At 41.8% G+C, this 288358-nt stretch overlaps 1 protein-coding gene across 1 annotated transcript; it reads right to left on the reverse strand.

The window, feature by feature from the left end:
- Nucleotides 1-44296: 44296 nt before the first annotated feature.
- Nucleotides 44297-193846, reverse strand: LOC126184339 (glutamate receptor-like). Its single transcript, XM_049926716.1, has 6 exons — nucleotides 193729-193846; nucleotides 187812-187882; nucleotides 163990-164163; nucleotides 137214-137440; nucleotides 100119-100336; nucleotides 44297-44557 (listed from the first exon to the last, which is right to left on the reverse strand). Exons 1-6 carry the CDS (start codon nucleotides 193804-193806, stop codon nucleotides 44297-44299), a joined length of 1029 nt encoding a protein of 342 aa, XP_049782673.1. The 5' UTR covers nucleotides 193807-193846.
- Nucleotides 193847-288358: the final 94512 nt, after the last annotated feature.

Below are 288358 nucleotides of genomic sequence, written 5' to 3' on the forward strand. Positions count from 1 at the left end.
ACCGGAGAGTATCATGATAGTGACTGATATGCTTCCAGTTCTCATGAAAAAATAATACTGCCAACATCAGCTGCAACAATATACCTTTATTTAGAATGATATTAGTGTGTCCACAGTTTGCAGTGTGCAGTGCAGCTGTAGTGGCTATAAAGCTAAGTACTGACAAACTTATTTGTGCACTGTTATACAGTTATTAAATTCAATAGTTTTCAGCGATGTTTCGTGCTGTTTGTGGCGAAATAATGATTTAATAAACTTTTGAAAACGTTTGAACACTGTGTTTTTTTAGAGATTACTGTGTGTTGAAGTCGTTTAGTAAATTTTGTGCTTTAGTTTTCAGCTGATGTTTCTTATCATTTCCAGTAAAATATTTCAGTAAAATTTTCATTCAGTGTTTTAACTTTGTTGAGAGTTCCAGTGGCAGTTTGAATTTTTGGTTTTACCTAATAATTTTATGAATAGCTGTGGTGTAGTAGTTTTAATACAAGTAGTTGCTTTCTTAGTAGACAGAGAATTTCGAGACTGCTATTGTTAGTTCTATAAATAGTTCTGCTGGTGTAACTGAACTTTGGTAGCATAGACATATAGTTTTTTTTCAGTAACAACAAAATCTTACCATGAGTGAGAAGTGAGCTCTGTTGTAGATTTGTGAGTAGTGGGTGACAGCGTGGGATTTTTTCATTGTATTTTAATTGGGGGGGGGGGGGGGGGGATGCAGTGGGGAAGCCAGTGGGCAGTCTAGTGAGATTCTCTCCTGGGAATGCAGAATCTGTAGTAGAAAAAAGTTGATAAAGGAGCAGGAGCATAAGATCTGTGCCATTCTGGTGCAGTTACAAAGTGCAAAGAAGGAACTAGATAGGTTGAAGAGGGTGAAGGGTGGTGGGGAATAGGAAGTGGCAGTTGACAAGAAGGCAGCTGGGAATAGGAGGTATTCAGACAGCTACACTTTGTGTATATGCAAAAGATTTGACCAGCTGTCAGAGTTGAGTGGAGAGGAGCCTCATGTAGCTGTAGATGTAGGGAACATGCACCAGTCGTCAGCAGTCAGGAGGCCCAGGTCAGCTGCAAAGTATAACAGAAAGAAGATGGTTGTGCCGTTAGGCAGTTCACACTGTAGAGATGTAGGCCAGCATTTGCAAGAAGAGTTGGGGAGTGAGTACCAAGTCACCAGCATTGTGAAGAATAGTGCAGGGTTGGCTCAAGTGACTGACAGCATAGGGGAGTTATGTAGGAATTTTATGAAGGAGGATCAGGTAGTGATAGCGGGTGGAGCAGGGAACAGTCTTGATAGGGATGGGGAATATGATGTAGGTGGTGACCTGTTAAAGATAGCTACTCAAAGTGGTGGCACTAATGTGCATTTTGTGCAACCGTTTCAGCATCATGATCGGCCTCATCTTAATGTGGCTGTTAGATCGGGATTCACTAGGCATGGCCTGCATCTCAATAGACATGGGAAGGGGAGGCTGGCAAAGTTTATAGGTGACAGTGAAGTGGGTGGCGTTGGTAAGATCACTCACTGAAAAATTTCTGTAGTAGCTGGTGTTAGAGCTGCACCTATTTTAGATTGAAGTCAGCTGATAGATATACCTGCTTACAGGTCTTCCCTCTAACTAAGGGCTCACCTTCAGAGGATGTAATGTTTCCAAGCAGAGAAGGAATTAGCATATTTCATTAAAATATAAGAGGTATTAGAGATAAAGTTAGTGAACTGCTTATAGATGTTGGTTCTGAAATTATTGGTATACCAGAGCACCACTTAAATAATTTGACAATTCAGAGGCTTCCTTTACCAGGATATAGATTAGCTGGCCATTTTTCAAGGAGTTCCTTGAGGTGTGGAGGAGTAGCTATGTACGTAGAAAACAGCATTCCATTTGAGTCCATAGATGTATCACAGCACTCTACTGAACAGATATTTGTATGTTGTGCAGGGGCAGTTGAATTTAGTGAAACTAAATTTCTAATTGTTGCTGTTTATAGGTCCCACAACTCTGACTTAGAGCACTTCTGCTCAAGCTAGAGGGGTTTCTTGATTCACTTTGTAGGAAGTACCAGGAATTAGTTATATGTGGTGACTTCAATATAAATTTTGCCACTGATGGTGCAAGAAAAAGGATGTTGGTAGATCTCATAAATTCATATGATCTGAGACAGACTGTTTTTTCCAACCAGGGTGCAGGGAAACAGTAGCAGAGCCATAGACAATATATTTATTCATTCTTCATTACCAGATGAGCATTCTGTTAGTAAAAGGGTGAATGGCCTTTCAGACAATGATGCACAATTTTTAACACTTTTAGGCTTCAGTACTCAAACAAATGTCACATTTAATTACAAATTATGTAGGAAAGTTAATCCAACAGCAATAGAGAGCTTTTTTAAACCTTGTCAAGGAACAAGAGTGGCAGGATGTTTATAGTGCCAATAATGTAGATGATATATATAATGCTTTCATTAACACATTTCTCACGGTCTTTGAGAGTTGTTTTCCATTAGAACATTCTAAACGGGGTACTAGCAGTAATAGACAGCCTGGGTGGCTAAGTATAAAGGATATCATGTAGAACAAAGTGGGAATTATATCAAAATGTTAGAAGTAGTCACAATCAAGCCACAGTAGCCCATTACAAACAGTATTGTAAGGTGCTTAGAAATGTCATTAGGAAGGCAAAGAGTATGTGGTATGCAAATAGAATAACTAATTCACAGGATAAAATTACAACCATATGGTCAGTTGTGAAAGAAGTGTCTGGTCAGCAGCACAAGGTCGACGATATAGTCAGTTTGCAGTAAAAATATTACTGTTACTGATAAATCAGATATATGTACAGTATTTAACAATCATTTTCTGAGCATTGCTTGTGAATTAAATTAAAATTTAGTTTCTACAAGGAATCATGGACCTTGCCGCTGGCGGGGAGGCTTGCGTGCCTCAGCGATACAGATGGCCGTACCGTAGGTGCAACCACAACGGAGGGGTATCTGTTGAGAGGCCAGACAAACATGTGGTTCCTGAAGAGGGGCAGCAGCCTTTTCAGTAGTTGCAGGGGCAACAGTCTGGATGATTGACTGATCTGGCCTTGTAACATTAACCAAAACGGCCTTGCTGTGCTGGTATTGCGAACGGCTGAAAGCAAGGGGAAACTACAGCCGTAATTTTTCCCGAGGACATGCAGCTCTACTGTATGATTAAATGATGATGGCGTCCTCTTGGGTAAAATATTCCGGAGGTAAAATAGTCCCCCATTCGGATCTCCGGGCGGGGACTACTCAGGAGGACGTCATTATCAGGAGAAAGAAAACTGGCGTTCTATGGATCGGAGCGTGGAATGTCAGATCCCTTAATCGGGCAGGTAGGTTAGAAAATTTAAAAAGGGAAATGGATAGGTTAAAGTTAGATATAGTGGGAATTAGTGAAGTTCAGTAGCAGGAGGAACAAGACTTATGGTCGGGTGATTACAGGGTTATAAATACAAAATCAAATAGGGGTAATGCAGGAGTAGGTTTAATAATGAATAAAAAAATAGGAGTGCGGGTTAGCTACTACAAACAGCATAGTGAACGCATTATTGTGGCCAAGATAGACATAAAGCCCATGCCTACTACAGTAGTACAAGTTTATATGCCAACTACCTCTGCAGATGATGAAGAAATAGATGAAATGTATGACGAGATAAAAGAAATTATTCAGGTAGTGAAAGGAGACGAAAATTTAATAGTCATGGGTGACTGGAATTCATCAGTAGGAAAAGGGAGAGAAGGAAACATAGTAGGTGAATATGGATTGGGGGGAAGGAATGAAAGAGGGAGCCGCCTTGTAGAATTTTGCACAGAGCATAACTTAATCATAGCCAACACTTGGTTCAAGAATCATAAAAGAAGGTTGTATACCTGGAAGAATCCTGGAGATACTAGTAGGTATCAGATAGATTATATAATGGTAAGACAGAGATTTAGGAACCAGGTTTTAAATTGTAAGACATTTCGTGGGGCAGATGTGGATTCTGACCACAATCTATTGGTTATGAACTGTAGATTGAAACTGAAGAAACTGCAAAAAGGTGGGAATTTAAGGAGATGGGACCTGGATAAACTGAAAGAACCAGAGGTTGTAGAGAGTTTCAGGGAGAGCATAAGGGAACAATTGACAGGAATGGGGGAAAGAAATACAGTAGAAGAAGAATGGGTAGCTCTGAGGGATGAAGTAGTGAAGGCAGCAGAGGATCAAGTAGGTAAAAAGACGAGGGCTAATAGAAATCCTTGGGTAACAGAAGAAATATTGAATTTAATTGATGAAAGGAGAAAATACAAAAATGCAGTAAATGAAGCAGGCAAAAAGGAATACAGACGTCTCAAAAATGAGATCGACAGGAAGTGCAAAATGGCTAAGCAGGGATGGCTAGAGGACAAATGTAAGGATGTAGAGGCTTGTCTCACTAGGGGTAAGATAGATACTGCCTACAGGAAAATTAAAGAGACCTTTGGAGAGAAGAGAACCACTTGTATGAATATCAAGAGCTCAGATGGCAACCCAGTTCTAAGCAAAGAAGGGAAGGCAGAAAGGTGGAAGGAATATATAGAGGGTTTATACAAGGGCGATGTACTTGAGGACAATATTATGGAAATGGAAGAGGATGTAGATGAAGACGAAATGGGAGATAAGATACTGCGTGAAGAGTTTGACAGAGCACTGAAAGACCTGAGTCGAAACAAGGCCCCGGGAGTAGACAACATTCCATTTGAACTACTGATGGCCTCGGGAGAGCCAGTCATGACAAAACTCTACCATCTGGTGAGCACGATGTATGAGACAGGCGAAATACCCTCAGACTTCAAGAAGAATAGAATAATTCCAATCCCAAAGAAAGCAGGTGTTGACAGATGTGAAAATTACCGAACTATCAGTTTAATAAGTCACAGCTGCAAAATACTAACGCAAATTCTTTACAGACGAATGGAAAAACTGGTAGAAGCCGACCTCGGGGAAGATCAGTTTGGATTCCGTAGAAATGTTGGAACACGTGAGGCAATACTGACCTTACGACTTATCTTAGAAGAAAGATTAAGAAAAGGCAAACCTACGTTTCTAGCATTTGTAGACTTAGAGAAAGCTTTTGACAATGTTAACTGGAATACTCTCTTTCAAATTCTGAAGGTGGCAGGGGTAAAATACAGGGAACGAAAGGCTATTTACAGTTTGTACAGAAACCAGATGGCAGTTATAAGAGTCGAGGGGCATGAAAGGGAAGCAGTGGTCGGGAAAGGAGTAAGACAGGGTTGTAGCCTCTCCCCGATGTTATTCAATCTGTATATTGAGCAAGCAGTAAAGGAAACAAAAGAAAAATTCGGAGTAGGTATTAAATTTATGGAGAAGAAGTAAAAACTTTGAGGTTCGCCGATGACATTGTAATTTTGTCAGAGACAGCAAAGGACTTGGAAGAGCAGTTGAACGGAATGGACAGTGTCTTGAAAGGAGGATATAAGATGAACATCAACAAAAGCAAAATGAGGATAATGGAATGTAGTCAAATTAAGGCGGGTGATGCTGAGGGAATTAGATTAGGAAATGAGACACTTAAAGTAGTAAAGGAGTTTTGCTATTTAGGGAGTAAAATAACCGATTATGGTCGAAGTAGAGAGGATATAAAATGTAGACTGGCAATGGCAAGGAAAGCGTTTCTCAAGAAGAGGAATTTGTTAACATCGAGTATAGATTTAAGTGTCAGGAAGTCGTTTCTGAAAGTATTTGTATGGAGTGTAGCCATGTATGGAAGTGAAACATGGACGATAACTAGTTTGGACAAGAAGAGAATAGAAGCTTTCGAAATGTGGTGCTACAGAAGAATGCTGAAGATAAGGTGGGTAGATCACGTAACTAATGAGGAGGTATTGAATAGGATTGGGGAGAAGAGAAGTTTGTGGCGCAACTTGACTAGAAGAAGGGATCGGTTGGTAGGACATGTTTTGAGGCATCAAGGGATCACAAATTTAGCATTGGAGGGCAGTGTGGAGGGTAAAAATCGTAGAGGGAGACCAAGAGATGAATACACTAAGCAGATTCAGAAGGATGTAGGTTGCAGTAGATACTGGGAGATGAAGAAGCTTGCACAGGATAGAGTAGCATGGAGAGCTGCATCAAACCAGTCTCAGGACTGAAGACCACAACAACAACAACAAGGAATCATATAACTTTCTTGGTAGATGCCTTTCTGAGATTGATGTCTGAAATACTCCTCTGTAATACGGACAAGGGGGAGATTGAGTCAATAATTAAATCACTGAAGACTAAGGACTCTCGTGGTTATGATGGAGTGCCTAGCAGAATATTAAAGTACTGTGCTGCACATGTTAGCCCTGTGTTTAGCCATATTTGTAATTTTTCCTTTAGGAATGGTCAGTTTCCTCAACAATTAACGTACTCAGTAGTAAAGCTGCTTTATAAAAAGGGAGAAATAGATAATGTAGATAATTTTAGACCTATTTCCGTGCCATCAGTGTTTGCTAATGTTATTGAAAAGGCTGTGTATGTAAGGATAATTGATCATTTTATTTCAACGATTTGCTATCAAATGTACAGTTTCGCTTAAGAAGTTGTTTAACAACTGAAAATGCTATATTCTCTTTTCTCTGTGAGGTACTGGATGGGTTAAACCAAAGGTGTCGAATGCTAGGCATATTGTTTTAATTAACTAAGGAATTTGATTGTGTTGATCACAAAATATTGCTCCAGAATTTGGACTATTAAGGAATAGGGGGAATAGCTTATAATTGGTTCACCTCTTACTTTAGCAACAGACAGCAAAATGTCATTATTGACAATGTTGAGAATGGCTGTGATGTGGGGTCTAAATGGGATACAGTCAAGTGGGGAGTGCCCCAGGTATCAGTGTAGGGGCCACTCCTGTTCATTATTTATATAAACTATATGCTCAGAATATCTGTAGTATTGCAGATAATTGTAAAATATTTCTGTTTGCAGATGACACTAGTTTGGTAGTAGAGGATGTTGTGCACAACATTGGCTTGGTTTGAAGTAGTGCAGTTCATGACCTAAGTTCATGGTCTGTAGAAAATAAACTAACGCTGAATCACAGTAAGACTCAATTTTTACAGTTTCTAATACACAACTCAACAAAACCTGATGTTTCAATTTCACTGAATGGGAATATGACTAGTGAAGCTGAACAGTTCAAATATTTAGGTGTTCAGATAGATAGTAAACTGTCATGGAAAGCCCACATTCAGGATCTTGTTCAAAGACTTAATGCTGCCATTTTTACTATTCAAACGGTATCTGAAGTGAGTGATCGTTTGACATGAAAATTAGCCTACTTTGCTTATTTTCGTTCACTTATGTTGTATGGTATTATATTTTGGGGTAACTCTTCCTATTCTAAAGGGATATTTTTGTCTCAGAAACAGGTAGTTTGGGTGGTAAGTGGTGTTCACAAGTCTGGTTATTTAGACATTGGCCTCGCAATATACACTCCTGGAAATGGAAAAAAGAACACATTGCCACCGGTGTGTCAGACCCACCATACTTGCTCCGGACACTGCGAGAGGGCTGTACAAGCAATGATCACACGCACGGCACAGCAGACACACCAGGAACCGCGGTGTTGGCCGTCGAATGGCGCTAGCTGCGCAGCATTTGTGCACCACCGCCCTCAGTGTCAGCCAGTTTGCCATGGCATACGGAGCTCCATCGCAGTCTTTAACACTGGTAGCATGCCGCGACAGCGTGGACGTGAACCGTATGTGCAGTTGACGGACTTTGAGCGAGGGCGTATAGTGGGCATGCGGGAGGCCGGGTGGACGTACCGCCGAATTGCTCAACACGTGGGACGTGAGGTCTCCACAGTACATCGATGTTGTAACCAGTGGTCGGTGGAAGGTGCACGTGCCCGTCGACTTGGGACCGGACCGCAGCGATGCACGGATGCACGCCAAGACCGTAGGATCCTACGCAGTGCCGTAGGGGACCGCACCGCCACTTCCCAGCAAATTAGGGACACTGTTGCTCCTGGGGTATCGGCGAGGACCATTTGCAACCATCTCCATGAAGCTGGGCTACGGTCCCGCACACCGTTAGGCCGTCTTCCGCTCACGCCCCAACATCGTGCAGCCCGCCTCCAGTGGTGTCGCGACAGGCGTGAATGGAGGGACGAATGGAGACGTGTCGTCTTCAGCGATGAGAGTCGCTTCTGCCTTGGTGCCAATGATGGTCATATGCGTGTTTGGCGCCGTGCAGGTGAGCGCCACAATCAGGACTGCATACGACCGAGGCACACAGGGCCAACACCCGGCATCATGGCGTGGGGAGCGATCTCCTACACTGGCCGTACACCACTGGTGATCGTCGAGGGGACACTGAATAGTGCACGGTACATCCAAACCGTCATCGAACCCATCGTTCTACCATTCCTAGACCGGCAAGGGAACTTGCTGTTCCAACAAGACAATGCACGTCCGCATGTATCCCATGCCACCCAACGTGCTCTAGAAGGTGTAAGTCAACTACTCTGGCCAGCAAGATCTCCGGATCTGTCCCCCATTGAGCATGTTTGGGACTGGATGAAGCGTCGTCTCACGCGGTCTGCACGTCCAGCACGAACGCTGGTCCAACTGAGGCGCCAGGTGGAAATGGCATGGCAAGCCATTCCACAGGACTACATCCAGCATCTCTACAATCGTCTCCATGGGAGAATAGCAGCCTGCATTGCTGCGAAAGGTGGATATACACTGTACTAGTGCCAACATTGTGCATGCTCTGTTGCCTGTGTCTATGTGCCTGTGGTTCTGTCAGTGTGATCATGTGATGTATCTGACCCCAGGAATGTGTCAATAAAGTTTCCCCTTCCTGGGACAATGAATTCACGGTGTTCTTATTTCAATTTCCAGGAGTGTATATATTCCTGACTGTTAACAATATTAGTTTATTCCCAATAATAAGCAGCTTAAACTCAGTTAATACTTGGCAGAAATTAAACCTACATTTGTGTCAGACTTTCTTAAGTCTTGTGCAGAAAGGTGTACAGTATACTGCTGCATTAATTTTCAATAAGCTACCACTAGAATTAAAAAATCTTAGCAGTAATCCACGCGCTTTCAAATCGAAACTGAAGAGTTTCCTCATGGGTCGCTCCTCCTATTCTGTCGAGGAGTTCCTTGAAAAATTAAGCTGATTCTTGTTGTATTGTTGATTGCGTTTACTTAAACTTATGGACTGATTTTTTTGGGTTCATAAACATTTATTTTTATCTGTTATTACTTTTATGTTGCAGTTTCATGTGCTGACACATTCCATTACCTTGGAGATTTGCTCCTCAATTTTGTACTACAGAACTTGACATGTAAATAAAATAAAATAAATGTGTGAGGCAGAACAGTCAGCTCTGCTTCATGAGGATGTTCACAGCCCAAACATGAATGTATTTACCTTGTTAATAAACATTCTTAACAGACAAATGTGAGAAATTCACGAAAAGGGATTTTTATTTGGTAGACTGTGCTAACAGTACAGAAATGGTTGAAGGCTAATCTTTTTGACCATTTCAGGTGTTACATAATATATATTTGTAAAGAGACATCCCTGATAATGATAAAATTTTACAGCTGAATCTTAAGTTCTTTCAATTACCTGTTGCCTCTTTATGACACAGTGTTCATGAATGTCACATCAAGGACCTTCATTCAGTAAATTTCCTTTTCAGATGATATACAGGGTGAGTCACACTAAATTTACCAATTTCAGAAAGGTGTGTAATAAAAAAAGCAAGATAGAACGAAAATTATTCTATTATTTGAAAGGATATAAAATGCTGTTTTAATTTACACGATTCTGAAAATTATATCTTGTAAATACCCACCTCCATTGTTCACACACTGATGGAGCCTATTCCAGAAGTTGTCCATGATTCTGGGAATAATATTCTGGGAAATAGCATTAATTTCTTTGGTGATGATAATGTTCAGTCCATTGATAATTTGGGGCGGATGTGTGTACACTTTTTCCTTGATGTAACCCCAGAGAAAAAAAAATCACATGGGTAAAATCAAATGACCTACGGGGGCCACCCACCATCACCTTCCAAAGGGATAAAAAGATCAAGAAATATTTGTATTACAATTTCCATTGAAAAATGTGTTGGATGGTCTTCAGCACTGTCTCACTGGAATCAGATGTTGTCCTTGTCATGGACGTGGAATAATTCATCCAATTTCAGTTACATAGAATTTTAAAGCATGTTACAATGCTGAGCAGAAGATTCTGTTATGACTTGACCATCTTCTTTGAAGAAGTAGGGACCCCAGACACCAAAATCTGAAACAGTACACTACACTGTTACTCGAGGGCCATGGAGTGATCGTTTATGAAGACTCCAGGAGTTACTGTCAGCTCACTATCAAAATTTTTGTTTATTAACAGTTCTGGCCAGGTGAAAATGGACTGAATCACTATGGATCAATAGCGGTATGAGGTATACTCTGCAGAATGTCATGTCACAAATCTGTTCATGTTTCAAGGTCTCTTTGACTTATCTCTTTCACTATTTGCATCTTGTATGAGTGCAGTTTAATGTCTCTATGCAGGAGTCTTCTGACGCTATTGGCAGCTAGTTCAAGAGGAGTGGCACAGTTATGAACAGAATGTTTGGGGGATTATTGAACTGAAACCTGCACTCTATTGACGTCACCAACTTTGATTCCATATGGAACCACTGGAAACATAGTTCACAGTGATAGTAAATTATTAAAAGCAAGAATAGGAATTCCATTTGTTTTTTTATTAGTCTTGCGTATCCAAATTTCAGCTATAAATAGCCAACTGCAGTGCATTTGAGTGAGTTATAATCCACAAACTGCCAGCAGTACATCTCACCATATGACCTTACTAGTGTACAGGGAAAATGAATTTCCCTCTCCTACAGTCCAGTAAGGCCATATGGTGACATGTACTGCAGGGGGTTTGTTGGATCATTACTCACTCAAATGCTCTGAAATGGCTATTTATTGTTGAAATCTGGATATTCAAGTATAATAAGAAACCAATGGGATTGTGACTGATTGTTGTGTTCCTATCCTTCCTCTTTCCATGCTTCTCATTGATGCTGACATGCTAATACAGCCTGATTCTTTGCTTCCCACTACAGAGGAGATCACTCTAAAATTAGATTCTCAGTTCCTAATTGGTGGTCAAATAAGAATGGGGTCATAACAAACAAGAGCAAAATCTATTCAAAGCATACACCATGTTTTGATCACAGATCTGCCACTTTGAATCAGCTCTTCCACCACAGATCCTTGATGTAATTCTGACAAAGCCATCACATGCACTGAAAATTACATTTTATGGTGTGTTTAACGAAGCCATTCCTACTTTCTACCCCTTCCTCCATTTGGGCAATGACCTTATTAAATTAGAAAGTTCAATATGACTCACCCTGTATAATGATATGTTGCAGCAATATGTTTCTAACACTGTTTTCTCATATGGTGAAAATACTTCATTACCAAAGCAATATGTTAATTTGGGCTTTCAGTTCCACAATGAAATTAGAAAAAGTGATAAAAATGAAACACCATGTATATTCTGATTATTGAAATCCTTATATTGTTATTTTTGTTCATGACATCTTATTTATTGGTTTTGTACTTAAACGTTTTGTCAGAGATACATTTATGATCTTTTGTTTTACTTTTATTATCACAATTTCATTCAGTTGAAACCACAAACATTCAAGTAAAAGAAGCATAACAGATGCTGCCATTCCTGTTACAAGAACAGTAAAGATTGGTGTAGCTGCTACCATATTCACACTGGAGAATGTGTTTTTCTCAGTTTCTTTCTGATGTGACTGCATCCTTTCTATTCTGTTGTAAACACCACCTGTCTGCATCATGCTGATACTGTAAAAGAGTCATTTTACATAATCAATGAAAGTGTAATAAAAAAACAGGTTATGACAGTCATGTATCAAATTTACATTTCAGTTATGGGGTAACTGCAGCATATTCAGTGTTTAGTTACCTGTGGTAATAATTTCACATGATTTTCAGCTTATTAAAAATACTCAACTCTAATAATATTCATTTATGTGCCTATCTCAATTGATTTAGCTCAACACAGTATTTGGTTCACATACTTTAAGGAACAACATGACTCACATGCACAGTTAATTAGTCAATCTCATCAACAGACAAATACACACATCAAAAAAAGTTTAGCATCACATCGATTCCAAGAGTTCAAGAACCTGTACAGAAAATTGGAATAGAGATCAACATAAACATCAATTCTGCCCTTTTTATTGCTCATGAAAATCACACATTGCATGTTGTACCACCATACAGCGAGACCTTCAGAGGTGGTGGTTCACATTGCTGTACACACCGGTACCTCTAATACCCAGTAGCATGTCCTCTTGCATTGATCCATGCATGTATTCGTCGTGGCATACTATCCACAAGTTCATCAAGGCGCTGTCGGTTCAGATTGTCCCACTTCTCAGTGGAAATTTGGCGTCAATCCCTCAGAGTGGTTGGTGGGTCACATCATCCATATGCAGCCTTTTTCAATGTATCCCAGGCATGTTCGATAGGGTTCATGGCTGGAGAACATGCTGGCCACTTTAGTCGAGTGATGTCATTATTCTGAAGGAAGTCATTCACAAGATGTGCATGACGGGGGTGCGAATTGTCGTCTATGAAGATGAAAGCCTCGCCAATATGCTGCTGATATGGTGGCACTATCGGTCCGAGGATGACATTCACGTATCATACAGCCATTATGGCGCCTTCCATGACCACCACATAATGCCACTCCAAAAGAACTGGGAATCTCCACCTTGCTGCACTCGCTGGACAGTGTGTCTAAAGCGTTCAGCCTGACCGGGTTGCCTCCAAACACATCTCCGATGATTGTCTGGTTGAAGACTTATGTGACACTCACTGGTGAAGAGAACGTGATGCCAGTCCTGAGCAGTCCATTCAGCATGTTGTTGGGTCCATCTGTACCGCGTTGCATGGTGTTGTAGTTGCAAAGATGGAGCTCGGGAGTAAAACTGCGCATCATGCAGCCTACTGGGCACAGTTCGAGTCGTAACATGACGTCCTGTGGCTGCACGAAAAGCATTATTGAACATGGTGGCGTTGCTGTCAGGATTCCTCCAAGACATAATCCGTAGGTAGTAGTCATCCAATGCAGTAGCAGCCCAGAGGCGGCCTGAGCCAGGCATGTCATCGACAGTTCCTGTCTCTCTGTATCTCCTCCATGTCTGAACAGCATTGCTTTGGTTCACTTTGAGACGCCTGGACACTTCCCTTGCTGTCACAAAGCAACAATGTGGACGCGATCGAACCGCAGTATTGACCGTCTAGGCATGTATGAACTACAGACAACATGGGCCGTGTACCTCTTTCCTGGTGGAATGACTGGAATTGATCGGCTGTTGGACCCCCTCCGTCTAATAGCCGCTGATCATGCATGGTTGTCTCCATCTTTGGGTGGGGTAGTGACAATTCTGAATAGTCAAAGGAACTGTGTCTGTGATACAATATCCACAGTCAACGTCTGTCTATCTTCAGGAGTTCTGGGAACCAGGGTGATACAAAAATTTTCTTGATGTGTGTAGATTAAACTAGAGAATGAACACTGAAAGAACTGATGCAGTGGCAAAATACTGTACTGTCAAACTAGATGTCTGTCCCGTTTATATCAGTGCAGCTACCATGACTTCAGCAACAATAGGTTTATCTAACCACTCAGCAAGTGATAAATTGTGTTCATAAAAAACAAAATACAGATCTCTGTCCTCATCTCTTTCAATAAATGCTTTATCCCTAAGAACTCTATTTTGTACAGGACTTTAAATTCTTTTTCTGTTAATGAGAGGTTTGCCACTTTTTTTACTGTAAGTGTTATTTCTCATATGGGTTACTATTTTAATGACGATATCTGATAAATCATTGTGGAGCTGAAAAACTGGAAGTTCGCTGTCAAAGAATGGATAACAGAAGTACAACTTCAGAATCACAGTTCTCGTAACATCCAGGTGTAAAAAGGAATGATTAAATACTTCAGATTCTCACAAGAACTGATGTAAATGTCGACAGTGAAAGGCAATATCCCTACTTACCACTGTGAATGACATTATCCAGCCTGTGAATTACATAATAAGGGGATATCTAAACCATCTACACGTTATATCTGTCATACTGATACACAAGATGGAAAGAAGAACAGGATTATGGGTTGTCACTGACACGGTCATTACAAATTGAGCACAAGCTCAGCATGGACACTGATGCAAAAGAAATATAGCAGTGCTATTTAGAAAGAAATTATCTCTGTACTTGCCTTAATTCACAGATGTTAAGTCTGGTAACCAAGCAGGAAATTTTGTGTTTCCCAAATGATAGATCCAATCATCCCCAAATGTACCATTAAGAAGGTTTGTAATTATGTGAACAATATGGATGGGACATCTATCGTGTTGGTACCACATGGAAAATCCATCGCATTGGTATCACATGGATTGCTTTAGGTCGTGTCTGTATTTTTTATATGTTGTGGCAACAAGTGAGGCATAACATTACTTGGACAAGTATATGTAAACCACTCAAAAAACATTTTTCACTGCATACATATCTGAGAAAGGGTGCATTCCTAGATTTAAAAGGAGTAGGGAAACAGAGAATAAATGTTATAAAACAAAAACAAAAAATAACATTACTGTGAAGTAAAAACAAAACAAACAGCCAAAAATAAAGGAGTCTGTTTGAAAGTACATAGCTTTGCACGTCTGTGAATTTAAAATCTGCTGCTGGGTAACACGTAATACCATGTTGCTCTATTTTGTGCATTGTGACATGCTTTGACCTTATTTGTATATTGTTCACATGATGGTTGAGAATTGGTGCTCAAGTCTGTCCTAGTTTTTGCCATTGGGTCTCCTGAGGTGTGGCGTACACATGGGGTTTTTTTAGGCTAGGCAGTAGTGCGAGGTGTCCTGATGAACACTCACCAGTCGACATGCGGGCAGGGAAATCACTACGTTCTCAGTGTAAAGACACTTCAGCTATCAAGATATTAGCAGTAAATTTTCAGAGTGTTTGGAATAAAGTTCCTGAATTTACTGCCCTCCAGGAAGCATGTGGGCCGCAAATTATTCTCGGGACTGAGACCTGGCTGAACCCTGAGATAGGAAGTTCTGAAATATTTGGTGAGGGTTGGAACGTGTATCGGAAAGACAGATTAGACACCGTAGGAGGTGGTGTCTTCATTGCAGTTGACAAAAATATTGTGTCTACTGAGGTCGAAGTAGAGTGTGATTATGAAGTTATCTGGACACGTTTAACAGGGCTAGGAGAAATAATGTTAATTGTTGGGTGTTATTACCGGCCACCAGGTTCCACCATGACAGCTCTAGAATCTTTCAAAGGGAGTCTACACTCTGTATCGCAGAAGTACCCGGATCATGCTATGTTAGTCGGAGGCGACTTCAACCTACCTAGTATAGACTGGGATGTCTATGGATTCATTACAGGTGGTACAGACAAGCTGTCGTGTGAATTACTTTTGAACACATTATCCGGAAACTGTCTTGAGCAGCTAAACCGACAGCCAACGCGTAATAGAAATATTTTAGATCTGGTAGCCACGAACAGACCAGACCTCATTGACGGTGTCAGTGTTGAGACAGGGATTAGTGATCATGATGTTGTCATTACGACTATGGTTACGAAAGTGAAAAAGTCAGTCAAGAAGGCTAGGAGAGTATTCTTACTAGAAAGAGCAGATAAGCAGTTGGTAGCATCCCACTTAGTAAAGAAGAATTATGGGCAAATTTCAAACACATTTTAAATCACGCATTGGAGAAGTATGTGCGGAAAAAGTGGGTTACGGACGGAAAACACCCACCGTGGTTTAACAGCGCAATTCGGAGAATGCTCAGGAAGCAAAGCCAGTTGCACTCGCGGTACAAGAAAGATCGGAAGAATGAGGACAGGCAAAAGTTAGTAGAGATTCGCGCTGCTGTAAAAAAGAGCGATGCACGAAGCATACAACCACTACCACCGTCATACCTTAGCAAAAGATCTTGCTGAAAACCCAAGGAAATTCTGGTCTTACGTAAAATCGGTAAGCGAGTCGAAGGCTTCCATCCAGTCACTCACTGATCAGTCTGGCCTGGAAACGGAAGACAGCAAAACGAAAGCTGAAATTTTAAATTTAGCATTTGAGAAGTCTTCCACGTAGGAGGATCGTACAAACCGCCGTTTGAGTCTCGTACAGATTCCCGTATGGAGGACATAGTGATAGACATCCCTGGGGTTGTGAAGTAGCTGAATGGGTTGAAAATAAATAAATCGCCAGGTCCTGATGGGATTTCAATTCAGTTTTACAGAGAGTACTCTACTGCATTGGCTCCTTACTTAGCTTGCATTTATCGCGAATCTCTTGCCCAACGTAAAGTCCCGAGCGACTGGAAAAAAGCGCAGGTAGGGCCTGTATATAAGAAGGGTAGAAGGACGGATCCTCAAAATTACAGACCAATATCCTTAACATCGGTTTGTTGCAGGATTCTCGAACATATTCTCAGTTCGAATATAATGAATTTCCTTGAGACAGAGAAGTTGCTGTCCATGCATCAGCACGGCTTTAGAAAGCATCGCTCCTGCGAAACGCAACTCGTCCTTTTTTCACATTATATCTTGCGAACCATGGATGAAGGGTATCAGATGGATGCCATATTCCTTGACTACCGGAAAGCGTTTGGTTCGGTGCCCCACTGCAGACTCCTAACTAAGGTACAAGCATATGGAATTGGTTCCCAAATATGTGAGTGGCTCGAAGACTTCCTAAGTAATAGAACACAGTACGTTGTCCTCGATGGTGAGTGTTCATCGGAGGTGAGGGTATCATCTGGAGTGCCCCAGAGAAGTGTGGTAGGCCCGCTGTTGTTTTCTATCTACATAAATGATCTTTTGGATAAGGTGGATAGCAATGTGCGGCTGTTTGCTGATGATGCTGTGGTGTACGGGAAAGTGTCGTCGTTGAGTGACTGTAGGAGGATACAAGATGACTCGGACAGGATTTGTGATTGGTGTAAAGAATGGCAGCTAACTCTAAATATAGATAAATGTAAATTAATGCAGATGAATAGGAAAAAGAATCCCGTAATGTTTGAATACTCCATTAGTAGTGTAGCGCTTGACACAGTCACGTCGATTAAATATTTGGGTGTAACATTGCAGAACGATATGAAGTGGGACAAGCATGTAATGGCAGTTGTGCGGAAGGCGGATAGCCGTCTTCGGTTCATTGGTAGAATTTTGGAAAGATGTGGTTCATCTGTAAAAGAGACCGCTTATAAAACACTAATACGACCTATTCTTGAGTACTGCTGGAGCGTTTGGGATTCCTATCAGGTCGGATTGAGGGAGGACAGAAGCAATTCAGAGGCGGGCAGCTAGATTTGTTACTGGTAGGTTTGATCATCACGCGAGTGTTACGGAAATGCTTCAGGAACTCGGGTGGGAGTCTCTGGAGGAAAGGAGGCGTTCTTTTCCTGAATCTCTACTGAGGAAATTTAGAGAACCAGCATTTGAGGCTGACTGCAGAACAATTTTACTGCCGCCAACTTATATTTCGCGGAAAGACCTCAAAGATAAGATAAGAGAGATTAGGGCTCGTACAGAGGCATATAGGCAGTCATTTTACCCTCGTTCTGTTTGGGAGTGGAACAGGGAGAGAAGATGCTAGTTGTGGTACGAGGTACCCTCGCCACGCACCGTATGGTGGATTGCGGAGTATGTATGTAGATGTAGATGTAGGTGATTCAGTGTTTCAGGGAGACTCCTGCTAACATGCACAAAACGTTTCAATTGGTCACAATAATGCTCAGTTGGTTTCATGTCAGCAGGTACCATAGTCCATTCCATTCAGCTGAGTGAGCAGCATATGTTCCACAGGAATAAAATATTTCATGATGTGGACAACATTTTCATTATCTTTAAAGTTGGAAATATGCAGAAATGTGGACAGTAGAGCTCATCAATTAGTCAGGATGATTTTCTGATTTTCTACAGCTCTCAAATTAGCCTTCATGGTGATGAAGTCACATGACATCTGTGTATGATAACAGTGCAAAGTATAAATTACCCAGAGTCCTGCTGATCCCAAGGATCTGCATGCTTGAGATGCATGTAGATACCTGACTGTCTCCACATTCTTCTATGATGATCATTTGGCATCAGCAAAATTTTTCGCTCATTGGTGAAGAGGACCTGGCATCACTGATTCAGGCTCCATTCCAGGGTCTCCTGAATCCATTTTCTTTGTGGCACGTGGCGTTGGGGGATTCAACTGTCATTCATAATGAATGCTTACACTCCAGACTGATCATATGGATATGCCTGTGTACTGCTTGGGTCAACACAGCCATCCCAGTTGCAATTTACAACACTGACAGCTTCTTGCCTAAAGATAGCGTATACACAGTGTTTGAAGTAAGTCTTTGAGGCAAGTTAACAAACTGAACAATGTCCACAAGCCACACTGCCCTGTCTACAATTTATTAAATGTCTACAGGGCAGTACACAATTGCACTGAGAATATAGGTTTACATTTATGCACATTACACAGGTGGTAGCACGTAGCTGGTTTCTTCAGGGCTTAAGCGCAAAGTGGTTGCCTGAGTAATTTATATAGGATTTTGGCCAGTAGCATGATGAACCTTTCCTCATATGCAGTAGTCTCAAGTCTTTGACATGTTGCTTGCCTTTTCCAATCTAATGAGATGTTGCTGTACTTTTGGAATTTGTAATGCATTAGGTCTAGTATGAATGCTCTAATCCTCTGGTGGATAAAGCCAGACTCTACATATCCTAGAAGAACTAGTGAGCTATAAATATGAGTGTAAAAGGGGCTATTTTCTCAAAATTTTTTCTTGAGTCTGTCAGAAGCTTTCATACCACACACAGCTATTCATTACCCTCGAGTTCAGTTCTGCACATTCCACGTGAAGTGGCAAGTTCTTCAAGGCAAGCTACTTGCAGGCACTTTGCAGAGAATAAATATTAACTACAACACATCCGCATGATTTATTAAAAACACATCTGACAATACAACAGTTACGAAATCTTTGTTAATGATACTAATTAACACCAGCATGAATTTCAGTTTAATATCTAAACACAAAATCACTCGAAACATAGAATTTATAACTTTCTACAATAAATAACTCACTTGAATCCAGAATTCCCTTAGATATTTATATATTTCATGTAAAAGTCAATGAAGAACTTAAGCTAAATACTTTATTAAACTGCTAAGTAAACAGCAATTTGATGTAAAAGCTGATATTTACATACCAGTAATACTTTCAGTTTCAATTATTTTATCTGTTGGATGACATTATTTTTATTTGTTGTATTCTCTGAGTGGATAAGGGGTGAATGCAGCATGCAGCCTATGTAAAGTACAAATAGCTGAAACTGTTAATAACTAAGTGTGAGTGAGTGTGGGAATTAGAATGTGCAACTTTTATGTAAGTCACATACATGGGGGAGTATGAAGATTGTAAAATAGCAAGTTTTTGGTACAGTAATGTGCAGTTATTTGCAGTCATAACTATGAAAAGTTCTGGATGTGAGTAATGGTGCGCCTCTTTTTATTCTAATTGCTTTATGGAAATTGTTAGTTTAAATAGATTTTGGAACTGTAACTGGTCCACAGAGGGAGATTACCAAATTGTGTGGGTTGACATAGGAAGCTCATTGGCTGCTGTGTAATTCAGTCAGTCAGTGAGAAACTAGACGTTTCTCATGTTCTGGCACCAGGACACAATTTAGCAGTGTCATCTCTGGGGATCTTCGGTCAGCTCTTATGAATGAGGTTATGTGGCCCGAAGCTCTAGTCACTTTTGTTGAGAGTGAACACTTTTTGTTTTATGTAGAAATAAAGTAATTGTGATCAGTTGGTGATGACGTCTATGGAAATTTCGACCTTTTTTTTTTTAGTGAAAATTGAGACTTTCTTTCGAGGATACAAATTGCGCTTGGCATGGTGTGCAGTCATAACTATGAACTTCCATAGGCCAAAACGTGATCAACTGCATATTACTTCAGCAAACATTCAAAACAATTAAACGTCGTGTGTTTTTATAAACTGCTTGTTAACTGATAAACAGTGCGGTTCTTTGAATAACAGGGCTTGCTTTCAAATCTTAAGCTGGCTGCTAGAGAGAGAGAGAGAGAGAGATAAATAAGTGTGAAAGAATTAGTACAAACTGTGATTATTTCAATACTTTCTTTTGTGGAACTGCCTGCTGGAACGGATTTGATGGCAAACTTTGTGTACTCGAAGTGATAATACAAAGCCGGCCGCGGTGGTCTAGCGGTTCTGGCGCTGCAGTCCGGAACCGCGGGACTGCTACGGTCGCAGGTTCGAATCCTGCCTCGGGCATGGGTGTGTGTGATGTCCTTAGGTTAGTTAGGTTTCAGTAGTTCTAAGTTCTAGGGGACTTATGACCTAAGATGGTGAGTCCCATAGTGCTCGGAGGCATTTGAACCATTTTGATAATACAAAATACACAATTTATTTAAGAATATTTCTTCGTTTAGCGGATACAGCCAGACCTAATGAAATGGACACACTTCACAGGGATAAAGCAGTTGAGTCCATGCACCCTGTTGTGCAGCGCCGGACTTTTGCACGACTTTACTCGGCCAATGGTCAGTACATCGCTTCAGGACAGGCCACGCTTCTGAAGGTGTACAATTTCGGTATTAGTAGAAAGATGGATCAGGCTGCGGCCTGCACTGAAATACTTTCGCCCCATTTGTCAACCTCTGACGATCAGTTTCACCTGAACAGCCATTTATTCAAAGGGAAAATAATATACTTCGAATCCGAGGGGTCTTCAACATAGGTTCCTACCATCATTTCATTAGGAGAGTAATGTCCTCCTTGGACACAAATTGACCTTTGACCTTTAAGCTGCTCACATGCAGGGGCAGCGGCAAACACATGAAAGTCTTCATGGGATACCTACCTGTGTAGTAAAGTACTGTTCTCAGTGATTAGTGAGACCTCTGACTGATTTAATAAACTCTACCTTGGAAACGGGATATTTCCTAATTGTCTAGAAAGAGTAAGGTTGTGCCCATTTACAAGGGTGGTGATAACAAAAATCCTGCAAACTATGGACCAATTACCATCACATCCATCTTATCTAAAATTGTGGAAACAATCTTGAAAGAGAGAACATAAAATTTCATAGAGAAGAAGGAAATACTAAATGAGGCACAGCATGGTTTTAGAAAATGTAGATCTACCACCACAGCCAGAGCTAACTTTGTAGCTGATCGTATTGGAGCATTAAATCAACAAAGAAAAGTCTGTGGTATTTTCCTTGATCTCTCAAAGGTATATGACTGTGTGTGGAACGTGGTTCTGCAAACTAAACTATTATGATATCAGGGATAAGGCAGCTGACATCATAAAATCATTTGTGGAAAACAGACAATAGTGTGTAAGAATGAGGTATAAAATGAGAGGCGGTATTGTAAACAAACACTCTAATTTCCAGGCAGCTAAGTATGGTGTACACCAGGGATCAATTTTGAACCCCCTTCTTTTAATTCTGTATGTAAATGATATGACATCAGCAATCGGTGACAATGTAGTGTTTGCAGATGACACTTCACTCATGGTAAAAGTGACTTTGTAACAGAACTGGGACCAAGTGCTTTTGCAAATCTGAGTGAGGTTTACAAATATTTCAGTGAAAACAACATGTTTGTCAATGCAAATAAGTCAACATACATTTATCTACACACAAATAAAACTGCACAGACTGACAATATTTCCCTTGAAATGGGTAATGCAGTTCTCAAATAGGTAAGAAACTACAATTTCTTGGGTATCATCGTCGATAAGCATTTGACATGGGAGGATCATATCAGCAAAGTAAGCTCAAAAATAAGCATGAACACTTCCTAAATGGGGAAGATGTCTAGGACAGTAAATACAGATATGCTATTAAAAATGTTCTATGGTCTAGTTTGCCCCCACTTATTACACTGCATTTTAGTCTGGGGAAATGCTGCATATACACTATGTGATCAAAAGAGTCTGGCCACCTGGCTGAAAATGACTTACAAGTTCGTGGCGCCCTCCATTGGTAATGCTGTAATTCAATATGGTGTTGGACCACCCTTAGCCTCGATAACAGCTTCCACTCTCGCAGGCATACGTTCAATCAGCTGCTGCAAGGTTTCTCGAGGAATGGCAGCCCATTCTTCACGGAGTGTTGCACTGAGGAGAGGTATAGATGTCGGTCGGTGAGGCCTGGCACGAAGTCGCGGTTCCAAAACATCCCAAAGGTGTTCTATAGGATTCAGGTCAGGACTCTGCGCAGGCCAGTCCATTTCAGGGATGTTATTGTCGTGTAACCACTCCACAACAGGCCGTGTGTTATGAATAGGTGCTCGATCGTGTTAAGAGATGCAATCGCCATCCCCGAATTGCTGTTCAGCAGTGGGAAGCAAGCAGGTGCTTAAAACATCAATGTAGGTCTGTGCTGTAATATTGCCACGCAAACAACGAAGCGTGCAAGCCTCCTCCATGAAAAACACACCATAACACCACCGCCCCTGAATTTTACTGTTGGCAATACACACTCTGGAAGATAACGTTCACCGGGCATGCGCCATACCCACACCCTGCAATCGGATCTTCACATTGTGTACTAGACTTGGCCACTGTTTCTATGTTTCGATACAGCGTATCGATACCTGGAACTGTTTCAGTGTTTCGGAACGGCTATGGTTCACTGTTTCGAAACAGTGGTGTTTCATTCCGCCCTTGTCTCGGATCTCGAGCCAGACACAGAAACTGTATCGTTGTTTCAAAACAAGACTGTTTCAGTCCACCTGCGCCTGGAACGGACTAATTGTATCGAACCAGTGATGTTTCATTCCGCTCTGTGTCGGACGAGATTCGGGCTCGGCACAGGTACTGAAACACAACATACCACTTCATGAAACACTTTCAAGAGTGTCGAAATCTTTTGACAAGCAATAGCATGAAGCTCAAGATATCCGAAAATAAAGCTTCGTTTCTACCTGAATATCCTATTCCGAAATGGCGTAACATCTGCTTTATAAACACTAAACAAACAATAAAACAACGCATACTATTCGCATTCAAAATAATAAATATGTGAAAATCATTCAGTTAAATTACACTTTTTTATAACATACGCTTCTCTGTTCATGTACAGTAATCATATTAAGAAACGCAAGTAAGACTACAACATTTTAAATAAAAAAAGGCGTAGAGTGACAGTTATTAGACATGTATATAAATTTTATGTAGGTATAATTGCAAGCAATCTGTTTGACATATCACTGATAGTGTAATGGTGAACGGGAAGCATCGTAAATTCATAGTAACGGTTCGAAACACCTTGAAACACAATTTTTTTTCTGTTATATTTTGTTATTTATTCGAATTATTTGGCGTTATTTGTGAGTCTATAGTCACTGTGTCTATTATCCACAATGATTCCCTTTGTGTGCATGGAAATTAGCAGGATGGGTATATTAGCCATACTAATGGAATGTGGGAATCCCAGTAGCATATCTGTTGTTTCTGCAGTTTGCTCCCACCTCCAGTTCCGTTCGTGGTGGTTCTTCTGTCTTCAGCTAAGGCTTTCCTCAGCCAATTGAAAAGTATGAAAGTCACATGACACAAAAGCAGCGCATTTGCTGCAGGAAATACGAAACTGCCAAGACGCCTAAGTGTTAGTTTCATACTTCCTGCGATATGATTAGCGCTCTCGCACCTCATTTGTGTTTATATGGACATACATATACAGTAGACATTCAAGATGGTGAAATGTGTAGGTTTATTAGATTACAAAACAAACTGTTTCACTGTTTCGAAACACCGTATCGAAACATTACATTGTACTGTTTCATTTGTTTCGAAACATTTACATGTTTCAGTTTGCCCATCTCTATTGTGTACCGTGATTCATCACTCCACACAACGTTTTTCGACTGTTCCATCGTCCAATGTTTACGCTCCTTACACCAAGCGAGGCGTCGTTTGGCATTTACCGGCGTGATGTGTGGCTTATGAGCAGCCGATCGGCGATGAAATCCAAGTTTTCTCACCTCCCACCTAACTGTCATAGTACTCGCAGTGGATCCTGATGCAGTTCGGAAATCCTGTGTGATGGTCTGGATAGTTGTCTGCCTATTATACATTAAGACCCTCTTCAACTGTCGGCGGCTTCTGTCAGTCAACAGGTGAAGTCGGCCTGTACGCTTTTGTGCTGTACGTGATCGTTCACGTTTCCATTTCACTATCACATCGGAAATAGTGGACCTAGGGATTTTTAGGAGTATGTAAATCTCGCGTACAGACTTATGACGCTAGTCACACCCAATCACCTGACCATGTTCATGTTTGAAGTCCGTGAGTTCCGCGGAGAGCCCCACTCTGCTCTCTCACGATCTCTAATGAGTACTGAGGTCGCTGATATGGAGTACCTGGCAGTAGGTGGCAGCAAATGCACCTAATATGAAAAACGTATGTTTTTGGGAGTGTATGGATACTTTTGATCACATAGTGTATGCATATCTATAGGTTAGTGAACCTTCAAAAGAAGTCTGTTACATGCATTGCAAATCTGACCCCAAGGCTATCTTGCAGAAATAAACTCAGGGAACTTAATATCATGACAGTCCTTTAACTACATAGATTTGAAACAGTTATGCATGTGAAAACAATTAATACTATCAAGCTGAATAGAGATATATACAATTACAGTACAAGAAAATGGGATGATTTTCATCTACACAGGAAGCAGCTCAAGTTATCCGGAAAAGATCCTATAACTGCTGGGCGCATTTTACACTATAAATTGCCATCTAGAACAAAAAGCATTGGAAAGACATCTGTTTGCAGAAACAAATCAAAAGGTTGTTTAGACTCCTAAGCGCTATATAGTTTAAATGAATACCTAGAAGCTAAGCTTAGAGAGAATCTTGTTGAAGAAGGGAAGCCATTATGAATTGTGTAACTACAAACCAGTACGAATAAATATAAAATACATTTACAGTCTTATTATATAATAATGATCCTGCTGCCACTTGCTCGTTTTTATTTGTTTCACGCGCCTTGAAAAACGCGCTATTACAAAATGAGGTCGCCAGCGCCTAAAATGGCAGAGATTACTCAGTGCTTGGTATGCACTAACGAAGTGTGATGGAGAAAGCATAATATTGTGAAAACGTGAAGATGAGCCTGGGATTATCGTGTTGTCATGAAAGAGTTAATATCCATGTTTCGGTCTGTTTCAGATTATGTTAAAATAGCTTTTTTTCTTTTTAGTGATTAGGTATTTATCATACAGTAATAATTTACATTTTGCTTAATTATGTATGTCTGTTTCATTTGATATGCAGGGTGATTTTTTTCATCGTGTACAAACTCTAGGGATTGATCAGTGAGAGGATGGGGAACAAAAAAGGTCTAAGGAACTTAGGTCCAGAAATGCATGGTTTCCATGCCACAGACCATTTGTACAATCATACACTGTAACGAAGGCTGTGGTCTAATACGTCCTGTAGCGTGCAGCCCGTGACAAAACTGCTCCCGGTGTGGAAAGTCTGTCGCTAGTAAGCCCTGCACACGCTGTAAGTGAGAAGGGTAGTAACAATTGGCATGGAGAATGTTCCACACGGTCGTCTTGGCTTACTGATGGGCCAACTGCCTGGTACTGACATGTCGATCGCCTTTCACAGTGTTAATCACATTTTCCTCCAAGTCTGGTGTCCGAACATTTCGGGTAAATCCTTCATGATTTCTTGCTTCCTGAAACGACCCTGTCTGAGAAAAATGGCGAAACATTGTTGTAGACATTGAATGCTGTGGTTGATGTCGATGGGGATAGGTCTCCTGATACAACGTTGCTGCTCACCACTATTTGCCTTTCCGAAAGTAAACATCATGTCAGCAAGCTCTTGATTCGAAAACGGAACCATTGTGTGCAACGGTGTATCACATCGACTACAAGGTGAGTCAGCAAGAGAAGTGAGTAGGACACAGCATTACCAATTACTATGGCAGGAGAGGGCGCTAGGGCATGACGTATGAGTAACAGTACCATCGTCTATGAGGAAACCATGCATACTGTAACAGTGGTTGCATGGTAAAGCGCGTATCAGACCACAGTCTCTGTAACAATATATGACTGAATAAGGGCTCTCTAGCATGGAAACCATGCATTTCCAGACATACGTTTATTAGGCCTTTTTTATTCCATATCCTTTTTATTCCTCATTGATCAATCCCTAAAATTTGTACACGGTGGAAAAAATTATCCATTCACATCTATTCAATGAAAATTGTCTACAGGTGGATTAAGAAATCAAGCTCCACCCCTCTCACCTCCCTCTCTTCTCCAGTGCCCATTTATAAACACCAGTTTCTCGAAAACAGTCCAGTCAGTGGTGCTTCTAAACCCATACACACATACTTCGATCTTAAAACCACAACCCAGTATTTTACCATCTTAAAAACGAAAAAGGCAATCAGTTCCTATCCTAGAGGCTGACCATCTTGTTCTCTGTATCCCACCTGGCACCCAAACATGATTGTTCTTTGATCTTTGCCCCTACTTGGTGCAAAGCACAATACATGCTCAAATTAAGCTCGACAGAGTTATTTCCACTTCTAAATTGTCTGTATTGTTTAGAAAAGTACGTAAAAATTTTGGCACTACTTGTGTAATGCATAAGTTAACATACACTTGGTGCCAAGACATGACTGTTGCTCTGTTTATGTACCCATTTGGTGGCTGTCTCTGTGCACTATGCGACTTAACTTCTGAGGTCATCAGTCCCCTATAACTTAGAACTAATTAAACATAACTAACCTAAGGACATCACACACATCCATGCCCGAGGCAGGATTCGAACCTGCGACTGTAGCGGTCGCTTGGCTCCAGACTGTAGCGCCCAGAACCGCACGGCCACTCCGGCCGCCACCCACTTGGTGCAAGGCACAGCTGACTCTCAAGTTCTGTGACACAATGCAGTTTCCACACATAAATTATCTATACAACTTATCAAAATATGTAAAGACATGGACACTGCTTATGTAACTTACACAGTGCGCTAACACAGCTGTTGTTCGATCTTTGTGCCCACTTGATGCAAGGCACAATGAGCCGCTAAATTAATTGCCACAATGTTATAGTCATGTCTAAATTGTCTGTATTATTTACGAATGTACGTAGAGATATTGGTATTACTGGTATGGCTGACAGGTTAAAGTGGCGAACATGATCCCAAAACGCGACTGTTTTGATCTTCATACCAAAGTAAACTAGCTCCTCAGAGAAACCAAAAATGTTCTGTATTACTTATGAAAATACGTAAATGTTTGTTCCATAACAGTGTGAAACACATGTGGCTCTTCTGTTAGCAGTACTGATTGTTGGTACAACAACTCCTCAATGGATGTGTAGGTGAGCTGCTTATGAAATTTTTCTTCTGGGTGCTAGGAAACTACTGCCACAGCATGCTGCAATTCTACACTATGCTGTAGTGGTGGGCTGGATTTCCACATGACGTGGCACAATGCTGCACTTCTGTAGTCACCTACATGAACTTACGACTACAGCCGACATTGAGGCAGTCTCCGCACCAGCTGTTGTTCCATCGTGGTTTCGTGCAGTTTCAACCTTTATCTAACAGCATCATCAGCTAGTCACTGGTCTATATGCTGCCACTACACTTCCTGGTTCTGGGTCTCAGGCTGATGACACTGAGTGAAGTCCAACACTAGGATATACAGGGTGTTACAAAAAGGTACGGCCAAACTTTCGGGAAACATTCCTCACACACAAATAAAGAAAAGATGTTATGTGGACATGTCTCCGGAAACGCTTGATTTCCATGTTAGAGCTCATTTTAGTTTCGTCAGTATGGCTTCATTCCAATGTGATCAAATCGTAAATTTTCACAATCAACATGTATGGGCTGACGAGAATCCACGCAATTGTGCAAGCACGTCATCAACACAGACTTTCTGTGAACGTTTGGGCAGGCATTGTTGGTGATGTCTTGATTGGGCCCCATGTTCTTCCACCTACGCTCAATGGAGCACGTTATCATGATTTCATACGGGATACTCTACCTGTGCTGCTAGAACATGTGTCTTTACAAGTACGACACAACATGTGGTTCATGCACGATGGAGCTCCTGCACATTTCAGTCGAAGTGTTCGTACGCTTCTCAACAACAGATTCGGTGACCGATGGATTGGTAGAGGCGGACCAATTCCATGGCCTCCACGCTCTCCTGACCTCAACCCTCTTGACTTTCATTTATGGGGGCATTTGAAAGCTCTTGTCTACGCAACCCCGGTACCAAATGTAGAGACTCTTCGTGCTCGTATTGTGGACGGCTGTGATACAATACGCCATTCTCCAGGGCTGCATCAGCGCATCAGGGATTCCATGCGACGGAGAGTGGATGCATGTATCCTCGCTAACGAAGGACATTTCGAACATTTCCTGTAACAAAGTGTTTGAAGTCACGCTGGTATGTTCTGTTGCTGTGTGTTTCCATTCCATGATTAATGTGATTTGAAGAGAAGTAATAAAATGAGCTCTAACATGGAAACTAAGCGTTTCCGGACACATGTCCACATAACATATTTTCTTTCTTTGTGTGTGAGGAAGGTTTCCTGAAAGTTTGGCTATACCTTTTTGTAACACCCTGTATATTTATCCAGTACTCCAGATGACTCCAAGAGGTCCTGGGTGCAGCACAGGGTACTTGCACGCCTAACCTGCTATTCGGGGGTGCCATTGCGGGAAGCTCGATGGCTCCTGGGGCTGCTCTGCTTGCATCACTGACGACGCCTTGCCAGCTGCAGCTCTTCCATTGCGGCAGGAGCCTGCTGCATAATGTACAGTTGTGCTCAAAAGTATCCGAACGACCTGAATTGCATTTCGCCTGATTCGCATGCAACCCACATAACGCAGCTGTCTAGCAGGTCCTCTAATCGCTCCTTGGTACAGATGTTTGACTATTGAAAATGGCTCCAACAAGTCACCACTAGAAAACTCGGCTCTGTATCGCAATAACTCAAGATGTAAAGTAATACCACGATACTACAAATATCAGGGAACTCCTTATCACAGATAAGACGGTCCTTAAGGCTTGTAAACTCACATTTATTGCAATAAATGACATACCTGTAATGTTACCACTCTCATCATTACGTCAGATAGGTAATGCACGTAGTAAGTTCGTCGTATTCATGATTTCCTCTTCAAAGGAACATACCGTACTTGTTATTTTTAAAAAATGACATTAAAAATTTAAGTTATTCACGAGCAGCTAGTTGAGAATATGTATGAACTTCAAATGACACGAAGAACCGTCTAGTTCTGCATTTGGATTCAAATCCAGGTCATGCAGACTAAGATTTCGTGACTGACGAAAACTAACAGTCATTCCTGACTAGGCATACACAGAGTGATATACCTCGATTTTAGACAGTACCAGTTAGCAAATATCAACTTTAAATTACATAAAATAACATTTTTAACGGACGCGAATTCCTACCCAGCATCAATTGTCCCTGTTAACGAACTAAGAGAGATGTCAAATATTGCTTCTTCACAAGTAACTTCTTTGAAATGCCGTGATGTAAAGCTTTGTGTTGGACGGGAATTCGAACCCAGAACACAATCGGATTGTTATCGAAGCACAATCTACTGTGACATATCGGATTTTCTCGGCAGTAGCTAGATGTTTTAACTGAAATGACGAGAAGAAACATTATTTTTTTCCTTCCCAGGACTCCAACCCAGAACCTATCGCTGTTATTTATTAGAGAAAACGAACGTTAAATATGGGTTTGCTACATTAGCAGCGACATGTGAGCATGTTTGAACTAGAAATAATACGACGAAGAGTTAAGTGCTGACTGGGAATCGAACCCCACACATACCGTTGTTGTCTACACACAAAGAGACGTCAGCTACAGAATTATTCTCCTCCAGCAGCTCGGAATAACATCCTTGAACTTAGATCTCTCAAATACTTCTGTGTCTCACTGGGAGTCAAAATCGTCAGATATGGTTAGTGTTGACAACGAATGAAAATGCATCAAAAATCAAAATTATTATCCATCAGCAGATAGGTGTTCTCATGCTAGAGCTTGATAATACATAATGAAAACTTCAGTGCCGGGCCAGCATTCGAACCCATTCACGCGCTATATGTGGAGATGTTGAGGAATCTGCAGTTTTGAACAAACAACAAATTGTAGTCGAGCTGTATTGTCACGAAGGGATCAAATTCCGCGTTAAGGGCGGTCTGAGTTGCATTCCAAGTTCAGAACCAATTTTATCGACATACAGAAGCTCAAATAAAAGATGGAATAAGGGTCCTGTGACCCTACATAGCGTTTGTTTCGTCACTATAAATAAAAAGCTACTATAAGAAAGGTTACTGGTGACAGAGTTCCCACATTTCGCCACTCCTGACTTTATTGTGGTGCAACCTAATGACTACTTGGTAGAGAAGGAATATCATGTTTAATTTGAATTTCAGACCACAATGCCATTATACCTTCTTCACTTGGCGTAGCCAGAAGAGAATAGAATCTGTCTCCCCCTATTAAAAATCGTGGGCAGAAGTTGGAATCGAACCGAGACCATAATCATAAGAACCTATCACCAATCCAACAGACCACCAAGTCATCTCCTGTGTGACTCATTTTTCTTTTATAACACCGTTGCGGCACACTCGATGAGAATTCTGACACACAGGCTCCCTGTAGTGGTTTGCAGCATGTTCAGTACATTCATTCAGTTGGTTGACTGAATCGCCATGAACTAGCTGCCTCGGCTACCCAGTGCATGCATTCGACTCTATTTTGTAATCACCGAAATAAAATCATGTAACTGCCACCTACACAGAACTGCCAACAGTGTAGGATGCAGAAATTTAAAGAGGAAGTGTCCTTCCCATTTGAGCTACTCTACTGCACTATCTGTTTGTTGAAAACGTCGTGCAGTGCAAAAGAAAAGCTGTAACTGTCTGTCTCTCAGAAGTCTAGATCTGGCCATATGCATTATCTCACAGCACTGCGGAATGCGGAAGTTCTGGAGGAACTATTGTTGACTTCTGGAGGTGCTGTAGGTAGATGACAGCTAGTAGCATCATGGTAAGTGTCACGCACCATAAATAAGATGTCGTGAGTTCCATTTATTTCGCTGCTACATTTTTTACAACGCGATTCTGCTGTCTGCTGAAGTTACCAATTTAATGGAACTTTGAACATAATTACCTTCACTTCTCAACACAAAAGAGCCGCATGTGGAAAAGGGGCTAACTTCTGAGACATTTTGTTCCTTTTAGGTTTAATAGACGGCCAGGCAGTAGATGCACCTCGAAGCTTTTGTAATATATATGGGGAGAGCGCATCATGCCAAAATAGTCAGAAAAGTATTTTCTACATTAGCTGTCGTCTGGTAGTGGCATTTTATTCTTCTTCAAGCCTTGTTTGACAGCTTTAACTCAGAACAAGTTTTCTACATGCATGTAATCAATAAACTGCATGTGCAATGTCAGACTGTTATAGATCACATCAGAGAATTCGCATATATCGTTGATGATTAATTTCTCTCCCATCTTTAGTATTGTTTTAACAACACTAAAAGACACCTTACGAAAATTGTGCACTGTATTAAAAGAAATGAAATAAAACTACCCACGATAACCTTACGACGAAAGTCTGTTTTGATAAAACCGAGTATCTGTACACAAACGTTCCTTTATCGGCACGAATTAGTAAAATACTACTCACTTCGATTTCGATTGGGTCTGCGTTTAATTGGTATGCTGTGTCATACTCAACAGGTATGCCAATGTGGCATTTCATAAATAAAGTTATGTATTCCTAAAGACGCAAAATTTGCTTGTAAGCAGCCGAACGAAGCGTTACCTGTTGTGCAGCATTGTAAGTTTTTCACCATTGCACTATGAGCTGAAAGTATTTTCTTGCGATTTCCTTATCGATGTTTGATCTGACTGCTTGTAGCTGGATGAAGCGTCGTCTCACGCGGTCTGCGCGTCCAGCACGAACGCTGGTCCAGCTGAGGCGCCAGGTGGAAATGGCATGGCAAGCCGTTCCACAGGACTACATCCAGCATCTCTACGATCGTCTCCATGGGAGAATAGCAGCCTGCATTGCTGCGAAAGGTGGATATACACTGTACTAGTGCCGACATTGTGCATGCTCTGTTGCCTGTGTCTATGTGCCTGTGGTTCTGTCAGTGTGATCATGTGATGTATCTGACCCCAGGAATGTGTCAATAAAGTTTCCCCTTCCTGGGACAATGAATTCACGGTGTTCTTATTTCAATTTCCAGGAGTGTAGTAGCTTTTTATTTATAGTGACAAAACAAACGCTATGTAGGGTCACAGGACCCTTATTCCATCTTTTATTTGAGCTTCTGTATGTCGATAAAATTGGTTCTGAACTTGGAATGCAACTCAGACCGCCCTTAACGCGGAATTTGATCCCTTCGTGACAATACAGCTCGACTACAATTTGTTGTTTGTTCAAAACTGCAGATTCCTCAACATCTCCACATATAGCGCGTGAATGGGTTCGAATGCTGGCCCGGCACTGAAGTTTTCATTATGTATTATCAAGCTCTAGCATGAGAACACCTATCTGCTGATGGATAATAATTTTGATTTTTGATGCATTTTCATTCGTTGTCAACACTAACCATATCTGACGATTTTGACTCCCAGTGAGACACAGAAGTATTTGAGAGATCTAAGTTCAAGGATGTTATTGCGAACTGCTGGTGGAGAATAATTCTGTAGCTGACGTCTCTTTGTGTGTAGTCAACAACGGTATGTGTGGGGTTCGATTCCCAGTCAGCACTTAACTCTTCGTCGTATTATTTCTAGTTCAAACATGCTCACATGTCGCTGCTAATGTAGCAAACCCATATTTAACGTTCGTTTTCTCTAATAAATAACAGCGATAGGTTTCAGTTAAAACATCTAGCTACTGCCGAGAAAATCCGATATGTCACAGTTGATTGTGCTTCGATAACAATCCGATTGTGTTCTGGGTTCGAATTCCCGTCCAACACAAAGCTTTACATCACGGCATTTCAAGTAAGTTACTTGTGAAGAAGCAATATTTGACATCTCTCTTAGTTCGTTAACAGGGACAATTGATGCTGGGTAGGAATTCGCGTCCATTAGAAATGTTTATGTTATGTAATTTAATGTTTATATTTGCTAACTGATACTGTCTAAAATCGAGGTATATCACTCTGTGTATGCTTAGTCAGGAATGACTGTTAGTCTCCGTCAGTCACGAAATCTTAGTCTGCATGACCTGGATTTGAATCCAAATGCAGAACTAGACGGTTCGTCGTGTCATTTGAAGTTCATACATATTCTCAACTAGCTGCTCGTGAATAACTTAAATTTTTAATGTCATTTTTTAAAAATAACAAGTACGGTATGTTCCTTTGAAGAGGAAATCATGAATACGACGAACTTACTACGTGCATTACCTATCTGACGTAATGATGAGAGTGGTAACATTACAGGTATGTCATTTATTGCAATAAATGTGAGTTTACAAGCCTTAAGGACCGTCTTATCTGTGATAAGGTGTTCCCTGATATTTGTAGTATCGTGGTATTACTTTACATCTTGAGTTATTGCGATACAGAGCCGAGTTTTCTAGTGGTGACTTGTTGGAGCCATTTTCAATAGTCAAACATCTGTACCAAGGAGCGATTAGAGGACCTGCTAGACAGCTGCGTTATGTGGGTTGCATGCGAATCAGGCGAAATGCAATTCAGGTCGTTCGGATACTTTTGAGCACGACTGTACATATGCGCTGCTGCAGTGAGCGCTTCTGATTCCATACTTGCGGTGGCACCTGTTAAATCCTTGTGGCGAAGGTTTTGGCTTGGCACCTTGTTGTTGCATAGGTTGCTTTGGGCGTAGTCTCTGTTTGGTCCACTTTCATGTATTTAGTTCAACTACTGTTCTCTTCGGCAGGTAGTCCTTCCGCCTTGTGACTTCACCCGTTTCTCTCCTGCGCGCTGACGCAAACGGTGATATCAGGCTACTCGCAGAGATAACACAAACTAACTACTCGTTTTACTTTTTCGCATGGATTTGCTTTGGCATTGTGTAATATGCTTGGATTGATCGGTTGGATGGTATGTTCAATTGCTGAAGGGTGCTCAGTTAGTGATTTAAAGACTCTAGAGAGCACCAAAAAGAAGCAGACGCAGCTGCAGGCACTGTGACTTGTTGGGGTATAGTACTCCATGCACCCAGTCATCAACAGTAACGTGTTTTACGTGTATGAGAACTGGACATTTTGCCCGGGAATATAGAGAATGCTTATGGTTGGCACACACTTGTAAGGCTTATCAAGCAGTACTCTGTGGCAAGGAATGTAACTATGGTTTTGGTGTTTGCTCCTTTCCTGTCCTGTTTGTCCATTTCTCGTTTGTACAGAGTTCAATGAGTGAACCGATGTTAGAAGGATTATCATTACGCAGACAGTTCAGACCTTGCTGAATCGGAAGCTATAAATGCAAGTGGACATACAGACGGACAGTCAGGTGTATGCATTAAGAGAGGATAGACTCTCGTCCAGTATGTCCTTACCCATACTAGATGTTAGTACTGCTGCCCCAGTTTCTCCCTTTGTGGGTACAGCAGATGAGCATTTCTAGACAACTCACTGACAGCCGCTACGCTGGATTGTTGGTCGGAGGAACAGTATGGTCAAGTTATGTCTGGTGGGAGATGTCAAAGTTTATGCAATGTATCAAGATGAGTTGAAAAATTCTCAAACATTCGAAATTCTAAGGGCAGGCTTGGTACAGCAATATATGAGAAAGAGCAGCTGTAGGTATTACAGGGAACAACTGAACAATGTACTGCAAAAATAGCGGGAATCCATCGAGAATCTCATGGTCAGAACTTGAAACCTTAATGTCAGTACATGTGAACTGACGGAAAATGATCATACTAACAGGGCCCCGCTGAAACAGACAGAAAAATATGGACAGAGCTTCCCTAAAAAGTTTGCTGGACTCGTATGAACAGTGATATCGTTGAAGGAAATTGATGCAGTGACCCAAGTCCAGGATAAAAGGATAATTGTTTCTGCAGAAGGTAAGTATTAACACTGTGGGCGGTCAGACCACATACAGCAAGAGCGCCGACAGCTGCAGTGAAGGAAATGTGAGTGAGTAGGACATTGGCAAAATTGCAAACAGAAGTCTAATGATAAAGGGTCACGGAATGGGAATGGTAACCCGCCATTAAACGGCGATTGGTGCTCCAGAAACGTCGAACGGTGCTCCCAGTTCATTTTAACAGAAATAAAACGTGTGAAGAGGTTGAATTTGCTTAATTGGGTTAGTGGATGGAAGGGAACATCAATTATTATTGGACACAGGTTAACAGGTGTCTATGGCAAGTTTTGACCTCATGGAGAAAAGGAGATTAGGCCCTCCACGATACAGGTTGTGTTTAATTGGTGGAACTGAGATGCGTTTGCTAGTATCAGTTATACTGAGTCTTTAGGTGAAGGCAAAGTATTCCTAGGAGAACGCAAGTTTTGTCTCATATAGGTGATAGTTATTGCACAATCTGAGGGTTAGATTTCTTACATGAGCATAACGCTAAGACTGATCTAGGACAGTATATAATGGAAGTGAATGGGACATTGTGTCATCTGGGGAAAGTGCTGTCAATGCCAAACTGCCACAAGGCTTTTTTCTAGAAACTAAGGATTAATTTGGATGATAAGGTACCGCAAGGCATAGGAAAACTGGTAAGGGTGAACATTGGAGCTGATATGGCAGTAAAAGTGTTGTGAGGGGTTAAACCACTGAAGCAAAATGTATTAATTAAGGCATCGTGAAGGAATGTGGTATCCATTCAAAAATAGGATGGTGAGCAGGTAGTGCCATTAAGACTAAATGAGTTTGGGACTGAGGACGTGGAATCATCTAAATGGTTGCCGGTCACCAATTTGGAGACTGTAAATGACAATGATTTGGATAGAGCAAATTCAGACCCAAATCATAAGCAATCTGCCAGTTCAATTGCAATAGGGGAAAAGGTAAAAACACTTAGATGGAACAGAAACATTAGGGCTGTAGATGTTGTTAGTAGAGTTTGAGGATCTGTTTAATCTTTGTGGGTCTACACAGGCGACACCCTTGACATAGCATAGGACCTCAATTGGGGCTGAACTGACTGTGTATTGTAAACTGAACAGAATACCGCATCATCTGCAACCATTAATCGAATAGTTCATTAATTAAAAGTTATGGGGCAGTATTACTGAATAAAGTACCATTACTTGGCGAGCACCAGTGGTCATTATTTAAAAGAAGAGTGTGGATAGAAGAAAACATAATGGTTTTGTTGTGAGTACAGATATCTTAATAGTCTTATGATTGCAGACATCTATCCAATCCCTAATATAATGTGAACTTTGGATAATTTGGGGCAGTGAAGCTATTTTTCCACTACAGTTCCGCGAAATGGCTATGATGAGTTACAATTTGCACTTCGGTATCCGCTAAGAACAGCATTTATGGTTCCTTCAGGACATGCCAATATTGATGGACGCTGCTTGGATTAAGGAATGCCGGCCGGGGTGGCCGAGCGGTTCTAGGCGCTACAGTCTGGAACCGCGCGACCGCTACGGTCGCAGGTTAGAATCCTGCCTCGGGCATGGATGTGTGTGATGTCCTTAGGTTAGTTAGGTTTAAGTAGTTCTAAGTTCTAGGGGACTGATGACCTCAGAAGTTAAGTCCCATAGTGCTCAGAGCCATTATTAATTAAGGAATGTCCATGCCTCATTTCAGCATTTGTCAGATGGAGTTTTGTGAATGTTAAAGCAAAGGCAAAGCATTTGGACGACATAATCATCTTTGAAAAAGACATGGAAGAACATATGCTATGACTAAGGTATATACTGAAGCTGTTGCATGCAGTGCACCTAACACTCAGTACAGAAAATGACACTTTGAAGTGTTGTTGTTGTGGTCTTCAGTCCAAAGTCTGGTTTGATGCAGCTCTCCGTGCTACTCTGTCCTGTGCAAGCCTCTGCATCTTCGAGTAACTACTACAACCTAGATCCTTCTGAATCTTCTTAGTGTATTTATCTCTTGATCTCCCTCTACGATTTTTACCCTCCACGCTTCCCTCCAGTACTAAACTGATGATCCCTTGATGCCTCAGAACATGTCATAACAACCGATCCCTTCTTCTAGTCAAGTTGTGCCACAAATTTTTGTCTACATTGTTTATCGTCCATACACTGTCACGTCCATACATGGTTATACTCTACACAAATACTTTCAGGAAAGACTTCCTGACACTTAAATCATTACTCGATGTTAAGAAACTTCTCTTCTTCAGAAACGCTTTCCTTGCCATCGCCAGTCTAAATTTTATATCCTCTCTACTTCGGCCACCCTTAGTTATCTATGACTTTCAGTGTCTCATTTCCTAATCTAAGTCCATCAGCATCGTCTGATTTAATTAGATTATATTCCATTATCCTCGTTTTGCTTTTATTGATGTTCATCTTCTAGCCTCCTTTCAAGACACTATCCATTCTGTTCAACTGTTCTTCCAAGTCCTTTGCTGTCTCTGACAGAATTAAATGTTATCGTCAAACCTCAAGGTTTTCATTTCTACTCCCTGGATTTTAATTCCTACTCCAAATTTTTCTTTGGTTTTCTTTACTGCTTGTTCAGTGTACAGATTGAATAACTCTGGGGATACGGTAGGATCCTGTCGCACTCTTTTCTCAATCATTGCTTCCCTTTCATGCCGCTCGACTCTTATAACTGCCTTCTGTTTTCTATACAAATTATAAATAGCCTTTCGTTCCCTGTATTTTACGCCTCCCATCTTCAGAATTTGAAAGAGAGTATTCCAATCAAGATTGTCAAAAGCTTTCTCTACGTCTACAAATGCTAGAAACGTAGGTTTGCCTTTCCTTAATCTTCCTTCTAAGATAAGTCGTAGGGCCAGTATTGCCTCGCGTTTTCCTACATTTCTACAGAATCCAAACTGATCTTCCCCGATGTCGGCTTCTACCAGTTTTTCCATTCGTCTGTAAAGAATTCGTGTTAGTGTTTTGAAACCGTGACTTATTAAACTGATAGTTGGGTAATTTTCACACCTGTCGCCGCCCGCTTTCTTTGTAATTATACTCTTTTTGAAATCTGAGGGTATTTCGCCTGTCTCATACATTTTGCCCACCAGATGGAAGAGTTTGGTCTGGCTGGCTCTTCAAAAACTATCAGTAGTTCTAACGAAATGTCGTTTACTCCTGGGGCCTTGTTTGATTCGGAAATTCGAAAAGAAGGGTTCTTTTGGTGTGCAATCTGGTAGAGGGAGGAAGCGAACTGATTCGACGTCAGTGAAAGCAGTGGTCACAGCAATGCAGGAGGCGACGAATGGTGGTGTGCAAACGTGCAGTGCACGGAGAATTGCCCGAACATTGGACATACCCGTGAGCACGGTGTGTAAAATCCTGTGAAAGATCCTTCTTTGCTACCCAATCAAAATTACCCATGGGCACGAGTAGCTTCCTGTTAACCTGCCAGCAAAACAAAACTTTGCTTTAGAATTCCTTGCACACATGGAAGTGGACAATGATTGGCCGTGGAAGATTTTGTGGACAGGCGAAGCCCACTTCTATCTGACAGGATATGTCAATATACAGAGTTGTCGAATATGGGCAACGGAAAATCTACACGCAAATCAACCAGTACCACTTCATCCTGAAAAGGTCACTGTGTGGTGCAGGTTTATGGCATCATTTACCATACCGGTAGGCCCATATTGTTTCGAAGAGACAGGTGTTTCCAGTCCTGTTGCCTGTACCATCACTCTTAAGCTCTATGAGTGTCTTTTGCGCAACCACGTCATTCTAGCTCTCCAACAGCGTGGCTGTGTGGATGTGATCATTTTATGCAAGATGGCGCACCTCTGCACATTGCAAAACCAGTTAAGCAACTGCTGAAACGCCATTTCGGAAGTGCTAGAATTACCAGCCGCCATTTCCCTACAGCCTGGCCGTTCCGATTAGCTGATCTTAATCCATGTGACTTCTGGCTGTGGGGCTATCTGAAAGATGTTGTGTTCAGTGTTCCGATTGCTAACTTAGCTGCATTGAAGGCAAATATTGCGCAAAACATTCGGAACGTGACCTCGGAAACACTTCGATCAGTTGTGGAACATGCTGTTTCTCGATTTCAACTTACTGCAGAAAATGGTGGACAGCATATTGAACATGTTTTGGGCCAATCATGTGGAAATTAATAATCCGATTTCATTTTGATTGATGCTTCTTATGCGGTTTTTGGCCTCAGAACAATTAAAAATCGATGTGACTGATGCTTTTTATTCGGTTTTTGGCCTCAGGACAATTAAAAACCTATTTTTCCCATCGGATGTTATATGACCTTGCCGTGGTGAGTGGGCTTACGCAACTAACAGTATCATGCTGTACACCCATGCACACCGAGTAGTACAGTTTGTTTAACGTCAAACGTACATCCAAGGCATGGTTGTGTGATTAATTTGTCATTTGTTGTTGACCACTATTAAATTATGATGCTTACAGCGCCATCTATTGCTACATATTGTATCTATTTATTTTTCTTCTGCCATGCGTTTTCCCCCTTCTCTGATAATATTCTGTTGCAATTTGGCGTCATTCTGACCAGTGGTGTTATTTCTACAGCGGTTTGAAAGTTTAATTATAATCACCCTGTATATACTATGGGAGAGGCCCTGGAGACATATAATAAATTTTGCTCAGGTCCCTGCCCACTCATGCTGCCTCCCAATTTCTAAACTACTACACTTTTATGGAGTAGGAATAATTTCACAGCTGGCTTATTTGGATATGATAACAGATGTGTATGTCTTTTATGATAATTGAATTCATTGTCAGATTTTTTCATGCTATTTCTGTTGGGTAATATAAGGTATACTGGCTATATGCCATGTTCAGATTACTAGTTAATTAGTTTAATGAAACTGGTTAGGGATGGAGAATAGGGTCACATATGTTGTAATAATACGAATAATACAATCTCTGTATGACACCATTAAAAGTGATTTTAGCTTTGGTGTCTCAACTGGTTACTTTACACTACTGGCCATTAAAATTGCTACACCACGAAGATGACGTGATACAGACGGGAAATTTAACCTACAGGAAGAAGATGCTGTGATATGCAAATGATTAGCTTTTCAGAGCATTCACACAAGGTTGGCGCCGGTGGCGAAACCTACAACGTGCTGACATGAGAAAGTTTCCAACCGATTTCTCATACACAAACAGCAGTTGACCGGCGTTGCCTGGTGAAACGTTGTTGTGACACCTCGTGTAAGGAGGAGAAATGCGTACCATCACGTTTCCGACTTAGATAAAGGTCGGATTGTAGCGTATCGCGATTGCGGTTTATCGTATCGCGACATTGCTGCTCGCGTTGGTCGAGATCCAATGACTGTTAGCAGAATATGGAATCGGTGGGTTCAGGAGGGTAATACGGAACGCCGTGCTGGATCCCAACGGCCTCGTATGACTAGCAGTCGAGATGACATGCATTTTATCCGCATGGCTGTAACGGATGGTGCAGCCACGTCTCGATCGCTGAGTCAGCAGATGGGGACGTTTGCAAGACAACAACCATCTGCACGAACAGTTCGATGACGTTTACAGGAGCATAGACTATCAGCTCGGAGACCATGGCTGCAGTTACTCTTGACGCTGCATTACAGACAGGAGCTCCTGCGATGGAGTACTCAACGACGAACCTGGGTGCACGAATGGCAAAACGTCATTTATTCGGATAAATCCAGGTTCTGTCTACAGCATCATGACGGTCGCATCCGTGTTTGGCGACATCGCGGTGAACGCACATTGGAAGCGTGTTTTCGTCATCGCCATACTGCCGTATCACCCGACGTGATGTATGGGGTGCCATTGGTTACACGTCTCGGTCACCTCTTGTTCGCATTGACGGCACTTTTGACAGTGGACGTTACATTTCAGATGTGTTACTACCCGAGGCTCTACCCTTCATTCGATCCCTGCGAAACCCTACATTTCAGCAGGATAATGCACGACCGCATGTTGCAGGTCCTGTACGGGCCTTTCTGGATACAGAAAATGTTCGAGTGCTGCCCTGGCCAGCACATTCTCCAGATCTCTCACCAATTGAAAACGTCTGGTCAATGTTGGCTGAGCAACTGGCTCGTCACAATACGCCAGTCACTACTCTTGATGAACTGTGGTATCGTGTTGAAGCTGCATGGGCAGCTGTACCTGTACACGCCGTCCAAGCTCTGTTTGACTCAATGCCCAGGCGTATCAAGGCCGTTATTACGGCCAGAGGTGGTTGTTCTGGGTACTGATTTCTCGGGATATATGCACCCAAACTGCGTGAAAATGTAATCACATGTCAGTTCTAGTATAATATATTTGTCCAATGAATACCCGTTTATCATCTGCATTTCTTCTTGGTGTAGCAATTTTAATGGCCAGTAGTGTACATTCAATCCTGGCTGTTGTTTGGTTTTTATGCTTTCTGGTTTTAATGGTTACTGCTTCTCATAATGTTTTAACATTATGTGTCTATGTACATTTTTATCATGGTGTTCACACGAAATCTACGATTTGTTATATGACATTGTAATAACACTGGATTTTGTTAATAGTATCATGAGATTATTGTATGACACATTACTGTATGTAGTGTGCAGCTCCTCATTTTATTACACTATTCAATCTTAAAACCACTGGCTGCTGCCAGTTTGAATGATTAATGGTAGTTGGAACGCCTAATATAATTTTTTCAACACTGCAAAGCTATGTCAGTTTCATATGATTTAGATCTTACAAAAGGATGAGTTAGTTTTTATCGTGTAACATTATACTTTCATGTGACACTGCAATAGCGTCATGTGACTGTTTTAATGCATGTTATTGTACATGACCATGTATATTTCAATGTCTCCTGCTTTCTTAAGCTGGTATTATGGCGTGAAGTATCTTTTTTTGATGTTTGCAAGTCAGCTATGGCATCTTTCCTGGTTAAATAGCATGTATGACATATGCTGTTGTCACAATATTTTTCGTAAGTACACTTTATTTTTCCGACTAATAATTCTCATGAAAATGTAATTTGTGTTGCTAGTCACAGTTTTCACTATGCTTCCATTTTTTTGGTAGCATGGTGAAAACGATCAATAACCGAAACCAGTTGTGAATAAATATATTGTTAGACAGCACAGTGTTTAACGTGCGTTTCTCCAAGTATGTCGATGCTGTTGACTGTCACCTGAAAAAAAATTTGACAATGACAAAGGTCTGCTCTGATATCTTTATTTGGGTAAAACCTCCGCTGATAGTGAGAAGTGGGAGAGGGCGATCACTGTTATCCAACCCAATGGTAGAGGAGCGATACAGAGGCAAAATTGTAGCAGATCAAGCCCTAGTTCAGTGCTGAACAATGGAATATGCGAGCTGCCATATCATGCTTAAACATCTTGTTTATTAGATATAACAAATTATCATCACCACACAAGTACATCTCGGTTTCACAAGACGTAATAGTTCAGCAGTTCCAAAGACACGTCATCAATGAAAACTTCAATCATCAAAAAATATCACTGGACTGTAGAGTCAATGTGTCTGAGCGCACAAGCCTATGGTAAGTACGAGCACGTTGGAAAACACACGTGATAATGAATTTCTCTTACCAGCAGAGTACAGTCAAAGCAGTGGACATATCCTTGTATGGAGGACGTTAATTTAGGTTGGTATGGATGTAACCTCTTCATCTACTATCCATACACTATGTGTTCAAAATTATTTGAGAATTCCAATATAATGCGCAGTTGCCCCTTAGTCGTTATGAGAGATGGACCCACCAGTACAAATGGAGGCAGAAGTATCGTATTATTTGTAGATAAGACATAAGAGGGAAATGGATCAGTCAGGAGATCTCATTGACTTTGAACATGGACTAGTCATTGGCTGTCATCCAAGTAACAAATTCATCAGAGAGATTTCAACCATTCTAAGGCTGCACAACTCGGCTGCTTGGTGATATGACTGGAGCAGAAACACGAAGGAATGACCACCATCATGTGGAAGTGGCAACCGTCAAGTACAGAGGGTGCGGTATTACGACATGGGGGTGATTTCGTGATAAGAGCGTGGTCCCCTAAGAAAACGCTAAATGTGGATGGGCATGAACATATTTTACAACACTGTGTACTGCATACAGTAGAGGAAGGGTTTCTGAGACGATGACTGTTAGTATCAGCACGAGATTGCACCTTGTCATAAAACAGCATCTACAAGGCAATGGTTTGTGGACAATAATATTCCTGCCCAGAGTCCCAACCTGAACCCAGAGGAACACCTTTGGGATGGATTACAACGTTGACTTCGCTCCAGACCCAAGTATCCAACATGAATATCTCATACGGTTCTGGATGTGGAATGAGCTGTCATTCCTCCACATTCAGACTCTCCTTTGACAGTGTCCGCAGCAGAGTCCAAACTGTCATCAAGGCGAAAGATGGACACACCTCATTTTAATATCCACTAACAGGTGTTCACATACTTTCGATCTAACAGTGTACATAAGATAGTAGAAGCTATTCGGAGGTCATAGACCAGCATGGCATCCCAACATACTGAACTTAAGGATTTAAAGTTTCACCGACAGTTATATCATTGCAAATGGCGAACTGACTCCATTGGACGAGAGTAGCAAGACTTGGCAGTGGTCTTCTTTCATGCGTCGACCAGGCATTTGCCTTCAGTGATTTTGGGAAACTATGCAAAACCTAAAACATAATAGCTGGAGGAGGATTTCAGTTCTGCTCCCGTGCAATGCATGTCTAGTATCTTAACCACTGCCGTACTTCGCTCATTAGCTCGTCTCACGACGAGTCTCTCAAAAGCATCATCCCACCTTAGGCAATTTAGGGAAATCACAGAAACCTAAACCTGGACAGCTGCATGCTCAGTCGATATGTAAATTAGATATGGTACAAATTAAAATTTAATTCGTGAAGCATAAGTTCTACTGTTCTTACTTCAAAAACAATAATGCATTAGTTTACTCACTACTGGTTAATTATCCTGCGGTGTGTGCTGTTCTTCGGGAAGACCATAGCGCCCACTACTCTGAAATAGCGAGATGGGAGAGCCAGTGTGCTGCAGTGAATCTTGGACAGCAGAGCTTTGGCTGACTGGCATGGCATCATGAACGCTGTATGCTTCATACACGTCTCTTGCAGGCCATCTTCCTGGGTCTTCGGAAGTGAAGCCTCATTTGGTTTTATCAGCTTCTTGTAAATTGTCCTTAAGACTGGTTCAGCCGAAGTCTGTGCATTAAATGCAATTTACCATTAGATATGTTATAAATAAATGTAATACTACTACTGCCTTTTCATGTAGTCCAATCAAGCGCACGGTGAGTCTGCTATGGTTCTCCTGTGCTTCAGTGTGCAGGAAATTGAACAATTTGTGTACTCAAGGCAAATGGAAAGTTGAAAATTAAATGTATTATTTTAACGTATGCATCAGCCTCCTCCATGGAGAGACGATGTACAAGAATTACGGACAAGTTATACTGCTCCACCAGAAGTTTGAAAATATACATTTTCTCTTTCAGGCGTACACTACACTTGGTTGGGCTACATTTCTTAAACAATAAAAGTATGATAGTTCCATTTATCGGCAGAGATATTTAAACACACCATTTACATGATTTTTACTTAGAAGAGTCAGTAAGTGATAATGCAAGGAGCTGGGAACAGTATATGTAGTGGCTGGACTTACGTAACAGACGGTGACTTGAACAGCTATCGCATCTGTCCTGGCACGACGATCAACTCCGTCTTGATAATGCACTAGTGTGACTTAATACAAGAATAGACAGGGCTCTGATTATTGCTGACAAATCATGGATTTCTGTGGTGTATGAAGAGAGTAAGTCAGGCTATACTCAAAACGGCATCTATCTGAGTAAGAGATCCTGCGAACACTCTTGGAAAGATAATATTTACTAAAATTATTGGCTATCTTAATTATGACCTCAGAGTCAGTTTTATTACGATTTGGAAATGAAATCGAAACCTTAACACGGCACTGCGCTACTGAACAGCGGCAGTGATCACAGCATGTCAGAAAAAGTAAATGATTTATGTCAAGCAGCTACGAAAATCTCTTAACCAAATGGCACTGACTGAATACAGCTCAATTAGAACTTGGTGGCTTCTCATACTAAATCAGTCACAGATGTTCCGTTGCTATTTCATCAGCACTTATGTCCAAAGTCTTATGCTAAGTCTCAAATAGAGGTGACTAGTGGGTGCCACTACTTCCGGAACAGTTTTGCGATCATCTGCATCAGGTGAGTCTGACCCATCCTCTCCTCAAGGTCACCCCTCAAAATCATTCCTTCCCTCTTAAAAGTCACCCCGTTCCACAATTCCTCTATAATTCCTCTACCTCCAGCACAGTTCCCCCATTATCCCACAATTCCCCAACACTTTCATTCCCTCTTCCCTCCCTGTGTATACGCTAAACAATTTTGGAGGGCTGTGCCTCTGTGTCCTATTATTATTATAGTTATTTATAAACAATTTCAGTGAAAGACACTAGAGCTGTGTGTGAACCATGTAGCAGCGTCCACCTGCCAAGGGTGTGATGTGGGAGATGGCTGTCAAATTCACCCGAGCTAGAGATGTGCAGGGCTGCCAGCTAGAATCGTGAGCTGTGGGCACCAGATGGACAGCCAGCTGTAGGAAGGGTAGAAAAAGACCTGTGGCTGGGGTCCTGTCGATTGTGGGACAATTCTGGATGTTCTACAACTGTGTCATGAGCAAAGCATAACTGTGTGATCTGAAAAGAAAATTCACACCCAGAACACATATGCTTTTCTTCCCATACAGCCACTGGAATTGAAAAGGAGAACCACACTTGTCTTTTTTTTTCCATGCAGCCACCTGAGATGAAAAGGAGAGCAGTGCTGGATCTCCAATCAACATCAAGACAACTTCACCATCTTTTCCTTAATGGGGAAGGGATGCAAGATCTCCAGCCAACATCATGATGGCTTCACCATCTTTTTCTTAAGGGGGAAGGGATTCCATATTCTGCCCATTCACCTGCCTCTTAGTTCCTAGTACGACACGCACAACCAGCTGGTGCCTGTACTCCAGTACAGCAAGTATCTTCTGTCGGAGACAGCGTATGTGTCAGCAATGCAAATACTGATGCATGTAAATTGGAAATTTGTGGTAAGGACTATGGGACCAAACTGCTGAGGTCATCGGTCCCTAAGCTTACACACTAATTAAACTAACTGACTCCAAGGACAACAGACACACTCATGCCCGAGGAAGGACTCGAACCTCGGACGGGGGGGGGGGGGGAGCCCCAAGAACCGTGACAAGACGCCTCAGACCGAATGGCTACCCCACGTGGCCTGATGCATGTGCACCATGTGTATGACACAGCCAGAAACATAAGAGTGCCTGTTAATAGGTCAACCTCTAGCCTGTGTCATCAGCCTCGCTACCATCAGTGCGTTCATTGATGAAAGCAGTGGTGCTCACCGTGTGCCTTACAAATATCTGTATAATATCTGTATAATTCTGCTGGCTGTATATCTAAGACACTGCTCGACTGCTACCAGTCAGCTCACGCCGGACTCTCGCTGAAGTTATGCAAGGCTTGGCCAGTGATCTGTTTCTCTGAGTTGACTGGCTCTTTCAAGCCAAGCTCAGCCTCTGGCTCTACACCACTTCATCATGCCGCTTCACTGGCCACTCCACAGCAGCCACACTGAGCCACCAGCCATCACTCTCTCAGCCTTTGCCTCCTCCAGTGCTGGGCTTCCGCGGATTCAGTGGCCCAGGACTGTTATTCTTCTGTGGAACTTAGACTGTGAATCTGTGCCTAGCAGTGACAAGCACGACCTACATCATGACAGAATTTAACCACTTCATATTGCTAGGTGTATGCATACCACTGAAGACCCATTGGCTGTCAATGAGGGTAAAGTGTCCATTTCACTGTCACCAAAATCGTCTGCCACCAGTGTCCCTACCAGCTGCTGCCCTTCACTCAGCTGAGCCTGCCACTTTGCACCTTTGCTAAGAAAATGCAGCAATGGCCAACCTTTCTCATGAGGGTAGGGCACCTTTTTGTGGCCTGCTCACATTTCGGTTCTGAGTGACACTATTCTGGCCTCATTGTTTCCTCCAATGCTTCGACTTCTCCCCTCTTCCATATATCCTCCAACTACTTCAGTACACAATGGATGGCTCGTTGCTACCGTTGTCCCACCTGAATAGTGCATTCCCACACCCATGCAAATCACTGCCCTGCCACATTGTGCCTTCACCAAGAAATTGTTGCCATTGCCAGCCACCCTCACGAGGGCAGTGCAGCACTTTGTGCCACCTCTCTTCTGTGTGCCTTGCTACAGCATGTTGCTTTCCTTCCCTCCTTTCGTGTTTTGCTCTCTCACCTTATTATTCTCATTTATGTTGTGTAGATCTGGTACCCTCTAGCACATACTATTCATGGCTCAACTCTGTGCATTCTCTGACTCTTGTGCACTTCTCTCTTACCATGACTTCATCCTTTCAGGACTTTTACCTGTGCCTGCTATTCCCATGGTCCTGTGCACACCTCCCTTTCCGTGGCGTGTTTAATGTCTCTCGAGGACTCCCTATTGGTCCTTTCTATTCATGACCTCCTACACACACCACTCATTCTTGGCCATTGTTCTTGTCTTCCTGAGAAAATCTACCAGTCTTTCCTTGTGTTCCTCATGCATGATCTCGAAGCCCACAGTCCTTTCGCCGCTGATGGCCACCTATCAACTTGTAGTCCACACCATTCAATGCACCAGGCTGGTCCCTTCTGGCTCTTCCATCTGATGGTGCCACCATTGCCCATGGAACACCTCAAACCTCAACAAATGGCTTATGCTCGTCACCAAGTATGGCCTCCATTGGTCATCAGCTGCTCTTCTCCAGCCCTGAATTTTCTTCCTGACGGACTGCTTTATGCCATGTACTGGCCCACGCCAGATGGTACGCGTACAGGGCTCAGTCCTGCTACAACCACGATCTTTTATTTTTAGGTTCTGTTTTTCAATGAATGCTGTGCCATATTCCTTTTACAGCCATGTCCAGGCTGTCTAAAACCTCTCTGGAAACTACTACTCAGCCTTGGGTCCTGGATTCTGAGAGACAGAACTGCAGCCAGCAGAAGCTCCCCACACCCTTGGACATTTCCCATGTCGCCCCAAGGGAGGCACCTCTTCCATGTGAACACCCAACAACATTGGGAGCTCATTGTGGGGCTGTCCCTGCTTTCTCCATTCATGGGGAAGAGCTGCAGGATCTTTGGCCAACATAAAGATAGCTTCGCTATCTTTTCCTTAAGGGAGAAGGGATGCAGGACCTCTGTTAAACATCATGGTACTTTCCTCCTTAAAGAGGAACAGATGGCATATCCTGCCACTACAGCTACTGGGAGAAATGATTATCATAATAAAATAAGAGAAATCAGAGCTCGAACGGAAAAATTTTGGCGTTCCTTTTTCCTACGCGCTATTCGAGAGTGGAATGGTAGAGAAGTAGTATGAAAATGGTTCGATGAACCCTCTGCCAGGCACTTAAGAGTGAACTGCAGAGTAACCATGTAAATGTAGATGTAGATGTACAAAATCCATGACCAGCAGGTGGCCGTGTGCAAGAAAACAGCAAGTGTTTTCTTTCAGTGACAGTACATACACCAAAAATCAAAATACTGTTGCACAATCAATGTGTATACAGCAACACTACAGCTGACAACATAAGCATGCCTGTTGACAAGTAAATCCGTAGCAGGTGCCAAAAGAGGCGCCAGCCTTGCCAACAGCAGAATTCACATCGATGACACTGACGGTGCAGTTGCAGGCACTATGTTGCATTCTCGAATCACATGCTCACAGAACGCTGTGGAGATTTCCTTCCACCAGCTGTATATTTAACATGCTGGCTGACCGCTAGAGTCAGCTCACTCTGACCTCCCACTGAGGTCACACTGGCTGTGCCCAGCTTCTCAATCCCTCTGAGGTCAACAGCTGTGACCAGTCGAACCCCACCTCTGGATCTTAAGTGCTTTGCAACACTGTACCAGCAGTCATCATGGAAGGTATTCCACAACAAGCACACCAAGCCTCCAGCCATCACCACTGGAGCTTTTGCCTCATCCAACACAGACCTTCCCCAGATCTAGTGTCACAGGACTAGAACTCTTCTCGGCGACAGAGTGTGAGTTTACGTTTTGCTGTGACTGACAGAACCTATGACATGACAGACTTTGACTTCGTCATATAACTATGAGATCAAGAGCTTTTAGTTGTGTCTACCAGAATCTACATTATGTAGAACTTTACTCTTCAAAAGATATGTAAATAAAGTATTACTTACACAATATCCAGAATTCCCACAGTCATTGCATTGTGCCTATCACTAAGGACAACAAAAAAAAGACAGAACACTGGAGGGAGGCATGTATGTTGCATGTTTCAGTGTAGGGTGCATAATAATAAGTCAGATGTGTGTTGAGAGGCCCTGAGGTGTTAAGTTGACTGAGACTGTGCTGTGAGTGGGGTGCCTGGTGTTTGCTGTTGTGGTAGGTAATAATTAATAATGAGACATCCCGGGCTCCTGGGCTCCTGCCACAGGCAGTGGTATCCATGTTAGAAGTGCAAATACAAAAAGAAGGCTGTGGACTGAGGGGCTTGAACCACATTGCACCATTTGTGGTAACCACTTGCTGGGCAGGCAAAAGCAGAGCCCCTGGTTGCAGGTGATACTTTCTTCCTACCCATGTCCATGAGAGCCACTGGCTGGACCTGCATCCTGCTGTGGGCCACGCCAAATGAAGCTAATGAATCTCTGATTACAAAATTGAATAAGAGAAGCTAAACACACAGTTACACAAAAAATACTAAAATAATAACTCCATACCAAAATTTTCAAATTACAGTGACATATATAAAAAATCTGTGATGTTTTGTTTCAAAGGTACTTGAGCTAATAAAAACATCTAGTAATCACCTATTAGATACCATAAAAACATTATCAGGCTGACAGGTCACTCAAGAACACCTACCTCAGTATCCTTATAAAAAGACTTAGCTTTGCAATAATTTCAACAACTACTGTGGGTAAACTCAATATAGGTATCCTATCGATAAAGTGATAGTTTTTCGCTTTATATTATAGAGACTTGGGAAATGAGTGTAGGGGGAACAGATTCACGAATCGTGCAACGCCACGTATGGCAAGGTCCTAGTGGATGTGGTTTGCCATTGCCTTCCTCCGCGCTGTAATGAAGTGTTAAGTGTGTATCAGTGACATATGGATGATAGTGATGAGTGTTTGTACAACGTAATGCTGGGTTTGGATTGTTATGGATGGTAGGAAGGGAGAGGGTGGAACCCACTGTCGGCACATACCCTACACTTCTCGAAATGCACCAATGGGACAGCCGACTTTAAAGTCCCAGTTCAGTGTATGGATCAACATCAATAGTGTCAATGACACGTCGTCAGGAGACACTGCAGAGAAGTTTGGAATTTAATCCAGAAAGTTCATGCCATCACACTTCTCTCCCTTGCCGGCCCAATACTGGCAGTGAAAATTTTATCCGCACAGAAAATTTGGCACAGAAACAGCAGACCTCACGAGTGTCAGCAATGTGGCTTTATAACCTCTTGGATCCAAAACGAGCAGAGATACGAGCCAAAACGTAGATTTCCCAACCCCTGGTGTATAGTCTGTCTTGTATGATAGGCATGTTATATGGGAACGGTATCGGCCAACCAAATCAATCTACTTTATAGGGCAGCCTACGGATCAGTGGCAGGAAACAGTTTTCCAGCAGGTGTGTTATGTAGGAGTGTATTGGTCTGCTTTACCAACCTGCATTGCATGGCAGCGTGTATGTCAGTGGAAAATAAATGGTTTTCAAGCCCCTGATGTGTAACCTGCCCTGTGTGACAAGTGTATGGTCGCAGTAGTATTGTCTTGATTTACTGAACTGTATTGCAGGGGCTACGGATACCAATAAGCATTGCTGGGGACGCGTTGAGACTGACAGAGGAGGAGATGAACAGAGCAAGGGGGACGAGAAAATCAACAGAAAGAGGGGAGGAGGATTATGCTGGTGTAAAGCGTAGAGGGTTTATGGGCGAGTGGAAAAGTGTAGGCGGATATGAAAGAGAGAGGGGAAGGGGGATGTTGTCAACGGGAGGGAGGAGGAAGATATGGTCACAGAAAGGGTGGAGTAAGTGTTCAAAGAAAGGGGGAGGAGGAGATGAAGACAAAGAGAGTGGGTGAAGGAGACAGACATATAGAGGTTGGAGGATGAGGTGGACAGACAGAGGGAGAAATAGGTGGAGAGAGAGAGAGAGAGAGAGAGAGAGAGGAGGAGGAGGAGGAGGAGCAGGAGGAAGTGTTCTCAATATATGTGTGGAATACATGTGCAGGTAACTCCACAGGGAAGAAAAAATTAGTCTTTATATAAAGGTGAGAATATATATGTGCATGCAAGGAATCTTGTCCGGCCCCTGGAATGAAGTGGATAAAATTAGGCACAGAAACTTTTTACACTGAGAGGACCAACATAGGGGGGTTTATAAAGTTCTAGCTCTAATATTTATGGAGGTGCAGACACGTGACGTTTTTAAGGCTCTGAAGTATAGACTATCCTACTCGACAGATACGTTGTGTGGTATTAGTATTGATGGTTCATATCGACCTGCTTTCCAAGGCAGCCTACACAGCAGGGTCAAGAAATGGTTTTCCACCAACATGCAGGCTGTCCAGCAAAACAGGTGTGTTGTGTCGGAATAGTCCGCCTCCTTTATTGACTGCTTTACCTCACATCTTGAGGTAAAGTAGGTTTCCAAACCCTTGGGATATAGGCTGTGCTGCATGGAAGGCATGTTCTGAGTGTAGTACCAGGCTGCTTCATCGACCTCTTTTGCAGGGGCTACACATGTGGATGAGGATGCCTGGGGGAAGGTTGAGATTTGTAGATGAGGAAATGAGGGGAGATTAGAAGCAGGAGGGGGGATAGGGAGGCAGAGGGGAAGGAGGGGATGGGTAGGGAGAGGGGGAGAGGGAGGGGATGTTAAGACACAGAGGAAAGGAGAGAGAGAGGAGGTGGAGGAGATGGACAGAAAGAGGGGAGGAAAGAATAGATGAGCTGAGAAGCGCAAGGAGATGTACAAATAGAGAGATGAGGAGGTGATGGGCAGAGAAGGGGAAGGAGGATATGGGCCATGAGATGTGCGCATTGTATGTGACATACAAGAACAAGTATGCAGGTGAATCTCTGGGGAAAAGACAAATATACACTGATGGAAAGAAAATCACAACAACAAGAAGGAGTTGTGCGATATAAACGAAACTTGACAGGTGTGTTTCTACATCTGAAAGATGATGTCTGTTCAAATTTCGTGCCATTTTTGCTACACTAGGTCTATGGTCGTCTCAACAAACGCCCTCATCTAGGTGAGCGGCAGCTCGAAACGTGCAGCGCACCACAGACACAGGCTGGTGGGACCATTATTATGCTGTGGGAGACATTCTCATGCACTTGCATGACATCTGTGGTAGTAATCAAAGGCCGCCCGGAGTGGGCACACGGTCTAAGGAGCCATGTCACGGATTGCGCGGCCCCTCTCACCGCATCTTCCCCGACGGCGATGTCATCTTTCAGCAATAAAACTGTGTCTCGGAGCCAGAACCGTGTTGCAGTGGTCTGAGAAGCGTTATCGTGAACTCACGTTGATGTCTCAGCGACGAAATTCGCCTGATGTAAATCGTATGGAACCCATCTGGGTCGCTATCGGACGCCATTACCGTGTACACAGATCAGCGGCCCGTTATTTACGCGAATTACATGACCTTGCATAGATGCCCAATGCCATATACCTCCACAAACCTACCAAGAAGCTATCGGTTCCCTGATACGCAAATCATTGATGTATTTCGTTCCAAAGATGAACAAACAAGCTATTAAGCAGGTGGTCATAATGTTTTGGCTCATCAGTGTATATACTAGCCGTTTTCCTGCAACTTTGCCTGTATATGTGTTTAATACATGTACTGAATGAACCTTTTCCTCACCCACTCCATGTACATCTCTTCCTCCTTCTCTTTGTCCACCTCATCCTCTCACAGCAATCTGTCTATATCTTCCTCGTCATTTTATGTCTTTCCATCTCCTCCTGCCCCTCTGTCTTTCCATCTCCACTTTCCCCTCTTCCTTTTCCACCTGTCCACTAGCGATTTAAGTGTTCCACCTGCTTCACAGATCCCTCCCGCCTACCTTCTCTGTGTCCATTTCCTCCTCCCAGGTGCTCTGTCTGTTCCCTCCTTTGTATATCTCAACCTTTTTCCCGCCATACACATTGGTACATGTATTCATTGCACTACAGTTTAAAATAAGCAGATTGATAATACCCACTCAACATGCCTGCTTGCATAGAATGCTACACATCAGTGGCTTGAAAATTATTTATTTGCCCCTGATGTACACACCGCGATGCAAAGCTGGTCGATAAACCAGGCTGACACTACTCCAGCACAACCAGATTGTCATCCAGGACAGCCTATATAAGTGGGGTTGAAGACTGTTTCTTATCCTTGCCATGCAAAACAGCTTGATAAGGCAAGCCTACACTGCTTCTTCACAACACACATATTTTGCACGACAGCTTCTACAATAGAGGCTGAAGAAAACACGGCCCTCCCTATATTTCCACTCCTATTGGAGCTAGGAGTTTATAAACACCACACCGCTAATATTTGTGAAGTTTTACGTTTGTATGCCATATTTGGCTGAAATCGATCCAGGGGTCGGAAGCAGACCGTAGACATACATACCTAAAGTCTGCTTTATATATACACTGACAGAAAAAAATCGCAGTTCCAAAAAATAGTTCATGTAGACTAATGAAATATCGAGAATACATCTGTCTAGGTAATATATTTAAGTGATTAATATTACAAGATCACAGGTTGATGTAAGCAGAGATAATCCATTGTAAATATGAAATGCTGGTTCATAAATAACGGGTGTAACAGCCAGAATGTTGAATGCATGCATAGTGCTAGTTTGTGCAATGAAATTCCATGCCTGATACGCTTGGTTGGTCAATACAGAGACGATTAGTGCTGGTTGTGGATGACACTGGAGTTGTCCTGCGATGACGCCCAATACGTGCTCTATTTGGAGACAGATCTGGTGATCGAGCTGGCCAAGGCAACATTTCGACACTCTGTAGAGCATGTTGCGTTTTAACAACGGTATGTGGGCGAGCGTTACGCTATTGAGAAACATGTCCTGGAATGCTGTTCATGAATGACAGCACAACTGGTCGAATCATCAAGCTGACAATTAATTTGCGTGGTTGGGATAGCCACGAGAGAGCTCCTGCTGTCATACGAAATCGCATCCCAGACCATAACTCCAGGTATTGATCCAGTGCGCCTAGCACCAGGCAGGTTGGTTGCAGGCCTTCAACTGGCTTCCTTCTAATCAACACACGGTCATCACTGCCACCGAGGCAGAACCAGCTTTCATCAGAAAACACAGAAGACCTTTACGCTGCCCTCCAATTAGCTCTCACTAGGCAACACTGAAGTCGCAAATGGCGGTGGTTTAAGGTCAGTGAAATGTGCATTACAGGACGTATGGCTCGGAGCTGTTCGTGAAGTAACCGATTTGAAACAGTTTGTTGTGTCACCGTGGTGCCAACTGCTGCTCGAATTGCTGCTGATGAATCAGTATGATGCGCCAGATCCATATGATAAACATGATGGCCTTCCCTCTCGGTAGTGCCACGAGGCCACAGAGTCCGCTGTTCTTGCGATCATACATTCTCGTGACCACCGCTGACAGCAATCATGTACAGTGGCTATAATATCGCAGAATATCCTGTTTCTCATAGCCCTATTACACGACCTCATTTAAACTCACTAAGTTTTGATGAAAGGTGTCTTTGTCGTCTTAAAGAAATTCTTCACTAACATACACAGACCATGTTCAGTCTCAAAGGTAACTAACACTCATGATCGTCACAACATGTATTTAAAGCAAACCTGATTTACATTCTTATAGTAGCGCTACTATCGTAACTCTTAGCGAAGAGCAGACACGTTCACATTGATGATGGTCCAATCCCGATGGTCTTGTACCCACTGCAACCGTAACTGATGATGTCGTTGGGTCCACATGCGAACACGTAGAGGTGGTCTGCAGCGGAGCTCCATGTTCATCAATGCACGATGAACGGTGTGCTCCGAAGCACTAGTGCAGGCACCACCATTGGTTGTCACATTGTCCTGCTGGAATTTCCCAAGTTCGTCGGAATGCACAATGGATGCGAGTGATCATACAGGATGCTTAAGTACGTGCCATCTGTCAGTCGTATCTAGACGAATATCACTCCAATTGCACACTCCCTAATCATTACAGAGCCTCCACCAGATTGAAGAGTCCCCTTCTGCCATGCAGAGCCCATGGATTCATGTGGTTGTCTCCATACCCGTATACGTCCATCCGCTCTATACAATTTTAAACAAGACTCGACTGACCAGGCAATATGTTTCCAGTCATCAACAGTCCAATGTCGGTGTTGTCGGTGTTGATGGGCCCAGGCGAGACGTAAAGCTTTGTGTCGTGCTTTCATCAAGGGTACACTGAAAGCCCATATCGGTCATGTTTCGTTGAATGGTTCGCACATTGACACTTGTTGATGGCTCAGCATTGAAGTCTGCGGCAGTTTGCAGAAGAGTTGCAATTCCGTCACGTTGAACGATTGTCTTCAGTCGTCGTTGGTCCCGTTCTTGTAGGATCTGTTTCCGCCCGCAGCTATGTCGGAAATTTGATGTTTTACCGGATTCCTGATATTCACGGTACACTTTTGAAATTGTCATACGGAAAAATCTCCACTTCGTCGCTATATGGGAGAGACTGTGTCCCATCGCTTGTGCGCCGACTATAACACTATGTGCAAACTCACTTAAATTTTATAACCTGCCATTGTAGCAGCAGTAACGATCTAATAACTACACCAGGTACTTGTTGTCTTATATAGGCGTTGCCGACCGCAGCGCCGTATTCTGCTTGTTTACGTTTCTCTCTATTTGAATATGCACGCCTGTACCAATTTATTTGGCGCTTGAGTGTATTACTTCGGTGGCCTGAACGTCCTACTCTGAAAAGAGGTGTGTATCACTATTTATTATTATTGGATCGATCGATTTTGGTAGGCGGCTTCAGTTTGCTCACAAGGGAAGGCGATGCACCAATAGTAGTTATAGAGGCATCACTACAACCAGATATCCTCAAGTTACTTCATCAAAGCCATTAAGGAACGTTGTGCAACATAGTATTAGCCTGTCGTCATGTCCACTGACCAGGCATCGAGAACCACGTAGAGTAACTAGAGTGTGCTTGCAGAAGATGTGCCAAACAACAAGCCACACTGGTGTAGTGAGTAATGCACACATTCAAGCAACAAATGAGGAAATATGTCGAGGATATACCCACAGATAAGTTCTTATAGATTCACATATTCTACAGACAAACTTCCAGCAGAACTTCTTCGGTCGCAGGTTTGAATCCTGCCTCGGGCATGGATGTGTGTGACGTCCATAGATTAGTTAGGTTTAATTAGTTCTAAGTTCTAGGTGACTGATGACCTCAGAAGTTAAGTCGCATAGTGCTCAGAGCCATTTGAAGAAGTTCTTCATGGTTGCCAGCCTCGTATCCTGCTGTATTTGCTGGTACCCTCACCTCACCTGCTAAAAGGCTGCCTATTGTAGGCGCCCCGGTGGTCCCGGTCGCCAACGGTGGACTGGATGGCCGAGCGGTGACCTCTCCAGTTGTCAGGATGCTAGGAAATGGCTGTGGACGCGTCAGAAACGCCAAAGAAACATTATTAATTCATAACACCTTTATTCCTGCCGAGTACAATGCGGCTGGATGATATCAACGACCTTCCCGAGTCCTCGCTGACTCATAGCGATGACACCAGCTCCGGGCCGCACAGTCTTGCTAGCGCAGCACCGCGTGCTGTGACATAGCGAAGGAATATCCTTACTTCGTACTTCTGCCGCGCGTGGCTGGTGGCGCCTGGCTGGCCGGCTGGCTCGGCTGCGGACAGCAAGCCGCTGCACGTATGAGGCTTCGGGTTGGAGTCCCGGCGCTGTCGGCACGAGAGGCGTTCTCGTAGTGCGGAGTGTACTCTATCCCACCCCCTCTTCTTCCCTGCTCCTCCTGGTAGCTCGTCCGCGGTGGACGGGTGGAATGGGCTGCAGTCCCCCAGCGTCGTCGGCTCAGCCGGTTGTGACGGCTGATGCATAGGACCTAGGCCCCGCACGATCTCGACGACGGCTCACTGATGTGGTCAGCATTGGCGGCGAGCGAGTCTGCCGCGATGTCTGCTAATCTTGGGTTGATGATTGACAGCGGCAGCAGAGAGGACCAGAGCTAGTACTGTCCCCTCACGTCTGCTGCTGGATGGGCCGCCTTTACTGCAACATCTCCTTAATAAAGATTAACATGTCGATGACCGAGCTGAGTGATACGCAGTGACCCAGTACACATCTAACTGCAAGTCTAACTGCGAGTGCCTTGTTGCTATCAAAGCTGGCGTATTTAAAGGAAGCACGAGCGACGTCCTGACGTCATGCTCGTTTGTAATGAACGCATTCGTTCCACTTGTACTGCTCATTCATCTGTCGTACTCGCCCCTTAGGTGTTCTTGCGACAGAGTTACGTGTTGTTACGGCAGACTTACGCGAAGTTGTGAAATGCAGTACAGCTGACGCTATACCGCTGTCTTGCACTCTACGAAAGTCTCCGTCTAACACAAACCCGCGTACTAAGCAATTCTCTCGCACCTGTTGTGAGTAACCAGGCCATTGCCCCTGCGTGACGACACATTCCGATATATGTGCAATCCTCCTACCTCTTGGCTAACCTACTGCCTCTGGCTCTCGGCATAGGCAACGAAACTTTGACAATATTCCACGTTTCCAACTCTTTACTATTCCACGACACTACACTATCATTAATGTTCAAGAAAGGGTTCTGGATTTGGACCCATATCGTTGGCTGCAGAGAGCATTGGGTTCTGGTAGTCATACAGTAGCAGCAGCGCAGTCAGTGCCTGTTCGCGCTGCAGTCGTCTGTCCTGCAGATTGCTTGCCATCAGAACCAGATATACCCTCACTTGGACGAGCACCTACAGCAAGGCTGATAAGCCCAGCATCATCACACTGGCGACCATAACTTGTTACTGAACCCCACGCCCTGCCATCCTATGCCTATGCTACCCATCTTTTCTCATCCCCAGTGCAAGAAACAGCACACTTCAGCTCACATGTTCCAGGGTTCTTCGTGACGTAACACTGGCGGTTGCATGTCCAGCACTGGCAGCAGTCATGTCATGAGCAGACACCAGCATGCCCCTGCGGACTAGCAGGATGTAGAGCTGCTCCATGCACCCACAGCCGAGCAACCGTCCATCATGGATGGCTTATCAGCTCACCAACCCCACTCCAGAATTGCTACAGAGTGGTTCCAGGAACACTCTTATGCGTTTAAACACTTCCGCTGGCCACCAAACTCCCCAGACATGAGCATTATTGAGCATATCTGGGATGCCTTGCAACATGCTCGTTAGAAGAGATCTTAACCTTCTCGTACTCTTATGGAGTTATGGAAAGCTCTGCAGGATTCACTGTGCCCCTCCAGCACTACTTCAGGCATTAGTCGAGTCCATGTCACGTAGTGTTGCGGCACTTCTGAGTGCTTTTGGGGGCCCTACATGATATTAGGCAGGTGTAGCAGTTTCTTTGGCTCTTCAGTGCATGTGACAGTGGGTGCACTGCAGGACAGCATGTTTGCCTGTGGCATTGATGACGCAGTTGCTGGTGATAGGGAAGTTGTCTATTGCAAGATGAAGTCGGGTGTTTGGAATCATCAAGATCGCAATGTGACAGTACTGCTCGTATCCCATACTGGGAGGCATCAGTGGCCAACAGAAGTTGTGTGCCTGGTTGGAAAGCAGCCAAGCAAGGAGTGCAGCGCACTTTGTTTTTAAGGGTGCTGAACACCTTGTCGCACCTACCTGACTAAATGAAAGGAACCCTTTATGACATAGTGCCTTTAGAGGGTACAAAATTTGGGCCGCTTGAAGAATGAATTTACTGCTGTACGTTACTTTTCCCATAAAGGACGTGCAAGACACCGACTACAGCCAACGACTCATTAGATCACTTTTATAACCTATTCCAGCTGGACTGAGCGGAAGACAGATTGCTCCCCTAAACTTAGATACATAGTCAGATTTGCTGTGCAACAGATTGCGTAATAAGAAAGGAAACGACATTTTAAATAAGTTCTGGGTGATATTTCTCACAGATTTGTAATTGATTAATAACGAGGGAAGGTTATCTATCTACTATACTGATAATACTGGTCCAGAATAACCCAATTTTATTCGCTCTTTGTGAGCACACGTACCAACTGGAAGCTCACATTAATGTGATTTACAGATACAAAAGCTACGGTCGCAGGTTCGAATCCTGCCTCGGGCATGGATGTGTGTGATGTCCTTAGGTTAGTTAGGTTTAAGTAGTTCTAGGGGACTTATGACCACAGCAGTTGAGTCCCATAGTGCTCAGAGCCATTTGAACAGATACAAAAACAAGAAAAGGAAATACAAGCAGTGAACACCGAGATAACTTAACGGCATCTTAAATGTGTTTAAAAGGCCCACAAGGAGCGGTTCGGATACGAGTTGATAATCATCTCAATAGGTCTTCACCTCAAACACATAATCGCTAATAATTGCTCCCATTATATCTGGAAACAAAGTATTTATTTTACATGCAAATATCCAAACCCTCTTAGTCATGAATGGTCCCTCTATGACAAGCAATGATACCACGTCTGGTTATCTATTTAAGTTTAAAAGAAGCTAAAGGAAACATTTAACCATTCTCCTTCCGTGATACCTCTGTTTGGAAGCTATTCTCAACATAATGCCGACTCAGAATTAAAACTGCTGTGGCCTGCTGGCAGCAACAGCTCATGAAAGATGTGACGAGCTGACTCTTGAACGCAAGTATGTACTTCTCGTCCAGTTGTCTCTGTCCGCGTCTGCGGACCAAGTCCAAATGTTCCGAAAAATTTGCATGCCTCTCTGCTCGAGAATGCCCCACAAAAGATCCACAGGTTTATGCACCACCGCGATGTTCTTTTAACGGAAATAATGGCTCGTAAAACAATTGTTTTGTGTTGGCCTGATGCGCTACATTATTACCAAACCGAGTTTTTTTTAGGAAGTGGCCCCTGCCCCAAAGGACGGAGATCGCAATTGTAAAGACTTTGAGTCACACTTGACAGCCTGGCGCTGTAGTGCACAAAATGGCATGGCCACAGATTCTCCTTTTTGGCCCTCTGTCCGAGCGGCTTTCCTTTTGAATTCATTCCGCCCCTAGGGTCGCGTCCTGCACCTGCAAATGGCATCCCACGCCACCTATTAAGTGGCTCATCCACTTCCTCTATGGAGATGTACAACTCATTAAATGAAGAACAGGTAAGTAAATAGTTAGGTGGAAAAATGAGGTATATATTAGCAGCTCGATTTTTGCAGCTATTATTTGCTATGACAGCAGCATACATATTTCCATACGTCTGTGAAATAAAAGAGAAACATAAACCGCATCAGCCCAACATTTCGCTAACACTTTTCATACTATAATTCTTCTATGTTAATCTCTCATGGAAGTGCCTCAATAACAGAAAAATGTTGGCTTAAGAACCTATTTTGAGATTGTATGGCCGAGGTGTTAAATAGACAGTTGAAAGAAAATTTATTTCTCTAAGTTACATTTGAGACCAGCTTCTTTTAGGACTTAAAAAGAATTTATACATTTTGTAAGTGTTCCCATCTCGCAGCCCCAGTGACGACGATATTGTGTAATACAAACAACTTTCTAGAGAGCGTAGTCAGAGCTCAAGGGCATTATGAATAATAGTAACAACACTTAATAACCATTCAAATTATCATAAAAATTTATTGGTTTTATGCAGGCGGTATTGAGTATTGGTGTTGTCTAAATAATTTACGCAGCAATACACCTGCTGTGTTGGTTGCTCCAAGCATCTTTGCAAAATAGCGGGGGCACTGGCTTCACCAAAAGCTAACCACTTCTATCTACATAATCCAAAAGGTGCGTTAAGTATAACATGACCATTTATTATTTTGTCAGAGCGGGACGCTTACAGAATTTAGAAAGAAAAATTTATTTTACTGTTTACAGTATATTCAAAAAACAGGTACATGATAACAATGTATTAATTATATATAATTTGAATTAATCAACATTAGGCTGCAGTTGCAGTCACATATGTTTTATATTTGTCGGCAGTTCCAAAATGTCGGGTCTAGTTTTCAAGTACGAATGGATGATTTATTAATGTTAATCTTGGTAGTCAAAATTACTTTCAAAACTGTGACACGTAACTGTGTTTTGTCACTTGTCCATATCTCATTCATTAGACAAAAAAGGTCTTTCGACAGGTGCGCTACTTCCAGACAAACGTAAAACGTATTTAAGAATTAGCCGGCCGGTGTGGCTGAGCGGTTCTAGGCGCTTCGAATCCTGCCTGTGTGTGATGTCCTTAGGTTAGTTAGGTCCAAGTAGTTCTAAGTTCTAGGGAACTGATGACCTCAGATGTTAAGTCCCATAGCGCTGCCGGCCGGAGTGGCCGTAAGGTTCTAGGCGCTACAGTCTGGAGCCGAGCGACCGCTACGGTCGCAGGTTCGAATCCTGCCTCGGGCATGGATGTGTGTGATGTCCTTCGGTTAGTTAGGTTTAATTAGTTCTAAGTTCTAGCGGACTGATGACCTCAGAAGTTAAGGCGCATAGTGCTCAGAGCCATTTGAACCATTTGAACCCATAGCGCTTATTTACAACTACGTCACAGATGAAAAAATATGAAGCTAGAACGCTAAAAATGCAGCTACTGAATACCGTTGGGTAGAGTTGTTCACACATTTCCGTGACAACAATCTGAACTCTACGAAATTTCGTGTAATTATTAAATAAAAAATGGTTCAAATGGCTCCCGCAGCATATCTTTATTAACGATGCTTCAAATCATTTCAACTCTGACGAAAGTACCTACGTGCTGAGGGATTCACAAAGATGCTCTTTCAATTCATCCGTCACCATAGGTGGCAGCACTTTTATAACAATAGGCTGGGATTTTGTACGAGCATATCTAAATTTTTTCTCAAAACATGTTTGAATTATATTAGAGGCACATACATTTGAGTTAAAGCTGTGGTTTTCTTGAACCTTGTGATACGATCATGCGCATTCCGTTGCAGCTACATCCAAATCCTTCGAAGTCGGGGAAAATCGTTTCTTGAGAAAGAAGCAAGCATTGACAACCTGGAAGCAGCAGCTTGATCGGAAAGCCTGTGTTTTTCGATTATAAATGTTTCTCAATATCGCTGGTACCACCACGACCAACACTAAAATAAGCACGACACTTTTCACACGTAACGTCTGGTGCACCACTCCTTTCTTTTATAAATGGTTGCTTATTTTGCAATATAATAATAAAAGTACACTTATGTTAAAAACACACAAACACGACAAGGTTGAATGATTTGTTTGATTGTGCACGTGAACCCGAACACTCCAATACAAACTAAAACTAAACAATGTTGCGACACGTCAAGTTCACACTCGCGGGCTGAGTGGCAGAATCTGTCTCGCTCTCGCATGTTATCCGCTCTGTCTTCTTCGCGGCGCCCGCGCTGCCGCCGTTACCCTCGCGTTTCGAATGTAATGAATATAGGCAGGTAGGGGGTACATCTAATCAGTTATCGTTTGGCCTGTTTGCAAAAGCGGGACGTTTTCGCTCTGGCTGGGAACAACGGTAGAGACAGTCTGAAAGTGGGACGTATGGTCACGTTAGTTAAGTACCATGGTTTGTTAGGATGGTTTGGCCAGTGGCGGTTGGAGTTGTGCGTCTGACAGATATACACTCCTGGAAATGGAAAAAAGAACACATTGACACCGGTGTGTCAGACCAACCATACTTGCTCCGGACACTGAGAGAGGGCTGTACAAGCAATGATCACACGCACGGCACAGCGGACACACCAGGAACCGCGGTGTTGGCCGTCGAATGGCGCTAGCTGCGCAGCATTTGTGCACCGCCGCCGTCAGTGTCAGCCAGTTTGCCGTGGCATACGGAGCTCCATCGCAGTCTTTAACACTGGTAGCATGCCGCGACAGCGTGGACGTGAACCGTATGTGCAGTTGACGGACTTTGAGCGAGGGCGTATAGTGGGCATGCGGGAGGCCGGGTGGACGTACCGCCGAATTGCTCAACACGTGGGGCGTGAGGGCTCCACAGTACATCGATGTTGTCGCCAGTGGTTGGCGGAAGGTGCACGTGCCCGTCGACCTGGGACCGGACCGCAGCGACGCACGGATGCACGCCAAGACCGTAGGATCCTACGCAGTGCCGTAGGGGACCGCACCGCCACTTCCCAGCAAATTAGGGACACTGTTGCTCCTAGGGTATCGGCGAGCACCATTCGCAACCGTCCCCATGAAGCTGGGCTACGGTCCCGCACACCGTTACGCCGTCTTCCGCTCACGCCCCAACATCGTGCAGCCCGCCTCCAGTGGTGTCGCGACAGGTGTGAATGGAGGGACGAATGGAGACGTGTCGTCTTCAGCGATGAGAGTCGCTTCTGCCTTGGTGCCAATGATGGTCGTATGCGTGTTTGGCGCCGTGCAGGTGAGCGCCACAATCAGGACTGCATACGACCGAGGCACACAGGGCCAACACCCGGCATCATGGTGTGGGGAGCGATCTCCTACACTGGCCTTACACCACTGGTGATCGTCGAGGGGACACTGAATAGTGCACGGTACATCCAAACCGTCATCGAACCCATCGTTCTACCATTCCTAGACCGGCAAGGGAACTTGCTGTTCCAACAGGACAATGCACGTCCGCATGTATCCCGTGCCACCCAACGTGCTCTAGAAGGTGTAAGTCAACTACCCTGGCCAGCAAGATCTCCGGATCTGTCCCCCATTGAGCATGTTTGGGACTGGATGAAGCGTCGTCTCACGCGGTCTGCACGTCCAGCACGAACGCTGGTCCAACTGAGGCGCCAGGTGGAAATGGCATGGCAAGCCGTTCCACAGGACTACATCCAGCATCTCTACGATCGTCTCCATGGAAGAATAGCAGCCTGCATTGCTGCGAAAGGTGGATATACACTGTACTAGTGCCGACATTGTGCATGCTCTGTTGCCTGTGTCTATGTGCCTGTGGTTCTGTCAGTGTGATCATGTGATGTATCTGACCCCAGGAATGTGTCAATAAAGTTTCCCCTTCCTGGGACAATGAATTCACGGTGTTCTTATTTCAATTTCCAGGAGTGTATTTTACAGAAATACTGGCCACTGTGAGTTTAACCAGTACTTCCTCAGGCGAGATTTAGAGGAAATAGTTCGGGGTTCGCTGCGAATAAATACTATTTCGTGGTTGTCACACTAGTCTCACTGAATGAGGAAGTTTGTAGATTTCCTTACACTGCTTGCACTGCTGCTACGTCGGCCCAACTTTCTAGCTGCTGACCAACTTCCCGGTAAATTTCAAAGGAATGTGCAGTCTGTAAGACCTGCTCCAAAGTAGGATGATTAAATTGGAGGGCTGGCTTACGGATTGCTTTGTCAGGGGCGGACCGGATAATGGCACCCATGACCACTGATTCTTCGTGCGAAGCTGACACGAATTGACACCTGCGACTCACAAGGGATAGTCATGTTGAAGCCCGCCCTGAAATTTTTGAGAACGAGGAATACAAATAAAGAAATGCACTGTCAAAATTTTAGCTCCTAAGACGCACTGCAAATAATTTTTAAAAATTGTTGAAGTTACTCGTTCTTGTCGCACAAAGAACGACTTATGACCGGTTTGAACAGCCATTTCTGCCTAGAGCGCGATCGGCCGTGAGAAGAGAGCGTAGCACCATATAGTGCTAATATCGGGAGTGACACAAGCGAATTTGAAGCACCTAAATCACACAGAAAACGTCACGTATCATTGACGTTTTAAATAAGAGGCAGTTGTTATCGACAGTTAAACTCTTGCGTATGTAATTCTTACGAATGTGATTAACAGAGGAAAATAAATCAAGGCAGTGTTTGTTGTTGCATTACTGATGACTTCCATCAGTCGTGACTATAATTTATTGAAATGAAATATATCTTACAAATACATCATTTTGTAACAATTCCTCTAGCACAGTTCATATGATAAGTTTTGAATAATGTGTATTTTAGTAACAATGAGACAGTTCCTTATTTATTCCCCATAGTCGTTACAATAAAGCGAAGTATCATTTGAAGGACGAAAATGAACATTTTCTTTACACCGGGAATACCTAATGAAAGAAAAATTAATGCTTTGAGACACGTCATCGTAATTACTTGTTTTATTTAGCCAGAATTGCGGTGGTGTAAGAAATGGTCCTGGCCATTGCTCTGCTTATTGTGCCGCATACCGAGAGTTCTTAAAGCAATTCGTAAAATGTGCTGACGGAAACTGGTAATGCACAAATGACTGAAATGTAAGAATACTGATAAACCTCAAATGTAACAGAGCTAAAGGAAATTGTATTGTCCGACAATTTCCTTAAAAATTCTTTCGGCAATGAAAAAAAATTCTTTGTCGAGAGTCACACCGGTTGTTCTGGGTGTAATCTGAATTATGTCAACAGTCTTTTCGTCGTCGTCGTCGTCGTCGTCGAAAGACATGTATCCTTATGTCTAGGCCAAGAGGCCAACAAAAACAGTGAACTAGTTTCTGCAATTGGTTAGAAATCGTTTCGAATGAAATGTTAAAAATTATTCTTACCTATTTTTCCAGATTTTAGTAGGTCGATAATAAAATTTTTACCACTAAATAGTTCTTCTTCATTTTTGGTCCTAATATGCCTTGAGGCCCCGGAAGATATAGACCAGCTGAAACAGTAATACACTCATACCTATTATTGTCATTGTTGTATATGAATGTGATATAGCATTACTCGATCGCATAACAGGCTCTGTCTTTTTCAACTCGAAGTGATAAAGTGCGGTTTGTTCGCATTTCTTTCCTGAAACCTGATTTATTGGCGTTAGTCGCAGCAGATGTGGGTACAACAGCAAGCTTCGTCTTCGCGTCACCTACGAATTAATGGCATTTCCTCTACACTTTTACGTGAAGTAAATTTCGATGTTTTTCTACTTCTTCTACTGTATGATTGAATCTGCAGGTCGCAGGAGACTTGAAATTAGCAGTGTTCATCTCAATTGCGATTCGGAGGGCATAGTCTCATAGATATCCATCGGTAATGGTGCATTGCCTCACACGAGCGGCTCTACATGGTTCACATCTCGAGAAAACTCACCTAAAGAAATGTTGTTCACTTATTTATTCAAGTTTAAGGGGTTATGGTGGTTATTAATGGGGAACGGGACTTTGTGGCCATCCTGTACAGTAAATCTTTTGGATAGCTTTTCTTTAACAGTTTTGTGATATTCATTTTCGCGCGTGTTTATGACTTTGTTTTTCTTTCATGTATATACAATTCAGTGTCAGATTTTACGAAGCAAAACCGGGTCTGCACATTGCTTGACACTGAGCTTCGAACACAGTGAATATTGACACAATGCCCGATTTCTGTTCTTTTGGATACATGTGGAAGAACAGACAGTATGCGGAATATGCATTCATATAATTGATTAGCAGCTGAATGCATGGTATATATTCTTTCGGACACGTCTGGAAGAACAGACACCACGCAGTCATATAACTAATTCGCCTCGATGGGCAATGAATCCACCAGCCTCAGTGCAGATGCACAATTACGGTCGACATGTTGCGTGAATCTCAAAGTAGCGAACATGGAGGGCATGGACTGTGGCTGCGAATGGTGGCGCTGGGTGCGAATGTGGGCTGACCGGGTAGCGTACCGATAGTCCGAGCAATTACGACAAATAATCGGTCCTTGTGGTGCAGTGATTAATTTAACTGCCTACTAAGCAGGATTTCACGGGTTCGAATCTTGGTCCAACTCACATTTTTCACTCGCCATCACTGATTCTGCATCAACTCCCGATGCATTTGACATCAATATTTCCTTCCCTTTCCATTCCTTTCTACCCTCCTTCATCTTTCATTTACATAACAATGAATATTAATTCAGTTTTATCTGTATTGTTAATATTCACGCTACCACAAAAGCAAGTGGTAATTATTATGGATATTAAATGATTTCCAAATTTGAGTGGAGATTAACTACAGACAATTGTTTCAGGGAAACTATCAACGAAAACTGCGCTTTTCGATTGTGCTGAGTCGTATCATCTGTTTACCGCTGAGCTGTCAACCAAGGAATGCACCTGCCATGTTGTACATCTGCTGTCCGCTACAATTTCGTAACTCTGTACGTTTATCCATCCGCCCGACGAGCTACGAATTTGGCAATTTTCCACATTTTTTTAAAAAATGCTTGCAGAGCGCCTTAGCAGCTAAAATTTTGGCAGGTCCTTTTTTTCAGTGTATTTTTCCTGTATACAAAATTTCAGGGCATGTTTCGACATATCGTATTGGGCCATTCTCTTGCCAGTCCTTCCAGTTCCACTACCCAGATGCCGTGTAACTGATTAGGCTGTTTCTGGAAACGGTAAAACTATACCCTCGTAGCAATGATGTGAACGTTTCGTTGGTAATATCTGATTAACAAGTCACACATTGACAGGAGGGCTATTTTTCCATATTACAGAAATCTGTTAACTACTTTCCATCAGAACAACAGGCCATCTTCTGGCAACAAGTCATCTTACCCCATCATGATCTATATTTCATTATGACACCACACCTCTGGTTGCATTAAACCTCCTTATTCCTCATTAGTCTCCAGTTAATAATATGTTCCCTCACATGTCGCCTTGAGTAAACTTTACATAATTAAATCAAAATCCACTTCCCATTTGTCATTAGAACAACACTTCTCACTACACCAAGTCACCTTAAATCATCATTAATTACTTCATTTTCACAACCACATCCTGTAATCACTTCAAATTACATTACCCCTTCCTTCCACAGTCAAACATTTCTGTCTGTTTATAGCTTTCAACATGACACTACCCTCTGCTGCTTCTACTTTACTCCAGAAGTGAAAAAAGTTACACTTGATACACCAAAGTTCAGAATGACAGAAGAGGGAAATTGACAACACGAAAAGAAATTGACGTAGTATCGTCATTAACTGAGTACCTAGTAATCGTCAATTACTTAGCATTGCAAAGAGTGCAATGCCCTCTGAGGCATTTACCCCAACTCCATTTCTTCTTTTTTTTCTGCCTGATACCTTCAGCATTAATAAACTCACAACTTTCAAGGGCACCCTTTCTGAATCTATTTTTCCATTGCTATCAAATTACTAGAACCCAATTCTTTCTCCCTCTTAGTTTCACATGCTTCAACAAAATAAATGTACCTGCTCGGCATTTATATTCGTTCCACATGCAACAGAACTTATTAAGCTACATGTCATCGCTTACAGCTTCAGCTACCACAACATCAACCTTCACTGGAGCTGACTCCACTTTTCTTCCTTCAATATTTTTACTGTTGGCCGTCATTAACCTTCTGTCACCACAGCACATATTCATTTGACCAAACTACACAGTTGATTCCAATTTATCATCCCGAATGGATACCAAAACCTTATTACTTCTAAATTTAACTTAAATACGGAATAATGAACCCTCAGTACATAAAATTATGCTACAACAAAAATTAATTCTTGACCTACATTGCAAGGATTTTTATGCAAGAGATGGCAGAAGTTATAAGTGTATAACTGTACCAAAGATTCCTTTTCCAAATCACCTCGTTCACAGAAATTGTGGTCACATCAAATAGGATAGGCACTAGATTGAAAAGAGTAAAACAGAAATTAAAGAACACAGTGGGGATAGAACCTGGACAGGAAAGAGTTAGGGTGGAGTGCACCAGAAAATAAAAATGGACACACCAAGCTAGGAAGGGCACCACTCGTCAAGAGCCGTGCCTACCAAAGTCAGTAGAAGCCCAACTCAGTTTACCCCTACTGTTACTGCAAATATCTCTTCAGGTCAACAATGTTTCTTAATCCCAAAGGCTTCCCAGACATCCAGTATTCCAGTCTGTAAGCATTTGGATGCAGCTTTTCAACTACCCAAAAAGGAACCATGTACTCATCTGTAAACTTCTTTGCCCGCATCTCGTGGTCGTGCGGTAGCGTTCTCGCTTCCCACGCCCGGGTTCCCGGGTTCGATTCCCGGCGGGGTCAGGGATTTTCTCTGCCTCGTGATGGCTGGGTGTTGTGTGCTGTCCTTAGGTTAGTTAGGTTTAAGTAGTTCTAAGTTCTAGGGGACTGATGACCATAGATGTTAAGTCCCATAGTGCTCAGAGCCATTTGAACCATTTTGTAAACTTCTTTTTTCTGAAGTGTTCTTATTCAGCTTTTCCCTAGTTTTAACTAAAACCAAATCGCCTGTGCTGAAATAAGGAGGAGGTGCTCTAGCATCACGTCGCCTCTTTCTCTCAAGTGACTTTTTCCTAATTTTTTCTCTAGCCATTTTCCCCTTTCCTCCAATGCCACAATCACACAACTTCAGACAGTAAATTATCGGGTCTTGTTCCACACATCAACTCACATAGGCAAAACCTCTAGTTTCGTGCTTCAAATGATTGATTATCTCCTCAAAATACTATAAATATTGCTCCCATGTTCTACACAACCTGTTAAGCTCTTTCATAATACTCTCACACATATTACCTTGCGGAAAGTACGCCGAAATTTTAGTATGTTCAATATTTTTACTTTATTAACACTCCTTGAAGCTTTTTGAAATAAACTGTGGGCCTAGTTAATCATGGATGCTTAGGTTTACAAGTCTATAAAAATGTCAGTACCCTATGATCACTATACAAAATCACTTTGTGCCCAGCAAATACTGCTGAAATTTTTGCAAACCAATATAATAGCCAAAGCCTCCTATTCTGAAATACAATAATTCCTTTCTGATTGCTGCAAAAATCTACTAGCGAAAGCTATACTTTTGTTAACCTTTTCTCTCCTTCCTAATCAACTTGAAACAATTCTACAGCAATTCCATATCAATATGCGTCTGTTATTAAACAAAACGGCCTAGTGAAGTCTGGACGGTGAAGTACTTCACTGTTACATAAAGCTACTGTCAGTTCTTTGAATACCGTTTGACACTCTACAGTCCACTTATAACGTACTATACTTTAACAGATTTCTCAAACATGGAGCATTAAACAACTGTCTTGATACAAAACGATGATAAAATCCGTATAGGCCATACATACCCTTCAATTCTTTTCTGTTAGTGGGAGCTTTAATTCCCTCATAGCCTCATTTTTCTCAGGATCTGGAAGAATTCCTTTCCCACTAATGATATGTCCCAAAAATCTCAATTCCTTTTTTACAAGTTCAGTCTTATGCAGCTTTAATTTCATCCCGGCTTCCTCAATTACATCCAAAACCTTGTCTAATAACACACAATGTTCCTTCCATGTTACAGTCGAAAGCAAAATATCGTCAACGTAAACAATTATTTTTCTCAGTAGTTCATCACTTAGAACTTTTGACATAGCTCTCCCAAAGGCACAAGTACTTATATTTAGTCCAGATGGTACACCCTTACATTGATAACACCTTCAAATAAGAATGTTGTACTGTTCCTGGAATCGTTTGCTAGTGGCAAATTCCAGTAGCCAAAAGTCATGTCCAATGAAGCCAAGAATTTAGTCCCTTTAAATTTTTGTTATAGTTCATCGATATTTTCAGGCCTCTTACATTCTGGTATAAATATTTTATTCAAACCCCTATTATCCAACACAAGTCTCACAGATCCATCTTGCTTAATAACCACAATTAATGGAGTGTTGTATACATTTACAGCTTTCTCAATAATCCCTCATTTAAGCATTTTTTGGATTAAATCCTTTGCTGCTTCCCTATGCTTTTCTGAAATTGGTACAGATTTTCTTAAAAACTGTGCATTTCTTTAACAGTTAAATAACATTCGTAGTCCCTTACTAACCCTAGCTGATCTGAGAAAACATTTTTATGCTCCAGCAAAACTTCTTTTAACTCTTTCTTCTGACTTTCATTTAATTCAGGTATTTCTTCTACTTTCCCTTCTATCTTGTCCTGTACAACCAGCAACTATTGTCCTTAATGTTCTGTAGAAACTGAAATTTGCTCAATCTGAGTATGCCTGGTTAGGTGTAAGAGAGGGCCTGAAGGCCCTAATCTTGCCAGGTAAAATAAATGCATAAATAAATAAATAAAATAAATAAAACTATTCTGCATCAACCTCCATTTCCTCAGTGCCATATTCTTTATACCCTTCCATATATTCTCTTTTTATGCGATACCTAACGGGAAAGAGCCGGCCGCAGTGGCCGTGCGGTTAAAGGCGCTGCAGTCTGGAACCGCAAGACCGCTACGGTCGCAGGTTCGAATCCTGCCTCGGGCATGGATGTTTGTGATGTCCTTAGGTTAGTTAGGTTTAACTAGTTCTAAGTTCTAGGGGACTAATGGCTTCAGCAGTGGAGTCCCATAGTGCTCAGAGCCATTTTTGAACCTAACGGGAAAGTGTCATTCTCCTCAGTAGTTAGATTCTTTTTCCTAAAAAAGGTATAATTACATTTCTTCCCTGTATTTCCAAAATCATAGAATCCTTATTGAAATCTAGCTTCCCTCTGTATTTATTGAAGAAGACCACCCCTATCAACATGTCCACACTTAATCCTTGGATTATCTGAAAGCTATGATACAACTGTATACCATTGATTTTAAGAGGCAGCAACACTTCATACTTAACAACTTTCTTAACCTTTCCTGTAGATACAATTATTTGAATCCCCATAACAGGTATTATTACTAATTCCTTGCTTGACAAAGCATCTAACGAGTTTTGACTAACAGCACAAAGGTCACTGCCACTGTCGGCTAAACACCGCACTTCTTCCCCTTGTACCCTTAACTCAACTACAGGTGGTCATATCCTCTCCCCACTATTACTGATTTCAGATTCATCTAGCAAATCGTGTACAACTTACCTTCTCTCAAAACCTCCCTCATGCCAAGAGATTACGCAGATACTTGTAGAATTATTCTCAATATTTATTCTCTTAGTAGCAGTCAGTCTATCCACTCATGACAAATCAAAACATCTTGACTCATCACCTTTTTCTTCCTAAACTTCCTCTAACCAATTACTTAACTGACCCCAACTATGGTCATTCTCAGAACGGACATCTGCCCTTACTACAAACGAATTCTCATGAATCACCTCCACAATAATTCTCTGGTATAAACCCTGCAATTCTTTGCTATCTATGCTCTCCCCTTCTTTGTGAAAAGATCCCTCGTCTGTTACATTCCACACGTTTCCCTGTTAATTTGAACCTGTGTCATCATCTGTACACACACATATCAAATCCTCAATAGTGCAGCGTTCCCTTCGCCTGTTCCTATTAAAGACGTCACTCAATCCATCATTAAATACACATATTTTGATGTTATTTGCCTCATTTGTACTACCCACATCATTACTTCCTAATTCCTCACTTCTTCATTACGCCTCAAAAAAGGAGTTGCTAGCTGTTTGAAACTACCATTTCCCGTCCTGCAAACGCTAGCATCTTCACAGACGGGATCTAGTTTCCCGTACGCCGTGATTCTGTGCTGTCTTCTGCACTGTTGTACGTTTTGGGCATCAATATGGTCATATACTGAAAATCATGATCTATTAACACGTCCTTGATCGGAGTTGGTTTGCGTATCTTCCGTAGCATGGCGCTGCCATAATGTCGAGACACACCCGCTCTCTTCACATTTACATTCTGTCGAGGTTCTGCATTATTCGGAGGCCTAAAGATTCTATTACTCTGCTCCTCCTCTTGCATTAATCTTTCTACTCTTTCCAGATAATTAAAAAAATTATTAATATCGTCCCTGGGTGCAGCAGTTATTTTGTTACGCAAGTTCATAAGCAGCTTTCCATCGAAACCCATTGTAATCTGCTCTGGCTCTAATTTGTTAGTGGGATACGATAAATTAGCAACCAACTTTAAAGAAAATCTTTTCACACTCTTCTTTCTGGGATTAAACTTTTCCCCAGCCCAGAAATTGTTTTGCAATTCCATCTATCTGCTTTTGTTTACCACAATATTGTTTGCAAAATGCATCTTTAAACTTCTCCAAAGTATCGTATCATTCAGCAGCATTTACACTCAGGTCCTAGATTTCCCCTTAAATTTTGATAAAATGAAACCGATTTTTTGCCCATCGGTTCACAATCTTGGTAACACATTTTCAAAATTATTCGAAAATTCCTTTGGACACATATGTACAGTAGGACCAAAACGTAAGAACTGTCTGTTAATAATGTAAGCTACGTCACCCGACTCTGTTCTCAGACTGCCACTCACACTGTTAGTACCAACTTGTATTTTATGTTCTACTTCAGTTATGCTGTTGTTATAATCATGCAATTCATTTGCCACCACCCCCATCTGATTGGTCAAATGATCCATGTTAGTTTCTACTTCTTCCAGACTCAGATATAACTATACAGCACTTCCATGCTCACGCTAGCTACACTCAGTTTAGTCTCTGTTAATTCCTTTCTTACATTATTTGAGAATTTCTTACAACTTTCCTCAAGTTGAGAAACTTTAACTTAGACCTTTTCGTCAAAAGCCTTCAGTTCTTTTTGGCACATTTGTTTTAGATCAGAGGTCTAGATATTTAACTCAGTATCAATTTCAACTCTGAAATAATTAAGCTCACTAGCTAAACCACTAATATTACTGAACTGCTGATCAGTTATCCTGTTAATCCTTGCTTAATAGTATCAGCCTCCAGATCCATTTTCTTATTAAAGTTACCATTCAGTTGTTCAAGTTTATTCAGTTGATGTTGTTTTACTTCTTAAATGGTTTGCTTAAGATCCCTAGCTAATTTTTTATTTGCTTAATTGCTGCTGAGCATTAATGCTACTAACATCTACTTTATATTTTCCCACTGAGTTTGCTTTACTTGCAATGTATCAAGTTTTGCATCTGCCTGCCTTGTCTCCTGTTCATTTACGTCAACGGGGCTCATCTCAAATAAATCAGAACCACTAACATCACCCATTCTATCATTAAAAGAGCTGGTACCCTCTCCCACAGTTACATCTGTTAAAACAATATGTCCCTATTTCCCTCCCACAATTATGGATAATTATTGTAAATTAGGAACTAAAACATCATTAATTTCTAACTGACCCGCAATTCTGTGCCTTGCAGTGCTTGTCTGTCTGGCACTTCCATGAACCCCTCCACTTTAAAAAGTATTTTTATACAAGCAAACAATAGATGAACTAAACTTATCTCTATTTGTTGACTGTAGCCTCGCCGCCCTGAAACTGCGGGTCCGTCGCAGCTCCCATCTATTGCAACACCGTCAGTGTAGTTGTTGACACAAGCGGCTGCTGCTGCATCTGTCGTTCCGCCTGCTAATTCCACGCTGCTGCTGTCTTATCTGCAATGTCCTTCTTCTTCTTCCCACCTTAGGATTACAGTTATCGTTACAGTGTCCTGCTTTTTCACTTTGTCACACACTGTTCTATCCTGTATTTTGATCACTGTTCGACACTGTTCATTTTCAAATTCATTCTCTACTACGGATCTCTTCTTTGCAGCTTCTTATACTTCCCGGCTGCTGCGAATATAGTTTCACTCGCCTTGTAATGACTCTCTTCTCCCAAGCACGCGTCCTTGGAATTACTAAAATGCAGTTCTCAACCGAAAAAAGTTACAAAGAAACAGCTGTATACCTCGTAACTTCAAGTCGCGCTATGAATTGTTTTAGTCGGTAGAAGGTTAACAATAGTTAAATGGAAGTATTTATATGCGTAAAATTTTACATGCATTAAATCTGTCTTCCACACTTTACGGCACTTATCAAACAAATATCACAGTATTAATATTCCCATCGGAGCACCTACCAATAGGTCTGATCACTATGAGATCCAAGCCCCGACTCAACTCATCTCTCTACACAAAAGACGTTCCTAGTTCCCGAAATACGTGCGAATATGCTAATTTCAGATTGGCAGAGAAAAGTCAAAGCCAATGGGAAAGGGGCATGAAACCCGCTCAACCCCGCACATATATACAGAACCGATCAAAATTTGTCACTGAATGAAAATAGTAAATTAACATAAATAAGTTTAGAAAACCCACAAATATAACATTAACTTCCCCTTAACTACTTTATCGAAATCATATTCTCATTTCCCTTGTACCATAATGCGACGAAATAGTTTATAACAAATTCCTCGGTAGTCACACACGTCATTCTTGAACATTCCTCACGAGACCAGTTACTTCAATGTATGTTACAAAAACTTTATCGAAAACATTATTTCACATTCAAACCTTCATTCATTCTCATAAGTAAGCGCTGTTATAATAGTAATTAATAAAACATTAGAAAATTAAAAAAAACAGAACTGCCAGTAAAAGTGACAGTATTTTGACTGTACCTCAAACAGTGTCCATCAGCTAGCGACCTTTACCATATCGCACAGAAACTACATACACTCGGGCATCTAACGCCACCTCTCTCCTACGCGTGGCACTCCAACTGCGCGCCTATTCACCGCCGTTACGTCCGATGTCAATAGGCATGATGTAAGGCGCTACGCCTCAGTTAGACTGAATGGTGTAATACTATGGACTGCTTCTTGCAGGGTCGAATGCAAAGTTTAATTTACAAGGCTCCTGTAGAGACAGACAAGGATCTGCTGACACGAGTTCTGGCCGCTGCACTAGAGATCGGAGAGAGACCAGATGGGATGGAGAGTGTGTATCAGAATATACTTCGTAGATACAATGTCTGTAGCAAAATTGGTGGTCACCACATCAAGCCGCTGCTTTTTTCTTTTTTTTGCATCAGTACTGTTCTGTACATATAGTATGCTGGGTTCTTTTTTGGAATAACGTAAACACCTAATGTTTAAGTGTTCACATAAATATATGTGATCAAGTGATGTTTTCTTTCATATTAATGCAAAATAATGGTGCTGAGTCGCGCCCAATTCAGTTCCTCTCCTTAAACATCTGAACTTAAACCGTCGTAGAACCGAATTGGTAAGTTCCTGAACACTGGTTCCTGCTCAAAGCATTTTGTACTCACCCCCCTCTAGAAGTCCTGCAAGCCTGTTAATGGATTTCCCGAACACCCTGTACATTGAGCACTGTGGTTTATTTGCAGTGTAAAGCATGAAAAGGAAAGGCAAAGGAAAATTATGGATGGCAAATAAATTTCCCAGCAGGTATTGAATTTACAGCGTCTGCAAGGACTGTGCAAAAAACTTTCCAAGAAGGGACTGTAATTAAAGCGCACAGGACTTCGCATTCCATTAGTTTCATTTTGACATAGGAGCAGTGTTGCACATTGGTTGTCACGAACTGTGCTATTACAGAGAACCTTTGATGAATATAAACCACGTTTGTTTTTCTATAAAAAACTTTAAAACTACTATGTCATAGTAAAAATGCTGCGTATGTAACATGTGCAAGATGCAGAGGAAATTTCTGCTACCACACCTTTACGATGCGTATAAGCACAATCTGGTCCGCGTCCGCCTTGGTAGCCGTGCGATCAGCGATGCGGCTTCATAAACTAAGGGACCTGTGTTCGATTTCCGGCCGGGTCGAAGATTCTTCTCCGCTCGGTGACTGAGTTGTTATGTTGGGTCCCTACATTCGTACCGTCGTAAGTGATATTACTACTGAGATCGCTGCGTGGGTACAGCTCGAAAGCAAAATAATGGGAAGCGTAAATCATAAAATGCAGACTACGTGTACACTCTTACGAACCTTTCCTGGAAATTTACTTTGCAGAGTCCTGATGGATACCGTAACTACAATTCTTTCTTGAAAGTTTATTTGCTATATCAAATTTTCCTATGTCTTTCCTTTTTAGTGCCTATTATGAAAATTTTAAGAAATATTGTATTCTGAGCATTGTTTTGGAAAATTTTGGTAAGGTCTTATGGGACCAAACTGCTGAGGTAATCGATCTCTAACCTTACGCACTACTTAATCTAACTTAAAGTAACTTATACCAAGGACAACAAACACCCCCTTGCCCGAGGGAGGATTCGAACCTCCGACGCGGGGAGCTGCCCGCACCATGACAAGACGCCTTACCCCGCGCGGCTACCCCACGCGGCACCATTGTTTTCTTTTATTTACAGTGTAACTAACGAAAAAATTGAAAATTAAAAACAGTTTGCGCATATTGGCTCGATCTCACAAGCCTTGGATTTCTGTTCTGCACTCTTTCCATTGCGCCATCCGCCGTCTGGAATCCACGTTACCTTAAATGGCTCATGCCTCACCCGACCCACGCCAAAAATGGTATTGTTTTGTAAACGCTTGGCTATCTGAATTCCCACTTCTGTCACTTTCATTTCTGCCCAAACCTTTCATAGGCCACAAATGTGGACGAACATTTTGATGAAACCACTAACTAATCATCACAATCAGCATGTAAACTGTAAAAAGTAATAGGACTCCACAGGAATTTTACACCAGAGATTATGGTAGTAACGAGAACAACCGAATGAAAACAATGGATCAAGTCCACCGGTGGAAAAAAAATCGAGTCATTCGGTTGTAGTTGTTGGTACCAGTTGAATTATTCAGTCTTCTTTTGAACGAAACCAGTCTATCTAAGCTACCGAATGAAAAAAGTCAATTCAGTCCAGTATCTGTTGAATTATTCACTCATTTCTTTCGAGTGAAACCAATTTGTGGGAGCGAACAAATGAAAGCAATAGTTCTGTTGCATTTGACTGTGTTATTTCTTCTTTGTTTCCAAGTGAAAGCAGTCTGTCTAGTTTTCTGTCACTTGAATCATGCATGAATTTTACTCGTTCTTTCAACTACTACTTTAACTGGCAGAGCTACCCATTCTTCTTCTGAACCGGTAGCCTCTGCCCCTGGGACTACCTGAAGAAATCGCAGGGCTCAACGGAAGTTAAAGTAAGCGTTGTTCATATGTCTTCAATTATGTAACAATTCTTCTTTTGATCATTTAAAACTGATTAATACACTTCTGTGCATTAAGACGTCCTTGATGCAATTAATGTGTAACTAATGAAGCCGTATCGCTGGGGGTACAAAGTTGAGCATAAAAGTTTCCTTAGGGAAGACTACCAAATTTTAGCGACTGTTTGCATTCCGTTTTACTGAAAAGGTGGTGAATTAATGTGTCCATTAATTAATTAATTAATTTAAAAAGCACCCGAGCCAGTAAGGCTGCGTGCGGCATCCTGCTGCGACCAGGAATACATCCGGCACGTGGAGGTGATGTCCACTTCTGTATGTAGGCAGCTTTATTTCTTAACTAGTGTTCGGGTCAGTTCTACCTCAGTGATGATGCTTGTGGCTCCCCGGTCGGAAATTTTTTCTAGGGCGTATGGTAACCATTTACCCCTAATGAATTAAAGTAACTCCTTGCTGAATGACCAAAGACAGTAGAGTCTGCAGATTCCTAATGCACTCTGGGATGAAAAGTGTCTCGGGCTTACAAAATTTCCTGCCGTTTGTGAATGGTCTTACTACGCACAGGACTCATATTCAGTGCCCTTATTGCATTATACAAGTCCCTTGCGCAGTAAGGCGATAACTTTAAGGGTTCTACAGAAAAGCTCCGTAGCTTCTGTTCCTAAAATTCTTGAGAAATCTTGTGACTTCCTCGGTATATTCTTTTCTAAATGCACCTTTTACCTCAATACCAAAAAGGGGCCACACATACATACACTGCCGGAAAAAAATTAATACCCCTGGAAAGACGACTTCGATTCTGATACGATGACGGTATGTACTCGTATAAGACACAAAGGAAATAGTAACATTAGTTTCGACTGGGCATTGATTTAAATCATGGGGAAAGCTGAAAATTCGTGCCGCACTGAGATTTGAGTCCAGGTATCCTGTTTATTAGGCAGATGGAATGACCACTGCGCTATCCCAACACAGTTGTCACGATTTCAACTTAAGCTGCTAACAGATAGCGTAGTGGCATAGCTACCAGAGCGCCCTCTGTGCCTACCCTTTAATAGTAATACTCACAGCCAGAAGGCTCAGTGTGGTGCAAACGTGTGAAGCAAGCAGCCAACCATGCACGAAGACGCACTCGTGCTTTCTACAGCCAACTGAGGGAGTTTGAAAGGGATCGAATTGTGGCTTTCCATCGTTGGGATGATCCTATCAGAGAACTGCTACACTAGTTGGACGTGCTGCGTCAGTTGTGCAACGATGCTGGTATCAGTGGTCATGTGAACATTCTCACACTTGTAGACGAGGTTCTGGACGTCCATGCAACACAGACACCTGCAAGGATCTTCGTGTTGTGCGGGCAGTAGTGGCAGATCGTACAGATGCCACAACACAGATAAGAGGGTTTGTGAGCCCAGACGCGTCAACACGGACTATTGTGAACCGGTTATTAGTACTGGGACTACTGGACCTCTAGCCCATCTGCCACTCACTCCACAGCATCGACGTGCACGGGTCAGATGGTGCCGTCGGAGAATCACTTGGAAGATGGAATGGCGCGCCATGGTTTTCAGCGATGAAAGCACATTCTGCCTGCACATAATTGATGGTCGTTGGCACGTACGACGTAGGCCTGGTGAGCGCTGTCCCGCAGAGTGCGTTCATCCAAGACACATTGGCCCCACACGACGCCTTATGGTCTATGGCATGATAAACTACAAATCTCTTTCACCTTTGGTGTCTCTGGAGAAGACGCTAACCAGTGCTCAGTACGTGCAAAACGTTGTTAGAGCCGTTCTTTTGCCGTTCTTGCAACCGTAAGGTGATGTGTTGTTCCAGTGCTCGCCCACACACTGCCTGTGAAACTCAATATGCACTGCAAGACGTGCAGCAACTTCGCTGGCCAGCACGATCTATGGATTTGTCTCCAAACGAGCACGTGTGAATTATGACGGAACGAGAAGCGACCTGTGTAACTCGTCAACAGTAGCTCTTACAGAACTACGTGAACAGGTCGACTAGATGTGGAATAATGTATCCCAGGACAGTATTTATCATCTGTACGATCGACTGGATGCCAGAGTTAGCGCCTGCATTGCCGCCTGTGCAGGCTACACCACATACTAATATGGATATTGCAACATGGGCTGATGACTGGACGCTATGAACCGCTTGTGCTATTGATCTGTAAATATAATCATTTCATGTACTGCATATGCACTGTTGCAACATTAAATCTTGAGTGAATTGTAAACCTCTAAAAGGGTGTACGATTTTTTGCAGCAGTGTATTTGGAAAATGTTAAATGATGAAAGTTGTCATGATAACTTTTCGCATCGATTATATTCCGTTATGCTGTTATGCAGTTTACATGCTGATTATGACGATTAACGATTTCATAAAAATTTATTAAGTGACATAACGTAGCCATACCGTTTGAAGAACTGTCTTCTTACACTGAGAAGGACTTGTTTACAGACTTAGTGGAACTCTGTAGTAGTTGCCTCCCAGAAATTAGGAACTCTCACTTGTTTTACTCGTATAAGACGCAAAGGAAATAATAACATTAGCTTCCACTGGGCATTGATTTAAATCATGGGGAAAGCTGAAAATTTGTGCCGCACTGAGATTTGCGCCCAGGTCTCCTGCTTTCTAGGCAGATGTAATGACCACTGCGCTATCCATACACAGTTGTCATCGCAACTGTATGGACTACTCTAGCACGTTCCTGCCAGACCTAAATTTTCAACTTACCCACACACTACTGATGCAGTGACCCTTGCCTATTATTCTCATTACTCGTGGCATTTTGCTGATTCCCTTAAGAGTTCGAGCATGGTGTGCATACGCACTGAAGTGATCATTGGCTGTCCTCAGCTTAAGTGTATATGTGGTGTCTGTTATTTTGGACATGTCCAAAGGAGTAGACACCACATATATTTTGCTATTGGATACCGGCACTGAGGTTGCCTCCAGGGTGGTGCCATAGTGTCCACCTGTCTCGCACCGCCGTCCGTCACAGCAAAATTTCTCACCGAGAGGTTGGCTTCCCCTGCCAGCATTGGGCCATACACAGCACTGCTGACGCCACCAGTGTGCCGCGCGCCCAGCCTTAAGGCCGGTTCCCACTAGGGCTGCCGCGCGTCAAAACCGCGCGTCAGCGGCGTGGTTGCCATGGAAACGGCGTCAGCGGCACAGCGCGGCGGGCTCTGCGTCGCGGTTTGCCCATGTCGAACCGCTTCCGCTGCCGCGTGACGCGCCCCAGGTGCGCGCCGCCAATCACAGAACGCGCTGAGCGTGACGTCAGGTACGGCACCCCGGGCCACACGAACTTCTGCCGAAGCGCTGGCGCGGACGCGGCGGCAGCTATGAAATACTTATCATCCGATTCCAAGGAAACTATTCGGTAGAAAAATTTGATTCTTGGGCATGTTATAGCCTGATATCTTCTCTCGATAAAGGACCGAATTTCTTTTCGTTATTCGTCGTAGTTACTTGCTGTATCGCATTTACGTAAACCTTTACACGAAATTTTAATGAGTGTGCAGAGGTGAAAACGCATTGCGTGGACTTTGCGTACAGTTCATTTTAGGTTATACATTATTGCGTATGAAATTTAGTCAACATATCGAAATTGTTTTTAAAGCTGAGAGCAGATCGATAGCTATCACCGTTCTCGAGATATTGAATGATATGTCGGCGGACGGGCTGTGCCGTGACCGACCGCGGATCGCTCGCGACGCGACCGATACTTCGTCCTGCTCGTCATAAACCATGTGGTTGTATCAACCGCAAATTTCGTAAACGTTTCAAGAAATCGAAACGTGTGTTTTTGCAAACGATGACTTGTGAAAAGTCATGTATTTCGTCGCATGATAAATATCCTAAATCTGTTTATCTACCGAGATATGAAAGTAACTACAGTTTTTCAGAAGGGATAGATGAATTTTTTTAAACAGCATTAATAGCATGTCGGATGAGAAGTTAAACCGAAACTAATTTGCTGGTATATCATAAGATGTAATTTACTAAATATGTAGAGCTATTGATTATTTCCTTTCTTTTTTCTTTATCCAGTGTACTTTACTGGTTCAAGACGCGTTTCGCCTTTTACTTTAAGGCATTTTCGGTGGAATCTAGAATGATTCAGTTTTGTTTTGATAAGTGATACTTGCAGATTATAAAACAGTTCACATCTTTTTTTACGTGAATGACTGATTACTTACAGTGAATCGAGTTTTTGGCGGACATATACGTTTCCCCTCACCTGGTCACATGCTGGAGGTTGAACTAAAACTTAGATTATGGAACATAAGCACATTTTCATGTTCGCTCTTTTTTCTTCTGTCACTAGCAGTAGACGTTTTACTGAAAACTCTGATTTGACGTCGTAACTACAGTGTGTTCACCTTATGTCCCTCCTGTCTGGTTTGTTTATGTACATGTTGCCAAACTGCAGAATTATATGCTGAAAACTAATGTTTGTTTATTTTCGTTCTCCTTATATCTGTATGTGTGTGTGGCTAGCCGGTGATAGTTATAGAAAGTTGAAAGTGAATCCAGTACTTGTCAGACAGTGGTTGAAAGATTTGGTGTTCAGCTGATTTCAGTTTTGGTTTAAATGTTTTGTGGAGGAGTGCATGGAAGAGTAAATTCACTGCTTACATTAACAGATGATTATTGTCAGAATAGTATCAACCAACCCTTTTGTCCTCACTCTTTGACGCCCCATAATACGTCCTGTCAACTAACCCCTATTGTTGTCAAAGTTGTGCTGTAATTTCCTCTTCCTCCTCTATTTAATTCCGTACCTCTTCTTTAGTCACACGATCCTCGTATCTAATGTTCAGCATTCTTATGAATCACCACGTTTTGAAAGCGTCTATTGTCTTTTTGACAGAACTGTTCATCATCCACGTTTCACTTACGTACAAGGCTGCACTCCACACAAATACCTTTGTAAAATAGTATCCAACCATTAGAATTTATATTCGGCGTGAACAAATTTTCTTTTTCAGAACGCTTTTCTTGCTATTGACAGTCTTCAGTCAGGTTTGCGTCTGCACCAGGAAATGCCTTACAATTTAAAATCTGGTTTCGAAAACTGTTCGAAATATATATTATTCTTTCGTGATTCTTAAGCAAGGTGCTGGCGATGATTACATTATGCTCTGTGGGAAATTCTATCAGGTGGCTTCCACTTTCATCCCTTCCCCCTAGCCTTTGTGTTCTTACTGTTTCGTGTACCTGCTACCGTATCACATTTTAAATTTTTGTCTCGCTTAACTATCTGAATAATTTCTTTTGTCGTACATTGTTTCAATGTGTTAGGAGATAGTGAACAATCGTGAACGGTAGTCATGAAATCTGTTCATGGTGAAATGAGAAAACATGAATAATGAAATATGTGAAAGAGTACATTGTACAGAAAATGAAAAATTGGTATGTCTTCACCCAACTTCGTCTTTCCTTCATGTAGGTGTAAGATACAGTCAATGAAACGCACCGCGCGTTTCAGTGGGTCCTGCCCCGTGCCTCAGTGGCTGTCCGTCATTGGCTACCGCTAACGTCTGCCGCTTCCAGATGGGAACGCCAATTCCGTGAGCCGCCGCGTCAATGCAGAAAACGCTTGCCGCTGCCGTTGCCGCACGCCGCACTGCCGCGCTCTAGTGGGAACCGGCCTTTAATGCGTCATGTGTGGCTAAGCTGGTGTCAGCAATCCTCGGCGCATGTCACAGCATCAGGCCAAGCAACTGCTGTCAACAAACTGCACACAGCGACCAATCATGTGAGGAGAGGGGGCGTGGCCACTGCACTGCAGCATGTGAAGGCATTGCTAATTACACATATAAATTTTTTTTTCGTGATTTTCTTTAGATTTCTATTCTTTTTCTTTTGTTCATATGGGCATTTCTAATCGTGATTATGTAACATTCTACTGTGGTTTTTAAATGTAAAGATGTAATTGTGATTATTTCGTTTGCCAATGGATAAATATGTTTCTTGCTTTGTACCTGTGGTAAAGTTTGTAAAGTTCTCTTTTGGAATATTATTAATTGTGAAAAACGCAGTCAATAACATTTATAAAGGTTTATGTAATTTACGATAACGATATAACATCTATAGACAGGGGACAGCGATAGTGATATCGAGAGTCGAAAGAGTGTTGGGTAGTAGAGGGGATGGTGGATGGCGTGTCTGTGAAGCGTGCGCGGGAAAAATAGTACTGTGTTTCATGAAAAGCATACGTAATTGTATGGACAGTGATACCGAACTATCAGATTGTTAATTCTCTTTACCATTGCGGTATGTAATGCCATCGCCAGCGAACTTTAAGAGCAAATAAACCAGACTGTGAAAGTGCCGCTAACATTACTTTGTTGTGGCCGACACGAACTGTGCTTTTATGCGAATGAACTTTGCTGGTATTGGTTTTGGGTGGTGGAACTGTTGTATATTACATTCTATCAAGCCGTGAAAGTGAAGACTAATTAACTGTGCAATATAAATGGCTTTCAGTGACGTTGTCCAAGTTTGAAATGCGAGAACAGAGTGGACAGGAAAACGGTATGCTTCACACACAAGAACAATTCTATTAACTATGTATTTGTGGCTAAGACTATATTAATGTGACGAACCGTGTAATTATGGACGATAGCGTCACGGACAGTGCATAAAGTGTAAAAACGAGCGATGTCTACGTCATGTACTTTGAAAGAGAGGACATGTCAACAACGTTCGTATACTGGCGTCTTGTGGTTTGTTAATCACCGCGGGGTTAATGATACAGTTGTGCCGGAACTTTATTTACGTTTCGGCGGAGAAGATTAACCAGCGGAACTGTCTGTATCCTACTCTCATCATCGTAACCCGCCGACATCGTGCTGCCTAACACAACGCTTCGTATGCAACAAAAAGTCAAGGGATTTCGCCGAACGCTATCCCCTGACCTAGAAACTTTCTTTCTCTATTAAAAGTATAAGAATTACAGACTCTATTTAATTAAATTCTTTGTTTAGTTCCTTTGCTTTCTGCTAACGAAAATAAAATTACAATCAGTGAATTAAAAGTTGCCTGGTAGTCATTGTTGAAACACCAGTAAATATAAACTTCTTCCTCTCATTAGGACTAGTTCTCCTTGCATGTCAAAATTATTGTAGTTATTTTATGCAGTTTTATGTATTGTTATGAGACTAGATATATGACAGTGACTAATAAGAGTATTTTGCCGCGAAATATGGCTTCGCGCGAAAATTACGGCGACCGTCGTAATTGCTTGCGTTCTGACCAATAACGTAAAAGCTGCTATTCCCGTATTGGTGCTTTTCCTGACGTGAGCGGGAATTATAAATGTCAGCTCTCAAATCACGTAGTGACTGTTTACCCAGTAATAAAAGTTTTTCATATTGTATTGCTACGAGTCGTAGTATTAAGAGACACTGGTTATACTCAAAAGTGGGTAGATGTATGGTGAAACCCCTCCAGTGTTCATGCGATTGTTAACAGTACTGTGTGTGATTCACGAAATTTTGTCACTTTTTCTAATTCCTTTCAGATATTGTCTTAGATGTCTTTGAAGTTTCAGAGAATATATACAGAATTTTGTTGGTTCAGGTTAATTTCAGAGCAGTTTCTCGTGAATATTAGAGTTTTCAGTTCATAAACAAAGTGGGATCGTGACCAATTGAGAAGTATAACAAAGAGTGTGGTTTTCCAACTAGAATTTTGGATGACTTCTCAGTTCAGATTTTGATAATTATTTTTCCTGTGGGTTGAGGTCATCACAAGCACTGTTGCTACACGAGTGATAATAAAGAACTTGTCTCCTTAATACTATTTTATTGAAGCCCCCACCCTGCAGTATCCTAGCCGCGACCCCCAGCCGCCGACCACCCCAGCACAACAAGTATCCCCACACCTCCGTGTCTACACTCCTGGAAATGGAAAAAAGAACACATTGACACCAGTGTGTCAGACCCACCATACATGCTCCGGACACTGCGAGAGGGCTGTACAAGCAATGATCACACGCACGGCACAGCGGACACACCAGGAACCGCGGTGTTGGCCGTCGAATGGCGCTAGCTGCGCAGCATTTGTGCACCGCCGCCGTCAGTGTCAGCCAGTTTGCCGTGGCATACGGAGCTCCATCACAGTCTTTAACACTGGTAGCATGCCGCGACAGCGTGGACGTGAACCGTATGTGCAGTTGACGGACTTTGAGCGAGGGCGTATAGTGGGCATGCGGGAGGCCGGGTGGACGTACCGCCGAATTGCTCAACACGTGGGGCGTGAGGTCTCCACAGTACATCGATGTTGTCGCCAGTGGTCGGCGGAAGGTGCACGTGCCCGTCGACCTGGGACCGGACCGCAGCGACGCACGGATGCACGCCAAGACCGTAGGATCCTACGCAGTGCCGTAGGGGACCGCACCGCCACTTCCCAGCAAATTAGGGACACTGTTGCTCCTGGGGTATCGGCGAGGACCATTCGCAACCGTCTCCATGAAGCTGGGCTACGGTCCCGCACACCGTTACGCCGTCTTCCGCTCACGCCCCAACATCGTGCAGCCCGCCTCCAGTGGTGTCGCGACAGGCGTGAATGGAGGGACGAATGGAGACGTGTCGTCTTCAGCGATGAGAGTCGCTTCTGCCTTGGTGCCAATGATGGTCGTATGCGTGTTTGGCGCCGTGCAGGTGAGCGCCACAATCAGGACTGCATACGACCGAGGCACACAGGGCCAACACCCGGCATCATGGTGTGGGGAGTGATCTCCTACACTGGCCGTACACCACTGGTGATCGTCGAGGGGACACTGAATAGTGCACGGTACATCCAAACCGTCATCGAACCCATCGTTCTACCATTCCTAGACCGACAAGGGAACTTGCTGTTCCAACAGGACAATGCACGTCCGCATGTATCCCGTGCCACCCAACGTGCTCTAGAAGGTGTAAGTCAACTACCCTGGCCAGCAAGATCTCCGGATCTGTCCCCCATTGAGCATGTTTGGGACTGGATGAAGCGTCGTCTCACGCGGTCTGCACGTCCAGCACGAACGCTGGTCCAACTGAGGCGCCAGGTGGAAATGGCATGGCAAGCCGTTCCACAGGACTACATCCAGCATCTCTACGATCGTCTCCATGGGAGAATAGCAGCCTGCATTGCTGCGAAAGGTGGATATACACTGTACTAGTGCCGACATTGTGCATGCTCTGTTGCCTGTGTCTATGTGCCTGTGGTTCTGTCAGTGTGATCATGTGATGTATCTGACCCCAGGAATGTGTCAATAAAGTTTCCCTTTCCTGGGACAATGAATTCACGGTGTTCTTATTTCAATTTCCAGGAGTGTATTTCAGTCGGTGGCGGAAGTGTTAGTGTCATCTCCAGTGGACATGAGATGATCCAACCTGCACGCAGCAGAGGTCGCAACTACAGCAAGCACTAGTATCGCAATGGGATGAGTGAGAAAACTGTTGATCTGCTTATGGATGTGGAAGAGATGAGGGCTAGACAGGAAGTACATTGTAATTTGAGAGTTACTTTGTTCAGGCCAGTGGAACCACCTGACATATAGTGGTTGCTTGTTAATTGTAAGGAAGGCAATTTAAAATTGGATGTACAAACTGCAACTTATTAGTGCACATTGCATTATGTATGGAATCTGTGCCGTAGTATGCTGGTCGTTCCACCATTATGGACATACGGCCAGGCAGCGTCTGGAATTTATAAAGTCCATGATAAGGTGTAAATAATAAGTATGGTATAATTCTTAGTGTGTGAATGGTTGTGGATGTGGAAAGTGTATACTATTTTGTGAATAGTAGTTAGCGGCTTTGCATTGGCAGAGCGAGAGACTCAAGTTACGTCCGAGTCAGAGGCAGTACGAGTGGTACTAGGTAAAATAAGAACGTTTAACGACAGATAAGTCGGAGTTACAAGGGCAGGCTGCAACTATGGATGAACAGTTAGCATTTATCCGGCCATCTTTACCTAAAGTGGATCTAATCTGACTGTTTTTTATTACTCCCTTTTCTGAGAGGGTAACTGATGATGTGATATCTTTTTAGGAGCACCTGAAGAAATCGGCAGAAAAGGGTAATTGGTTGGATAATCAGTCGTTACAGGTGACAAAACTGCGATTGGCAGGTTAGGCAAAAACGCTTGTTAGCTACGCAAATCATTTAAAAAACGCACAGCCATGTAAGATAGCGGAGGGGGAGGGAGGGAAGGGCGAGGGGGAGGGGGTTGAGGAAATGAATGAGATAATACTGCAGGAAGCCGAGCACAGAATGGTCGATACATTCGTGACTGACCTGTCACCCGACATGTTGAGATTGGTGCGGACAGGTACCCCAGGTACCCTAGGAGATCTGAATTCTGCTGCTAGATTGCCAACGTAATTCGAGGAAACTGATATAGCAACTCGTGCACGCGATAGACGCCGGGTATTCTCCAGTAATGTGAAATGCTGTAAGTGTGGCAAACAGGACACGTTCAGAGGCAGTGTTGGTAGTCTCATTAGGGGTAGGATGGTTATCAGCAGCAAAATAACGCAACCGGAAATGGATGTAAACACCAAAAGGAAATCCAAGTCCTCTGTGAGGCGTTCCCGGTAAATTCGGATGCAGCAAATAAGTACGCTATTGCGGAGTGTACTATAATAGTGAGTGTGAAGGGAAAAAAACGATAGGATTTTGTTGGACACAGGGGCGCAAGTGTCAGTAGCAAGCAGAGACCTTGTGGGTCAGAAACATTTAAATTCACCAAGCTATATGTTGTGTGGGGTAGGACATAGACGAAACCCTATGCTCACTTGCCCACTGCAATCATTATAGACGATGTCGTTGCGTCAACATTTGAACATATAGGGGTGGTCTGCTGCGGAGCTCCATGTTCAACAATGTACGATGAATGGTGTGCTCCGAAACTCTCGTGCGTGGATCAGCATTCTGCTCTTTTGGCAGAGATGCCACAGATCATCATCTATCCTACTTTACAGAGCAGACAAGCCTCCGATCCCCACGTTCTGTGAATAGTCATAGGCGTCCAACCATTTAGCGTCTAGTGGTAGTTTCATTGTCCTTCTACCTCTTTCTGTAGGTGTTCTGGACAGTAGCACGGGAATATTCGACTAGCTTCTCCGTTTTCAAAATACTCGTTCACAGTCTCGGCGTAATAAAAATCTGCCTTTTGTGAAATTCACTTATCTCAATAGACTTCTCATTTGCAACCCGTATCTTCGCTAGTGTGATCCCCCGTCCACGTCTGCTCCGATACCGATACTTTAGTTACCGCGTCACTTGCCCGCAGTGCCATCAGGCGGAATCCAACACTGTAATGTTTTGGCTTATCGGTGTATTGTAACCATGAGTTGGATTTTCACAGAACTGAAAGAAGGTGTTCCATGTCCTGTGCTCTCTACAGTGCATCTGTAGGAATGCTGAAGGAGGTCAACACTGTCTCTAGTACACAGTCACTGCAGTGATTCTGTGAGGGAGGTTTGCATACATCAGTTGATGGTGTTAGAATATGTTCCTATCACTAACGCACTTGTGAAAATTTACTAAGTGATATAACTACTACGTGAAAATTAGTTTTATCACGTGGTAAGGCTTCTTTACAGAAGTTATGGAATTGTAGTTCTTGTATTCTGGTACAAAACGTCACAATGATCCACCCTCGTTTGGTACATGGATGGATTTCTCGGTAGAGACATCACTGGTCAATCTGTGGGGTCCTCTTGCAAAAAAAAAAAAAATTATGATAAGTTGATTTTCCAGTGCTCGTAGCTTCAGTTCTCGCAACTAACAGGAAAAACATTCTGCAGTACGCGTTTTACTAACTAATGGAGAACATTACTAACAGAGAATACCCTAAATTACCAGAGCTAAATCATGTTGAGTTCTACTCTTTCACAATCATCTATCTATTTTCTTTCGAATTAGTATGACTGGTAATGTATGTAAGTTTGACACAACTGTTGTCTGTATTCTTTAGAGCCTGATAATGTTTTTATAGTAGGAGTCGAAGATCACTAGATATTATATTAGCTTAAATAACGTTTGAAACAAAGCATCACAGATTTTTTATGTATATCATTGTAAGTTAAGACTTTTTGTACGCAGTTATTAATTCGGTAGGCTAGTGTTATTCCTTGTTACCAGTTTTGTGTGTTTGAGTGGTATCCAGTTTTGTATCCAGAGATTCTGTAATTATATTTGGTGCAACCACCCAACTGGCTGCATGTCCGGCGAGCGGCTGTCATTGACATGCATGGGAAAAAAGCCTCACCCCGAGCCAAAGGTTATGTTTCTTTCTGCCCAGCCAGTGGCTACCGCGGGTGGCGTGATGTGATTCGTGCGCCCTCAGTACACAGCCTTATTTTGGTCCGTGCACTTCTGACGTAGGTACCAATGCCTGGGACATGTACCGGGGGCCCAGGGCCCAGTGACATCTCCTTATTATCTAGCCCAAAAGCAAGTACGTAGCACCTCACTCACAGCACGATACGACTCAACTATAGACCACAGGGTCACACCACTCACAAACTTGACTCATCGTTATGAACACCACGCTGACAACTGCAACACACCTGGCCGACTCCACCAACGTCGATTAAAAGTTAACCACGGTTAAGTTGGCATTTAACCCTGGTGAACGAAAATTTGACTGAATTAACCTACTTAAACAAAGGAGTGACTCGCAGTTGAAGTTAACCAAGGTAGGAGGCTCGTTTATCTTGAATTTATCACGATTAAAATGAAGTAAACACATGCCATATTAATAAAGCAGTGCGTTTTGATATTTTAGATGGCATCAAAGATGAAGAAATGTTGGCTATGTAAATCTTATCTGCAACTACACTCCTGGAAATGGAAAAAAGAACACATTGACACCGGTGTGTCAGACCCTCCATACTTGCTCCGGACACTGCGAGAGGGCTGTACAAGCAATGATCACACGCACGGCACAGCGGACACACCAGGAACCGCGGTGTTGGCCGTCGAATGGCGCTAGCTGCGCAGCATTTGAACACCGCCGCCGTCAGTGTCAGCCAGTTTGCCGTGGCATACGGAGCTCCATCGCAGTCTTTAACACTGGTAGCATGCCGCGACAGCGTGGGCGTGAACCGTGTGTGCAGTTGACGGACTTTGAGCGAGGGCGTATAGTGGGCATGCGGGAGGCCGGGTGGACGTACCGCCGAATTGCTCAACACGTGGGGCGTGAGGTCTCCACAGTACATCGATGTTGTCACCAGTGGTCGGCGGAAGGTGCACGTGCCCGTCGACCTGGGACCGGACCGCAGCGACGCACGGATGCACGCCAAGACCGTAGGATCCTACGCAGTGCCGTAGGGGACCGCACCGCCACTTCCCAGCAAATTAGGGACACTGTCGCTCCTGGGGTATCGGCGAGGACCATTCGCAACCGTCTCCATGAAGCTGGGCTACGGTCCCGCACACCGTTAGGCCGTCTTCCGCTCACGCCCCAACATCGTGCAGCCCGCCTCCATTGGTGTCGCGACAGGCGTGAATGGAGGGACGAATGGAGACGTGTCGTCTTCAGCGATGAGAGTCGCTTCTGCCTTGGTGCCAATGATGGTCGTATGCGTGTTTGGCGCCGTGCAGGTGAGCGCCACAATCAGGACTGCATACGACCGAGGCACACAGGGCCAACACCCGGCATCATGGTGTGGGGAGCGATCTCCTACACTGGCCGTACACCACTGGTGATCGTCGAGGCGACACTGAATAGTGCACGGTACATCCAAACCGTCATCGAACCCATCGTTCTACCATTCCTAGACCGGCAAGGGAACTTGCTGTTCCAACAGGACAATGCACGTCCGCATGTATCCCGTGCCACCCAACGTGCTCTAGAAGGTGTAAGTCAACTACCCTGGCCAGCAAGATCTCCGGATCTGTCCCCCATTGAGCATGTTTGGGACTGGATGAAGCGTCGTCTCACGCGGTCTGCACGTCCAGCACGAACGCTGGTCCAACTGAGGCGCCAGGTGGAAATGGCATAGCAAGCCGTTCCACAGGACTACATCCAGCATCTCTACGATCGTCTCCATGGGAGAATAGCAGCCTGCATTGCTGCGAAAGGTGGATATACACTGTACTAGTGCCGACATTGTGCATGCTCTGTTGCCTGTGTCTATGTGCCTGTGGTTCTGTCAGTGTGATCATGTGATGTATCTGACCCCAGGAATGTGTCAATAAAGTTTCCCCTTCCTGGGACAATGAATTCACGGTGTTCTTATTTCAATTTCCAGGAGTGTATATTGGTGTACTTGTGACTGTGGTAAACCCTTTTGAAGATTACAGGGACAGGGAACTTGAAGAGAGACTTCGTCTTTCAAAAGAAACAGTTTTGGTGGTTATTAGCTTAAATCAACAAGAGGTTGGAATTTCATACTTATTGGAATGACTCTTTCTAGTCCATGAACAGACTGCTAATGACATTAGGGGCATATACCACTGGTGTGTTTAATATAGTTTTTGGTAACAGTGCTAATGTACATAGTACAACAGGTTAAACAATTATCAGTGATGTATTGGGGATCATAGCAGCAATGTCTCCGCAGGACATGATGTTTCTTTATCGAGCAGAATTACATTTCGTGATGCATGGTTTCAGTGTACTGGATGGATTTCATGGAGTCACTGGTACAGTGGATTGTACTCACACAAGGATTCAGTCTCCTCGGGGATATAATACGGAAATTTTCAGAAGTAGAAAATCATATTTTTCAATTAATTGCTAAGCCGTCAGTGACCACAATTTACTAATACGGGACGTTACTGCACGCTGCCCTGAAGAGGAATTACACTGTGTTGCTATATTTGAACACGCTTCCAGTTCCCCCCTAAAACTACACTCGTCCATCTTTTTGCATTCTAAAATTTTTGCGTTATGGCTAACCACCTCTAAAAGGTTATCACTTTCAAGTTTTGAGAAATCCATGGGCCACAAAGTTACTTTACAAGGGCGCATAACAGCGAAGGATTATATGATCATTTTGGCTGATGAGGTCTATCTTAACGGTAAAATATTTGTTCTCCAATGGTGATAATATGTTCCAAGACTACAGGACCGCTACTCAAAAAGCGCACATTGTCCAGGACTGGTTTTGTGAGCATAATGATGAATTGTTGTACCTGCTCCGACCACCACTGTCACCAGATCTCAATACCTTTTGCAGGGAGACTGGTACAAGATTTCTTTGAACATCATACTCCAAAGCCTGTATTTATCCATTCCGAGACATCTGGAAGCTGTTTCAAGGGTCAACAGTTTTCCAACACCCTGCTAGACATAGTAATGTATTGTGGATGTGGTGTTTCCGTATTTCTGTCCACAACCTGTATCTCTCACAGCTTTAACAAACGATGCGTTAGATGCCAATGTTTGTTTTCAGTCCTGGCAATCGAATTATTTGTTCAAAGTAGTTATCATGTTGGGCAATATCTTCATTTTCACTACCCACTTCTGTATAAAGCATTTTCCTCCAGAAAGATCTTCCAGTAAAGATCTTCACGCTATTGTACTCTATTTCTTAGCGACAACTGCCCCATCGTCTCCTTTGGGCGTACCTGTTTTATTAAGACTCTAGCTGTGTACCCGGCGTTCAGTCTTCAATTAGTCAATCTCCTCGTTCTTCCCTTCTGTCTCCATCTCCTCTTCCCACTCTCTCTAGTCATCTCCTCCACCCCAATCGCTATGTACACCTCTGCCACTCCTCACTGTCTGTCCATCTCCTCCTGCCCCTTTCTCAGTCCATCTGCTCCTCCTCCTCTCTCTGTCCATCAGCTCCTCCCCCCCCCCCCCTCTCTCATTCCATCTCGTCCTGCTACCTCTGTCTACTTGTTACTTCCCCCTCAGTCCATCTCATTCTCCCCCTCGAAGTTCATCTCTTTCTTTTCTATGTCCATTTCCTACCCTATCTCCCTCGCCATGTCCTTCGCCCTCGCTCTCTCTGTCCACCTCCTCTACTCTCAACTCTCTGCCCATCTCCTCCTCCCCTTCTCTTTGTCCGTCTGCTCTTCCCCCCCTCCCACTCCATCCCCTCATCCCTTGAGCCTGTTCATCGCCTCCTACCCCCTCTCTGTCCACTTCCTCCAACCTCCACTCTCTTTCCATATCCTCCTCCCCCAATCGTTCTATAGTTGCGTTTTCACACAGCTCAATGTTTATGACGCCATTTCTCGTGAACTATGTGCTGTACAATCACATAATTTTGCACCTACATCCAGTGGTATATGTGGATACTGTCTGCGAAATATGTTGCGACTAGATTTAGTAGCAAAGCAGTAATAAATTTAAACGCCATGCATGCTGCGGCGCCAACTGAAGTGGCCGAGCGGTTCTAGGCGCTACAGTCTGGAACAGCGCGACCGCTACGGTCGCAGGTTCGCACCCTGCCTCGGGCATGGATGTGTGTAATGTCCTTAGGCTAGTTAAGTTTAAGTAGTTCTAAGTTCTAGGGGACTGATGACCATAGAAGTTAAGTCCCATAGTGCTCAGAGCCATTTGCACCATTTGAACCATGCTGCGGCACTTTTCCACTATTTTCATCATTTATGACAGCACATCTTCTGTACTATATGTGTACAATGATATAATTTTGCAGATACATTCAGAAGTATATGTGAATACCGTCCGCAAAATGTGTCGCCAATATAGTTAGTAGCAAAGAAGTACTAAATTAAAACGTCACGTCTGATGTGACAATTTTGCTGCGAAAATGTAGTGTGATAAACTTTTTTTTCTTTTCATCATCATGTGGAAGTTGTCAGTGAGAAAAAGTTTCGTAAATGTTTGAAATTGTGTGTAAAGTCTGTCGCAAGTCACTAAGTGTTCTCATTCTCAAATACTAATCAATAAAGTCTGAATATTCGTGTTTCGTGAGCTACACTTCTTATTCACGCCCACCCCCACCCTTAGGTGGTTCTTACCCCCACAGCGATTCAAAATCGGTTAAGTGGTTTAGGACGAGATGTGGAACTTACATACATAATTAAAAGAGGTGTTCAGTAATAATGCTACACATGTGTTTTCTAAAAGTGGGTTGGTTTCGTTCAGGATTCCAGTACACTAAATTATCCTCGACTCTTTTGACTGCAAAACTATTTTTCAACTTCTCTCTGTTCAATGTGACAGCCTTACGCCATCTTATTGGGAGGGCCTGTATGCCGGCATGGTACCATTGTGCTGATCGATGTTGAAGCCAACGTCTTGCTGAATTAGTAACCTTCCAATCATCCGCGTACTGCTTCCCATAGAGTGCATTCTTCATTGATCCAATCTGACGGAAGTCAGAATGTGTGGGATCCGGACTGTAGGGTGGGTAAAGAAGAACAGTCCACTGAAGTTTTCTGAGCTCCTCTCAGGTAAGGCCTTGCGTTGTCATAGAGAAGGAAAGTTCGTTTGCACTTTTGTGGAGTTGTTCCAAAATTGATGCCAGACACCTCGCCCAACGACTCGCCATGGTTTTGTTTACTGCCAGATCTCCGTACACATTGTGCAAACGCCTATGAATATTTGCAATGCTCCGGTTTTCCGCCAAAAGGAACTCAGTGACAGCTCTGTGCTTGGAAGGCACCTATGCTACAGACGCCATTTTGAAAGCTACGTATAGCGCCACCAACCTCATGAAACTTTAGGGTCTGAAGCAGCAATATTCCACGATGTCCTGCCACAATGTCCGCATTTTTTCAACCTAAACTGACCGAGAGAAAAATTTGTTTTATTACTTATTGAACGCTCCTCGTACATACATACATACGTACATCCATTTATACAACATGTATAGATGAATTGATTAAGACTGGCTGGCAAAGTGAATCCTTCAGTACGTTCTGAGCATCTCCATACACAGAAAGACGACAGATTGTATGGAGGGAACTCGTAAAATGCTGGTACAGATAACTTCTTCATAACTGTGTCAATATCTATTCCTAATACTCTGAGTCAATACTCCTCATGTTCCACATGCAGTTCACGATAACGCTAAAACATTCTTCTCTAAATTGAAATACTAACATCGAGATTCTCTCATTAAAATATTGTCACCGCTGTTACGAAAGACACGTGGTTAAAGAAGACAGTTGCATAATGACATAAACGACAAAGTGAGAATTTCTCGACCTGGCAGAGAAAATCTGCTCCCTTTTTTGCGCTTAAAATGTACTTATTGTTCAACGTAGTCCCCTGTTACATCAGAGCCCTTCGTACAACAGTTTTTCAGTCAGTAGAGTCCATCCTTGGACTTTGAGCTGTAAGATCAGTAAAATACCTGTTTACTACTATAATCTCTCCGCTCAACTGTCCGACTCCGTAGCGTAGCGGTAGCCTTACCGCCCATCACGTAGGGGGCCCGGGCTCGATTCCCGGCAGGGGACTGGGTGTTGTGTGTCGTTCATCATCATTGACTCGCAAGTCGCCGATGTGGCGTCACCTAGAAAGGACTTGTAATACGGCGGCCGAACTCCTCAGATTGGGGCCTCCAGGCCAACAATGCCATACGATCATTTCATTTCATTTCATCTCAACTGAAAATCCTTTCAACCACAAATTACTTCAAATGTGAGATTAAGTGCAAGTCAGAGTTCTCCAGCTTTGGTGATTAGTGTGAATATTCTAACAACGAGTACTTCAAATCCCTTCCATTGTCAAAGCACCCTTGAACGCAAGCGCATTTTTCTCACGAATAAATATTTCTTCCGAAAGTAAATTTCAAGCGTTTTTATACAATTCGTCTCTTATTGCTTCAGCTTTTGCAGAGTGGTTAATGAGAAGAATCATTTTGTATCCTAGAGATCCTTTCTTTTTTTCTTTCCTGGGGGTGAAATCAACTTCGCCCTTTTGGTTTTCAGTCATCAGCTTCCACTCTCTGCCTTGACTTTGTGTCGTTTCTCATGTGAATTGGCGAGCCTACAAGTATCAATTTCAGTAACAAATTGACGCCCAATATCACGATGATTCTTTTTAAATACTCTAAATAGTGCTGAGATATTTGTTTCAATATTTGATTTTGGCTTGTGTGCATTTAATGCGGCATCAATTTTGCACAACGTTTTTTCATGTATTTCTGTATGTACAGAGCACTGTACTCTTTCTTCTGAGTTGTTTCTATGGTGTCACCGCCAGACACCACACTTGCTAGGTGGTAGCCTTTAAATCGGCCGCGGTCCGTTAGTATACGTCGGACCCGCGTGTCGCCACTGTCAGTGATTGCAGACCGAGCGCCGCCACACGCAGGTCTAGAGACACTTCCTAGCACTCGACCCAGTTGTACGGCCGACTTTGCTAGAGATGATTCACTGACAAATTACGCTCTCATTTGCCGAGACGATAGTTAGCATAGCCTTCAGCTACGTCATTTGCTACGACCTAGCAAGGCGTCATTATCATTTGCTATTTATCTTGTGATGCATGTACCGTCAGACCGATGTTCACCAATTATGGATTAAAGTTAAGTATTCCATCAGCTACGTACTTTATTTGCTACTATAAATTCCCTTAACTGTTCCAGACCTCACGCCAGCCTGCGTGAGCTTAAACGCGTGCCTTTTGGCTACCAATCATAGTGGCTTGGCTGTCTTGCCAAGTCACAAGAGTTTCAGTATTTTATCTACCTTAAATGCACCATATTATGCATTTAACACATGTTGTCACAGATTTCTAACGACGTTGATGTTGACAATTTTCTAGACAAGTATGGCAACGTTTTAAATCTGCTACCCATTCCAAAGGTGTTAAAATATGAAGGAGCAGATTCCTCTTCAAGCTTTCCCAACTTTGAATGAATTGCCATTGACGAAAAACAGTACAAAACAAAGACTTTTGTGACATCTCAGTTTTACAGTTTAGCCACTGAACGAAAAAACTGACTAAAAGCAAAGTTATTTCACAAATGAAATAAAAAGCTTGATTCACTTTATCGCTCAACATGTTTCGCACGCAGAAATCGAATAGCTGAGCGCATTTCTTCGCGAGACTAGCTTTCCAAACGGTTCACCATTTGTGTTTACCTACAACTTCTTCCCATAGATCCTAAATGAAACGATCCTCAAGGATTTGGAATAAGTAAAAAAATCTGTAACAAAATTTCAAAATTTATCGCAAACATGTAAATATTATACACTGAGTTGCATACGATAAAATTTCTAGGCTTTTGTCGCTATGCATCATCAAACAGAAAACAGTTTACAACACTTACATAGAACAACTGCATTACTGCACTGAATGCCTGAGAAATTTATGTAACACTCATCTATTTGATGCTATTAACAATATATAAACTATACTTGATTTGCTATTTATCGCAGTGTTTGTAATGCTTGCAAATAAAACAAACTTAGCATATGGTAGTGTTACCGACAAAATGTCAATATACACAGGAAAATGTAAGAACCCAAAGATGGAATCTTATGAGGTACCATATGTAGTAAGGACGGCACAATTCGTAATAAAGCTGTCCTTTGCATCAGATGACGAAATGTTCTCTTATATAAACTCGGTAGATAATATCAAGCCTCTAGGAACTTCTGCGCCCCATGGGTGCTGGGTGCATTAATACTCATCACAAGCGAAATAAGGATTGATTGTGTCTCAGTAATGAGAAATCAAATATTTCTGATAATAATAATACGTGACCTACCATCTAACTATGGTAACTCTTGAAGGCTTTTCACAGGGGATGAAGCTTTGTACAGGGTGGTTAAAAACAGTCTGAAAAACTTGTAAGGGCGTTGCAGGGTAGGTTGCGGTGAGAAATAATTGTTGAGAAAAAAATTCAATACATCGCTCAGTTTTGAAATTAACTAGCATTGAAGGTAGCCAATAAGGTCAACGTGCGTGCAAATTCAGGTGGCGTAACAAAAAATGGTTCAAATGGCTCTGAGCACTATAGGACTTAACTTTTGAGGTCATCAGTCCCCTAGAACTTAGAACTACTTAAACCTAACTAACCTAAGGACAGCACACACAACCAAGCCCGAGGCAGGATTAGAACCTGCGACCGTAGCGTTCACGCAGTTCCAGACTGTAGCGCCTAGAACCGCTCGGCCACCCCGGCCGGAGGTGGCCTAACAGATACAATTAGTGTCAGTTGTTTTCATAACGTATATGTTAGCGTAGATGTTAGTCTTTGGCTCGGGTTCGATCCATACTACCGTCCCATGTCCAATTTTTGTATCGTTCTCTTGTTCGGTTTTAGGAAACTAAATGAGAAACACATTTGGCGTTACAGACCCCGGCGGGCCGATTGAATTTGAGTACGCAACGGCCTGATTGGCCATCTTCAGTACTAATTAACTCGTAAACGGCGCAACGTATCTAATTGTTTTCTTAAAAATTATTTCCCAGGAGTACCTACCCTGCAATATCCTTAAAAGGTTTGCAGACTGTTTCTGACCATCCTGTATACGTAGGACAAATCATTAGAAAATTTTTACGAACGTTGGAAGACCTGCAGATTACCAGCACGTAATGCAACGACGTACGATTGACCTTTCATATAGGGAAATGTAACGTACAGCTTCCAATGAGTGTGTCTTACCAGCACCAGTTCACGTAGAAAGGCTAACACACCTTGAAGAGAGTTGGCACATCGGACCCCGAGAGTGTTGTGAGTCTGTAGCGGCCGTCGGCCAGGAGACCGGCCAGGTCGGTGAAGGGCAGCTGGGTGCGATCCACGGCGACGAACGAAATGTTGGCAGCACAATACGCCGTGTACACGACGACAGCAGTGAGGTAGGCGAACAGGTACACCATCCGGCAGGCTGGGTGCAGCCCGTTCAGCGAATGACCTGTCAGCGTACCAGCTATAATAACTCAGCATCAAAAACAAGCTCAAGAACAAGGTGTATGTGTTTATGTGTAGTACGTAGCGTTCATCTTTATCTTTAATCGTTCCCATTGTTTAGACTCTTTTACTAGAATACAAGAGCTGAACTATGACGTGTTCTGTATGCTACGTCCTTCGTCGGTCACGATCGTATTTTGCAAAGTACCACTACGTAAAAATGCACAGTCTAGTCACGTTAATCAGACCCCTAATCCCCCACCCCCACCCCAATGTTCGACGTCAACGTGCAATAACCACTCACAGACGCCAGGTGGCAGCACTTGCAGTGGGCGGTATATAAAGTATGTCGGGAAAGAGGGGGGGGGGGGATGTAGAAAAAGATGCACTCGTTGTCGTAATGAGGAAACAGAGCGATTTATCTGACGTACAAAAGGCCATGTTCACTGGCTTTTGGACCAAGAGTGGAAGCATTTCCGAAACGACTTTGTCTATAAACAGTTCGTGTGCCGTGGTTAAAGTACCAGTCGATCAAAAACTCAATATAAATTTGAAAATAAATCACGGAATAATGTAGATAGAGAGGTACAAATTGACTCACATGCTTGGAATGACATGGGGTTTTATTAGAACCAAAAAAATACAGAAGTTCAAAAACTGTCCGACAGATGGCGCTTCATCTGATCAGAATAGCAATAATTAGCATAACAAAGTAAGATAAAGCAAAGATGATGTTCTTTAAAGGAAATGCTCAATATGTCCACCACCATTCCTCAACAACAGCGGTAGTCGAGAAATAATGTTGTGAACAGCACTGTAAAGCATGTCCGGAGTTATGGTGAGGCATTGGCGTCGGATGTTGTCTTTCAGCATCCCTAGAGATGTCAGTCGATCACGATACACTTGCGACTTCAGGTAACCCCAAAGCCAATAATCGCACGGACTGAGGTCTGGGGCCTGGGAGGCCAAGCATGACGAAAGTTGCGGCTGAGCACACGATCATCACCAAACGACGCGCGCAAGAGGTCTTTCACGCGTCTAGCAATATGGGGTGGAGTGCTATCCTGCATAAACATCGTACGTTCAGACAGGTGTTTATAAGCCAGGATGGGGATGATACGATTCTGTAACATATCGGCGTACCTCTCATCCGTCACGGTAGCAGTTATAAAACCAGAATCACGCATTTCCTCGAAGAAGGCCCGATAACGGTAGATGTGGTAAATTCAACCCATATCGTGACTTTCTCGTCGTGCAGTGGAGTTTCCACGACAGGTCTAGGATTTACGGTAGCCCAAATTCTGCAGTTGTGGGCGTTGACAGACCCTCGGAACGTGAAATGAGCTTCGTCGGTCCACAACACGTTACTCAACCAATCGTCATCTTCCGCCATCTTTTGAAACGCACACACCGCAACTGCCCTCCGCTTCACTAAATCGCCAGGTAACAGTTCATGATGCTGATGGATTTTGTACGGATACCATCGGAGGGTACGCCTAAGTACCAACCAAACAGTAGAGTATGGAATGCCGGTGCGCCGTGCGACTGCACGAGTGCTGACTTCCCCGTGCATAGACGATCCCACTACAGTCTCCATTTCTTCCCAAACTGTCTCAGCAGCATTACGCCTTGTGCTCGGTCGGCCACTACGGGGTCTATCGTCTAAACAACCCGTGGCTTCGAACTTCGAAATCATTCTCACCACAGCTGCATTTGACAACGGACCTTTAGCCGTTCGAATCCCCTTCCTGTGGCGATAGGATCGTAAAGCTGAACTAGCACATTCCCCATTCTGATAATACAGCTTCACTAAAAGCGCCTTTCCAGGTATCGTCAACATGCTGCGACTGCTGGCGCATCTGATTCTCTCACTCTTTTTTTTTCCTTTATTGTAATTTTCACACCTATATAGATACATAGGTAGGCTGGCAGCAGCATCGTACGCTGTTCTTCAGCCTTCGATTTTCCAATGTTAAAAAACAGTAAGAAGATACATAACAGTTAGAGTGACGGGTAAAAAACAGTAGACATACAAAAATAAAAAACACGGAGCCGTTCACACTCGATGAAAATTACACTGAAATACGTTGGCACGGCGCACAAACACTTATGATTCGACGGCACAGGTTAACGTAGGAGTGTGACGGTGAACATCAACACAAACACGACGGCACACACACGAGGAACTGATGGCGATGATCTCCAGCGCGCGAATGTCCACGTAACGTGTGCGAGTCCGGGGACCTGCCAAGAGGGGAAGAGGGGTGAGGGGGAGGGACAGGGGAGAGCAGAGATGTCAATGCAGAGGAGATGAGAGGAGGAGTAGAGGGATGGGGGTAGGGGAAGCCCGGGGGAGGAGTCGGGAGAAGGGGAGGAGGGAGGGAAGGGGGAGAGAAGGGAGAGAGGGTGCCCAAAGGAAACAAACACAGGAAGAGGGAGGGAGGATCAAAGTTGGTAGGAGGGGTATATGGAGGGGAGGAGGGCATCATCGGGGGGGGGGGGGGGGAGTTGGCGGAAGCCACCTTGGGAGAGGGCGTGGAGAGTGGAGAGATGGAGAGCAGGTGGGACATGGAAGTACAGGCGCAGTAGCGGACGGGGGCGGGAGAGGATGAGAAAGACCAGCGGGTGAGGAGGATCGAGTTTGGAGGAGGTGTAGAGGATCTGTATCTGTTTGAGGAAAAGGAGGAGGTGGGGAAGGGAATTAGGTCGTACAGGGTCCGCGTGGGGGAGGGGAGACGGATGCGATAGGTGAGGCAAAGAGCATGACATTCCAGGATCTGAAGGGATTTGTAAAAGGTAGGGGGAGTGGAGATCCAGGCAGTGTGGACGTAGCAAAGGATAGGGCGAATGAGGGATTTATAGGTATGGAGGATGGTAGAGGGGTCCAGACCCCAAGTTCGGCCAGAGAGGAGTTTGAGGAGACAGAGGCAGGAGCATACCTTGGCTTGGATCGTCCGGAGGTGGGGGGTCCAGGAGAGGCGACGGTCAAGGGTGACACCAAGGTACTTAAGGGTGGGGGTGAGGGTGGTAGGACAGCCATAGATGGTGATGTAAAAGTTGAGGAGGCGGAAGGAAGGAGTGGTTTTGCCTACTATGATCGCCTGGAATTTGGCAGGATTGACCCTAAGCAACCATTGGTTGCACCAAGCGGTGAACCGGTCAAGATGGGATTGGAGAAGGTGTTGGGAGCGCTGCAGGGTGGGGGCAAGGGCAAGGAAGGCAGTGTCATCGGCGTATTGGAGAAGGTGAATGGGGGTGAAGGCGGCTGCATGTCTGCCGTATACAAGAGGTACAGAAGAGGGGAGAGGACAGAACCCTGGGGCACACTGGCAGAGGGGAGAAAGGTGTAGGAATCCGTGTTGTGGATGGTGACATAGGAAGGACGGTGGGAAAGATAGGAGCCGATCAGACAGACGTAGTTAATAGGAAGGGCGAAGGTTTGGAGCTTGAAGAGGAGACTGGAATGCCACACGCAGTCATAGGCTCATTCAAGGTCAAGGAAGAGGAAGATAGCAGAACGACGGGAATTAAGCTGTTCGGAGAGGAAATGAGTGAGGTGAAGGAGAGGGTCATCGGAAGAGAAGGATGGCTGAAAGCCACACTGGGTAATAGGAAGGAGGCGGTGCCGGCGGAGATACTGGTGGATGTGTCGGGTGAAGATGGATTCCAGGACCTTGCTGAAGACCGAGGTAAGGCTGATGGGACGGTAGCAGGAGACAGCGGATGGCGGTTTACCAGGTTTATGGAACATCAGGATGTGGGAGGTTTTCCACAGGTCGGGGTAGTAGCTGATTCTCTCTCACATTACAGCTCCTTTTATACACGATTGCCATGTGCAGTCACTGACGTTTTGCTGTCCAGCGCCATCTGTCGGATATTTTGTGAACTTTGTTTTTTTTTGTTCTAATAAAACCCCATGTCATTCAAGCATGTGTGTCAAACTTTATCTCTCTATCTACATTATTCCGTGGTTTATTAAGTTTTCAAATTTATACTGACTTTTTGAGCACCCAGTATACCATGAGTGGCAAAATGGCACCTTCCAAAACCAGCACCGAGGCGACTGTTGTGCGCCACGTTCCATACTTAACAGGGGTGACTGACAGCTGTAGAGATGTGCACGGGTGAACAGACGTGCAAATGAGGAGCAGCTGACCGCCCAGATGAAGCAAGGAGCTACAAGCAGTGTCTCCTCAACGATCTTTCAGCGAAAGTTGCTGTGTATAAGCCTCGGCAGCAGACAGTGGTTCATCACCCATGCTGGCTGCTGTTCATCGGTGACGAAGGCTGAAATTTGCACTCCAGTGCTGCAACTGGATGTCCACCGAGAAGCATCAGCTGGCCTTCTCAGATGAATCACGTTTTATGCTCCATCGGACAGATGGCAGTTGGGTGTACTGTGTGAAACGTCTGAAAGCAAACACCCTGCAACCAGGAGGAACCGTTATGGTCCGGGAATGGTTTTCGTGGTATTCCCTCGGTGATCACATCTTTCAGGAAGGCACAATGGATCAACACAAGTATGCATCTATCCTTGGAGACCCTGTCCACCTCTATATGCAGTTTATTTTTTCTCGGCAAAATGGCATCCACCAGCAAAATGCTACATATCACATAGTTCGCATTGTATTTGCTTGGTTTGAAAAGCACCACAATGAATTTACCGTACTCTCCTGACCACCAAACTCTTCGAATTTGAACCCAACCGAAAATCTGTGATACCATCCGATTTGGCTGTTTGCGTGATGGACCCTAAACCGAAAATGGTAGGGCAACTGGCGACAGCACTGGAGACGGCATGGCTGCGCATCTCTGTCGGTACCTTCCAGATCCTCATTGACTCTCTTCCTGCACGTCTCGCATTGGTCTGCGCTGCAGAAGGTGGCTATTCAGGCTTTTGACAGGTGGCCACATTAATGTGACTGACCGTGTATATTTCCGGATTAGTTACTTTTCTTCTACTTTATGCGCAGTGTAAACACAAAACACAGAATGCCAAGTGAATTGTTACACAATAGCTCAAACTAATAATAGAAATACAGGATGATTATAATTAAACTTTCAAAACACTGTAGAAATAACACCACTGGTCAGAATGACGTCAAATTGCAACGGAATATTATCGGAGAAGAGGGAAAACGTATGGCAGAAGAAAAAAATAGTGTGAAAATTGATCAATAGATGGCGCTATATGTGTCAGAATACGTAAATGAAAACATCTGTCATGCGCACGGCACGAGTTGGTATAAACACGCGGTGTACACAGCTTTTCCTCCTTTAGCGTCTGCGACGTTCCCCATGGCTGTCTCAATACAGGATAGCGCTCTGCTTATAAAGCTGTATTACAAGAATGATGACTGTGCACACGTCCCTCTGCAGAAGTTCCGGACACTGAAGGGTTTGAAAAAAGGCGTTGGTCTGATGACTACCGTAGGTCTGGAGAAAATGATTCGGAAATTCGAAAGGCGGGTTCTTCTGTTGTGCAACCTGGTAGAGGGAAGGAACGAATTGATTCGACGTCAGTGGAAGCAGTGGCCACGGCAATGCAGGAGGAGACGAGTGGAAGTGTGCAAACCTGTAGTGCACAGAGCATATCAGGAACATTGGACATACCCGTGAGCACGATGCGTAAAATCCTACGAAACGTCCTTCTTTGCTATCCATTCAAAGTTACCCATGTGCACGAGTTGCTTCCTGTTGACATGCCAACAAGAGAGACCTTTGCTTTAGAATTTCTTGCTAGCATGGAAGTGGACAATGACTGTCCGTGGAACATTTTGTGGACAGACGAAGCCCACTTCTATCTGATAGGATATGTCAATATACAGAATTGTCGCATATGGGCAACGGAAAATCCACACGCAAATCAACCAGTACCACTTCATCCTGAAAACGTCACTGTGTGGTGCCGGGCTACGGCATCATTTATAACAGGGCTATACGAGGGCTATCCACAAAATACATTACGTTTTGGAATTAAAAATAAATAAAGTATTGGAAATTTTTTTATTATATACAGATGAAAGCCACACTTAAATACTACTTTTCTACATAGTTGTCATTTAAATTAAGGCACTTATCGTAGCGATGGACGAGCTTGGAAATTCCTTCGTCGTAAAATTCGGCCGCCTGCGCCTTCAACCATGTGGTTACCTCTTCTTGAAGCTGTGCGTCGTCATCAAAACGCTGCATAGGCAACCACTTCTTCATTGCTGGAAATAAGTGGAAGTCGCTCGGTGCCAGGTCGGGACTGTACGGCGGATGAGGAAACAACTCCCACTTAAAAGATTCGAGAAATTCACGATTGGCATTTGCCGTTTGGGCCCGGGCGTTGTCGTGAATCAGCAAGATCTTTGAGCCCAACTTTCCCCTGCGCTTGTTTTGTATTGCTCTTTGAGGTTGTGCAGAGTTTGGCAATACCTTTGAGAGTTTATTGTAGTGCCTCTTTCCAGGAAATCCACAAAAATCACACCTTTTCTGTCCCAAAAGACAGTCGCCATCACCTTCCTTGCCGACATTGTCTGCATGCATTTCTTGGGTTTTTGGGGGGAACTTGTGTGCCCCCACTGCATTGACTGCAATTTTGTCTCGCAGTTCACATGATTAACCCATATTTCGTCACCAGTAACGATGCGATCGAGTAATGAGTCGCCATCTTTCTCGTAAGTGTCCAAAAACGTTAACGGTGCAGCCATTCGCTGATTTTTGTGAATCTCTGTCAAGATTTTTGGTATCCATCTTGCACAAAACTTGTGGTAACCAAGCTTTTCGGTAATGATTTCGTGCAACAAACTTCGTGAAATTTGTGGAAAACTCATAAAGAGTTCCGTTATCGTGAAATTACGGTTTTCACGGACCACGGCATCGACTTTTCGACAAGTTCGGCAGTCACTATGCTGGGTCTTCCACTTCGCTCTTCATCGTGAACGTTAGTTCGACCATTTTTAAATTTTATGAGCCATTGACGCACTCCACCTTCAATGATTATGTTGTCCCCATACACTTCACAAAGCTGCCGATAGATTTCCATCGGTGTACAGTTTTTTGCAGTCAGAAACCTTGTTACAGCACGCACTTCACACTTCACGGCATTTTCAATTAACGCTGACATTTCAAACTGTCACAGTAACTCAACGGAGTACAGCACGAACCTCCCACTAGCACGGCAGGATGCCGACTGAGCGGCGGAATGCCTTGACACCAAGATAGCCGCGCTAGGCCCGCCCCTAACGGACACAAACAAAAACGTAATGTACTTTGTGGATATCCCTCGTATTTTTTCGAAGAGATAGGTGCTTCCGATCCTTTTCCCTGTACCGTCACTGGTAAGCGTTATGAGTGTCTTTTGTGCATCCACGTCTTTCCAGCTCCCCAACAGCGTGAATGTGTGGATGGGATCATTTTTATGCAAGATGGCGCACCTCCGCAAATTGCAGATCCAGTTAAGCAGCTGCTGAAGCGCCATTTCGGAAATGCTATAATTATCAGCCGCCATTTCCCTACAGCCTGGCCGTCCTGATCACTTGATTTTAATCCGTGTGACTTCTGGCTGTGAAGCTGTCTGAAAGATTTTGTGTTCAATGTTCCGATTGCAAATTTAGCTGCACTGAAGGCACGCATTGCGCAACACATTCTGAAAGTGACCCCAGAAACACTTCGATCAGTTGTGGAACATACTGTTTCTCGATTTCAACTTGTTGCAGAAAACGGTTGACAGCATATTGAACATGTTTTGCGCCAGTCACACGGAAATTAATTATCCGATTTGATTTTCATTACTGCTTTTTATGCGGTTTTTTGCCTCAGAACAATTAAAAATCGATTTTTCCCATCCGGTGTGATATGACCTTGTCGTGGTGGATGGGCTTACGTAATTAACAGTGTCACACCTGTACGCCCATGCACACTGAGTAGCACAGTTTGTGTATCGTCAAACGTAAACCTTAGGCATTGTTGTATGATTCATTCCTCATTTGTAGTCGACCACTATTAAATTATGATGCTTATAGCGCCATCTATTGCTACATTTTGTAACTATTTATTTTTCTTCTGCCATACGTTAACCCCCTTCTTCTATCACATTCCGTTGCAATTTGACGTCATTCTCACCAGTGTTGTTATTTCTACAGCGGTTTGAAAGTTTAACTTAAATTATAATCACCCTGTTCATCGCCTATAAAAAATTACTCATTGCTCAGCGGAAAGAAAGGAAACTAGGCACAGGGATTTCACGGTACTAGAAGATCCGTCATGTACTAAAAGGGTAGGCATAAAGGCTTAATTATTATTTCAAGAAAGGAATAATTATTTCGTTCTTTATGTCGGCACATGTGTACAGTACTGGTACACAATAAAATCCCCTGGCCACAGTTCGTAGCACACCGCTAGAGGAACCAAAATGAAATGATGCAGGGTACCTCCACTTTATCAATGAACTGATAAGTTCTATTTTGGTTCCTCTGGCGGCGTATGGCCTCTAGATATGCACCTGCAACCAAACAAAAAAAAAATTACGAAATTTTATTCTTTGGGGATGAGAAATTAGAACTTTGTGACTACCTTTTGTACAATGCTAGATCCATATTTTCATTTTCTTTTCATTTAAAAAAATTACAACCTCGTTTATAATTAAAAAGGTATGAACGAGAAATATTGTTTAACAAATATTATACTGGAAACAGCATGATTTGTTGAAGGAAAGAAGAGGAACAAACAAAACAGATTTTCAGAAGGCCCACCATTAATGAAGAAGAGACAGGAAAGAAAAGCAAATGCTAACAATTGTCAGGTAAAAGTGACTGAAATGACCGAAATTGCTCAGAAACGTTTAAAAAAGCTGTCAGAAAGTACCATAAAGAGATTGAGGCAATAGATAACAGTCGAAATGTACAATGAGCACAATATTTCGGCAAGGGCCACATTGCCATCACCAGGTGGCCCTCACGAACTGATTGTCTAGAAGCTGGCAAAGGGTTTATATATCCTTCCTCCTCCCTACCACCTGACGTTCTGTACATTGTCCGTACCCACACACGCGCGTGCATCCAGGCTCTCTTTCTCCCCACTCCTCCTGCCACCAAGTAGCCAAGTAGCTCCGCTCGTGGTGGGGGGGGGGGGGGGGGGGGAGGCAAACACCGCCAGCTTGCATCTGTGGACGCGAACCTCGGATGGAGCGACTTGTTGGTAGGTGGAGGGGTGGGGGGTGGGGGAGGAGATGCTTGTCACACGCCCACACACCTGGGTGCGGATAGCGTACAGAACGCCAGGCTGGAGGATGGGTGGGGGGGGGGGGGGGGGGGGAGGAAGAGGTGTAAGCTCTGAACCAGTTCCTAGAAAATCAGTTCGTCAGTGCACGTGATGATGGCAAGGTGATCGCTTGCCAAAATATTGGGCCCATTGGATTCTGACATCTGGACATTCGCCAGTGAACTATTTCGTCGTTATACTAAAGTTTTTTGAAGATGTCTTCAAAAATCTTTACAGGCCGAATATGGAGCGGTGGTTGGGGTGGGAGGGTTGGAGGGTGGGGCAATTCAGGAAGCGATTCCTGACAGGAAAAGGAACAATGAAGTTCATATACATACATCCGATAATGAACGGTCAGTATTCAACGAAGCAATTAGCACCAGAATATTACATTATACGTTACTAATTCTTTTTAATTAATGCATATTTGCTATACTAGATGGCACTGCAGTACAACTTTGTTCTCTGTCTTGCAGGTTGTGTTATTTCAGCTTCTTCGAAGCACAATGTCCATTAATCGTACCAGAAGTAAGAGATGGTTTTCATATACAGTCAAACATATGGAAATGATATAGGCGCACAGATTTACCGAGCCACGTACCCTCGTACACGACACCACCCGACTAAAAAAACCATGATATCCAGCTTTCAACGTTTATGTGTGCGTGGGTGCTTTCCGAGAGATGAACAATCCGGGTGGCGGCCGGATGCTCCTACAGCAGTAACAGGTTATACATGATACTGAGGCCAGCACTAGTACCAGTACAAGAGCCAGGCACATGGTGTTCCATCAAATAGTGAACCGAAGAAAAGTGTTGCATGAAAATCGAAACTACCTCTACCATTTGCAATATGGGCACGGATTAAAGGCATCAGATTTTCCTCCATTAAAAAGGTAATGTCGCTGGTTGCTGTAACAAACAGAAAGAAATTATCTCGACATTTCTGTCGTGAGTACTTTTCACCTTTGGTAGAGATGGTGTCATGAACCTACGTAATTGTCATCTGTGGGCTACAGAAAATCCTTGGGGAATTGTTGAATCATCGCACCAGCATCGGATTACCATCAACGTTTGGATAAGAATTCCTCATCTGTCTGGACTATTTATTCAGCCATAAAGCCCTAAAGGACTCAAGTATGTGGAATTCCTGCAGAACACACTGTCTCTTTTGCTGGATATGTGCCTTTAGCAATACGACAGGTAACAAAGCTCATTCATGATGGAGCATCAGCTTATTTCCGTATCATTGTTCGTCAACATCTCAACATTTTCCCCAAGAAATAGATAGGACGACGATTCATCTGCTCTGACCAAACTTGTTCACTAGACTTAAAGCTTCTCGATTTATATTTGTAGGGTCATCTAAAAATGTCGTGTACTCTGCCCAGTTGCTGAAGCACAGAACCTTGAACAGCGTTAATGTTCAGTCTGTGATGCTTTTCGGCTAGTATCTGAAACATTCGAAAGAATGAAACAGTCCATGATACGAAATGTGGATGCTTCTTTGAACATATTCTGTCACGTGGAGTAAATTGATACTAAGTAATGTGTAATGTAATGTATCATGACTAATGTTCTTACTATAGACTAACCTACTTCCTTAATATTCACCCCATACAGTGTAATCAAGGAACCAAAGACTCATATAACAGACTGCGAGAACAAATAAATGCTTTCTGGAAGTACTACCAGATTCCTCACAACGATAGGTTGGTGCTAGAAATGATTAAAGCAGGAGGTTGGTTGGTTGGTTTGTGGGATTGAAGGGACCAGACTGCTACGGTCATCGCTCCCAAAGCAGGAGGTAGATAAAAAAAATCGTCATTACAGTTACACCTGTTTACCGACTGTATGCGCAAGAGAGCGAAACCAAAAAGTTGGAATAATGCTGCAATTGTTGTAATTGGCGAGGAACGGAGCAAAGAAGATGTGGAATCTACGAGCGCATTAGTGTTTCGTCAGTGGTCTATAAGATATATGCAAATCTACAAGAAAACCTTCCCTTTACCCAAGGAAAAGGAAAATCTGGGTTTACAAATAAGTAAAGCACACTCCATAATCTAAAAATTGTCACAATAGTTATAGAAAGAAGTAAAGAAAATCAGTTACCCCCATATACGATGTTTGCAGACTACGAAAAAGCATGTTATTCTGTGACAATTAACTCCTCGCTGGTAGGAACTGAGAACCAAGGACTTTACCTACACTAGCTAGTTCAATAATATACACAACAAGGCTGCGGCTCCCGTTCGATAACATCAAGAGAGAGAAAAAATTAAGAAGTTAGAATAGAATTCAAGGTGACGCCATTAGTAGTACAGTTATGCTAGTTGTGACACAGGCTCTATTGTTGCCAGATTTCCTACTCCCCCCCATGATGTTTTGCACTATTGTTAGTTGTCGCCCTCCCCTGCCCCCAACCCCCTGACATAGGCCAATTGCCCTACAGATAAAATGGTAGGAAATTCAAAACTTGCTGTGAAATTCAAAAAATGGCAGGAAATTCAAAAATAGACCAACATGAAATAATGAAATCCATACTTGGCAGTCGTTCTTCAGTTCCCCTTAGTGAAAACTGGTGGGACGCCCACGATTGTGCATTGATCAGCTGGTTGAAAATTCAAGTTGGCTGACGAGGGAATACTGGTATATGACGTCATAATCCAAGATGGTGACCCAAGATGTCTGACCAGGGGTAATGTCATAATCCAAGATAGCGATCCAAGATGTCAGAAAATGGACACTGGTGCAGTTTCATGACATCAAAATCCAAGATGGTGGGACTGAGAATACTGGTGCAGCCATGATAGTTGTCTGATATAATGTGTACTAGGTTTATAATCGTGTCTAATGTATAAAATGGCTGGAAACTCTAAAACCAGTGGTTTTCCTCACCCCTATTATATTACAGTTCACTTGACGTTAAGTCCACTTGTTCTACACTATGTGGTCTAAAGTATCCGGACACCTGACTGAAAATGACTTACTAGTTCGTGGCGCCCTCCATCGGTAATGCTGGAATTCAATATGGAGTTGGCCCACCCTTAGCCTTGATGACAGCTTCCACTCTCGCAGGCATACGTTCTATCAGCTGCTGCAACGTTTCTTGGGAAATGACAGCCCATTCGTCATGGAGTGCTGCATTCAGGAGAGGTATCGATGTCGGCCGGTGCGGCCTGGCAGGAATTGGGCGTTCCAAAACATCCAAAAGGTGTTCTATAGGATTCAGATCAGGACTCTGTGCAGGTCGGTCCATTACAGGGATATTATTGTCGTATAACCAGTCCTCCACAGGCTGTGCATTATTAACAAGTGCTCGATCGTGTTGAAAGATGCAGTCGCCATCCCCGAATTGCTCTTCAACAGTCGGAAGCAAGAAGGTACTTAGAACATCAGTGTAGGCCTGTGCTGTGATAGTGCCACGCAAAACAACAAGGGGTGCAAGCCCCTCCTTGAAAAGCACGACTACACCATAACACCACAGCCTCCGAATTTTACTGTTGGCACTACACACGCTGGCAGATGACGTTCACCGTGCATTCGCCATACCCACACGATGCCGTCGGATGGCCACACACCGTTTTTCCACTGTTAATTGGTCCAATGTTTACGCTCCTTACACCAAGGGAGGCGTCGTTTGGTATTTACTGGCGTGATGTGTGGCTTGTGAGCCGCCGCTCGACCATGACATCCATGTTTTCTCACCTCCCGCCTAACTGTCATAGTACTTGCAGTGGTTCCTGATGTAGTTTGGAATTCCTGGGTGATTTTCTCGATACATGTCTGCCTACTACACATTACGACCCTCTTCAACTGTCAGCGGTCTCTGTCAGTGAACAGACGAGGTCGGCCTGTACGCTTTTGTCCTGTACGCGTCCCTTCACGTTTCCACTTTACTATCACATAGGAAACAGTGTACCTAGGGATGTTTAGGAGTGTAGAAATCTTGCGTACAGACGTATGACACAAGTAACACCCAATCACCTGACCACGTTCGAAGTCAGTGAGTTCCGCGGAGCGTCCCATTCTGCTCTCTCACAATGTGTAATGAGTTGACTACTGAGGTCGCTGATATGGAGTACCTGGCAGTAGGTGGCAGCACAACGCACCTAATATGAAAAACGTATGTGTTTGGGGGTGTCCGGATACTTTTGATCACATAGTGTATATTAAAACAGTCACCCACTGATCAAGAGATGACTTGTCCTAACTTATTAACTATATAGCTCACTGCTGCAACACACGTAGTTGTTAAATACTTACTTATGATGTTACAGTTCACTTACGCTAATTTGAAAATGGATGGAAGATTCGAAATTCGCTTGTTCTGAGTTTAGAACGATGATAAATTCAATTTAAAATCTAGGGTAGTCCACTGTTTGTCAGAATTAGATCACTTGTCTCAACTTTAAATTGTCAGTTCATTGGTGCAACACATAAGGTTGTCAAAGACCTGTCATTGTCAGGTGCAGTACGATGGAATTAAGAGAGGTAGGCACTTGCAGTTTTATTTAAAAACCGTGCAAAACCACGCTGAAGGATCATGGAATTCGCACCACATCACGTCAAGTCTGTCAGTCCTCTCATCCATGCAGAAATCCCTGCAGCGGTAACTGGATGATCTGTAGACTGGCAGCCGACCTCACACACAGTAGTCTAGTCTGGAATAACTGCAAGGGTACAAAAGCAGCTGACTCACTGCATGATGTCAGATGGTGTTTGCTTAAGCAGCCAATAGGCCAGACCCTAGCTGCACTACTTGTCTGTACCTACTGTTTGGAATGGAGGTAAGCACCGATGGTCAGTGTGCCCCACACTAGCTGGTTCCACGGTTCCACTTTGAAATCTACTCTAATTTTAGAATGGGTCAATGGCTAGGTGGTACAGTTCATGCCAACCAACACTTTGCTAAAGCATCTACCAACCACTGCAGTAAAGACTGTCCCAGGCAGTTCTTCCTGACATGTAGCTATTTTCCATCTTCAGGGATATGGTAACATACACTCCTGGAAATGGAAAAAAGAACACATTGACACCGGTGTGTCAGACCCACCATACTTGCTCCGGACACTGCGAGAGGGCTGTACAAGCAATGATCACACGCACGGCACAGCGGACACACCAGGAACCGCGGTGTTGGCCGTCGAATGGCGCTAGCTGCGCAGCATTTGTGCACCGCCGCCGTCAGTGTCAGCCAGTTTGCCGTGGCATACGGAGCTCCATTGCAGTCTTTAACACTGGTAGCATGCCGCGACAGCGTGGACGTGAACCGTATGTGCAGTTGACGGACTTTGAGCGAGGGCGTATAGTGGGCATGCGGGAGGCCGGGTGGACGTACCGCCGAATTGCTCAACACGTGGGGCGTGAGGTCTCCACAGTACATCGATAATGTCGCCAGTGGTCGGCGGAAGGTGCACGTGCCCGTCGACCTGGGACCGGACCGCAACGACGCACGGATGCACGCCAAGACCGTAGGATCCTACGCAGTGCCGTAGGGGACCGCACCGCCACTTCCCAGCAAACTAGGGACACTGTTGCTCCTGGGGTATCGGCGAGGACCATTCGCAACCGTCTCCATGAAGCTGGGCTACGGTCCCGCACACCGTTAGGCCGTCGTTCTACCATTCCTAGACCGGCAAGGGAACTTGCTGTTCCAACAGGACAATGCACGTCCGCATGTATCCCGTGCCACCCAACGTGCTCTAGAAGGTGTAAGTCAACTACCCTGGCCAGCAAGATCTCCGGATCTGTCCCCCATTGAGCATGTTTGGGACTGGATGAAGCGTCGTCTCACGCGGTCTGCACGTCCAGCACGAACGCTGGTCCAACTGAGACGCCAGGTGGAAATGGCATGGCAAGCCGTTCCACAGGACTACATCCAGCATCTCTACGATCGTCTCCATGGGAGAATAGCAGCCTGCATTGCTGCGAAAGGTGGATATACACTGTACTAGTGCCGACATTGTGCATGCTCTGTTGCCTGTGTCTATGTGCCTGTGGTTCTGTCAGTGTGATCATGTGATGTATCTGACCCCAGGAATGTGTCAATAAAGTTTCCCCTTCCTGGGACAATGAATTCACGGTGTTCTTATTTCAATTTCCAGGAGTGTAGAAATGCATTAAAACTACACCTCTGTGAAATTTGTTGGAAATGTTTTGCGCGTTTTAATTGTTGAAGATGTAAGTTTATTAACAATCCACTGAGGAATTCTGTTTCCATAGACTGAGACACTTTTACCTAACAATGTTTTTTTCTGTGTAGAGTTCCACACACTTTTGTGGCAAAATTTAATGGGGTGAAGTGTCAGTGATGTAACCGAAAAGAACCCCCAGTGTACAAGTGAAACATATCGAAGAGTGTGGCCGAGCGGTTCTAGGCGCTACAGTCTGGAACCGCGCGACCGCTACGGTCGCAGGTTCGAATCCTACCTCGGGCATGGATGTGTGTGATGTCCTTAGGGTTAGTTAGGTTTAAGTAGTTCTAAGTTCTAGGGGACTGATGACCACAGCAGTTAAGTCCCATAGTGCTCAGAGCCATTTTTTGAACATTGAAGTGTTCCATAGCAATACATCACCTAGGTGATGTGTATTACCCACCCAAGTATACATTGCAAGATGGTGACAGCACATGCAGTCATTCTGTAGGCACAAGCAATTCTGTTATTATTCATTGATTCCATGTGACCAAAGCTCTTGATAGGTTTCTGCAGGTATATAGAGTGAAATTTTAAGAAATTTACGTTCTATTAGTGATTTCCATCTTGTTGGCACAATGCGTGCTAGCTCTGAAGACACTGATTCTGAGTTACGTGGTATATGAGCTAAAAACCCAAATGCTACTGGCACTGAACACACGTAAGAACTCACAATGGGAATGAGATGATGTTTTACCACAAACTTACAGTCCTTAGTTCCATACTTTAAAAGTAAAATTAGCTGAACAGTTCTGCAAAGGTCTGTTGGAGAAACACATATAAGCACTGTATAGGTGCTAGACGTTTTCCTCTGAACATAAAGAAAGATACATGTCAGAGAACCCTTATTTTATGGTAGCACATAGCTGCTCTCAAAACACTCCATATGCAAGTTGAATAGGAAAGGAAATGTCTATCGGTGAAGCATGTTAGCCACCACTACACGCTGTGTGAATGCTTGTAGAGTATGGACATAGACTCGACTTTGGAATGTGAAGTTGTAGTGATACACCTCAGAACACAGACCAGAGCAGTTTAAAAAGACAGGGAACTCAGGTGTCAAAATATCGTGGGCAAAGTAGAACCGTTCGAACAAAAATCCAAACCATAAAATCACCAACCACACTGAGCAATCGCGTCATCATCGTTATCACGCGAGTGAAATAGAGAAAAGAGTTGTGAAACCACATATGATGAAAAAGGAATGTAACTTGGATATTGCGATAATTCCACGTACCAACCAGTACACTAAAGTCAGGTCATATCTCAAATAAACAGAAAGCGATTTAGTATTTAGGACAGTTTCGTATTTCTTAGCCATTTCTCATGTAAAATGTTAGTGATTTTCGTTGTACACTGGATATATAATGCTTCCAGCGGATTTCTAATAGTACTGTCACAAAAATGGTTCAAATGGCTCTGAGCACTATGGGACTTAACATCTATGGTCATCAGTCCCCTAGAACTTAGAACTACTTAAACCCAACTAACCTAAGGACATCACACAACACCCAGTCATCACGAGGCAGAGAAAATCCCTGACCCGCCGGGAATCGAACCCGGGAACCCGGGCGCGGGAAGCGAGAACGCTACCGCACGACCACGAGCTGCGGACAATAGTACTGTCATCTGAGGTTCAAGATCAGTTGGATCTGTGAGCGATGGAGCTCATCATTGTAAGGATGAACATAGATACTTTATGAACATACCTTACGAGAGCAGAGTTCTTGTATTGTCTTCCTTACGACACCTGAAGCACTGAAATGGAGATCTGCTGTTCGTGTTTTCGATCGCGTGATATTTTTAAATTCACAGGCTGTAGCTTGATAGAAGTACCATGAAGTCTTATAGCCAGTTCAAGTATTTCAAACCAGCTTTTGGTTTTAACCAGTACCTGTGCTCAGACACTAGTTTTTCACAGTTCGTTGTTGATTATACATACGAAAAAGTGACTATTATCAATATGCATCTCACTGACCAATGTGATGAAGGCAAACTACTTGATAGAAAGAGACATACACAAGACATCAGCATCTGTGTTCCAAACTCAACAGAAATCTGCTGATATTGTACTATCATTGTGAACAAGAACAGAATAGAACACTAAATCATCTCAATCTCTGTGTCTCACAGAAACTACCAATCAAGTAGCAAGAGAAATGTGCACATAGCACTGACAATTCTCACCAGTTCAGATCACTAAGTCAGAATCGCTACAGCTATGAAATTGAACGACTCGGTTTATATCCAAGACACTTGAAACTATACCAAATATGACAGGAACCCACATTTGAAAGCTGAAAGTCCTACACATATTACTAGTGTAGAATGATGTTAGTTGCATTTGTTTGTAGAAAATGTCTCTATAAGTGCGACATAGACATATAATGTTTTCGTGAGATTTCTCAATCGTTTCCAAGGAATCAAGTGTACTTCTTTCAACAGAGCAGTTGTGTTGAAAGTCTTTTGCTGAGCAAGGTAATGAGTGGTCGTGACAGAGTGATCTGCTGTTATGAACTTCACTGAACTTTACATGTCTCCAAAGGTATGTGACATCATATGTTTACACAATTACCGCAAATTGTGGATGCAGAGTTACTGCCCAGTAAGAGATGCATTCAGATCAGAGAAACTGATGACAATGACATCAATATAATAACCTCTCAAAGCACAGCAAAATGATTGGAAACTTAAACCACCAACAATTATTATAATGGTGTTTGTGCAGGACATATTTTGCTGATCAAAATATCAAGTACCATAAAATAAGAAATGATAATGTGTGTGGATCTGGGTGGGAGGGGGAGGGGGCTAAGAGGGGAGGATAAAAGGTGAATTCATAAATTCTGCTAGGTTGTCGAAAATGGAAGTATTTTTAGCTGTAGGTAGAATGTTTAAATAGTTTATGAACGATACTCTAAAATATTTTGGAGATGGTTTGGACTTTGAGTTTTTAATATAAAGTGGGAATATGGTGGGTAAATTGAACAGTTCATGTGCCAAGCTGTAGAGACTACATAACATTTCACCCCATACATCTAAATGTTATAGCAAAGTTGTAACGAACTGCCCCTAAAAATTTAACTATTTGCCCCCAGACTGAACATATTATCATATGTTTCAGCAAAAACAGTAACAAGCTGTCACAAACTGCTAAAAATTTAAGCAGTTTGCTCGCATACTGGACTAATTTACCCAAAAACTGTAACAACTTGCCCCAAAATTGTAACAAATTGATCAAAAACTGTCACAAATTACGCAAAAACAGTAACTTGCCAAAAACTGCAAACAACCTGTTTGACCTTATTTCACTGTGAAAGGTGAGCTATTCAAGATGACGATCCTCAGGGTTCTGGTGCAGTTTGTGAAGTTCTAAGTTCGAAATTGAGGATTAATTCCTAAGACAGCAATATATGACGTAATTTTTTGGTCAGTAGTGTTGGTGGCAACCAAAATGGTCGATCTAGGATACAGGCACTTCCTGCGATGTTGATATTCCAAAATAGTCATTCCAAATTCAATACTGTTCCTGTTGTCTACTCCCACCCCTCTCTTGACTGACTAGGCTCATTAGCCATCAGATGGATTCACCAAATGTGCTCTGTACACGGTAGTGAAAGGTTCATCATCAGCATAAAGTCCCATCAAAGAACTAACACCTGCACACAGAAAAAACTGATTCACACGGATGGGTCAAAGTACTAACCCATTACTTTCACTCAACGTTTATTATAACTATTCATTATATGTATACGTGTTATGTGTATTTCCACGGTTTTCTTTTATTTCTTCTACAGTGCAACAGCTCCCTGATGCATATGATGCAGTCAGTGCCTGACTCATTTGAGCAGCATATGAAATCAAGCCAGCATACAGACATGCTAACTGATACAGCTTCCAATATGTTGCAGTGAAAATCAAATAAGCATGAAGAACTGTTTCCAGACTTGGAATTTCTGTTAAGTTCACCACCTGCACCAAGAACTCAGCCCAGAGACCAGCTCCTCCATGCAGCACCTGATATATCATAGCAGGAGACAGAATTGTTTCCACTGAATCCAACACTTGCACACTATTCGTCAAGCCTTAGCTAATCTGCTTTCAGGATGTTATTGTTCAACACAACTTATCATGTGACTGCCAACAGATCGAAGCACGTTAATGTCGATTTAGCACTTCACACAAGCAATGAAGTTACGGAAGAAATAGAGAATGGTAGAGAGATACAAAGGTGCATTTAAGTCATACGTATTGCGATCAAATGTACACAAAGCTGACCACTGACCACAAACCATTCTGTTGAGACATCATCGTTGGTATGTTTTGGGTTGATATAGTTAAGTTCCTACCCTCAAGATGCAACACAGTGCATATATTTAAAGTATCCAAGATAGAAGCGTAAGAGTGTGTGTGTGTGTGTGTGTGTGTGTGTGTTTGTGTGTGTGTGTGTGTGTGTGTGTTTGGTTTAGGGGACTCAACAATGAGGTTATCAATGTGCATCCAAGTGTTGTGAGCCTGCATGGCTTGTACACTACAGTATAGGTCACTATGGAGAGACGCAATCCATTGCAAATATATGCTAAACCACTCTTTGATAATGATGTCAAGCATGTTTTCGAAAATAAAGTTCAAAATGAGAAAGGGGATTTAGACAAGTGCATAAGTTTGGAGTATGTGTGCTATACCTAAGTCAGCTAGTATTACTCCTACAGACATAAATTCCATAGAAGCTGAGTTTACAGATGCATACCCCAGTTTATTAGTACTCCAATTCTTCTGTGTGCAATTTAATATGAATTTAAAGGATGTATAGAAAAGTTATTTGGAAAAGATTGCAGAGTGATGAACAGGGTTGATGAAAAAAATAAAATGGCTATGTTTAAAGGTAATAACAACTGAATAATATATGAACTTGAAAGTCTCACCCTCTGACACCAAACAGCTAAACTGAAGAGTTTCATCTCATATAAAAACAGGCTCTGTCTCTTTGACACAGCAACAACTGGACTGTAAAGTCTCTCTGACATTATAAATGTATGAACTATGAGTACTGAGACTCTCTCTCTATCAGCTGGACTGTTAAGTCTGATGGGATAAATGTCTACTGGAATAAAACTTGTAAATTGTTACTTATTATTATTCATATTTTAATACAACTTTTATTGAATGTCAATACATACTTTTTTTACTTCGTAAACTGTAGAAAATACACTCCTGGAAATGGAAAAAAGAACACATTGACACTGGTGTGTCAGACCCACCATACTTGCTCCGGACACTGCGAGAGGGCTGTACAAGCAATGATCACACGCACGGCACAGCGGACACACCAGGAACCGCGGTGTTGGCCGTCGAATGGCGCTAGCTGCGCAGCATTTGTGCACCGCCGCCGTCAGTGTCAGCCAGTTTGCCGTGGCATACGGAGCTCCATCGCAGTCTTTAACACTGGTAGCATGCCGCGACAGCGTGGACGTGAACCGTATGTGCAGTTGACGGACTTTGAGCGAGGGCGTATAGTGGGCATGCGGGAGGCCGGGTGGACGTACCGCCGAATTGCTCAACACGTGGGGCGTGAGGTCTCCACAGTACATCGATGTTGTCGCCAGTGGTCGGCGGAAGGTGCACGTGCCCGTCGACCTGGGACCGGACCGCAGCGACGCACGGATGCACGCCAAGACCGTAGGATCCTACGCAGTGCCGTAGGGGACCGCACCGCCACTTCCCAGCAAATTAGGGACACTGTTGCTCCTGGGGTATCGGCGAGGACCATTCGCAACCGTCTCCATGAAGCTGGGCTACGGTCCCGCACACCGTTAGGCCGTCGTTCTACCATTCCTAGACCGGCAAGGGAACTTGCTGTTCCAACAGGACAATGCACGTCCGCATGTATCCCGTGCCACCCAACGTGCTCTAGAAGGTGTAAGTCAACTACCCTGGCCAGCAAGATCTCCGGATCTGTCCCCCATTGAGCATGTTTGGGACTGGATGAAGCGTCGTCTCACGCGGTCTGCACGTCCAGCACGAACGCTGGTCCAACTGAGACGCCAGGTGGAAATGGCATGGCAAGCCGTTCCACAGGACTACATCCAGCATCTCTACGATCGTCTCCATGGGAGAATAGCAGCCTGCATTGCTGCGAAAGGTGGATATACACTGTACTAGTGCCGACATTGTGCATGCTCTGTTGCCTGTGTCTATGTGCCTGTGGTTCTGTCAGTGTGATCATGTGATGTATCTGACCCCAGGAATGTGTCAATAAAGTTTCCCCTTCCTGGGACAATGAATTCACGGTGTTCTTATTTCAATTTCCAGGAGTGTAGAAATGCATTAAAACTACACCTCTGTGAAATTTGTTGGAAATGTTTTGCGCGTTTTAATTGTTGAAGATGTAAGTTTATTAACAATCCACTGAGGAATTCTGTTTCCATAGACTGAGACACTTTTACCTAACAATGTTTTTTTCTGTGTAGAGTTCCACACACTTTTGTGGCAAAATTTAATGGGGTGAAGTGTCAGTGATGTAACCGAAAAGAACCCCCAGTGTACAAGTGAAACATATCGAAGAGTGTGGCCGAGCGGTTCTAGGCGCTACAGTCTGGAACCGCGCGACCGCTACGGTCGCAGGTTCGAATCCTACCTCGGGCATGGATGTGTGTGATGTCCTTAGGGTTAGTTAGGTTTAAGTAGTTCTAAGTTCTAGGGGACTGATGACCACAGCAGTTAAGTCCCATAGTGCTCAGAGCCATTTTTTGAACATTGAAGTGTTCCATAGCAATACATCACCTAGGTGATGTGTATTACCCACCCAAGTATACATTGCAAGATGGTGACAGCACATGCAGTCATTCTGTAGGCACAAGCAATTCTGTTATTATTCATTGATTCCATGTGACCAAAGCTCTTGATAGGTTTCTGCAGGTATATAGAGTGAAATTTTAAGAAATTTACGTTCTATTAGTGATTTCCATCTTGTTGGCACAATGCGTGCTAGCTCTGAAGACACTGATTCTGAGTTACGTGGTATATGAGCTAAAAACCCAAATGCTACTGGCACTGAACACACGTAAGAACTCACAATGGGAATGAGATGATGTTTTACCACAAACTTACAGTCCTTAGTTCCATACTTTAAAAGTAAAATTAGCTGAACAGTTCTGCAAAGGTCTGTTGGAGAAACACATATAAGCACTGTATAGGTGCTAGACGTTTTCCTCTGAACATAAAGAAAGATACATGTCAGAGAACCCTTATTTTATGGTAGCACATAGTTGCTCTCAAAACACTCCATATGCAAGTTGAATAGGAAAGGAAATGTCTATCGGTGAAGCATGTTAGCCACCACTACACGCTGTGTGAATGCTTGTAGAGTATGGACATAGACTCGACTTTGGAATGTGAAGTTGTAGTGATACACCTCAGAACACAGACCAGAGCAGTTTAAAAAGACAGGGAACTCAGGTGTCAAAATATCGTGGGCAAAGTAGAACCGTTCGAACAAAAATCCAAACCATAAAATCACCAACCACACTGAGCAATCGCGTCATCATCGTTATCACGCGAGTGAAATAGAGAAAAGAGTTGTGAAACCACATATGATGAAAAAGGAATGTAACTTGGATATTGCGATAATTCCACGTACCAACCAGTACACTAAAGTCAGGTCATATCTCAAATAAACAGAAAGCGATTTAGTATTTAGGACAGTTTCGTATTTCTTAGCCATTTCTCATGTAAAATGTTAGTGATTTTCGTTGTACACTGGATATATAATGCTTCCAGCGGATTTCTAATAGTACTGTCACAAAAATGGTTCAAATGGCTCTGAGCACTATGGGACTTAACATCTATGGTCATCAGTCCCCTAGAACTTAGAACTACTTAAACCCAACTAACCTAAGGACATCACACAACACCCAGTCATCACGAGGCAGAGAAAATCCCTGACCCGCCGGGAATCGAACCCGGGAACCCGGGCGCGGGAAGCGAGAACGCTACCGCACGACCACGAGCTGCGGACAATAGTACTGTCATCTGAGGTTCAAGATCAGTTGGATCTGTGAGCGATGGAGCTCATCATTGTAAGGATGAACATAGATACTTTATGAACATACCTTACGAGAGCAGAGTTCTTGTATTGTCTTCCTTACGACACCTGAAGCACTGAAATGGAGATCTGCTGTTCGTGTTTTCGATCGCGTGATATTTTTAAATTCACAGGCTGTAGCTTGATAGAAGTACCATGAAGTCTTATAGCCAGTTCAAGTATTTCAAACCAGCTTTTGGTTTTAACCAGTACCTGTGCTCAGACACTAGTTTTTCACAGTTCGTTGTTGATTATACATACGAAAAAGTGACTATTATCAATATGCATCTCACTGACCAATGTGATGAAGGCAAACTACTTGATAGAAAGAGACATACACAAGACATCAGCATCTGTGTTCCAAACTCAACAGAAATCTGCTGATATTGTACTATCATTGTGAACAAGAACAGAATAGAACACTAAATCATCTCAATCTCTGTGTCTCACAGAAACTACCAATCAAGTAGCAAGAGAAATGTGCACATAGCACTGACAATTCTCACCAGTTCAGATCACTAAGTCAGAATCGCTACAGCTATGAAATTGAACGACTCGGTTTATATCCAAGACACTTGAAACTATACCAAATATGACAGGAACCCACATTTGAAAGCTGAAAGTCCTACACATATTACTAGTGTAGAATGATGTTAGTTGCATTTGTTTGTAGAAAATGTCTCTATAAGTGCGACATAGACATATAATGTTTTCGTGAGATTTCTCAATCGTTTCCAAGGAATCAAGTGTACTTCTTTCAACAGAGCAGTTGTGTTGAAAGTCTTTTGCTGAGCAAGGTAATGAGTGGTCGTGACAGAGTGATCTGCTGTTATGAACTTCACTGAACTTTACATGTCTCCAAAGGTATGTGACATCATATGTTTACACAATTACCGCAAATTGTGGATGCAGAGTTACTGCCCAGTAAGAGATGCATTCAGATCAGAGAAACTGATGACAATGGCATCAATATAATAACCTCTCAAAGCACAGCAAAATGATTGGAAACTTAAACCACCAACAATTATTATAATGGTGTTTGTGCAGGACATATTTTGCTGATCAAAATATCAAGTACCATAAAATAAGAAATGATAATGTGTGTGGATCTGGGTGGGAGGGGGAGGGGGCTAAGAGGGGAGGATAAAAGGTGAATTCATAAATTCTGCTAGGTTGTCGAAAATGGAAGTATTTTTAGCTGTAGGTAGAATGTTTAAATAGTTTATGAACGATACTCTAAAATATTTTGGAGATGGTTTGGACTTTGAGTTTTTAATATAAAGTGGGAATATGGTGGGTAAATTGAACAGTTCATGTGCCAAGCTGTAGAGACTACATAACATTTCACCCCATACATCTAAATGTTATAGCAAAGTTGTAACGAACTGCCCCTAAAAATTTAACTATTTGCCCCCAGACTGAACATATTATCATATGTTTCAGCAAAAACAGTAACAAGCTGTCACAAACTGCTAAAAATTTAAGCAGTTTGCTCGCATACTGGACTAATTTACCCAAAAACTGTAACAACTTGCCCCAAAATTGTAACAAATTGATCAAAAACTGTCACAAATTACGCAAAAACAGTAACTTGCCAAAAACTGCAAACAACCTGTTTGACCTTATTTCACTGTGAAAGGTGAGCTATTCAAGATGACGATCCTCAGGGTTCTGGTGCAGTTTGTGAAGTTCTAAGTTCGAAATTGAGGATTAATTCCTAAGACAGCAATATATGACGTAATTTTTTGGTCAGTAGTGTTGGTGGCAACCAAAATGGTCGATCTAGGATACAGGCACTTCCTGCGATGTTGATATTCCAAAATAGTCATTCCAAATTCAATACTGTTCCTGTTGTCTACTCCCACCCCTCTCTTGACTGACTAGGCTCATTAGCCATCAGATGGATTCACCAAATGTGCTCTGTACACGGTAGTGAAAGGTTCATCATCAGCATAAAGTCCCATCAAAGAACTAACACCTGCACACAGAAAAAACTGATTCACACGGATGGGTCAAAGTACTAACCCATTACTTTCACTCAACGTTTATTATAACTATTCATTATATGTATACGTGTTATGTGTATTTCCACGGTTTTCTTTTATTTCTTCTACAGTGCAACAGCTCCCTGATGCATATGATGCAGTCAGTGCCTGACTCATTTGAGCAGCATATGAAATCAAGCCAGCATACAGACATGCTAACTGATACAGCTTCCAATATGTTGCAGTGAAAATCAAATAAGCATGAAGAACTGTTTCCAGACTTGGAATTTCTGTTAAGTTCACCACCTGCACCAAGAACTCAGCCCAGAGACCAGCTCCTCCATGCAGCACCTGATATATCATAGCAGGAGACAGAATTGTTTCCACTGAATCCAACACTTGCACACTATTCGTCAAGCCTTAGCTAATCTGCTTTCAGGATGTTATTGTTCAACACAACTTATCATGTGACTGCCAACAGATCGAAGCACGTTAATGTCGATTTAGCACTTCACACAAGCAATGAAGTTACGGAAGAAATAGAGAATGGTAGAGAGATACAAAGGTGCATTTAAGTCATACGTATTGCGATCAAATGTACACAAAGCTGACCACTGACCACAAACCATTCTGTTGAGACATCATCGTTGGTATGTTTTGGGTTGATATAGTTAAGTTCCTACCCTCAAGATGCAACACAGTGCATATATTTAAAGTATCCAAGATAGAAGCGTAAGAGTGTGTGTGTGTGTGTGTGTGTGTGTGTGTTTGTGTGTGTGTGTGTGTGTGTGTGTGTTTGGTTTAGGGGACTCAACAATGAGGTTATCAATGTGCATCCAAGTGTTGTGAGCCTGCATGGCTTGTACACTACAGTATAGGTCACTATGGAGAGACGCAATCCATTGCAAATATATGCTAAACCACTCTTTGATAATGATGTCAAGCATGTTTTCGAAAATAAAGTTCAAAATGAGAAAGGGGATTTAGACAAGTGCATAAGTTTGGAGTATGTGTGCTATACCTAAGTCAGCTAGTATTACTCCTACAGACATAAATTCCATAGAAGCTGAGTTTACAGATGCATACCCCAGTTTATTAGTACTCCAATTCTTCTGTGTGCAATTTAATATGAATTTAAAGGATGTATAGAAAAGTTATTTGGAAAAGATTGCAGAGTGATGAACAGGGTTGATGAAAAAAATAAAATGGCTATGTTTAAAGGTAATAACAACTGAATAATATATGAACTTGAAAGTCTCACCCTCTGACACCAAACAGCTAAACTGAAGAGTTTCATCTCATATAAAAACAGGCTCTGTCTCTTTGACACAGCAACAACTGGACTGTAAAGTCTCTCTGACATTATAAATGTATGAACTATGAGTACTGAGACTCTCTCTCTATCAGCTGGACTGTTAAGTCTGATGGGATAAATGTCTACTGGAATAAAACTTGTAAATTGTTACTTATTATTATTCATATTTTAATACAACTTTTATTGAATGTCAATACATACTTTTTTTACTTCGTAAACTGTAGAAAATACACTCCTGGAAATGGAAAAAAGAACACATTGACACTGGTGTGTCAGACCCACCATACTTGCTCCGGACACTGCGAGAGGGCTGTACAAGCAATGATCACACGCACGGCACAGCGGACACACCAGGAACCGCGGTGTTGGCCGTCGAATGGCGCTAGCTGCGCAGCATTTGTGCACCGCCGCCGTCAGTGTCAGCCAGTTTGCCGTGGCATACGGAGCTCCATCGCAGTCTTTAACACTGGTAGCATGCCGCGACAGCGTGGACGTGAACCGTATGTGCAGTTGACGGACTTTGAGCGAGGGCGTATAGTGGGCATGCGGGAGGCCGGGTGGACGTACCGCCGAATTGCTCAACACGTGGGGCGTGAGGTCTCCACAGTACATCGATGTTGTCGCCAGTGGTCGGCGGAAGGTGCACGTGCCCGTCGACCTGGGACCGGACCGCAGCGACGCACGGATGCACGCCAAGACCGTAGGATCCTACGCAGTGCCGTAGGGGACCGCCACTTCCCAGCAAATTAGGGACACTGTTACTCCTGGGGTATCGGCGAGGACCATTCGCAACCGTCTCCATGAAGCTGGGCTACGGTCCCGCACACCGTTAGGCCGTCTTCCGCTCACGCCCCAACATCGTGCAGCCCACCTCCAGTGGTGTCGCGACAGGCGTGAATGGAGGGACGAATGGAGACGTGTCGTCTTCAGCGATGAGAGTCGCTTCTGCCTTGGTGCCAATGATGGTCGTATGCGTGTTTGGCGCCGTGCAGGTGAGCGCCACAATCAGGACTGCATACGACCGAGGCACACAGGGCCAACACCCGGCATCATGGTGTGGGGAGCGATCTCCTACACTGGCCGTACACCACTGGTGATCGTCGCGGGGACACTGAATAGTGCACGGTACATCCAAACCGTCATCGAACCCATCGTTCTACCATTCCTAGACCGGCAAGGGAACTTGCTGTTCCAACAGGACAATGCACGTCCGCATGTATTCCGTGCCACCCAACGTGCTCTAGAAGGTGTAAGTCAGCTACCCTGGCCAGCAAGATCTCCGGATCTGTCCCCCATTGAGCATGTTTGGGACTGGATGAAGCGTCGTCTCACGCGGTCTGCACGTCCAGCACGAACGCTGGTCCAACTGAGGCGCCAGGTGGAAATGGCATGGCAAGCCGTTCCACAGGACTACATCCAGCATCTCTACGATCGTCTCCATGGGAGAATAGCAGCCTGCATTGCTGCGAAAGGTGGATATACACTGTACTAGTGCTGACATTGTGCATGCTCTGTTGCCTGTGTCTATGTGCCTGTGGTTCTGTCAGTGTGATCATGTGATGTATCTGACCCCAGGAATGTGTCAATAAAGTTTCCCCTTCCTGGGACAATGAATTCACGGTGTTCTTATTTCAATTTCCAGGAGTGTATATCCACCGTGTTGGATCTTGAGATATTAAGTTAATTGAACCTCCCATCGGTTCTAGGTAGAACAACTCTATAGCGAATGTAAAGCTTTGGCCGGCCGAAGTGACCGCGCGGTTTTGGCGCTGCGGTCTGGAACCGCGAGACCGCTACGGTCGCAGGTTCGAATCCTGCCTCGGGCATGGATGTGTGTGATGTCCTTAGGTTAGTTAGGTTTAACTAGTTCTAAGTTCTAGGGGACTAATGACCTCAGCAGTTGAGTCCCATAGTGCTCAGAGCCTTTTGTTTGTAAAGCTTTAGTTAGCGTTTGTTCTACAGCATTACTTTTATTGTGTTAACCGGTTTTCGGCTTACAATGCCATCTTCAGACATTTACTGAGTTTGTCACCAAAAAAGTTACGATGTTCGTAAACAACATTGGAAAAGTTATACGTCTAGACTGAAGCAGAAACGTACAGTAAATAACATCTTTGACAAAGTGGTGGAAAAGCAATGTAAAAAGTAAAAAATTGAACAGTAAATAAATAAAACCAGAATTAACAGATATATATTTGATATAAAACAGGAACCGTAAGCCTATGTAACAATTTATATAAATAAACAAAACCAATAAAGTAAAATAAAATCAGTGCTGAGAAGGCTACTTCAGGAGGTATACAACATGGAGAGTGATACACAAGCCGATTAAAAGAACAAACAATTATCAGTGTACCTACAGAATATGTGGGCAACTTAAGTAATATCAATAAGATAAACAGAAATGAACAGATAAATGCAGGAAAATCGAGAAATGCGAGGGAACATACAACAAATGCAATCTTTGAGAGTGTGGTGGTATTGCATTTGAAAAGGTAAAAACGGGCTGAACAATACACAAATACAAAAGGAGCAAACAGAAAAACATTAACATTGTACTCAAAACTTTGACTACGTAACAGTTTGCACTGAATAAATGAACCAAGTAAAATAAAAACAATACTTGATGAGACAACTACAAGTCGTATTAAACAAGGAAAGTAATACATGTACCAGTTAAAAGAAAGCCTTAACAATTGCAACTACAGTCTATATGGATTACATAGGCAATTTCAATAAAAGAAAAGAACTTAATGGATACAGGAAAATGAGAGTATGTAGGCACAGACAGTGTGGGAAGTAATGAAAAACAGAGAGGATTATGTGAAGTTTAGGAAGGGAGAAATGTCGAGCTGTGTTTGGTCATTTAGGATTAGATCTGGACTGTGAGCTAAATGTTTGTAAATTTCCAGGGCTTCCGGCAGGTTGAGTTTATGGCCTTTGTTTTCTAAGTGAAGGACATGGAACTCTGGCTAGTAGTTGTGTCCCTCACTCAGTACATGCTCAGAAAATGTGGAGTCAGAATTCTGCAACCTCCAGCTGCATTCATGTTCAGCCAGCCTAGTTGCTATGTCTCCGTCTGACTGAACAATGTGAAACTTGTCATAATCGGAACAGGTAGTTTTGCATACCCCACTGTTGGCTAATAATTGAATCTTATCTTTGCTATTGAAAATGCACTGGGCTGTGGTGTTCTTAACATATTAAGAAAGCCTGTACTTGCAGGTTTTTAGTGCTTTGGCTACAATATGTGATATCCCTCCTAGAGATAGTAATGTACACCATTTCTTCCAGACAGTGGATGGCAAAGCAGATGGAACATAGATGAGGGGTATAATTTTCCGTTTTTGTTTCCTATGCAAGATGTGGTCAATAAGGACTGGACTGTAGCCATTGGCTGAGGCAACAAATTTTGTTATATCTAACTATGCTTTAAAATCATCTGTGGACATGGGGACAGATATGAGTCGGTGTACGCCGGCCGGTGTGGCCGTGCGGTTTAGGCGCTTCAGTCTGGAATCGCGTGACCGCTACGGTCGCAGGTTCGAATCCTGCCTCGGGCATGGATGTGTGTGATGTCCTTAGGTTAGTTAGGTTTAAGTAGTTCTAAGTTCTAGGGGACTGATGACCACAGACGTTAAGTCCCATAGTGCTCAGAGCCATTTTAAGCCGGTGTACCATTAGTCGAAAGCTGCATATTTGTGAGCTATGGGGTGTCGTGAGCAAGAAGGTATTACTGTAGAATGAGATTTTCACTCTGCAGTGGAGTGTGCGCTGATATGAAACTTCCTGGGAGATTAAAACTGTGTGCCGTCCGAGACTCGAACTCGGGACCATTGCCTTTCGCGGGCAAGTGCTCTACCGTCTGTGCTACCCACGCACGACTCACGCCCCATTGTCGCAGCTTTACTTCTACCAGTACCTCGTCTCCTACCTTCTAACCTTTACATTTGCCCGCGAAAGGCAAAGGTCCCGAGCTCGAGTCTCGGTCCGGCACACAGTTTTAATCTGCCAGGAAGTTTCATATCAGCGCACGGTCCGCTGCAGAGTGAAAATCTCATTCTGGAAACATCCCCCAGGCTGTGGCTAAGCCATGTCTCAACAATATCCATTCTTTCAGGAGTGCTAGTTCTGCAAGGTTCGCAGGAGAACTACTGTAAAGTTTGGATGGTAGGAGACGAGGTACTGGCAGAAGTAAAGCTGTGAGTATGGGGCGTAAGTCGTGCTTGGGTAGCTCAGACGGTAGAGCGCTTGCCCGCGAAAGGCAAAGGTCCCGCGTTCGAGTCTCGGTCCGGCACACAGTTTCAATCTGCCAGGAAGTTTCAAGGTATTACTGTGTCTGTAGTTGTTGTTTTTCTATAAATTTTGAAATAATGTGTCTGTGTACTGATGCTGATGGTGAGATCTAATAGGTTTATGGATTTGTTGCCGATCTCCATTGTGCACTGAATATTTTAATGGTGACTGTTTAGGTTTTTCGAAAACGTGTTGAGTTGTCTTGTAGCACCAGTCCACATACACTGGACATATCTACATATCTAAACCAGTATTTTTTATTTGCACTCAAAGGTTCTTTTTTCAGAAAATGTTGTTCAAAATGATCGACAAATATTTCAGCCATCAGTGGACTAAGAGGGAAATCCATAGCTAAGCCATCAAATTGTTTATAAAGAGTCCGTTGGAACTGGAAATAGTTCTGTGCTAAGCATGTCTGGGTGGCCAGTCTCAAGTCATTCAATCCCACAGGATTGACATTAGACTTGTACATCAACTCTGTCACAATATCAAAGCATTCCACTACTGGTATGTTCGAAAACAAACTGCAGACTTCAAAGGAACTAATTTATCACTTTGTGACTTAGATATATCTTTTATCTTATTTGAAAGGTCCACAGAGTTTGAAACACCTTTGGTTTGAATTTAGTCTTGCTCTTAATTAAGGTGTCCAGTTTACTGGCTAGTTTGTAAGATGGAGCAATGAATGATGATACAACTGGACGAATAGGAGCATGTTCTTCATGCAGTTGAGGAAGCCCAGATATTACGTTAATGGCACCACCACGAAACATATCAACAATGCATGCGCTGTTGCTGCTGAAGATATAGATGACTTGAGGGAACTGACTGTAATCGGTTGTCACACAATCCTTGATGAATTTCACCTAGCTGCACAGTTGATCCCACTCCACATCACTGAGATAAACCTTTGTACCTTAACACACGTCCTCTATTTCTACCGTAACTACAAAGTCTATGTCAGATGCTAAACCAATATTTTCACATTTTGATCTAGCGGCGGTTTTTTGATAAGCAGTGTTGAACAACTGCATTCTGAAATGGTCTAACTGAGGCTTGACAAGGTGCAGGTGGTGGATATAGGGGAAACTCGAAGTCTGGAAACAGTTCTGCATACTGACTTTAATTCGTCTCCATTGTGTCGGTAGGTGCATAAGGAAGCATGTCTGCATGCTGGCTTGATTTCTACTGATGCTCAAATGTATCAGGGACTGACTGCATCATCTACAACAGGGAGCTGTTGTGCTGAGGGAGAAATAAAAGAAAACCATGAAAGACAGACATAATGTATAAGTATAATAACCATTGAGAGATAGAAATGGCTTAGTACTTAAAACCTACTGCGCAAGTTAGTTTTTTCTGTCTGAGGGTTGTAGATCACTGATGACACTGCAAGGTGATAATCAACCATTCACTATGAAGTACAGAACACCTATGGTTGGTCCACTTGATAGTCAGTAATCCAGGATGCTGAGGATGAGAGTTGGAGGTTAGACAACTGCAGCATCACGGCAACTGGAATGACTAGTTTGGAATGGAAACGTTGCAGGCAGTGCTCATATCCGTGGTTCACTTTCTTCGATCGCCATCATCAATCCTGATGTTAATGACGATCTCATGAATTGTCATCTTGGATCGCCATCTTGAATTCTAAATTTAGAACCGTGCAGGCTGCACCAGTATCCTTCGGATTGTCGTCTTGAATAGCTCACTTTGCTGATAGCTCTAAGGCTGATTATGTTGTTTACAGTTTTGTGAAAAGTTGTTACAGTTTTCGGGTAAGTTGTTACAGTTTTAGGATTTGGGAGCAATTTTGACGTATGGGGTGAAGTGTTATTCAGTCTCCACTGTACAGCATATGAATTCTTCAATTTCCCTATTATATTTCCACTTCATATAGAGCACTCAATGTACGAACTTCATCCAAATTATTTCTGAGTAACCTTCATAAAAATCAAACTCTATAGACCCTTGAATATCATTACAAACAACAGTTGCTGGGGCCGGCCGGACTGGCCAAGCAGTTCTAGGCGCTTCAGTCTGGAACAGCGCGACCGCTACGGTCGCAGGTTCGAATCTTGCCTCGGGCATGGATGTGTGTGATGTCCTTAGGTTAGTTAGGTTTAAGTAGTTCTAAGTTCTAGGGTACTGATGACCTCAGATGTTAAGTGCTATAGTGCTCAGAGCCATTTGAACCATTTTTGAACAGTTGCTGGAATCATTTCAAAGTCCAGCTAGTCATTGTATTTCAATATCGTACAAACTTGCAGATTTCTAGAATTCACCTCCTCCCCCACCCCTCTCCTAAGCCTAAATGTGGGATCATTTCACTCGACATCTCAGGACACTGGCTACAGTGATCAGCGAAGGACCTCTTACACAAGTATCTTTATAATCGTGTGTGGTGTAAGATTCAAATCATGTTGCATTGCTTTGGAAGACACTGAAGTTGATGTCATAGCCATTAATTAAGTTGATGTCATAGTCAATAAATCGTCCAGTCACCGGCATGTGATCCTCTACAAGCGGCGACAGCTCTGCACGGAGGCGGTGGCTGACGGACTTGACGTGCTGTAGTGCGAGTTCTACGATTCTCTAGCATGGCACAGCACGACGTTTAAGTTAAGATGCAGATGCACATCTCTCCCAATCCTAACCGACTACACACGACAGTGACAAGTGTCTGTCAACCATACATGTTCCACCAGTGAGCTATAAAGATTTAAAGTTACGACAAGTGGTCTATTTCTGACAAACGGCGGACTTCCCACCATTCTAAACTTAGGACAAGTGAATTTCGAATGTTCCTACCCTTTTTAAATTATCGCAAGTGAACAGTAACGCCACAGAAGTAGGGATTACTAGCGATTTTTTGAGTTTTCACCATTTTTATCTTACGACAATTTCCCTACATTTTAAACTTAGCGTAAGTGAACTGTAATGTCATAGGAATTGGGAATACCAGTCTTTAGTGTCAAGTGTTTCACAACTATATGTGTTCCGCTAGTGAGCTACATATTTTTAAATTTACGAAAAGTAAGATCATGGGTTTCAGAGTTAGGGTGTCGATTGTTTAAACTGCATGCATGAGGGGTAGTAAGGATCTGTTTAAACATAGCACACGTGGACTTGAACCTAGGGCACATGAACTTTATTATTATACGAGTGGGGAAAACCCATGATTTTTTGTGTTTCCTGCAATTTAATATTTAGGACAGGATTCTGACCTTAGATCACGTGAAATGTGACAACCATACAAAGCTGCGCAGTATCCCTAGGTCTGCCATCTTGGATTCAGACGATATAGGGCTGTGCTAGTTTTCCCAGTCAGCAATCTTGGATCGCCATTTTGGGTTCTGACGTCACAGAGATGCATGAATACTCGCTGACAAGCCACCTTGTATTTTGAACCAACAGATCAATGCACAATCTTGGGTTTTTCCACCAGTTTACACTTAGGAAAAGTTGGCTATATGCGCCATCTTGGATTGCATTATTTTATGCATAGGGAGATTGGGCTATTTTTTAATTTCCTTCCATTTCTTTGAAATTTTTGGGAACTTTTGAATTTCCCGCGGTTTTATACGTAAGAAAATTGGCCTATTCAGAGGGATGTGGGGAGCGGGAGCCTGGGAAAACGAGCAACAGTGCATAATGTGAGAGGGAAGACGGAAGGAATCTCGCAATAATGCAAGCTCTGCCAGAACTGACGTTTCACCAAAAATCTTTAATGCGTCTTTGCAGCAGGCCTTTAAATCATTAAGCTAGAATGAAGGAGGAATTCACATGAATTGATCTCAGTTACAACATCTTACATTTGTCGATGGCAGTGTATGCTTTACACAGATACAGAAGAACTTTAATAAAGAATGGGGCAATGTAACAGAACAAGTGTACCTGTGTGTGTGAGGTTTAATTTCACAACACCAAAATAATGTGCAATCTATCTGTCGCTACAACAATAGCAAAGATTAATGGCCAAGTTATATAAACAATTGACGGTTACGTAGAGTGGAAGGTTGAGTAGTGTCGGACACGTAAGCTCTTTTAGAATTATAATATTTTCCGATGTGTGTACTGGAACATTCTGCACACTAAACAATACTTTTACACGTTATTTAATAGAATTATAAAACTCGATGTCATACAAATATACGTTCGATGATTTTATAGTATTTTTTCCAGCGTTTGGATTTTGGAATAACTGGATATGAAATTTTAATGTGCAAAAAGTTATTTTTGTTGCAAAAAATGTTAACTGGAGCGTAAATCGTTATAAAATTCAACTTGTCCAACAGCTCAGCTAGTTTGTCAGAAAGCTTGTCAACTTGTTCCTCGCTGAAAACTGCCACTCACTACAAGCTCGTTGATTCAGCTGTAAATCTTCACACATTTTCGTAAAATCGTTGTCAAAATCTTACTCGTTTTCATGTTTGTCACATTGAACTCATCTTTACGCCAAGGCATAAGTTGACTGTAGAAATTTTTAACATAATTTCCTAAAGGAGGTTTCATGACCATCTCTTTATTTTCCTGTAAAGTTTTAAGTCCGTCACCTAATGTGCTTCATGGAACTGAATATTTCTCACTCGCTTTCCTAATTGTTCTTCAATAAGTATGACTTCTTCTACCTCTTCCTTCGTGTTATTTTCATTCCTGACTTCTCCACTTTCCCTCTGAAAGAAAAAAGCAAACATTTAAATTTTTATGCTCTATATTATGTCCTGCACAACCTGAAATTGATTGTCTTGGTACAACCCGCACGTACCGCTGTGGCATTTTATTAATCCCATTTTTATAACTTGGGCTAGATATGACACAGCCTAAAATACAGAGAATAATATCATTTGTGCCTAAAGATAAAATAAAAATATAATATTACTTACAAACGAGACATAACACTGAAAAATTTAAGTTTTTGCACCTAAAAACTCACTAGTAACATATAATTTGTTTCCACTTCGTGCCGGCCGCGGTGGTCTAGCGGTTCTAGGCGCGCAGTCCGGAACCGCGCGACTGCTACGGTCGCAGGTTCGAATCCTGCCTCGGGCATGGATGTGTGTGATGTCCTTAGGTTAGTTAGGTTTAAGTAGTTCTAAGTTCTAGGGGACTGATGACCTAAGATGTTAAGTCCCATAGTGCTCAGAGCCATTTGAACAATTTTTTTTTCCCACTTCGAAACGCTCTGTTGTTTTGATTCAAAATCACGTGAATGGTCTTGTTTTTCGATAGTTCACACTATAGTGGCACGACAGATGCTGTTACTAGCGCTAGATTTTAGATAAAGATCTTGTCCGATACAATCCGCTGTCTAATATTACCCAACCTTGCCCTGCTTAGGACAATTGAAAACAACAAGTAGATAGACACTAAAAGAAACAAACAATAGAGTAAAATTGGCCTCGCGCTCATTTGGAAGAATGATTGCTGTATTCCGAAATTGACTCCCTAAGTGCCTTTAACCGGAAAGCCTATTGGCAGTACTAAGCTACAGAATTTAAGTGGACGATAAATGTTTATATGGTTCCAAAATTGAGAACTGACTAATGAACAGCGAGGAGATTTAGGTTGGGCTTAAAAGAATAGACAAATAGCTAAGTGAAAAGATAAGAGAGGTGGGCGTGGCTGTGGCAGTGGCTGTTACGAATTGGAATGGAGCGGGGCTGGGCTTAGAGAGAGATGGAATGTTGGCGGAAGGCCGTGTTCGAATAAAGCGATGGTCTGACAACTGGGAGAGACGGTGAGAATAGGAGAATTTACCCTGCTGACAGAAGACGCCGAACATGAGGTAGAAGGCGTTGGTGAGCGAGTGTTGCTCGTAGGCGGCGGGCAGGCAGGCGCCGGCGACGTGGCCGAGCAGCCACACGTAGGCGGCCGAGGCCAGCACGCACAGCGCCACCGCCAGCCACAGCGACGAGCTCAGCGGCTGCACGAAGTTGCTCCACTCCATCTCCAAGCTGCCCGGCTCGCGGATGTACACGCAGAAGCTGCAATACGATTCACTTTTGTCAACCGATCTGTGATAATTCTGGCACCAACAACGAACCATAAGAAATTTCGTTCACATTCCCTGTCTGATAGAAAAGGTGAAGTACCTAGAAGACATAGTCGGAAATAAATATAATTTCGTACACGTATGTACCATCGGCAGTTATGCAAATGATTAGAGATGCAGTTATATGTGAGAGTTAGAACGGCCGTCAGGGTGCACTAATGTTGTTCTTGTTTAGTGTTGTTACTAGGTCTGGTACCCTACATAAGGAAAATGGAAAGCGTCATATTATGAGTGATATCTGTGAAGGTCGTGAAGATCTCGCATACTCGTGTGAGACAGCTTTATCAGCACCCGACAGAGTCTGTAAGGGGTCTACATGAAGATTTATGGGATGTACATGTAGTAAGCGTTGCTTCACGCAGTGGAGAATAGCAAAACAGAGACAGCCGGCGATCGCGGCATTGCGAAGTAGGCGCGGCACAGATAGTCTTGCTGACAGTTGCAGTCTACCAACCGGCTGACGCAAGGATGCACGCAGACCGAGCGCCGAGCGAAGCCTGGAGAGTGCTGAGTAAGGAAAGTGAGGCCAGCACGCCAAGTTATGCTGCAATATACTGCGGGAGTAATAACAAGAAGCTGCCACCGATGGTAAAAAACGTCCTCCTGCCGGATATAAATAGTGGCAGCAACGGACAGAAGCCATTAGGGAGCTGTTCGGATCTGAGGACGGACGTGGTCCGTGTCCGAATGTTCAATCTTCGCAGGTGACGATTCCGGAAGTCTGTTCCAGCTCGCAGGAGTCATCCGTTCGCCGCCAGATGTCTACTTCAGCTCTGGGGCTCGACCCGAGTCCGGTCGGCACCGTGGCTGAGAACTTCCAGCAGGACCGGCCGCAGCGCGATCCTGGGCACAGGCGCCGCCGGGGACTGACGCCCGGACTCCACGGCATCCCGGTCCCACGGCGCGTGGTCCGTCCATGACGGGAGCTCGCGGACATCGCGACTGACGGCTTCACAGCCGCCGTTGCAGCAGGCGGCGGCAGCTGACCTCACGGCGACGCGGCTCCGTGGGGGTGCCATACTGGGCTGCTAAACGGCGACGAGTTCAACCACAGGACATCCTGACTTCAGCGGAGCACTGGTGGCGCGTGTTGCGCGCATTGTCGGCGAATCTACACAGCAGCAGCCAGGCTGAAGGATCCGCAGGGCTGGGCAGCGACGACGAGGGAAAAATTGTAAAGAAAGCTCAATAAATAATTGTAAAACTCCACGCCGTCTCAGTCTTTGGCGCAGCCACTGTGTCTGCTGCTAACGAGTACTGCAGAAGTCGTAACAAGTAGCAAACGGCCATAACAAGTACTGCAGAAGTCGTAACAAGTGGCCATCTGACATAACAGGGATATTTGGATGTGACATCGGCCCATTGTTGGATTGCAGGGGAATGTGAGGGAGAGAATTCTCGACGTCAGGGGTCCGGTCGATCGCGTCTGACCAACACAAGGGAAGATCGCTATATTGTGCACTAAACATACAGTAGCCTCTGCACATGTGCACCTGTCACCCGAGAAAAAGTAATGGATTCCCTGCAACATTCTGTGTCACTTCACACCATAGCGTGGAGGCAAGTGGCAGCTGGGCTAGGGAATTACCTTCCCAATCATGGGCTACGTTAACACCACAGAGCAAATGGCCGCATTTGAGTCGTGCTGTGATAGACAAGCGTAGATTGAGGATGAGCAGCATCAAATTACGTTTCTGCATTATCCTGGGTGATCATCGTTGACGAGTATGGTGGTGAGTTGGAGAGATGTCCTATTCTTCCAATGTGTGGATAGACACAGCGATGTTATTCCTGGTATCATGGTGTGGGGAGACATGTGGTATGACAGCTGGTAGTGACATCACGTGGTACATCGCAGACACCATATGTACTTACGTGTTACCTCTCATGCAATAGTATCATGATACCATTTTCCAACAGGACAATGCTCGGCCACATATGATGCAAGCCACTGTAAACTGTTTGCACGATGGTGAGGTACTCCCGTAGCCATCAAGATCCCCAGATTTGTCCTCTATAGAACCTGTGTGGGGCCAGCTTGGACGTCAACGTCATCGTCATCTCAGAATATCAGTGACCATTTACAAGAGTTGTTGGCCATTTTGACTCAGGAGAGGATATAACGGCTTTATGAGACCATTCCCAACCGAATCAGTACATGCATCTAGGTCAGAGGAAGAGCAGCGTCATACTGATAAGAGGGCTCGTGCTGACAAGTCCTATGTAAATCTGACTGTACTTCATAAACAGTGAAGTAACAACACATACACTATCAACTTGCAAAGATTCTGAGTCCTTCACTTTTTTTTTCAGGCATCTATAAATGTATGCCAATGGCCTTGCCGTAGTAGTAACACCGGTTCACGTCAGATAACCGAAGTTAAGTACTGTTGGGCTTGGCTAGCACTTGGCTGTGTCACCATCTGAGTCTGCCGAGGTCTGTTAGCAATCGGAGTACAATCAGCTGTTGTTGGGCCAACTCATGAGCTACTTGATTGAGAAGCAGCGGCACCAGTCACGAAAACTGACAATGGCCGGGAGAGCGGTGTTTTGACCAAATGCCCCACCGTATCCACATCCAGTGACGCCTAAGGGCTGAGGAAGACACAGCGGTACTGTTGGGCCTTCAAAGCCCGTTCGGACAGTAATTGTTTGTTTGTTTTTATCTATAATGGCGTGAAAAATTACAACAATGTAAATCAATAAAATAAAATACAGTATTTTTGATTTAGCGCCTGGTACTCTTGGACAACCATTAGTAAAATAAAAATAGGCAACAAGAATTATCATTGTCCTGGTCTTCCAGCCACTCCCTTGATTTAGATCGTGCTTGAGCAGTTTTCCGGGGATCTGAAGGAAGCACCTAAGTATCAATCGAGAACTATTTGTGGCACCGTCCACGCCACCTAACTGGAGTCACAGCTCACCGAGTCTCGCCATCCCCAGTTGTAGGGAGTAGCAGCTGTTCTTCCTTTCTCACGTCTGATTCGGTTCAGTTTGATTCAGATGACGCGAATTTGATTGAAGCTCGAGAGTTTGATAGATAAGCTTCCGACTAGCAAGTTGTTACCTTTCTGGGGTGAAGACGATCACTTCGATTTCCAGGCATCCACAGGATTTGACAATATTACATTTGGATTATAGAAACTTTATGAATGATATCGAGTACACCTGCTCAACAATGCTCAGGTGCCGAATAAACCAAACCCAATGCCGTTGTTCTCCGAGTGTTTCTGCCAGCTCCCCACGAAGTCTCAGTTTTCATTTGCAATAAATTATTGCAGATTTTCACGTTTGTAGCTGTTATTCGTAAATGATGCCGATAGGGATGCTGAGAGTATGCGTACCGAACGATTTCAAGTGGAATGATCATATAAAATTAATTGTTTGTAAGGCGGGTGCCAGGTTGATATTCATTGGGAGAGTCCTTAGAAAATGTAGTTCATCAACAAAGGAGGTGGCTTACAAAACACTCGTTCGACCTATACTTGAGTATTGCTCATCAGTGTGGGATCCGTACCAGGTTGGGTTGACAGAGGAGATAGAGAAGATCCAGAGAAGAAATGGCTCTGAGCACTATGGGACTCAACATCTTAGGTCATAAGTCCCCTAGAACTTAGAACTACTTAAACCTAACTAACCTAAGGACATCACACACACCCATGCCCGAGGCAGGATTCGAACCTGCGACCGTAGCAGTCCCGCGGCTCCGGACTGCAGCGCCAGAATCCAGAGAAGAGCGGCGCGTTTCGTCACAGGGTTATTTGGTAAGCGTGATAGCGTTATGGAGATGTTTAGAAAACTCAAGTGGCAGACTCTGCAAGAGAGGCGCTCTGCATCGCGGTGTAGCTTGCTGTCCAGGTTTCGAGAGGGTGCGTTTCTGGATGAGGTATCAAATATATTGCTTCCCCCTACTTATACCTCCCGAGGAGATCACGAAAGTAAAATTAGAGAGATTCGAGCGCGCACGGAGGCTTTCTGACAGTCGTTCTTCCCGCGAACCATACGCGACTGGAACAGAAAAGGGAGGTAATGACAGTGGCACGTAAAGTGCCCTCCGCCACACACCGTTGGGTGGCTTGCGGAGTATAAATGTAGATGTAGATGTAGTCAAGTTGCCTATCAGAATCGGCACCTAGATACTTCAGTAAAGCAGAGTTATGTATTCACAATTATTATTTGGCTCCCATTGCACTGAATTACATTTTCTTGCAGTGTGACCTTGAGGAACAAGATGATAGATGGTTTCCTTTCCATTTTGAAATTCAACTGTATTGACTATGAATGAGAATCAGGCATGAGTCGCGAGCTGTAGAAATTCAAGATGGGTTAAATGTGTGTGTGAGTGTGTGTGTTTCATTTAAGGGTGCTCCACTGCGGGTTATCAGCACCTTGATAAGTTGAGTGGGTGGCAAGACAAATGAATGGGTGCATCAGAGAAGCCTAGGTTTCTGTCAGGCATAGAAGATGCTTTGAATATCTTATGGAAATGTATTCACTATCTCGTTGGAAGGTGGCAATCCGCATAGGAAGAGTACCGAATCCCGTTCTGCAAGTCCCACCACGAAGTTGTTGCTGGTGACACTGAACAAACCTTGGATCAGCTGGAATTCTGCACAGTTACCAGTGTCTCCCCAACTAAGCACGACAGGTGTTCATCCGGTATCACACCCAATAACTTAACAGGACAGGTGATGTTTCCATCTACAACACATACTGGTTGTTTGGCCAAGACTTTAGTTTAAATTGAAACAAGGTGATTCGTATACAACATTTTCATCCACTTAGCACATCATTGTAAACTGCTTTAAACGGTTTGAACCCCCTGCATACCTGTCAACACGTGTAGCATGAGTTTCATGGGGAGGATGGAATGAAGGAATTAGCTTAATGTAATTAGCATAACGACTTTATTGTGAAACAGAAACGAAAGGATAACGACAATAAGGGCTGTCTGTTCGCAATTGCACTTCTTTACATATCTGTGAAATCAAAATTTGCTGCTGGGTAACATTCAATACTGTTTTGCTCTGTCTAGTGAATTCCAGCATGGTTGAGTACTGTTTGATATGCTGTTCACATGATGGTTACGACACGACTTCTCTAGCTTGTTCCATGCTTCGCTGCTCCCCCCCTTCCCCCTCCCCCTCAGGAGTTCACCCAGTATGTGAGGTGGGTTTCTGTAAAGATACACTGCAAGCTTCAACTGGTCCTCAGCATGCACAATCGGTTTCGTTCAGCAGACACCGCAAGGCATTCGAATCGGTTAATTCCAGACTCGTGGAGGCTAGTGCTCATGTGGCTGGCGCGATGCTTCTGCTATATCATCATTAAAAAAACGGAACCATAGATTGCATACTGACTGTAGCACTGGAAAGTAGGTCGGGGAGTCTGCGCCAATACCGCACAGCCCTCAAATTAGATCTCAGTAGCTATGATGTGGATGTTGCCCTAAGACATTACTGGTACAGTTCCTTGGTGAACCTGTGGGACTCAAGGTCTGAAATGTGCATTCGTAACTGGCTACCTCCACACTGTTCTACTACGATCATCAGCCGTCAGACAAATCCTGCATTCTTCGTAGAAGAAAACCCTACCCTACTGAGACAAGTTCCAATCTGGTGTTCCCTTGTCCACCTTCTACATGCATTCCACGCTGTGAGGTTTGTGTCTTGTTTTTACTGGATGCCCAGAGGCCAAATTGATCGAGTGGAGGCGATTTCGTGCTTTCTGGGTCAACAGAGATTCCCCCCCCCCCCCCCCAAATCCCTTCCCACCAAAACGAGGGGGCTGAAGAGCACCAGTGGCCTGGGAAGGGTACCAGCAACTACCTGATTGCAGATATACACTACAGAGCGAAAGAAACTGGTACACCTGCCTAATATCGTTTAGGGTGCTCGTGAGCACACAGAAGTACCCCAAAACCACGTGCCATGGACTCGATTAATGTCTGAAGTAGTGCTGGAGGAAATTGACACCATGAGTCCTGCAGTGCTGTCCATAAATCCGTAAGAGTACGAGAGGGTGGAGATCTCGTCTGAACAGCACGTTGCAAGGTATCGCAGGTATGCTCAGTAATGTTCGGTCCCGGGAGTGTTTAAACTCAGAAGAGTGTTCCTGAAGCCACTTGTAGCACTTCTGGACGAGGGGAGTGTCGCATTGTCCTGATAGAATTTCCTAAGTCTGTCGGAATGCACAATGGACATGAATGGATGCAGCTGACCAGACTAGATGCTTTTAATTACGTGTCACCTGTCACAGTCGTATCTAGACGTATCAGTGGTCCCATATCACTCCAACTGCACATTCCCCATAACATTACAAAGCCTCCACCAGATTGAACCGTCCCCTGCTGACATACAGGGTCCATGGATGCATGAGGTTGTCTTGATACAATTTCAATCGAGACTCGTCCGACCAGGCAACATGTTTCCAGTCATAAACAGACCAATGTCGATGTCGACGGGCCCAGGCAAAGCGTAAAGCTTTGCGTCGTGCAGTCATCAAGGATACAAGAGTGGGCCTTCGGCTCCAAAAGCCCATATCTTCATCTACATTTATACTCCGCAAGCCACCCAACGGTGTGTGGCGGAGGGCACATTACGTGCCACTGTCATTAGCTCCCTTTTCTGTTCCAGTCGCGTATGGTTCGCGGGAAGAACGACTGTCTGAAAGCCTCAGTGCGCGCTCGAATCTCTCTAATTTTACTTCCGTGATCTCCTCGGGAGGTATAAGTAGGGGGAAGCAATATATTCGATACCTCATCCAGAAACGCACCCTCTCGAAACCTGGACAGCAAGCGCCTCTCTTGCAGAGTCGGCCACTTGAGTTTGCTAAACATCTCCGTAATGCTATCACGGTTACCAAATAACCCTGTGACGAAACGCGCCGCTCTTCTTTGGATCTTCTCTATCTCCTCTGTCAACCCGATCTGGTACGGATCCTACACTGATGAGCAATACTGAAGTATAGGTCGAACGAGTGTTTTGTAAGCCACCTCCTTTGTTGATGGACTACATTTTCTAAGGACTCTCCCAATGAATCTCAACCTGGTACCCGCCTTACCAACAATTAATTTTATGTGAACATTCCACTTCAAATCGTTCCGCACGCATACTCCCAGATATTTTACAGAAGTAACTGCTACCAGAGTTTGTTCCGCTATCATATAATCATACAATAAAGGATCCTTCTTTCTATGTATTCGCAATACATTACATTTATCTATGTTAAGGGTCAGTTGCCACTCCCTGCACCAAGTGCTTATCCACTGCAGATCTTCCTGCATTTCGCTACAATTTTCTAATACTGCAAATTCTCTGTATACTACAGCATCATCCACGAAAAGCCGCGTGGAACTTCCGACACTATCTACTAGGTCATTTATATATATCGTGAAAAGCAATGGTCCCATAACACTCCCCTGTGGCACGCCAGAGGTTACCTTAACGTCTGTAGCCGTCTCTCCATTGATAACAATATTCTGTGTTCTGTTTGCTAAAAACTCTTCAAACCAGCCACACAGCTGGTCTGATATTCCCTAGGCTCTTACTTTGTTTATCAGGCGACAGTGCGGAACTGTATCGAACGCCTTTCGGAAGTCAATGAAATAGCATCTACCTGGGAGACTGTATCTAATATTTTCTGGGTCTCATGAACAAATAAAGTGAGTTGGGTCTCACACAATCGCTGTTTCCGGAATCCATGTTGATTGCTACAGAGTAGATTCTGGGTTTCCAAAAACGACATGATTGTTGTTGTTGTTGTTGTGGTCTTCAGTCCTGAGACTGGTTTGATGCAGCTCTCCGTGCTACTCTATCCTGTGCAAGCTTCTTCATCTCCCAGTACTTGCTGCAACCTACATCCTTCTCAGTCTGTTTAGTGTATTCATCTCTTGGTCGCCCTCTATGATTTCTACCCTCCACGCTGCCCTCCAAAGATAAATTTGTGATCCCTTGATGCCTCAGAACATGTCCTACCAACCGGTCCCTTCTTCTTGTCAAGTTGTGCCACAAACTCCTCTTCTCCCCAATCCTATTCAATACCTCCTCATTAGTTATGTGATCTACCCATCTAATCTTCAGCATTCTTCTGTAGAACCACATTTCGAAAGTTTCTATTCTCTTCTTGTCCAAACTATTTATCGTCCTTGTTTCACTTCCATACATGGCTACACTCCATACAAATACTTTCAGAAACGACTTCCTGACACTTAAATCTATACTCGATGTTAACAAAATTTCTCTTCTTCAGAAACGCTTTCCTTGCCATTGCCAGTCTACATTTTATATCCATCATCAGTTATTTTGCTCCCCAAATAGCAAAACTCCTTTACTACTTTAAGTGTCTCATTTCCTAGTCTAATTCCCTCAGCATCACCCGACTTAATTTGACCGCATTCCATTATCCTCGTTTTGCTTTTGTTGATGTTAATCTTATATCCTCTTTTCAAGACACTGTCCATTCCGTTTAACTGCTCTTCCAAGTCGTTTGCTGTCTCTGACAGAATTACAATGTCATCTGCGAACCTCAAAGTTTTTATTTCTTCTCCATGGATTTTAATACCTACTCCGAATTTTTCTTTTGTTTCCTTTACTGCTTGCTCAACATACAGATTGAATAACATCGGGGACAGGCTACAACCCTGTCTCACTCCCTTCCCAACTGCTGCTTCCCTATTTTTTTATTCATTATTAAACCTACTCCTGCATTACCCCTATTTTGTTTTGTTTTTATAACCCTGTATTCACCTGACCAAAAGTCTTGTTCCTCCTGCCACCGAACTTCACTAATTCCCACTATATCTAACTTTAACCTATCCATTTCCCTTTTTAAATTTTCTAACCTACCTGCCCGATGAAGGGATCTGACATTCCACGCTCCGATCCGTAGAACGCCAGTTTTCTTTCTCCTGATAATGACGTCCTCTTGAGTAGTCCCCGCCCAGAGATCCGAATGGGGGACTATTTTTCCTCCGGAATATTTTACCCAAGAGTACACCATAATCATTTAACGATACAGTAAAGCTGCATGCCCTCGGGAAAAATTACGGCTGTAGTTTCCCCTTGCTTTCAGTCGTTCGCAGTACCAGCACAGCAAGGCCGTTTAGGTTAGTGTTACAAGGCCAGATCAGTCAATCATCGAGACTGTTGTCCCTGCAACTACTGAAAAGGCTGCTGCCCCTCTTCAGGAACCACACGTTTGTCTGGCCTCTCAACAGATACCCCTCCGTTGTGGTTGCACCTACGGTACGGGCATCTGCATCGCTGATGCACGCTAGCCTCCCCACCAACGACAAGGTCCATGGTTCATGATACGCGAGCAAAAAACACGTTCTAAAATTCTACAACAGATCGACGTCAGAGATATAGGTCTATAGTTTTGCGCATCTGCTCGACGACCCTTCTTGAAGACTGGGACTACCTGTGCTCTTTTCCAATCATTTGGAACCTTCCGTTCCTCTAGAGACTTGCGGTACACGGCTGTTAGAAGGGGGGCAAGTTGTTTCGCGTACTCTGTGTAGAATCGAATTGGTATCCCGTCAGGTCCAGTGGACTTTCCTCTGTTGAGTGATTCCAGTTGCTTTTCTATTTCTTGGACACTTATTTCGATGTCAGCCATTTTTTCGTTTGTGCGAGGATTTAGAGAAGGACCTGCAATGCGGTCTTCCTCTGTGAAACAGCTTTGGAAAAAGGTGTTTAGTATTTCAGCTTTACGCGTGTCATCCTCTGTTTCAATGCCATCATCATCCCGGAGTGTCTGGATATGCTGTTTCGAGCCACTTACTGATTTAACGTAAGACCAGAACTTCCTAGGATTTTCTGTCAAGTCGATACATAGAATTTTACTTTCGAATTCACTGAACGCTTCACGCATAGCCCTCCTTACGCTAACTTTGACATCGTTTAGCTTCTGTTTGACTGAGAGGTTTTGGCTGCGTTTAAACTTGGAGTGAAGCTCTCTTTGCCTTCTCAGTAGTTTCCTAACTTTGTTGTTGAACCACGGTAGGTTTTTCCCGTCCCTCACAGTTTTACTCGGCACGTACCTGTCTACAACGCATTTTACGATTACCTTGAATTTTTCCCATAAACTCTCAACATTGTCACTGTCGGAACAGAAATTTTCGTTTTGATCTGTTAGGTAGTCTGAAATCTGCCTTCTATTACTCTTGCTAAACAGATAAACCTTCCTCCCTTTTTTTATATTCCTATTAACTTCCATATTCAGGGATGCTGCAACGGCCTTATGATCACTAATTCCCTGTTCTGCACTTACAGAGTCGAAACGTTCGGGTCTGTTTGTTATCAGTAGGTCCAAGATGTTGTCTCCACGAGTCGGTTCTCTGTGTAATTGCTCGAGGTAATTTTCGGATGTGCACTCAGTATAATGTCGCTCGATGCTCTGTGCCTACCACCCGTCCTAAACATCTGAGTGTCCCAGTCTATATCTAGTAAATTGAAATCTCCACCTAAGACAATAACATGCTGAGAAAATTTATGTGAAATGTATTCCAAATTTTCTCTCAGTTGTTCTGCCACTAATGCTGCTGAGTCGGGAGGTCGGTAAAAGGAGCCAACTACTAACCTAGCTCGGTTGTTGAGTGTAACCTCCACCCATAATAATTCACAGGAACTATCCACTTCTACTTCACTACAGGATAAACTACTACTAACAGCGACAAACACGCCACCACCGGTTGCATGCAATCTATCCTTTCCAAACATCGTCTGTGCCTTTGTAAAAATTTCGGCGGAATTTATCTCTGGCTTCAGCCATCTTTCTGTACCTATAACGATTTCAGCTTCGGTGCTTTCTATCAGCGCTTGAAGTTCCGGTACTTCACCAACGCAGATTCGACAGTTTACAATTACAATACCGATTGCTGCTTGGTCCCCGCATGTCCTGACTTTGCCCCGCACCCTTTGAGGCTGTTGCCCTTTCTGTACTTTCCCGAGGCCATCTAACCTAAAAAAACCGCCCAGTCCACGCCACACAACCCCTGCTACCCGTGTAGCCGCTTGCTGCGTGTAGTGGACTCCTGACCTATCCAGCGGAACCCGAAACCCCACCACCCTATGGCGCAAGTCGAGGAATCTGCAGCCCACACGTTCGCAGAACCGTCTCAGCCTCTGATTCAGACCCTCCACTCGGCTCTGTACCAAAGGTCCGCAGTCAGTCCTGTCGACGATGCTGCAGATGGTGAGCTCTGCTTTCATCCCGCTAGCGAGACTGGCAGTCTTCACCAAATCAGATAGCCGCCGGAAGCCAGAGAGGATTTCCTCCGATCCATAGCGACACACATCATTGGTGCCGACATGAGCGACCACCTGCAGATGGGTGCACCCTGTACCCTTCATGGCATCCGGAAGGACCCTTTCCACATCTGGAATGACTCCCCCCGGTATGCACACGGAGTGCACATGGGTTTTCTTCCCCTCTCTTGCTGCCATATCCCTAAGGGGCCTCATTACGCGCCTGACGTTGGAGCTCCCAACTACCAGTAAGCCCACCCTCTGCGACCGCCCGGATCTTGCAGACTGAGGGGCAACCTCTGGAACATCGATGATGTTTCGTCAAATGGATCGTACGCTGACACTTGCTGATGGCCCAGCATCGAAATCTGCAGCAATTTGCGGAAGGGTCGCACTTCTGTCACGTTGAACGATTCTCTTCAGTCGTCGTTGGCCCCGTTCTTGCAGGATCTTTTCCAGCCGCAGCGATATTGGAGATTTAATGTTTTACCAGATTCCTGACATTCACAGTACTCTCGTGAAATGTTCGTAAGGGAAAATCCCCACTTCATCGCTACCTCGGAGATGCTGTGTCCCATCGCTCGTGCGCCGACTTTAACATCACCTTCAGATCCACTAAAATTTGATAACCTGCCTTTGTAGCACCAGTAACCGATCTAACAACTGCGCCAGCCGCTTGTTGTCTTATATAGGTGTTGCCAACAGCAGCGCCGTATTCTGCCTGTTTACATATCTCTGTATTTGAATACTCATGACTATACCAATTTCTTTGGCGCTTCAGTGTAAATCCATATGTGTAGGATTTGTATACACTGAGTGAGCCAGGATGTTATCATTACTGTGCCGAACCAAAAAGTTTCAAAAAGTGGAAAGCACCTCCTTTTTTCGAGTTCCATAATAAACCGAATATTTTGTTGCACTGAACTGATTGAAGTGTTGACCCACTTTATCGTTGTCAGGGGCTCATACTACAAAAGTGTCACTGGCAAATATTCAGCACATTATGCGTTTAAAACTTTCAAAATTTAATTTTTCTTAAGTTCTCCTCGTAGAAACAGGTTATCAAGCGCGACAAGAGACCAATCTTAACGGCACAAACACTCCGCTCATAAAGCTATTAGTACATTTAAATATTAGTTAAGCACAGGATTGCATACAGTTCCTGAATCTTATCAACATTTTTGCCAATAAAATATAAAGGATCTGTCAGGGGTGTTTTTATGGGTAAAGATACAATGTCGAAGGTAACTAGCACTTCCTAATCGTTCACTTCGTAGGCTTCAGTCAAACTGGCCTGGTCGAGCTCCAACAGTTTCGGGACTGTAGTAAGCGGTTCTTTTTCCAGTAGTAAAAGAAACATGTTTTCTGTTCAGGACTATCCACGTAACAGAAGGAGAAAATATAACACCCATTAGAAAATACGATATTACAGAGCCTGTTTAATTCCGAGGCACGATGTTATGTTCCTTCGTACATGCATGGAACGACCAACGACGGCAATGGAAATTGGCTGGACCTGGACTCGAACCCGGATTTCCCGATTATCGTAATCTGTCACCTTACCATTTGGCTATCCAAGCACGACTCAAGGGCATGCCCTCCATGTGGCTACAACCTACGGAAAAGTCTGGGTCTTGCCGTGCGTCGTGCCCAGATAACCAAATGGTAAGGCGACTGCTGGCGATAAGCAGGAACTCCGGGTTCAAGTCCATGTCCGGTACAAATTTTCACTGTCGTAATTCCATTACACAGCTGATGGTTGTCCATATTCGCAACTGCGAGTACATTTCATGGAATCCACTATAAAATGTTGACCACTGGAACCAAGTAGTGAAAATCTACTCATGAAAACACGTTTACACTAAATTCTTTACGTCGTCTTCTGATATAGACGAACCGTCACGAAGTTAGTTACTTTCTGAATTTTTGAAATTGCTTTAGACGAGCCTATAACTTTTTATCTATTTATCACAAATGAAACATCTCTGCTTACTGAAATTAACTGAAAGCGTCAGTCAAATACACACTTAACGTATGATTCTCCTGCTAAAGAAGGTACACTAAACTATCATAAACTACGTCCGAACAGGCCTCGGAAGGCCCAGAGGTACCGACCGACCGCCAGCCCCGGATTCACGACATTTCCGAACATGGGCAAAAACTTGATAGTGGTGCACCTCCCCCCCCCCCCCTCGGGCGTTTGAGATAGGACGACAAAATTTTTTAAAAAAGTAGATTTTTTAAAAATATGTTCATTTTGTAGTGCTCGTGTTTCTGAAGAGTTTGAGGTGTAAAACATAAACGTTCGAAGAAATGTAAGACATGTTATTTGGTCTAAGTGTGTCGTAGTGCAGTGCCACACCTCTTCAAACAGCATACTTCTATCGCACGTCATTGTATTTCGCTCTGTGGGATTCAAACGTGTATGCTTTGTGATGGAAGCCATCAGACCTATACTCAGGACAGGGATATTAAAATGTTATATGGCGCCTCTCCTGCTAGCAGTCGGCTGGTTTGACGTCCTACCCCCCCCCCCCTTAAAAAAACAATTAATACTGTGTGGGATTATTTCTAACCGGGAGAAAAAGAACTCTTCAAAGAATTTGCACTCTTTGATGCCTATTAGCTAGTAACTTTCCATTTAGTGTGACATAAAATTAAATACAGGAAACATAAAACCAGTAAAGACAAGCAAGACAGTACTCATTTCTTCAATCCTTAGATCCCAATAGTTTTTCCCTCTAATTTCGCTGCTGCCTTCTATTACCTCATGAAAGTTCGTCAAGCGTTCTGCTAAATGAAAAATCAAAATGTCGTTGTCTAATACTGAAAAAGGTGTTAATACGAACAGTTCCCAAGTCTGGTGTGTTTCCTCGATTTGATTACGTCTTCTTAGTCACTGTCTGTTAGATAAAACGAAATAAGCCTTTTTAATATTGCAGCAATTGTAACACACGCCAAATAAGCGAAATTGTTTTGGCAGAAATGGTCACTGTTATGTATCTCATTTACATAAATAACGCGACAGAATATAATTCACAAAGTACCAATATCATATGCCTAATTAGGCCTACTACAAGTAAAAAGTTTTATGTTAGGAGATACTTTCACATTTCATTCATACGCTCCAGTTTCTCAAGCATGAGATCGAAAAGTAGTAGTACGAAATCTTTCTATGACTTTAGAATCGTCATATTCTTCCATATAATTTGTGTGATGTCCCATTTCTTCTCCTTCCTCGTTCTAATAAACAATCTTGTCACTACTAAGTCTGTAACTATTCCTGTCATTGTCAAAACTTATTATCTGGTTAACTTCACTAAACGTACCAGAATCACCGGTTTAGTTATCCCGCATTTATTCTCCGGTTAGGCGTTATTGCATATTAGTACAACGCGTTTTCCGCGCTGTTCCGAGAATGAAACTTAGCGGCTGCTAACCGGGGACAGTACAACTGGCCCTTGAGTAGTGAAGCGCTCTGACAAAAATTTTCTGTCAAAATTTCATTTTCTTGGATACACCGAGAAGGCAATATGTAATCTTTCTTACCTGTTATTTCTGTTAGTCCTTTATTTCCACTATGTTAGTCTGATTCCATGGATTTCGCTAATAACTATAACAACGCCGATCATTGGTACACCTTATCAATCACATAAACAAACAGCGATTGGCATTCATATTTATTCGGCTCAACTCTTTTAGCCCAGTCCCCTTTTGTCTGCGGGAAAACTGTTTATTTATTGATGTAACGGGGATTCCCCTGGCGGAGACATCACGTACATTATGCAAGCAGTCAGAAATAAGCTTATGATTCGTTCAGAAATCAACTCAGAATGTTTAAAAATGTTCAAAAACCAACAGGAATGCGTTTCAAATCATATGAATAATCGATAGACCAACGGGCGCTGGATGCTAGGCGCTTTCTGAAGCAAAATTTTTTTCTTCAAGAATATGAATTTGGTTCCCACTGAAATTTCCGCCCGGGGCAAACACCCCTGTTCCCCCCCCCCCCCGTCTCCCTCCCCCACAGAGCCGGCCATTGTGGGCGAGCGGTCCTAGGCGCTTCAGTCCGGAACCGCGCTGCTGCTACGGTCGCAGGTTCGAATCCTGCCTCGGGCATGGATGTGTGTGATGTCCTTAGGTTAGTTAGGTTTAAGTAGTTCTAAGTTCTAGGGGACTGATGACCTCAGATGTTAAGTCCCATGGCGCTCAGAACCAATTGAACCTCCCCCTCAGATCTGGGCATCCTCAGCCGATAGGCGTCATTGGACTTGGATATGGAGGGGCCGACCGTTGTGGGTTTTCGTGTCCAGAACCGCTAATTCTCAGTCACGTAGCTCCTCAAGTGGCCTCACAAGGACTGAGTGCACCCGCTTGCTAACAGCGCTCGGCAGACCCGGACGGTCCCCCGTCCAAGTGCTAGCAAAGTCCGAAAGCGATTAACTTCGGTTATCGGATGGGAACCGGTGTTAACACTGCGGCAAAGCCGCTGGCTAAACTACTACCATAGCTGTAACTTATTTTAATATGGGATCATTGATTTTCTTATAGACTCTGACTTGTTCCCTTGTGCTAACACTTGATAAAAGCCACTGAAATCAGGCAGTGCAGCACCATAAGTCGTGTCCGTTCCTTGTAGCTGAGAGATCAGCGCGACGGAATGTCATACCTAACGGCCCAGGTTCGATTCCCGGCCGGGTCGGAGATTTTCTCCGCTCAGGAACTGGGTGTTGTGTTGTCCTTATCATCATCATTTCATCCCCATCAACATCCAAGTCGCCGAAGTGGCGTCTACTCGAAATACTTGTACCAGGCGAATGCTCTACCCGACGGGAGACCTTAGCCACACGGCATTTCCATTTACCATAAGTCGTAAAGCCGAAGGTGCGAAATGGAAATACCATTTGAAACAGCATATTAAGGTTACTAACAATACAAATTCTCAAAGACAGCTGAACACTGGCAGTCACTCAGCGAGATGTCTCGGATCGAGATATGCGTGGAACTATGTCTAAAACGGTGCACCAACAACAACAAAACCAGCGTTGCCGAAGTGTTGAATAAACTTGAGTGGTTACTTGTTTGCTGAAAACCCACTCCAGCCCGTGAAGTCTATTTGTGCCAGTTATAGATGCGATTAAGTAACTGTGTGGGTTAGTGTCAGGCTGTTGACCCAAAGGACCACGGCTAAATTCTCAGTCGGTCTGAGGTTTCTGTCTGCCACTTACCGCATCGTTCACTTGATTTCTTAATGTGAAAAATGCGAAGTTGCACTATGGTTGGAAGTCCATGTTAAACTATAGGTCTCAGTAGACTGGGGTTAGACAAAAGTATGGAACGACAGCGAGAAATGCATGTTTGAACATAAACGCAGATGCCAGCCTAGCCTGCAGGTTGCGCTGTTGTACTTGACTACGAACGGCAAGTTGCAATGTCCTCAATAGGTTGCAAGCGTCAATCGTGGTCAGAACAGTGTTCTGTGTAGTTGCAAGTGCTTTATGTAGCAGCTAAGTGAATTCGAACCTGGGCAAGATGTTGGTGCTCGTACGGTAGGTACTTGCGTAGCCAAGGGATCTGGAATGTTCGATGTTCAAGAGGCACTGTATCGAAGAATTATACCGCATACCGGGTAAGCGGAAAAACACCCTCCGCTAAGTCACAAAAATGGTTCAAATGGCTCTGAGCACTATGGGACTCAACTGCTGAGGTCATTAGTCCCCTAGAACTTAGAACTAGTTAAACCTAACTAACCTAAGGACATCACAAACATCCATGCCCGAGGCAGGATTCGAACCTGCGACCGTAGCGGTCTTGCGGTTCCAGACTGCAGCGCCTTGAACCGCACGGCCACTTCGGCTGGCTAAGTCACAACTCGGACGAATTTTGTATTGATTGATCATGATAGACGATCATTGAAGAGGGCTGTGACTAAAAATAGGACGACAACTGCTGCAAAAGTCACTGCAGAACAGAATGTCACACTTGCGAACAGTTTCAGCACCACAACACGGAGGGAGCTCCAGAAGCAGCGAATTGCCGGATGAGCTGGAATTCTAAAACCAGTCGTCAGCGATACAAATTCCCATAATAAAAAACCGTGGTGCCGAAGCCATAAAACCTGGGCTGAGGACCAATGGAAGAAATTCATTTGGTCGGATGAGTCTTGTACACCGTTTCCAACTTCTGGTCGAGTTTATTTCACAAGAGCGCAACATGGCTGGGTGTCGGTGATGATTTGGGCAGCCACATCATGGTATTCTATGGGCCACACCATTACTCTGAAGGTCGCATTACAATCAAAGATTATGTGACTATTTTGGCTGATCGTGTCCTTCTCATGGTACAGTGTTTGTTTCCCAATGATGATGCTGCCTCTCAAGACGACAGGTCCCCTGTTCACACAGCTCACATCGTCCAGGACTGGTTTTGGGAGCACGAGTGTGAATTGTCGCATCGCCCTTGGGCACCACACTTTCCGGATCTTAATATCATTAGATTATTGAGCTTTTGTGGTATACTTTAGAGAGAAGAGTGCATGATCGCTTTCCACATCCATCATTGTTACCTGAACTATTTTACAGAGATAATAGTATAAGATTGCCTTGGAAACCATACAGGAGTTGTATATATCTATTTCAAGACGACTGGAAGCTGTTTTGAATGGAAGTTGTTTTACTACACCGTGTTAGACATTGTAATGTGTTGCGTTTTTGTTGTTTCCATATTTTTATCCAACTCCTGTAACTATATGGGTAAGTCAGCTAGAAGTGTAGAGAGAGACAAAGGCCTGACATCTCCAATAAGATCGCCCTAGTAAATTTCACAAGCAAACGGTCAAATCCGACATGCTGAAAACTGCCCTGAAATTTTTCACGCAGGAAGACTACACCGAAAGAAATATACTTTAAAAATTTTAACTTCTTTAGCGCACTGCTAGGATTCATTAAAAATGTTAAAGTTACTTATTCTTGCCGCACGTAGAACCGCTGATAAGAAAGAGCCTTTCCTGCAGATCGCGAATCGGCGTATACGCGGACGCAGTCGTGACAGGAAGACGTGGCCCCGCGTAGCTTAAGCGTGCAAACACGTGATGGTTCAAATGGCTCTGAGCACTATGGGACTCAACATCTTAGGTCATAAGTCCCCTAGAACGTAGAACTACTTAAACCTAACTAACCTAAGGACATCACACACACCCATGCCCGAGGCAGGATTCGAACCTGCGACCGTAGCAGTCCCGCAGTTCCGGACTGCAGCGCCAGAACCGCACGGCCACCACGGCCGGCCAAACACGTGAATTTGAGCCCTTAAGCCATATGAGAAATGGCTCATATCATTAATTTTTTAATAACTTGCAGTTCATATCGACAGCTAAACGGTTGCAGAGAAGTACTTGTTACACAAGTGTCTAGCAGAGGAAGGAAAATCAAGGCAGTGTATGATGTTACATTACAGACGATTTCCAACAATCTGGACTTTTATTTGTTGACATTAAATATTTTGTAACAATTTTGTAGCACAGTTCTTATAACAATTTTTTATTTCCTGTAGCCGTCACAAAAATGCGAAGTGTCTGTTGGATGACTGAAACAAGCATTTTCTCTACACTAGGCACATCTTATAAAAGAAAAATTAATGCTTTCAGGCACGTCACAGTAATTACTAGTGTTTTATTTAGATGGATCTGGAATAGAGCAAGAAATGGTCATGCCCGTTGTTCTGCGTATTGTGTTGCGTACCAGCATAGTTGGTCAAACTCGTAAAATGTGGTGATGCAAACTGACAATACAGAAATGACTGACGTTTAACCATACTGTTCCGCTGGTAAACCTGAAATGATACAGAGCTGTCGGAAATTATATTGTCCGACAATTTTCTAAAATATGCTGTACATTGTTGAAATTTTTTATCGTGACGCTGAATCAGACTATAGCTCCTGGTGGAATCCGAATTATATTTCGTCGTCCTCCTAAAGAAAGAGGCGTCATTACGTCCAGGCCAAAAGTCCAGCACAAGCAATGAATTATTTTGTGCAAATGTTAGGAAGGTATTTCGAATGTAGCACTGAAAATTATTCTCTCTCATTTTTCCAGATTTTGCTACGGCGATTACATAACTTTATAAGCAAATAGTCCTATTTCTTAATTTTTGATCTTAATTTGCCTTGACGTTCCTGAAACAGTAACCCACTTGAGCCGAGAGAGAGAGCGTATGTGACGTAAGATGAGCTGTTTATGGAGCTTACGGGCGCACGATTGTCCAACCGGCCCGGGGTCGGTAGACTTGTGTTGGTCGGCAATACTTGAGCCTAATGTCGACGCAGCCGGTTTACCCTGTATTAAGGAGGCATAGTTGCTGATGTGGGTGTTGGAGTGTTGTTCATTTTCTGGTGCCGTCTGTTCTGCCCTTTGGGGGTACGGTACTACTCGTTGCTTGATTGACATATGTGCTCCCGTGTTGAAGTTGCTCCTGTTGCGCTGGATTGCCTATGGTTCCCGTCACTCTGTCTGAAGTATTAAATTTACTTTATTGTGCTTCTGTTTGAAATTATCTAAGTGCCATATTTGATGAGTTTTAAAATTCCTGTTGACTGCAACTTGTTCAGTATCAGCTTATCTTGTCATTCGGGCCTGAAATTGTGTCATATATTCCAGGCCGCCACGTCTATTAGTGACCACTGAGGTCGAAATTGAGTCTCATTTCTACTGGAAGTTGTTGTTTCCCTGACTGATGTAACAACTATAAAATTGCCTACGGCCATGGTAAGCAAACGCTAGCGGCCCAGTGAATCTTCGCTCATTTGGGTAATTAAGTTCCATAATTCTGGTGAGATTTTGCCCTTTCAAAGAAAACTAACATTCATTGTTCCAAATACAATTACTATTGTAGTTGATTGATTTTTAGCCCTAAATATTTGCCCGTTACCTTTTAAATCACTTAAGTTATTGTGTTTGAGTAGCCCTGTGAATTCTTGATTATTACATCAACTTGTTATATTTTATTGTGAGAGTAACTGATTAATCCTCTTAGTAATTCTTACTGTAATATTCTTGTTGTAATACATATTGTTTGGTTGGGGCTTGGGGCCATGCTCACATTGAGTTTCTTGTCTTAGTTTGAGCATTTTCATGTGTTCTATGATTATTATGCATGAATTACATGTCTGCTTGTCTGCTGTCGGGTTTCAGAGTTGTTCGTAGTGTTTGGGTGTTATCTGTTACCCACTATTTCATCGGGCGCAGCCTGTCTGCGTCGGCAGCGTACGCGAGCACGGGCTGCGCGCCTCTTCCCGTCTCACCGTAGCCTCTGGCTTGCTACGACATCTCTCATAAGTTGTGTTTCTATCTCGTAACACTCTAACGTCAATTTGACCTGAAGTGGCCGTTATTCTAGACCATCTTACATGGACCTGACCGGGGGTACCTGCCCCCTTCCATGTTTTCCCTGTTTGAAGTTGGGTTTTCAAATGTTTCAAATGGCTCTGAGCACTATGGGAGTTAGCATCTGAGGTCATCGGTCCCCTAGAACTTGTTGTTATTGCTGTGGTCTTCAGTCCAGAGACTGGTTTAATGCAGCTCTCCATGCTGCTCTATCTTGTGCAAGCTTCTTCATCTCCCAGTACTTCCTGCAACCTACATCCTTCTGAATCTGCTTAGTGTATTCATCTCTTGGTCTCCCTCTACGATTTCTACCCTCCACGCTGCCCTCCAATGCTATATTTGTGATCCCTGGATACCTCAGAACATGTCCTACCAACCGGTCCCTTCTTCTTGACAAGTTATGTCACAAACTCCTCTTCTCCCCAATTCTATTCAGTACGTCCTCATTAGTTATGTGATCTACCCATCTAATCTTCAGCATTCTTCTGTAGCACCACATTTCAAAAGCTTTTATTCTCTTCTTGCCCAAACTATTTATCGTCCATGTTTCACTTCCATACATGGCTACATCCATACAAATACTTCCAGAAACGACTTCCTGACACTTAAATCTATACTCGATGTTAACAAATTTCTCTTCTTCAGAAACTCTTTCCTTGGCATTGCCAGTCTACATTTTATATCCTCTCTACTTCGACCATCATCAGTTATTTTGCTCCCCAAATAGCAAAACTCCTTTACTACTTTAAGTGTCTCATTTCCTAATCTAATTCCCTCAGCATCACCCTACTTAATTCGACTACATTCCATTATTCTCGTTTTGCTTTTGTTGATGTTCATCTTATATCCTCCTTTCAAGACACTGTCCATTCCGTTCAACTGCTCTGCCACGTCCTTTGCTGTCTCTGACAGAATTACAATGTCATCGGCGAACCTCAAAGATTTTATTTCTTCTCCATGGATTTTAATACCTACTTTCTTTTGTTTCCTTTACTGCTTGCTCAATATACAGATTGAATAACCAAGGGGCGAGGCTACAACCCTGTCTCACTCCCTTCCCAACCGCTGCTTCCCTTTCATGCCCCTCGACTCTGGTAACTGCCATCTGGTTTCTGTACAAATTGTAAATAGCCTTTCGCTCCCTGTATTTTACCCCTGCCACCTTTAGAATTTGAAGGAGAGTATTCCAGTCAACATTGTCAAAAGCTTTCTCTAAGTCTACAAATGCTAGGAACGTAGGTTTGCCTTTCCTTAATCTATTTTCTAAGATAAGTCGTAGGGTCAGTGTTGCCTCACGTGTTCCAACATTTCTACGGAATCCAAACTGATCTTCCCCGAGGTCGGCATCTACCAGTTTTTCCATTCGTCTGTAAAGAATTCGCGTTAGTATTTTGCAGCTGTGACTTATTAAACTGATTGTTCGGTAATTTTCACATCTGTCAACACCTGCTTTCTTTGGGATTGGAATTATTATATTCTTCTTAAAGTCTGAGGGTATTTCGCCTGTCTCATACATCTTGCTCATCAGATGGTAGAGTTTTGTCAGGACTGCCTCTCCCAAGGCCGTCAGTAGTTCCAATGGAATGTTGTTTACTCCCGGGGCCTTGTTTCGACTCAGGTCTTTCAGTGCTCTGTCAAACTTTTCACGCAGTATCGTATCTTCCATTTCATCTTCATCTACATCCTCTTCCATTTCCGTAATATTGTCCTCAAGTACGTCGCCCTTGTATAGACCCTCTATATACTCCTTCCACTTTTCTGCTTTCCCTTCTTTGCTTATAATGGGGTTTCCATCTGAGGTCTTGATATTCATACACGTGGTTCTCTTTTCTCCAAAGGTCTCTTTAATTTTCCTGTAGGCAATATCTATCTTACCCCTAGTGGGATAAGCCTCTACATCCTTACACTTGTCCTCTAGCCATCCCTGCTTAGCCATTTTGCATTTCCTGTCGATCTCATTTTTGAGACGTTTGTATTCCTTTTTGCCTGCTTCATTTACTGCGTTTTTATATTTTATCCTTTCATCAATTAAATTCAATATTTCTTCTATTACCCAAGGATTTCTACTAGCCCTCGTCTTGTCACCTACTTGATCCTCTGCTGCCTTCACTACTTCATCCCTGAGAGCTGCCCATTCTTCTTCTATTGTATTTCTTCCCCCATTTCTGACAAATGTGCCCTTAGGCTCTCCCTGAAACTTTGTACAGCCTCTGATTTAGTCAGTTTATCCAGGTCCCATCTCCTTAAATTCCCACCTTTTTGCAGTTTATTCAGTTTTAATCTACAGTTCATAACCAATATATTGTGGTCAGAGTCCACATCTGCCCCTGGAAATGTCTTACAATTTAAAACCTGATTCCTAAATCTCTATCTTACCATTACATAATCTATCTGATACCTTGTAGTATCTCCAGGATTCTCCCATGTATACAACCTTCTTTTATGATTCTTGAACCAAGTGTTAGCTTCAAATGTTTCAAATGGCTCTGAGCACTATGGGACTCAACATCTTAGGTCATAAGTCCCCTAGAACTTAGAACTACTTAAACCTAACTAACCTAAGGACATCACACACACCCATGCCCGAGGCAGGATTCGAACCTGCGACCGGAGCAGTCCCGCGGTTCCGGACTGCAGCGCCAGAACCGCACGGCCACCGAGGCCGGCTCAAGTGTTAGCTAAGATTAAGTTATGCTCTGTGCAAAATTCTACCAGAGGGCTTCCTCTTTCATTTCTTACCCCCAATCCATATTCACCCACTATGTTTCCTTCTCTCCCTTTTCCTACGCTCGAATTCCAGTCACCCATGACTATTAAATTTTGGTCTCTCTTCACTACCTGAATAATTTCTTTTATCTCATCATACATTTCATCAATTTCTTCATCATCTGCAGAGCTAGTTGGCATATAAATTTGTATTACTGTAGTAGGCATGGGCTTCGTGTCTATCTTGGCCACAATAATGCGTTCACTAGGCTGTTTGTAGTAGCTTACCCGCACTCCTATTTTTTTATTCATTATTAAACCTACTTCTGCATTATCCCTGTTTGATTTTGTATTTATAACCCTGTATTCACCTGACCAAAAGTCTTGTTCCTCCTGCCACCGAACTTCACTAATTCCCACTATATCTAACTTGAACCTATCTATTTCCCTTTTTAAATTTTCTAACCTACCTGCCCGATTAAGGGGTCTCACATTCCACGCTCCAATCCGTAGAACGCCAGTTTTCTTTCCCCTGATAGCGACGTCCTCTTGAGTAGTCATCGCCCGGAGATCCGAATGGGTGACTATTTTACCTCCGGAATATTTTACCCAAGAGGACGCCATCATCATTTAACGATACAGTAAAGCTGCACGCCCTCGGGAAAAATTACGGCTGTAGTTTCCCCTTGCTTTCAGCCGTTCGCAGTACCAGCACAGCAAGGCCGTTTTGGTTAGTGTTACAAGGCCAGATCAGTCAATCATCCACACTGTTGCCCCTGAAACTATTGAAAAAGCTGCTGCCCCTCTTCAGGAACCACAAGTTTGTCGGCCTCTCAACAGATACCCCTCCGTTGTGGTTGCACCTACGGTACGGCCATCTGTATCGCTGAGGCACGCAAGCCTCCCCACCAACGGCAAAGTCCATGGTTCATGGGCGAGGGGGCTAGAACTTAGAACTACTTAAACCTAACTAACCTAAGGACATCACACACATCCATGGCCGAGGCACGATTCGAACCTGCGACCGTAGCGGTCGCGCGGTTCCAGACTGAAGCGCCTAGAACCGCTCGGCCACTTCGGCCGGCGAAGTTTGGTTTTAACGCAATACTTTTAATATTGGTGTAATGCTAAATTTGCTAAATCGTATTTTATTATTTTTACACGTCAGTATCATGATTATGCCCAAGAGGCTTCTCTGATTGATAAAATATTGGATATATGCGTTAAGAATTGTTTCTGTGCTTGTTGCATAAAATATTAATTCGTCAGATACCGGACTTGTGAAATTTCATGTTACTACACTTCTTGTAAGTTATGCTCAGTAATGTCAAGTATCCCCTTTCACTAGCGAAATGTTGGAATTGTAATCTTTAGCATCATTGCTGTCATTGTTTGTCGCGTGTTTGAGTTACATTTGATTGTCCTACTTACTTGTTAGTCCTTCCTAAATTCGTGCATCTTATTCGCTTAAATTAACTAATCAGTCATTTAGTTTAATAGAAGAAATTTTGAAGTAACTGCCTGAATGCCTTTCCTTAATTATTTTATTTAATTTGTTGGTGAAATGTGATCTGCTGTTAACATTTTAAATCTCCTGCTGGCGCTAATTATTGTTACTCATTAGTTGCCTCTTGTTAATTACGTTCATTGCAGTTAATTATCATTTGTATTTTATTAGGTTTTAGGTATCTGTGCAACAAAAGATCGTTGAACTCTTGTGAAGTAGCAAATTACTTGTGATAAATGGCCTGCATCTTTTCCATGCCCTTTAGTTGTTCCTCTCTCCTGGGGCGTCGACTGACATTTCATCACTGATACTTACCACTGCCCTTGTTGTACGTATACCAATGTTATACCTCTCATCGACTGCACAAGCGATTCTGTTTATCGCATGAAATGATAAAAGTCCGTTTTGCACGAAATCTGACTGACTGGCTTTATACACAACTTTTAGGAAATAACAAGAAGCTCCGTCTTCACGGCAACTACGAACTTGTCTATGGTATTACCTCTAGACGTTTACTTGAGATAAACTTCATAATTTTGCGGCAACCTTTCCTGAATCTGCTTAACTAGGTCGAAGAAGCATGGGAATATGTAATGTTCAACTCCCTTGCAGTTCATGGTGCGATCTCACTCGATAACCGTGCATTGACTCTCACCAGAAGTTCTAAATTTTTGGATAGTTTTCCTCTCACATTTTTGCGACTTTCATTTTGGAGCATATTTCACACTTCATGTAAATCTTTCTCCCATTTACACAATTCATGTTCACGTTTTACGAAACGAAAGCTTGCACACTGCTTAAATTTATGCGTTTTCTCCGTCCTTCATTTAGTCAAAACATTTGCAGCCCTTACTTTATCACTGAAAGATATTATTTTGCATGTTTTCACTGGGCGTGGAAGATATTCCGTATCTGTTCTGAACTTTAATTAGCACAACAGTCATCGCTCGGACTCCTGTTCACGGAATGGTCAGAGTTAATTCCTGTTTCTTCTCATGTTTCCTGAATTTCTGACGACACGTCGACGTAATTGGAATGAATGTCCAATGGCAATGACAAATACACATATATAGGTCTTCAGGAGAAGTAGGTGATTTCGATTGCATACCGCTACCACCTTCTTCATATTTCATCTTGGTAAGGTTAAAACCATTAACTGGATGCCACATTACTGTGTAACTCTGGAAGCTGCTCCAAAGACACATGCTATTTGCAAGCACATACTAAGAAATCACAAAGAAAATATAATCAGTTTTACCTTCACAAACCGCAAAGACAACTGCGTCGCAAATTCGAACGTGTACTAATTGTGAACAATTGTCAGGGAAACTGTCAACGGAAACTGAAAGTCTCTTTACAAATTACGATCGCGTTCCACCGCGTTACCTGTTTGCTGACGTGAAGTCAACCAAGGACATCTTCCCGCCGTGTTGCGCATGCGCCGTCTGATAATACTAAGACAGGCTAGCTACGTATTCGGAAAATTTCAAATTTTGTTAAATACTTGCAGTGTGTCTTAGCAGCTTACATTTTTCTTTCAGTGTATTGTTCCTGCATAAAAAACTTCAGTGCAGGTTTCCACATGTCGAATGGACAGTTCCATTGTCAGTGGTGTCCTAACCAAGCTTTGCCTTACCTCGAGTAGAGAAGTGGCAGAGAGAAGTCAACAGCTTGGCTGCGCTCGAGGGTGACCAAGGCGGTGCTGAGCCCCACGTCGGCTTCACCCCGCTGCAGCACGCCTATCAGACCCGTCCAGTTGCCGTTCTTCTGCCTGCCCCACGTCCGGCCACTGTACACGGTCAGCGATGTCCTGTAAACACATCGCACCTCTTTCGTGTTGGCATTGCTATTATTGATTCTCGTGTCAACAGTTGGTGCGCAAGAGCTCAGTAGCATACGCTCTAGTTTACGTTTAACCCTGGTAAAATGTTTCGATGATGTTAATCGCTTTCTAAACTAGACCAAGGCTTATTTTATTTTGTTGCTTCTGTATGTTGTAGTTCGTACTTTAGTAAAGCAGCTTTCAAATGGTTCAAATGGCTCTGAGCACTATGGGACTTAACTACTGTGGTCATCAGTCCCCTAGAACTTAGAACTACTTAAACCTAACTAACCTAAGGACATCACACACATCCATGCCCGAGGCAGGATTCGAACCTGCGACCGTAGCAGTCCCGCGGTTCCGGGACTGAGCGCCTTAACCGCGAGACCACCGCGGCCGGCTTTAAGCAGCTTTGCGCACCCCGCTGTTCAGCAGCCGTGTAGTTTCAATATGACAGGACTGAGAGCCATGTTAATGAGCTAATTTTCAGAATTATTGTCACATTTTCCCCACTACAGTTCTTCAGTCTATTTACATCTACTTAGTTTAGAACTTTCTTTCGCGTGATTATGTAGTTGTATGCGGTGAAAGGTTGAGAGAGAAACATGCATGCTGTGTCTAGTTATAGGGAGAATTTGACACTGTCTGTAAACAGCATTGTTAACAGTGGACAACTTGAGGGTGGTGGTCTGGGTTGGTGTGGCAGTTAGGCCCCGACTGTGACATCTCTGTTTCTAGCACCTCCTAGGATCTGTGATGAAATTGCGCCTCCAGATCCACTTGACCTGGCCTGTTGTTCTCACCTAAGGGTTCATGGGAGACAATGGCAGAGCAATGTCCCAGGGCTATTCGGAAAGCAAGGTCCGATCAGGCGCGAAATGGAAACCACAGTGAAAAATCCGATAAAGATTTGCACAGATATGTTGGGCAGTATCTTTATTATGCCCGTCAATCGTGTCACGCCGCTCTTTTCAGTTCTGACCGCACAGTGAGCACATAAAGCTGTTTATAAAATAGTGGTTCCCGCCAAGTATGAAGGCCTGGTGAGAGATTTCGCCTGATTTCATGCATCCCACATAACACAACTGTCATGCGGTTCCTTCTTCATGACAATCCTCAGCCGCACTCTGCAGGGGCAATAAAGATGCACCTGCAGAATTTTCGATGGGAAGTGTTTGATCACCCACAATACTAACCATAACTGGATGTCCCTGAGTTTCATCTCTTCGAGCTGTAGACAAGCGTAGAGAATTGGCGAAAAGCAAAGGTGGCTGCCTTCTCTGACGAGGTTACTGGAAAGGTGGTACAACGCTAGGATATATGTGTAAGTCAGAGCAGCGACTATGTAGAGAAGGAGCTGGAATGTGTAGGAAACTGTAGCAAATAAAACATTTTTTATTCTCATAGTGGTTTCCATTTCGTGATCGATCAGACCTTGCTTTCGGAATAGTCCTCGTAATTCTAGGAAGAAGGGGAGTGTGACTACTGGCCGCAAAGCTGTCCCCACTCTTCTTAAAAGCGGATATAACATTTTTTCAGTTACTGATAGTATGAGGCGACTTCAAAACTTAAGTTACAGATTATTAAGGCAAGCCAAGTAGCTTTTACTGAATGCTGCACTGGAGTTCAAAGCAACACAGATACATAAATCTATGAAGTTTGGCTTATTTTTAACACACTCACACACACAATCATTACCGCTTTCGCCCCACAATGGACATCTTAAGAAGTTGCACTAGGAAAAAACTAGAAATTTGTATGAAGATCTTTAAACAAGTTAAAACATTTCCACTAAGTATATTTGTGAGTTCAGTAATGTACACTAAAATACCTGTGGATAATGCATGTGCACGGCATTGGATGATCAGACGTTTAAACGTTGCCAAATTGAACATAATACAAAAATTCAGGGAACTATAGAACTAGAACTAAATGTACTTTTCTTTCCCCACTCTTTGCGTAAGATGCGTGCAACCTCTGTAAGACGAATCTGTAGCTACGAAAACCATAAAATATGTCAAATTTACAATATAAGTTCAATCAGTTACTCGTAAAATAGAAAGACAGAGTATATGTCGTTAAAGTAGTAAAACCATATTTAAAACAGTGTAAGGTCTTTAAACAAAAGGAAAAACGAAGCCATTCTTGTCATACCTATTTCCGACTGCTGATAGAACTGTGCTTCGTGGTGCCCACTGCCCGTAAGCTCAAAATAGACGTCACGGACCGCACGACAAAGGCGACATTCTGCTGCAGATCACTGGCACTTCTCTTCCGGTCGCGAGGTGTTTTCTCTACTTGGGCAAATGTGGAGACGCCGCCCGGATGGCATAGTGCAGCACTCTGTCGCAGGGACCATTCAGGGCGCAGCGACCTCATCAACTGTATTAGATCGTCGTAAATATTAAAATTTGCATCTGCTGGAAACTCATTCTGCTCATTGAGAACTTTTTTTCCGGTCCCTTCCGTTTCGTGCTGTAAACGTCCAGTTCTTCTGAAACGTCTAACCGTTTACTTGAACCAGTTTTATGTGAAATTTTAATTGATAGTGTTGCCAATATTATGTACCTCCTTTTGCCAATATAAGGCTAACGCTCTTTTGTTGCTGGCTTAGACGTGTCCCTCGAAACTCAAGCCAAAGGACCTGCATGTCTCGGCCTTAGCGCGACTGCTACGGTCGCAGGTTCGAACCCTGCCTCGGGCATGGATATGTGTGATGTCCTTAGGTTAGTTAGGTTTAAGTAGTTCTAAGTTCTAGGGGACTGATGACCACAGATGTTAAGTCCCATAGTGCTCAGAGCCATTTTTTTGTCTCGGCCTTATAGCTTGCTTTGCAGACACAGCATCGTATTTTATAGCCCCCAAAGATCCTGTATTTAATATTGTTATGTGGCAAGGTATGACATTCTCGTGTTTTTTTTATATTTTCTGTTTTTATATTGTAAACACGAGTGCGTCTAACTTGTCACACAAGAATATTAAATATGGGGCCTCTGGGGGGGGGGGGGGGGGGGGAATCTATAAAATATCATATTATGACAGCAAAAAAAGCTGTATCGACCAAAGAGGCAGGTCCTTTGAGTTGAGTTGAGTTGAGTTGAGATTTAAGAAACACACTGGCACCAGCAACAAAAGATCGTTAGGCTTACATATGCAAAACGAGAGACATATCATTGGTAACGTTGACTAACAACTACGAATTTTACATAAAACTGAAGATAGGAAAAATTCAGATATGCTAAAAGAACTGGAGATTTACAATAGGAAGTGATATGAACCGAGAGACTCGTTAGTAAGCAGAATGAGTTTGTAACAGGCGCATATTTTGATATTTACGAAAATCTACACTGACAGAAAAAAAATCGCAACGCCAAAAAGGAGTTATGCGACATAAACGGTAGGCGTGTTTCAACACCTGAAAGATGATGTCTATTCAGATTTCACACCACTCGCATAAGAGTACCGCTAGTACTGCCACTATGAGGATGCAAATTAAGTTTGTTTCAAATACACGCTGTAACGGTCGTGCGCGTTAGTTGCATTTGAGATTGGAGGTGGTGAGTTGATGTTAGTCTAGATTGCCTTTAAGGCGGCAAGGACGCCATTATCAGCAGCTCAATGAGTTTGAACGAGGTCTCTTGGATGCCATAGTGGGGCACGACGAGTTACCAGCAAAACGACTTGCTTATGGACTGAGCACATGCAACAGTGTTGCACTTATTCCACAGAGGAAGGAGGAATGAAGATTTTGATTTAAAGTCGCACCGATGACGATGTCATCAGAGAGGAAGCGCGAGACTAGATTGACCGAGGATGGGAAGGGAACGGGTCACGTTCTATTTAAAGTAAGCATCCCACCATTTGCCTCTCATGATTTATCAAAACTACTGAAAATCTAAATGAAAACAGATAGCTTGAAATTAGAAATCCTCTCGTACCGAATGCAAAACCAGCGCCTTAGTCTGTGCAACATCCCTCTCGATTATTTCCCAAAGGTTGTTGTAAATTTCCTTTGGACTATGTTCCTAGCCATCACGCATGTTCATTGTACGCACTACATTGTATGTACCTTCATAATCTAGGTTGACCCTGCAGAGGCACAAGATCTCACTAAAACTGTAAACTTATGAAACTTTATGGAACGATCATACCTTGACACTCGGTATATCGTCACATCGATGGCTCTAAAAGCATGTGTCAGGCTACAAATCCAAAGCTTTGAAGTTCGAACTAAACTAGAATTTTACTATCACTTATCGCTTCTTCTATCTCTGGCAATAATTTAGTTAATGTGAAAAATCTCAAATTTCACTTTGCTTTAGGACCCAGGTGAAACTGTAGATTTCCCTATAGCTGGGTGGATAAGTCAGTTCAGAGGTCAAAGGAAGCATAGGAGATACTACTTAAAATAGGTCCATGCCCTGTTCAAACAAATATTCAGCTTGCACGCTGCGTCCTTCAGCAGGGTCCGAGCAGGCACACAGGGGGAGTAGTTTACTAGTCTTGGGATCTCCAATATTAGGCGCATTATGGAACCTCTTGGGCAGATAGCGTTCAGGGCTGGAAAGAAAGCCAATGTGCACTCATATGTTTGCCAGGGGGTCTCGTCCGAGACGTGGACGCTGCCTTGCCTGTGACTATCGAGCGTGCAGGGTGCAGTTGTGGTTCACGTCGGCGCCAACGACGCCTGTCGCATGGGTTCTGAGGCGATCCTTAATTCGTACAGACGGCTGGCGGAGGTGGTGAATACTGCTAGCCTCGTGAGCAGGGTGCAAGTGGGACTCGCAATTTGCAGCATGGTTTCCGGAGTTGATAGGGGTCCCTTGGTTCGGAGCCGACTAGAGGGTCTCAAACGCTTCGCCGACTCTGTGACGGTCTTGGTTGCAGATTTCTAGACCTGTGTTACCGTGTGGGGATTTGTAGGACTCCTCGTGATAGGTCACGGGTGCACTGTGCAAAGGAAGCAGCTACTCAGGTAGCAGAGTACTTGTGGAATGAACATGAGGGATTTTTAGGCAAGACAGTCGTTTGAGGTGCTCTGATGAATGAATACTCGCCAGCCAATAGGCAGCAAAGGAAGACACAGTGTTCAGAATAAAGACACTTCCACTGTCTCAATTTTATCAGTAAACTTTGAAGCATTCATAATAAAGTTCCCAAATTTACTACCCTCCCAGGAAGTTCTCGCTCTCAAATTATTCTTGGGACCTAGAGCTGGCTCAAATCTGAAGAGGAAAGCTCTGAGATATTTAGTCAGTCATGGAACGTATATTGGAAAGACAGATTAGAGGCTATAGCAGGAGGAATGTTCATTGCAGTTGACAAAAATATTCTCTCTATTGAGGTCGATGTTGAGTGTGACAGTGAAGTCATCTGTCCGTGTATAACAGGTGCACCTGAAACCATGTTAATTGTTGACTGTTTTTACCGGCCACCCGATTCTGCTGCGTTACTTCTAGAGTCACTCAAAGAAAGTCAACGGTCAACAGCACGTAAATACTCAGATCATGCAATACTAGTTGGAGGCGGTTTTAACCTGCCTAGCATGGATTGTGATGTCTAATGATTCATTGCGGGGATGCACACAGACAGTCATACGAAATACATTTGAATGCATTTTTTGAAAATTGTCTTGAGCAGCTAGCTCGGCAGCACACAAACAATGGAAATATCTTAGACCTTGTAGCTACAGATAGGCCTGACTTTATTGACAATGTCAGTAAAGAAATGGGAATTAGCTATCATGTTGTCATTGCAGCAACTTTGACTACAAAAGTTAATAAATCAGACAAGAAGGCTAGGAGAGTGTTTCTGCTAGATAGAGCAGATAAGTATTTATTAGAATCTCACTTAGACAGTGAACTGGTATCACTCAGTTCCAGTAAGACTCATGTAAAGGCATTATGGACAAAGTTTTAACTGATTGTAAATCGTGATCTGGAGAGTTATGTGCCTGGAACATGTCTAAAGGATGGAAAAGATCCACCATGGTTTAATAATTAAATTCGGTGGATGTTGGGCAAGCAGTGGCTGTTGCACTCTCAGTTCAAGAAGGAATTCACAAATGACGACAAGAGGAGGTTCGTAGAGATTCGTGCATCCGTGAAAGATCAACGCTCGAAGCTTATAACTATCATCAGCACACCTTAGCAAAAGATCTGGCAGATAACCCGAGAAAATTCTGGTCTTACATAAAACCACTAAGTGGGTCTAAGACCTCCATTCTGGGGCCTTGTTGAGTGGTCTGGTGTGGCAGTTGAAAACAGTTAAATGAAAGCTGAAGTTTTAAATTTCTCCTTCAAGAAATCGTTCACACAGGAGAATCCTAGAAACACTGTCATGTTACACACTTCCGTACGGACGCCAAGTAGATATGTTTTATTTAATTAATTAAACCAGTTTTAAAACTAAACTAAATACCTAATTTTTACAATAAAACAACTAATTATGATAAGGACCTCATTTCTAACTTCATTGTATCATTTACAACGTCACTGTAAGATAATAACATGTATTAGTTAACAAAAGTAAGTCATTTTAAAAAATTTACATTATGAACCAAGTAAATAATTAAACAGAATTAGTTAACAATAGTAAATTATTTTTTAAACAACCACATTGTGAACATAAGTAAATAAATAAAAATATATTACTTAACAAAAGTAAGTTATTTTAAACATTTTTCATTGTGAATGTAAGTAAATAATTAACATGTATTAGTTAACAAAAATAAATTATAAAAATTTACATCATCATTGGAAGATAATAAAATGTATTAGTTAAAATAAAAGTACATTATTTTAAAAATTTTACATTGTGCAGTCTAAATCATGAAATTCATTATTTCTATTTTTAAGTTTCTTAATTCCTTTGTTTTTCAATTTCATTTGTCCTCTTAATTATTGCAAAATCCAAATCATCGATTAATTTAGAAAATTTATATGGTAAAGTAATCTTGAAATCATTATTAAGCACCATACAAACTTTTTCACCATATCAAGTATTTAAATATTCACAGTTCATAATATTACATAAAACATTTATTTCTAACTCACCTACTTTTTTAATTTCTTTAGAGACAACTACATTGTTGAGCTTCTTGATGAAAGTAGCTTCCATTTATATAGAAAAAAATTTTGTTAGTTTTACAAAAATAAATTTGTAGTTTGTATTCAAAATGTTTTTAAAATTTGTACTTTTGAACTTAAAGCTAAATGATTTATTGAAAATTATTCTTTTCTTATTTTTTATAAAACTGATAAAAATTATTTATTATAGATGGAGAACCTAAACAAGGTGCAAGCTAAAGCTAAAGATACTTATGTACTAATTGAGCTATCTGAAGAAGACACTGATTGTTCTATTTGTTAAAGTAATGAAAATAATAATCAATTTTTTAAAACAAGCTGCAATAATATTTTTCATATCGAATGTACTGATATATGGTTAAAGGAAAAAGAAAATTGTCCACTTTGTAGAATTATTATTAAAAATTAAGCACCAGAAACAGTAAAAATTATTTATATTTATGCTTTGATGGACACACAAGATGAAGCAGCATATTATGGTGATTATTTACACATTTAAATTGTAAAAATTATAAAAATTTACTTTTTCACAAATCTAATAAACTTTTTTAAATATAAAGAGAGCATGTTCAACAAGAGTCCTCTGTGAAATCTAAATTTTGTAAATAGAGAAATACAGAGAAATCAATTGATAATTTTACTTTACAGAATTACACAAAAGATGGTTAATCAACTATATGTAGACCATGATAAATAAATATCATGTAAAAAATTACAATAATAATAGAATTCCTTGTATACATGGAAAAAGTGTTGCTAAATATAATTTCAAGGAACATTTGCGACGAAATCCAAAAAAAGAACATTCAAATATATTACTAACAATGAATAAAGAAAAAAGTTGTAAGTGGAGACACATTTCAATGGATAACGAAGAAGTTGTCACTGAAGAAACATCTACATCTAAAAATAAATGTAAAAGTTGTCAAGGGATTGAAGATTTAAATTGTTTTTACATTAATCCTTTGCATAAACATAAACATAATTATAAATGTAAGAAGTGTACTTCGGAATATATTAAGAATAAGAAATCTTTAACTTTATGATCTATTATTTATTAAGTAATAATACTTTTTGATTAATTAAATATATCATTAAAACTAATTCTTTTAAAAACTAATCGACTGTTAAACAAAGTAGTAAAGTAATTCTTTTTATTTTTAACTATGATTCATCAATGTCTTAAAATTAATTACTAAACTAAACAATAAACTGCTTCTCTTTTTGATTTATTACCTATTAAATAATAATCCTTATCCATCTATTAAATAATTATCATCTTGTTAAAAGATATCTTTTACAAATCTAACGAATTTTTTTATAATAAGTAAAAGAGCAAAATGGAAGATACATTGCTACTGAACTATAAGCTGATTTAATTACATTTATTATTAGAAATCGTTCAATTATTGTTAGAAATTATACATCTGAAGTAACTGACAATCATACAAATATTGTTAGAAATGATACACCTGAAATAAGTAACAATCTTTGGAAACAGTTATCATATTATAATATTGATTATGTTTTTGTACCTAAAGAAGATAAACCATTAAAATAAATATTTCCATTTTCTACAGGTAAATTTGTAAAACCGAAAACTAGAACTATTAAAGAAGAATTATTCCCTTTTTGTAATGATTTGTTTGAGAAACCAAGAGATAGAAATACAACTAAAAGTTACTTAGTTGAAAAAGCATTTGCAAACAGGTTGCAAACTATAAATTTTGAAAATAGTATAGGTACACCTTCACCTGATTAATTCTTAACTTCAGTAAAAACAAACATTTGGAAAATTATATAAGACTATTTGCAAATACATCATGGTTTAAAGATAAATTTTAATTTATATTGTGAATATAAACTACAAACAAGAGAAACAACTGAAAAAGTTGAAGAATTTGGACAACAGACACAAAACTATACTATTTTGACAGAAAAAGACTTTGCTAAAAAATTTAAACAAGGTAAAAGAAATATTTTAACAAAAATATCTAATTTTCAAGCACAAGGATCAGGATGGTCATTAAATAGAATTATCGGTTTACAACTAGCAATTAACAGGTATGTTCTACTAAAAGGATCATCTTACATTAAGTCACCTAAAGTAATAAAAAACAAGAAAGCTTGTGTAATATAAGAAATAATGATGAAAGGCGTTTCCTATGGTCTATAAAAGCAGCTTGGTTTCCTGTAGATGAACATTCTGAAAGAATAAAAAAATATAAAGATGTGGGTCCCGATCTTGATAAAAAAATCTTGGAAAATATTGAATTTCCTGTATTAAACGGTCATATTATAAAATTGAAAATATAATGAATGTATCCAAAAATGTTTATTCATTTTATAATGAAGAATATCAAGTGTAACCATTAAAAATTAAAAAATGTAAAAAGGAGAAACATATAAATCTACTTTATTTAAAGAAAACTGGTAATTCACACTATTGTTACATAAAAAATTTATCTAGACTTGTATCAAGTCAAATCACCAAAGATGACAAAGTAAAATTTAATTGTGATTTATGTATACTACATTTCAATAGTAAAGACAAATTATATAATGATAGACCAAACTGCTTAACTAAAAAGCCATTAATAGGTGAAATGCCAAGTGAAGGAAGATGTATATATGTTGAAAATTATCAGTTACTAAAAGGTTCGAAATGTAATTTATGCTGATTTTGAAAGTTTACTTTTAAATATGCAATTTTATCAACCAAGTACACAAACATCATATATGATGAAATATCAAAAACATGAACCAACTTGAATTTGTTGCTACATCAAATACATATATGGAAATTAAAAAGATGCTGTCATTTATAAAGGACCAAAATGTCATAAAAAATTTACTGAATGTATAAGACAACAAGATGAAGAAATTGGAAACATTTATTCTCATAGTGATGAAATGAAACCACTTACATTTTAAGAAAACAAAATACATATTAATTCTTAAGCTTGTACATTGTGTAAATATCATTATACATAAAGTAATAAAAATGATCATCTAACTCATTTGTGCAATACTTGCAATTTGAAACTACAATCTGATTTTGCACCAAATTATGTACATAATTTACCTTGTTATGACAAACATCTGTTTGTAAAAGAACTTGGTTATGATAATAAAGAAATAGAATTAATACCACACAATGAAACTAAATACTTTAGTTTTGGTAAATGTATAAAAAATTTAAAAATGAGATTTGCTGATACATTTGAATTTATGACTTCGTCACTTGACAAACTTTCAACCAGTTTAAAGAAGAATCAATTAAAAAATATTAAAAAGTATATTTCGCCAGAGTTATTTAATTTAGTAATTAGAAAAGGTGTTTATCCATATGATTATATGCATTCTTGGAAAAAATTTGGAGAAAGGAAATTGCCACCAAGAGGAAAAATTTTCAATAAATTGAATAATTGGAACACAAGTAATGAAGATTATGAAAATATGTTGTTGTTGTTGTGATCTTCAGTCCTGAGACTGGTTTGATGTAGCTCTCCATACTGCTCTACCCTGTGCAAGCTTCTTTATCTCATAGTATCTACTGCAACCTACATCCTTCTGAATCTGCTTAGTGTATTCATCTCTTGGTCCCCCTCTACGATTTTTACCCTCCACACTGCCCTCCAATACCAAATTGATGATCCCTTGACGCCTCAGAACATGTCCTACCAACCGATCCCTTCTTCTAGTCAAGTTATGCCACAAACTCCGCTTCTCCCCAATCCTATTCAATACCTCCTCATTAGTTATGTGATCTACCCATCTAATCTTCAGCATTCTTCTGTAGCACCACATTTCAAAAGCTTCTATTCGCTTCTTGTCCAAACTATTTATTGTCCATGTTTCACTTCCATACATGGCTACACTCCATACAAATACTTTCAGAAACGACTTCCTGACACTTAAATCTATACTCGATGTTAACAAATTCCTCTTCTTCAGAAACGCTTTCCTTGCCATTGTCAGTCTACATTTTATATCCTCTCTACTTCGACCATCATCATTTATTTTGCTCCCCAAATAGCAAAACTCCTTTACTACTTTAAGTGTCTCATTTCCCAATCTATTACCCTCAGCATCACCTGGCTTAATTCGACTACATTCCATTAAATTATATATGTAGATGCAAACAACTTATATGGTTATGCTATGAGCCAATATTTACCAAATGGTTGATTTCAAGGGGATGAACCAAATAACTGTAATTGTACGAAAATAAGTGAAATGTCAAACAATTGTGAAAATGGTCAAATATTTGAAGTAGATCTAGAATATTACATAAAGATATACCATTAGCTCCTGAAGCAAAACTGGTTCTAGGTACAAATGAAAGCAAATTAATAACTACTTTAGATAAAAACCATAATTATGCAGTACATTACACAATTTTTAAAAATATTTTTCTCTAGGAATGCAACTAACTAAAATACATAAAGTTTTAAAATTTAAACATTGTAATTGGTTAAAAAAGTATATAGATCTAAGTACACAGTTAACAACAAAAGCTAAAAATGATTTTGAAAAAGATATTTATAAATTATAGAATAATTCTGTATTTGGTAAATCAATGAAGAATATAAGAAACAGCGAGATATAAAATTAGTTTCAAATAGTAAAGTATGTGATAAACATGTAACTTAGCCAAACTTTAAATGTAAAACTATATTTAATGAAAGTTTGCTGCAATCCATATCTATAAAATTATCATTACATTTCACAAACCTGTTTATTGTGTATTAAGTATACATGATATATATAAAGAATTAATGTATGATTGTCACTATGAAACCTAAATATGGAGATAATACTGAACAATGTTTCCAAGATAAAGATAATTATATTTACAATATTAACACAGAAGACTTCTATGAAGAAATAAAATCAGTGACTGAGTTCTTCGTTTAAGAGCAAAGATGTATGCTTATAAAGTTGGTGAAAACATAGAAAAAATGTAATGGAACTCAGAAATGTGTTGTAAAAGAAATAAGTATAGAAGAGTACAAAGATCATTTGTTTAACACTACCGAACAATAGAGAAAAATAAATTAATTAAAAGTGGAAAACATGAAATATATACAATTCAAGCAAACAAAAAAGTCCTCACGACAATAAAAGATATGTTTTGGAAAATAAAATAGATACATTACCATATGGTCACTCTGTGTTGTCAAAATTTTAATAAATTTTTTATATATATAACTAATACATCTATTTCTATTAAATAAATAAAAAATTTTCTATATAAATGGAAACTTTTACAAAGATACAAACAACACTGAGATCTTTTAAAAAAAACTACAAACATTGAATAAAATAAACAATGAAATAATTAAAATAAACGATTATGGAATTAAATGAGAGATGAAACTATAATAGTAAAAGATGAAAGAATTAAAATTAAAGACGAAATAATTAAAGTAAAAGATCCTCAAATTCAAAATAGGATGGAAATAGTTGATACTTATTTAAAAATAAATTGGTTGTTAAACTAAATAGAAAACTAATTGCTTAAAAACTAATTAATTGTTAAATTAAATAGTAAACTAATTCTTAGAAAAACTAATTGTTGAAAAATTGATTCATTTGTAAACTAATTAGAAACTAATCACTACACTAATTCTCTTAAAAACAAATTGTTTAACAAACTATTAGTTGTTCAACTATTTGATTGTTAAACTAAATAGTAAACTAATTCATTTCAAAAACTAATTTTTTAAAAACCAATTGATTGTTAAACTGTATAGTAGTAGTATTTTAATTCTATTAGAAACTAATTGTTTAAAAACTAATTGATTGTTATACAAAAATAATAACCTAATCCTTTAAAAAATTTCTTTATCTTTATTTATCCAACAGTTTTGTCAATAATAAAAAGCAAACCATTTAACATAAACTTGATTACCTTTCCTTCTTAAGAGTTTTTCAACTGAGAGTACATCTTTGATTTCGTTTTCTGCAGTTCTTGTTAATAAAAATTTCCTCTTCTATCTTTTAATTTATATGTAATTGGATTAGAATGAATATCGTCTTCAATTTCAAATATTTCTATCGACCAATTACCTGTATATCCTTTTTCAAAAAAACCTTTAAGTTTCAGTATTCGAACTTTATCATCTTTTATAATTTAGGTTGCTCAATAAATACAATTTTACTTATTTTTATTTTTTTCCGCCTCTTCAATTGGTTTCAGTCTTATTATAGATTGTTTTGTGTTATTGTATTCATCACTTTCATTTTTTACTAAATAAAATCAGTTATAATTTCTTCCACAACTTTTTCTTTAAGTTTTCTGTTAAATCGTTCAACAACTGATGGTTTTCATTCTCAAAAAGATGAATGATGATTAATGTTGTGTTTCTTCATTAATTCTTAAAATCTTTTTTATTAAATTCTTTACCATTATGTTTGTAAATTATTTGGCATTCTAAATTATTTCTAATTGGTTTAAGTAATTCACTAATTATATTTTCATAAATATTATTTATAACTTCACCATCTACAAAAAATTTTAATGAATTTGCTCATTTTAGATTTACAAATTGTACAAATACCTTCAATTCTTTTTCTTCAATTGTTAGTTGTTACTGTATGTGGATTATGTGTTTCTGTAAACTTTAAAACAATAAATATGATTGTCATTTAGGATTAAATGTGAATTATGATTGTGATTTTCCATTAATATAGATAAAAAATTTATTAAGTTTATAAATATATTTCGCCAATTGTAATTAACTTAAAATCAACTAGAACAGTTTTAACAGATTCTTTCAATCTTATAGTTAGGAAAACATTACTCATCTACTGCTATTGTTGACTGATTAGTTTGAGTTACTTCATAAAAATCATTGTATACATTTACAAAAATATCGAAATCATTACATGTTCATACTTTTTTATATTTTTGATGAATAACCATAACCTTTTTACAACCAGAACTGTAACCGGGAAATTTTACATTTTTCGTTCACCACTTGTTATAAAAGTAAATTTTATTAATTTTTTTTTCATATACTAGTTTATTTTTAAGAATACCTATATCATTCAAAAAAGGGGCTTAATCTGTTTTTGGGAAATAATCTGAAACAGCTTTTTCTATTTCCTTTTTTGCATAGATATTATTGTAGTTATCTTGATTTATCTGATTAATTTTTTCATTAAATTGTGTATTGTTGACATACCTATTAAATTGCGTTAGAATTCTTGTGTTACTTCAAGTTTTGTAACTTATTCCTTTTCTAAGTATTGATTAGTAACAGCATCTTTTGCATCAATTGGATCATATACATTAGCAAGTGCTGTAATATTAAAACCAATACATCTTAAAAACAGCATTAAATTATTTTTGAAATTATTTAATTGCATTAATTTTCTTTGGATCTATTGATGATTGAAATTGTTTAATTATATGATTAATTTCTTCAAAATTGAATATAGGTGTACTAAGTCCTTCAGTAGTTTCTTTGGTTACATGTATCTCATTTCCAAAAATGTCCATTTATTAAATATAAAATATTATTAAAATTATAATTCTCACATGGAAATTTTAAAACAAATAAACTTAAATAACCCCATATTACTTCATCAAAATTTTGTATTCTTTCTGTATTGTAGTATAGTTCATTTTTTCCTAAATAGTTAACTAATTGTTTTGGTATATTATCACCAAATGAAACAAAAACAACTATTAATAATTATTTTTAAATTAACAAATCCAATGAGTACCAGGGTTATCATATGTATCTAAATACATACCACATAGAATTGATTTATTTACTAATTCCTCAATCATGTGTACACCATGAAAGTGTTTAATTTTTTATTGTTTAGTTAGTTCTTCTGTATCAAAATTACTTAATGCATTAGGATATTTCTCACTAAATTTTTGAATATTTTTAGTTTTCTTAATTCCATTAACAGCTTTTTTCTCCAATGTCAGGTTGTGTCTTTTTTCTTCTTCTAATTCTTTATAATTTTTCTGTTTGTTTCACACTGCATTTGCAATTGTTACAAGTCCTTCAGCTAATGAACCAATTGTTGCTATATATGGTAATACAGCTAATAATAATGGATTAAATCCATGTTCCCATTGTGTTAATCCTTTACCATCTTCCTTTTTTGTTAAATAAGGAATGATTTATTTCACAGGAGGTATAGCTAATGTAACAAGTAAATTTCCACCAACTTTGTTTTCTTTTTATCTTTTTTGAACATCTGTTAAAAATGGTCCAGTTACATTACATTGTTCATTATTCAACTTTAATTTCTTTGACTTTGGTTTTCTTTTAGCACTACATAGCAAACTATAATCAATTGTAAAGTTATTCATGTATATAGTTATAAATTTATTTACCATTTTTATGTAGTTAAAATTTATATAGATTAAAAATGTATGGAGATTTTTATATAGTTAAAAATTTGTAAAGTTTTTATATCGATCAAAAATTATATAGTTAAAAAATTTTTAAACAGTAGTTATATAGTTTAAGAATTTGTGAAGATCATTATTTAGTTTAGAAATGTTATAAAGAATTTTTATATAGTTAAAAATTTACAACGTTTTTTTATTTGGTTTAAAAATTTATAAAGTTAAAAATTTTATAAAGATTTTTTATATTTTACAAATTTATTAACATTTTTATACAGTTAAAAATTTAAAAATAGGTTTTATAATTCCCAACCATTTTCATCATTATCAATATTATTTCCCATAACTTATTTTCGATATCAGCTATGTGTCTATTTTCTAAAACTTTGTTACAAGATTCATCTAATGGATTTATACCTTTAACACCTTTAGCTAATCTTTCTCCTAATTTTGTACCTGGACCACAATATCTATAACCTGGAAGATGCATTTCAAGTGGTAATTTGTTAATTAAAGTGTTTATTAATCCTTTTCTATATTTAAAACTATTCCAAAATATATGTGGAAGATTACTCATAAATCTAATTAAATATGTAATTCCTTTTGGATTATCAATTATTAAATCACTAAATTTATTTGTTAACATCTCTGCAATACTAACTTTTTCATTATGATAATTCTTATTTCCAGTTAGTTCTTCACCATGAAATACTGCTAATCTATCAATTAATTGTCTAACATCATTCATCAAAATATATTCAGTTGCTTTATCTGCATATTTTTTAACTAAACCTTCACATTTTTTTCTTGTTCATGTGAACTAATATCTGAATTATCTACAGTTGGTCTTCTTAAGTTTGGAAGGTAATCAACAACAATTGGTTTTATGAATTATTTGTATTTATTACCTTTACTTGATCTTATTTTATTTGGATTATTATCAGAATACAATGCTCCTAAATTAAGTAACGTATCTGCATGTTGTTGTTGTGGTCTTCAGTCCTGAGACTGATTTGACGCAGCACTCCATGCTACTCTATCCTGTGCAAGCTTCTTCAGCTCCCAGTACCTACTGCAACCTACATCTTTCTGAATCTGCTTGGTGTATTCAGTAAAGCTGCATGCCCTCAGGAAAAATTATGGCTGTAGTTTCCCCTTGCTTTCAACCGTTCGCAGTACCAGCACAGCAAGGCCATTTTGGTTAGTGTTACAAGGCAGATCAGTCAATCATCCACACTGTTGCCCCTGCAACTACTGAAAAGGCTGCTGCCCCTCTTCAGGAACCACACGTTCGTCTGGCCTCTCAACAGATACCCGTCCATTGTGGTTGCACCAATGGTACAGCTATCTATATCACTGAAGCATGCATGTCTCCCCACCAACAGCAAGTTCCATGAATAATGGGCGGGGTGGGGGGTATCTGCATAATTTGATAAATCCTCACCATAGAACTTTCCATTTAAATCTTCTCTAGTAATATGTTTTTCACTTAAAAGTATCCTTAATCCATCTGTATCTTCATATGTATTTTTACCAATTGTTTATTTAAACATACCAACAGGTTTTAAACCAAATACTTTATCTTCACTGTGATTAACATACTTCAACATTATTTCACTAACATTTATCTTTTTAGTTTTATTTATATTTTTACTTTGACTTTCTTCTTTGAATTTATTTAATATATCTGTAATTTCTGTTCCACTTAATGTATAATCATATTTTCCAGGAATATCATCAGACAACCTTTTAATGGTTTAATTAGCGTTATATGTCCAAAATCGTCTATATTACGCCTACATGGAAACATTTTTCTCAACTTTTCTATTTTCTTCAATTTGTTTTAAAACATTATCGCCTAACCTTCAAAACCATGTTTTACTTTCTCAATTGTGTGAATAACCGGTTGATCTTCCTTTTTATATTTCTCATATTCTGTTCTTGCTTGCGTTTTCCAAAGCTTAAATTGTTCTTTTTATTTTTCAGCTTCCTTTCTATTTTGCTCAGCTTGTTTAACAACTTCTTCATCATACAGTGCAGACATTTATTAATGAAGGGAAAAAATTAATTTTGTTTATGTTTAATGTTTTAATGTTTAATGTTAAAGTTAATATTAATGTTGATGTTAATGTTAATGTTAATGTTTAATGTTTTTGTTTAATGTTTATATTTTAAGAAATGTTCTATTTTATTTCTAAACTTACCTACATTTAATTTTCTAGACATATCTATTGTTAAATAACCATATTCATCATACCAACATTTACTACACATTTCTTTAAAATTATCAAACTTTAAATCTCCACCAACAAATTCATGGTAAATACGATTTAAATTTATATCATCTTGTCTAAAAATATTTAAAAAATTCAAATTGTCTCTTACTAGCGTTTTCTTATTTTTGAATAAGTTTGAGCTAAGTAAAAACAATCTATCCTTTTGTGTCTATCTCTAGTAAAATAAATTCTAAAAATATCAGATTTTCTAGAATGAAGTCATCAAATACAACAACTGAATTATCTTTACATTCATCTAAGGAATAATTTCTTCATTTTTGAATAAAACTAACAATTTGTTTATTAATTTTATCTTCAATTTTTTTACATTGGTTTATAATTTGTTGATACTTTGGTTCTCCTAAACTTTTTGAATAAAATATTTAATTTTATTCCAGTTCAACCATACTGTAGCTAAAATATAATTATCCATCATTAATGTTGTTTTACCACAACGACTTGGTCCAATTATTGCACGTCTTACAGAATTTCGTAGAAGTTTACTATGTTTTTTTTAACTTATTTTCTGCAATTTGTACTTTAGGTTCCCAATCTGTTTTGTTCATTTATTAATATTTTTAAATTATTATTTCATTTATTATAATTTTTCAGTAGTAAATGAGGAGATTGTTTCAATTTAGTGATAAATCATCTGTACTTAGAAAACGATTATCTGTTTCAATATGTGATAGTTACACTACCATTACATTAGTTGGTTTTTATTCAACTTTTTTAACACCAAATATTACAAAAAAAATAATAAATTTTATTGTGGTGGTGATACAATAGAAATTCCTGTAGGTCAATATAGTTTGAAAAATCTTTAAAAAATTATACATTTGAAAAACCCAGTAAACACAATAAAGCTGATGAAATTTTAAACAGAATTACTATCGAAAGTGATGTAAAATTGTATATGGATATTGCAGATAGTATTGGAAGCTAACTTAGTTTAAGTAATCAAGTTGTTCAACCTAATGAAGAAGCTGTAGCTAAGGATCTTCCCAAAATAATTCCTTTTGAATTAATCAATATAAATTTCAATCTTGCTGATGGAATGTATGTAAAACATAATGATCATTTTCATGAAGAAACTGATATTATTGTTTCATTTAAACGTAATGCAGAGTTTGGTGGAGCAATAATTCATGAACCAAATTATCCTGTAAATATTCCTATTTTTAACACAATTCAAGATTTAGAAGTTACTATAAATGATGAAAATGATAATTTAATTGACTTTAATGGTGCTACTGTAACAGAAATGTCTTAATAAATTCTTTCGTTAATAAATAAGTAATTGCTAAAACAATAATGAATAAAATTGAAAGTCAACAGTTTTGTTCACTCCCTGTCAATGAAAAAACTAAAAATAATTTAAATGTTCCTAACAAAGATACAGAAATTGAAATAAATATTAGTGATGGTTGGCTTCATCCAAATCATGCACAATTGTAATGAATTTTAGTATAATTGGAAATGATGGTACAGATTATTCAACTTACGATGGAAAATCAAACAAAAAATTAATTGATAATTATGTAACAAAACTGTGTGAATTTGTAACAATAAAAGAAGGAAATAATATATTATCTACAATTGTACATCCATTTATTTCATCAACAATTTTACTATATCTAACTTCATGTGTTACTGACAAAATATGTTTGGAAGGACATATTCTTAATATAGGAAAAATAAATAGTAAAAAAGATGAAGTACTTTGTCCTCTGGCAATGGTTGGTGGATTTCTTAAATATTATAAAAAAAATTATATTTGAAGGAGCCTTAACTGTAGTTTTTAGGCGTAGTTCATCTTCTGGAGATGCAATTACAAGTTGGTTTGATACAAATGATGCTGGTGTTGAAATAAAAAGATACACTTCCTGAAGAAGGGAATATAGTTATAAAACCTATGGAAATTCGTATACCAGTTTTTAAATATGAACCAAATTATGAACTTGAACAATGTGAAAACATTTTAAAAATCCTAAAATTCCTATGCCTTTCTATGAACTTCAAACAGAAGAAGTTCCTGGTTTATCCAGTAGAAAAGGTTTCAAACTACATATAAGAAATTACTATAACTCTACAGAATTTGATATGCCATTTTTTTGTTTTTCTTGTATTTCAGACAAATCATAAAAATAATCAATTAGTTGATTCATCACTATTTGATCATGTTAAATTGAATATATATTTAATAAATGGTAGAAATGAAGATTTTCCGCAAGAAATGTGGAATATTAATCCACCAAATAATTTTCTAAAAGCATATGATGCATTTCTTGATTTTAAAAGAATTATTCTACTAAAATCAGATAGTGATATTAATCCATTTAGTTTTATAACTAATTATCCAATTTATGTAATCAATATGACACGTAGAAAGAGCAGAAAAACTGCACAACTGCACAAAAACAACTATTAAACTTTGTGCAACTTTTAATGATAAAATTCCAAATCATACACTTGCTTATGTAATTATGTATGGAAAAAAGAATCTTACATATGATGCACAACATAGATTACTTACTGACAATTTTTAATTATTAATATTATCTTCTATATAAATGAATGAAAAATTAAAAAAAAATTTATAAAATTGTTAAGTTCATGCTTGTATACATTTCTGAAGCATTTTAAGAAAAACAAAAAAATAATAACTGAAAATTTTAATATAATTTATTTTTGTTAACTACTTTATTTTATTTATTTACTTACATTCACAATCTACGATTTTTAAAATAATGTACTTTTGTTTTAACTAATACATTTTATTATCATACACTCATGTTGTAAAATTTTTAATATTTACTTTTGTTTACAAACACGTTTTTATTTATTTACTTACATTGACAATGCGATTTTTAAACTAATGCACTTTTGTTAACTAATACATTTCAATGAATTTACTTACATTCACAATGTAAAATTTTTAATATAATTTACTTTTGGTAACTAATTTTTTAATTATTTACTTACATTCACAATGTAAAATGTTTGAAATAATTTACCTTTGTTAACTAATACATTTTAATTATTTACTTACATTCACAATGTGATATTTTAAAATGATGTACTTTTGTAAGTTAATACATTTTATTATCTTGCAATCACATTGTAAAATTTCTTTAATTTACTTTTGTTTACTATTACATTTTTATTTATTTATTTTTGTTCACGATGTAATTTTTTAAATAACTTACTTCTGTTAACTAGTACATGTTATTATCTTACAATCACATTGTAAATGAAATAATAAAGTTAGAAATCAGTTGGTTATCTAGAATAATTATGTAATTAGTTGAGTTATTGTATAAATTAGGAATTCAGTTAATGGTCTAAAATCATTTAGTTAATCAAATACACTGAATTTTTACAAAAATTAATTGTGTTACTTATAAAATACAGAACTTACTTTAAGGTTGCCTTAGTGGCCCAGACTGGTAAAAGATAGCTACTATGACATAATAATAAGCCTATCTGCCATAGAGAAACAAGTGAAACGTTTGAAGGCAAATAAATCACAAGGTCTAGATAGAATCATAGTTCGATTTTACAAAGAGTACTCCATGGCATTGGCCCATTACCTAGCCTGCATTTATCATGAACCTGTCGAGCAGTACAAAGTTCCAAGTGACTGGAAAAGAGTGCAGGTGGCTTCAATGTATAAGAAAGGTATAAGAATGGACCAGCAAAATTGCAGACCAATGTCCCTAACTTCTGTTTGCTGTAGAATCCTTGAACACATTCTCTGTTCCAATATAATAAATTTTCTTGAGACTGAGAAGCTTATATTCACGAAGCAGAATGGCTGTAGAAAGCATCGCTCATGTGAAGCTCTGCTTGCTCTTCTCTCAAATTATATACTAAGAACTATGGATGAAGGGCAACAGGCAGGTTCTATGTTTCTAGATTTAGGAAATCATTTTACATGGTGCCCCATTGCAGGATGTTAACGAAGTTACAAACATGTGGAATAAGTTCACAGATATGTGAGTGGCTTGAAGACTTCTTAAATAATAGAATCCTGTATGGTGTCCTCGACTACAAATTATAATCAGAGACTAGGGTATCGTTAGGAGTGTGCCAGAGAAATGTGATAGCACCACTGTTGTTCTCTGTATATGTATAAATGGTTTGGCAGACAGGGTGGGCAGCAATCTAGGTTGTTTGCTGATTATACCATGGTGTACAGTAAGGTGTCGAAGTTGAGTGACTTTAAGAAGATACAAGACGACTTGGACGAAATTTCCAGTTGGTGTGATGAATGGCAGTTAGCCCTATGTGTGTAAAAATATAAGTTAATGTGGATGAGTGGGAAGATCAAAGCTGTAATGCTCGGATACTGTGTTACTACTGTCATGCTTGACACATGCAAGTCGTTTAAATGTCAGGGGGTAAGGTTGCAAAGCGATATGAGATGGAACGATCATGTGAAAACTGTAGTAGGGAAAGAGATTGGCCGACTTCAGTTTATTGGGAGAATTTTAGGACAGAGTGGTTCACCTGCAAAGGAGACTGCATACAGCACATTGGTGCGACCTATTCTTCAGTACTGCTCGAGTGTTTGAGATCCCTACCAGTTCAAACTGAAGGAAGATATCGATGCAATTCAGAGACAGGTTGCAATATTTGTTACTGGTGGGTTCGAACAACACTTAACTGTTACAGAGATGCTTCGGGAACTCAAATGGGAGTCCCTGGATGGAAGAAAACGTTCTTTTCGAGAAACACTATTGAGAAAATTCAGGGAACTGGCATTTCTAGGTGACTGCCGAATGATTCCATTGCGGCCAGCATACATTGCGCGTAAAGGCCACGAAGATATGAGAAATCAGGGCTCATATGTAGGCATATAGAAAGTCGTTTTTCCCTCGCTCTGTTTGCAAGTGGAACAGGAAAGGAAAAGACATGTAGTGGTACATAGTACTCTCCGCCACGCACCTTACGGTGGCTTGCGGATTATTTATGAAGATGTAGATCTAACGTCTACATCATAGAGCGAGAAAGGAGAACCTAAACGATTTTAATGAGATGGTCATAATTCATTATAATATGCTGAGGCATGCTGACCAGTTAGATAGATTTTCTATCTCACGTCATATCTATTTCGAATTCAGTCTTTCAGTTTACTACATATTTTGCATTGTTAAACGTAAATGTCGTGTGACTAGGGCCTTCCGTCGGTTAGACCGTCCGGTGGGTACAAGTCTTTAGATTTGACGCCACTTCGGCGACTTGCGCGTCGATGGAGATGAAATGACGGTGATTAGGACAACACAACACCCAACCGGGAATCGACCCCAGGCCCTTAGGAGTGACATTCTGTCGCGCAGACCACTCAGCTACCGAGGGCAGACTGTGCATTGTTTGCAAGGGATGATTATGTAATGGAAAGAAGTGTAAGCCTAACCACTCTGAATTGTCATTCATAGTTCACCGGTCACTGTTTGATTCGCCAGCAAATAAATAAAGTATTTACTTAATCCATTCCTTCTCTGGCTGTTTCAACTTGAAGGGTCACTCTGATCCCTCAGCCACGTCCAAAATAAATTTTGCAAGATGTCGAGGATGGCAATAAATCCCTCCGTGTTTGTAAGCTAAGGTTATTACTAAACGATTAAAAATAAAAAATAAATGTTCATAGCAGAGTTTCTTTTTGAATAACGTCATCTTCAGTTGAGGATCCAGTATGAGAAAATAGAAGAGAATTCCCATATCTACGTAAATTGTAGCTCAGTACCTTTTGCTACCGATACAGACAACTGAAGTATTGTAACAACCCAGATCTACTTTACTTTTTTTAGCTACTGAAAAGTTATAACAAGAAAATTGCACAATATCTAAGAATAGAGCCACAATAATTTAATGTATGCAGTAACTTACGTGAAATTCAACTTTTCTTCGAGTAGTTGCCAGATATTTCCGAGTGTGTGCGTTCCATTCAAGTCCTCAGGCTAAAATAAAAAAAATCAGAAGTTTTGAATAATCCCTATGACCTTCAATGATTCTACGAAGACATTTTAATGACATATACACAAACTTAAATAATTATGTCAATTAAAGGTGGAGGGGGAAGAAAGGAAAGTAAAGGGAAGTGACTTTTGATGTCAGCTGCGGAAATGCGTGCCATACTACGATTCGAACTTCAGATCTGCTGCTTACCAGGCAGCCGCACTAACCACTGCGCTCCCAAAACATTCTGTTAGTCGCAACTACGCGGAATGTCCCCTCACTCCTCTAGGCCGACCCATATTTCCACCCAGCGCCACCTGTCCTTAGTCCCTGTCCATGTCTTCTATGCTCGCTACTTTTGAGATTCCCGCAGGAGATCGGACGTGATTGTACGTCCGCACTGAAGGTAATGGATTCGGACATGTCCAAAAGAACACCCACCATGCATTCATGTAAACTTAAATTAAACATTTTAAGAATGTGGTGCGCAGCAATATGTAAATATTTGAAAAGTATCATGATTCGCCATCAAGAGCTGCGGATAAAAATTAATTTGTTATGCAACCAATTTCGGTCCACAGACCATCATCGGGTATCATAAAATTTTTACAACAGCTTACAGGACGATACAAATGGTTCCAAATAATATAAAATCTATGATTCTCACTGTTGTCAGGTGTTAATATAAATTACATCGTCAGTAGTAAAAATGGATAAGACACATGCGGGTTTCCCCTTGGGTAACACTGCGAGAACAGGAGTGTCTGGTACATTTTTACTGTCGACGATGTACTATTTACTATTTGAGACAACAGTGACGATTCATTTTCTGGATACAAAATTACACAAAACAAGGACATAATGTGTACAGGAAATCAGCACCAACAGATATCTGCATGCAGCGTCGCACCACCGCCCAGTGCAAGAGAATGCTGTGCAGAGTACGCTGACACCCCGACTTTACCGCAGTAGTGACTCTGGCAAACTCCAACATAAACTGAACGAGCTTCGGACAACATTCCGTGCGAATGGATATAACAACAAGAACACGAAACTAGGTATGACATTCAGTGAATATAAAACAAAGAACCAGACGAATTACTTCCTGTTGCTCTGTTTTCTGATTTAAAAGGCGTCAGCGACGGTCTTGGCAAGGCCCTGCACCGCGGAGGAATGAAACGAATATTCCAGAGCGGCCGCAAGATCAGAGATCTGTCGAGGCCCACGAAGAATTCTGTACATATTCTCCTCAATGTAGACGTCTACGAGCTTGGATATGAATGCGGTAAAGTCTGTGTTAGTGAAAGGGGGAGACCGATTAGCACTCACGTGTCGGAGCAGGAACGCTACAGATTAGCTAAAGCTGAACGCCACTAGGACTGTGGTCGATCCGATAATTTTCAAGAACATCGTGTGCTAGCTCAGCAGCCGTGAATGCAGCTGGCTATGGAAATAATTAAACGCCCTAAAAAGATGAGCAGGGAGAATGGCTACAAGTTACCATCCGCCTGGCTGCCAACGCTCCAAGTCCAGTGCGCTGCATGTGTTGGCCAGCCATCAGCATAACGTGGGCCTAACACTATAAGCAAGCAGCTTACAACAGAACGACATCAACATCTCACTGCAGAAAACGTGTACAAGCTGCCAATTCGTTACTGCCTACCAGTCACCTGTCAGAGTACTGCAGGCAACAGCCTACCGTAGAAACCTCTCCGTAGAAATCTTTACTTCGTATTGTCCAATAGCATTCCGAGTTATGACGTCGGTAGCCACCTGACAAACGAAATAAGACGGTACGTTACGGAATACCTTCACCAGAATCCAGCAGTTAATTGTCCTGAACACAACGGCTGTAAAAATGGTCAAAACGTCGATATTTTAGTTATTTTTAGTGTTTTATAATGACATGTCAGAATACCGAAAATAATTTTATTCAAATTAACACTGGCAGTGGAAGTGTACCGACGTATATTAGTGAAAAGTCGCCAACAGCCAGCACTGTAAGTATTCGGAGAACGCTGTTAGTTTCACAGAAGAAACCAACTGGCAGAAGAATCTACTTCCCTATGCATTTTTCGGTTGAATTCATTAGTGCAACACTGTGAATTTAAAGATAATCTACAAGAAGCTTTACGAAACATATTACTATGTGAATCAAGAAATAAAGCAATTTGGAAGATACTGTTTGGAGAATGCAATCTGAGCTTCGATAAATGTTAAGAAACTGAGGTTACCATGGCGATTGCTGCAGCTGGCACAGCAATACTTATCAATGAAAAAAAGAAAAGACAAACCAAGGAACGAAATTGGTCACAAGGAAGTCTACAAGGTGGTGTTGGAGGATTCCGACACTAACTCAAACTGTAATGAGGAACAGGACCAGGGAGCATTATCATGCTGAGAAAATTATGTATCCAAACAAGTTCGTACAAAAACAGTGATATTGGTCAAGAAAAAATCTATTTTTGCAAGGAAAGTTATTAGTGTTGGTGTACGTTCCACTACAGTAAAGCAAATTCCAGTGTATAAAGTGGCCTAATTAAAGAGGTAGATTATGATGTCTCAGTTGTTGAGCTGTGTATGGCTGGAAAGTAAATTTATTTTAAATTTTAAGTTAGATACAGGTGTATATGCCATTTGTATAATATATCAGAAGTGGTGTAAATACTTCCCTGAAGTCGATACAAACGTTATTCAGTAGGTCAACACACCTGTGAAGAGATCTGTATAATTCGATGAAGTTGCTGTTGAAGCTGGCAAAGTAAGTTAGTCATTGCCTCTATATGCTGTGAAGTCCTTGGGTAGCTCCACTGTACTGGCAACTGCGACAACATTGGAAATAAACATCATGCTAAACAATTATTTTTCCATCCAGAAACAGATTCAGTGGAAAATTTTTTGAAGACATATCCTGCGGTTTTTACAAAAAAAACCCAAGGACCTTAAATGGAGCCAAAAGTACCGTATGGCTAAAAGAACAGGGTCAAACCATTGCCCTTTGCGCTAGGTCAATTCCAGTAGCTCAGCAGCCTCTTGTAGAAAATATTATAGAGAACATAATTGGGGAAAAAATCTTTGAAGTTATTATATCGGATGTTAGGCAAAGTAAGATGAGCTACATCTCTTGTTCCTATTATTAAGCAAGCTAAAACATAAACAGTTAAAGTGTAAATTTTTGGGGATTGTTAAGTCAGTTCAAAGTTCGTAGGACATGCCTAGTAAAGCACTGTGGTGTTCAAAACAATCTTCAGATTAATGATTACTTTACTTTTTAATATGGTAATTACTATTTCCCCATCATTCTCCAGTGCACCTTACCAAAGAGGGACAAGATTTTTGCTAAGTTAAGAGACAGAGAAAAACTGCCACAACAAGGCGTAATTAATGCAAATTTACAGCTAGAAATCGATGTGCCAACTCAGGATTTGCAAACTATTGTTACTTTCTGGGGCTTTCATAAGTTCACTAGAGTTGCTTTTGGAATTGCCTCTGCAACAGCTATATGGCAACAGAATTGTATAATATTCATGCTGATTTTAAGAATACATTTTGTTATCTTGATAACACTATCATTAGAGGCTTTCCCCTGCAAAGTCTCAGTTCCAGTTAATTTTATTAAGTGAAAGGCATAAGAGGACAATAATAACTCAGAATATTAATATAATTAAGTTTTTTAAAATAATGTGAAATGGTGTGGTCACATTATTGGCAAAATTGGGTTGAACACTACCAATGGAAAATCGGAAGCTATGTAGAAAGCCTCAAAGCCAACAAACTCTGGCCTTGTCATTTTGTGGTATGATGTATTATTATGGAAAATCATTAACAAATCTGTCTGGAGTTCTCAGTCCTTTGCATTCACATGCCAACAAAGTGAAGTTAGAATGGAATGCAAAATGTGACACAGCCTCCAAAGAAACCAAATGTACGTTGATGTTACACTAAGGTTTGTGTCGTTATGACCCATCATTGCCTCTAGTTTAACTCGTGCTCTTGCTGAGTCAGGTACGGTACATGTTTTTTCTAATGTGTTTCTTGACATAACTGAAAGATCTCAAATGTCTGCTAGATCCACCTCAAGCAAAACGGAACAAACTTATTGTATCTCGGATAAGGAGGCTAGAGCCATTGGACTCCCTTAGTGCAAAAAAATTATTAGTAACTGGATTATAAAAAAAAACAGAAAAGGTAGGATGGCGGTTTTAATGTTTCAAGTGCTCTGTATTGTATGTCCCCCTCCCTGTCCCCCTCCCCACTTGAGTACAATGCAGAGAACGTTCATACAACAATGTGAAACTGTCATGAATGCATTTCTTTGAATGTTGTTCAACTCGCACATCACAGTGGCTTAAGTGTCGGTTATGTCTTCGAAGCGTTGACCCTTCAAGTAAAACTGTGTACTGGACCGAGACCGGGCAGCTCAGTTGGTAGAGCACTTGCCCGCGAAAGGTAAAGGTCCCGAGTTCGAGTCTCGGTCCGGCACACCGTTTTAATCGGCCAGGAAGTTTCATATCAGCGCACACTCCGCTGCAGAGTGAAAATTTCATTCTGGATACTCTGTTGTTGTCATCTCTATCGCGTTCTTTGTCTGTGTGCAGGAATGTAAATAGCTAAATAAATTGTGTAATTTCTACATCCGTGTTATACTCGACAGCCAATGGCCTTGCTGCAGTGGTAACACGGTTTCCCGACAGGTCACCGAGATTAAGCGATATCGGGCTTGGCTAGCACTTGGATGGGTGACCTTTTGGGTCTGCGGAACACTGTTTGTAAGCGGGGTGCACTCAGCCCTTGTGAAGCCAATTGAGGACGTACTTGATGGGGAAATAGCGGCTCTGGTCACGAAAACTGACAACAACTGGGAGAGCAGAACGCTGAGCACTTGCCCTCCATGTCCCCATCCAATGACGCCTGTGGGCTGAGGATGACACGGAGTTCGGTAGGTATATTTGGGCCTTCAAAGCCTGAATGGACGGCGTTCAGTCAGTTATATATAGTACAAAGTACAACAACACTTCCAGGCATTATCCCACTACTTCCTGAGAACTTCTTTCTTTTGCTACTGCCTGTGCCCTGCATCGTGTGCAGGGTCTGCAGAGTTAAGTACGGATTTGGCATGGTTAATTTTAAGGGGTGGCCGGATGCACATCCTGCCACCACCCCATACCCCGTGGTACAGTATAATGTACCCCATCTCTCTGCATCTAGTGTAAATCACGAAATAGTGCGAACGTGTTTAAAATGTCTTCAGTCATGTAACTGAGGCGGAACGTGTGGAATAGCCTGGTATTCACCTAGTGGGATGTGGAAAACCGCCTAAAAACCACATCCAGGCTGGCCGACTCACTGGCCCTCGTCGTTAATCCGCTGGGCGGATTCGATCGGGGGCTGGCGCGCCTACCCAGGTCCAGGAAGCAGCGCATTAGCGCTCTCGATTAACCTGGCGGGTCTACTTCCTGAAAACACAGTCAACCTAACATTTTTGTAACTTTGTGGAGTTATAGATATTTTACAAAGGGCATAGAAATATTTGTAAGGATTTGGTCAGCCATTTGAATGATATTGTGTGTAATTCTTTGAATATGACTATTTGTTCTTTTCTCTAATTAGCATTAGATATTTGGTACACATACTGATATTCTTGCTGCACAGAGAATTACTAGAAAAAATCAGTTTACACTGGTAAATTATGCAAGACATATTTAGTATTCGCCATGAGCGGTGCTGTTCCTTTGGTTCGCAGCGAGCTGGTGCGAGTCACTCCAGGTGACTTCCGCATTGCCAGCCGATGATCTGGCACAACAAGTCTAAAGATAGAGTGGGTCTATACATAGTACATGCAACTTACTGTGATGGTAACGGCTCGTATTGTCCGTCCATGGAGATTTCTTTCCCTGTAAAAAACAGACAGACGGTTGCTCCCCATCTGTAGACTTGTTTCAGGTGTCCAAGATCCCACACGCCGCTTCACAGGAAAACTTTGGGTGAATGGGAGATAAGACTCGAACAACTCCGCAGAAGGCCTGGGACGGTATTTCATCTCTGCCACCAGAAATCGGCTGTTCAGGTCTGTCACCACAGGCGGCCAAGTTCCGTTCTCTGACAGAGCGAGCCACCAGCCTTCATCAGCCTGTAATGATAGATACACAAATGTATTATCTAGGGCCAGAGATAACACAAATGGCAATCGACGTAAGATACCTTTAGGCTATGGTACACCGACTTTTTGACAGAGAAATTTTTAAAATACGGAGTATTAACAAAGTTGAACAATGATGTGGGCGAGAACAGTTGGCAGTATTGTTATCCGAATCGTCTTGAAGTGATTTAGGGAAACCATGGAAAAGCTAGTTTAGTATGGCTGTGTCTGAATTTCAGTCGCTGAGCCATTTCACTCGGCATAATCGACATAAGAACAGTTATTGTACATTTCGTAATCTATCACTTCTAAGGTCACCAAGTTAATAGAAAAGAAAGAGGTGGAAAATATATGGGTTAGCCAGATGTCACCTAGACCTCAGATCATGACAAGTTGGAAATTAGACACTCCCTGAGAAAAATAGTGTACAGTAACTCCTAAACAGCCGAACTCATCCTTCCACTCTGTGTTAAGGCAGCAATGTGAGCTGAAGTGTAGACAGTATTACAGGCTTTTCATAAATACAGTCTTCTATCGTCGTCTGAATAAAAACTTTTAGTCAGACAATTCCGCCAAGCCTCAGTAATCATTGCCCGATGGGAGGTACTGGAAGCAAAACGCTTCTTGTAGTTCTCGATTCCGACATACAGTGGCTTATTTTGTCGCAGGCTTGTGGTGGTAGAAATCAGCAATATGAAGGCGGCAGTCAGTAATTGCACTCACTGGCAGATCGAGGTTCTTGCTTACTTCTGTACCTGACACGAATGGATTCTCAACACTGGTTTCAAAATGGCTCCATACTGGTCGCTGGAAGCTACTTTAGGCCTTGTAGATCTTTGTCAAATACATAGACTTTCTCGCAGTCCTCTTGATAGCATATTATCGACATTTTTGCAGTTACCTCTGGGACGCCAGTTGCGTCTGGAATATTAGATATTGGGTGACCATGTTCTTATGTACTGACAGTTACTTTAAGTGAGCAAGGCCTGAATCAGAAAGAACTTCTTGCCATTATTTATTTCCTCTTTTTTGTACAGGGTGTTAAAAAAGTGGATTCCATATTATGAGAGGTGATAGGGAAACCATGGGAAAGCTAGTTTAGTATGACTACGAGCGTTGTAGCATCTACGCAGATTCTCCTGCACTCACTCTCTTATTGCAGACATTTTCGTCTGGAATACCATCGCCAGCTTCCCTAGAGAGCCTGCTCTCTCTTGTCTAGGCTGTAGCCCGTACACCCTGATCCCAGCATCTTAGTCTATTTTCAACCCATCACTAAACTAGACTCTCTCCGCAACAGTATTGTGGCTCATACCCCCAGGTATTTCGCTGACCATTTCCATATTTATCGCATTCATTATTTCCTTCTATCATGTGGCCTTGGTCCCGCGTCAAGAGGGGTCTGCTGTGTTACTATTGATTTTGCAGTGTTAGTTGCAGAGCATGGCTGGATGCCCTTCCTGCCGCCACCCCGAACCTATCGCGACGGAATTAGTGTACCCCAGCTGTCTGTGTCTAGTGTAAGCCATAGAAGAGTGCAAATATGTTCAAATGTCTGAGGGTCGTGTAACTGAGGCGGAATGTGGGGACCAGCCCGTTATTCACCTAGCGAGATGTGGAAGTCTTCATTCCAGCAGTGGATATGCTGCTAATTCCGATTGTTATGACTAATGAGGCAAATTTCTACAGCTTTCTAATTTCCTTAGCAGCCACCAACTGTTCAAATTTGTTTCGTCAACAGCCTCATAAATTATCAGAGAAGTTACTGAAGTGGTGTATATTCAGTTCATACCCTTGGGGCTTCGACCCCAATTTTTATTACAGGCCCTTCTAGTGCATATAAGAGCACCTTTCGCCTAGGAACATATATTTTCATGCGAAGGGCTCATGACAGTTTCGCATCCAGGGTTACCTGTAGATATTTCACTGCGCCATCGTGGGTGGGATACTTGAAATCGTTGATGTATGCAACGCCCATTAATGATATACAAATGCTACAGGAACTTCTCATAAATTCCAGCAGTTCCATGACCAACCTGAAGTTTTTCAGAGTTCATGACTCACCAAAACGTTGGACGGAAGGAGTTTGTGACACTTGCATGGAGTGACATTTGTACGGAGAGGGAACGTGTTGACATTTGCATGGAGCCTAGGACAATGTATGTAGTGGACAGCGTCTTCCAGAAGTAGGATACCCCGGCCGGACTGCCGCTAACTGCGACGTATTCTGGGAAAGGGCAAAGCCCATTTCCTGCACAAAGTTCCCTGTCCCTGCACCAGTCTTGAATTTTCTAAGTAAAACTCTACTCGAAACTCTACTCAGTCTTCTTGAGGAGATGCAGTGGTAGGGATATCTGATTGTAAGCTAATACCTACTTTCTTGGAGCTTGTTGATTGTACTGAACAGGATTTCAGTGTATTCCCTAAACTTATATTTACATAGTCAACAGGAAAAATAATTGATTTCCAACAACTGGCTGCCAATAGTTTCATTTCATCTTTGTTGTAAATCTTGTTATTTGTTTTCTCCAGTTTAAGATTATGCCAAGGTCAGAGTAAAGATGGTTCTGTTTGATGGTGATAGAAATAAAAAAATTATCCTTGGTATCTTTTGGTGTACCACAGCCCCTCATGCAGGCCGCAATTGAAAGATTTCTTAGATGTACTTGTAATTGGAATACAGTAAATCGCTTTGGGATCTTAGAGTAAACACTCTAAACATGTGAAATAGCCATTAAATTTTCTTGAAGATTGAAGTTTTAGGGTGGAGCATCCCCTTGAAATGGAGACTAGCTGTTTTTAAACGGATGAAAAGTAGCATAAAGGTCAGGTTACGAGCTTCAATGTGGTCAGACACATCAGCATCAACGTATCAGGGCAGGATGCAAAGTCTATATATTAGTTGTATGTGATTGTGAATTGGTGTTCTATCAATATACTTCAAAACTATGAACACAACGAAAAAATTCTGTTAACAACAACATTACAATGTATTCTGTGCAAAGGTTTTGGACAATCGGAAGGCGAACACTGAGAAGCAAATGTACAAACACTTTTTAAAAAATGCTCACTTTTAAGTTATAAGATAGAAGAAAGTAGTCATCCTATGGGAGAAGAAATAAACGACTCAATAATTTTCCCAACATTTTCACTATGAAAATAAAATTTTATTTTCATGAGAAAAAGTCAAGGAATGAATGAAACATTCAATGAATGCAGTTCGATCAAGTTGCCATACTGCTTTTCAGTTTGTTAAGAATTGTGCAGTATCATTAACGTTTTGGTTATGTTGACAGAGTGGATACCGGGCTACGGCTAAAACTTATACACCTATAGTGTGACGTTTCCATGATTTGCTTCATAACAAAATCAGTCTTGTAGACTTCTGTTTCCACAGCATAAGTTTCCATGACGCAACTGCGATTATGTAGATAGTAGATACATTATGTGGGTTCTGGGGCACTAACGCAATTTTAAAAAAATATTTATTTTATAATTAAAATAACTGATTTTTAAAAATTCAGATTATTTAATTAACTAAGGCAACAGCCTTGCCGCAGTGGCTACACCAGTTCCCGTGAGATCACCAAAGTTAAGCGCTGTCAGGCATGGTCGGCACTTGGATGGGTGACCATCCATGCCGCCATCGCTGTTGCCATTTTTCGGGGTGCAGTCAGCCTCGTGATGCCAATTGAGGAGCTACTCGACCGAATAGTAGCGGCTCTGGTCAAAGAAAACCATCATAACGACCGGGAGAGCGGTAAGCTGACCTGATGCCCCTCCTATTCGCATCCTCCTCTGAGAATGACACGGTGGTCGGATGGTCCCGGTAGGCCACTCGTGGCCTGAAGATGGAGTGCTTCTTTTTACTTAACTAAACCTACTTTTAAAAGTTAACTAAGTGCCAATTTTTTACAATAATAAAACTAAATACAATAACAAACCGATTTCAAACTTTATTATTTCATTTACAATGTAATTGTAACACAATAACATGTGTTAGTTAACAAAAGTAAGTTATTTTTAAAAAATCACAATGTGACCATAAGTAAATTAATTAAAATGTATTAGTTAACAAAAATAAGTTATTTTTTTTAAATTACACTGTGAAAATAAGTAAATAATTAAAATGTATTAGTTAACAAAAGTAAATTATTATTTAAAAAATTGCATTGTGAATGTAGTTAATTAATTAAAATGAATTAGTAAACGAGGTACATTACTTTTCAAAACCACACTGTGAACATAAGTAAATTAATTAAAATGCATTAGTTAACAGAGTACATTATTTTAATAATTTTATAATGTGAAATATATCATGAAATTATATTATTTCTATTTTTAAGTTTCTTCATTCCTTTACTTTACAATGCCTTTTGTCCATTTTTAATTATTCCAAATACAAGATCATCAATTAATTTAGAAAATCTATTTGGTAAAATAACTTTAAAATCATTATTGAGATCTAGACAAAGTTGTTTTACATATCTAGTATTTAAATATCCAAAGTTTGTAAATTATATAAAACAATTATCTGCAGGTCATTTGCTTTTTCAATTTCGTTACAAATACTTATATTGTTGAGCTTCTTGATTAAATACTTTCCACTTATATAGAAAAAACTTTTATTATCCTGCGGTTTTTACAAAAAAAACCCAAGGACCTTAAATGGAGCCAAAAGTACCGTATGGCTAAAAGAACAGGGTCAAACCATTGCCCTTTGCGCTAGGTCAATTCCAGTAGCTCAGCAGCCTCTTGTAGAAAATATTATAGAGAACATAATTGGGGAAAAAATCTTTGAAGTTATTATATCGGATGTTAGGCAAAGTAAGATGAGCTACATCTCTTGTTCCTATTATTAAGCAAGCTAAAACATAAACAGTTAAAGTGTAAATTTTTGGGGATTGTTAAGTCAGTTCAAAGTTCGTAGAAATGCAACTGCATATCCCCTGCAACAGGACATGCCTAGTAAAGCACTGTGGTGTTCAAAACAATCTTCAGATTAATGATTACTTTACTTTTTAATATGGTAATTACTATTTCCTCATCATTCTCCAGTGCACCTTACCAAAGAGGGACAAGATTTTTGCTAAGTTAAGAGACAGAGAAAAACTGCCACAACAAGGCGTAATTAATGCAAATTTACAGCTAGAAATCGATGTGCCAACTCATGGAGTGTCGGTGGGCTGTACTTGGTTATTTTTTGTTTAAAAGTTCTGTAAAAGCTCCTAGTCTTGTTTTTGTTGAAGTCTTCGTTGATCTGCAAAAGGAGTTGATCTTCTTGTGCTTTTTTAATTCTTTTGAGGTTTTTACTCACTAGTTTTCTTACACTCAGGAAATTTTGCCTATTATATTCATTTTTCTGAGATTGCGTCTGTTGCCATGCTTTCTTTCTTTGCTCAATAAGTTTGTCACATTCCTCTGTCCACCATGCGGGTTTTTTGATTTTGGTTATAGGTGCTATTTGTTCAGCTTTGGTTAGTAGGCTTTCCTTCATTTGATCCCAATTTTGGTTCCTTATATCTTGAGTCGCGAGGGGAAACTCCTTTGAATTCATTATCTTTTCTGGATCGTATCTTCTGCTTTTGGGTTTACTGTTTCTATCTTTCCTTTTGGGGATAATTTTGAGTTTTATTTTAGAAAGATAGTGATCAGAATCCAAGTTTGCTCCTCTGAGTACTTTGACATTTTGTATTTCTGTATGGTGTTTCCATTTTATCGCCACATGATCAAGTTGAAATTCACCCAAGTGTGGGTTTGGTGAGGTCCATGTCTTCTGTTTTCTGGGTAGTCTCTTAAAGGCTGTGGATTTCAGGATCAAGCCATGCGCTTGGGAGAGTTCTACTAATCTGACTCCATTTTGGTTAGTTCTATTGTGCGCTGGGTAGTTTCCAACAATATTTTTGTATTTCTTCTCTTTTCCTACTTGAGCATTGAAGTCCCCCGTAAGTATGATGTTGTGTTTGTCTGGGATCTTTTGCACCGCGTCATCTAGTTGTTCCCAAAAACGTTCCACCTTTTCCTTATTTTTCCTATTGTCTTCATTTATGGGGGCATGTGCATTCACAATTGTGTGTACTCTATTAGCATATTTAAAAGTGAGTGTGGAGAGTCTTTCCGATTGTGATTGAAAGCTGATAATGGAGTCTAAAATACTTTTATCTATTATAAAGCCCATTCCGAGGTGGGGTGTGTTTTTCATTATTCTTTTGCCTACCTTTCCTTTGTATATTCTGAAACCTCCGGAATCAAAATTGTTTTCATCTATGTATCGAGTTTCTTGTAGTGATGTTATGAGTATTCTATGATGTTTGAGGGTATCTGTAAGATGTTTTAATTTTCCTGTTTTTAAAAGAGAGTTTACATTGAAAGTAGCTATGTAACTTGTTTTTTTACATTTCAATTTGCTTGATGTCTTATCATGTCCCGATTCATCTCTGTGCAATGCTGCAGACTCCCCAGAATCCGATAGTCTGCTTGCGCACCTTGGTGCGGTGGATTGTCCACCTGGGGTAATTTGTTTCACATTACACTCTTCCATGATTGATAGTATTATGTTAGGGGTGACTCTTCGAGCCACAAATTTACAACCACGGTTGTTAGCCCTGGAGGTTTTTCCCAGCCGCCCCTAACCTGGGGAACAGACGCTGACCAAAGACCGCCCAATGTGAGACAGTCGCCTTTGGATTTCTGGTCCTGTGTTGGTCCACGGGTGGTATTTTATTTCCCACCTACCCTACATATCTGTAGAGCTTTCCCCTATCCGCCACCTGGGGACGCGCCCGGTAGGGGAACAGGTTCCCCCTCGGGTTTAGCATTTTTGTTAGATACAATGTTTCTTATTTTTAAATATTTTTCAGTAACTTCTATATGTTTCATTTCTATTGTAGACTTTTTGTATTATTGTTTTCATCATTTAGATTTTTTACTATATTTAACCATTTATTATTTCGTTGTAATGCAAATTTCTTCCATATACTTTAAGAGTTCTGTTAAATCTTTCAACAACAGATGCTTTCGATTCTGAAAAAGTTGAATGATGATGAATGTTACATTTCTTCCTTTATTTTTGAAAATCTTTGTTATAAACTTTTTACTGATATCTGTTTGTAAATTATTTGATTTTCAAATTATGAATTTTTTTGAAAAGCATCAACTATATTTTTAGCTTTTTTAGCTTTTTTAAAAAAAACATTAATTATTGTTAATAAATATTTATAACCTCTGTTTATTTTTGAAATTCTTTTGAAATTACCAGAATTCATTTTAACTATATCAGCTTGCCATAAATCATATATATCAAAGGAAACAACATTTCCACTTTTAAAATTATTTCTAATTGGTTTATATAATTCATTAATAACATTATCACGAATATTATCTAAACCTTCACCATTTTTAACAATTTTTTTTAGATTTACAAATTGTAGAAATACTCTCAATTCTTTATCTTACATTTTTAGTTGGTACTCTATGTGAATTATGTGTTTCAGTATAATTTGTACACTTTAAACAATAAATGTGAGTCATGTGAAGTACGATTTTCCATTTATATATATAAAAAATTTAATAAAGTTAAATTTAATCTAATTATTTCAACACTTTTTGTCCAAGCTTTTATTAATTCTGTGATTCCAATGTTTCACGTTTACTTCTGGTCAATCAATTTTAACTAATGCATTTAAGTGACAATATTTTATATTGCTTAATTGTTTGTTATAATGTTGCATAATACCACCCATAATACCATTTCCTTGCTTTAAATCTGAAGGAAACTGGTTATAATCTTCTTAATTAACATATTTCCTGAACTGTGTAAAAATGCCTGAGTATTCTCGTTTTGTAACATATTATTTCTTTAAGTATTGTTTGTTAACTACACTTTGCATCAATTGGATCATTTATATTAGCAATTCTTTTTAAAACCAATATTAACTTTAGTTACTCTAAAAATAGTATTAAATTCTTTTTGAAACATTTCAATTGCATTAGTTATCTATGGAGCTATTGTTAATTGAAGCTGTTTAATAATATTTTTATTTTTTTCAACATTTTCTACATGGAATGTGGTTGTATTAAGTGCTTTTTATGGTTGTTCAGTTAAATGTACCTTATTTCCAAAAATGTCCATTTATCCAATCAAAAAATTATTAAAATTGTAAATCTCACATAGTAATTTTAAAACAAACAAACATAAATGACCACATATTGCTTCATCAAAATTTTGCTTTCTTTCTGTATTGTAGTATACTTCATTTTTTCCTTAATACTTAACTAATTGTTTTTGTATATTAACAACAAATGAGTCAAAAAGAAAGTATTATTATTATTTTTCAATTAAAAAATCTAATGAGTACCAGGATTATGAGATGCATATAAATTTACTATACCTCATTCAATATTTAATATTATACATCAATCATGTATACACCACGAAAATGTTTAATTTTTAATAGTTTAGTAACATTTTCTGAATCCAAATTACTTAATCAATTTGGAAATTTATTAATTACTATTTGAAATGTTTTGTTTTCTTTATTCCATTACCAACTTCCTTTCTGTTTCTAAGTTATCTAAATCTTTATCATTTTCCTGTTTGTGTAATACTGCATTTCCAATTGGTGCAGATCCTCCAGCTTAACATCGAATTTTGCTAAATATGATAATGCAGCTACTAATAAATGTAAAAATTCAACTCCATTGTGTGTTAATCCTTTACTAAATTCTTTTATGTTAAAAATTAAATTATTTTTTAACAACAGGAATAGCTAATATAACGAGATATTTCCACCAATTTTCTTTTTTTCCTCTTTTGACCATCTGTTAAAAATGATTCATTGTATTTCATTCTTCATACTTTATCTTTAATTTAGTTGATTTTGGTTTTGTTTTACTACTAGGTAGCAAACTACAATCAATTGTAAAGTTACTCATTTGTATAGTTGATAATTTAATAAAGATTTTTTTATATAGTTGAAAATTTATAAAGATTTTTATACAGTTTAAAAATGTATAAAGCCTTTTATATAGTTTAAAAATTTATAAAGATTTTTGTGTAGTTTAAAATTGTATAAAGATTTTTTATAGTTTAAAAATGAGTAAAGATTTTTTATATAGTTTAAAAATTTATATAGATTTTTATAATCCCCAACCATTTTCATCAACATTAATTCCCATATATAATTTTCTTTTTCGATACATTATCCCTCTGACACCTGTTGCTGCAACTTTTTCACCAAATAAAGAATCATTTGCATACATTCTTTCTTTTGCAGCTAACTGAAGTTCTTTATCAGCTATGTGTCTCTTTTCTAAATCTTTGTTATCTCTGTAAGAAATATAATGTTTTTTTATAAACTTCATCTAATTGATTTATACCTATATGACCTTTTAGCTAATCCACAACCTGGAAGATGCATTTCAAATGGTAATTTGTTAATTTAAGTATTTACTAATCCTTATCCATATATATCACATTTCCAAAACATAGGCGCTAGATTATTTAAAGATCTAATTAAATATGGAACTCCTTTTGAATTATCAATTATAAAAACACTAAATTTATTTGTTAATATTTGTGCAATACTAACTTTTTCATTTTGACAATTTTTATTTCAGATAGTTCTTCACTATGAATAACTGCTAACCTATCAATTAATTGTGTAACATCATTCAACCAAACATATTCAATTTATTTATTTGTATATTTTTTAACTTAACCTTAACCTAATTTATGTTTTTGAGAACTAATATCTAAATCATCTATAGTTGTTCTTCTTAAGTTTGGAAAATAATAATCAAGAATTGGTTTTATGAAATATATATATTTATTACCTCTACTTGATTTTATTTTCTTTGGATTATTATCAGAATATAATGCTCTTGAAATTAATAATATATATGCATAATTTGATAAATCTTCAGAATTAAACTTTTTTTTAAACCATCTATAGTAATTTGTTTTTCAGTTTTAAGTCTCATTAATCCATCTGTGCCTTCATGTGTCTTTTTACCAATTGTTAATTTAGCACCATTAACTTCTACATATTTAAACATACCAACAGGTTTTGAACCTAGTACTTTATCTTCACTATGATTTATATACTTAAACATTCTTTCACTAACATTTATCTTTTTGATTTCTTTTATCTTTTTATTATCTTTTTCTTCTTGGGATTTAATAAATGTGTCTTTAATTTCTGTTTCATCTAATGTATAATCAGATATACCAGTCATGTCATCAGACCAATATGTCAATTTTTTAATTGGTGATAAATCTTCAAAATATTCTATATCATGATATGGAATCAGTTGTTTTTTAACTTCCCTATTTTCTTCAGTTGCTTTTACAGCATTATCACCAAAGCCTTCAATACCTAGTTATACTTTTTCAATAGCATCAATAAGAGGTTGATCTTCCTTTTTATATTTCTAATATTTTGTTCTTTGTTGCTTTTTCCAAAGCTGAAATTGTTCTTTAGTTCTTCAAGTTTCTTTCTATTTTGTTTAGTTTGTTCAACAACTTTTTCATCATACTTTGCAAACATTTATTAATTAAAAAAACATTATTTATATTTATGTTTATGTTGATATTTATTTTAAAATTAATATTAAAGTTAAAGTTAAAGTTAAGGTTAATGTTAAAGTTCATGTTTAATAGTTGATGTTTATGTTATTAAGAAATGTTGTATTTTTTTCTGAAATTACCTTCATTTGGTTTTCTAGATATATCTGTAGTTAAATAACATAATTAATCATTCCACCATTTTCTACACATTTCTTTAAAATTACCAAACTTTAAGTCTCTACCAACAAACTCTAAGTAAATATGATTTGAATATGTATCATCTTATCTAAAAATATTTGAAACATTTAAATTTTCTGTAACTAAGTGTTTCGGTATTTCTGAATAAGATTGAGGTAAGTAAAAGCAATCTATATGATTGTGTCTACCTATAATTAAATAATTTCTAACAATATTTTGATAAAGTCATCAAATACAACAACTCAATCATCTTCAAATTCATCTAATGGAACAATTTATTCAATATTTTCAATAAAACTAACTATTTTTTCGTTAATTTTATCTTCAAAATTTTGTATGTTGTTTTATTGGCTGTGAGCACTATGGGACGTTACTTCTGAGGTCATCAGTTCCCTCATTGTTTTATTAATTCTTGATATTTCGATTGTTCTAAATGTTATGAATAATTACACAAATGTTTAATGTAGACAAATATAATTATCAATCATTAATGTTGTTTTACAACAACCATATGGTCGAATTATTGAACATCTCATAGAATTTGGTAGTCATTCACCATGTTTGTTTTTTAACTTATTTTCTGGTTATACTTCTTTTATGTCGCCAATCTCTTTTGTTCATTTATTAAAAGTTTTTTCATTTATTATTAATTTTCTCATTTACCAATAATTTTTCATTTATTATTTTCCATTTATTATAATTTTTTCATTTATTAATATTTTTCCATTTATTAATAATTTTCCATTTATTAATAATTTTCCATTTATTAATAATTTTCCATTTATTAATAATTTTCCATTTATTAATAATTTTTCATTTATTAATCATTTTGCAATAGTAAATGAGTAGATTACTTAAACTTAGTGATAAATCTTGTATACCTAGAAAACGATGAACGGTTGCAATATGTGATAATTATTCTTTTTCATTAGTTGGGTTTTTTCAACTTTTTAACACCAAATATTCAACAAAAAATGATAAACTTTATTGTGATGGAGAAACAATAGAAATTCCTTTTTGTCAATATAATTTGAAAATTTTAAAAATTATACAGTTGAAAAAACGCAATATACACAATAAAGCAGATAAAATTTTAAATGGAACTGTTATTCAAAGTGATGTAAAATTGTATATGGATATAGCAGATAGTATTGGAAGTTTATTTGATTTTAATAATCAAGCTGTTCAAGCTAAGGAAAAAGCTGTAGCTAAAGATGTTCCTAAAATAATTCCTTTTGAATTAATCAATATAAATTTTAATATTGCAGATGGAATGTATATAAAAATAATGATCATTTTCATAAGGAAGCTAATATTATTCCTTCATTTAAACATAATGCAGAGTTTGTTGGACCAATACTTTATTGACCAAATTATCTTGTAAATGTTCGCATTTTTAATACATTTCAAGATTTAGAATTTACTATAACTGAAAAATGATAATTTAATTGACTTTAATGGTGCTGCTGTAGCCGTTATTTTAGAAATATCTTAATAATTTTTTTCATTAATAAATAAGTTACTGCTTAAACAATCATAAATAAAATTGAAAGTTGTCAGTTTTGTTCATTTCCTGTTAACGAAAAAAATAAAAATTATTTAAATGTTCCTAATAAAGACTCAGAAATTGAAATAAATAGTGGTGATTGTTGACTTCATACAATTATACATGAAATATAGTATTATTGGAAATGATAGTATAGATTCTCCAACTTAAGATGGAAAATCAAACAGAAAATTAATTGATAAGTTTGTAACTAAATTGTTTGCCTCTATAACAATAAAAATGGAAATAATATATTATCTAGAATTGAACATCCTTTTATTACATCAACAGTTTTACTATCTCTAACTTCATCTGTTAGTGACAAAATAAGTTTAGAAGGACATATTCTTAATACAGGAAAAACAAATAGTAAAAGAAATAAGGTACTTTATCCATTGTCAATGCTTGATGGATTTTTTAAAGATTATGAAGAAATTATGTTTGAAGGAAACTAAACTGTAGTTTTTACACATGGTTTATCTTCTGGAAATGCAATTCTATGCTGGGTTGATAAAAATGATGCTGATGTTGAAAAAAAGATACACTTCCTACAGAAGGTAAAATAGTTATAGAATCTAGGGAAATTTGTATACCTATTGTTAAATATGAACCAAATTATGAACTTGAACAATGTGAAAATATTTTAAAAACTCCCAAAATCCATATTTCTTTTTATTAACTTCAAACAGAAGAAGTTGCTGGATTATCTGGTAAAAACAATTTTGAACTAGATATAACAAATTACTGAAACTCTAGAGAATTTGATATGCCATATTTTGTTTTTGTTGTATTTCAGGGAAATCGTAAATATAATCAGTTGATTCATCATTATTTGATCATGTTAAACTACAGAATATATATCTAAAAAATAGTAAAAGTGAAGTTTTTCCTAAAGAAATGTGGAATATTAATCGACCAAATAATTTTTAAAAGCATATGATGTATTTCTTGATTTTAAAAGAATTACTTTACTAAAATCAGATATTGATATTAATCCATTTAAATTTATAACTAATTATACAATTTATGTAATCAATATGACACATAGAACGATTTTATAGCTACACTAAAAACAAATATGAAACTTTGTACAACTTTTAATGATAACATTCCATACGATACACTTGCTTATGTAATTATGTATGGTTAAAAGAATCTTACATATGATGCACAATATAGAATACTTACTGAAAAATTTTAATTGATAATATTTGCTTCTATATAAATGAATGAAAAACTTTAAAAATTTATAAAAGTGATAACTTCATGCTTATATACATTTCTGAAACATTTTAAGAAAGATAGAAAAATTAAAAACTGAAAATTTTAATATAATTTACATTTGTTAACTAATAAATTTTAATTATTTACTTACAATCACAATTTGGTTTCTTTAAAATAATGTACTTTGTTAACTAATACATTTTAATTAATTTACTTATGTTCACAATGTGAATTTTTCATAAAATAATTTACTTCTTTAACTAATACATGTTATTGTGTTACAATCACATTGAAAACGAAATAATAAAGATAGAAATCAGTTGGTTATTGTATTTAGTTGTATTATTGTAAGAAATAAGTATTTAGTTAACCTTTAAAAATCGGTTTAGTTCATTAAATATAATGATTTTTTAATAATCAGTTGTTTTACTTATAAAATACAGGTATTTTCATAAATTGCGTTAGTGCACTAGACCCTACAAAATGTATCTACTGTCAATGTTTAGACTTACATATGTACACTGCTTTTTTATGCAGTGGGGAGAATGAAATCCACCCATATAAGTTCACCAGCAGATTTCCTCTTAAGAGCTTGTCTTCGAATTATCATTACTCGAAAAGTAGTGAAAGACATTGATCCTTTAGTTATAAGCAAAGGTAGTAATATTCATTGATATTCTGTGATATTATGTTTAAGGATTTAAATAAAATGGCAAAGAAATGTAAGTTTGTCAATTTCAATTTCGTCCTAAAACAGCAGTCGTCATAAGGCTGCAACAGTCGTCAGTAATACCATGTTTCTTTCTTAGCAGCCTCCCATTCTTTGCATCATCCATTTATTAAAAGAGATGTTGAATTTAATTGTCAGTTCTCATTATGTTCAATTTTTATTTTCAGTTCTTACTAATGCAACTGTCTTAAAAATAAATTTGCCACGAAACGCGTTAATGAGCCACTCTGAAGCAATACATGGTTGCTTACTGCTGCAGTGTGAGCTCGGGCCAGCTCACATGAACAGTTGTGCTAAACTTCTAGACTTCACCTGACCTGTACCTGATCTGTACCTGCGAAAAATCAGTTAACCTGGCAAGAGCCCCAAGCTCCATGCAAGTGTCATTCTGTGCAAATGTTTCCTCCCCGACCGGAATTATGCCTTACTGTGAATGGACACCATATTGAGCACCTCCTGTAACCATGGCTCACAAGTGCAGGTCGTACGTAATAGCAAGCAAACAGATCACATCAGATGCTCTGTTGCTTCAGAGTGACAGAATAGCGTATTCCCCTTTATTTAGTCATTTGTTTACTGTATTCTGTATGTCATTCATAACGGCAAAGAGTTTATAGAAGAAGAGACGTTCTACAGCAGCGAAGTTCAACAAGTGCTCATAGCTGTAAGGTATGCAACAAAGTCCACGTTTACTGGGCATTTCTTTCTCTGGCTGAGGTTTATGGTGAAGAGTGCATGTGCGTTCAGCACGTCCGCTAATGGTGCAGGGCTTTTGCTGAGGGTCGCACGGAAGTTCACGATAAAGGCCGCCGGTTTCGGATGCGATTGTCCAGTAGAACAACAGTGAGCTGCTCAAAGATCGGAGGGTTACTGTCCATGACCTTGTTGAACGCATTCCTAAAACTTCACACGACGTAGTTGAAAGAACTTTAACAGAAACGTTGGGTTATCGCATGGTGTATGCTCGCTGGTTCGCCCGGATACTGACTGACGGACACAAGGAGCAACGCCTTGAATGTACTCGCAAGTTTCTTCAACAATGTGAGGGGGGAGGCAATAAGAAGAAGTTGTTGGACTCTATCTTTACGGGAGATGAAACGTGAGTGTTTCATTACACCCCCAGAACTAAACAACAATCTCGTCAGTGGCGTCACTCCGGTTCACCGCCACCAAAGGAATTCAAACAAACGCAGTCAGCACGAAAGTTTATGGCGACTGTGTTTTGGGATCGGAAGGCGGTACTCCTCATCGATTTCTTAGAACCTGGGGCGACAATAAACTCAGACAGATATTGTGAAACATTGACCAAACTCTGGCGAGCAATCCAGAATCGCCAGAGAAAACGACTGAAGGAGGGTGTAGTGCTTCTTCACGACAACGCTCGACCCCACGTCACTCGTCGAACACAGGAGCTTTTGAAGAAATTTGGGTGGACTGTTATGCCCCATCCCTCGTAAAGCCCGGACTTAGCCCCCAGCGATTATTACCTCTTCCCCAAGTTAAAGGAACACTTTGGTGGCAAACGCTTCAAGAGCGACGATGAAGTCTGAGCAGCGGGTTGGCGGCAGACTTCTTCGACTTAGGAGAACAAAAGCTGGAGCACCGTCTTCAAAAGTGTGCCAAAAAAATGGAGACTATGTTGAAAAATAGACAAAAGTGTAATCTTTTCGAGATGTGTGAATTAATAACAATAAACAATGTTTCCGATTTGTAAAAAATATGGGAACCTTACTTTCGGTACAACCCTCACAGTATTGTAACATTTCTTTTCTCGTGTAGTTGGAGTTGAGAAACTGAGGGTGCCATGGAATTCGTTGTTTTAATACGAAGTGCCTTTGAAGTGCTGGACCACTAACACAGTCCATTAAGTTTTTGCTTTTTTGACGAATATAACATAAAAATCAATGCACTGTAAAAGTATACCGGTGAGAAGCAGGTTCTGCATCTTTTCCATCAGTTGGTCTGCCCGTTCGTTGCATCTTACATCAACATAGTCCTACGACCGCCGTAGACAGATCAGTTTATGTAGCTTCTTTGCTCTTTTGAGATGTGCCAAGGGGTTTACAATTTGGATGTCCTCATCAATTATTGTAGAGAATTCATTGACTCTGCACCCACTATGATTGTTTCTACTCATAAATCGACTGTACAAAGAATATCCTGCAGTTTAACAAACAACTAGGCAGTGCATACCAACTCCTCTCTGGGTATGAGGAATAATTTTCTAGGTGTGATTCATCAATGGTGTACTCCCGAGTATTCAGCAGCGTTGTCGTTTCCTTTTTATGCACAATATTTCGACGAGCAATCGGTTGTCTTCTTCAGGATCTGCGAGTGAATACACATTACAGCAATGGAAACAACAACTTTGCTGAACAGTTGTAAGTAAACCTTTAAGACGAATAATTGTCAACGGCTAATAGAATCCAGTAAATTATACTGGACGAGGACTGTTGAACAAGAATCAAAGTAAGACGGAATGTGCTTAAAGTAAGCGTAATAAGAGCACTTGGCATACGGGAGGCAGAAGTTAGTTGGCACAAGGGGCCAGTTGGCACATTTCCTGCCACAGTGCTGCTGGAGCATGTCATCATAGTAGTGGGAAGTGCATGTAAAGGTGCACCATCCGCCGTAATTTCAGTCATCTTCTGAATGGTAAGTAAATTTTTAACCGAATTTTATTTGTTCTGTTTACCCTGTAGATCAAACTGAGGCGCTATGGTTGGTGGTTTTCGAAACAGTTGTTAACAGCGGTTGCATGTGCCTGTAATAATCTTTTGTTTCTGATGTTTGGGATTGTGTGGTATGAGTCTTATTGGTATAGTTGGGAATGGGGTCATTTGGCTAGGTATGACAACCCGCCACGCACCTTTGCCAGCTAAAGCCCCCCATTATTTTCATTAAAAAAGTTGCAACTTCTATAAAAAAATGAATAAATACGCATTACACCAGGCGAAATTCCCATTTCCCCCAAAGCTGGGCAACGACAATGATCCAACCGTGGCCGAAAACGAAGGTTTACTGGCACGCTGACAGTCCCATCATAGGCAATTGCGGCAGAAAGGGCCAATAAGAAGAAAAAGCCATGTACAGTCAATAAGGACGACGTTGCTACGATTGTCAAGTCGAAGAGGAAAAAACTTCCCCGGAAACGTCGGTGTGAATTTTCTTCTGATGACAGCAAGTCTGACCTTATTTTTTTCTTCAGTTTCTAGGTTTTCGGGCCGCGCCCATTCAGTCATCTCAACAGTGTTATGTCAATTTCGACAATACGAACGTAAGAACAACACAACATCCATTCACCGAGCAGAGAAAATCTCCGACCCGGGAGGGAATATTTTTAATATGACAAGAAACAGAAACAAAAAAGAAAGAATAAAGGAGGAAACGAGAAAGATAAGTTGGGAAATGGAGTTCAGTTCTTGAGTGCATCTCCCGGTTACTAGCCAGGACTAGGCTGTTAGACCGTACCATTCCGAAAAAGGGTGTCGTGGGGTGTCAAGCACGTCGAATGTGGGATACGCCCCAACTGAGCGGTGGGGGGGGGGGAGCAGGGTCGTAAATTACACTGTGTAAGTAATTAGCAAACTGACGGCGGTAGTAGCGCCTTCGTTCAAGTGCGGCTTGAGCTTTTGAAACAGGGTTCCTAAAGTCGGTCTTGGAGTGCGTCCCATCGCTAAAGAGAAGTATCCGCAGCACAAGTTGTCATACATCGTGCGTCGACGGACATGTGAGGCGATGCTCATCATTATTCTCGCCGTGGCAGCGAGTACATAACGGTGATTCGGCCAGTCCAACACGTTGAAGACTCTGGTTAGTCGGGTGTGTACCATTAACGAAGCGGTACAAGAGGGCACATGGATGTTCTTGCACAGTGTTGTCCAATGGAATTCCGCGCGGATGTTCTCCAACATATTGCGGGGGGTGCATTGTGCAAACAGCTTGTAAGAGTCTTTCTCTCGTGGTGCGCAAATGGGCAGAGGAGCATCACCTATGTAGATGAGTTCGACAAAGAATGTCGATATGTTAGAAAGTGTTGAGGCAAGGTGGACCACATTCAATGACGAGACATGGGAGGCCAGCATAAGAACATCAAATAGACAGCGCGTGAGGGACGTGGAAGGCTCGTGCCAACGTCTCGTCATGGTAGTTAAGTATAACGTGGGTGTACTGGCTCTTACCTGGACGAGAGCGAATCCTGTTGAAGTTTGGAGGGTGAGGGTCTTGTAGCGGACCTTGAAGATCGTTCCTACCGCCTGGGATTGTCGTCCTAGATTCATTTGCAGAGAGAAGATTTGGGCAACCTGTACTAGCCTGGGCGCGACGTAGGTGTTGACGTACGCCACTCACTGGATTGGATTCAGGCTGTGGTGGAGGTTGCGTTGGGTTTGGGATCGTTTCATCTGGAGCAAATGGCGGTAGGCGTATGCCACTGTATGCCTATATGCCTGACCACTGTGGGCAATGGCAGTGCACCTTCGTCTTGGAGGCCACGACCAATGTTCATAATCGCTGATTTGGCCACATTGAGGATGCTTTCCGAGGTTCTGCCATACTGTCGGATCCATACAATGAAGTTATGTATTTCCATGGGTGTACGTGCGAGGAGCAGGAGGTCGTCCACCTGTGCCCAGCAATGGAAGGTATGGCTGCATAGGTTGAATCTCGTAAGGCGCAGTAGGAGACCTCCTATAAGGGGTTCGAGGGCGATTGAGAACAGCATGGTGGGCAGGGTACAGCCTTGTTTGACAGAAGACCTCATTGTAATCAGTTCTACCTGTTGTCTATCGACTTGAGTACTTCATGTAGCACTGGTAAGCAGGCACCTCAGGGTGTCGACGAATAACGGATGGAACCCCATACGCGTCGCCACTGATAGAAGGAACTAGTGTCAGACTCTATCAAAGCCACTACCGATGGCTAATGATACCTGTGCTGCACGGAGACGGCAGGACGTTGTGAGAGCGAGAAGATCTCGACATTGGCCCCTGGCAGTTTGTAGGTTGGTATCACGGCCGTGTGACACCTGCCCCGGTGAAAGGGTTGAGGGCAGTACCATGTGTATGTGTGTTGCCAATATGCGTACATAGATCTTATAGTCTGCACTGAGAAAAGTAAGTAGGCGATAGTTTGCAATCTCCAGACCTCTGGACTGTTTATGAACCAGACTTAAAATGCCAGCTAAAAAGGCACACGGAAGTTTGGGGTGAGCAGCTCCTGGAACATTATGGTCCACCGCTGGACTATCAGGTCACGGAACGTCTGGTAGAATGCAACTAGAAGGTAGTCTGGGCCTGCCGAATTCTTCATCGCGCTTTTGGCGTTGGCGTCCTCCGCCTCATCGGTAACAATTGCTGTCGCCAAGGATACTGCCTCTCTAGTGTCGAGAGTAAGTGTTAGGTGTTGAAGAATGCCCTCAGATGCCATTTCGTCCGCGGTTCTGTCGTCGTAAAATTGTCGATAGTATGTACTGACTCCGCTACCGTCTTGCTTGGGGAGGGTGGTGATAAGCTGCTGCTGCTGATGACGACGATGACGATGGTCAGACGTGGCATGGAGCACAGATGGCGTTTCCTCGGGTGCGACATCCTGTCTGTATGATCTCACCACCATACCCTGTAGTTTATTTCGCGCCAATGAAAGAAGCGTGGCCTTAATGTGCTATCGTTCCCTGTGCGTTTTGGGTAATGGAGATGTGTTGTCGAGTTTCCGTAGCATGGCGTAGTAATAATTCGTGGTGTCACCGTGCCACGCAGCCGATTCCTTTCCGCATTGGACCAACTCCCTCGTGATCACTAGTCTGGCACAGCTGAGCCACCACATCAGTGTAGAGGAGTGCCTGCCAAGGCGGCGTTCGCAGGACTTCCAAACTCCAACGACACGCTGACGACAAACTGGATCATGGAGGAGGGATATGTTAAGCTTCCATGTCCCACGGCTGCGCCAGATTAACTGCAGTGGGACATGGAAGTAGGAGGGAGCTGATGAACACGCAGTGGTCAGAAAAGGCGAGTGGCCATTTTTCCGTGGTGATTACTCCCGACTGGAGGGTGTCAGAAACGTTGGTGCGATCTATCCTGCTTGCAAAATGGCTTGTAAGATGTGTGTGGCATGAATAAGGTGTTCCTCCACCATTGTACATAGGCCTGAGCACTGTGAGTAGCCTGGAGGTTGATCTTTCGGATGCAATAGGCGGTTAAAGTCGCTTCCAACTACAGGGTGGTCAAAACGACCAAGAAAAATGGGGATATTGACTACAGAGTAAAAGCCTGAACGTTGACGTCGGTTTGATGTGCCCCACAGAGGACACAGGTTGAAGATACACATTCCGAATATGGCAAGTGCCATGCCCCATGCGGATGGAAGTACGGTCACGTCTATGACTGGCAGCCTCTCTCGGACGTATATCACCACATCACACCCAGCCTGATCACCAACAGAGTGGTAAAAGTTGTATCAGTTACTATCCGAAATCGTCGCAAATGTGCACCTCTTGTAATACAGAGACGTCGACATCTGATCTGCGAATCATGTCTCGGAGTAATTGTATCATATTGGTACTGACTGTGGCCACTCTGTACGCTAGAAATAGTGTTGCCGGAAGTTGATCCACCATCGCTGAGAGAAGCCCCATCTGACGGCAGGGGACACATTTGTAAGTCATTTGTGGGTTGGGCTAACTGGGTGTGTCGACCCCAGTGAGCTCACCAACACGTCTTCTTCGTTTTGCAATGCCGTTTTGGCTTGGGAGTGTTTGGTGTCTACGCAGTCTTTCCTTTGAAGGAGTGGTTGTACATGTCAGACAACTGTCTCCACCCGCGCGCTGTTCGTTACGCCGTCCACAGAGGGAACGGGCGCTGGCTCATCGTTGTTCAATGTTGTCCGTCACTGTCATCGTCAGCTCACATCGAGAGATGGGCATCGTCCACACGAGTACCATCATCGTCCTCGTGCGTAGGATTGTCACTGGTTCTTGGTATCGATCTACGTCTCCGCTTGCGCCGCCGTGGCGAACGTTGCTTTCGAACTTGTCCTCGTGCGTCGCACGACAGCAACGAGTCTCGCCCTCCGGGTTCGAAGGCTTCCGTCGGCACCACAAAGGAGCCAAGTGTGGACGCGGTGGCGACTCCGGTAATGGTGTTAGGTAGAGGGAGCTGCTGTGCGGTGGCCTTCCTTTCTATTGGCCCCCTCGCGTAGTCCAAACCGTCGCTTTGTGATGACTGTTGCGGGCTGAGGTGGTTAACGGCAGTCTTAGTGAAATCGTGGCGGCGGTAAACGCCGCTGCATCGAAACCGGAGGAGTAGTCGGGTTGGGTGGGGTCATCACGTCCGTAGGCGGTAATCGTGTGATCTGTCGCTGTATAGATTCCGACGGAATATTTCCTTGCTTTCCGCATCCCGAGCACGTGCGGGGCGCCCATCGTACATAACGGCTCTGCAGGCCCCGGTGCGGGGGTAGGAGGGCACATGGTTAAGAAGATAGATAAGCATTTGTCGGACACCTTTCAAGACAGGACATGTCTTGAATTGTGTCCATTTCGCGGCTATGTGGTCGAGGACCGTGCCGTAGGGACGGGTGGTGTTTATCACGGCCAGCTCGAAAACTCTGTTAGGACGCCCAAATCCACGTGATCGATCGTCACGGTTGCAATCTGCGTGTCAGAAATGGAGTCCGTGACTTTCATCCCTGATGATATTGTCGCACGTAGCGTCATTGATAATCTTCACGTACACTGTGCTGCTGACGATGGAAAAGTGTATGCCTATGATGTACGATGCTGGTATCTTTACCTCGTCTCTTAGGAACCGTTCCACACCGAGGCTTTGGGTCGTGCAGAATCGGGGCAAAAGGTGAATCGTCGTGTTGCTTTAAGATAACAATTCGCCATGTTGTCTTGCTAGTAAGCCGGAGCACGTGGAAGCGTTGCCCCGCGCGCTGAATACAAGCACGCGTGCACATTGTAGCCCTGCCGAAGGCACACTGACAAAACATTATAAACTCACCGCTTCACCTACTTCACTATCCTAACACCTGTATATGCCATGTACAGTCAATAAAGGTGACATGGCTGAGCTTGACAAGTCGAAGAAGGAAAAACTTCCACGGAAACGTCGGCTTGAATTTTCTTCCATGGGTTCTGATGACGGCATGTCAGACAAATTTTTTTCTTCAGTTTTTGGCTTTAGGGCCGTGCCTATTTATCCATCTCCACAGTGTAATGTCTGTTGCGACGATACGGACGTAAGGACAACACAACACAATTTATCCGAGCAGAGAAAATCTCCGACCCCGACGGGAATCGAAAGCGGGCCCTTCGCTTGGCAATCCGCCACGCCTACCGAGCAACTAGCGAGGCGGACGTGTCAGATATTAGCTATGCCGAAAATGAAGACAGCTTCTTTAATGGTGGTTCTGATGTTGAAAACCCTCTCCATGCCGAAGAGATTTCACCCTCTGTCTCTTGCCAAGGCGATGGTGAGGGTTCTCACTCGACAGTACCAACGAACCGTAGAGAATCTTAGAAAGATGCCAACAGGTCACACAGAAATAGACCAACAACGAATCCCCCACATTTTCAACATCCTCCTCATCACCCCTTAAGCCATGTAAATTACTTTCTTTTGGTTAAGTACTATGCACGTCAGTACCCTGGGAAGGTTGTCGAAACCGTTGGTAACGAGATTCGCGTGTCCATAATGGTCACAAATGTGAAAAACTACAGATGTCCAAACGAGGATGATTCAGTCTGATACGACCACAGTACAACTGTCCGAAAATTGAACCCACCTGTTCAAATAAACGAGTGCCCAGCTTTCACATTCATGCTTGATTTGAAACATACACTATGTGATCAAAAGTATCCGACACTGCCAAAAACATACGTTTTTCATATTAGGTGCATTGTGCTGCCACCTACTGCCAGGTACTTCATATCAGCGACCTCAGTAATCATTATACATCGTGAGAGAGCAGAATGAGGCGCTCCGCGGAACTCACGAACTTCGAACGTGGTCAAGTAATTGGGTGTTACTTGCAACATACGTCTGTACGCGAGATTTCCACACTCCTAAACATCCCTAGGTCCACTGTTTCCGACGTGAAGGGACACGTACAGCACAAAAGCGTACAAGCCGACCTCGTCTGTTGACTGACAGAGACCGCCGACAGTTGAACAGGGTCGTAATGTGTAATAGGCAGACATGTATGCAGACCATCACACAGAAATTCCAAATTGCACCAGGATGCACTGCGAGTACGATGACAGTTAGAGGAGAGGTGAGATAACTTGGATTTCATGGTCGAGCGGTTGCTCATAAGCCACATATCACGCTGGTAAATGCCAAATGACGCCTCGTTTGGTGTAAGGAGCGTAAACATTGGACGATTTAACAGTGGAAAAACGTTGTGTGGAGTGACAGATCACGGTACACAATGTGGCGATCCGATGGCAGGGTGTGGGTATGGCGAATGCCCGGTGAACGTCATCTGCCAGCATGTGTAGCGCCAACAGTAAAATTCGGAGGCGGTGGTGTTACGGGGGGTCGTGTTTTTCATAGAGGGGGCTTGCATCCCTTTGTTGTTTTGCGTAGCACTATCACAGCACAGGCCTACATTGATGCAATTGCATCTTTCAACACGATCGAGCACTTGTTTTTAATGCACGGCCTGTAGCAGAGTGTAACATCCCTGTAATGGATTGTTCTGTACAGAGTCCTGACCTGATTTCTATAGAACACCCTTTGAGGGTTTTGGAATGCCGACTTCGTGCCAGGCATCACCGACCGACATCCATACCTCTCCGTAGTGCAGCGCTCCGTGAAGAATGGGTTGCCATTCCCCAAGAAACCTTCCAGCACTTGATTGAACGTATGCCTGCGAGAGTGGAAGCTGTCATCAAGGGTAAGGATGGGCCAACACCATATTGAATTCCAGCATTGCCGATGGAGGGCCCCACGAACTTGTAAGTCATTTTCAGCCATGTGTCCGGATATTTTTGATCACATAGTGTAGAACTAATTTTAATTGAATAACTATAGATGGCTATAATAATAAGCAGAATTTATATTTCTTGACGAATTCATTGTTTATTCATACATTTAAAGCATACTGCTACCTTTTGAACAATTTATTCTTTGAAAAGGAAATCATCCCAAGTTTTGACAAAATAAAACGTTTTTCCTCGAAAGTTTCATTGTTCTGCGTGAGCCCCTATGAATATTAGTTTATGCCAACCTCTATCCCCGCCCCCCCCCCCCTTTGGGTACGCCAACTAGCCCCACACCCAGTGTTAGCTGGCATAGTTGCAAGCTTTTAGAAAAATTTGAAACTTTGGAAGATAGACAATGTTGTTTTCACGAAAACCTGTTGGACAAAATCTAGAATCCGGTATTCGATGTACCGTGCAAAAATTCTACTGCCTGTGTCATATACCTCACTTAAGGATTATGGGGACACGATAAGATTTATTAGAACACGTACAGAGGCATGGGGACAGTCATTTTTCCCTCGCTCCATACGTCAACAGAATGGGACGCAAAGTGGCTAATATTAGTACAAAGCTCCCTCAGTCAAGCACAGTGTAGTGGCTTGCAGAGTGTGTATGCAGAAATGTAGAAAACTTGACACAGGTCTGCGCAGATCATAATTGAAGTGTGACAGCAAAAAGACAAGAGTATGTTCATTTAAAAACTGATATTTTCACACCAAGTACTATCAGTAAATGTAAAAGTTTTCTTTACAAGCACGACACACGGTTCCTATTACACATATTGGCACTGATCTGCTAGTATTCCCAGAGCAACACTGTCACAAAGGTCATGATTTAGCACTGAATGAATGGCTTTTATGCCGTATCTAAGACCTCAAAAATTGTGAGAGATTTCATTATTTTCTTATTCTCCATGAATGTTACATGTCAACTAACAACAGCATTTCAACTTTGCAGATGTGGAGTGGCCGTTGGCGGTCCTATGAGTTTCAGTAAGGTTTTACTACACAGGGTAGTCAGAAACAGTCTGAAACGCTTGTAAGGGTGTTTCAGGGTACGTTGTGCTGACAAATAATTGCTAAGAAAAAAATTCCATACGTTCCGCAGTTTCCGAGTTAAGTAGCATTGAAGCTAATAAGTCACGCCGTCGCGAGCGCAGATTCAGGAGGCTCGCCAGATATAGTAAGTGTCAGTGTTGTCATAGCGTAGATGACAGCGCACGAGGCCGCTCAGTCTTTGGCTCGGGCTACATCCTCACTACTATCCCATGTCGAATTTTTGCATTGCTCTATTGTTCAGTTTTATGAAACCAAATGAAGATCAGGTTTGACGACACCGTCTCCGGCAGACCTGACTCGCTAACTTCAATGCTAATCAGCTCGGGAACGGCAAAACGTGTCCAATTTTTTCTTAACAATCGTTTCTCAGCATAATATGTCCTGTAACACCCTTGCAAGTTTTTCAGAATGTTTTTGACCACCCTGTATATCTCTTGAACGTTTAAGTTCCACACAATTGTTCCAAATTACAGAGATATGACGATGTCACAGTGATTACTTGGACAGTGTCTTCGATCTTTAATATTCAGTGAGCATTTTTCCAGTGTTTTCCCGAGATTTTATTTCAAGGTTATTTTGCTAAGCTGTTCTATTTTCACTGCAGCTAATCAGTCTTACCTATCCAGTTAATCTGCCATATTACTGGACATTCGTAGCAGCTCCACAGAAAAGAGAAGTCGTTACCGAATCGGCTTAAGAGTCTTTTCCTTCCTTGAACTATTGTCACTCACTTAGTAATACTCCTGCATGCCACCAGCCAGAACTCTACTCTGACCCGCTGGCTGGACTATACCATTACCAGGATATCCGCTTAGAACAGTATATGCTTGAACACTGTAAATGCCTTGATTCAGCGATTCATATGTAAAAGACAAGAAGACAAATCTGAGGTTTCCTTTGGAAATCAGCAAATAGCTATTACACTGGTGTGCAAAACTTAAAGACGAAAGAAACTTTCGTATGATGGGTCACTGCCAAGTAACATTACTGATGGGCCAGAACACTGTGATCACTAACTTAATAGCCGGTATGTCCACCATTTTCACAGCGGCGACGCGTCGTGGCATGGAAGCAATTAAGCCTTGTAAGGTTGCTGGAGGGAGTTGAAACCACATCTGCACAGACGAGCACCTAATTCCCGTAAGTTATGAAGAGGGGGCCAATGAGATCTGAGGCCACGTTCAATCACATCCCAGATGTGTTCGATCGGGTACAGATCTGGTGAATTGGGGGCCAAAACATCAACTGGAAATCACCACTGAGTTCATCGAACCACTCCATCACACTGATGGCCTTGCGACATACTGCATTAGCTTGTTGAAAAATTGCCGTGCCATTAGGCAACATGATCGTCATGAAGGGGTGTACGTGGTCTGCAACCAGTGTACGATACTCCTTGACCGTCATGGTGCCTTGTACGAGCTCCACTGCACCCATGGATGCCTGCGTGAACGTTTCCCAGAGCATAACGGAGCCGCCGCCTGCTTGTCTCCGTCACGGAGCGCAGGTGTCAAGGAGCTGTTTCCCTGAAAGACGAAGGATTCGCGCCCTCCCGGCGGCATAATGAAAAAGGTATCGAGATTTATCAGACCATGTGACGCTCTGCCATTGAGGCCAGTGCCGCTGGTCACGTCCCCATTTCAACTGTAGTTGCCGATGTCGTGGTGCAAACATTGGCACACGCATGGGTCGTCGGCTGCGGAGGCCCATCATTAGGAGTGTTCGGTGCACTTTATGTTCAGACACATGTATACACTGCCCAGCATTGCAATCTGATGTTAGTTACGCCACAGTTCACCGCCCTTCCTGTTTTACCATTCTGCCCAGCCTAAGACGTCCGACATCTGGGGGAGTAGCCGCCCGACACCACGACGTCTGGACGTGGTTTCACCTTGGTTTCGCCACGTGTTGAAGACACTCACCACAGCACTCCTCGAACACCAGACAAGTCGTGGAGTTTCCGAAATGGTTTTGCGAGCCTCCGGACCGGCATAATCTGCCCCCGGTCAAATTCAAGTAGAACGCGCTCCTTCCCCATTCTACATTCGGACAGGGAGCACACTGATACTACATACACCGTGCGTGTGTCTGACTCGGCGTCATTCCTTGCCAGGTGACGTTGCTATCGCCTAGGCGGATTTATATCGATAGGAGGTAGGTGATCATAATGTTCTGGCTGATCAGTGTAGTTGTATGAAACTTCGACCAGACATAGAAGGAACAGCTATAGTATACTACAGAACGTAACTGAAAGAAATACGCAATAATACGGGCAGAAACGACTTTTTTATTCAAACATGATAACTACACTGAAGTCACCGCGATTTATAATGGTCCCCTGGACATCACAGACTTGGAGACATGGGTCCTAATAGTGTGTGTGATCACCATAGACGGCAATTGCATTCTCTGCAATGTGCTTCCGTTAAATCCACTAAGATCGTAAGGAGTTGTTCTAGTAGAGCACTGCATTCCCCCACCAGCGCGGTTAACCACTCCATGTGGTCCATGTGGATGACCTGCAATACGTCTCTCCAAAGCATCCTACAAGCGCTCGATGCGATTTAAGTCGAAGGAACGGGCTGGTCAGTCTCATTCACCAAATACCCTCCCTTTCCAAGAGGTTCTCCACTTCCTCCCAGTTCAATGCGATCGCGCCTTGTCATCGATGACAATGAAATCCGGGCCGAATACACCCTTGAAAGACGCACGTGGGGGAGGAATACAGTGTCACAATAACGTTGACCGGTGAGTCTATCGCTTCCAAACATTTGAAGGTTAGTACGACCATGTAACATTATACTTGCAGCACGGGGTTGCCGTGTGGTCTCAGGCGCCTTGTCATAGTTCACGCGGCTCCCCCCCCCCCTCCCGGTCGGAGGTTCGAGTCCTCCCTCGGGCATGGGTGTGTGTGTGTGTGTGTGTGTGTGTGTGTTTTGTCCTTAGGGTAAGTTAGTTTAAGTTAGATTAAGTAGTGTGTCAAGTTAGGGACCAATGACCTCAACTGTAACACTAGAACGATCATGTTCGACAATGTTCCATGGTGCCTTATATGTTTCCACCCCTCGTCATGTAAGGGGTACGTAAAAGGAAGGAAGATTGAAAGGTTAACGTCCCGTCGACGACGAGATTATTAGAGAGCATAAGATCAGATTGGTCAAGGATAGGGGAGGAATCAATCGTGTTCTTTTGAAAATACCTGCCCAGAATCTTCCTTAAATGAGTTTTGGAAGGCTGTATCTGAATGAGACGGAAAGACATTTGATCCCAGTTTATGGAAAACATGGGTGCGCCGTTGTAACCATTGCGCCACCTCGTTCGGCAGCAATCGTTGACGTACCTTACGCAGAATGTTAAAAACCAATATAAATATTTTAGAGAGGCGATAGCGAAAATATTTCTTCTATTGACTTACTTGTAACATCAGATCTTAGGAGACATTTTCCCACCTGAACAAACACTTATTAGATGGCCGTAAGATGGGATCGATGAGTTTATCATATTGACCGAAGGAAACTTGAAGTAACTAACTTGTGAGCCAGTAAAAAAGAAGGCCACTACTTTTCGTATATCAAAACCTTTGTTGATAATAAAAACAGCGTAAAAAGTGCGAGGGACTGCACCGTTAAAAGAAGGACATAGCTAACAAATAACGAGTTTTGTGGCTCCCTCTCCATGAAACGTTTTATCTGTGTCTTATCAGCAGTCTCAGAACCACTACTTTGCGTGAACAGCTCAATAAATTGTTTTGTTTTGAAGCCGCGTCTGTTAATGAAATAAAGTAAACAAAGTTACTCGTAAAAAACACGAACGGTAAACACAAAATAATACACACCTTACTTAAAGGACAATACCGTTTTCTGTCTCTGGAGAATTATCTGGAACAAAGAACCTTAGCAACAGAAATGTACCTTACTCTATAACAAACTGCTACGGCCGCTTTGGCCGAGCGGTTCTAGGCGCTTCAGTCCGGAACCACGCTTCTGCTACGACCGCAGGTTCGAATCCTGCCTCGGGCATGGATGTGTGTGATGTCCTTAGGTTAGTTAGGTTTAAGTAGTTCTAAGTCTAGGGGACTGATGACCTCAGGTGTTAAAACCCATAGTGCTTAGAGCCATCTGAATCATTATAACAAACTGCATTCTGAGATATAAAGCAATGAAGTAGCCAACACTAAACATCCTACTCCATTCTAACACTTTTCCGAAGTATTAAATGCGCCTCACGCTCCGTATCAGTGCATGGTAGCGTGCATGTATTTTATTTTAACCAAAATTACCAACACACTTCCTATAGCTACAGTTACAACATAAAAGAGAAACATAAATGTAACTATGTAACTTAACTATTGAAACTATACCAGTCTCCAAAGATAAACATAAACCTGGAATGAAGAAAGAAAGAAAGAATGAAGGAATGAATGAACCATCATTGTCAACACCCATCAACATTTTTCCATAGCTATCGGTATAAGAGAGGCGTGCTCCCTGCTTTGAATAGTCACATGTATTAAAGATAACGAAAAGCAGAGCATTAACCTCCATTACGTTAGTATTTTCTCGGACTGAAATTTACAAAGCAGTGTAACGATGACGCTACGTGTACACTGTTTCTCAAGAAAGTATCGGCGGATGTCTTAGGCAGGTCCGACACAGACAGCAGTGTCATCAATGTTGGATGCGACACAAGCTGTCATTTTAAGGCTTCCGCTAATTTTCCGAGGCAGAGGTATTGCTCTTCGTAGGTCAGTAAGAGGTTTACCTTAAGTAAAACTGTAACACAGGATTGCATTTTTGCCTTAGCTGCACTACGATATCCAACGAGCTCAGCAAGATAATTGCCTACTCAGCGTGCAACTTCCTCAGCAGCTGCAGTTCCCATACAACATGTATATCGAAAGTTCAGACGAGTTTTTCTATGTGATGGACCGGTAGCGAGTGTCGTGTTGACTGCAGTACAAAGAAGAATTCGTTAAATGCCGGCCGGTGTGGCCGTGCGGTTCTAGGCGCTTCAGTCTGGAACCGCGTGACCGCTACGGTCGCAGGTTCGATTCCTGCCTCGGGCATGGATGTGTGTGATGTCCTTAGGTTAGTTAGGTTTAACTAGTTCTAAGTTCTAGGGGACTAATGACCTCTTGCAATATCAGGAACTTTTTGTTGAGATTATTCATTCTGATAACTGTCATGTCACATTCCATGTTGGATGAATCATGTCCATTTTTTTATCAAGTGTTAGGCGAAGATAGAATGGCTGTTTTCCTATTTCCAACTTCTTATATGTTCTTTATATCTAGTTTTGAAGTTTCTACTTGTCATCCCCAGATATACTGATTTACGTTCTTGGCACTCTAGCTGGTATATACCTGTTCCTTGGTATTTATCAGGTTTTTCTGTTGTTTGCAAATGTGAGCAGGTGTTTATCTGATATGTCTGTTGTTTGCAAATGCGAGCAAACCGAAATGTAACCAAGATAAATAATTAATGAATCTCCTTCCGCCGGCCGGGGTGGCCGAGCGATTCTAGGCGCTTCAGTCTGGAACGGCGCGACCGCTACGGTCGCAGGTTCGAATCCTGCCTCGGGAATGGATGTGTGTGATGTCTTTAGGTTAGTTAGGTTTAAGTAGTTCTAAGTTCTATGGGACTGATGACCACAGATGTTAAGTCCCATAGTGCTCAGAGCCATTTGAACCATTTGAACCGATTTGTTAACTGCAGAGTCAGCAGTTTCACCATGAATGAAGAGAGGAATGTGCTCCTCAAAGATGAATCCCAGTTTGCAAAATTACACTTGTCCCCTTTCCTACAGGGTGGCAGTATATTGACAAGTAACTTAAACTTTCAAGATGAAGTATATGAACACTTCCTTAAATAACTTCTAAATATTACTTTGTGTTGAGTTCTTTTCATTTAAAGCATGTTCACACAAGAAATTGTAGATATGAACGCGTTTCATTGTATTGACATGCTTCTGGAGAGAGATCTGTAGTCTGTACAATCACAAGTCCATTCTCAAAGCGATTAATTTGGTGGTGATGGAGTGTTGGTATTGTGTGAGGTGTCGTGTTGGCGTACGGAGCTTCACATTTTCGTTGGTTACCGAAGGAATCATCTTCAAGCGATGACGTAATGCAACCACTTGGGCGACTTTTCTGAAGTCCTGTTACATCACATTTCCTTGCCATGTTTTTGTTTACAGATACTGACTAGAGAACAATTCCCAAGAATCTATTCAAGGAGAGTCTTATAAACGATCTTCTTTGTGGACAAATACGCTTAGGACTCCTGCAATGAATCTCATTCTGGCGTCTGACATCCCAAATAGCTAATGTCACATCATTGTTCCACCTTGAAATTATTCGGAATGGATACTCCTAAATATTTGGCGGCTGTGACTGATTCCAGTGGCTGCTCGGCGAGGCTTTAGTGAAACAATATCGAGTCTTCTCGCCTTTCTGCCAGCACTATATATTAAATTTGCTCATGTTGATCATCAGCTTCCAGGACTTGCAGCTAACTTTGATCATCTTCATATCGTCTTAAATTTCGCAACAATTTGCGATAAATACGGGCACACCACACATCTTTGAGTTTCACCCGACACTACTCTTTTTTCCATTACGACCGACCTACTGATTCTGTTTGCAAATCTGATGTGATAAACTCTGAGAATATATTTTGTTTACAAGGTGTTATTTCGGAACAATAAGAAGTAAATTCATTTATCAGGAGCAACTGCCATGCCGGGGAATGGGAAAAGGCCACAGAGGAATAAGAACTTACTGATTTACGGTTTTAAGAACCAGATAATGTCAAAAAATTCGTATAACAGCAAATTTAAGTGCAACAGAATACTGATATGGTCCATAACAGCGAAAGAAAACTATCTGGGATACAATTAAGAAAAATAGAACGCAAATGAAAACACCTACTTTTTATATTTGGTCAGCTTTCCGAACAAATACGAAACTGAAGATTGCTGGGATCCTCCAGTTAGGTCAGGCTTTACCCCGCCGCTGATCACGCAAACCGGACATCCAAATATATCCAGAAACAAACGAGCAGCTCTTGTTTGTTGGGAGCTACAGAGCATAGATCAGAAGACTCCAATCTACGATGTCGAGAGTAATTAATCTCCACCAATGTCGAAAGACTGGCGACTGCGTGCAGGTCGCTTTGTGTTTACTGCGCAGATTCACCTGTATATTACCATAAATGTGAGTACAGCGCCGGCGCATTAGATATATGCGCCGATAATCAACGCTGTCACGAACGCGTGATTTCAGTCATGCATTAAACATACCATGTCCGGTATGCGCAGTGCGTGTTTCCGACAAAATTAAAGCAACTAATTGCCGTTCCTACAGGGTGGCGGTGTATTGACAAGTAAATTAAACTTTCGAGATGCAGTATATGAACATTTCCTTAAATAACTTCTAAATATTACTTTGTGTTGAGTTCTTTTCATTTAAAGCATGTTCATACAAGAAATTGTAGATATGCACGCGTTTCATTGTATTGACATGCTTGTTACATGGGAAAAGGAGTCTTAAGGGCTCAACAAGGATGAGGCAGAAAAATTGCTGTCTACTGATGTGAGGAAGAAACCCGACACACATGACGTGATTTACAGTATCACAGAAACCTAAATCAAGATGTAAGAAACTTGTTCATATCCTTCCTCACGGCTGCTGAGTAATTAATAATTAACATTTCTTATCCACTACAGATGATAATTCATCAGTTGGTCACCTCCCCACCTTTTCAGTTTCCCATTATGCTGCTAACCGTAAATATCACATATGAAGTAGCTGTTTATTACAGTTATATTAGGCCTATGTTCCCCTGCTTGTCATTATACTCCATTGCAGGTGTTATAGTACAAGAAACTATCATGATACCATACCACATACTATGTAACAATTTGGTGTGTAAGTGTAAAGTCATTTCCGACATACGCCTACCACCTAAAGATGATCATGTGGTAAACAGTACTGAATGAGACATTACATTAGCAACTGTGGTGGACAAGAATGAGTTTCTTATTAGTCAAAGTAGCCGGACGATGAATTTGAATAATGTTCCTCACGAATACGCGTCAAGAGTCACAACCAATGTGCTATCTCGCCGCCACGCTCGTTACAGTTCAACGGAGTGCGACACGCAATTCCAGACAGCTCCCAGCTATCCAGAATGAGATTTTCACTCTGCAGCGGAGTGTGCGCTGATATGAAACTTCCTGGCAGATTAAAACTCTGTGCCCGACCGAGACTCGAACTCGGGACCTTTGCCTTTCGCGGGCAAGTGCTCTAGAGTGCTCTAGAATGGTAGAGCACTTGCCCGCGAAAGGCAAAGGTCCCGAGTTCGAGTCTCGGTCGGGCACACAGTTTTAATCTGCCAGGAAGTTTCATATCAGCGCACACTCCGCTGCAGAGTGAAAATCTCATTCTGGAAACATCCCCCAGGCTGTGGCTAAGCCATGTCTCCGCAATATCCTTTCTTTCAGGAGTGCTAGTTCTGCAAGTTTCGCAGGAGAGCTTCTGTAAAGTTTGGAAGGTAGGAGACGAGGTACTGGCAGAAGTAAAGCTGTGAGTACCGGGCGTGAGTCGTGCTTCGGTAGCTCAGTTGGTAGAGCACTTGCCCGCGAAAGGCAAAGGTCCCGAGTTCGAGTCTCGGTCGGGCACACAGTTTTAATCTGCCAGGAAGTTTCATATCAGCGCACACTCCGCTGCAGAGTGAAAATCTCATTCTGGAAACATCCCCCAGGCTGTGGCTAAGCCATGTCTCCGCAATATCCTTTCTTTCAGGAGGGCTAGTTCTGCAAGTTTCGCAGGAGAGCTTCTGTAAAGTTTGGAAGGTAGGAGACGAGGTACTGGCAGAAGTAAAGCTGTGAGTACCGGGCGTGAGTCGTGCTTCGGTAGCTCAGTTGGTAGAGCACTTGCCCGCGAAAGGCAAAGGTCCCGAGTTCGAGTCTCGGTCGGGCACACAGTTTTAATCTGCCAGGAAGTTTCATATCAGCGCACACTCCGCTGCAGAGTGAAAATCTCATTCTGGAAACATCCCCCAGGCTGTGGCTAAGCCATGTCTCCGCAATATCCTTTCTTTCAGGAGTGCTAGTTCTGCAAGTTTCGCAGGAGAGCTTCTGTAAAGTTTGGAAGGTAGGAGACGAGGTACTGGCAGAAGTAAAGCTGTGAGTACCGGGCGTGAGTCGTGCTTCGGTAGCTCAGTTGGTAGAGTACTTGCCCGCGAAAGGCAAAGGTCCCGAGTTCGAGTCTCGGTCGGGCACACAGTTTTAATCTGCCAGGAAGTTTCATATCAGCGCACACTCCGCTGCAGAGTGAAAATCTCATTCTGGAAACATCCCCCAGGCTGTGGCTAAGCCATGTCTCCGCAATATCCTTTCTTTCAGGAGTGCTAGTTCTGCAAGTTTCGCAGGAGAGCTTCTGTAAAGTTTGGAAGGTAGGAGACGAGGTACTGGCAGAAGTAAAGCTGTGAGTACCGGGCGTGAGTCGTGCTTCGGTAGCTCAGTTGGTAGAGCACTTGCCCGCGAAAGGCAAAGGTCCCGAGTTCGAGTCTCGGTCGGGCACACAGTTTTAATCTGCCAGGAAGTTTCATATCAGCGCACACTCCGCTGCAGAGTGAAAATCTCATTCTGGAAACATCCCCCAGGCTGTGGCTAAGCCATGTCTCCGTAATATCCTTTCTTTCAGGAGTGCTAGTTCTGCAAGTTTCGCAGGAAAGCTTCTGTAAAGTTTGGAAGGTAGGAGACGAGGTACTGGCAGAAGTAAAGCTGTGAGTACCGGGCGTGAGTCGTGCTTCGGTAGCTCAGTTGGTAGAGCACTTGCCCGCGAAAGGCAAAGGTCCCGAGTTCGAGTCTCGGTCGGGCACACAGTTTTAATCTGCCAGGAAGTTTCAGCTCCCAGCTATATTTACCTAACGCAGTGGCTCAGTGGTTAAGTCATTTGAGTGGTATTCGGATCTATGGCCGCTTCCTTCTCATACACTATCTGATCAAAAGTATCCGGGCTCGAAATAGCGTACCTTAATATGTAGTGTGTCCGCCTTTCGCCTGTAAGGCAGCTTGAACTCTGCTGGAGACACGTTCAATGAGGCTTCTGAATTTTTGCGGGGCAGTAGCAACCCAGTCTTCCTCAAGAGCCGAAACGACAGAAGAGACTGTTGTTGGACGCTGGGATCTGGAGCGAATTCGACTTTCTAACTCATCTCAAAGGTGTTCTTTTAGGTCCAAGTCGCGACTCTGGGCATGCCAGTCATTTCAGGAATGATATTGTCTACAAACCATTGCCTCACAGATGCTGTTTTATGAAAGGGTGCACTGTCATGCTGATACAGTCATCGTCTCCAAACTACTACTCTACTCTATGCAGCAAACAAAGTAATAAAATAACCTCATATCCTTCCCCCATTTAGCATTTTGTTAAGCGCAATGAGAGGACCACGCTCTAGCCACGAAAAACACCTCTGTACCTTAACATCACTTCCTCAGTACCTCACTGTTGACACTACACATGATGGCAGGCAGCGTCCTTCCGTCGGACTGCCACAGGGTATTGCGTGATCCATCACTCCAAATCACTCGTTTCCTGTCATTCACGTCCAGGGAGTTCGCTCTTTACGTTACCGCAAGTGCTGCTTAGCAATGACTAGAGAAACACGTGGCTTACGAGGCACTGCTCATCTACTACACCTACGCAGAGTCATTGTACTAGTTGGACTGCTGGTAGGACTTCGGAACTCCTGAGTGGCTTCTTCCGCAGATTTTATGCAATGTTTTACTACCATCCTCGGCAAAGCTCGACAGTGATGTCCGTCGGTACATAAGGTCTGCCCGATGGTGGTTTAGTTCTGGTTGCTCCTTCGCGTTTCCACTTCACAACCACATCACCTGCAGTCGAATAGGGCAGTTTTAAAAAGGTTGACATGATCCTTATTTGTCACTCAAGTGACATGCATGTTCCAAGTAATGAGCTTTCACGACTGATCCATTCTTCTATTTCTACTTCTCTACTGGCGACACAACAAACCCCGTCTCCTTTTATATTGGCTAATCCACCACTCGTGACATATAGTGGTCGATTTCACTTTACATAGGGATGTCTGGATAGTTTAGATCAGGTGGTGTATTTCGCAGCCTGTATCAGTTCTCTCTAATGAAGCCGATGTCTATGTAATATTAAATACAAATCTTCCGCTTTTTTCATCACTCATCACTCCACGACCAACCAACTTTCATAATTTCTGAAGACTGGTACAAAATTCCACTTGAGAGTATTCATAGTTTTTGTGAAGTTATTTTTTGTAGAATAGAAACTGTAATTATAATAGAATGGGGGATGATCTCCTTAGAGTCCAGAAATGCTCCAATTCTGCAGATATTCTTGATCATGGTGTGTTGTCCTGTCAGTGGAATTACTGTAATTTAATTACGTCGCGGCGTCGTCTGTAATCACTGCAGAGAATGACCACTGCCCAGTATTACAGAACATATACGTAAAAATGAGATGCTTGAACGTGTGCAATGGGGTTTGACAAGCCTACTGTAAATCCCAGCTATTGTCAGCACACCAATATAGAGTTAGATGTTAAGAGTAGGTATTCATATTTCAAGGCGTGTATGTAGTCTTGGACCTAAAATCTGACCGCCGGCCGGCCGCCACAGAGATTAAGTCCGAGTAGTAACTTAAGGTGGCCAATAAAACCGACCGCTCCTGTTAGATGCGGAAGTGTCAGGAGGAAGTGATGTCTACTTCCGAGATGTGTTGTGTGAGCCCGTGGTCTACTGGTACTCGTCGTGCAGTCTAAGATTATAGTCACGGGCTCGCGTCCAACCGATTTTTATTTTTATCGCATCGGCCCTAGTGTAACGTTATGAGTCTGATTGAACATCGAATATAATTCACATTCTACCCACCAGTAATAACTAATACTTCCAGAAACAATTCCGAGGGTCAGCTCGTGTCTGAATTACAGTTAAGCGTTGTAAAATTGGGCGGCAGGTGGAAAAAGGTGTAACATTTGCAACACAATATTTACTTTTGGTATAACAGAGGGGTGATAGCTGATTGCTCCAAATGTGTGTTTTGCACTACGAATTCCCCCCCAAGGGTTTGTCCATCACAGCTAGAATTTGTTGCCAATAATTGAGACACCTTTCGGTCGCAGTGTAAGAAAATCATCATGTGTCCTACTGCATCATAACGTTTGAGAAATAAACCTACCCACGAGCTTGATAGGGAATTCATCTCTCAGGTACTTGTCCCTCCGATCGTTTACTCGTAACCTTTTACGTTTCCCACTCTTCATCGATCAACCGCAAGGCAATTCATTTCTAGGCGAAAATGCTCTTCAAACTACAACGGTTTAATGACACCGTTAGAACCAGTAGGAAATTACGTATTGACAACAACAAAAAATATGTTGGCAGAAAACAAAAGTGGCATTATGAATATTTGCAGTTCCATAAGGTTTTCGCTCTGGCACTAAGGGGTACTCAAAGTAGGAAGACGAATTTTGCTCGAGTGTTATCTTACAATTGCCTTATTGAGTTTTTACCTGCTGCCTGTAGCACTGCTACAAAAGATTTAAAAACCCGGCTTGCAGCGAATCTAGAAAGGCGATCGAAAGCAACTTGTATCTGGCAGTCAAGCATGTTACCTTTTTTTTCGCATTTAGTTCGTTGCATCTAATCGGGGCGGACGTCGTAAGACATCCATTTAAGTTCGTTGTTGATCTGTTAACTTAGTTTTTTTTATTACAGAGGGCACATTACCCTCTGACCGAACACGCTGAGCTACCGTGCCGGCATTCTCATTTTGTTCGCTTTTTTTCGTTTCATTTGCTCGGGGCGGACGTCGTAAGACATCCGTTCGTTGTTGATCGATTAACTCAGTGTTTTTTTTTATTATTATTACGGGGGGCAGCTAACCCTCTGACCAAACACGCTGAGCTACCGTGCCGGCGTTACCTCGGAGCTAGCGGAGAGATGCGGCATATGTGTCTCACTTATTGGCCCAGTTGCCACTATGACAGATAAATCGCAACATAAGAACCGAGAGTAGCTGCATTTCCCGTGTGGAATGACGTTAGTGGACTCAAAAGCATTAACTAATATCCATACATCACATCTCAAGAGAAAATCACTCACATTATTCAATAGAAATGACATGATAATATCAAGTGAATTTTGCAGGATAGTTCTGTACCATCAAGAAAGTAACTCGTCGGTCACAGAGTAGCCAAACATATTTTGCGTTATTGCAATGTTTCAGTTACACTACCAGGAAGGATACCAGATGATGTGTTCTGTGAGTGACCTCGGAAGTGACTATAGTTTCGTGTCAAAGCTTTTGGTAGCAAGGCCCGGAATATCCTCATTATATGTCAATCAGTTTTATTCGAATTTCTCTAACTTGGTTTAGGGACTAAAGTATAATTACTTGTAATACATCGATGCACTGAGTGCAAACGAAACGTCATAAATTAATAACTACGACAATTATTTCTGTTTTACTGTCCTAATCGGACCGAAACCTTGAAAGCGTATTCACCTGACGCGATTCACAATTTTGGAGCTTCTTCAGTGGTTGAGTTGGGAACGTATCTTTGCTATACAGTATTGTTATTGAGATCACTGTCGTTGGCACACCCGTCACAAGACAGGCATGACTTGGCTTCTTGTTGTCAGCTTTTCTGACGGATATTCTGCCGTTGCTCGAAACGTGAAGACTCAAGTTGAATTCGAATATTTCATATGGCGAAAATCTGATGTTTCTATTCTTCTAGCTCTAATATTCAAAAGATAGTTACATAAGCGGCAGAAAAGCGCCTGTGAACCACCAATTAATAAAGCAGTCATAATTACTGGAATCTGACAAACTCCATCTGTCATCTGATAATTGTGAAAAACTACTTTTTTCATCTGCACAGCACTGCAGTATGTACTTAAGTGTTTCGTAGGATTCCTACACTTAATTTCGTTGTCATCGTTTTCAATGAAAGCAGAGGAGGAGCAAAACCATCTGACTTAAAATATACTTTTCCAGCGGGATTTGAATCTTTGAGCCGGCCGGGGTGGCCGAGCGATTCTAGGCGCTACAGTCTGGAACCGCGCGACCGCTACGGTCGCAGGTTCGAATCCTGCCTCGGCCATGGATGTGTGTGATGTCCTTAGGTTAGTTACGTTTAAGTATTTCTACGTTCTAGGGGACTGATGACCTTAGAAGTTAAGTCCCATAGTGCTCAGAGCCATTTTTTTAATCTTCTGCTAAATTTGCAGCTGTACATCCAGTCAGGAATCAAGAATATGAGCATTCACTCATTGCTGTAGTATACGCCAGGGCAGAAAGAAGCAGGTTCCCCACAAACTAAACGATGAGAGACACTCTAATTAACGCATAAAGTAACCATCTCGCAAACTCAAGTTTTCCAAATCGCTATCGATTATTAAAATGTATTGTTCAGGAAATTACAACTATATCCAGTGAAACGAGTAGGTTAATGCAGCTCCAGTCCTTCACTATCACAGAGTTTCCAAACAGTTTCCGAATAGCACTTAAGATAGAAGTGTGTGTGTGTGTGTGTGTGTGTGTGTGTGTGTGTGTGTGTGTGTGTGCGTGTGTGTGTTTGCTGCGCGGCGGGGGGGCAGATGAAAATTTGTGCCTGAGCAGGTTCGAACCCGGATTCATGGTGTCTTTTCTTTCGGACATGTACACTTTTTATTGAGTACAGAGTTACAGCTGTTAGTACGTAACCCTAACAAACTGAAAGCAAGGTTATTTTCATAAATTCCCCCACCAAATTCAATGCACTTTTGACTTCTCTTGATAACACCACGTGTAGCTCTTCTGAGGTCGTCTTGTGTTATTTTATGAGGGCTGCACTATTCATAATCCGAACGATCGAATCGGCTCTTGGGTTTACTTTTTCTTTGTAGACTTCGCCTTTAAACCATCCACACAGGCAAAAATCCAAAGAGATAAGGTCCGGGGACCTTGGTGGCCAAGAAAAGTGTCCATATCTACTGATCCATCGTCCGGGAAGTGTCACCTGACGACTAGAATGTGCAGGAGCCCCGACATGCTGTAGTCAAAGGAATCTCTTCCAATAATGCTGGAAGCTCATTTTCAAGGAAGTGTAGACAACAGGGTCTAGTAAGGACCAACAAACGAAACGAAAATGCATTGAACGAGCTGTATGTACTAAATAAAAATTGGACACATGTTATATGGCATTTTTTCTGCAATTTGTCTATACTACCACTTCCTACAATATTTACTATCTCTCCTGAAACATCCTTTATAATTATTCAGGTCTCGACGGACCATCGAAAGTTTGCAGTGCTAGACGCACGCCATCGTCCAAACTCTCGCGGGAGTACAGTGTGGCTGCGAGCGAGTGGAATAATGGACGGCGGGGTACCGCTTATGTGGTATGCGGCAAAGATGGGAATTTGCGTCTGTCTAGGAGCGTGTGTAGATAGGTCCTGCAGACAGGTTGGCCGCTGTGTCCCGATAATGCAATGGTCAGCGAGTCCGCCTACTAAGCAGGAGGTCCAGGTTTGAACCCTGGTCGGGCACAAATTTTCTTCTGCCGCCGTTACTGTATTTCAACGCCCTGTGACAGTGTGGACGTCTATACTTCGATATTTAAGCTGGCACAGGGACATGTACCTATATGCTCATAAAACTGTACACTTTCTTTTAAGTTTTAAATAATTTATGTTTACTTAACCAAATCCTAATTAGAAATACATTTTCAACGGAATATCTGTCAGTTACTCTCTACAACTACAAATAACTATTTTTTGTACATTTTCTCATAGTAATTTATCTAACAATGGAGAACAGCTCTCCTCATTGTTGTACACATTACCTCGATGAAATACATGTTGTTTAGTTCAGCACACTTACAGTTGTCCTTCTACAATAACTTTACAGTTTCATTTATTTTATCATTTTGTCACAATGTTTGACGATATTTAATGTCCATGACTGGTAGTTCCCATTCTGATCCGTGGTAATTAACTACAAAGTAGGGTTTCTTGCTCGATTTTTCATAATGCTTGGTGAGATGATTTTCTTGAATGAACTAATCTCGACTCCACCTTTATTTAGAGCTGTTAATGGAATTTTTTTGACAATGAATTAATTAGATTCTGTTTAGAATCAGTGTACATCCAAACACACGTCTAGAGTTAATGTTTAATTGTATTTCGAAAATATTTAAGCGACTTTTTGGGCAGTTGTCCCCTACATGCGATGTCAGGTCTGTCAGTAAAAGAAACTGAGCCAGTCAGTGATTATATGCACTGTCTATAAAGATTATTTCAATAACTATGCTGGAAAAACTATTTGATAGGCTAGTGTTATTAGATATAGACATAAAATAAAGAAAAGGTCTCAATGGAGCCTGAAATAATCAAAAATCGTAGTCACATAGCAATCACACCTTGTGATATATCACAAATTAGTTTCGGTTTAAAAAATAAGATGTTTAATGTGCTATGTGTTTTCATTTGCACACACTAAAATCACCACCACCATTATCATTTTCAGATAGTAGTGACCCCTACCTACGATGTTCATTTCAGCAGTAAGTCAGGGCGACTGCAAAACGTTGAAATAGACAGTGCCCATTTTCTCTCGTAAACCACGTTTTAGAGATGCTACTAGATATCTGTGGGATATTCACAAAACCATTTTCAGGATACATGCAACTGCGTAAAATTCTTCTGTGTCTGTGACAATAAAACTATATTTGTATCGCTGACAACAGTCGTTACACATGGAATTAAATTGACTAAAAGACATATCACTACTGACATGGTTGTCTCATAGTGCACATCTGAAGCAAAAATGTTCAAATGTGTGTGAAATCTTATGGGACTTAACTGCTAAGGTCATCAGTCCCTAAGCTTACACACTACTTAACCTAAATTACCCTAAGGACAAACACACACACCCATGCCCGAGGGAGGACTCGAACCTCCGCCGGGACCAGCCGCACAGTCCATGACTGCAGCGACCGAGACCGCTCGGCTAATCCCGCGCGGCCACATCTGAAGCCTCAAGTGTGGTACGTCACAGCATGTAGTGGCCAACCGCCACTCTATGTCATCTGTGTTCTTGAAATAGGAAAGTGATATGGTTCTCCTTAAAGATTTCAGAAATAATTTAGATATGTTAGCTCTATTTCGTATACATCAGTGCATGACCTAAAATGCTCCAAACGTAAATTGGACCGTGACAATATATTTCATTGTGAGCTCTTTCTAACATACGCAATGGCTTACTTAATTTCAAAATATCGTAACTATTAAAGACAACGGAAAGAGAGCCCTTTCATTATGAGTGTGGTGTGAGACTATAAGATGTGAAAGAACAAAATTTTTTCATGAGACAGTTTCTTTAAAATCTAATAAGAAACACCATATGGCGGAGAACACATGCAAATCCAAAAACAGCGGTTTCCAATTTTTTACACAAAAAATAAAAGTTTTCTGAGAACTTACAACAGATGCCGATGCAATTTTGCTTCATTTACTTAAAACAACTTTTTAGAGATACAATAGATGAGTCAATATTTGGCTCTCTGCATTCCATTCTGCATCTGCTTCCATGGCTACAGGACTCTGCAACTCACTGCGGTACATCTTGCGTTGCAGAGACATTTCACTCACGTGGCTGCTGCCTCAGTGGTACACTGACTTCATTTCATTTTTTATGCACGAATTTCTGTGTTACTCTGAACTTACTACTTAAATCTCCCTGCTGCCTACATTTGCAGCAGCATACATACTCCGCAAGTACCGTATGGTGCATGGTGGAGGGTACCTTATACCACTACTAGACATTACCTTTTCTGTTCCACTCGCAAACAGACAGAGGAAAAAGCGACTGTCTGTATGCTTCTGTACAAGCTCCAATTTCTTATTTTATCTTCCTGGTCCTTAAGTGAAATGTGCATTTGCGGAAGTACAGTCGTTCTGTAGTCCGCTTCAAATGGCGGGTCTCTAAATTTTCTCAGTAGTGTCCCGCAAAAAAGACGTCGCCTCCTCTCCACGAATTCCCATTTGAGTTCCCGTAGCAGCTCCGTAATACAAGCATGTTGATCAGACCTACTGGTAACAAATCTAGCATCATGCCTCTGAATTGCTTCAATGTTTTTCTTTAATCCGACCTATGTGGATCTCAAACACTCGAGCAGTCTACAAGAATAGGTCACGCTTTACAGATGAGCCACACTTTCCCAAAATTCTCCCAATAAACCGAGGTCAACAAGTCGCCTTCCCTACTTCTGTCATGATGAGTTCGTTCCGTATCATATTACTTTTTAACGTTACATCTAGATATTTAATAGACATGGCTGTGTCGAGCAGCACACTATTTGTGCTGTATTCGAATATTATGGGATTGTTTTTCCTGCAGTAACTTACATTTTTCTACATTCAGAGAAAGCTGCAATACACCACGTCAACCAAAAGTTTTCTCTAAGTCATCCTGTATCCCACCACATTATAACTACCGTGACACCTTCCCGTACACCACAGCATCATCAGAAATGGGATGAGTTGTGGAAGAAGAGGGGTGAGATGCAGACCTGCTCTCACAACGCCTCCAGCACGGCAAGGCGCGGGTTGACAGTCAAGAAGCACCTCCCGGTTGCTGCATTCCATGGGTGTCGACGCCATCTTCTCCAGCGTAATCTATATACATACAAACCAGCATGTACATGTGTATGTATGTCCAGGATCTCCTTCCAAGTACCTGGATCCATTTCAGTCAAACTTGGCATGCAAATAGCAAACTTCACGAGTATCAGTACTGTGTGGAATACAGCTTCCTAGCTCGAATAGAAGCGGATATATAGCAAAAACGTTTTTTTTTTTTTCAGCCCCCTGCGTATGGGCTGTTCTGCAAGATAATTTTCAAAGGAACCATTTCGGCTTTATTCTCAAGCGAGATAGATAAACCACTGAAAACCTAAATCTGGATAGATGGATGTGGATTTGAACTGGCATTCTCCAGAATGTCCAGTGTCTTTGCTAGAGGCCATAGTTTTCGAATTATTCAAGGGAGACAAACAAAAGTGATCTTCAGATGGTTTTTTTTTACTAACTCTAAAACTATGGTCTCCAACGAAAACGTACACACTTACAGAATTTAACTACATTAAATGTCGGACAAAAAGGTCCTGTTCATTTTTTCTGTAGGACTAGTAAGTAGTTTGCCCGTTGCGACAGAGAGAATATGAAAATCTCATGGGGATTTTTGAAGGCATTGCGGGTTGCATAAAACCTATAGCTAGAGGCAGCTGAATCACCTTGTATAACCAAAATCAATCATGTGTTGCCTGCGTCGGTCATTTCTGGAGAGTATTCAAATGATTTTTAAACAGTCATGTACTTAGATCGCCTTAGTTTTCCGAAAATAGGGCATCTTAGCCTATATTGCCTGCCTTCCTTTGCAAGAAATGGGAAAAAAACTGAATCTTCTTGTAGACTGATTAATTCTGATATGTTACGAAGAAAGAAAAACAAATTCTTATTTAGCTGAACGTATTGTATTAATATTGCCTGCGATTATTTACAGAATTTCTGCCTCATGCAGCTGGAGCCTTCACATCTGGTTTACTAACGTTAAACTGTTCATTCAGCTAACGTCTTCATAGTTCGGTATTTATTCGAAACTGCCATATTAAAACTAAAAATAGTAACTTGTAGTATCGTGAATTTCACAAAGGAATTATGACAGTATCTAACTTGTACATAGGGACACAATTTCTGCCAACCTGTCCTTGTAAGTAAAATCTTAATCAGTGGAAACTGTAACTGGAAGAAGCAATAAATTTTCTTCGTACAGCAAACTATGCAAACATTAAATAAATCTTACCAGTCATCAGCTAGGAAATAAAATTCCAGTACCTTCAGTGTAGAGTTGTTTTGTGGTAGAACTACGACAAGCTGCCTGTGGAAACAGGGCACTGTTCGACCATAAACTGCGACTGCAACGTTTCCGGTGCTAAGCTCTTTCTGGAGCTCCACCAGTTCACTCGATGTTACACCTTCCCCTGCAAATACAAATAAAGGTGCGAATAACCGTAAGTTGGAAATCACTAACTTAAATTTATCTTAGGAATTCATGAACGTTATGCATACACGGAATGCCTAAGTAACAAGAATTTTTCTTACCTGTAACCTGATGATAGCGCCAGTTGCATCGAAATGTTTCAAATGGCTCTAAGAACTATGGGACTTAATATCTGAGGTCATCAGTCCCCTAAACATAGAACTACTTAAACCTAACTAACCGAAGGACATCACACACATCCATGCCCGAGGCAGGATTCGAACCTGCGACCGTAGGAGCCGCGTAGTTCCGGACTGAATCACCTAGTACCGCTCTGCCACCGCGGCCGGCGAATAGAAATGCGTAGCCCACAAAAAGAGATACGTAGTCACAAAGTAGTACATATATCTATCATCTATCTAACGCTTAACGTGATCTGTCATGCATCTCCGAAGCTGCAGCATTACAAAATGTCAGTCGAAGTCTTCCTGGTACAATTATAGATACTACAGAAAAATATTAGTTTCTGAAACGAGAAATCGAAACTACGTAAATTATTAAAAATTTTCAGAAGATATTTGTACATTTAGGTCTGTTTAAATTACCGTCGTTGGTAAATCCAACATAACTAAACCACTTAACAAACGAGTCTATTCTTGTTCCGAACATGACTCCTCAAAAGCAAAGCTTCTGATCATTTATATTTTGTTAACATGTACCATCCCGTCCTTCACTGAGATTACTAGAGATGCTGAATAGGTCCAGAACTGATCCCACACGAGAAAGAACAGGTAACGACTACGTGGTACTGAAGCTCCAGGCATGTGGACAGCGAGCTCAAGATATCAACATCCAAACTCAAGTCATGCAGCCATTTTCGATATTCTTGCAGCCGGCCGCGGTGGTCTCGCGGTTCTAGGCGCGCAGTCCGGAACCGCGCGACTGCTATGGTCGCAGGTTCGAATCCTGCCTCGGGCATGGATGTGTGTGATGTCCTTAGGTTAGTTAGGTTTAAGTAGTTCTAAGTTCTAGGGGACATGACCACAACTGTTAAGTCCCATAGTGCTCAGAGCCATTTGAACCATTTTTGATACTCTTGCAGATATGTCTCTAAACGTGAAGGAACGTGACTGCTATTCCGACGCCTTATAAGATGTCATGAATATCTAGGGGAATGGGAAAAAACGCAGGGATTAAGCGTATCGTGTCTTATGTCATTTGATCTTGACTAAGCTCGAGGAGAGGAGGAGTGTGATTAAAATCCTCGTTCAATCACTCTGATTTACGTTTTGTATAATTTATTCAAGTCATTTCAGGATGGAATGATTCCTTCGGTGAGACCAGCAAACTTTAAACTAACTACTTTCTATGTCATTAGAGACGAGGAACTAGTTAAATGGGCAAGCACGGGGAAGGAAGTCGTCTGTGGCAGTTATCTGAATTGGGTTGGTACCGTTAGGTACGCAAACATTATTCAATTGTCTTTAAATCTGCAGGTAAAAACCGAGGTTGTTTGCTCATATACTCTAATATGACTTCGTAAATTAATTTTGTCTTCTCGATTTGTCTGTGAAATACGCAACACAGATTTAAATTATTCTTTACAGATAATTTAAGTACTGGGGTACTGAAACAAATTAATGTAGTGTAAAACTCTAATTTGTCACTCATATCCTAGATAATTTCGTGGAACAAAAGCTCTACAATTTTTTTTATTTTATCGTAAGAATGGTAGTGTGTTGCGAGTGGTTTGTCTACAACGTGACTATTTTATATCACATAAAGTTCCCTCTTGTTATACAACGAGTTTGAAAAAGGACGCTCTGAAGGGTGGTATTAGAATAAAAACATATACCTATGTTCATTCTTCTTGTACATTATAAAAATTTATTTTTCATGGAAAATTTGCATAAATATCAAATGCCTGTTAGAGGCAATATCCTCCCACAGCAGTTCGAGACCCGATGTTGTGTTCCGAGATAGGATGTGCGTCACTTTGAAGACAAGACTATCGCTCTGGGAATCAATTCAAATGACGTAATTAGTAGCTACGTCGTAAATAAGAGCCTAATATGATAACTGAAAAACTCAGAACAGACTGTGATAAGAGCTTTCTACGTTATTGTCCATGAAACAGTCTGGTCTTTAGATGCAACGGCAGTGATTATTTGAAGTCACTAAGAGCTGATTTCCGTGTTACAATTACACAATTACTGTCAGCGCTCCTAACATGAGAGTTTTTGTAATGACTTCAGTTACTGTTTTGCCAGAGACAGTGGCTGAGAGAAGTGACGTTATTGAACAGAAATTCCTTTTTGCCGTTATTCAGTAATTACACTTTACTGAGAGTGAATGAAAATGTTATCGTGCTGCGATTAATGCTCTACATCTACTCTACGTGCTGTCCTGTTCAACTAACGGGAAATTAGCGTGGTGTGGTTTTATTTTCACGTAACTATGATGGATATCATAAAGAACTTACCGCTGTGGATTTACCTTCCTTCTGGATGAGGGTGTGGTGGGATAGTCATTTCTACATTTCCGTTTAGCAGAGAAAACTAAACGACTATAGTTCTTAGAGTTTGTTGTATCCCTTTCCTGTCCAGAACTAATCTGATTTCCACGTACCTGGTATTTCTTTTCGACTCCATGTCTTATCAAGTCTTGTCAACAGAGAGATGCGAACAGAAGGTAGTTACCGTGATTATAGAGGTAACTAAAGAAAGAAGAGTCATTGAACGTCAGAGGAAAGGTAGATGAGAAGTCTTGAAATACTGAACGTAACGGTAGTAATGAGCGGTTAAAACGTCAAATAATATAGACGAAATAAGTTTAGCAACTGACAGACCATTGCCGGCCGGGGCAGCCGAGCGGTTCTAGGCGCTACAGTCTGGAACCGCACGACCGCTACGTTCGCAGGTTCGAATCCTGCCTCGGGCATGGATGTGTGTGATGTCCTTAGGTTAGATAGGTTTAAGTAGTTCTAAGTTCTAGGGGACTGATGACCTCAGCAGTTAAATCCCATAGTGCTCAGAGCCATTTTTTTGACAGACCATTCTGCACCAGCAGACACACGCGATAAACAAACAAAGGCAGTATATAAATAGTCCCCATTATAAACATATTCGGCTGCAATTGGTTAAAGACGGTGGAAAAATTATGACTGCCTGTAACTGTCTATAATTATGGTTTCACGTTATTTTCTGAGGGTTTTCTGGTTTTTGTTCTCCTCTCAAATCATGGTTAGGGCTATATCGAAGTTAAGTAAATAACAACGAACTAATGAGAAATAAGGGACTTCATTACATTTGTTTCTAATGGAAATCGTGTAAAGACGTTTTCACTGATCACTGCCAAAGAGTCAGTAGTTGGATTGCTCATTCAATAAATGATGTGATACTGGACTTAAGCTTACGTAGACGAGTATAGAGCTCTACAGCTGTATATTTACTGAATCGCACGATGTGGGTAGCATATCTGACCAGGTATAGAGTGTAGCCAAAAAATATCAGCAATGCTTATTATTCATTGATGCGCCGTCTATGCAACTAACTGAAGGCAGTTTGTTTATTGCCATGCGCTTTTCGCTTCTTTTCTTTGTGAAGCATCTTCAGTGGCCTTAATACATGTTTCCTTTTATACATATGATAACGTATTACACGGCAGTTACAATATGTTAATATGTTACACTTTGTCGTGTTTTTCTCTTGTTTTTTAGGTTAGAATCAACTTTTGTAGCACAAATTTCTTGATGTGATATTATCGTTCGGTGTTACGATTTCCAGCACTGTTAGGTAATGCGTGTGGTCCTGGAGATGTGTTCACTAGTTTCCATGCTCCAGTTGGCCGATTTCCGGCGTTCTTTCACTCACATTTGATTCAACACATCGCATACATCACTTGCACTTTACATGTTGTGTGTGTTTTCAGTGTGTAGTGTTGCCACCTGTCGCTGTGTGTTTGTCTTTTGTTTGTGTTTGTGTATGTGTGTGTGTGTGTGTGTGTGTGTGTGTGTGTGTGAGACTACCTTGTATTACTGTATCTACAATTGTAGCAAGTATAATGAGTAACCTATAGAGCACTGTACGAATCAGAATGATATTGACCGTAGAAACATGGAAAACAATAATTATTCGGACGTACAGCATGTGCTATGATCGCCAAATGTTTGCATGTGCATAGGTTTATCAATGTGCGTTTTAGAAAAATATTTGATTTACATTCATAAACAGTTATCGGTCATCAAGCGATTACGCAGCTACCACGCGTATCGAAGCAAATCACCGAAAATTGATGCAGGCAAGTGATGGTGTACAACGGATGTAGTCTTCACTAGTAGCTATCTCTGTCCTGTTCGATGATGTACGCGCAATTTTGTAATCTTTTTTATGCGACTCGTCACCCGTCTGTAAAAATAAACGTCGCAAGACTGTACCAGCGGAGTACATTTTCGAGAAATTACTTTAATATTGCACGTTGACAGACCCTCTCCACCCTCGAAAGCTTCGTTGTGCAAACCCGGTTTCGTCTGCTCTTCCCGATAATCGAGGAGCAAATACACTGTAGAGCTAAAGAAACTGGTACAACGCCTAATATCGTGCAGTGCTTATGCGAGCACGCAGAAGTGCCGCAGCACGACCTGACATGGACTCGACTAACGTCTGAAGTAGTGGTGGGGGGAACTGACACCTCGAATCCCGCAGGGCTGTCCATAAATCCGTAAGAGTACGAGGTGGTGGAGATCTCTACTGTACAGCACGTTGCAAGGCATCCCAGATATTCTCAATAATGTTTATGTTTGGGGAGTTTAGTGGCCAGCGGAAGTGTTTAAACCCAGAGGAGTGGTCCTGGAGCCAATTCTGGACGTGTGGGGTGTCGCATTGTCCTGCTGGAATTGCGTAAGTCCGTCGGAATGCACAATGGACACGAATGGATGCAGATGATGCTTACGTACATGTCATCTTTCAGAGTAGCATCTAGAAGTATCAGTGGTCTCATATCACTCCAATTGTACACACCACACATCATTACAAAGCCTCCACCAGCTTGAACAGTCCCCTGCTGACATGCAGGGTCCATGGATTCACGAGGTTGTCTCCATACCCGTATACGTCCATTCGCTCGATACAATTTGAAACGCGACTCGACCGACCAGGCAACATGTTTCCAGTCATCAACAATTCGTGCAGTCATGAAGGGTGCACGAGTGGTCCTTTGGTTCTGAAAGCCCATATCGATTATATTTCGTTGAATGGCTCGCACGATGACACTTGTTGATGGCCCAGTATTGAAATCTGCAGCAAATTGCGGAAGGATTGCGCCTGTGTGACATTGAACGATTCTCTCAGTCACCGTTGGTCCCGTTCTTACCGGATCTTTTTCCGGCCGCGGCGATGTCGGAAATTTGATGTTCTACCGGATTCCTGATATTCACGGTGCACTCGCTGAAAGATCGTACGAGAAAATCCCCGCTTCATCGCTACCTCGGAGATACTATGTTCAATCACTCTTGCGCCGACTATAATACCACGTTCAACCTCACTTAAATCTTGATACCTCCAATTGTAGCAGCTGTAACAGATCTAACAACTGCATCACTTCTTGTCTTATATAGGCGTTGCCGGCCGCAGCTCCGTATACTGCCTGTCTGCCTATCTTTGTATTTGAATACGCATGGCATTCGGAAGGACGACGGTTCAATCCCGCGTCCGGCCATCCTGATTTAGGTTTTCCGTGATTTCCCTAAATCGCTCCAGGCAAATGCCGGGATGGTTCCTTTGAAAGGGCACGGCCGACTTTCTTCCCCATCCTTCCCTAATCCTATGAGACCGATAACCTCGCTGTTTGGTCTCTTCCCCCAAACGACCAACCAACCAATACGCATGCCTACACCAGTTTGTTTGGCGCTTCAGAGTACAATTGTTCTTTCCACACTTATGGCTTCAAGAGGTGTAATGCTGTGTTATGCTGTTTATCGTTTTTCGGACATTGATGAGGTTATTGTAACATTTTTGTATTTGCGTGCGTAATCAACTGATTTTTTTCACTGTTGGTCCAGCAGTCGCTTAGTACACACCTGGAAAGCGGCAGGCCACGTATTTAGCTTTCTCTGTGTTTTCTTAGTTGTATAATTCTTAACTTGCGTGTACGGCTTCATATTTAAGAGGAATAATCTCACGTTTTTGTAACTGTAAAGTGCAGAGTCAGGCAGGCTGTAGCATAGTTATCATTTTTTTCTGAACAGCTAACTACACAGCTCATTAAGGCGTCAGCCTCCATTTGCGACACGTCAGGAGGGTAGCAAGTTGCATATCTAGGTTTCTCTCTGTGATTTTATCATTAACTTCTTCATTTAACCCTGCCAGCGTCAATACGATGTGTGCGTGCTGTGTGCAGACACAGGAGGTGCTGGCCACAGTTCGCAAACAGCTGAATGCGCTATGCGCATTTAGTTACGGACAGCCGTCTTCCGGCTGCTGCTTCGGGGCGTAGTGGTGTAGTGATGTAGCGGGTGCACAGTCTGCGGTGTTACGTTGTTGTGTGACGTGGTCGGAATACAGCAGCAGCACGCGTTTGTTATGATAAAGAAATGTTGGAGAGAAATTTAGCTGGAACATGGCAATATACGGGAAAATTAGAAGCGGGTGCACTAGATCCCGCTTCTAATTTTCCCGTATATTGCCATGTTCCAGCTAAATTTCTCTCCAACATTTCTTTATCATAACAAACGCGTGCTGCTGCTGTATTCCGACCACGTCACACAACAACGTAACACCGCAGACTGTAACTGCACTCAAAGCTATTATAAAAATAATCTCTGCCTAGCGACTGCAAAAAATGGGTCAAATGGCTCTGAGCACTATGGGACATCTTAGGTCATAAGTCCCCTAGAACTTAGAACTACGTAAACCTAACTAACCTAAGGACATCACACACACCCACGCCCGAGGCAGGATTCGAACCTGCGACCGTAGCAGTCCCGCGGTTCCGGACTGCAGCGCCAGGACCGCACGGCCACCGCGGCCGGCTAGCGACTGCATTTGGTGCACATGTTGAAGTTGCTTTCACTACATATTTTATGTAAAATTTTTGAAAACAATATCAGCGATCTTTTAAAATTAAAATTTAGAGATTAAAAACAGTCTTGATCGCAACTTTTTATTTTTATTGCAGTAACCGATTTCGATTCTGTTTAAGAACCATCTTCAGACTCTGAAAAAACATATTACCAGACAGAGGGATCGTTATAATAGTAAGTATATATAGCAAAATGTAGAACTAATAAATAAATATACGCAGAACGGAGGGTGGACTCCGTGGAGCAAGTTGCGTCGACCTTAGACGCTGGAAAAACTGCTAATCGGACAAGGAGGGAACAGTTGTTAAATAGGCTTGGTCACGCCCACCGTCCTGAGTGTGACATCATTGCTAACCAATCAGAAAGACGTCTATGATTAGGTAAACATAAAAAGTAATTTAAAAAGTGCGTTATAATTAAATTACATCGTAACATCATTATAAGTGATTATTCGTCATAAAATATAAACTATAAAGGTGCCTTGGTTTAAAATCAGCTAAACGTATGCTGTCCTATAACTAATTTGTTACAACACAAGATTATGGACAAAGAAGAGATTATAGAGGTTATCGAACTACTTGAACATACGTTAGCTTTTAACTATTTCTCCTTTAACGGTAAGATCTATTCTCAAAAAGATGGCCTAGCAATGGGTAGTTTCCTAGCTGGTACCATGGCAGACATTTTTGTCAATCATGTTGAATTACAATGCTTTGAACCCCTGAAATTACTAATAAAATCATCTACTATAAACGATATGTTGATGATATACTATTGCTCTATAATGGGACTAAAGATGAAATAGACACATTGAACAACTGTTTGAATAATATACATCCCAAATTGATTTTTACAGTTGAACATCAGATGTAATCATTAACGCCACCTCTTGCCATCCATCTAAATATAAAAAAGCGTTCTTTCAATCAATGATTCATAGAATTAAAAAAATTACCATTGAACCCAGCTGAAATCCAGAAAGAAAGATTAATACTAAAACAGATTGCCATTGCAAATTATTTCAATCCCAATAACATAGACTTTTTGCTTAATAAGCTACAACATTCATATCGCACATCTGAATCGAGCAATGTAAAATACTCTAAAATGACATACATGGGGTATATTTCCGATAAAATAAATAAATTGTTTAAAAATACTTAACTCACAATCCCTTTCACCACCAAAAATTTGCTTCAAAACAGACTTAGACATAATATTGATCAAAAAGATACCATATACCAAAACTCTGGAATCTATAAGTTACAATATATCGGACAAACTGGCTGCAACTTTGCTGTTTGTTTTAAAGAACGTACATCAGGCACTAGTAGTAATAAATCCTTATTTGGCTAACATTTGAATGACTGCGATCATTCAGAAGGATCAATTCAAAATAACTTAAAAATTCTTCATATTTTCCCAAAAGGACCATCATTAAATTCGCTGGAAGAAGTAGAAATTTATGCGCGTTATAAAAAGAAGCCTCTAGTCTTACTCAAAGAGTAGCTCGACTTCAGAGAAAAAATTTCCTTTGATCTTTTTGAAGACTTATTATAAGTAATACTGATCTTTCATTCTCAAATACGTTATGTCCTTGTTTTTTATAAATCATTTTGACTCTTGATTTTATCATTTGCGCTCTTTGATCAAGGACATAATTTTGTTGTTATACTTTTTTCATATTTTATATCTTGATATAACCATTGATGTTGTCTTATTACGTTCACGATAACACTTAGATTTACTATATGTCAATTCTAGCAAATAATACCCTATTTTCCCATATTGCTAATGGTCTCCTGGTTACAGAGGTTCTATCCTCTAAATGCTATACGTAATGTAACGTTTATGCCACATATTAGTGTCAACTATCTCTCATCACGAGATTATTTCCCGTAGTATACACGAATATTGTCATCATTCTACCTAATATAATTATGATTCTACTTTTTAACTTTTTCGTAATATATACTACATAGAATAGAACCTGCATATATTTACTTTCTGCTACTCTATGACATCTATGGTTTTCACTATGCACTAATATAAAGACTGCCTCCTCACGCACTCTTTTGTAATGAATGCTAAAACAACCATCACATAAAGCTATTTCCAACATGTTATATTGACAGAGGACGTTGGTCCTCACCTACAGCAATCTTTGACAGCTCTGTAGACTGCTGCATCGGAATAGGATGCCGTTTCCACGGCAACTCTCGATGTAACTCCGCTAGCAGCGTCTCACTATCCATATAGCAGCCTTTGATGCATCTTGTACAGAATTGACATTAAGGACAGCGTACTTTTAGCTTACCTTAAATCTTTAACCCTTTAGTTTATATCTCATGACGAATAATGTGACTTACGTGATGTTATGATATAACTATAATTCACTTTCTCGTTATCTCCAACATGTTACATCGACAGAGGCCGTTGGTCCTTGCCTGTTGTAATCTTTGACAGCACTGTAGACTGTCACATCGCAATAGGACGCCGTTTCCACGGCAACCCTCGATGTATCTTTGCTAGTAGCGTCTTCCTGTCGATTTAGCAACCTTTGGTGCATCTTCGCAGAATAGACGTTAGAGGGCAGCATACTTTTAGCTGATTTTAAACCAAGGAACCTCTGTAGTTTATATTTTATGACGAATAATCATTTATAATGATGTGACGATGTAATTTAATTATAGCGCACTTTTTAATCTACTTTTTTTGTTTACCTAACCATAGACGTCTTTCTGATTGGCTAGCAATGATGTCACACACAGGATGGAGGGCGTGACCAAGCCTATTTAATGACTGTTCTCTCCTTATCCGAACCCCCCCTCCTGTACACCTCTTGCAATATGCTGATGACACCGCATTCCTCGCCCTCGCTCCTACCCTCCAACGGTCCCAACGCCTTCTCCAGAATCACCTTGACCTTTTTGCTGCATGGTGTAACCAGTGGCTCCTGAAAATCAATCCTTCCAAGACCCAGGCAATCATCGTAGGTCGTACCACTCGCTCCTTCCGGCTCCTGGATTTCTCCCTTACTGTCTGCGCCCGTCCTGTCCGCCACAGCCCCACCCTCACCTACCTTGGCCTCACCATTGACCGTCACCTCTCCTGGATCCCTCATCTCCGCTCCATCCAATCCAAAGCCCACAACCGCCTCTGACTCCTCAAACTCCTCTCTGGCCGGACATGAGGGTTGCACCCCTCTACCATACTCCACACCTACAAATCCTTAATCCGTCCCATCCTCTGTTATGCCCGTCCTGCCTGGATATCTGCCCCCCCCCCCCAAATTCTGTAAGTCCCTCCAGATCCTTGGGCCAGCCGGAGTGGCCACGTGGTTAAAGGCGCTACAGTCTGGAACCGCACGACCGCTACGGTCGCAGGTTCGAATCCTGCCTCGGGCATGGATGTGTGTGATGTCCTTAGGTTAGTTAGGTTTAAGTAGTTCTAAGTTCTAGGGGACTTATGACCACAGCAGTTGAGTCCCATAGCGCTCGGAGCGGTTTGAACCCTTTTGAACCAGATCCTTGAGTGTCATGCACTCTGCCTCGCCTTCCATATACCCCTCCCGTCCCCCACGCGGATCCTCTATAATCTCATCCCTTTCCCCCATCTGCTCCTATTCCTCGAACATATTCGCATCCTCTACACCTCCTGCCGCCTTGATCCCCCTCACCCACTGGTTGCTCCTCTCCTCTCCCATCCCTGTTGTGTCCCCCTACCCTCCATCTCTACACCCTTCATCTCCTTTCCCAAGGTGGCTTCCACCAACTCCCCCTCCCAGATGATGCCCTCTCTCCCTCCATTTATCCCTCCTATCAACTCTGACCCTCACTCCCCATCCTTTCCTCTGTCCTTTTCCCGGGCTCCCTCTCCCCCCCTTCCATCCTCTTTTTTCCCCACCTCCCCTCTCTCTGCCCCCTTCTCTCCCCCGAGTCCTTTTGCATTTCCCTCCCCTGCCTCCTCTCATTCCCTCTCGCATCTGCCCTGCCCCTTTATTAGTCCTGTCCCTCCTTGGTTCTCCCCCCCCCCCCTTTTTCGTTTTTTTCCTTCCTCCCTCCTTGTTCTTCCCCCTCCTCCAGGTACCCCCCCCCCATCTGCCTTTGGCTCAGGAGTGTCATCTTTGTGCCGCCATTTTCGTGCAGTGTTTTCCAGTGAGTGTTTTACAGTGAGTGTTCCGTGTTGAGTTTTTTTGGGAAGTGTTGCGAACGGCCATCATACTGTCGCTGGGTGTGCTTTTTATCTCTTGCGAACAGAAACCAGACTGTCGCCATATTTTTTTTTAATTGTGTGTGTACTCTGTTACTTGTCTGATTCCTGTGTCTTTTATTAACATTGCCAACCCCTTTTGATTTCTGTTTTAACTTCCCGCATTTTTCCGTCATTTTACACTTTAAGTCACCGTTTTATAGCCTCTGCATTGTTTCCAAGGCTGATCGAGGTTCTTTTGTTTGGAGCCAAGTGGAGGGTGTCAACAAAAGCTTGGGCGGTAGTCTGAGGTACTCTGATGAACACTCGCCAGACGACAAGCAGATGGCAAAATCAGACCGCGTTCACAGTAAAGACACTTCGACTGTCAAAATTTTATCAATAAATTGTCGAAGGATTCGTAACAAAGTTCCTGCTTACTGCCCTCCAGGAAATTTCTCGTGCTCTAATTATTCTTGGGACCGGAAACTGTCTGAAACCCGAAGTAAGAAGCTTTGAAATATTTAGCGAGCCATGGGATGCATTTCGAAAAGACAGATTAGACACCATAGGAGGGGTAGTGTTCATTACAGGTGACAAAAATATGGTCACTATTGAGGTCGAATTTGAGTGTGACAATGATGTTATCTGGTTGCGCATAACAGGTCTAGGTGAAATCAGATTAATTGCTGGATATTTTTACCAGCCACCTGATTCCACTGTGACAGTTCTAGAGTCTACGGTCAGTAACGTGAAAATACCCACATCATGCAATATTAACTGTAGGTGACTTTCAACTACCCAGTATAGACTGGGACATCTATATATTATGTTATGATTTCCCTGCACGCTGTGTGGTTCTTTAGTGGATACAGGATCGAGGAACAGACGCTGTTAATGAACAGAGAATTCAGATATTAACTTACTGTACATCTAACTTGAAATGTTAAAAACAGTATATAACTTGATTGCTGAATTTGCAGCGTCAGTTGCTAGCAGTACATATGAATGTAGAAATTTATACAAATACAAAAACATTTATAAATCTTTCAATACAACGTCTGTTAATAAGATGTTGAGCCCTGGCCACTACGAAAGTCTTTAAAATGTTATTCAACTGGCAAAAACACAAAATGGGGGTTAATGCATAATTGTTCGAGGTTAAGGGGAACGACAGGGTGATGGTCAAAAAAACTGCAAATATTTTGTTTTGGAATTTGGATGTATATACATTGAAGAATTATTCCCCAAAATATTATGCGTGAATTCCAAAAAGTAACGATTCTGTGATCGTTTGAAACGGAGCGTGCACTGCAAGCGTTGGCGTCAGAGAATCGGTTCCACGCTCATGCTCCCTTTTTCTACCGATTTATGCAAACCCGTTGCTGGAGCGTTGTTCGGGCGGTGTTACTTAAAACGTGAACGAAAGTTTAAGTTGTCTCATTTGGAGATACGCTCCAAAAATAACATCCAGCCGAACCGCAATTGTCAACATTGCTTAAAATTTGGCCGTATGTCTATTCGGCACAGGCCATACTGCATTAATGCACGTGGCAAATGCCCTTCAAATCAAAATCATCGATGAAATGCGCTGATTATGTGTGGACAGAGACGCCAACGGCGATGCACTCAGCGACGAAAAGGGCTTTGAGGACGAAAATGCGGGCTTATCAGGTCAGTAGCAGAAAGCGGCCATCCACTAGCCGGGGCGTTCATTATTATGGTCCATGTATTGATGATATCCCGTAAGTTTCAAGTTTTGCCCCTTTTTTATATAATAAACACTTGTCGAACTCTAAACTCGTTTTTTTTCTGAAAACCATGTTTTTCGGCATTGTTGTCGTCGCCCACGCTACAATTTTCATTCGATTTCAATGGTTTTCGGTCTCTTTGAAGCAAATTGAATTCTATTCAGTTCATCGAAGTCGATTTTTTTATGTTGATATTTAGTATTTTTTGGGCCAAAAAAGAGTGGTTCAAAAATGACCATTTTTTCGAATATCTATAATTTCGCAAAAAAAATTTTTTTGCAAATCCCTACGGTGAACTAAAATTACGTCGGTAAGGATAAGAGTGATACGCTAATTTTATGGTTCAAATGGCTCTAAGCACTACGGAACTTAACATCTGAGGTTATCAGTCCCCTAGACTTAGAACTATTTAAACCTAACTAACCTAATGACATAACACACATCCCTATCCGAGGCAGGATTCGAACCTGCGACTGTACCAGCTGCGCGGTTCCGGACTGAAGCGCCTACAACGGCTCGGTCACAGCGACCGGCTTAATTTTATGTTTCAGATAACCGCAACCGTAGATACAACGGCAACCGTCGATCTACCTCCTTTCCGAGCTGCCTCGCAAAAATCCCAATTAACCAGTGAAGTTATTAATATTTCTCAATAAAAAAATACGAATAAAAATTTCTATGTATGCCTTATTCTTTGTAGCAAACCCTATCAGACTACTTAATTCCAGAACGGAGACAAAATCCTGAATTTGAGCCATATTTTCGTCTGTTATCCTGTCGTTCCCCCTTAGCACACTCACTGCTGAAGCTCCGGAGAGAGGATGCTAGCATCTCACTGGCAGTGGCGTAATCGTTCGTGGCAGCGCCCTCGTGCCGCGATGGTGGCTGTAGCAAACGCGGCAGCGTTAAGTGGCGTCTGTCTGAAAGTGCGGCCGACCGGGCAGTGGCTGATATCGCAGATTATTGCAGGGGGTAAAACTGTTGCTTGTAACCGCATGCTGGATGCTGGTAAAGTGTCACTGTCAAAGTGCAAACTAATATAGTTCGTGTGAAAGTGTTCTGGAGATCAAAATTGAGGCAGACAGATACGAAAAAAGCCGCCTATACTGTCGCAAACCAGCACCCAGCATTATGCTACTACCAGTAATGATGTAACTTCCCTGATCCTCCCGAACCCGTCTGAAGATGAACCTGAAAAGGTTCGAAACCCAGTTCATGTAATAAAGCATTATTATTGGAAAAAAGTGACTGGTTGCAGTTGTGTATAACTTATTTACATTCAATATACAGTCACGGTTCTGAAATATCCGTAATGGATAAGCATAAAACCTAATGTTTCTTGCAGGAATGTGGTGTACTTCCTACCATTAAGATTTCCTTCGCTGAAATAGAAGCCTATAATTCTGTCCCTCAGAATCCCACACCATACATTCACCGACCACAGTTTTTGGACTGCATACAATCCGTACCAGTTAATTCTGGGTGGAGACTGGTATGGTAAGGATGATATTTATGAGGATGCAGAACACTAGCAACACTACTCTGGCTCATGCCAGACTCCCTTGCGATTTGACGCGAACTAACACAAGCATCTCGATCCACAGTGGGAAGAATACCAATTTCCGTGTCCTCGTTAGTAACTTTCCTTTGCCGGATATGTTTCCGATGCGTTAAAGATCCAGTCGTTCTCAATTTATCGTACACATATTTAAATGTACGACGTGTAGGGTGAGTACGTTGAGGATATCTTTCAGCGTATAAGTCGGAGTTCTCACTGAATTTCGTTGGCATTCTCCGTAAATTGAAAGCATATCGACTTGTTCTTCGAAAGAACACAACATTCGCTTGATTCGACGATACTAGTCTTACTGCTCCTATTAGTATTGTATTGCGAAACTGTCGAAAGGTTTTTCCATGTGAATGGCACATTAGATGGATACGCTGTATTCGGCGAATGTTTACTAATTGCACGATATACGAGAGAGAATCGTCAGAGCATGTGCTTCAATAAATGCCGAATTCATAAGGAATACCACTCAATCCATGATAAGAAGATTGCAGCACTGCATTGATACCATTGGCCATCTCTTCGAACACCTGTAAATAGACGTTCATGCCACCTTTTTGACCTCGGTTGACCTTCAAAGACTTTAGTATTACATGTCATTGGACTCGTCTCGATTTCCGCTATCAAAAAATAAGTACCAAACTATAGCATCCAATTAAAACAAAAACAAAAAACAAAGTTGACTTTCATATCTCTGACGCGACCCCACCTAGCAACAAAGAACCAACGTCATTTTATGGCCCCCATTATCCCACGCAACATTTGTCCCACAAACTTTTCAGCTCCTATCATACTTTTGGAGTTATTCTAGGTGGCAATAGTTAGTGACTGACCCTGTATATCTAGGCGTAGCGTTACAAAGCGATATGAAACTGATCGAGCATGTAAAGATTGTAGTATGGAAGGCGAATGGTCAACTTCGGACTACTGGGAGAATTTTAGGAAATTGCAGTTCATCTATAAATGAGACCGCATATAGGACACTAGTACGGAGCGTTCTTGAGTACTACTCGAATGTTTATTTTAGTTTATTTTTTATTTATTGATTTTTTTAAATGTATATAGATGTTTGTATATGTACGTATATGTGGAGAGGGGGGGGGGGGGTAGGGGAAGGAGATTGATTCAAATGGCTCTGAGCACTATGGGACTTAACTTATGAGGTCATAAGTCCCCTAGAACTTAGAACTACTTAAACCTAACTAACCTAAGGACATCACACACATCCATGCCCGAGGCAGGATTCGAACCTGCGATCGTAGCGGTCGCGCGGTTCCAGACTGAAGCGCCTAGAATCGCTCGGCCACCCCGGCCGGCGGAAGGAGATTCATTAATTATTTATCCTGGTTACATTTCGGTTTGCTCGCATTTGCAAACAACAGACAAACCAGATAAACACCTGCTCACATTTGCAAACAACAGAAAAACATGATAAATACCAAGGAGGAGGTATATACCAGATTAGTGCAAAGAACGTAAATCAGTATATCTGGAGATGACAAGTAGAAACTTCAAAACTAGATATAAAGAACATATAAGAAGTTGGAAATAGGAAAACAGCCATTCTACCTTCGCCTAACACCTGATAAAAAAATGGACATGATTCATCCAACATGGAATGCGACATGACAGTTATCAGAATGAATAATCTCAACAAAAAGTTCCTGATATTGCAAGAAAACTACCACATACAAAGAGCCATACCAGTGGAAAAGAAGGTACTCTGCGACCAAATCCATATAACTCTCTGATCATGCTAGTTACGAAAACAGTAACAAACCCAAATGTAACCAGGATAAATAATTAATGAATCTCCCCTTCTCCCCCCCCCCACACATACACACACACACACACACACACACACACACACACACACACACACACACACACACACATATATATATATATATATATATATATATATATATATATATATATATATATATAAGATAAATATATAAAAAATACAATAAAAAGCATTTACACACAGCAAAATACACACACACACACACACAAGTAAACAAATATCCATAAAAAATCACCCTCTCAGAAAAGAATTACACGATTATACACAGGAAATACACACATATACACAACAAATGAAAAAACATCAAACCACAACACAAACAAAAGAAACACAAATACACAACAACAGCTGGCAACACTACACACCGAAAACACACATACCGGGTGATCAAAAAGTCAGTATAAATTTGAAAACTGAATAAATCATGGAATAATGTAGATAGAGAGGTACAAATTGACTCACATGCTTGGAATGACATGGGGTTTTATTAGAACCAAAAATATACAAAAGTTCAAAAAATGTCCGACAGGTGGCTCTTCATCTGATCAGAATAGCAATAATTAGCATAACAAAGTAAGACAAAGCAAAGATGATGTTCTTTACAGGAAATGCTCAATACCTCCACCATCATTCCTCAACAATAGCTGCAGTCGAGGAATAATGTTGTGAACAGCACTGTAAAGCATGTCTGTTGTTACGGTGAGGCATTGGCGTCGGATGTTGTCTTTCAGCATCCCTAGAGATGTCGGTCGATCACGATACACTTGCGACTTCAGGTAACCCCAAAGCCAATAATCGCACGGACTGAGGTCTGGGGACCTGGGAGGCCAAGCATGACGAAAGTGGCGGCTGAGCACACAATCACCACCAAACGACGCGCGCAAGAGATCTTTCACGCGTCTAGCAATATGGGGTGGTTCTAATAAAACTCCATGTCATTCCAAGCATGTGTGTCAATTCTTACCTCTCTATCTACATTATTCCGTGGTTTATTAAGTTTTCAGATTTATCCTTACTTTTTGATTTTAACCTAAAAAAAGAGAAAAACACGACAAAATGTAGTATAGCAGCATATTACATCTACCACATAATACGTTTATTGTATGTAAAAAATGAAACATGTATTACAGGCCACTGGTGATGCTCCCCAAATAAATGAAGCGAGGCACGTATGGTAACAAACAAGCTGCCTTCAATTGGTTGCATAGACGGTACATACCTCCAAGAACATTCATTTAAGTTTATTTCCCTACCAGTCCGCCTGCTTAGCTGGATGGTAACGAGCTAGCCTCCCATGCCAGTTGACCCGGGATCGATTCCCGGCCGGGTTTAGGATTTTATCCGCTTGTGGACTGGGTGTTGTGTTGTCCTCATCACCGGCACGCATGTCGCCCATTGTGCCATAGAATGAAATAATACTTGCACTTGGCGGCCGAACTTCCCTGTGGGGCCTCGCGGCCAACGATGCCATGCACTCATTTCATTTTCGTTTACATATCAATTCAGCCAATGCTACTGACAATCCTACCATTCACTACGTCATTTATGTATAGTACCAAAACTACCGAACGCAGCTTTGCTAGCTGCAACTCTAGCTACGGCACATTCTTCTACTGAACAAGTGCTCACAGCTCTTAAGATATGCATTTTAGAGCCCATGTTCGCTAGACTGTTTTTTCTTGTTTTGGTCTATACTATTTCCTCCCAAAATATGGAAAGCACGCAGTGTGCAACAGAAGAGATTTGTTTCACAGTATCGAAAATGAAGAAGTGTTCATGGCTTTTAGGGTATGTACGAGGTGTGTTTTTTAAGTAAGTACCACTTTGAAATTAAAAAAATACGTGCTAAGATATATCAAGAACTTTATTTTTACATGTAAGCCTGTACCTTAATCTACTTTTCTACATAATTTCCGTCAATACTGAGGCACTTGTCATAACGTTGTACCAGTTTTTGAATACTCTCCTCATAGAAGTCTGCCGCCTGACTTGTTAACCACTGCATCAGCACTGTTTTGAATTCGTCATCGTCTTGAAGACGCTGACCGCCCAGGTGTTTCTTCAAGTGCAGGAACAGATGGTAGTCACTGGGCACAAGATCGGGGCTGTACGGAGGATGATCTAGAGTACCCATCGAAAACATGTGATGAGATCTTTGGTCTGATTCGCCACATGCGGACGGGCATTGTCTTGCAGCGAAACGATGCCCTTGCTCAACTTCCATGGACTGTTGCTTTGATTCTGTTGTGATGTAGGCCACCCATGTTTCATCGCCCGTAACAATTTGGCTTAAGAAATCATCACCGTCGTTGTGGTACCGCTCAAGGAAAGTGAATGCACTGTCTAAACGTTTGGTTTTGTTTACATCCGTCAACATTTTCGGTACCCAACGTGCGCACAATTTTCGCTAATTCAAGTGCTAGGTCACATTGCCATACAAGCCCGCATCTCGTGGTCGTGCGGTAGCGTTCTCGCTTCCCACGCCCGGGTACCCGGGTTCGATTCCCGGCGGGGTCAGGGATTTTCTCTGCCTCGTGATGGCTGGGTGTTGTGTGATGTCCTTAGGTTAGTTAGGTTTAAGTAGTTCTAAGTTCTAGGGGACTGATGACCTAAGATGTTAAGTCCCATAGTGCTCAGAGCCATTTGAACATTGCCATACAAAACACTATGAGAAACATTAGGGAAGTCATACCGCAAGGAGGAAATCGTAAAGCGTCTGTTTTCTCTCACCTTATTATCCACTTCCTGCACCAAACTATCATTAACGACCGAAGGACGCCCACTCCGTTGTTCATCATGCACATTTGTGCGACCATCTTTAAATGCTCTCAACCCACTTTCTTACCATTCCATCACCCATAATGTTTTCTCCGTAAACTGCACAGATCTCACGATGAATATATGAATATCGGTCGCTTTTAGGCCTTTAGCACTAAGAAATCTTATAACAGCTCTTACTTCACAGTCGGCAGGACTCACGATTATCGGAGGCACATTAAACACTCAGTACACAACGTAAACAAGTAAGAATCAGGCTGTAATGGTGACAGTGCGTAGATTAAGGTACAGGCTTTCATGTAAAAATAAAATCATTAAGATATCTTTCAAGGGAACCTCCCCATCGCACCCCCCTCAGATTTAGTTATAAGTTGGCATAGTGGATAGGCCTTGAAAAACTGAATAGACATCAATCGAGAAAACAGGAAGAAGTTGTGTGGAACTATGAAAAAATAAGCAAAATATACAAACTGAGTAGTCCATGCACACGATAGGCAACATCAATGATAATCTGAGCTCAGATGTGCCGTGGTCCCGTGGTTCGCGTGAGCAGCTGCGGGGCGAGAGGGCCTTGGTTCAAGTTTTCCCTCGTGTGAAAAGTTTAATTTTTTATTTTCAGACAATTATCAAAGTTCAGGCACTCACACATAATCAACTTCGCTCTCCAAAATTCCAAGACATGTTCAGATTTGCTTGGACTTACGCAGGATTTGACGGTCTACACACGGAAAAATTTGAAAACGTTAAAAACATATGTTTTGACAGAGCACGGGGAAAACTGTGCGACTGCCGTATAGAATATATCAGATGTGTTTTCCTGTGGAGGAATCGGTTGACCTATGACCTTGCGATCAAATGTTTTCGGTTCCCATTGGAGAGGCACGTCCTTTCGTCTACTCAGACACTAAACTTATTACAGTGAACAGAGACGTCAATGAACGAACGGACAGATCATAACTTTGCGAAAATAAAGAAAGTAAACTTTTCACTCGAGGGAAGACTTGAACCAAGGACCTCTCCTTCCGCAGCTGCTCACGCTAACCACGGGACCACGGCACTCCTGAGCTCAGGTTATCCTTGATGTTGCATATCTTGCCCATGGACTACTCAGTTTGTATATTTTGCTTATTTTTTTCATAGTTCCACACAACTTCTTCCTGTTTTGTCGATTGATCTGTGTTCAGTGTTTCAAGGCCTTTCCACTGTGCCAACTTGTAACTAAATCTGAGTGGGTGCGATGGGGAGGTTCCCTTGTTAGCACGGCTTTTTTAAATTTCAAAACGGTACTTACTTAAAAAACACGCCTCTACCTTAGAGCGAATGTTTACTGGACTTATTTGCTTCTAATGGTCGTTTCTATCATAATCCTGAACATTAACCATTCCTCCTGGGACACCCTGTAATGCTTTCACCAAACTTTTTTTGGCGATGGTGTTATAACCCCACGACACCCTCCCCCTTTCTGTGGATCCGTGCACGCTCATCACGTAGAAACAGTGTCGGTGAGACTCACGGGCGCTATGTCCAGCGGCGATCAGGACGCAGCGAGAACGCAGGTGTCGCGCGACTTCCACGACGAGGGGTGCCCACGGCGGCAGGCGAGCCCCGGCGCCGGCCGTCTCCGCAGCCAGCACCACAGCCACCAGCAGCAGGCGGACTCGCATCGCGCACTGCCGCCGCCCCACGCGACACGTCGGGACCGCGCTGCGCCATCGACCCACAGCACCGCGTAGCCTCTCCTAGCGAACCACTGCCCTCCCTGTACACTGAAAAACACTGCCGCAGGGAGGGCGGATTATTAGTGATCGTCCAGCACGCGCTCATGCTAGTGGACTGATAACTCTGCAGCGCTGATCCTTTTATGGTTCCGTATCTCAGTCGGTTTTTAACGGAACCCTTCTAGGATCACTTTGTTGCCCGTCCTTATGTCTGTATGACAGTTAAGACCTCTTTTTCTCAGAAACGGGGAGACGTATTAAGTTGAAATTTATGTCACATACTAAGCTCAATGGTCCCTTCGTGGTGTAAAAAATTTAAACTTCTTCGTCAGTGCAATCAAAAGGTACGGCAGTTTAGGGCTCATATTTTAACACTTGCAAACTCTCTTATCAAAACCTATAGTGTACTTCCAGTTGATCCGGCCGGGGTGGCCGAGCGGTTCTAGGCGCTACAGTCTGGAACCGCGCGACTATTACGGTCGCAGGTTCGAATCCTGCCTCGGGCATGGATGTGTGTGATGTCCTTAGGTTAGTTAGGTTTAAGTAGTTCTAAGTTCTAAGGGACTGATGACCTCATAAATTAAGTCCCATTGTGCTCAGAGCCATTTGAATCATTTAAAACTTCCCGTTGACCTAGAATCATAAAACGTGGAGAGAACCAATATTTCACAATATAACTAAAGAAAAAATCAAAATATTGTTAATTTGTATTTATATCGCACGACAAAATATTTTTTGCCATTTGTTATTCCTCTGTCTGTCCGTACGTCTGTTAATGCCCCTTCGTCTCAGGAGCGGGTAGCAAGTTGACATTTATGTCACATACTGAAGTCCACGGTCCCTTGGCGGTCCCTTAAGCTTCTACGTCAATGCAATCAAAAGATACGGCCATTTATGTCACATAGTTTGATATCTTGCCACTATCGATATCGATAACAGGCAAAAATCGTCCGAATTCTCCATTCCCGCGACCGGGCCAAATATCTCACGAAATAAGCATCAAACGAAAAAACTACAAGGAACGAAATTCGTCTAGCTTGAAGGGGGAAACCAGATGGCGCTATGGTTGGCCCGCTAGATGGCGCTGCCATAGGTCAAACGGATATCAGCTGCGTCTTTTTAAGTAGGAACCCCCATTTTTATTACATATTCGTGTAGTACGTAAAGAAATATCAATGTTTTAGTTGGACCACTTCTTTCGCTTTGTGATAGATGGCGCTGTAATAGTCCCAAACGTATAAGTACGTGGTATCACGTAACATTCTGCCAGTGCGGACGGTATTTGCTTCGTAATACATTACCCGTGTTGAAATGGACCGTTTACCAGTTGCGGAAAAGGTCGATATCGTTTTGATGTATGGCTATTGTGATCAAAATGCCCAACGGCCGTGTGCTATGTATGCTGCTCGGTATCCTGGACGACATCATCCAAGTGTTCGGACCGTTTGCGGATAGTTACGTTATTTAAGAAAACAGGAAATGGTCAGCCACATGTGAAACGTCAGCCACGACCTGCAACAAATAATGATGCCCAAGAAGGTGTTGTAGCTGCTGTCGCGGCTAATCCGCACATCAGTAGCAGACAAATTGCGCGAGAATCGGGAATCTCAAAAACGTCAGTGTTGAGAATGTTACATCAACATCGATTGCACCCGTACCATATTGCTATGCACCAGGAATTGCATGGCGACGACTTTGCACGTCGTGTACAGTTCTGCCACTGGGCACAAGAGAAATTACGGGACGATGACAGATTTTTTGCACGTGTTCTATTTAGCGACGAAGCGTCATTCACCAACAGCGGTAACGTAAACCGGCATAATACGCACTATTGGGCAACGGAAAATCCACGATGGCTGCGACAAGTGGAACATCAGCGACCTTGCCGGGTTAATGTATGGTGCGGCATTATGGGAGGAAGGATAATTGGCCCCCATTCTATCGATGGCACTCTAAATGGTGCAATGTATGCTGATTTCCTACGTAATGTTCTACCGATGTTACTACAAGATGTTTCACTGCATGACAGAATGGTGATGTACTTCCAACATGATGGATGTCCGGCACATAGCTCGCGTGCGGTTGAAGCGGTATTAAAGAGCATATTTCATGACAGATGGATTGGTCGTCGAAGCACGTTCACCGGATCTGACGTCGCCGGCCGGAGTGGCCGTGCGGTTCTAGGCGCTACAGTCTGGATCCGAGCGACCGCTACGGTCGCAGGTTCGAATCCTGCCTCGGGCATGGATGTGTGTGATGTCCTTAGGTTAGTTAGGTTTAATTAGTTCTAAGTTCTAGGCGACTGATGACCTCAGTAGTTAAGTCGCATAATGCTCTGAACCATTTGAAACATTTTGATCTGACGTCCCCGGATTTCTTTCTGTGGGGAAAGTTGAAGGATATTTGCTGTCTTGATCCGCCGACAGCCGGCCGGGATGGCCGAGCGGTTCTAGGCGCTACAGTCTGGAACCGCACGACCGCTACGATCGCAGGTTCGAATCCTGCCTCAGGCAGGGATGTGTGTGATGTCATTAGGTTAGTTAGGTATAAGTAGCTCTAAGTTCTAGGGGACTGATGACCTCAGAAGTTAAGTCCCATAGTGCTCAGAGCCATTTGAACCATTTGATCCGCCGACAACGCCTGACAACATGCGTCAGCGCACTGTCAATGCATGTGCGAACATTACGGAAGGCGAACTACTCGCTGTTGAGAGGAATGTCGTTACACGTATTGCCAAATGTATTGAGGTTGACGGACATCATTTTGAGCATTTATTGTGTTAATGTGGTATTTACAGGTAATCATGCTGTAACAGCATGCGTTCTCAGAACTGGTAAGTTCACAAAGGTACATGTATCACATTGGAACAACCGAAATAAAATGTTCAAAAGTACCTACGTTCTGTATTTTAATTTAAAAAACCTACCCGTTACCGACTGTTCGTCTAAAATTGTGAGCCATATGTTTGTGACTATTGCAGCGCCACCTATCACAAAGCGAAAAAAAGTGGTCCAACTAAAACGTTCATATTTCTTTACGTACTACACGAATATGTAATAAAAAATGGGGGTTCCTATTTAAAACAATGCAGTTGATATCCGTTTGACCTATGGCAGCGCCATCTAGCGGGCCAACCATAGCGCCATCTGGTTTCCCCCTTCAAGCTAGACAAGTTTCGTTCTTTGTAGTTTTTTAGTTTGACACTTATTTCGTGAGATACTTGGCCAGGTCATGATCAATGGACCACCCTGTATATGCAAAATTAATTTTGTACGGAACCATCTATGGGGAAGTCCTATTCGCACGTATCCGCATTTTTCATTTTTCTTTATGGATGTCATTCCTGAGTAGGCTATTCTTTTATTTTGAAATAAATCCATTATTTCATTACTTAGTAATTATCCCTATCCTTTCTTACGCCCATCCAGCCTGGATCTCCGCCCCCCCTTCCTTTTATAAATCCCTCCAAATCCTTGAACGCCATGCTCTCCGCCTCGCCTATCGCATCCGTCTCCCCTCCCCCACGCGGATCCTGTATGATCTCATCCCCTTCCCCCACCTCCTCCTCTTCCTTGAATAGATACGGATCCTGTACACCTCCCGCAAACTCGATCCTCCTCATCCGCTTGTCCCACCAATCCTCTCCCACCTCTGCCCGCTGCCGCGCCTGTATTCCCACGTCCCACCCGGTCTCCATCTCTCCACCCTCCTTACCCTCTCCCAAGGTGGCTTCCGCCAGCTCCCCCTCCCTGATGATGTCCTCCTCCCCTCCATCTACCCCTCCTATCAACTTTGATCCTCCCCCCCACTTCCTGTGTCCTTTCCTTTAGGCACCCTCCCTCCCTTCTCTTCCCTTCCCATCTCTTTCCTTTTCCCCCGTCCCCTCCCTCCTGCCCTCTTCCCCCGGGCTTCCCCTCCCCCTTCCTCCCTCCCCAACTCTCCTCTGCCCGTGGTATCTCTGCTCCCCCCTCTCCCTCTCCCATTCCTCTTCCTCCTCCTCCTCTTTTGGCAGGTCCCCGGACTCGCACACGCTCAGTGAACATTCGCGCGCCGGAGATCATCGCCATCAGTGTTTCGTGTGTGTGCCTTCGTTTGTGTGTAGTGTTGTTCGCCGTCACGCCACCACCGTTCACGTACCGTCGCCATCATCCATGTTATGTGGACTGTGTCACCTAGTGTTAGTGATGTTTCTCGTCCAGCGTGACCGGCTCCATGTTTTTTCGATTTTTAGTGTCTACCTTTTTTGCCCACCGTTTTGACTCTCTTCTCTGTGCCACCTTTATGTACTACTTGTTGTCAAACTCAAGGCTGAAGAGCGGCGTATTGTGCTGCTGACAGCCGGCCTTTGTATAAGGTGTTTAAAATCACAATAAAGAAAAAAAAACTTAGTAATTATCTGATTTTGCCCCCTTGGGCATTATCGAGCTATCTGCTGGTGAAAATAATAACAAAATTTATAGGCTGCTTGTCATTTGCCTTCTCCTCAAAAGCATATCTGATTAACCTCAGTGGTAAGGAAACCGACATTTTTTATCTGCTCCCTACAGTGTGGTTGATAATCTAGATACTAAAACAGAACGCACCATCCAATTATATTACGACAAACATTGACATCTCCACATGTACTCAGCAAGCTATCATGCGGTCTGATGCAGAGGGTACCTTGAAGAGTATCCTTTTTTGGGCACCCATGTGTTCTCGTGTGACTGTTGTGTCGTCAAAGTCAGTTGCCGGTATCTGTACGTAATAAACCTAGGTTGACTCTCTCTCTCTCTCTCTCTCTCTCTCTTTGTTGAATCTACCGATGCCGGTGTCACTGTTTATGAACCGTCCAATATCGTTTTATGTAAACTTGCATGATTCTCGGTTTTTGCTGGGGAGCTTGCTTTTTCATCACATTTGTCCATTATCCTTATCCTATTAGATCTTTATGCAAATATTGGGTATGTTTTTTATACAAAAATATATCCACTCCAGAAAGCTAGTCATCCAGAATTTTTACGTTTAACTTAAATAGGATCGGATAAAAACAATTATTAATGTTGATACAAATTACATCTTACAATAATGCATGAGTATCTATTTTCTAATGTACAAAATTAATGTCTCTGTATATAACAATGTAATTTCTTTGAAAATTATCGTTGGGTATAGTGGTATTGGGTCGTAAGTTAACGTCATGTGAGGCAAACAGAGAGTTGAAACGAGAGGTGGTCATATGTCGGATATGTGAAATAATGGTCCCTGCACACTGTTTGTTGCAACTGTTGAAATAACGAATCTGAATTTAAAAAGGAAATGTGAACCAAATAATTTCAACGGGATCGAAGCGTTTGCACTCGAGAACCCGTTTTAATAAACAAACAACAAAAAACAGCAATTATTATACAGCCAGTTCATGAAGCAAACCTAGTCCACATTACTGAAAACTTACTGCAAAATCATTTCTGCCCTTGGACCACTGAACCATCTAAAAGGTAAGCAAAGATCAACTTTTTATACCGGATGAAGAAAAAAATTGCATTTGGCGGTCGGCATGCGATTCCTCATCCCAGTCTAATACAACAGTGTATGTAGTAAAAGCTAGCCTCATCAATAGGTTTAACAGAAATGCGGTTTAAAAAACGAGGCTCTGTCAACGCTGTAACTGCGTACAGTGCGGCCAAGAAAAGATAATACGAACTCTGCACCCTGTCGGAGATGTCCCATTAGCTCTGTGAGATGCCGGCACGGTAGCTCAGCGTGTTCGGTCAGAGCTAGCTGCTCTCTGTAATAAAAAAACTGAGTGAAGGGATCTACAACAAACTTCAACAGATGTTATGTGACGTCCGCTACGACCGAACACAACGAACACAATGCAAAAAAAGTGAGACGAGGCAATGCTGTGGGGAACACATATGCAGACTCACAGATATTCGAGTCACGTTTGGACCAAACTTTTTTTTCTCAATTTCCGCATAAAATTGTATGCTATTTACACCTTTAAAATGCGCTATCTTGTGTATTTCTTTCAAATGGCTCTGAGCACTATGGGACTTAACATCTATGGTCATCAGTCCCCTAGAACTTAGAACTACTTAAACCTAACTAACCTAAGGACATCACACACATCCATGCCCGAGGCAGGATTCGAACCTGCGACCGTAGCAGTCGCGCGGCTCCGGACTGAGCGCCTAGAACCGCTAGAGCACCGCGGCCGGCTGTATTTCTTTCTGTTACTGTTACCTTTATTTAAACGTTAAGACATAACATAAACTTCTTAGAGACGTAATCGACCACTTTGTATCGTCCATGACACAAATGAAGCCAATAGAAAATAATAGTGGATATAGTAATATCGTCGGTATCCAATGAGGTACATAAAACACAACAGGTAGGCTACACTAGACTGCACATTATACTACGCACAATAATTCCATTCTGTACGGTTGAGCCGGCCAGGGTGGCCGAGCGGTTCTAGGCGCTACATTCGGGAACCGCGCGACCGCTCCGGTTGCTGGTTCGAATCCTGCCTCGGGCATGGATGTGTGTTATGTCCTTAGGTTAGTTAGGTTTAATTAGTTCTAAGTTCTAGGAGACTGATGACCTTAGAAGTTAAGTCCCATAGTGCTCAGAGCCATTTGAACAATTTTGTACGGTTGACGTCCAGGTTTGTCGTCATAGAGCCAGTACACACACATACGAGCGATGTTCGCTTTAGAGAAGATGTTCAAAGCGACCACCTTGCATTTGCAAACAATTCGCCATTCGCTGGATCATATTTTACTGGACCCTACCCAACACACCTGCATCTATCACCGCTGAAGTGGCATGCACTCGAGTTGTTAGGTCCTGTACATCCATGGGTGGGGTACTATGAACTTGTTCCTTTAAGTGTCGTTACAAATAAAAATCTAGTGGATTAAGGTCCGGAAAACGCGGAGCCAGAACATTGGACCTCCACGGCCAATCCTTTCTCCTGGAAACACTTATTTAAATAGCTACGCACATTGATTGAAAAGTGTGGCGCTGCACCATCATCCTGCAACCATAACTGTCGCCGAGTTCCAAGTGGAACGTTTTCTAATGCGTCAGGCGAAGAACTGCAAAGAAACATACGATACAGGGGCGCATTCAACTTGTTCGGCAACAGGTACGTGCCCAAAACCACTCCTCTAATGATTAAAGTTCAGAGGCTTATGCCTGAAAGCCACGTTCGCGGGTGACATGTGGTTTGTGTTCCGACCAATTATGGCTGTTTTGGGGGTTGAAAATACCATCACGAGTGACGTTAGAGTTGTCAGTGCATATCACGTTATTTGTAAAATGTTCATTATCTTCCTCTTGGTGCAAAAGCCATTCACAAAACTGTACGCGTCAAATGTGGTGTTCTGGTCGCTGGTGTTGAGCTAATGTCTAATGATACGGATGCAGTTCATAGTGAAACATTTCAACAACCAGTCTTTGAGATATCTGGAACCATCTTGCAATATCACGGGTACTTGGCACAGGTGATTGGTGAATGGTTGCAAGAATCGAGTCCTCTGTTTGTAGAGTACGTCCAGCCCTTGGACGACCTCTGTCAATTACCTGTGGCCGAAGGCTACCGGTTTCCCGAAGGCTTTGTTCCAGGCAACGTTCAAACGTTCTTATCGGGATTGAACCTTTGAGGGTACCGTGCAGGATACGTACGAGCAGTAGCAGCAGGTTCGTTATCGGGTGCAACCGGCACCAGACGCTTATAGACGTATTCATCGCGTGTACTCCATGCGGAAACCTCCCTACATGAACTTGACAGGACCTGTTATGGTTGTGCACTGTGCGGTTAGTAGGCACGTGCATGCAGTTTAATGGAGCCCACTGTCATGTGATAGGCTATTGTCATGTGACAAAATGAGGTCCCGCTTACAAACGACGAGAACGGACATCTAAAAAATAAAGAGAGGAGCCTGACGATTATAGACTACTTAGTACTTTCATGAACATTCAGACAACCATAGTCAAAATCACCTTGTATCTATGCTGCAAATTGAGAAAACAAATAATTATTAGTTGCAAAACAAGAGATTCTGAGTAACCGGGAAACTAACTCACAAGCTATTGTCTATTTTTTAAATTTTATTTATTTTTTACCGATTTTTTGCATAAGGAAGATCAAATGTTCATATGTGTGGAAATTCCTAAGGGACCAAACTGCTGAGGTCATCGGTCCCTAGACTTACACACTACTTAAACTATCTTATACTAAGAACAACATACACACCCATGTCCGAGGGAGGACTCGAACCTCCGGCGGGAGGGGCCGCGCAATCCGTAATATGGCGCCTCAATCCGCGCGGCCACTCCGCCCGGCCATGAGGAAGAAAGGTGAGCGAAACAGGGCTTCACGTGACTGGGCACCATAGACAGGAAGGAATTCAAACACCGTAGGGGTACTTAACCAACAGCCCGTCGATTAAAAATAAGAAAAATCATAATTACAAACCCAGATCATTCAGGACATTTGGAGAACAGAGGTCTTGCCAGAGGGATGGACCTCAGCTGTGATCCATTCACTACACAAGAAACGAAGTAAGGCCAACCGCAAAAACTACAGAGCCAACACCTTGTTGCTTATAACCTACAAGATCTTCTCTAAAACCCTGCAACATCGAGTTACCAAACAGCTAAACTCCCAACTAGGTGAATACCAGGCTGGTTTCCGTGTAAGTAGGTCCTGCACAGAACAGATTCAAAACCTCAAGACCATCCTCTCATACAGCAGCCGATGGGGACATCGCTGGGTAGCCATTATGGTAGACTTCCAAAAGGCATAAGACTCAATAGATCGACAGACCCTCTTCTCTGCCCTGTGGGAACTAGGCCTAGATAGGAAGACTACCAGACCGGTTCAAGCTATTCTGAAGAACACCGCCTCTAAATTCAAGTTCAGGGGTGAAAACTCCGCGAGCTTTTCCATCCAGACAGGAGTGAGGCAGGGGGATTGCCTCTCTTACATCCTCTTCAACTGTGTTCTGGCGAAAATCGTCATAAAATGGACTTCCACATTGTCACCAGAAGAAGGACTGAAGCTTAGGTACAAGAAAGACAACCTCACTGTATCTTGTCTAGCCTTTCTTGATGATCTCACTCTATTGACCAACAGCATGGAGGAGGCTACTCACCAACTACAGAGCCTCTACAGTATTGCGGCAAAACTGGCTTGAGGGTCAACATACAGAAGACTGAGTTTATCACCAATATCAAGCAGGTTTCTTCTACAATCCCACTAGGAAACAATACTGTCTGTAAAGTTCCTGCAGTCAAGTACTTGGGCGAATGGATCTCAGCAAAGGAAAGCGAAACCTTGACCATAGACGCCAGGTGCACCAAGTTAGAGAGGACCGATCATTCCTGTAAGAACATCTATACCTCCAAGTACCTATCCAAGAACACAAAGCTGAAGCTCTACAACTCAGTAGTAAAACCCTCTGTACTCTGTGCCTCATAGTGCCTCTTGATGAATCGAAAGGGCCCACTCAGGAAACTAAAAGAGAGGAAGATCCCATGGAGAATACTAGGACCCATAAGAGAGGAAGACTGTACCTACAGAATCAGGTACTATAACGAGCTCTACGAACATTAGGAAGACATGTCACATGTATGAGGAAAAGGCGACTGACTTCCTATGGGCACATGACCCACCTGAATCACTCCAGACTCACCAACAGGATCCTCACAGGGACAAGTAGGGGAAAGGCATCGAAAGCCAAGTGGGACACCTCTGTTAAATCAGACTTATAGGAACTGCTGATCCCATTAAAGACAACCGAGAACCGAACTCAATATCTACAGGCCACCCTGAGGAGAGTCTTCCAACCGTCTCTCACAAGAAAGAAGTTTAGAGGCACCACCAGACCTAAGTCGACAGATGAGAAGAAGCAGGCTCACAGCCACAATATGAAGGCATAGTGGGCCAAGAAAACGCTGAAGACTCTATCTGAGAGTTACGACGAGTCCAGTGGTCCCTAGCAGTCCAAAACGAATTAAAAACAAAAACAGCGCTCAGTATACTGAAAACTGCAGCCACTTCCAATTCGCTGTCTCCAGATATTGGTGAAAGACACGGCGATCAGGGTCGTTCTCTCCTTCGACAATGTAGTGAACGTAGTGACCCAGAAGCCACACAATCGTATTCATTTTTCTGAGGGAAAAAAGATAGGTCCGGACGAATAAGAAATTCATTCGAAAAAGCGGATTCAGGCACTTGGGAAATAAAAGAAGCCAATTGTCTACGAATTCAGAGCCAATGTTCCCGTCCACGAGAGACCAGCATGTGAAGTAATGTATAAATGTGATGACATTCGTCGCACGGATCAGTCGGGTGAGGCCCTATGCGAAAATGACTGTCACCAGTCGGTATCAAACCCTCAGTGAGCTACAACGGCTTGTATGGTAGTGCGGGGTGATACATTACGATGCGCTGCACACTTTGGTTGCCAGCTCCTTTTTGTCACACACGTGTTTTCAAAATGCATCCGATCTGACTTTGCTATAGAAACTTTTGTCTTGACTCTGGATGAGGAATCGCACGCCGACCTAGAACTGCGTAGTTTTTTCTTCATTATTGGTGATTATTGTCAGCGACACTATTGGAGAGGTAGTTATTTGGGGAAATGAGGTTTTCTCAAGCCTAGAGATTAGGGGACAGTCTTCCTCGAATTCTCCTAAACAGGTCTACAAGGCTACGGATACAGGGATTAGTGACAATAGGGATTAGTGACCTCAAGGTCATCTTAGCAAAACTGAATACCATAACATCCAAATCTACCAAAACTAATGGTTCAAATGGCTCTGAGCACTACGGGACTTAACATCTGAGGTCATCAGTCCCCTATAACTTAGAACTACTTAAACCTAACTAACCTAAGGACATCACACACATCCATGGCCGAGGCAGGATTCGAACCTGCGACCGTAAGAGTCGCGCGGTTCCAGACTGTAGCGCCTAGAACCGCTCGGCCACAGCCTACCAAACCTAAACGCAAAATATATCTATTTACAAAACCAGATAAAAATTCGCTTGACACCTTCCTATGAGACAATCTCCACTCCCTCCAGTCTGACTACGTAAGCGTAGGCAAGATGTGGCTTAGATTCAAAGAGTAGTATCGACGACAGTTGAAAGACGTAAACCCAACAGATTCATAAGAAATGGTACTGATAACCCCATTGTCACAAAACAGATCAGAACACTGTTGCAAAAGCAAAGAAAAAAGCATGTAACATTTAAAAGAACGCAAAATCCCCAACATTGGTGAATTTTTTAAAGCCCGTTGAAATTTAGTGCGATCTTCAGAGCGAAATGCTTTTAGTACTTTCCACAGCGAAATTCTGTCTCGAAATCTGGCAGAAATCCCAAAGAGATTCCGGGTGTATGTTATGTATACCAGCAGTAAGACGCAATCACAACCTTCACTGCGCAATAACAATGGAAAAATTACTGATGACAGTGTCACTATGGTAGATTTACTACACACGGTTTTCCGAAATATCTTCACCGAAGAACACGAAGTAAATATCCCAGAATTCAAATCAAGAGCAACTGTCGACATGAGTAACTTCGAAATACACTCCTGGAAATGGAAAAAAAGAGCACATTGACACCGGTGTGTCAGACCCACCATACTTGCTCCGGACACTGCGAGAGGGCTGTACAAGCAATGATCACACGCACGGCACAGCGGACACACCAGGAACCGCGGTGTTGGCCGTCGAATGGCGCTAGCTGCACCGCCGCCGTCAGTGTCAGCCAGTTTGCCGTGGCATACGGAGCTCCATCGCAGTCTTTAACACTGGTAGCATGCCGCGACAGCGTGGACGTGAACCGTATGTGCAGTTGACGGACTTTGAGCGAGGGCGTATAGTGGGCATGCGGGAGGCCGAATTGCTCAACAGGTGGGGCGTGAGGTCTCCACAGTACATCGATGTTGTCGCCAGTGGTCGGTGGAAGGTGCACGTGCCCGTCGACCTGGGACCGGACCGCAGCGACGCACGGATGCACGCCAAGACCGTAGGATCCTACGCAGTGCCGTAGGGGACCGCACCGCCACTTCCCAGCAAATTAGGGACACTGTTGCTCCTGGGGTATCGGCGAGGACCATTCGCAACCGTCTCCATGAAGCTGGGCTACGGTCCCGCACACCGTTAGGCCGTCTTCCGCTCACGCCCCAACATCGTGCAGCCCGCCTCCAGTGGTGTCGCGACAGGCGTGAATGGAGGGACGAATGGAGACGTGTCGTCTTCAGCGATGAGAGTCGCTTCTACCTTGGTGCCAATGATGGTCGTATGCGTGTTTGGCGCCGTGCAGGTGAGCGCCACAATCAGGACTGCATACGACCGAGGCACACAGGGCCAACACCTGGCATCATGGTGTGGGGAGCGATCTCCTACACTGGCCGTACACCACTGGTGATCGTCGAGGGGACACTGAATAGTGCACGGTACATCCAAACCGTCATCGAACACATCGTTCTACCATTCCTAGACCGGCAAGGGAACTTGCTGTTCCAACAGGACAATGCACGTCCGCATGTATCCCGTGCCACCCAACGTGCTCTAGAAGGTGTAAGTCAACTACCCTGGCCAGCAAGATCTCCGGATCTGTCCCCAATTGAGCATGTTTGGGACTGGATGAAGCGTCGTCTCACGCGGTCTGCACGTCCAGCACGAACGCTGATCCAACTGAGGCGCCAGGTGGAAATGACATGGCAAGCCGTTCCACAGGACTACATCCAGCATCTCTACGATCGTCTCCATGGGAGAATAGCAGCCTGCATTGCTGCGAAAGGTGGATATACACTGTACTAGTGCCGACATTGTGCATGCTCTGTTGCCTGTGTCTATGTGCCTGTGGTTCTGTCAGTGTGATCATGTGATGTATCTGACCCCAGGAATGTGTCAATAAAGTTTCCCCTTCCTGGGACAATGAATTCACGGTGTTCTTATTTCAATTTCCAGGAGTGTAGATATCCTCGCTGTAACGAAGCAGCTTAAATCAATTAATGAAGGCAAGTCCTCCGGTCCAGATTATATACCACTTAGGTTCCTTCGTAGTATGTTGTACAATAGATCCATACTTGGCAATCACGTACAATCCCTCGCTCTTCGAAAGACCCTCACCTAAAGACTGAAAAGTTGCGTGGGTCACACCAATCCACAAAACATGAAATAGGTGTCATCCGCTAAATTATAGACCCATATCACGAACGTCGATATGCAGAAGGATTTTGGAACATATACTGTGTTCGAATAGCTTCGCAGAAAACGATTTATTGACAAATAACCAACACAGATTCAGAAAATATCATTCCTGTAAAACACAACTAGCTCTTTATTCTCAGGAAATATTGAGTGCTGTCGAAGGGGATGTCAAATTGATTGCAATATTTTTAGATGTCCGGAAGGCCATTGACACTATTCCTTACAAGCGACTTCTAATCAAATTGCGTGCCTATGGAGTATCGTCTGAGTTATGCGACTCAATTCGTCATTTCATGTCAGAAAGGCAATAGTTCGTAGTATCTAATGGCAAATCATTGAGTAAAACGGAAGTAGTATCTGGTGTTCCCCAAGGAAATGTTATAGGCTCTCTGCTGTTCCTGATCTACGTAAATGTTTTAGGAGATAATATCAGCAGCCGTCTTAGATTTTTTGCAGATGATGCTGTCATTTACCGCCTTGTAAAGTCATCAGATAATCAAAATCAATTGCAAAATTATTTAGACGTGATATTTGTACAGTGCGGAAAGTGACAATTGACTCCAAATAATAAAACGTGCGAAATGGTCCATATGATTATTAAAAGGAAACCGCTAAATTATGGTTACACGATAAACACTCAAATCTAAAGGCTGTGAATTCAGGAAAATACATATCGATTTGAAATACGAATAACTACCCGTCCTCCCGCCGGAGGTTCGAGTCCTCCCTCGGGCATGGGTGCGTGGGACGTTCTTAGCATAAGTTAGTTTAAGTAGTGTGTAAGTCTAGGGACCGATGACCTCGGCAGTTTGGTCCCTTAGGAATTCACACACATTTGAACATTTTGAACTATCCGTCTCCCTAGTTTTCTGGGTACGGTCTTGATTTGGTTAAGTATTTCCGTGACTCTATCACACTGACTAAACAATCCCGTGATAAATGATGCTGCTATCTTGTCCCTTAACCCTACATGGTGAGTGTCCCAGACTGACAAACTAAATTCAAGCATTGATCGAACGAGTACCTTGCAAGCGACATCTTGCTAGCGTGAACTTCCTCAGGATTCTTCCAAAAACCTAAGTCTATACAAAGTGTTTAAAAAAGGGAGAAAAGGGTCAGATATTACTACAGAAGGTAGTATTGGTCAAAACTAGAAGTAAAGATCCTATAAGTATATGAGAGGAAAAAAAATATCTGTTGACATATTAGCCAACCTCCATCTGTCTGTTACGTACAAGTAGACACTATAGATAGTGCTGAATGTCGTTACCGTGCATCCTGTCGCATTCTTCAGCCGTTCTTCGCAGCGAAGAATGCACTCTTTCGGATAGGTTTGGCTCTATTCGGATAGAGTCACAATGCATTGGTTACACGCTCTTGTGACATCTGCACATTGTCGATGGGGTTTGCATACACCAACGCCTTTAAATGTTACGACAGCTAGAAATCCATAGGAGTCAGGTCCGGTGAACGGGGAGGTACCTCTGACATCTTCGAACATTCTGTCGCTCATAAAACGTTGCAGTGAGGGACTATCGCACGATCCATAGAAAATGATGTGGTGCCCCGTCGTGCCTAGGCCAGTCGCTGTCTTTCCGCAAGGCTAACGTTCTCCGATAGTGCTGGTAAGTCATCGCGCAGAATTCTATGATACCAGCATCAGTTAATCTGTTTGGTAAAGTGCACGATTCTGTCATCGAAAATACCTGCCCTTACACTGATGCCGAAGTGATCCTGGTTCCGCAGTCTATGACCACTCGAGGATTTGCATCTGCCCACACGTGCCTATTGTGGTAATTTACCATTCCATTGTCAGCAGCCCATGGTCTAGTGGTTAGGATTTCTGCCTCTAGATAGCGGGGCCTCGCGCTCGATTCCCAGCAGGATGAGAGGTTTTTTATGTGTTGTCCTGATCATTTCATCTCATCTTCATCAGTCGCGCAACTCGTACAGAGCGCGTGAAGAACGCTTAAATGTCTCTGGGCGCACTGGAGTTAGTGTAATCTTGTGTAATCCTTCCCTACAAGAGCGATACGAAATGGGCTCAGTATATTGTAAGATTCCTTCCTTAATCCTAATACCTGAAACTTAGCCCGCTCGACTAGCCGCGAAGTCTAACGCGCTGCTTCCCAGCGGGAAGGCGTGCCGGTCCCCGGCTCGAATCCGCCCGGCGGATTAGTGTCGAGATCCGCTATGCCGGCCAGCCTGTGGATGGTTTTAGGCAGTTTTCCATGTACCTCGGCGAATGCGGGCTCGTCCCCCTTATTTCGCTTTAGTTACACTACGTCGGCAATTGCTGCGCAAACACCATAATTACTCTACCATGCAAACATTTGGGGTTACACGTTACACTCGTCTGGTATGAGGGGGGGGGGGGGGGGGGGGGGAGGGGAGTCCACTGGGGGCCGAATCGCACAACAATAACCCTGAGTTCTGTGGGGGCGGTTGTGGGGTGGGTGGACAGCTGTGGCCTGTTGTGGGGATGTGAACCCCCGAGGGCTACGGTGGGAAGCCTCTCCGTCGTTTCTAGGTCCCCGGTTTAATACATACAGGTAAGTAGGCAATCGTGAAGATGCTGACAGCTTTTTCGAGGATCTGGTAGTGCAAATTGTCAGCATTTCCCTTGCGCTGTCCTGTGAGTCAAACAAACAGTGACCATTGTACTGTTCTTTGTATAAATTCAACATCCTTTATTAGTCGTGTTTGGTACTCGTCTCAGACTTTTGAATGGGCCGCACAGGTGTTCTGTAAGTCATCCTTGTAGATGACTATTTTTCCTAATGTGCTAACAATAAATCGAAGTCTGCTACCTGCCTTACCTACGAGTAAGCCTATGTGATTGTTCCATTTGATATCCCGACAACCTTTTACGCCCAGAAAATTTGTATGAGTTGATTGATCCCAGTTATGACTCATTGGTATATTAGTCGTGGGATACAAAGTTTTTGGTTTTTGTGATGTGCACATTTCCGATCATTTAAAGCAATTTTCCAACCTTTGCACCACCCTGAAGCCTTACCAATATCTGTCTCAAGATTTAAACAGCTTTCTTAAATAGTGCTTCATTATAAATAATTCCATTATCTCCAAAAAATGCACTGGAAGTGGCCGAGTTTTGGTCAAAAGTAATTTAATCATAACTGTGTAAAATGTATGTACATGTATCTGTATGTTTCTGACACGAGAATAATAATAATAATAATCTCCAATAAGTCTGAGCTTATAATTAATATTTCCTACCAGACCACTAATATACATCGTGAACAGGAAAGGTCCCAACACTCCTTCGTGATGCACACGTGAAGCTACTTTTACACCTATCGATGAGTGTCCATCCAAAATAATATCCTGCCTGAAATTTCATCTTTAAGTAGTAACGAAGGGTAATATTCATAGACGAGGACAGTGCGACCGATTCCAAAGACTTTTGAAAGTTTGGAGAACTAACTGTATACCATGATAACTTAAAATTTCATGAAAAATTTACAGAGTGAATTCGAATCACTTATTGCAGGAAGGCAACCAGTCCGAAATTTACAAATTTCCGGTTTTTGATATGTTGGTTGAAGAAGGAAAGATGCTAATAGTGGATGATGTTGTTGAACTCATAAAACATTCCTGGTGGCCTACATTCTATAAAAGAAACAGCCTGAGCGGTGATTCGTATGACAAAGTCGATCCTATACATCTGAAAAGGATTATCACTATTTCAAAATCCCATGAGATGACTTTTTCAGCTGAAAATCCGCAGTGTGTTACGTGCAACTTGAATATTGTTGGCTTGAAGATGGACACTTTTAGGCTGAGAAAAGCTGCAGAATCTTTGGAACTTCCTTCAAAGAGAACCTACATATCCTCACTGACTATAAATAACAACAAAATGGATGACATCAAGATATCTTTGGTCTATATCCCTCAAGAGAAGATGCAGTTTTGGAATTCAGCTTGTGGCCAACAACAATGACGTTTCGTCATGTAAATGAGGATACCTGAATAATGCAACCATTAAAAACGTCAAATATTATTCAGATACGTTACCAACAATGTTTATTACAATAAAAGACGCTATATGTACAATTCTAGTTTAAAAGAAGTAACTTGGCCCTAAAATTACTTTCAAAATCCAGTATACAGCAGAAAAGGAACATGTCCAACACCAACAATGATATCCCCCTCTTTCCCCTCACGTCATACTTTACTTTTACATTCGTGTAGTAAAAAAGTATACCTTCATCAAGTCATAAAGAAACCAAAAATTGATATCAGGAGATAAATTGCATTAAACCGCTTTTATTCAGTTTTTATCCTTAATGCAAAAGTAGGAATTCTGGAAATGTTGCCTTTCTGCAGTAAGCGGTTCATATGTATTTAAAGATCAGTCATCTAAATGTAAAAATTTGCCAAAGAAAACAAATTTTCTGTATGTGACAGTAAAAGTAATGAAATTCGTAAATATTGGGATGACTGGACAATATGTTACAACTAGGTCATTTCGGAGTCACTTCTAGCACTTCCGCGCAATACGTCACAATTGTGCGACATTCTTACCTTCATAACAAAAGCATAATTTACTTCATTCTAAAATAAATTTATCTATGGCCATGTTACCTTTTGTTCTTTCTGTGACTGCATCATTAAACGGCCAAAATTCAGTTTTTTTTACACTTAAAAAGCATTGTTAATCGAATTTTAGCAATAACGTGACAACCAACTGTGTGTGATAATAAACAGCGTTTGGGGAAATAAAATTTCCGCTCACAAGGTGATATACCGAAGTTACGTATAGCTGGCCGGAATGACCGAGCGGTTCTAGGCGCTACAGTATGGAACCGCGCGACCGCTACGGTCGCAGGTTCGAATCCTGCCTCGGGCATGGATGTGTGTGATGTTCTTAGGCTAGTTAGGTTTAAGTAGTTCCAAGTTCTAGGGGACTGATGACCTCAGAAGTTGAGTCCCATAGTGCTCAGAGCCATTTGAACCATTTGAAGTTACGTGTAACATTACACCCTTGGTCGCAGAACATTCCGGCAATGGAAATATTGTGTTGCACGGTCTACTAGATCTATTAAAAACGTTTTCTGGATTCCTACGGCAGTAGTCTGTATTCGTCCAATACAGACAATTCCTCAGTATTACCACCGCCAGCAGTCTGCGGAGTTGTTACGCATACAATCATTTGAAAACAATTCTGTATATTACAGCAGTCCAGTCCCAGACTCCCGTAATCGACAGAAGACAGCCGAGCAGGATGCCGTGGTGAGGACCTAGTTACGCTCGAGAGCGCGAAGAAAACATCACTGACAATAACACATTTATTAGCCAGTAATACAGGACTGTCTCCTAAAGCACCGCGCCACAGCCGGTCCGGCGAAGCGCCTCATCAGTGGCGCAAGGCCGGCTTGCGCTCGTCTTGCGGTATCGCCAGCACAGCGAAGCATCAGGTGGCGGCTGCTACGTCACGGGCGGCCGTCGACCACAGAATCCGGCGACTTCCAGCTCTGCGTTTCGATCTCCAAAGTGCTCTCGTGGACGTCGGAGATTTACACCTAGGAGCTATGCGCCAGGTCAACCTGGAGTACTCGCTGGCGCGCAGGGGCGGTTCTCAGCCCCCATTTAGGAAACAGGAGCGAGCAGCATCTGTGTCTGCCACGGGAATGGGATGAGAAACAGCATTGCCCACCTACTGGAAGGCGGCTTATGGACAGCATCCAGGTGACACAGGTGAAGCCTCCAGCAGGCCTGCAGGGTGATGGCAGCCTCCGTGCCTCGGAACTTGGCAGTGCAGCTGGCAGCAGCAGGGTCATCCCAGTCACATTCGTAGACGATCGGAGACAGGCGCGCCGAGAGTTGATCTCCTTAGCCTCTTCTCTCACCGGAGAGCTGCAGCTGACACAAGGGCTGAGATTATGCACTGGACTGTCGGCAATCAGTTTACATCAGTCAGGCATTTGTTAAGAAGAGTGGGGTATTTATTTTGGCGCTTACCGTGAGCTCTGCGACGGTGAGGGTGGCTATGACATCATGTGTCCTGGTTTTCCCCCGCTGTCAGCTCTGCTATTGACTTCAGACCTTCGCAACTTCCCCTTTCAGAGGTTCTTTTCTGCTTGCGTGGCACCTGAATACTTAAAGTTGCGTTGTACCTGGCCTGCCTTAGGAAACTTTGCTTTGTCACTAGTATGATGATATCTTACAGCTTACATAATGTCATTATGCTTAGCTTTCCGACATGAGAGCTCGATCGTTCCCCCATGCTGCGATAGCTTCCATGTTTGCTGCAACTCGTTCAGCATTTCCCTTAAGCTGGCAGTCTACTGGTCACTGAATTTTTAGTGTCTGCCGGGGATACCATCCTGTGGCGTAACAATATATTTGCCTCACAGTATATGTGTTTTCGCGCAAACTCAAAAGCTCGCAATTGCCTGATATACTCTAAATGTGACGAATTCATAGGAAATGAAAATATGAATTGACGAAACGCGCCGCTCTTCGTTGGATCTTCTCTATCTCCTCTATCAGTCCTACCTGATAGGGATCCGAGATAGATGAACAATACTTAAGAATCTGGCTGACAAGTGCCTTATAAGCCAATTCTTTCGTGGATGAGTTACATTTCTTTAAAATTTTACCGATGAATCTGAGTATGGTGTCTGCTTTTCCCATTATCTGTTTTAAGTGGTCATTCCATTTAAGGTCGCTCTGGATAACCACGCCTAGATATTTTACGGCAGACGCTGTCTCCAGCTGTTTGTCATCAATAGTGTAACAGCAGTGGATTTCTTTTCCTATGTATGCGCAGTATGTTAGGTTTGTGTACGTTCAGGGTCAACTGCTAGAGCCTGCATCATTCATCAGTTCTCTGCAGGTCGTTCTGAAAATGCTTACTATCTTCTGGCGTTGCTACTTTGGTACAGATAACTGCATCATCTGCGAATAGCCTTAAAGAGGATCCGACGCTTTCTACTAGGTCATTTATATACATCGTAAACAGCAACGGTCCTATCACACTTCCCTGTGGTACTTCAGATATTACCTTTACATCTGTCGATTTAGTTCCGTTAAGAGCGACGTGTTGAGTTCTATCTGCAAGAAAGCGTTGAATCCAATCGCATGTCTGCTCCGATACTCCGTAAGCTCGTATTTTTTTTTTCATTAAGCGGTAATGCGGGAGCGTGTCAAACGCCTTACTGAAATCAAGGAACACGACAACAACCTGAGCACCGTTGTCCACTGTGCTGTGGATCTCATGGAGGGACAGAACTAGATGAGTTTGGCGGGATCTCTGTTTGCGGATTCCATGTTGGTTTTTATACAGGAGACGTTCATTTCCCAAAAAGTCAAACTTCTTGAGCATAAAACATGTTCCATAATTCTACAACAGATTGACGTCAACGATATGGATCTATAATTGTGTGTATCTGTCTTACAGCCTTTCTTAAAAACTGGAATGACCTGTGCTTTTTTCCAGTCGTTAGGTACCTTTCGTTGCTCAAGCGATCTTCGATAAATTACTGTTGCAAAGGGAGCGCGTTCTTTCGCATAATCTTTATAGAATCTTATAGGTATCTCATCTGGTCCTGAAGCCTTTCCGCTGCGATTATAGCCGATTTTCAATTCCACGATCGGTTATCTCAATATCTGCCATTTCGATGATCGTACGACGATTGAAAGGAGGGACAGTATTACGATCTTCCGCAGTGAAACAACTTCGTAAGACCGCATTCAGTATTTGGGCCTTCTCTCTGTTATCTCTTGTTTTAGAGAGAGTTTCACTGTCGGTGTTGAAGGCTGCGTGGATACATCACGAACTAACAAAGGAGTCAAGTGGGCTAATGACGAAAAAGAGAGACCGACTCAGTAGTTCGTGCATGGGTGATAATATTTTGAAGAGAATCACTACAGAGGGTGTTCGAAAATCCCCGTTACAAACTTCTAGGACTTGCAGAGAGGAGTGGATACATAATATTTTAAATAGGAACCCATGTCACATGTTTGATAGGTAGGTACACAACATGGTAGTCGTGGTAGGGGTTGGTTACATCTGACTGGTTCGTGTCGTCTGACTTCCATCCTACCTCTCTTCCCAGGTTCGAGCCTCATTCACGTATCTGTAAGTATTAGAGCAACGTAGTTGAGTACACGTTTGTAGAACACACCGACATGATCCTTCTGAGTGGCGAAGAACACGGTGATGGAAAAGCTGCTCGTCGCCTTTATCAAGATCGTTCTCCACAACATCAGACTCCATCGGATACCCCTTTCACCACAATTGCGTAACGGCTTTGAGAAAGGGTACCTTCAGTGTCAACGGGCGTGACTTTGTGCTCCAAGGAGACACCACACACACGAGTTGGAAAAGACTGTACTGCATCACTCTGAAGGGAACCCGACAACGAGCACACGAGCAATTCCTTTGGCTGTTAATGAGTAGAACTGTAAATCTAGTGATGTACTGAGACACACGTAATCAATTACTTGCAAAAGTGGTCACGTTACCAAAGATGTGTTCAAATGGTTATATCACGGATACGGTACCTTTCTGGACATAGGTTCCAATTCAAGATATTATGTACTAACACTCCTTTACAAGTCCCAGAAGTTTGTAACGGGAAATTCCGAGCACCCTGTATACACTTCGATGTCCCACGTGCTTCAGCTTTAGCTCGTCAATTTCTTGCCTCCCGTTGCCCAAGAAATTAAGTTACGCTGTTTTACTTGTACTGTCTGCTGTTGACTGATAACCGCAGCAACCGAAAAAACACAAGTTATATTCTTCTACAAACAACCGAGCAAGTACGAGTAGGGCACGCACTCCGATGGTTCCGTAGAAACTTGATTATGAATACAGAGTTCATCCGTCCCGCGAATCGATAATCTCGAAGATTTTTGCCTATTATCAATATCTATACTGGCAAAATATTGGACTTGACCATTTGAAAGTGTTTTAAATTTAACTTTTTCTGTAATTTCGCATTTGCTATTGTAATTTTGCATTTATTTTATTAGTTCTGGAGTTACATTAAGATGCTATGCTAATTGGTAATTGCAGCTGCGATGACTGGTCTGCTCTCGTCCCTGTTGCAGTTACTGGTCATATTTGACGGAAGTCTCAGTCCTGCATCAATTACCAGTATTACTGTGATTTGAAACATTAAAGATGCTGTGTGTGTAGCGGCTTAGACAGGCAGGGAATGTTTGTATGTAGGGTGAGCAGTTTGTAAGGGATCTGCGATCCTAGCGCCAGGGGATTTCACTTTATCGTGGCCCAGTCAATTAGAACAAAATATTTGTTTATTTACAGAAAACTTCCTCCTGAATTACCCTACCTACTACTGAAAACCAGATCAAAATACCTAGAATAGTTCCTGAGACGTTTGACCGATTACGAATTCAATGTAAGGTTGTAATTTCATTTAAAAAATTATGTGATATAGTCACCAATGAACAGTTTTCGGATTTTTTCATTTACTTATACTGTAAAACCTTGCTTCTTGCCCAATTTCATGATTATACGTGAACGAAAAGTACCCCACAGCTTTTGATGAGTGAGTTTGCGATTATCAAAAATGGACATATCTTTTGATTTCATTGCCGTAGGACCTTAGATTTTTTACACCGCCAAGGCACCGTAGTTGTTAGTATGCAACATAAGTTTCAACTTAATACCGCAAATCGTTCCTGAAAAAAAGAGGTCTTAACAGTCGAACAGACAGACAGTCAACGAAGTGGTCCTATAATGGCTCGGTTTTTACCGACTGAGGTACGGAACCCTAATTGCCGGCCGCGGTGGCCACGCGGTTAAGGGCGCTACAGTCTGGAACTGCGCGACCGCTACGGTCGCAGGTTCGAATCCTGCCTCGGGCATGGATGTATGTGATGTCCTTAGGTTAGTTAGGTCTAAGTAGTTCTAAGTTCTAGGGGACTGATGACCTTAGAAGTTAAGTCCCATAGTGCTCAGAGCCATTTGAACCATTTTTTTGAACCCTGATTAAACTTCTTGCAGTCATAGTGATAGTGATCATTATTAAAAACATTCTATTTTGAAATTTCCTGTCAGATTGAAACTGTGCGCCGGACCGAGACTCGAACTCGGGGCCTTTGCCTTTCGCGGGCAAGTGCTCTACCGAGGTTTTTTTTTATTATTTTTTTAATCTCATTTTGTTCGGGGCGGACGTCCCATGACGCTTGTTCAAGTTCATCATTGATCCATTAACTCAGTTTCCTTATAATAGAAGGCAGCTAACCCACTGATCGAACTAGCTGAGCTACCGTACCGGCTATTGAGCTACCCAAGCACGACTCACGCCCCCTCCTCACAGTTTCAGTTCTGCCAGTATCTCGTCTTCTACCTTCAAAACTTCACAGAAGTTCTCCTGCGAACCCTGCAGAACTAGCACTCCTGAAAGAAAGGATATTGTGGAGATATGGCGTAGCCACAACCGTGGGACTGTTTCCAGAATGAAATTTTCACTCTGCAGCGGAGTGTGCGCTGCAGAGTGAAAATTTCATTCTGGAAACATCCTATTTTTTTCCGAAACAGTAAGACGTTCTTAATTTAGTTTGTTAAATAACACATTTTACTGGCACACTAACGACAAGTCTTGCGTCTACGTCACCTTCTCTGACTACAATTACCACTGGATTCCCGTTGCTTGGGGAGTGACATCACTGGAACTGACAATAAAACAATGATAAGCCATTTTTATATTTATGAACATCAACAAAAGCAAAACGAGGATAATGGAACGTAGTCGAATTAAGTCGGGTGACGCTGAGGGAATTAGATTAGGAAATGAGACACTTAAACTGGTAAATGAGTTTTGCTATTTGGGGAGCAAAATAACTGATGATTGTCCTAGTAGAGAGGACATAAAATGTAGACTGGCAATGGCAAGGAAAGCGTTTCTGAAGAAGAGAAATTTGTTAACATCGAGTATAGATTTAAATGTCAGGAAATCATTTTTGAAAGTACTTGTATGGAGTGTAGCCATGTACGGAAGTGAAACGTGGACGCCGGCCGGTGTGGCCGAGTGGTTCTAGGCGCTACAGTCTGGAACCGTGTGACCGCTACGGTCGCAGGTTCGAATCCTGCCTCGGGCATGGACGTGTGTGATGTCCTTAGGTTAGTTAGGTTTAAGTAGTTCTAAGTTATAGGGGGCTGATGACCTCAGAAGTTAATTCCCATAGTGCTCAGAGCCATTTGAACCATTTTTGAAACGTGGCCGATAAATAGTTTAAACAAGAAGAGAATAGAAGCTTTCGAAATGTGGTGCTACAGAAGAATGCTGAAGATTAGATGAGTAGATCACATAACTAATGAGGAGGTATTGAATAGAATTGGGGACAAAAGAAATTTGTGGCACAACTCGATTAGAAGAAGGGATCGGTTGATAGGATATATTCTGCCGGCCGCGGTGGTCTAGCAGTTCTGGCGCTGCAGTCCGGAACCGCGGGACTGCTACGGTCGCAGGTTCGAATCCTGCCTCGGGCATGGGTGTGTGTGATGTCCTTAGGTTAATTAGGTTTAAGTAGTTCTAAGTTCTAGGGGACTTATGACCTAAGATGTTGAGTCCCATAGTGCTCAGAGGCATTTGAACCATTTGATATATTCTGAGGCATCAAGGGGTCACCAATTTAGTATTGGAGGGCAGTGTGGAAGGTAAAAATCGTAGAGGGAAACCAAGAGATGAATACACTAAGCAGATTCAGAAGGATGTACGTTGCAGTAGGTACTGGGAGATGAAGAAGCTTGCACAGGTCAGAGTAACATGGAGAGCCGCATCAAACCAGTCTCTGGACTGCAGACCACAACAACAACAACAGCCTTTTTTAGAAGAATAATCAAAATGAATAGTTTAGACTGGACAAAATTCGCGGAAATTATTGTTAATAGTAGTGTTTTCTTAGACTGTAATTGTTTATTGGTCATATAGATGATAATAATACGCAAACTGTTTCAGAGTAGTTAGCTAGCGCTAGCGATATTATAGCGCATCACGATGTAACGTTCCCACCTGACTCGTATTCAAGTACAATCAACCAGATTTAGGTTATCCGTGGTTTTCGTAGATCACTTCGTCTAAATGCAGGAATGGCACCTTTGTTAAAGCAACAACTGAGTCTTCCCCTGTCCTCCTCCAGCGGAGCGTTATGACAATGACGGTATCGACGTCGACGAGACGTTAAATTCTAGCATGAGTTTCTTCCATTGCGCATTAACAGTCATCCATATCCAGTCAAAAATACCGATAAGATAACGCTACTTCCACGTAAATATAACTGTTTTGATCAAACTGTGGTCGATCTTAGTCGAATACATTTATGCCCTTGGTAACGACTGAGCATAGAGGGATGAAAGTGAGTATTTAATTCCTTCCAGAAGAATATCAGACGGGCAGAAAAACCACTGTTAAAACAAAAATGGACACATTATCTTTTTTTTCATAGCTGATAGTCTTCGAGAAAATGTGGTATACATTTTTTTCCAAAATAAAAACAGTCGTCAGCTGCCATATTGAAATATTTTGTTGCACTTAACCGTCTTCGACAGTTTCATCTGTAATCTTCGCAAGTCTACAAAATTTTGGAAGATACAAATTGTTAGAACATGGCCATAAATGTACTTAAAGTACAAGAAGGGTATCACAACAGACTTACTCAATACTCCAGAATGAGATTTTCACTCTGCAGCGGAGTGTGCGCTGATATGAAACTTCCTGGCAGATTAAAGCTGTGTGCCGGATCGAGACTCGAACTCGGAACTTTTGCCTCTCTCGGGCAAGTGCTCTACCATCTGAGTTACCCAAGCACGACTCACTCCCCGTCCACGAAAGGCAGAAGTCCCGAGTTCGAGTCTCGGTCCGGCACACAGTTTTAATCTGCCAGTAAGTTTCTTACTCAATACTGTCCTACAACAGGAATAAGTAGTCGTGAAATTAGAATCGAATAATTAAGAAATCTTAAAATATTACGTAAAAAAATATTAAAACGTTTGTGTAAAACTATCTGATGTGCAACAGTTAAGAGCCGGAAAAATTACGTACCTTCGTTAATGAACCGTAGTAACGCGACAAATCATAAAATGTACATAGTGTATGCGACAATTTCAACCACAGAATGATAACTTATAATTCATCACACTTAAATACATCCAGGTAGGTGCGCTAGCAGGAAAAAAAAACCATTCTAAAAGGATATAAAATATGTGACTTAGATATGTGAAAAGGAAGTTGTACCTTAGATAAAAAGGGCTCGACCGCCAATCATATGTCAACATAAAGATTGGGATAAAGGGGCTAACTAAAGGCTGGTTTATAATTTTATTTTTTCAAACTTTGTGATGACGCCGTGGGCCAGTGGTATAGTGGTTATTCATCGTAGCTTCCAGTACCCTAGAGACGAGGCTGGCAGCCGGAAGCGAGTTTGCAGACACACAAGGAAACTCGGCTGCAAAGAGGCTCCCGTGGCGGCGAGCTGAGTGCTCTGGCCCGGAAACACGCGAGGGGCGCCAGCGCTTGTTTACGAATTGTCGAATGCGAAAAGTGTGTCTGTGGCTCATATAAATATTGTTAGCCCTTAACATTTAGCAGCTCGACAAGAACAGTGACACAACTCAAAAATGCTATACTCTAGAAAAACCGACTTAAAGAATTCTATAAAACTCATACTGAAATAGTATAAACTTCCTCTAAATCTCAAGTAGATGTATTTGGCAGTAAATCGCATTATATTGTATACAACAGTAATATGGACATATAGTTATGTTCTCGTAGAATGTGAGGTGTTACCTGGTAATTATTAATTGGTTCGTTGATTTGTGTCACTTTTGTTGCTTTTCTAAAAACTTTTTCGTTTTTGTTATGACTCTTCATGTAATACTTTTGCCACTTTGACACCCTAAATAATACATTTCTTTTACTTATTTTAATTTAATACGGCATTCGAACTTCCATCAGGCAAAATTAATACTTAAGTTAGCATAAAATATGAAAAACACGTTGGAACCGCGGGACTGCTACGGTCGCAGGTTCGAATCCTGCCTCTGGCATGGGTGTGTGTGATGTCCTTAGGTTAGTTAGGTTTAAGTAGTTCTAAGTTCTAGGGGACTTATGACCTAAGATGTTGAGTCCCATAGTGCTCAGAGCCATTTGAACCATTTGAAAAACAAGTTGAAATTGTTTCATTAGAAAAATATAAAATGGAAAATTAAAATTTATGAAAATTGATGCAACTTAATGAGAATCAACAGTTAGCTACAATGTAAAGAGCACAGTTTACGAAAAAACAGAATCATAAATGGGCCTTTATAGAGTACGAATACCTTTCACTGAGGAAGTGATTCTATATGAACTTTCTTTATAGCAGAAGTTTCCACTTTTTTCTTGTACGGTGCACCACAAGGAGTTTCGTAAGATTTACAACAGCTTGAATCGTCAAAACAGTGTCTGTTTCTTCAGACATGCATGTCTGAAGGACATTGTAATCCAAGATCCAGTCACTGCACAAACACAGATTTGTATATCAAAAATTACGTTCAACTCGCATTACACCGGAAAAATGTCACAGCTCAGAATGTGCCATTCTTCTTGAATAATCCATGCATAGCTGGCAAAAAGACCGAGCGAGGTGGCGCAGTGGTTAGCACACTGCACTCGCATTCGGGAGAATGACGATTCAAACCTGCGTCCGGTCATCCTCATTTAGGTTTCCCGTGATTTCGCTAAATCGCTTCAGACACATGCCGGGATGGTCCCTTTGAACGGGCACGGCCGATTTCCTTCCCCATCCTTCCCTCATCAGATGAGACCGATGACCTCGCTGTTTGGTCTCTTCACCTA

The sequence above is a fragment of the Schistocerca cancellata genome, chromosome 4 (assembly GCF_023864275.1).
Source record: "Schistocerca cancellata isolate TAMUIC-IGC-003103 chromosome 4, iqSchCanc2.1, whole genome shotgun sequence".
In the NCBI taxonomy this organism is placed as follows: domain Eukaryota; kingdom Metazoa; phylum Arthropoda; class Insecta; order Orthoptera; family Acrididae; genus Schistocerca; species Schistocerca cancellata.

Bases quoted from the DNA above. Each gene is read 5' to 3' on its own strand.
- LOC126184339 (XM_049926716.1), bottom strand. From the start codon at position 193,806: ATGGGGAGCAACCGTCTGTCTGTTTTTTACAGGGAAAGAAATCTCCAT. The intron at 164,164-187,811 runs GTAAGTTACTGC...ATGTGTTTACAG, and splicing joins GAAGAAAAGTTGAATTTCAC to GACATCGCTGACCGTGTACA. The intron at 44,558-100,118 runs GTGTGTTAGCCT...TTTAATGCACAG, and splicing joins ATGTGCCAACTCTCTTCAAG to ACTTCGGCTGAACCAGTCTT.